The sequence below is a fragment of the Lemur catta genome, chromosome 8 (genome assembly GCF_020740605.2).
Source record: "Lemur catta isolate mLemCat1 chromosome 8, mLemCat1.pri, whole genome shotgun sequence".
Taxonomy (NCBI): domain Eukaryota; kingdom Metazoa; phylum Chordata; class Mammalia; order Primates; family Lemuridae; genus Lemur; species Lemur catta.
The window spans coordinates 54165615-54453972 of record NC_059135.1 but is presented as its reverse complement, the minus strand read 5'-3'; the positions used below and the strand labels follow the sequence as shown (position 1 = coordinate 54453972).

The window sequence follows — 288358 nt, the reverse complement described above, 5'->3', positions numbered from 1 at the left end:
ACATAGCAATTAACCTTTTTTTCCAAGTTTGGGGAAAAGTAGAGGAGAAAATTGTCAAGGGAAGAAGAAAAACATCAGGTACTTCTATAGTTTATAGAATTTAACAGATTAAATACAGAAAGCAAGTTAGTGAATGAATTCCAGCTGTACATTTTCACTGAAGCAGACCACAGGGTGTTGGAGCTTCATCACAGCCATCACAGGAGAGGAAAATTGAAAGTCTTTCTTTGGGAACTTCACAGCATCATTTATTAAATAAGCACTCTGGGAGCTAAAGAATCGTTGAGCTTAACAACAGCAAGACACATTGAGATGAGAGGAATGACAACATGAGTCCTTCCAATAACTGAGCAGTTTGCTCAGTGGAGGGAAGTTAAGTGTTAAAGACAAAATATCAACTATAATAGTATTAATAATAATCAAGATCTATATTTGTGTTTAGGTAGAAACCTACTTTCATGAAGCCCTAAGCATATTAACTCTCTCAACCCCACATTGGTGGGGTATTAGCAAATACTATATTATTATTATTGTTAAACAGATGAAAACCCATAAAGGTACTTATTAGTGTCACATTTATACATGTCCGAGTTTCAATATATGTAGCATAACTTCAGGGGACAATATTTTATTGAATATCGTATATAAGTTATTCCACACCAAAAACACTAGTAGTGACTATTTCTGTGTAACTAATAATATAGGAACAAATAAAATTCATTTTTGAAATATAAGGTTCCATGTCACTTTAATCCTCACAACAATCCAATGAGGTAGGCTAAATCTCATCTGATAACTGAGGAAACTGAGGCACAGGGGATTAAATGGCATGCCCATACTCACCTAGCTAGCTAGAAGCAGAATGAATATCAGCATCTCCTGACATGAAAAACAATTCCATATGATGGGGTTCAGTATGTGCTGCCCCAAAATATGGTACCTTGGCATTTGAGGAAACAGCAGAAGCAGGAAGGTCACTTTCACCTTCTCTCATCCTTCTCCCCTGAAGGAGGTCATAAAACCTAGGAAGGTCACTCTCTGACTTTCTCCTACCCTTCTTCCCTGTAACAGATCATAAGACCCTCATTCAAGAGGTACCCTCCCTATACCTGGAGGGAAAGAACATTCTTACCTTTGAAGATACAGGAACACAGAGAAGAATTTGAACAAACAGGCCTTGCTAAGTTCCCCACAGTTATAGATCACAGGGAGAAATCATACTCCTCTGTCCAATCATACTTCTCCATGACTATTCACCTCTTCACCAAACCTAAGCACAAAAATATACAATTTTCGGCTGGGTGCGGTGGCTCACGCCTGTAATCCTAGCTCTCTGGGAGGCCAAGGAGGGAGGATAGCTTCAGCTCAGGAGTTTGACAACAGCCTGAGCAACAGTGAGACCCTGTCCTACCAAAAAGAAAAAAGAGAGAGAGAAAAAAATACATATACAATTTTCCCTCTTTCTTTGGGTCTTCATTTCTGAAGGCTTCCTTGTCACGTAAAGCATATTAAATTTGTATGCTTTTCTCTTGTTAATCTGTCTTTTGTTCTAAGAGTGTCAGCTGTGAACCTAGCAATGGGTGAGGAAAAAATAAATCTTCTTCTCCCCAACACATGTATTGTTATTCATGGTTAATAAACACAAGTTTCATCTTGGATGACTGAAGTGAATTAGGACCAATAGCAACACATTTTCAGGACTGGCATCATAAGTCATATCTTCTAATGCCCACATTTCTGTACACTGACATCTGCAGAAGTGTTCACACCTGAGGTAACTGTGGTACTGCTCGTGGAAAGTGTGTCCTATTATGGTCACAAAGCAAGGCTGGAGTGTAGCAAGAGTCACAACGACTGAGGAGGTGAGAAGGCTGCCACTACCTATATTTTTCTTTAACTTTTCCCAATAAGATGACAACCAATCTTCTTTCCTTCTTTTTTTTTTTATAAGTTTTATTATTATTTTTGACAACTAATCTTTCAATCCAACTTTGCAGTCACTAATCTTAACAAGCAGTATTGGCTATTTTCCCCATCTTGAACACTCTTCCTCAATGGAGTTAATTCCAGTTCAGCCTTCAGCTCTCCTTTTGAGCACCACTTCTTTAGGGAAGACTTCCCCGGTCCCTGTCTTTTGTAACATGCTCTCCTTTCCTTCAGCACACTTAATTCAGCTAGCAATAATACATTCGCGTTGGTGATTACACAATTATTATCACTCTCCCCAGCTAGAGAGGTTGAAAGTCCCATGAGAGCAGGAATCTGGTCAGTTTCTTCTCATCACTGTATCCCTAGGAACTGGCAGAGTATCTGGCTACATAGCTTATGTAGAAAAGTTTAAATATTTCCCCTGAAGGTTTAATAATTTGAGTCTATAAAACATACCAATAATAGATAAACAGGAAAAAAAGGCATACAAACTTTATTAACATGGATAGGGGCATGAGCATCATACAAAGAAATGACCAGATGCTTGATGCTTTTAAACCATCTTGAGTTTACAGAAATAATAGGAGCTTGGAGCTTGGCAGAACAGGTTAGGGTGGCAAGACAGGTTATGAGAGGGAGAGAAGAGGAAGAAAGGCACCTACCTAGCAATGGTGGTCTTGTTATGCAGGTGGGACCTCAGAGGTATAGCTCTCAGAAAGAATAGATGGTAGCTTGAGCTTGAGTTAATCTTTCTTGGATCTGGACAACAGAGTGTGAGGGCCTAAAGAAAGCCTGTTTGTTTTACCAATGTACCCCTACAAAAGGCAGCTTTTTAGCTATTGGTGTGTTTCCAGCCCTTCTGAATAGCCATATTTAAATATATCAAAGAATTATATTTTGGGGTGAAATGTTTTTAGTTTCAAAGGCACTCAATTACTGTTCGTTTAAATAAATGGATGGATGGGTGGATGGATGGATGGATGAAAAAACAAATGAATCAATGAATCAATGAATGAGACTTAAGCAGCTTTAAGATTAGGGTGTCCAGGTAAAATGCTTGATGAACAGTTAAACTTAAATTTCAGATAAACAACAAATAATTCTTAGTGTAAGTATATCCCATATAATATTTGATATATACTTGTACTAAAAAGTTACTCATTGTTTATTCTGAAATTCATATTTACCTGCATGTCCTATATTTTTATTCTCTAATCTAAATGTTGAAGGTGGAAGGAAACTTGAAAATCATAGTTCAAATTCTTCGTTTTAAAGACAAAAAAAGTGGGACCAAGTGACACGAGTCTCAAGGGAGATTTTTTTCTTAATGGAGACTGGAAATGTAGCCTTAGAGTTTCTAATTGTGTTTCCTTTCTAGCTTGTCTAACTCCTTCAGAGGAAGGCAGTGCCTAGAGACAGGGAGAGGTACGACACTGAGACTCCAGATCCAGCAGTGCCTAAAGCAATTATTGAAATTTTTAGTAATGTGAGTCAATAAATTTCCTGTACGATTTGAGCTGGTCTGCACAGTATTTCTATTCCTTTTAACCTTGGTAGTCTACATTAATATTGTAAGCACTTCCACATTTTCTTATTCAAGTCATTAGACTAATCATCATAGTGCCATTCACATAGCAGAAGCTTAATAAATATTTATCAAATAAATTACAGCCATGGTTTAGGTTATCACACTCATGTTACCATTTAAACATTTTCTTTACCCATAGCGTTAATTTTTTTCTAAAAAGAAAGTCTGAATTTCTTTGCCTGAGTACCCCAAAACCAAATATATTATTAAAAGAAAAGTAAACATGTAAACTAATAAAACCAGAGGTCAAATTATGTATCTGTATTGTGTTTTGAAGACTACCTTTGTTGACCTAAAGGAAAAAACTTAAACAAAATTAATGTAAGCAGAGAGTTTATTTGGGCCAAGTTTGAGGACCGCAACCCAGGAGCATGAATTCAAATTGCCCTGAACATACACTCCAGTTAGCAGCAGTTATAAGTGGGGTTTTAAAGGAAAAAAGAAGAGGCAGTTCCTAAGCTGTTTATCAAGAATTTATATTAAAATAACATAAACTATTGATTGGCTATACATTGTTATTTGTATCACAAATTCTAGGAACATGAAGATAATGGGTAAGGCAGCTAGTCAGGAAATTGCAGTGAAGAAAAGAAAGAACAAAATGCATTTAAACTATTGTCCCCAAGGCATGGGGGCAGAAGGAGGGAGCATGGCTGAAGTCCTATACTCATGTCTCTCTGGGCCCGATAAATTTTACATACCTCACATAGCTCAGATTGCTCTGAGCTATTTTTCTTTTCTCATTTCTACCTTTTGATTGAAATCTTTCTCTTCTGAAAGCATCTATGGTCAATATTTTAGATGTAAGTTTGTCCCACATCACTGGGAAGCCTCATTCCTAGGTAATCTCATCCCATGTTAGAGAGAAAGAGGAGAGGCACTACAGCTTAAGAACATAGGTCTCAAGGTCAGATTGATTGAAGACACAAGGGGACAGAGCTACAGGATCTCAATCAGACCATCTGCTTACAAAGGAGTCACAGCATGTTGGATCATTTCTAAGAATCTAGCTATCATTATTAGTTTTTTGTTGTTGACTGTAGACAGCTAGGAATACAAAGCATAATGAATTTAAGAATCAAAAATATGACATAAGTAAGGACAATTATTAACAAAACCATTTGAAATCCAGATCTGAAAGGTGTTTCTATTCCTGAAGGTAACCAATCAAACAGATCATGTAAAGGGTCTGCTTTTCTAATGTCTTGTAGCCATTTAGCCTTTTGAGTGATCCTTTCTGAGTTTCCACTTCTCCGTGGGTCAGCTTCAGTTGGAGATGTTTGTTGATAAAAGATAAAAGTCAAGGCTACCTTTTTAAACGTGAATCCATGATTCAGTGCCCTTGAGTTTAGCTGCACAGGGATTGGTTAACAATACCTGATGTGGTCCCTTCCAACAGAGTTGGAAGGAACCTTTCATTTGATGCCATTTCCAGTAAACAAAATCTCTGGGTTGTAGGCCATGATATTTGATGTCTTTGTCTCCTGGGAGCTTGCTGTTAAAGGAATCCTTAATTAATTTAGAATTTTTAGTGAGAAGTTTATCAGGCCTTGGCAATAAAGAAGAATATTACCTTTAAGGAGAGCTGGTTTGTAGGCTCCTTCATCCAGGCACATGGGCTTTCCTGCCATTATTTCAAAGGGAGAAAGCTGATGTTTTCCAAATGAGGTAGAACCTAAGTTAAGCAAATGAAAGAGTCTTAGGCCAGGTAAGGTTAAAAATTTCTGGAAGCTTTGCCAACTGATTTTTTATTATCCCATCTGTGTGTTCCACCAGTCCAGAAGACGGAGGGTAGTATGCACAATGGAAATACTGATCCATCCAACCTCAGTCAGCTTTGAACACACAAGATAAACCTTTCTATAAATCTTTGGGACTCAGAAAACAGTACCCCAAAATGAAGGCCTCAGAAGCAAAAGTTCTTCTCTGACCTTCCTTGTCCTCCTGCCTGTCAGTCCCATTATTCTCTAAGACTAGCCACAGAAACTAGAATCCCTTTTCCCCAAGGCAGTTCATAAAAGCCAGAAACCCCTTTCCTGAAAGCTAGCCCTAAAATTTAAAATTATTCTACATAAAAACCAGCCATAAAGAAATTATCTGACCTGCCTAGTTTGACTGGAGGTCATAAGACCCCCATTCCAGAAAGGGCCATACCCCACACCCAGAAGGAAAGAATGCATGCTCAGTGAGGCCAAGAAGAATCTAGACAGACAGGCCTTGCTGGGTTCTGCCACAGTCTGTTAGCACTAGATCATACCATTTTTGTCCCCCATCATATTTCTATATAACTGTCCAATCTAAGCATAAAAATGAATGATTTCCTCTGTATCTTTGAGTTTTCATTCTGAAGGCTCCCATGTATACCTGTCAAAGTAAATTTATAACTTTTCCCTCCTATTAACAAATCTGCCTCATGTCAGTGATTTTTCAGTGAACCTTACGGGGGCAAGATCCTTGCTCCCTGCACATGGGTATTTTGCTGATTAAAAGACATGGCTGTTTTCATTAAACCAACAATATTAAACTAGTCTTATTTACCAAAGATTTACCCAAGTCATGTGAACTAAAAGTCATTTGAGTTAGTTTCTATTTTTCTGATAAAATATTTTTATTTAAGCAATTACTTTTTCCTTAAGCCAATTAATTAGAGCTCTTTCATATATTTTGGTAGTGAAATATCACATACACATAACACACATAAACATAGAGACATCTAGACACACAGACAGAAGCAGATCTTGTAGTTTTTATAAGATTCTTCATTTGCCAGTGAGAAAGAAAAGAAACTTTTTTTTTTAAGACAAGGTCTCACTCTGTCACCCATACTAGAGTGCAGTGGTGTCATCCTAGCTCACTGCAGCCTCCAATTCCAGGGCTCAAGTGATCCTCCTGCCTCAGCCTCCCAAGTAGCTGGGACTATAGGCGCATGCCACCATGCCCAGCTGAAAAGAAACTTTTTATTTGAGGAATGAAAACCCCCTTTATATTATCAGGCCCAGAGAGGCAATAAAATGTGATAGCAGTCAAGTCTCACTCCCCCTTGAGCTAAGTAATCACCTCTTGAAGCTGCTTGCTATGTGGGCTCCAGACTGACTGACACCGAATAGCTATAAATTAACGTAAAAATGCCATATGTTGGACTCCTTAACTCATAACCTATAGTTCAACAATATATAGCCAGTCACTAATCAATGTTACTTCTGTAAACTAATGAGAATTCCTAAAAAAAAAAACAAAAAAAAAACAACTTTTGTAATTGCTCTCTCTCCTAGTTCATTTTTTTCTGTTTAAAAACTGAGCCTCTGCTTTGTTCTCCGGAGCACTTCCCAGTGTTTCCCGGGTTGCAGTCCTCAACTTTGACCCAAATACATTCTCTGTACTAATTTTGCATTAGTTCCCTATTTTAGGTCAACACTAGTTTGCACGCAGTTTCTCTCCTGCACTTAGACTACCAATCTCTTAATTACCTGTTCCATTGCTCTCAGTAACTCTTAGCTAGTCAATTCTAAATTTGCAGTTCCAAAGACAAGACTCTTACATGAAACAAGGTAGAAAATTTCTATCTCAAAGGTACAGAACTTAGATCTGAATATCATTATTGCCTGAGACAAAGAAGGACGCAGGTATAGGCTCAGCTAAGACAAGAGTGCCAGGAAAAGTGTCTTAAAACAAAGACAGGGGTTGTTATGTAAACTTTAAGCCAATGTATTCCCCAGCATAAAAGTTTCTTGTTTAGGTGGAGAGAGGGAGAAGAAAGAGAGACAGAGACCCTTACAAATGGAGATTTCCTTTATAGATGTAAATTCCTTTTACAAAGAGTTTCAAAATAGCCAGCTAAATGTCAGAAAGTTAGTTGTATTTTGGAGACCAATTTAATTTGCTAGGTGGTCTTTTCAATTTAGCTTGTTTCTTAGATTATCTACTTGGGGTAGAGCCCTTTTGTGAATAGGGTAAAGAAAACATTTGCAGTTTTCAGGCCCTACTATTTAAATTTGTGAAAAGCAGGCACGACTGGAAGGCAGAACACCTGGATCTTTCAAAATCAAGGATCCCATCTTTATACTGAATCCCAGATCCCCCAAAAGAGGGGAGAACCATGGGACGGGGCTGTGTAATGTTTCCACAGTGCTTCTCGCTACAAAGACATTCCCCAAGGCTGGTGGGTGACCCAACCCGAGTCAGCCCACTCTTGATTGGCCCATCCCCAAGGGGAGTCTTATCCTTGGTGGCCAGTGTTTGCACAGCCTCCAAGTGTTCAAACCATACATTTCACATCTAAACAAGCAAGTAGCCCCTGCGGTAGTAACCATTCACTGAATCCACTGTCAGCCACTTCTAAAACGGCAGCTTTCGCCAGTGACTTGCCAGCCATCACATGCACACAAAGGTCAAGCTCTTGCCCACAGTACAAAGTAACCCCTCTACCTTCGAGCCCAAAGAGTTCAGGAAACGCAATGCAAACGAGAGCAGAGCTTTATACCTATGTGACTCTTGAGATTCCACGAGGGAGACAGAAGACCCCAAAAGGGTGAGTGTGTGTCGTGCCTTTTTCTGTGTTCCTCAAAAAGTCTTGGGGCCACTAGAAGTCTCCCTTTGATTTCTTCCTTTGGTATCAAAAATGGCAAAAGGAAGAGCTGAAGTGGAAGGAAATGGAAGAGCAAGTCTTAGAGGAGCCAATTCAGGGAGATTTTAACCTTTCTAAAGGGCCAATGAAGTTTTACATTTTTCTCAGCAAAATCACCCTAACAAGAAAAGAAGCAAACAGAGGAACCAAATGTATTTTAAAAGGAATTTCAGTAGACTAAAAAAAATTCTCAGAAACAGGATCCAAAAGAGAAAAAGCAGAAAGACCTTTTAAAAAAAAATTATAACCTAAATATCAGCTTTTAATTAAACTGACTTCTGACCACAGAGCTCTCTTTAACAAAAAATCTTTTGAAATCTCTTATCAGATTTCAACCAGGACAAACAGAAAGTAGGTCTCCCATTCAATTTGTCTGGTTCTAAAATCAGCTTTTTCCAATTGTGCACACAAATGGGTTATTTTAGGCCTTTCAAAGGCCCCCATTTCAGCCACTGCTGCTCATGACCAGCCTGGGTTATGTGGGTCCATTTTCCTAGATATTTATAAGAGGATGTCCCATAAACCCAGCTGGTGTTTCTAAAGGAAGTTGTCCCTTAAAAGGGCACTCAGATTTGGAAGCTTTATTTCCCATAATTTAGGAACTTTTCAAATGTGACCAAGGCCAGAAACGTGTTTTGGGTCAAAGTGTGCTGCTTATGACTGCCACTCCTCAAGGTGTCACCCATGAATTGTGAATTGCTATCTTATGTGTCTCAAGACTGCCTCTAACTGCCAGGTGACAGTAGGGTACTCAAGGCATCAAAATGACCAGTCCCTTATTTATACCTTTCCAGATGAGCAAGAGTCCCTAAAATGCCTTCTGGTGCCGAATGCCCTATGACGCTGCTTCACGTCCAGGACAATAGTCCTGGCACCTCTGAAAAGTCTGTAGTCACTACAGCATGGGGTGGGTCAGAGGGAGCAATCAATCGCCTCTTCTCTTCAAGGTGAGAGAACTCTCCCTGATGTACCTTTTGGTTTGAAACTAACAGCAATTGGTCACAAATGAAAGTACAAGTCCAAATTACAAGCAACAGAAAGCAGTGCAATTTTTTAAGAGCATGCTATGTTATTTTAGGCCAAAAGAAGTGAAACCACCAGCCTATATAGTAACCTGAACCTATTGCTCTGAGGCAGAGGTGGAGACAGTTATCTGTGACCTCTTTACCTGAACCTGTAGTCCAGAGACAGAGACGGAAGTCTTTACTCTTAAAGAAAAGAGAGAGTTTTAAAAACAGCCCAAATAAAATCTAGACCTCAACCAAAGAGAAAAGAGAGGTTCGGATTCAGGAGGACCTACCCTTTTACACCCAGTGAAACCTCTGGAGTCAGAGGAACACGATGAGTTTGTGTTGGTTCCGAGTGCTGAGTCTGAGAGGGAATGCCAGACAGTGGAATCCTGCCACCTAACGCCAGATATGTTGACCTGAAGGAAAAAACTGAGGCAAAATTATTAATAATATAAATACAGAGTTTATTTGGGTCAAGTTTGAGGACTGCGACCCAGGTTGCCCTGAATCTATGCTCGCATCAGCAGCAGTTACAAGTGAGGTTTATTTATTTATTTATTTATTTTTTTGAGACAGAGTCTCACTTTGTTGCCCGGGCTAGAGTGAGTGCCGTGGCGTCAGCCCAGCTCACAGCAACCTCAAACTCTTGGGCTTACGTGATCCTTCTGCCTCAGCCTCCAGGGTACCTGGGACTACAGGCATGCGCCACCATGCCCAGCTAATTTTTTCTATATATATTTTAGTTGGCCAGATAATTTCTTTCTATTTTTAGTAGAGACGGGGTCTCGCTTTTGCTCAGGCTGGTCTCGAACTCCTGACCTCGAGCAATCCACCCGCCTCGGCCTCCCAGAGTGCTAGGATTACAGGCGTGAGCCACCGCGCCCGGCCTACAAGTGAGTTTTTAAAGGAAATAAGAAGAGGCAGTTTCTAAAACGTTTAACAAGAATTTACATTAAAATCACATAAGCTATTGATTGACTATATATTGTTCTTTGTATCACAAATTCCAGGTACGTAAAGATAAATGTGTGAGGCAGCTAGTTAGGAAACTATAGGGAAGAAAAGAACAAAATGCCTTTAAACAGTTGCCCCTAAGCATGGAGGGCAGGAGGGGACTGACTTCCTCAGCTTCCCCAATCTGACATCTGACCAACGGGTACTCCTATCTGGATTCCCAGTGACCATTTCTCCCAAATTAGGAAACTAGCTCCAGTCAGAACCAATAAATACCATTATGACTTGATCTGGTTTGATTGGGTTCCTGTGACTTGTAATCCTAAATTTCTTAACTAATACAGGGACACTCTCACATCTTTCTGAGACAGTGTAAGGACAGGGCTTGGGCCTTACTGCTGACCAAGGGAGGTAACATGGGGCAGCATGAACCAGCCTAACTAACTGCAGAAAAAAATAAAAACAGATGACCTCTGGAATTCAGCCCATACCCATATAAGGAGGGGGCCAACTTGGCTGTCTCTTGAGTAATGTCTTCCGGGACCACTAAAGCAAGATGCTAACACCAGTTGATAAGAAACCTGGGAGCAAGGAAACCAGACCTATCTGGATTGAACCGCCTCAAGCCAGGAAAGACCCCATAGTGACCTTACCTTGATTTTTCCCTCATTATAATCTCATTCCAATACTAAAATCACACCCAGGGGTGGAGATTTAATCATGCTAATCATACAAGCGATGCATGAAAAAGCATAAACGCCAACTGCGCTGCCGCCAACAAAACCCCGCCTGTACATGTGACGACTTCAAATCTGACACCTCCCTCCCTCTATATAACCCTCTACAACTATAAATTTTCCCCACCCCTTTATTCGGAGAGCCAGCCTGTTGCCCCCTTAACCAGCACTTTTTCTCTTTTTGTTCGAACAAAAAGTCCCAGTAAAAGCCTCGCCTGTATAAATCTCTCTGGCCTCGCCTCAATTTCTGCCCACTCCAGGACCGAGAACCCCAAGTCCAGTACGATTTCTTGCTAATCCCCATGGGACAAAATTTCTCTGGACTCCAGGTGTAGTGTTTAATTTTCAATCTCTTCCTCTGTAATGGAGTTTTAATCATCTCTGGGTCATGAAATTCCAGGGAGGGGATTGAAAACAACTGTGTATCTTTTTGGTGGGTTTGGTTTCTAAATAGATAATGGAATTTCAGAGAATGGCCTCATGCTGTGTTTTGGGAGAGACAGAGGATTGGAGAGACAGCACAGGGGGAATCAGAGAGACCTTGAGGCTGCTTCTTTAGTTCAGCATGTCAAAGTCCCTGTTTTGATGTATCATTTTCTGAGTCCCAACAGATGCTTTCATACTAGTAGACTGAGTGGGGAGACTCACCAAGGCCTGTCCAGATTCTTCTTGGTTTCTCTGTGCAGCATTCCTTCCTCCCCGATACAGGGCAGGACCCCTTTTGCAATGAGGATCTTATGATCAGATAAGGTAGGTCAGAGGGTTCCTTGATGGCTAGCTCCTACACAGAAAGGAGGGGGAAGCTTAGAGTAATAGTTCTAGTTTCTGTGACACTTCTTGGGAAAGAGGAATTCTAATTTCCATGACTTGCCTTGGGGGAGAAAGGGAACCAGGAAAATAAGGGCAGGAGAAGGTCAGAGAGACTCCGCTTCTGAGGCCCTTCCAATATCCTTCGGTTCAAAGTACTCAGCATGCCAAAATGTCATACTTTGGGGTATTATTTTCTGAGCCCCAATGCAGTTTTTTATTGGACTACGGCTTTCATTACCTTCTTCCCAGAAACTTTGCCTTAAACTGCTAGAAATCATGCTGGAACTTGGTCAACTCTCTTAGTGCAGGAGGTGGGTGGAATTTCTGTAGTTCTCACAGGTCCTTCCGGAACTCTTGAGGCTGCTCTTTGTCCCCACCCCTTTCCCTGCTCCTCAGATCACAGGTTAAACCTTTCCCTGGACTGTGTGACTCGAGGTCTTACTCATCTATGACCTTGATCTTTGTCCATCCCTATGTCATAGGGTGTGTGACATAGGGAAGGAAATAAAGTCTGAAACCAAGAGCTGGAAGGGTGAATTTTTTTTCTTTTAGGGAAACAATAATGTCTTTCAGAACTCATCACTTAAAAAGTAAAGTCTGAGGTAAATCTTCCTTTTTCCCAAGGTTGATCCTGCTCAAATGACCTGGGACTGAACTCTCTCCTCCAAAATTTGTAGGATGAAGAATCAGGATGGTGTCAATTTTAATGCTGTTACTAACGTTAACTGGCTCTCTCAGCAAGGAGAAAAATGTTATGTTCTTTTAAAAAAAGACATTTTATAAAAACGACTTGTACTCGAATGTTTATAGCAGCACAAGTCACAATCACAAGGATGTGGAAACAACCCAAGTGCCCATCAATACATGAGTGGAGTAATAAAATATGGTATATGTGTACCATGGAGCACTACTCAGCCATTAAAAAAAATGGTGATCTAGTATCTTTTGTGCCAATCTGGATGGAACTGGAAACCATTCTTCTTAGTGAAGTATCACAAGAATGGGAAAAAAAATACCACATGTACTCAATACTAAATTGGAACTAATTGATCAACACTTATGTGCACGTATGGAAGTAAAACTCAGGGGAAATCAAGTAGGTGGGGGGAGGAGGGGATGGGTAAATTCATACCTGACAGGTACAATGCACAGTAACTTGGTGAAGGGCACACTTATAACTTTGACTCACACTGTACAAAAGCAAATTAGGTAACCAAAACATGTGTACCTTCATAAAACTCTGAAACAAAAACAAAACAAAAACAAAAACAAAATACTATGTTTTTGAAATTGCATCTTTTGATACCTACTATCGGTTGCTGTTACTGACTAGGATGACCTATTTGCTGGTTTCCTCAGCTGAGACTACTCTATAAGCTTATGGGGAAAAGAGGGGGAAAAATTAGCAGCAATTAAATTGAGGTGGCCTTGTAAAACAATGAATTAAAAATCCACAGGGAACAGAGGATGTAATAATTTCTCTGCCATGGCAATTTCTCTTTGTTATAAGTGTCCTTATTTTTAACATGAGTTTCCAGGGTGCTAAACCAATTAAATTGAGGCTTAAATACTCTCTCTTAAGACCTATTTTAAAACATAAAGTGAAGCATGACTTGAAATTAACCTTTCTGAGATAAATAGTCCTGACTTTTTTCTGGGGAATGGAAAAGTTAGCTACTGTCAAACAAATGAATTTTCTCACAAAATGTACAATTACAGTTCTTTAAAATCTGAACAGAGACAATTAAGGCAACTTGGTTTCAAAACCATAAAAATTTGAAGTTTAAGGTGGTTTCAGATTGATTTTTAAGGGGAATGTAATATTTTCATCATTTGCCCCTTGGATGTATTTATTTCTCTGGTGTCAAATATTTGTTGATTTACTGTCATTAAATTGAAAATTCAACTAACTACAAGACCCCAGGGGTGACCAATATGGCTGCTTATGGCTCATCAAAGCTTGTCTAACCTCGTATGTACATATTTAAAAATTTGCCCTTGCCTTTACTGTTTAAAAATGCCTTTACTGATTATATGATACTGTGAACGAAAATATATCCTTTGAAAGGCTTAAAGTGACCTTGCAAGGCAGAGACATGAGGGCACCATAACCAACCCCAGCAATCTGAGAGGCATTTTTATAATAACTTTTTTCGGGGGAGGGGGGAGGGTTGGGGAGAAGATGGGCAGAAAGGAGAATGGGTGATTAGGTGGGGCTTTCAATGAATGGCATTGGTAAATTCTGACTTCCAACCTTAACCAGGGCTTGAATTATTAATAGCTTCTTTTTTTGATGCCAGTTTAATGTTGTGTGTGTGTGTGCATTTTTAAAAAATTGCTTTAATAGTAGTTGCCCTCTTAAGTATAGCCACATTTCTTTGGGAAAGAAAAAGAAAAAATTGTGATTATTTATAATACAAAGCAGATAACAGTCACTGTGAATGGTCAGCAACTCAGCATAAATCACAGATTGGAAGTATAGGTCAATTTAGAAAATGTTGATCTGGAACCAAAAGTAAGCATTATTAGACAACGAGGAGGGAACAAGGAGGAATGCAATAAGGAAACCTCCCCTGTCACCCAACATTGCAGTTTTGTGAGGTGTCTGAGTTGGTGCTGGAAAAACTGATAAGGGTGGAAACAAAAAGCAGTGCACTGGCCCAGATGGCCCCTGGCTCTTTATGGTTCTGTTTGTTGGATCGTGTTTGCTGGTAGGGTCTCCTTCGCAGTGTACTCACCTCGATCTTAGATTTCTGTGTTTGAGAGCCTCCAAGATGCCCAGCTACTATGTTTGAATTGTGCCCTCTCTTAGGGTCTGAGTGTGGGTCCCTCATGTTCGCCCCAGCTATTGTGCAGTAAGATCAGACCACACTGCAGCGTGCCACTGTGCCACGGGAAATGAACGTTGGTGCCACGACTGAAAGCCATGTCACCAACCCTTACTTCCTAACTCCAGAGATTATTCATCAACTATTCAAAAGTTGCCCAGGCTTTTGCTAATGGAACAGACATTTTCTGGCTTCAGGATTAGTCAACACAGTGCTTCCCAGAATTCAACATAGGATTTATTCTTGCCAAAATGCATTTAAGCTTTAGATAATTTTAATGGACCTGGTTTTTACAAAGAAAAAAAAAAAGACTTGCTTTAGGCTCTAATTTTTCTTTTACAATAAAAGCTGGACTCATTTTTCTTTTTACATTAATTATTTATCTATATTTCCAGAGCTTATTTTCACCGAGTTTGAGGGCCAGAGTTTCTGGAAAAATTGAGAAAAAGCATTCAAAAGTGGCTTTGTAAAATTTATTCTAAAAAAACTCTTTTAAAAATATTTTCTTTTTTCTTACAGTCTTTAAAATTATGTGTATGAGTAAAGTAACTTTGAAGGGTATGATCCAATGCTAATCAACTGAGTAGGGAAACCCAGCAAGGCCTGTGTGTCTAGATTCTTCTTGGCATCTCTCAGTATATATTTCTTCCTTCACATATGGGACAGGACTCCCTTTGTAATGGGGGGGTCTTATGACCTACAGTCAAACAAGGTAGGTCAGATAATTCTTAGATATCTTATTTTTTGATAATATTTTATGATAAATATTGTTACAATTCCATTTTCTGTTTGTCCCTGGATTCTAGAAATGTGTTGACTTTGAGGATCTGAATTTCTAGTAATTTATCTGTATGTTCTTTCAGATTTTTTTTTTTTTTTTTGAGACAGGGTCTCGCTTTGTTGCCTGGGCTACAGTGAGTGCCATGGCGTCAGTCTAGCTCACAGCAACCTCAAACTCCTGGGCTTAAGCGATCCTACTGCCTCAGCCTCCCGAGTAGCTGGGACTACAGGCATGTGCCACCATGCCCGGCTAATTTTTTCTATATATATATATTTTAGTTGGCCAGATAATTTCTTTCTATTTTTAGTAGAGACAGGGTCTTGCTCTTGCTCAGGCTCAGATTTTATATGTAGATAATCATATTGCTTGAAAACATTGTTTTATTAATATTTCTTTTTCTCCCTTCTTTCTCCTGTTGTACCTCCAGTATTATATTGAGCCAGAGGTAGAACTAATAGTGGGCATTCCTATCTTGTTCATAATTTTAACATTTTACTTTTAATGTTTGCTCTGTGTAATTGGCAGATGCCTTTTATCAGGCTGAAAAGTTCCTATCTGTTCTTGGTTTGCTAAGCATAGTTTCATATCATGAATTCTTCTCGATGTATATCAAACCCTTTTTCTACATTGATCAAAAGAGTCATGTACTTTTTCTCATTGATTTTGTTAATATGGTAATGATAAAAAGATTTTCTGATGTTAAACTAACTCTGCTTTCCTGAAATAAACCTAACCTCGTCGTGGTTTATTATCTTTTTTTATACATTGCTGGATTCAGACTGCCAATATTTTATCTGTGATCTATACATCCATATTTATGAGAAAAGCTGCCCTGTAAATTTTCTTTCTCATACTGCCCTTATTTGCTTTTGGTATCAAGGCTATACTAGCTTCATAAAATGAGTTAAGTAGTGTTCTCTCTCCTTTTATTCTCTAGAAGAGTTTAAGAAGAGAAATTTCTATTCCTTGAACATTTGTCCCCTTTGTCTCTGTGGTTTTCACTAGATTTGCCTCCTCCCATGTCCCCAGTCTTCCTTTCTCACATCTCTTCCTTCTCTCTCTCTCTCTCCCTTCCTGCTGTATTCACTTTCTTTTTCATTTTTTATACCATCAATAAGACCCTTGATTTAAAAGCATCCAAAAAAATTGGGCTGAAGCCCAGGTATCAGAATATTTATTTTAATAAAATGTTTTTAACATTCCCAAATATAACATTTCTTTGCATTTGGTAGAACCAATTAGTACTGCCTAGATATGAAAAAAAAATCTCATAGTTATTTCAAATAATACTGATTGTTCAATGAGAATTTCAATCCTCTGTTCATAACTACCTATTTTAAAATATGCTTGAAACCAATCCATTCACATTCATAACATGGTTATTCTAGACCTTTCTGCCTTGTAACACTCAACAATGAAAGGAAACAATTCAACTGTGTAAAGAATACCTCAAAATTTCATGGGAGCAAGAGCCTTTTCACAAATAAGCTATGATAATTTTCTGAGTTTTTCTATAAACCTTCAGTTCTATGCTTTATGTTTCATAGATATCCTCTCCTTTCCTTTCAAATAGCACAAATGCAATTTTCCTGATGGAGCATTATTTCTGCATAGTAAAGATTACTTTAATTCTCTGTAAGAAAAACCTGGGACTTTTTCCCTTTATTTTAGTAAAACATAAATATTTAAAAAACCATCTATATCAATATGATTTCTTTTCTCCTAGTGACTAAATACCAAATGTTCTTTATGAAATGTAAATCTCTTATTCAAAATATAATTAAATTATAGCATACACAGCTTATAAGCAATTATAGTCACATAATGTGTATAATTTGGATTTTTTACAAAAAAATCTATAAATGCACAGCTACTACATTAGAATCAAGAACTAGTTCTTTTTGGAAATACGTTATATACTATAGGTAAATATCATTTAGGAAGATGTAAAGCAAGTAAGGAGGGTCTTTCTGAAAGAATAGCAATTAAGCCTGCCTCTATGTAATTCTGTAGGGGTCCTGCTGGTTAATAGGTCATTTAACAGGGAGAACAAGACACCAACCGTGGAGTCTGGATTAATCCTATGGCCATGTGCACTGATTACTAAGATTACTAGCGTCCACTTTGTATCACTTCCTGTGAGCAGTCTCCCCTTCATCAAAAAAAAAAAAAAAAACCCTAAACAAACAAACCTGAATTGGAATATTCCAAAAGAAAGATTGCTGAGTTTTCAGAAGCTTAACCAGAAATCTGATTTTTCTCAATCCTAGTGTTCATGGACACTGTGGTGAGTTAGCCAGGTGCATGTTCAGGAAGAAGGACTTTGTACTGGTTTCCTAGGGCTGCTGCAAAAAATTACCACAAACTGTGTGGCTTAAAACAACAGAGGCTTATTTTTCATAGTTCTGAAGGCCAGACAGAAGTCTGAAACCAAGGTATAGGCAAGGCCATGCTCTCTCTAAAGGCTCTAGGAGAGACCCCTTCCCTGTGTCGTCTTCTAGCCTCTGCGGCTCCAGGCATTCCCTGGCTTGTGGCTGCATAACCCCAAGCTCTGCCTCTGTCTTTATGGCCTTCTCCTCTGTGTCTCCATGTTGTCTCCTCTTCTATCTCTTATTGGAACACTTGTCACTGGATTTAGGGGCCACCCAGGTAATCCAGGATGATCTCATCTCAAGATCCTTAACTTATTTATATCTGCAAAGATCCTTTTTTCAAATGAGGCCACAGTCACAGGTTCTGATGGTTAAAACAGGGACATATCTTTTTGGGGGCCACCATTCAACCCCTGCAGACCTATTGCCTGGACTCCTGGGAGGGATGCCAGAAGGTAGCCTCAGCTGTTAGCTTGGGGATTGCCTTGGCTGAAAGAAGCTGTCTTGTCCACGGTCAGGCTTCCTTCTGCAGGCAGCCCTTATCCTACACTGACCCAAAGGGGTATAAAGGCCAGCTTGGAGCAGCACTTCGGGACTACTGCTGCTCCAGAGCTCCCCCTGTGGTTAGAGGAGGCCTCATGCAGACTGCACCAAAGCTCAACTCCTCTGCCTTCTTCATCCTCCTGATCGTTGCCTTCTCGGTTGGCTCCACAGGGAACCCAGCCTGAAACACTTAGGCGAAATGATTCATTCATTCATTCACTCACGCAATTTATTTATTTAATTCAATAAACATTTATTGAGCACCTGCTGTGTGCTAGGTGCTTTCTTTTGTAAGTATGGCACAGTGAACATATTAGAATCTTTCTTTGGTGAATCACAAGCTCCAGTGCCTCAAACTGACCATCCTGAGCCTCATTTGTTAGCTGTAGATCCTAAGGGTTTAGAATAGGAGCTCACAGTTTGTCCTGAAAGTTTTGTTTTGAAAAAAATCCCAATCTGCTGGGGAGGCTAAGCTGAGTGGATCATTTGAACCAAAGAGTTCACAGTTGTAGTTGTCCTGTGGTTGGGCCTGAGAGTAGCCACTGCACTCCAGCCTGGGCAACATAGCAAGACCTTGTCTATAAAAAAAAAAAAATCAGTATGGAGATAAGTAAAGAGGAAATAATGACAGACTCGCAGTGTTAGAAGCATAACAGGATTACAGAAGATTAAATATTGCCAGAACTAAGGCATTATTCGGTGAGCCCAAACTCTTGAACTACAGAAGGCAAAACTGGGAGTTCATCCCGTGGCTGCCTTCATCAGGCAGCGTTTGCAACTTTTATCTGATTGTTATATGTACGGGCTTGGGGTCATCTCTCCATTTAGTCTGTAAACTCTTTTTGGGCAGAATCTGAATCTCACACTTTCCCACCCTGCTCGGTGTATAGAAAAATAAGAGGTAAAGTTTTGAATAAATAATTGATTGATCGAGCTTTCTTTATCCAGCAAAACTGCTTCAATCATGTAAATAGGTAGAGTTTTAATTTTTTATATGCAAAGACCTCCAAAGGAAATCAAATAATGTCTCTCATCACTCAAATCCAAAGCTTGACAACAATCACTGTCAAGGAGTTCCTCCTACAAAAAGGAACCCAGCCTTGCAGAATAGCCCCCAAATGTCATAAATATGCACATAATTTGTACTAGCCCTTTTCTTTGTAAGAAATTCACAGAAAATAATGCAGGTTAGAAATAAAATCAGCACTATTTTTAAATGTAAAGGTTTAAATAGCTGCTTAATTACTTTTATTTCACCTCATTACCAAAAAGATCTGTGGTCATTTATAATAAAACACATATTTCAATATTTTAAAAAATAAGGTTGTTTCTGAAGGGATAGGCCTTGCTTAAAAATAAAATAAAATAAATAAAAAACAAGGTTGTGAGAAAACTAAGGTAGAAAATAAGATAAAGCTCAGGGTAATGTTAATATCCAAAGTTTATACATTGCTAGTGGTAGGCCCAAAATTTGGCTCCAGGGATTCCAATTAATTAATAATAATTGCTTTTATAGACAGCAATAGAGTGGTACAAGTTCCCTAGTCATCAGAATCTACGTCACCCCAGATGATTAATCTAAGCCAATCACAGCGACCCTACCTCTTGTCAATAAATGGTTTAACGACCGGGTGCAGTGGCTCACGCCTATAATCCTAGCACTCTGGGAGGCCAAGGCGGGTGAATCGTTTGAGCTCAGGAGTTGGAGACCAGCCTGAGCAAGAGCGAGACCCTGTCTTTACTAAAAATAGAAAGAGATTATATGGACCACTAAAAATATATATATATATAAAATTAGCTGAGCATAGTGGCGCATGCCTGTAGTCCCAACTACTTGGGAGGCTGAGGCAGGAGGATTGCTTGAGCCTGGGAGTTTGAGGTTGCTGTGAGCTAGGCTGACACCATGGCACTCATTCTAGCCCGGGCAACAGAGTGAGACTCTGTCTCAAAAAAAAAAAAAAAATGGTTTAAGAATTTGTATCTGACTGAATTCTGACAAAGTAGACAAAGGAGAAAGTCTTTGGGGGAGGAGAGGTTTCCAGGAAAGATCTCCTCATTCTTAAATGAGAGACAAGAAGGGTACAATCCCTTTCTTTCTCTGGATGTTGCTGTGTCTGGATACCTGCTTGGAACTGAGGAACTTCCTTGCTATCCGCTTGCTAAGCCAAAACATAGAAGAGGGCAGAGCCAGTAGAATCCCTGCCAGGAGAAGTCAGACCCTGACATAGTACCCTGGAGCCACATTACCCCCGGACCTCTGGTTTTGTGAGTTATGACATTTTCTTTAAGACAATTTGAATTGGGATTTTCTGTTACTTGCCACCAAAAACGTCCTAAATGATATAAAAGCAGCATTTAAGAACAAGGCTTTGAAATAGACTTAGTTCTACCATTTAACTTGTTCTATGTAAACTCTCAAGTGGAAATATTTTTTTTTGAGACAGAGTCTCACTCTGTTGCCTGGGCTAGAGTGCCGTGGCATCAGCCAAGCTCACAGCAACCTCAAACTCTTGGGCTGAAGCAATCCTACTGCCTCAGCCTCCTGAGTAGCTGGGACTATAGGCATGAGCCACCATGCCCGGCTAATTTTTTCTATATATTTTTAGTTGTCTTGTTAATTTCTTTCTATTTTTTAGTAGAGACGGGATCTCACTCTTGCTCAGGCTGGTCTGGAACTCCTGACCTTCAGTGATCCTCCTGCCTTGGCCTCCCAGATGCTAGGATTACAGGTGTGAGCCACCGCGCCTGGCCTAAAATCTTTAAACATCAATATTTTCATCTATAATTTGGGGTAGGTAATGCCTACTATACAGGGTTGGTATAAAAATTTAATTGAGAAAAAATATGTAAAATGTTTAGCCCAGAACCTGAAGCATAGTAAGTGCTTAATAAAGAGAAGATTTTAACACCAAGGGAAAACACAATCAATACACAATTGATTGGCTCTTTGAAATGGCAATGGAACTTTTCCAGGCTGTAATTCAAGCTCTCAACCTGTCTTTGGTGAGGATGGAAGACAACTGACCACTTCTTACTGTGAAATAATCCATTACATGTTGAGAGATCATTATTAAGGGTCTCATTTGTTAATCTCAATTAAATATCTAAAACCAAAACTATGAACTAGTTGACCTTTGTTCAATTAACTTGTGCTCTGACTGAAGGGATACAGTAGTGTGACAAGAGTAGGATTCCAGTGTCACCATCAAGTGTCCAGGCAAACAAGCAATCACCCGAAGGGTCTTCACTGTCTCAGCTCTTCTGGCTTCATGCTCCTTATCTCTGCAGATGTGCTGTGCTTAAGGTCTTGTGGGTACTACTGATGCCAGTAGCCTTAATCACTATCTTTACTCCACCTCATTCCAAAAGGGATCTGAGGTCACTTATAATAAAATATATACTTTAATATATTAAAAAATAAGGATGTGAGGAAACATGTGAGAAAACTGAGGTAGAAAATAAGATAAAGCTCAGAGTATTGTTAATATCCAAAGTTAAGAAAGGTTCCTTCCTCCTTCACTTCTTGCAGAACCAAATTCTTTAGAGCCCATCCCCAGAGAGACTATGGCAATAATGGTTTGTTTCTGTCAACAAATCAATTACAGTTTGTCGCTAGATCGTCTCCAGCCACTCCGATGATCACCAAGCATTAGACCCTGACCATCAGCTAGAAGATCTCAATCTAAGGCTATGTGGTCAAGCTATCAGACCACCCAGCACTGCATCAGCAGCAAGGATGAGAGAGGATGTGAGGGCTGAGGGGGAAATGTATCTGACTGACCTGAACAGGTCTCTCTTGTCTATAGACCTGCTTTTTACCTTTCTCCAGGAAGCAGTATGAAATGTCTAATTTAATTATGTTTTCTGGGGACAAAGATTGTGTCTTCTTCAGGACCACTCATTGCCTGAAAGTGTTGAGAATACAGTAGTCTCCCCTTCTCTGAGGGTTCACTTTCTGAGGATTCAGTGACCTGAAGTCAAATTCAGTCCAAAAATATTAAATGGAAGATTCCAGAAATAAACAATTCATAAGTTTTAAATTGTGCACCATTCTGAATAGCATGATGAAATCTCATGCCATCTCACTCAGGCCTGCCTGGGATGTAAATCATCCCTTTGTCCAGCTGAATATCCAAGCTGTAGCTGCTACTCATCCATTAATCACTTAGTAGCTGTCTCGGTTTTCATCTCACATTATAAGAAGAAGGGTGACTACCACACGATAAGATATATTGAGAGAAAGAGAGAGAGTGAGAGAGAGAGACCATGTTCACATAACTTTTATTACAATATATTGTTATGATTTTTGTAGCTTATTATTAGTTATTGTTGAGGTAGGAAGATTGTTTGAGTCCAGGAATTCGAGATTACAGTGAGCTATGATTGGGCCACTGTACTCCAGCCTAGGTGACAGAGCGAGAACCTGTCTCAAAATAAATAAATAAATAATGCAAATTCTAATAGGCACATTTAAATATCTTTATAAATTATATTTTCTACTTATACAAAATTCTATTGGTCTTTTTAATAATCATAACAAAAATGTCACTTTCTCTGTACTGAGTGAAAGGACAGTCTTGCTAATGCACTAACAAGGAAAATAAATTTCTAATTAGCGGCATTTTTTTAGTGCAGTATGAACTCTGCCCCTAAGGTTAGTAACATGAATCTCTCTCCTACAGAGATGTTTACCTACCAATTAAAAGAAGCTGAGCAAACAAAGGAGCGTGTAAATCCTCATTAACATTTGCCAGAACAGGTCAATTCACATTCCACAGGAGAGGAGTGTCCCAGAGAGGGAATAGAAAGGGTAAACAATCTGATCAACAGTCATTAAAAATTCACTACCTATAGGCAAAAAGGTTGTTTGTTTATTTATTTAATTATTTAATTATTTATTTATTTTGAGACAGAGTCTCGCTTTGTTGCCTGGGCTAGAGTGAGTGCCGTGGCGCCAGCCTAGCTCACAGCAACCTCAAACTCCTGGGCTTAAATGATCCTCCTGCCTCAGCCTCCCGAGTAGCTGGGACTACAGGCATGCGCCACTATGCCCAGCTAATTTTTTCTATATATACATTTTAGTTGGCCAGATAATTTCTTTCTATTTTTAGTAGAGATGGGGTCTCGCTCTTGCTCAGGCTTTTTTCGAACTCCTGAGCTCAAACAATCCACCCGCCTCGGCCTCCCAGAGTGCTAGGATTACAGGTGTGAGCCACCGCGCCCGGCCAAAAAGGTTGTTTTTGAGTTTGTTTAAACAGCCTTGAAGAGTTCCCAGGCAGGACAGCAGAGGTACAACCTTCCCGCCTCCTCAAGGAGAGACGGCACCAGCTGTCTCCCACTATCAATCTATAGCCAAGAAGAAACCAATTCCTGTTATCAACCTGCTACATGAGAGACCGAAAAGACTAACTCAGCAGTTTCTCGGCTGTCTTCTGCTAACTGGGTTACAATCGTGAATTTCCCCCTACCCATCCTTAGCCTGCCCTAATAAAGAGTCAGAGTCGTTTGGCCTCGGGGCCAGCACCTCTCTTTATTTCTGGTGCTGTGCCCTCCTTTTCTTTGGAGAAGAAGTAAAATAAACTTTGTACTGCTTTCTATCTTAAACTTTGAGAAATCTTTCTCACCTGCAGACAGACTTCATACTCTAACACTTAGCAACATGACAGGGTTACATTATGATGGTAATGAACTTACTACTCTGAAATTGTAATAGGTCTTATTTTTACTTGAAATTAAATTCTTCCATTTTACTAGCTGCACACTTTCTTGAATTTCTTCCACACTTGGAATCCCAATAACTGGGTTTGTAGCCCAATCTTGTGGTCTATTAATATAGGTAAATCTCTCAAGTAGTTCTATTCATCTTTTGATTAAATCAATCATATTGCATAGAACAGTAAGCTGCCACTATTTAAATGAATTCATAGTAGACCATGCTAGGCCTTTTTGATTTGCAAATTTACTTGTAAAAGCCGTGTCCATATAGCAGTTAAATGCTCAGTCTTTTGATATTAGCACAGCATGAAAAGCAACAGTTTTTATAGTTTGGTAGCATACATTTACTTTAAAAATTGTGTGTGTGTGTTTGTGTGTGTATGCATTTCCTTCCATGATACGCTTTATTGCTTACAGACATGAAATAAATTATTTAACTACCAGGCCAAATATTTGCCAATGTGTTTGGTTGTTGCTTCTTATCTCTATAAAAGACCTCTAGTTAAATGCTTCCTTTTCCGGTATCTCAGCATTAACAAACAAGAGTACAATTTAGTGCTTCACTTGATGATTGATGATGTTCAAAGGCTCAGAAAATGCTAATGGTTAGGCAAGGGAGAGAGTATTTCAACTTTAAATCTTAGCCTAAGTTCACAGTGTGAACTACTTCATTCACACAAAACTGAGAAAAATGTAGAAAAATATGACCTTTTCAGGGACAGCAGTTGTGACATGTATGAGTTTCCCTAAGTAAATCTAATACAAATATATGAGAGGCATTAAAAGATAATACACTAATTCGATATACTTGGGAAGCATTGTGGACATAAGAATTAGCAAGTCATTTTTATAGGAAAATCTGATATTTAGAAACACAACAAATTGGACAGTGGTATTATGACTTTAATCATCTGAATGAAAAAATTAGCTAATTATCTATAATGACTCACTGCTATACTTTCAACACCTCCGAGGATCAATTTCACCCAAAAGCAAACCAAGCCAGCGCCACATGGTCTGCTCTCAAGCAGTGACCTCTCTGATTCAAATGCAAAATGCTATTGCAGATGAAATTCACTGGGACAAAATGTTCAATAGAAAGATTACATTTCCAGTGGGGCAGAAAGATATTTGCCAGCATCTCATTAAGGCTTCGATACAAAGTCTTGGATTTCAATCAGCATTGAGATAGAATGGCAATAATCCAGTAGCAAGAATGTAACGAGGGCTTTGTTTCCGTAGCATTATGCATTTTCCCCATTTACAATAAAATCTTGAAAAAATTTCCAAGAGAATAGATAGGGAAGGAAATAACCTTGTAGTCATTGTAATGTCAGTTACACAACGCATTCTGTGAAGCCTCTGCGGCCTAATAACTTTGCCTCTCACTCAGGGAGGAGAAGGTGACATCATTTACATTTAGCCCAACACGTGAAAAAGGCTGAAATTCTCTGCACCATAAATGCAGCTTCAATTCTTCCACCTCTGCAGCCCCACCTCCCATCATTAATATAGTCCAGCCATTTTGTAGCCAGCATTTTATCCTCTTTCCCTAGAAGTAATTTACTGCCTTAATGGAAATGTGAGAGATTTGCTGTAACAGATTTTATGAATTTAAGCAAAAGGTCCTGCTGAACATTTCCCTCTAGAGAGAGGTTATTCTTTGGCCAGGAGGCCTTTGTAATAGTTGAGTAATCAAAAAAGATTTGCCTCGGACTTGCTAATTTGCTCAGTCTCTTAAGTAACAAAAGGGTCTAAACTCTGCCTCTCAATTTAAAGTGAGTCTCATAAAAGCTTCCAGTTTAGCAAGAAATCTAAGAATTCACAATCTGAGCCCTTAACCCCATTTCAATTTGTGCAAGTGTAATATCATTAGGGACTGATTTCTACTACCGGGTAGTTGTGGCTTTTCATGGAATTTAGTTCTTTATCTGAAAGGTGACGTGGTAGAGGAACACAAAGAACAGGGTAAACTACTGCAGAAATTAAGTTTGTTTCCCCTGAAGGATCAGAATCTGGGAACACTGCAAATTCATAAGAAAGTCTCTTTCCTATGAAACTTTTGGTTAAATCTGCCAAGTAAGAACTCTGGATTGGATTTTAATTAAGGGGTGGAAAATTCAACTATACTCTTCTTAATTTTCATGGTTGCCTCTGAAAAGGACACAATTAGGCAGAATTGTGTCACTGTACCCACACCTGTGTCCCCAGCATCTAGAACAGTGCCCAGCCTGGGATGCTCAGTGGATATTGGCTGAATGAATGAACTGCAACAGAACAGAGTCATTGTCATTGTCTGGTCATGGAGAGATTTTCATCAGGTTCCATCAGCATCCTGCCATTCTTTAACTGGGTTTTTTGGGCTGGTTGCTCTAGCTCCTCCTGCTTCCAGACACCTCTTCCTGAACCCAACTAATCAAACTGTGCAACCTCATAGGGAAAATGTATAATGAGGATTAGGGCCTCTTAACCCAGAAAATAAGCAGAAGAAAAATAACCTGTGAACCTATAATCTTGCTCAATGACCTTGGCACTTTAAAAGAAGTCTACACAATTGAGAGCCACATTTGTTGGAATTTCTGAAACAGTTCTAAATTTAAGTATTTTGTCTCACTGCTTCTTAAGTCATTGCCTAACCACGTGCTTATCAGAGTTAGACTGGAAGGTAGGGAGAGGGGAAGAATGTTACTGAAAGCTCAGGTGTTTGCCCACCAGGCCACATCAGAAGAATGAGGACAAGTGGTTGAGGAGAAGGAAAGAGAAGCTTATTACTTTGTTGGCAAAGGAGGAAAATGGTCGACTACCATCTCAAAGTCCAAATTCCTGTACGTAAGCAGATATACAGAGCTTTTAAAGGAAGGGCCCTTAGTTCTAGGCTATTGTCATTTAGCTACAGTTAATGATTCTAATCCTCTCATCTCTGCTGAAGACAAAGCCGTGACCTTGGCCCACCTGGGAGCCCCACCCAGACCTCTGCAGGCCAGGAACGAGGCCAGGGAAGGAGCTGACAGTTCAGCTGAGCTATCTCCTGCAGCACAAAGAACAAAAAACATTCACCTGCCCCTCCTGACCATCTGCCCAGGCAGGGATGCAGGTCCCAGTTCCCTAAAAGAGTGGGGGAAGTTTTAAAGAGACAAAAAACATCTTTTGCCATTTTTTGGGGGGGGCATTCCTCCTGTTATAATAAGAAGATAGCAGGAAGGAGGTAAGAGCTTCTACCCAAGCTCAATTTGAACTAAATTATGTCCTCTAGATATGTCATTCTGTTAATTATTAAAAACCCCATCAAGTATCGAAAGTTCCCTACAAATAAGATAAAAAGACGATATCAGGAGGTTCATCATATATACAAAGAAACAATAGCTAAGAAAACACAACACATTTGGGGAACTGGTAATAGTTCAGTTTGATAGAAATATAAGCAAAATTGTTTCTTTTTCAATACTATCTTCATCTCTGTTAATATTCTTCCTGAAACTCCTTGGCACTCCTAGTCCAATTTTTCCTGATCACTTTGTACAGGAACCATCTAAGGATGGTTCTGTCTCATTGCAGATAGTCATGTTTATTAATTAGCTAAATCATACTGAAGGCTTTCAACTTTTAGAACTAAAGAACAACAATAGAAATCACTTTGGAGCTGGCTACCATGGCACGTGCTGATGGTCCCAGCTACTTGGGAGGCTAAGGCGGGAAGATTGCCTGAGCTCAGGAGTTCTAATCCAGCCTGAGCAACATAGTGAGACCATCTCTTAAAAAAAAAATTACTGTGTTACATACAAGTTTCTATAGACTACTACTTGCCAGAGGCAAAAAAATAGAAATAAAAGAAAGAACACTTTTAAGGATTTTGACTTTGTTAATAATTCCTACATTTTTATTTTAAAAATAAATGTGAATACATTTTTGTCTTAAATGTAATTTTTGCCAAAAGAATGAACACACATAGTTTAAACAGTCAAAAAATAATACCAGGGTGCTGTCCTGAAACTTTCTACCAATAGTATCTATACTTTTGGCTGTTTCTTCTAGTACTAATCTCTTCATTTCTAAATAATATTCTTAGGCTATTTCTTGTTTGTTTAATAATTATAGATTTTTTTCTTACTTCCTACTATGGAAGATGAGAAATTTTTTTAATTAAAAAAAATTTTTTTTTTTAGGCCCATCTCACCCCTTTTGGAGCATAAGGGCAGAAGATGAGAATTTGGTTCTTACCCATATACACCCTCCTAAAAACATCTCCTTCCTCTTTTCATTTTCCTATGAAGTTATAATATAATTTTCATTCACCAATATTCAGTGTTTACATTATTATCATTTTGTATTTATTATTACTCACAGCTAAGCTACATAGTATACTATAAATACATTTTCTTTATGGTACAATGTTTTGTTTTCTCTGGCAATAATTTTCTCATATTTTCATTTGCTTAATTTTCTGCGATTCATCACCAGACTTTCTAAGAAAAGGGTAAATATCTTCCCAATATATTCAGACATACCAAGAAATCCAGAGAAAGGAAAGGAAGAGTAGCTCCATTTTAATTATTTTAGCAGCATCCCTGCTTCGTTCTCAGATTCCCATCTGACTTGGCTGTGTCCACACCTGCTACATGCTAAGAGCTCCCTTCTCCCCTTTATTGTCTTCCTATATCCTGTGCCTTCATTCTTGGTTTTCTCTCTTGTTTTTGCATAGAAATGTCATTAAAATTTCTTTTCTTATTTTAATATTATAAACTTGAACAGGCAATGGTTGTATGTTTGGGGTTTTTTTTAGCTATGTATTTTTCTGTCTTGAATTTTAAAACAATTTGCATACTACCTGAAAGTCAAAGGCCACCAGAGCTCTTCGGACTACCCTTGGAGAACTTTTACTCTATTACCTTAAGAATCAATCAAAAACACATAGTTAGACTTATTCTTGTTGCTATTAGAAATGCAGAGAAACATATAAGACAAACAAGGAGTTTACAGCACATAAGATTATTATTATTATCACTGGGTTAATTTCAGCGCTCTGATAATTGAATAGGAAACATGAAATATAAAGAAAGATATTTGCCCCTTCATAAGAGTCTTGCATACTCATCAGGTGTGAATTTAAGTGGAATCTGGGTAGTGATGCTCTATGTTTCAATTGTTTTGCAGAATATTCCATTTAAAATAGGAATCATGGCCTGCATGGTGGCTCACACCTGTAATTCTAGTACTCTGGGAGGCCAAGTTGAGAGGACCGCTTGAGCTCAGGAGTTTGAAACCAGTTTGAGCAAGAGCAAGACCCCATCTCTATTAAAAAAAAAAAAGGAAAAAATTAGCTGGGTGTAGTGGCACACACCTATAGCCACAGCTACTTGGGAAGCTGAGGCAGGAGGATCACTTGATTCCAAGAGTTTTACGTTGCAGTAAGCTATGATGACACCACTGCACTTTAGCCTGGGCAACAGAGTGAGACTTCTGTCTAAAAATATATATACATATATATATGAATCATTTTTTAAAGTATGACATACATAATTGTTTCTTAAGCAGTGGACCTCAAACTTTTGAATTGAAGTCAAATGACTTAAGCACACAGTGATACACAGATACATATACCTGCACTGAACTAGCCAACCTAGTTAAGTGCTAGGGAGAAGTTTGTGTTCTGAGAGAATCTGGCATGATGCACGTTAACCTGGTTGAGCTTTAAGTATGTGAACAAATATGTTTAAATCTCTCTCTCTCTCTCTTTTTTTTTTTTTTTTTTGTGCAGTGGCATATCATAGCTCATTGCAACCTCAAATTCCTGGGCTCAAGCGATCCTCCTGCCTCAGCCTCCTGAATAGCTTGGACTACAGGCGCTCATCATGATGCCTGACTAATTTTTCTATTTTTAGTAGAGATAGGGTCCCACTCTTGCTCAGGCTGGTCTCAAACTCCTGAGTTCAAGCGATCCTCCCACCTTAGTCTCCTAGAGTGTTAGGATTACAGGCCTGAGCCACCGAGCCCAGCCAGCCATAGTCTTTTTAATTATAGTCTTTTTAATGTACAATTTTGCAAATTCAATTAACTTTTACAAAATTTAGCACGTAATACTTCTCTAAGTGGCATGCTATCATGCTATAGATGTTCACTCATAGCATTTTCTCCTCATAATTGGCCACTTCTTTTATCTGAAAACATAGGTTAAAAAATGCCTTTGAAAAGGTATATACTTACTCCCTGTTACAAATCAGATATTATAATCTTGTGTACTATTATATACCAAGGGTTTTCTTGTGGAGAGCTTTATAATTATGATCCAGAAGTGGCTTTAATGACTATGGCTTTCTATTCTATGTCAGGATCTAAGATCATTAAACCTTTTTTTTTTTTTTTTTAAGACAGAGTTTCGCTCTGTTGCCTGGGCTAGAGTGAGTGCCGTGGGGTCAGCCCAGCTCACAGCAACCTCAAACTCCTGGGCTAAAGTGATCCTCCTGCTTCAGCCTCCCGAGTAGCTAGGACTACAGGCATGCACCACCATGCCCGGCTAATTTTTTCTATATATATTTTTAGTTGGCCAGATAATTTCTTTCTATTTTTAGTAGAGATGGGGTTTCGCTCTTGCTCAGGCTGGTCTCGAACTCCTGACCTCAAGAGATCCACCTGCCTCGGCCTCCCAGAGTGCTAGGATTACAGGCGTGAGCCACCGCACCCGGCCCATTAAACCTTTTAATGAATGTATTCCCCACCACTACACCAAGTCCCTTAATGGTGCCTTACTGGCACTCCTTGACTGCAGCATCTCGGTAAGTATTTTTTTCTTTTTTTTGAGACAGAGTCTTGCTCTGTCACCTGGGGTAGAGTGTAGTGGTGTCATCACAGCTCACGGCAACCTCAAACTCCTGGGCTCAAGACATCCTCCTGACTAAGCCTCCCGAATAGCTGGGAGTACAGGCACACGCCATGACTCCCTGCTAATTTTCCTATTTTTAGTAGAGACAAGGTTTTACTCTTGCTCAGGCTGGTCAGCTCATCCCACGTAAGTCATTGGGTCCCTCTTAAAACTAGTTCACTGAGGTAACCTTGACCAAGTTAGATGAAAACGGTATAGTCTAAGATGGTCTCACAATATTGACTAGCCTTGTTTAGCAGGTAGTGGCATCCTCTGATCCTTCTGGAATCTGTAGTTTACAAGATACCACTTTCTCTTGGCTTTTCTTCTACCTACTTTTCTCCATTATCTTTTGTTTTTTAAAGATGAGTTTTTGAAATAATTTTTATTTTGTTTTATTTTTTTAATATTATGGGGGTACAAAGGTTTAGGTTACGTATATTGCCCTTGCCCCCCACCCCTGAATCAGAGCTTCAAGCATGTCTGTCCCCTAGACGGTGTGCATCACACTCATTATGTATGTATACACCCATCCCCTTCCCCCCATATCTGCCCGACACCTGATTAATGTTATTCTTAAATATGTTCTTAGGTGATGATCGGTGAAACCAATTTGATGGTGAGTGGTGCTTATTTTTCCATTCTTGGGATACTTCACTTAGTAGAATGGGTTCCAGCTCTATCCAGGAAAATACGAGAGGTGCTATATCACCACTGTTTCTTATAGCTGAGTAGTACTCCATGATATACATATACCACATTTTATTAATCCACTCATGTATTGATTGGCACTTGGGTTGTTTCCACATCTTTGCAATTGTGAATTGTGCTGCTTCCATTATCTTTTTATAATCATCTTCTTCCACCTGTTCCTTGAATGCTAGTGTTCTCCAGGGTTCTAAAGAGCTGTCTTCTCTTTTTATGAGCATTAAACCCAAAGCTTTGTTATCTATATTCATTTTCAACTATTATCTATCCATATGCATATGGCTCTCAGATCTATATTTCCAGCCCAGCATCTCTCTTGAACTTCAGATCCATATGTATACCTGCCTACAGAATATTCCCATCTTGATCCCACTGATAACTTAAGTCAAATATTTCCCAAACTAAGTCACTATTTTTCCCCTCCTCCTATATTCACTAATAGCATCTAGTGAGCCAAGATATTGCCTTCTATTGGAGAAGCACTTTCTTTTTTCTCATCTCATGTTTCCTGGTGGTGGCGTCTCTTCCAGAGTACTACTCCTGGCCTCTCTCCACCCTCCCTCACTCCTAACTGTAGGAAGAGGAGAGAATTATCTGATTGATGGGTTTGGGAGAAAAAAAAAAACTGGCATATGCAGCTTTCTCCTTTTCTACTTTATTCTTTCCTTTGGCATCTGTGTGCCTAAAGAAAACAAGCACACATGTATTTCTCTCTGTTATGAGTTTTACAAAAGCAGGCCTTCCAAAGAGACTTGGTTGACTTCTCTTTCTCTCTCTCTCCCCCCACCCCCTTCCTCATAGTTCTAAATCTGGGTGGAGAAAAAACAGTGTTATATATCAATATGTACCTCACCAAATACAATGCCTTTAAAGAATTCTAAAGTTCCCCATCTCTCTCACTTCCTTATATCCAATCAGTTCAAAAGGAAGGGCAGCATTGAGCCATTGCTCAGGATGCCTATAAGGGATCCTAACTATTATTAGAATTAATTAGAAATATGGTGTCAATTATAATAACTCAGGTTTTCATTGTAACTTCTTACGTAAGTGGCAAAATGTACATTGGTTTCATTCCTGGAAAACATTGCCTTTGAATAGTAGCAACCAACCAACCAACAACAACAATACACATATACTCCTTGCATGCATTGTTCTAACTTGTTTTGTGACATGTAGCTACCTAGAGATGAACTATTATTTACCTGCAGCCAGTAGGTATAATTAGCTGAAATCTAAACCTTCATGATTCATGTTTGTCTACCAGAAACAAGTGCTTTATTCTATTCTCAGAATTAAAACCCCTTTAACGTATCATCTGGTATCTTCCCTTTGCCTCTCCAGATGCACTTCCACCCCTCTCCACCCTCCTTTCTGCCTTAGGAGGCTGACCGGGGTGGATAGTCTCCTATGCTATCTGGCTTTTGCTTGGATTTGGCCAATAGGGAGGCTAGGAGGAGATCAGAGAGAGAGTGACACCAGTGTACTTATTCCCCTGGTTTCCTCCCTGTGGTCACCTTGAGCCTGGATTCAAAACAGCTCACCCTGTAGGATTTTCTCTGCTCCTGGGTTTCTGTTATTTTCTCTCCCCTCATCATTCAGGCCTCCGGGGTGGTGACAGCTCTGCAGCTATGGGCTCTGAGCTGGTTCCTGCAGAATCACCTGTGCTTCTCTCATACCCCTCCCATATCTAAGAAAATTATAGTCCCTTGGATAAATAAACCCTCCTTGAATTATCCTAATTTGCATGTGTTATCTTTTTTAGCTTACTGACTGTGCTTTAGTCAATGAAAGTAAATTAGTATGTGAATTTCTACATTCAATTGTTTCTATCTTCAAATTGTATTCATAGAAAATCTCTTTGTTTCTAAACCCATTTAATAAATGTTGAACCAAATTATTATACTGTGCAGAACTCTCACATGTCCCATACTCAAAATTAGTCATGGACTCCTACTGCTTCTACCTTATAAATATTCCTCAAATCTATTCCCAACTCTACCATTGTCTTTTTTCATCTCATCATTTCACTCTCAAATTACTAACTGGTCTTCTTACCCCTACTCTAGGTTCCCCATCTTCCATATAACTACCAAAAAAATATTTTTTAAAATATGTAACCACTCTGCTTTAAAATGCATCAGTGGTTCTCTATTAGCATCAAGATAAAATCCAAACTCATTAATATCTGCAATGTGGACTCTGACCCAATTTCTAGCACTTTTGCACGTTATGCCCAATTCTGTTCTTTGCTATGAACCCTTTCTTTTCAATTGTTCGCCTAGCTTCTATGTATCTTATAGGATATAGCCCAAGTCTCATTTGCTTCTGGATATCATTCTTGACTCCTCCACTGTCAGAGAGCTTACCACTCTAAATTTTCATGCCATTTTGTCAAACACCCCAACTAGACTGTAAATTCTGTGTGACATAGCACAGTGCCTGATACTTAATAAAAGCTTAGTCAGTGCTTTTGAATAAACATTGAATGGAAAACTTTATGGAACAAAAACATTTTAAAACATTGGCAGTCCAGGAGGCTAAGACAGGAGGATCCCTTAAACCAGGAGTTTGAGGCTACAGTGAGCTATGGTTTAGCCACTGCCTCTGCACTCCAGCCTGGACTACAGAGCAGACCTTGTCTCTAAGGAAAAAAGAAAAGAGGAGGAGCTCAATGCTAAAAAGGCTGCTGGACAGGCTCAGGACACAGGGTAAGGCTCAGGTAGGCATGGAGGGGACTCCAAGATGTGGACTGTGGACGGGAGTCCTTGGGAGCCAGAAGGCAGCAGCTTTCACTTTAGTTTTTAAATAGCAGAACCTTTTTTTGTCCTTGTTAGAGACAAAGGTCTTGCTATGTTGCCCAAGCTGGTCTTAAACTCCTGGCCTCAAGCAGTCCTCTGGCCTTGGCCTCCCAAAATGCTGGGATTATGGGCACGAGCTAGTGTCCAGCCAAGAATCATTTTTTTTTTCCAAATAAAATTGTCTCTTAAACCCCAATATGTGAAACAGATAAGACCAGAATTTTATCAGACTGGTTTTATTTTATACATTCAGCTTGATAACATTTTACATTTATTTATTATAAAGTTAATCAAAGAGCACACTTTTGATAAACAAGCATTTGCAACTGGGGCTAATGGCTGGTGATTGCAGTTTTGTTTTGTTTTGTTTTTGTAATAAAGCCCTTTTTAAAGCATGAGCAATTGTGATCTTAACAGCAATTTAAATATTGAAAAAAGTTGAATCAGATGTTTATAAACTTTTTAAGTTACTTACATGGAATTCTGGGGTTCTATGGAACACAGTTTGACAAACACTGTTTCAGCATCAAGCTTTTCTTACAAGGCAGGCCTTTCTTAGCTTTAACTCTCCAAAGGCTGCTAAACATGTCACATTCTCTGATGCTACATTCTCTGTGTTTGTTGTAGAGGAGATATCACGCTTTTTGAAAAGGTCTGGATCTCTCTGAGGGGTTTTAATCCCCACTCACTTGATGAAAACTTTCCCTCCAGAACCATCTAATTTACCAACTCCTCCTCTTCTGGCTCCTGCTTTCTCACCACCCAGAGGCACTCACTGTTAACATTTTGATGAATTTCCTTCTATTTTTTTCTCTGTATAATTATTTTTAAGTAATTGAAATCATACTCTATATGCAAGTTTGTATTCTTAATTTTTTGACTGACCGTTATAACAAAGGATTTTCTCACATCCAAACTCTTCAGAAACATAATTTTTAGCAGGAGTAAGTTTCTATCATATCGCCTGTATCATAGTTAACTCCAGTTGTCCTCTACAGTCAGACATCCGGGTTGCTTCTAATGGTTCGCAATGGTTGCTTCTAATGGCTCGCAATGATAAATTATGCCATGATAAATCTTTGTAAATACTCTTTTAAAATTTATTTTCTTAGGACGGACTCTCAGTTGTTGAATGAACTGTTTAGGTAGGTGAACATTTTTAAACCACTGCAAATCATTTTCCCAAAGATTGCCAATAATGTGCATACTTACTAACCAGCATCTGTCTCTCTACCTACTGAAGCCCCAAGTTTTAAATTGTTTCTATCTTGATAGTTACAAAATTATATTCCTTATTTAAATTTGCACATCTATACTACTAAGAGTTGAACATTTTCACATACTTTAGCCATTTGTAGTTACTTATTATAAACTGTCTTTTTCTTTGTCTACTTATTTCCTAGTGTACTAGTATTTTTCTGTGATTTCTATGAGTTTTCTGAATGTCAAAAAATAATTTATAAGTAGTACATTCAATGATTTTAATCCAAATGTTTTGCTGTAGAGCTGCTTGAAAACAACATATTGAGCATCACCCCTAATTTTCCTTGTTTACTTTGTGACAAGGTCAAAAGCAAGATTACAGTCTACAATGTCTGAACTATTAGAAATCTACATCTGTAAGGTCCAAAGTAACAAGTACTACTATAATTACATAGCAATTCAACCAAAATTTAATGACTATTTCTTGTATGCTCACTCTGGGCTAGGTGCCTTTCTCAGGGCTAGAGATACAGTGGTGGCCAAGCAAGATGGGGCCTTTGCCCTCCTGCAATTTATTGTCTTTATTCAGGGACTTTGATAATCTAGCATACACTTGAGAACAGCCAAATATATGGCACAAATTCTGTTCTTTTGAAACTGTGCAATTATTCACAGAAAAACATCTTAAGCAGTATTAAAATGATAAGTGGGCAGTTAGTGACAGACTTATGGATAGTACCCAGTGATAGGTGATATGATGACCTCTCTGGTCCCAAAGTCCTAGAAGCTGACAGCTGGGACCAACTAACTACCACCTGCTCCTGCGTTTGTATACCAGCCTCTGAGGTTAATTTGGCTCCAAGGCCAGGGAAATGTAAGGACCAGAGGATCCACAGCTCTGTGACTCTGCATCGGTAAAGGTGTTTACTGCTGATCCAGTTCTGATCTTTACCTCACTTCTAGCAACTGACTTTTTTTTAAGGCCATGTATAACCAGGTCCCTGCCTGCCATCCCAATTCCAGGTCCCCCATCTCATGTCTCCACCCCTGGCATTCCCTCACTGCTACCTCATTTGCCCCCTAATCTGTTAGTTCTCTGAGCCGAGGGCTCTCTTGGTTGAATCTCAGCACCATCAGTCCCCACTGGCTAGATTCTCACTTCCTGTAGCCCCACTTCTCTCAGGAAGACCATCTGCCCAGATCTGATGCCAGACTCATGCTTGCTACAACCTGCCCACTCAGCACCACAGATGTCTTCCTGTTGCCTCCAGAAACTATTTAGGAGATAGAATCAACAGAGACAGATGTGGGGGATATGAAATCTTGAAATAGGATGATTTTGCAGGATTGTGGCTTGGGTGACTAAAGGAATGAAGATTTTATTTGGTGAGACCAAAATGAGGGAGAAGCAGGCTTGCTGGGAAAGATGACAGTTCAGTTTTGGACATGTTGAATTTGAGGTGTCTGTAGGATCTCCAGAAAACATCCAATGGAGAGTTGGATGCATGGCTTGGGAGCACAGGAGAGAATGTCATAATACATTTGTGTAAATATTTCTGTGTGTGTAACACACACACATATATATTCAGATATACTAACAGACAACATTTTAAAAACTAGAAATCTGCCAGTGATCAAGATATCTATGTTTATGTATAGCTGGAAAGATCACTGAGCAAACCACAGTGCTTTTCTCATTATGCAAATCTGTGCATGTTGTTAATCAACAGTTCTGCATAATTAGAAGCTCATTGCAATGTTAATGTAGAAAGTCTTAACCACCCTGAAATTTGCCTAAAGTCAGTAAGGTCAAATGTTGAATAAATATTTATTCAAAGAGGAATATTACAGGTCAGTGCTTCTAACCTGAAAATTAATCAGTTTGGGTCTGATTTGGGCTTTACATGGGGTTTGTGGTTGTTCAACTATATTTCACCTGCCTATTAGTGGTGTTTTTTTTTATAAACTCATATTTGAAAGACAATATATTGAATACTCAAGAGGAATATAAAAAATACATAGATTTGATTCTACCATGAGAAACTAAGTCAACACAAGAAACTCTGGGGGAGAAAGAGTAGGCTCCTTCCACATTTAGTGGTACATGCTCCCCTAATGGGGCGCCCCTAATTCCCATTGCAGTTAACGTGAGTTGCATGTGTGTGTATCAAGAAAGGCACAGGCTCACTGTCTCTGTCAGGAAATTATTTCTCTTGTGTTGATCTCCTAGCTGTGTTTTCATTCTACCTTTTAAAACCATTACACCCAACAGAGTTTTGAGTGCATTATACGTAACTTTAAGAAGCCATCATTATGTCCTCTCTCTTAACCACATAATAGGGGGTAGAAAAGTGAGAGTACAGTATATACACCACGCTGAGGAGAAGGAACTTGCCTTGAATTTTTGAGCCCCGCAGCCTATTTTCTGTAATGCTCAGTGGCGAATCACTCTTAAGTGCTCCATCATTCACTAGGATATGTGCTTCATGCCAAAGGTTACCAGATTACAAAAGTAGTCTCTGCTCAGAAGGGACTCATAATTCACCATCACCTTATTTTGACACTAAGAGAGAAAATATGTGCATCAAGACAAGTAGAGGAAATAATGAAAAAAAAAACCCTATATTAAGTTAACAATGCAGCAAACACTCCAAAGAGAAAAATACAGACTAGAACAATAATAAGGATAATAGAAAAGTAATGCTGTTAAATTATGAGAGACTTGCTGGTCAGCGCATGAACTCTCCACGGAGTGAGGATAGTTTCTTAAAGAGCCTCCCTTAGACATGAGAGGAAATGGGAAAGTTAAGATAGTTTCCAAAGTTGGAAGAAAATATTTTCTTGTGCCACTGTTTCTAAAAGAGTCAAATACATTTCCTGAAGGTGAAGTGGAAGTATTTAGAAAAAATTAAGAACACAAGTGACACAGAAGGAGCTTTTAACATGCAAAAAGGTGAACAAGCTCAAGGACCCAGAGGCAGGGTGGTAGAAACCTCATGAACGTAGATAACCAAAGTGAGATCTGAGAGGACCTCTGATTAATACGTGGAAAAATAAAATCGGACTTGGTTATATATGGCCTTAAAAAAAAGTCAGTTGCTAGAAGTAAGGTAAAGGTCAGAACTGGACCAGCAATAAACACCTCTACTGGTGCAGAATCACAGAGCTATGTGGGAAAAATAACAGAGATCCCATTCTTAAGAAAAGGTCCTGGGAAATATGTTCTTTGCCAGATAAGAAGGTCACAAGAATGCACATCTTAAATTTTATACATTTCATCTTAGCAAAGTTATAACCAATTAAGCAACATTTACAGAAGACTATTGAAAGTATAATTACTAAACAGCTTCATGCATTGCTATGGGGCTACAACTTTCTTTTGCACAACGATATAATTTCAGTATAAACTTTGCATGAGGGTGCATATCACAAGGTTGTCAACAAATGGTTATAAATGCTGTAGCTAACTACTTGGGAAAGACTGGAGTTCCTTGAATATTGTTTTGAGGTGTTTACATATGCACATTTATTGGTACATAATATTTTACATATTTATGGGGTACATGTGATATTTTGTTGCATGCACAGAAATGTGTAATGATCAACTCAGAGTATTTGGGGTGTCCATCACCTTGAGAATGTATCATTTCTATGTTGGGAACATTTCAAGTTACCTCTTCTAGCTACTTTGCAATATATAATATACTGTTGCCGACTATAGTCATGCTACTCTGCTATCAAACATTAGAATTTATACCTTCTATCTAACTGTAGGTTTGTACCCATTGACCAATCTCTATTCATCCCCCCTCTACCCACACACCCTTCCCAGGCTCTGGTATCTATCATTCTACTCTCTGCCTCCATGAGATCAACCTTTTTAGCTCCTGCATATGAGTGACTATGTGAAATTTATCTTTCTGTGTCTGGCTTATTTCACTTAACTAATGACCTCCAATTTTGTCCATGTTGCTGCAAATGACATGATTTCATTCTTTTTTATGGTGAAATAGTTTTCCATTTGTATATATACCACATTTTCTTTATCCATTCATCCATTGATGGACACTTAGGTTGATTATATACCTTTGCTATTGTGAACAGTGCTATAATAAACATGTGAGTACAGGTATCCCTTTGATATACTGATTTCTTTTCCTTTGGATAAATATTCAGCAGTGGGATTGGTGGATTGTATGGTAGTTCTATTTTTAGGTTTTTTGAGAAATATCCTTGAATATTTTGAGGTGCCTGAATCACTCAGTAACAGAATACATTTTTAACCCTTTCAAATTCCTTTCTTTTCTGATTTGGGTGTGTGCTACCTCTTTTGATGGTTTGCATGTTTGTTTGTTTATATGTCACAGTTTAATAGCTACTTTTTTTCCTTAACTTCTTTATTGAATGTAATATATATACAGTAAAGAGGACCCATCTTAAGGGTAGAGTTCAATGAATTTTTTACAGATATATAAATTTGTGAAACCCCTACCAGATCAAGGTATGGAACATTGCCAGGACCCTAGAAACCTCCCTATATCCCTTTCCAGTCAATATCCCTATACCTCAATCGCTGTTCTTCTAACAAATCATAAGAATTATTTTGCCTGCTTTTGAATTCCATATAAATGAAATCCTTAGGTATGTTAATATATTACCTTTATAAAATTTTCCATACATTGGCATATTGAATTCAAGTATAATTCTAGACATGAATTTGTTCAACAAATGCAATTGTATCTGTCTCTACCCTCTCCTACAACCCATTCTATGAAGTTTTAAAATGCAAATCCCCCCTCTTCAAAAAAAAAAACACTTCAGCACTAATACGTACTATGAGTCCTCACCAGCCCTATAAACTTAGCAAGTAAGAAAGACATAGTGGTTTGAACTAAGTAATATCTGGGGTACTGAACATTTCTTAGCCATTACAATCTATCGATACTGATAATGGATTTTTTTAAAAAGTGTTAAAAATGAAACAAAACAAAAATGTGATTTTTTACAAAAAATTATATATTTACATATTCTGTAAAAAAGTCAAACAGGCTACAGGAACAAGTCCTAGACCCCAAGACATCTAACTCTCTTCTCTAGAGACATTCATTATTACTCACTTCTTGTGTATCCTTGCAAAAACAGTATCCACGTATATGTTTCTTCTTTTTTACACAAAAGGAATCATTCTATTCAAAGTGTTCTATACCTTACTTTTTTTGATTATCAATGTTGGAGGTCATTTGTCATCAGCACATAGAGAACTACCATGCTAATTTTTAATAGCTTCATATTATTGCATTCTATGGCTGTATCTTAGTTAACTTAATCCAATTACAGAATTTAAAAACCAGGAATATATCCCCTGTCTCACCAGTGGTCTAATCACAATGAAATAGAAATTTTAGGACACTAAGAGATAGAGACTAGACAAAGAATTTCACATATTCATTATTCCTGATTAAGTGGATAGACATTCCAAATAGATATATTCCCTACCACTTTTAGCTCCCTGCCTGAAAGCAGAAATCTTTAGTCCCTGGAAACTAGAGCTGGCATAATTCCCTGGGTGAGTAGGGGCAAATAATGGCAGACAGATTGCCCATGGTCTTAGAGAGCACAGACTACATAGAACAACCTAGGCTACTCTTCAAATGAAAGGCTAGGATATTCTGGCAGTTTTAAAAAGCAGTATTTTCAAGACTGAAAAAGACTGTTCCCTCTTAAAATCAGGAACAAGGTAAGCTCTCTTTCCATCTCTATTCAACATAGTACTAGAACTTCTAGGCAAGAAACAGCATCCAACTTGGAAAGAAAGAAGTAAAACTATCTCTATTCACAGGTGACATGATCTTATAATTAGGAAATCCTAAAGAATTCACAAAAAAGCTGTTAGAGTTAATACATGAAATCTAGTAAAGCTGCAGGATACAAGATCAACACACAAAACTTAGTTGCATTTTTATACACTAGCAATGAACAATCCAAAAAGGAAATTAAGAAAAACAATTCCATTTATAACAGCATCAGAAAGAATTAAATACTTAGGTATAATTTTAACCAAGGAGGGCAAGACTTTTACACTGAAAACCAAAAAATATTGCTGAAATTAAAGACCTAAATAAATGGAAAGACATCCCTGCCTTGTCTAGGATTTCATATTAATGCAATCTACTGTGTGTAGTCATTTACGCCTGGCTTCTCTTCACTTAGCACGATCTTGTCAAGATTCATTCTTGCCACTGCACATATGGGTAGCTCATTCTTCTCTGTCGCTTGTAGAGTTCCACTTTATAAATATGTTACAATTTTATCCATTCACTACCTTATGGACATTTGGATTATTTCCAGCATTTTTTGTTTGGTTGTTCTTTTTTTTTTTTTTAACAGTTTCATTCTGCTGTGTTGAGGTCTGGATTTCTTTTCATTTATCCCATTTGCAAACAAATTGGAATTCATGAATCTATGGACTAGTGATTTTCATCAGTTGTGGAAAATTGTCTTTTCATATATTGCCTCTGTTCCATTCTCTCTCCCCTTACCTTCTAGAATTTTATTAGATACTTGTTAGACCTTCTTCTATCCTCCATGTCTCTAAATCTTTCTTACATATCGTGTTTTTGTATCTCTACTCTGCATTCTGGCTAATTTCTTTAGTATAATCTTTCAGTACACAACTTTTCTCTTTCAGACCTGCCCCTAATGTTTCTAGAACCCTAGGTAAGAGTACAATGGAAGGCTACATACCATATAGACATACTTAAAAAGAAATCAAGCTAACAAAGAATTAAATAAAATATTTTGGATTCTCCTGCCTTGACAAAGGCCAGGTTTGAATTTAAAATTTTTGGATACCTAAGCTTTCCCCTATAATGTAGTGGCACAAGAAGAGCTGATTTTTAACTGCCAGCCTCAAGCCCCTCTCCATCTTCAGCTCAGTACCACCCTGCAAGGGTCACTGAGTATACACATTTATGTATAACCAACCTACGAATCCAAGTTCCATCCACAGGTCCCACAAGAGCCAATTCTTGGCCATCCCCGAGGCTGTAGTCTACCCTCAGGATAGACCTAGGGAAGAGGTCTGCATAAGGAATTGGAAGCAGGCTTAGGGCCATTGAGCTGGGAATTTCAGGATCCCTGATGCCAGGAATGTGGTCTAGAAGGAAGGATACTGACTCCATGTGATTAGCCATATCCTTAGCCACGCAGAGTCTTTGTGGCTGGATGAGGGGCAGAGCGGACTCCAAAGTGCAGGGCCGGAGACTGGGCCTCTCTTGCATAGGTCTAAGGACAGTGCTGCTTTCTTTAGCTATGTTCAATTTATCTGTTGAGTTTTTAATTTCAGTTACTCTGTTATTAATTTCTAGAAGTTCTAGTTGGTTCTTTTTCAAATCTGCTGATTCATTCATATTTTAGTTTCTCCTTTTATTTTTTCAACATGTTAATCATATTTATTTTATTTTCTATCTCTGATTATTCTAAAACTTAAGTCTTTGTGGTCTTATTCTGCTATCTGGTTGGTTGATTGGCCTTTGCTTTGGTGCCTTATTTCTTCATGTATTTTATGATTTTTGAGCTCATATTTATCTGTGCAGAATTTTTCAAAGCCTGGAATAAGAATGGGTTCCTCAAAAAATGATATATATTTGCCTCTCCCAGGCACTGGAGGGCATGAAAAGTCTGCAAAAACTTTAAACCAAATTTTTGGTCTCTGATTTTATAAATCATCCAGGTACTAAAATTTCAGGCTGCAGATCCGTGTGAGTGCCTGCTTGTGATTGGAAATTCTCAGGGGAGATCTAGCTCATTCCCATCCCACTCAGTGCCAAGGTTTTTGGGCAATTTTCCAGAAGGTAGGAGATGGTGGTGGATTTTTTACATCAAAGATTTATCAGGAGGTTTCCTTTTAAAATCCAGTTTAGTGTAGGTCTTCGGCTTTGTCTCTTGTGCTCTGACCTTATAAGGCTGTGAAAGTTCACCAGGTTAAGTAGATACCCTCTAGGTTCCCACCTTCCTTTGTCGTAAGTATTCCTCACTTTCTTGCCAACTTATTGAAGCAAGAAGGAAATTGTGTTTTATCAGCATATTTAGTGGTTTTTAGTGGGAAGGTCAGTTGGGGTACCTAGGCTGTTTTATTGCTGTAAAAGTCTTACATAATCATAACATTTCTCGAATCCATCTGCTTTTCTTAATTCCCACTGATAATGCATTACTTCATGCACTTAGAATTGCTGGCTCCATCCAAAAGTCTTCTAACTGCATTCCCTGCTGCCTGGCTGTACCCTGTCTCTTCTCTCCATTTCTCATCCCCCCAAGCCAGCTGTATCAGTAAGTCTCAGCAAGAAACAGAATTCACATCTGGCAGGAGGTTTTGTCATAAAGGGATGAAGCTATTGCTGGAGGTGTGACGTCAAAAGAGGGAAGGAGTGGGGAAGAAATGCCCCAACTTCACTTTCTACCTGCCTTCTGATATCTTTGCTTAGGCCTTTCTAAGGTCAAACCCAACCACAAGGCAGTCCTTAAAGAAGCTGAGTAAAGAACCCCCAGAGGCATAGAGCTTAGCAGAGAAGGGCAGGAAATGAATTTGGGGGACAAAGAGAAAATAATCAGCATGTCAGCCTTTCTCCAGACTATTTTGAAAGGCCAACTATCTAAAATGAAAACCTTATCATATCATCCTCCCACTTAAAATCTGTCAATGGATTCATATCATCTGTAGGACTAAATCTAAACTGGGATGTGGGACTCTGCCCCTGGCTTCACTCCCCAGTTCTTATCTTAGCCTATTGTCATTCTGTAGTAGTTCCAGATTCTCTAGTATCCCATGCTCTCACACCCCTGCACTTTGGCCGTATTCTTTCCTCTTCCCAAGGCATCTTCCTGCATCGTCTTTGCTTGGTTAACTTTTACTCAACCTTTCAGAATCAAAGATTTAGCTCTGGAATCACCTCCTCTTGAAAGTTTCCTGAAAAGTTTTCCCAGGTGTTTCTATCATTTCCTTACTTAATCCCATCATAATACAGATGCTCCTCAATTTATGTCCTGATAAACTCATCAAAACTCAAAAATATCACATGTCAAAAATGAATTTAATACTTTGATAAACCCATCGAAAAGCCTTAAGTCAAACCATTGTAAGTCAGTGAGCATCTGTACTTAGTTGAGTTGAGTGCCCTTTTGCCCTTGAGAGGAAAGATATGCATTTTAGCTCTTATATATAACACCTAGCACCATTTCTGGCAGATGGTAGGCAATCAATAACAATTTTTTCAAATGAATAAATGAAAACTAAATATTAGGAAAACAAATAGCATAGTTATAAAGCCCATTGGAATTTAGGTTATGAGGAAAAGTCTTGGAATTTGAAGGATTATCTTTCTTAAATTCATTTCAGAGATACTTATTTTGTATACTATATTGGCAGAGAAAGATAAGAAAAAGACCAGAAGCCTAAGGACTCAGAATTTGAATCCTAAAGGTTAATCTTAAATTTGGGCAATGTCTAGGATATTAGAAAAGTCAGTTTTCTAGAACATAGGAAAGACAATGTTTTGGTGTTAGCTTTGGTTCTTGCCAAATGATGCTTTAAATTATTTCAATAAACTTTAAAAATGTGTATTAACCCGTACATTTCTGGTAAATTCATATTCCAGTAACTTTTGCTTTCATTGTATATTAAAAATCTAAAACCTGTGGAAACAGTCTTGTTTGGCTTCAGATTCCAATAGCATAAAATGCTTTTTTTTTTTTTTTTTCTTTTTTGACACATTGTCTCACTCCGTTTGCCCCGAATACAGTGCGGTGGCATCAGCCTAGCTCACAGCAACCTCAGACTCCTGGGCTCAAGGGATCCTCCTGCCTCGCCTCCCACAGTGCTAGGATTACAGGCGTGAGCCACCCGGCCGGCCTGTGATGCATTCTTTCCAAAAACTCTTCCAGAGAAAACCAAAATACTACCACAATGCAACAAAATACTAGAGAATTATTTGCTGTGCTGATTACCATATTTTTATTTACATTTTGGCTAAGATGCCACATGAAGCCTCTATAACGCATTTTTTTCTACAATTGATATAAACATATATAACGGATCTTTCCTAAAACGTGTCCTTCACCAAATGTGCGGAGTAATCACATATTCACCACTACAGAATAGCCCTTCTTAAAATTCTGCCAATATTGGGTTAAAGGTCTTACGCTATAACCCATAAAATATTGTTAGCACTGACCAACGGGCAAGAAAAAATTAAAGAGAAGTTTCTCATCGCAATCTTGAAGGAAGGCCTTGAAGTGGGAAATCGAAAGGCCAGGACACACTACATATCCCAGCATGCCGTGCGACCACCAGGGACCACAATTCCCAGAAGGCACTGCTCGCCGCACACAGGTTTCCCTTGTTGCTGGGGCTTGTAGTTCTCATTCGTGTCAGCTGGGAAGGCGAGGTGGGTAATTGCATATCCAGCCCGAGGATATAAGGCGTAGATTCCAGTTTGTGGCAGAGCAGAAAAACTTCAGGCTCCTAGGCTGGCTGTGTTCTTTGTCTTATCTGTTGGCTTCTGCTTTACAGCGGGTAAGTCACGGAGGGGCTCCAATTCCCTTCAGCAGGGCCCCACCCCTTATTTCTGGGAGAGACTCGGTTCTGGTGAGTCATTTGTCCCTTAGCTCTCGCCGTAGCAGCCACCGCCCATACCTCTTTGTGTGCTTCGGGAACCCGCGGAGCTGGTGGTGGCGACAGTTGCCGTTGGGGGCTTAGGCGAGGGACGTTATCGGGAAATTGCAGGCGGGAGAACTTCCCTGTCCCGCCACCTGACAGGTGGGTTGAGTGTTTTTCCCTCGAGGCCCTCCTCCCTGTTGTGTCCCTTGGGACTCGAAGGGCAGCTTGGCAGTTCCTGCTGACAGCGCCGCCCGGCCCGGCTTTGGGGAGGAGAGGCATGGGGACCCAGGTGTGGTGACTCAGGGCGGCCTGGGGAGAGGGCTCCGCTCCCTTCCCTTCTTCACTCTCCAGAGGCGCCTGCGGAGCCCTGAGATTTGTTTGGCGCCCACCGGCCTCTTTCCCCGACGCCCTGGCCTGGACCGCGCCCTCTTGGCGGTGATCTCAGGGGAGAGAGTGATTCCTTTTCGCTTTGCTCCGTTTAAAAATAAAAGTCATCACTTACTTGCTTTGATAGCGTTTCCCCTCGCCTTGTGTGTGTTGGAAAGTCCCCAAACAAGGAGATTGTTGCACAAAACTCTAGAGACTTTCTTGGAGTTTTAAGAAACTGAACATGTCAGTCATAGAGGCTCTGGTCTCTCTGGGGATGAGAGGGTTGGTCAGCTCCAGGTCAGCTGGTCGAACTTTGTTCTTAGGTTTTGACTTAAAATGTAATTACTTTAATATCAGTTATTGTTGGTATCTATTTTACAGTTGACGCTGAACAAAAAATAATGTGTCTAGCTTAGCATACAGTATGGAAGTTCTTTTCAACAGCTATTAGTATGGAGCTATTTAGAGGTGAAGAAAGGGCGGAGTAAGAAACATGTTCTCTTGTTTTCTTTTTTAGTTCAAATGAATTTTGGTAGATGTTGTATATATACATATAAGCATCTGCCACTTCCACTTTTCACTGTTTTTGTATACTTGAAAATTATCAACTAGCATGCCAGTCTTTATGGAGTATTGCAGCTGAAATTTCCTTTATGTATTTATTAGTAGATGGACTTTTCCTCTTGACTAACTTACCTTTATTATGATTTAATCATTGTGCTTTTTAAGAGATACCTTCTAAATACAGTTTTCCAGAGGTTATTCTCCTAGTTTTCTTGATCAAAAGCGTTTAATACTTCAGTTGTACAGAGACATTGAGAAAGATTAATCATTATAATAAATCAATCATACGAAGAAAGTAACAAGTTCCTGGTGCCTACTTTATGCTCAGCTGCTAGGCTTCTTTTTCAATTAAAAAAAAAATCCTAATTCATTACTTCTTCCTAAAACTGAGGATGAAGTAGTGTTTATGTAATTGTTTTTTGAAGCTCTGTAATTCTGTCTACCTTATCCATTATTCATTTAGCCAGTATCAATTTAATGTTAAGGTCACTGTGCTAGATGCTGTGAAGGCAACAAAAATGACAAAAACACAGTCTCTGATTTCAAGTAGATTATAGTCTAATAGGGAATGTTTCAGGTGTGTTCACAAATGTGCTGTAAGTGCTGTAAGAGGTGCAGTTAAAGTGTTATTGTGGAGAAATAAGTCATTTGGTTTGATAGTTAATAATGGCAACTGTTATGTTTTGTTTGCCTTTAATATTACTACTTCCATGGCACTTTTTAGCATTTACAGGAAAAAGAAAAAAGTAGAATTCACAGGAATTTTCTGTTTGACCTCATATTGCTTTTATCAAGTTTCTAAGAATGAATGTAAAACTCTGGTAATAGTTTTGATCCCTGTCATATAGCATAAGAGCTTCTTAATGCCAACCCACATCTTCTGTTTTAAGAGCTAGTTTTGACCTATATCTCCAGTGCCCTAATATATTGTCATGAAAAACATTGATACAGTGTGTTCAATTTGGGCACGTTAACATTAAAGCACTTACTATGTGCTAGTTGTTATGCTTAGCCTTGGATAATATTTATTTCTTATATGCATTTGTTTATAATTTTTTCAACTCAGTAATATATATATGCTTCCATTATTTTAAAAGTAGGGTTTATACGGTCTCTAGATAGCATTGAACTACATGGCCTCATGGAACAGTTCTCTTCTTGAAGCACTAATTCTTTAAAAGTGTTTTGCTTTTACCAATCTAATGATTATTTTAAATGATTTTCTGCTGCTTAAGGTCACAAACATGTCGGACAAAAGTGAATTAAAGGCTGAGTTGGAACGTAAGAAACAGCGATTGGCCCAAATCAGAGAGGAAAAGAAGAGAAAAGAAGAAGAAAGGAAAAAAAAAGAAGTATGTTTGATTTTTTTAAAAAATAAACTTAATGTAAAATAATTGATCTTTATTCCAAGTACTTATACTTTCATAATTTTTCAATAATTTCAAATTTTTAAAAATTTAATTTCAATAATTTCAGGATAGTAAAAATCTAGCAGTTGTGGCCGGGCGCAGTAGCTCATGCCTGTAATCCTAGCACTCTGGGGGGCTGAGGCAGCAGGATTGCTTGAGCTCAGGAATTCGAGACCAGCCTCAGCAAGAGCAAGAGGCCATCTCTACTAAAAACAGAAAAATTAGCCAGGTGTCATGGCACGTGCCTGTTGTCCCAGCTACTCAGGAGGCTGAGGCAAGAGGATCGCTTGAGCTGAGGAGTTTGAGGCTGCAATGAGCTATGATGACACCACTATACTCTACTTGGGGTGACAGAGTGAGACTCTGTCTCAAAAAAAAAAAAAAAAAAAAAAAAATTCTAGCAGTGTGACCACAAATGTAGCACCATAAGTAAATCTTACTTTAAAGAAGCCAGATAACTGAAAATGACAAACCTGGCAAATTAAAATATTGTTTTTTACTGAATAAAAATATTTCATATAGATTGATACATTTCCAAGATTTGATTTATAAAATTCAATTTACATAGTCTTCTAGGAATATATTTATTAAAGTAAGGGGCATCTGTTGTAATAGTTCATTAAGATATGGCATACAAATCGTAATTTAGTTTGGATTTTGAACTTATCTGAATATTTTGCTACTCTAAACTGCTAATAATTTGTCAGAATGGATAGTATAAATGATAAACAGAAGTATATATAATAAATGATTTAACTGATTAGGGGATTTGTTCTTATTTCTTTTATCATGAATTAGTCATTGAAATATTTTTACTGAGTAGTAGGTAGGCCCTCTGTATTCAGACTCTGGGCATCATGTATTTCTTCATATTCAGCAAATGTATGTTGACCCTGAGCTGGAGATATTTTACTTGTTCCCACATTGAAACTCTTTATCCCTATGGAAACTCTTTAGACAGATCAGTATATTTTTATCACTGATATGTTTTAAATAACCAGTGTAAGCTAGTTTGTCCTAAGTGTGTCTTTAGTACCAAGTTTTTCTATGTGATAGCCTAAGTAATAGCCAAGACTGCCAAAAATCTCTAAGATTAAGAAAAATCAATAGTAGAAAAATTGGAGGTACAATTCATGTGCAGCATTGCTATGATGCTGTAAAGGTCTGTAATTGAAGAATTTGCTAGTTTTTTCTGAACCTTTCTGTGATACACTATAATAAGAGGGTTAAAACTTTACATTAGCTATTTGATTAAAAGCTCACTGGTAGAAGCATGATTCAGACTGTCAGAGCCATTCCAAAATAGTATCTATAGCCTTAAATGCTTCAATGTTAAGAGCAAATTTGATTTTTGTTTTCTAAGGATGGCCATAAGTGGCATAAGTGGCCTCTAAGGGATATCTGTTACATGATTGATATTTAATTTAAAGTATATAAAATGTTACAAGAGATAATTCAATGGTATTAAACAGAGAGTCTACCAATATATTGTTTTAAACAGTGACGTATCAGCTTGGTACTATATATCCTGTTTGCTATTTGGATGAAATTTTCTGATGACTTTAAGTCAAAATGGTATCATAGAGAATTATGGCTAAAACACAATTCATTCCAGATAATGTATAAGTAATAGTTGTCTGGTTGACACGGGCATTTGAGGTGTACATTTTTCCCTTGAAAGCCTAAATTTTACTTGAGATGTTTTAGGTGAGAGTATTGAGGTTTATCTAGTTTAACTAGAAGATTTTGGCAATAATAAAAAATAAAAAGCTGGCAAAAATTTTCATAACAAAAATGTCATGTGCTATGGAAAGGTGAGTTTTAATTTTACCAAACCCAACCATATGTTTTTATTATCATAAAAATAAGACCTGTAGTTTAAAAAATAAAAATCTTTATCTAGGTGAAGTTTTGATAAACTCTCTATGTAAAGTTGCATAAGTAAAATAAAGACTTTGTATAAAGAAGTTTGTGGTACTCATACTTTTTTAACAAATCGAATTGTCCATTTACTTAAAATTTGTTGCCTCTTAAATAATTCCCCCTCAGTTTTTTTTTTATAGTGTTGTGATATTTATATTTAAGCTTTTGTGCCATTGGGATGAAGGTTTCCACAATTCCTGACCATGGACAGCAATTTCATATTATAGATAATTTGAAGTTGATTGTACTTTTTGAATTTATCTGTTAGAAAAATTTTTGTGGAAACTCCTTGTTTACGTATAAAAGTGGATCAATTTAGTACATGTCATTTGAACATTATTTACTAAAACTCTGTTGAGAATGATTTTGATTTAATGACTATAAAAAGGAACTTAATCTGTACTCAAAACTAAGTCATGCCCTAAAAGTATACAGTATTAGCACATTATTTAAGATACTTTTTTTTTTTTTGGAAAACAGAAGTGTTTCATATTATATGTAAACTTAAGTTTTTAACTTAAAAATTTTAGACTGATCAGAAGAAGGAAGCTGTGGCTCCTGTGCAAGAAGAGTCAGATCTTGAAAAAAAAAGAAGAGAAGCTGAAGCATTGCTTCAAAGCATGGGGCTTACTCCAGAATCCCCCATTGGTAAGGATAAGAATATATCCATTTATGAGAGAGAGGTGTAGATTCTGTTCAGCTCAGATATAGCTAAGATGAGTGAGTTGACTTAATATATTTTGCATATTTTCCTTATCATGTCTCTTAAAATCATTAATCTTATAATTTGTTTGGAATTGCCTTTTTTCAGATGTGCTAATACATGGTTATTTTATTTGTTCAAAAGAGCTGCAAGATTAATTATATTTATTAACATATACTGAGCTACCAATTGACTTTTCTTATTAAATCAATCATTTATTTCAACAAACATTTGTGGAACAAGTTTTGTGTGCCATACTGTGTTAAGTTCAAAGATTACTATGATTCCTGATCTTAACTCTGTATTCATTTCTGTAAATTAGAGGTATAATAAATCAAAATTATATTATTAGTATTCAAAATATATTAGTATTCAAAGGTACAGGAATGGAAGTAGATGCTTATAGCCTTCTGCTCTCAATGCTAATCAGGAAGATAATTTGGTAGCTTATTTTGACAGTAATTTGGCTTAATCTTGTTTTTCTGGGTTGTTCATTTTAATAGCTATGCTCGACCAAAAAGCTGAAATAAGTAGAGGTACTGAGGACAATCTAGTTATATATCAGAAAGCATTAAATACTTACTTAAAATAGTTATGTGCTGAGTGCTGTTACAAAGTATTTTAGTTTGACATGGCCTTTGTCCTTTAGGGATCTAAAATTTTACGGTTAGTTTGCAGGCTAATTTTATCTCATCTAGGGGACAAATAATGACAGTAGTAATTGCTGTATGCCTGTTGTGAAACTGCAACATAACTGTCCTTAGAGCTGATATTTCTAAAAGGTTTCAAGATGAAAAAGCTGGTTACTCTCATAGTCTGCTTCATTGTTATTTATTTCAGCTCATTTTCCTTTTCTTTATTGGTAGAATTCGAAGACTGAAATACTTTAATTTTTATGTGTTTATTTAATAAGCTTATGTTGTATATTATAATTTTAAGAGCAAATGAATCAAAACACTTTTTTCTTGTTACCTTAGTAACTAAACCAAGTTATTTGTTAGTTGTAGCTTATTATTTGAGTGATCATTTTTTTCTGTGCATTGGCTTTATTTTTTTCCTATAGGATTTTTTTTCTTTCTGTCTTTTTTAGGACTTTGGTTTCACTTGTTCGTATTTCTTAATGTATGGCCCACCTGCATCATTGATTCTTGAAAGACCATTCTTTAGTAGTGTGTGTGTATTCCCCCAATTCCCCATCTCTAATTCCATTCTCCTTCCCACTTGTGTACTAAGTACCCACTCTTGCATTTTTAACATAAACATGTCCTTTCCTGCATGTGTTTTAAGTTTTTCAAGGTTTCATATATCTACGTGTATATACATTTACATAAATGGCATCATGCTATATGTTTTCTGTTCCATGTTGCCATATACAAATCTAGTTATTTCTGACTGTGCATAATATTCTGTCACGTACCATATCTTGTCCATTTCCCCAATGCTATTAGCTTAGATTGTTTTTGTCTCTTTGCTTTGCTATCATAAATAACACTGCAGAGAATATATTCTTTCTCTGTGAGGACCATGGGAAAGTTTCTCTGGGGTTTATGCCCAAGAATACACTTGCTGTGTTATTGTGTATAGAGCTTACTTAAATTTATTAGGTCCTGCATACCACTCTCAAGGATGGCTACAAAAATTTACCTTCCCACTACTAGTGCATGAAAAAGTAACGGCTTTACCATATCCACATCATCACTGGATATTATCCAACTTTCTAATTTTTGCCGATTTGATGGGTATAAAGCGGTATACCAAAATGTTTTAGTAAACATTTATCTGATTACAGGGAGATTGACCATCAGGTAGCTATTAACCATTCAAGTTCTCCCTTCTGTGAATTTCATGTTCATATCCTTTTGCCCATTTACTATTGGGTTTTTTTATCTTCTGATTTGTAGACATTCCTTGTATATTTTATAATTGTAGGTAGGACTTCTGTCTGTTTTAGTCTTTTTAAAAATAGCTTCTGATAGTCTGTTATCTGTTAACTCTGTTTCTAGTATTCTTCACTGAACAGAATCCTTCATTTTGGTCAAATCTACCAATTACAGGTTGAATATCCCTAATCCAAAAATCTGAAATTTAGAGTGATCCAAAATCTTAAACTTTTTGAGTGCCAACATGATACTCAAAGAAAACTCTCATCAATGCATTTCAAATTTCAGATACTCAGATTAGAGATGCTGAGCTGTGAATTATAATGCAAATATTCTAAAATCCGAAAAAATCCAGAACACTTTTCGGTTCCAAGCATTTCAGATAAGGGATGCTCAACCTGTGTAACCTTTTTTTTGTGCTTTTTTGGTCTTCTAAAAAAATCCTTTCCTGTGTTGAGGATGCAAATATATTTTCCTATATTTTTTCCTAATAGCTTTATAGTTTACCCTTCACATTTAGGTATTTGGGTTATATTTTTAAAAATAGTATGAGGTAGGGATCCAACCTAATATTTCTCTGTATAGTTAGCTAATTTGCTCCATCCATTTATTAAATAGTCTATCTTTTCCCCCATTGATATCTGATGCCAACTTTTGTCATACAGTAAGTTCTCACATGTTCGTGGGCATTTCTGGGTTCTCTATTTTCGCTATGGATCTATTCGTCCAATTCTGCACAATTAACCCAGTTTTAATTACTGTGGCTTTGAATTATATCCTAATTCCTCATAAAGAAAGTCACCCCCCAACCTTGGTTCCTCTTTTTTGTAATAGTTCTAGCTTCATAAACATTTTTCTTCCCCTGAAAAAATTAGTTTATTGTTTTCAACCAAAATCTTGCTGTACCATACATTACATTTAGTTATGTGTTTTTAATTTTAAAAAATCTAGAACATCCTCCATACACATTCTATTTTTAGCACCATAATACTTGTTGAAGAGAGTGGGCCAATTGGTCTATAAAATGTCCACCTCCTGGGTTTATCTGATGGTTTTCTCACATTTAGCTTTTGTTTTTCTCTTCTTTATATTTCCTCTAAACTGGAAATTAGATCAAAAAGCTTCATTCATTTCAGGCTGAATGTCTTTGGCAAGGCTATCTCATAGGTGATGCTGTGTCCTTCATACTGCATCACACCAGTAGCACATATATGTGGTTGTTGAGCTATTAGTGATGCTAAGCTTAATTACTGGGTTACACTTGTGATGTCCAGGTCTCTCCATTATAGTTACCCCTTGTGACTAATAAGCAATATCTGAGGGTGATACTTTGATACCATGCTATTCATGTCTTTTTTTTTTTTTTTGGAGACAGTCTCTCTCTGTCGCCCAGGCTAGAGAGCAGTGGTGTCATCATAGCTCACTGCAGCCTCGAACTCCTGGGTTCAAGGGATCCTCCTGCCTCAGCCTCCCAAGTAGCTGGGACTACAGAGGAGCACTACCACGTTCAGACACTTTTTCTATTTTTTGTAGAGGTGGGGTCTTGCTCTTGCTCTTGCTCAGGCTGGTCTTGAACTCCTGAGCTCAAACAATCCACCTGCCTTGGACTTCTAGAGTGCTAGGCTTACAGGTGTGAGCCACCGCACCCACCAACTATTCATTTCTTTATCAACCTTTTACCTAATGATATTAATACTCATGGATGATCCTTATCTAAGTCAGTTATTTAATTAGGAGTTGCAACGTTGTTTTTATAATTCTACCATTCTTTCTATATTTATTGGCTGAAGTTCTTCTATAGAGGGAACTTTCCCTCAATAACTAGAGCTGTTTGGTTACCCTGAATGTTAAAAGAGCAGGAGACGTATTTACGCTTCTTTTGCTTTAATTACTAATAGTCACCTCTAGGGTTGGCAGATGAGTTTTTGCATGTATTTATAAACTAAATTAGCTAATATTTTATTTAGGATTTTTGTATATATTCGTAAGTGAAATTTGCCTATAATTTTTTGTTCTGTTCAAGTTCAGTGGTCATCATGGTTATGGTTTTAAAATGACTTAGGCAGCTTTCCCCTTTGGTATTTTGTAGAACAATTTGCAAAAGATAGGTGTTAACTGTTTCTTTAAAACTTGATAGAATTCAACTGTAAAACTGCCTTGGATTATGACTTTTTTCTACATGGGGTAGAGAGCAAGGTTATTCACAATTTTAAGTTTTTTTAAATGGTTATAGTCTCTTCAAGCTTTCCTCTTATGTCAGGATTTGTTTGTTTTTTCCCAAAACAGCAATAAACATTTATTCTCTCTCATAATCTCTGTCAGTCTGGATTTGGTAGTGGCTTAGCTGAGTGGTTCTGGCTCAGGGTCTCTCATGGGATTGAAGTCAAGATGTCAGTCAAAGCCGTAGTCATCTGAAGTCTTGACTGGGGCTCGAGGACTTGCTTTCAGGGTGGATCATTCACATGGCTGGCAAGTTGGTGCTGCTTGTTAATGGGAGAGCTGAGTTCCTACCTACATGGGTCACTACACAGATCTGCTTAAGTATCCCTGCAGCATGTTACGTGGGTTCTCCCAGAGTGAGTAATCAAGAGAAAAAGAGAGCCAGAAGAAAGCTATCCTTTTTATGACTTACCCTTGGAAGTCACAAAGCATCACTTCCACCACGTTCTGTTCATTGAAACAGAATCAAAGTCCAGCCCACACTCACAAAGAATTTGTGGGCATTCTTTAAAACCACCAAAATATTTGCGACAAACTCATAGGTTTCTTTGTATTTTGAGATGATCATTTGCTTTTCTTCATTTTTTAATTTATTAATATGATTTACACTGATTTTATAATGTAGAGGCATGCTTACATTTTGGAATAAACTCAGCTTGGTTATGAGATCTATTTTTCTTACACGTTGCTGCATTAGTTTAATAATATTTAGGGATTCTTCATCTGTACTCATAAGAGAGGCAGGCCTATAATCTTTCTTCCTTTCATTATATTTTTTCTGGCTTTATTATAATGGTTCGGTTAGCCTGATTAAGTGAGTTTTGTGGTTTTCCACTTTCTTCTGTTCTCTGGAAAGGTTGTACAAAAATTTTGGAATTATTTATTTATTAAACATTTATTAGAACTTTCCCTTAAAATCATTTGGGTTCTTGTATCAGTTTTGGTACTTCATTTCTTGTAGGACTTTATCCATTTCAACTAACTTTTCAACTTTATTGTCATATAGCTATTCATAATTCTTTCATCATTTTTTATTCTCATTATACCTAGAGTTATTTTCTTTTTCCCATTTCATACTTTGCTCACTTACATTTTATCTTTTTTTTTTCTTGCCAGAGGTTTATCTTGTTTTATTGATTTTTTTAAAACAACCAGCTTTTTGGTTTTTTTAGCAAATTTTCATACCAAATTTCTTGTTCCAAGCCATTTTATTTATGTACTAAAGATTCTGACTGATCTCTGTGTATAAAAAATAGACCCTGTTACTACAATCCTGATAGGAGACATAGTCCAAAAATTAAAAATTGATATGGACCACATTTGATTCAGAATTTGGGGATAAGCAGTATTCAAGTTGCATGTTTTCAATTTTGTGCTGAAAGACAAATGGCCCTTAAGTAAAGTTGGTATAATTGGCCCTTTGCATTTTTTCTTGTCTATCTGTATTTCTCTAATCCTTATCATGATAAAATTCACATTTCCTATACCTGATAACAAGTATGTTTTTCAGACATATGAAGAAACTGTAGAATTAGCTACAATTTATAAAAATGTTGAACTCTCTCAGAACATCCCTCGAAAATTTGTGGCTTTGATTTATGGGTAAATCAGTGTTATTTGTAATATTTGGAAACATGGTTTTTGGTACCCCATGTGTGTAGGATTTTAATGTATACAAATGGGAAAGAGGAAGAACTATCCAGGCAGAAGAAAAGTTAGCAAAGACATGAAAGTTAAAAAGGTTAAGATGTACTCAAGAGAAATAGCAAGTGATTTACTTTGGCTGACAAAGTGGAAGGAGAGAGAGTATGGAAATGGAGGCTGAGGCTAGATTGTGAAGGAACTATTGGGAGATCACTTAAAGGTTTTTCACCTAGGAAAAAGTGTTGTGATCAGAGCTCTTCCTGCTAGTCATAAGCTTTTTTCTTTCTCTCTCTCTCTCTTTTTTTTTTTTTTTGGTGAAATTAGGGCTGGAATAGATATTTTGCATGACCATAATCTGATTGTAAATGTGGGATAAATATATAATCTAGATTTAGGTGATTTGGAATATCTCATACATAGGACCATCCTTTGAGCCAGTTAGAACAATTTGACACATTGCTTTCTGAAACTCAAATCTCTAATATTTAGTTTAGTTCTAGTGCTTTAAAAAAAACATTTATCCATTCACTAATTCCAGAAATGTTGTTGAGCACCTTCTGTAAACCAGGCTTAGAAATGGGCTTCTGAACATTACAGAAGCCCTTTTGGAGCTTACATTCTTGCTCTTTTGAAGCTTATGTTCTTGTTGGGGAGATAGATTCTTACGGTTATATGATAGAGTGAGACTGCAAGGGGTAACACTAAACAGAGTGTTCAGGAAGATTTCTTTAAGAAGTGGACTTATAAAGTACGGTCAGAAAGACCAGAAGGAGCCAGCCATACTTAGGTTGAGAGGAGGAGCATTCTAGGTAGAGGGAATAGTGAGCACAACATTCCTGAGTAGTAGACATTGGCTTAGTTAGGCTGGTGTATTTGTACTGTAGTGAGCAGGAGGGAGAAGAGCAGATGTGGGCAGAGGCCAGATTATGTAGGGCCTTGTAGGTGATGGGGAGGGAGTTTTAACAGGAGGGTTTTAAGCAAAGTAGTCTCTTAGAGGGGTCATTAACCAAACTACTATAAAAACCTAAATACTGGCTTGTTTGGTCATTAATAACTAGCCTTCAATTATTATAGCTTATTATAATTATTAAAATTATTATAGCTTCTCTTAGGTAACTCTGATTTTTGAGAGTTGGCTCTGAGAAAAGTTGATTAAGATAAAGATATCTCTTGATAAACTATTTCTAGGCAATAACAAACTAATTTTATCTTGATCTCAGAACTGGAAAGTTATTGTAGCTCAGGTTAATATTATAGTATTAGTACTATATTTTTATATTCGTGTAGCATGTGCATGTTGAGACTTTAAACTTTAGAAGGACACATTCACAGAGATCATTCCCTTATTTTTCTTTATGCCAACTTTTTTTTTTGTCTGTGAGTAGAGATATGAGAAAGAAAAGGAGAATGAAGGAAGAAAGAGACTGCTAAATCTCAAACTATTAGTTTAATGTTATTGCTAAATTAAACTATGGAGAGATAATTTAGTAAGTAGCTACTTTTTAAAGTAAAAATGTCTTTATTTAGTGAATGCAATTAGCTACTTAAAGATTTAAAAGAACATTTTACATGTGATTTAAACTTTGTTGTATATTTGGATTAATTACTAAAGAGAGTGGGGAAAGCATATTTAATCTATAATTTTAAAGATAATTAAAATATTTTTACAGAATTCTGTGGCATAATTTGCAACAAAGGTTTTTTTGGAGGGGTTGGAAATATCTTCCTCTTGATTAAATATCAGTTTTTGTATTATAAACTATTTGACTTGAGAGTTTTTAGCTGTCAGTAATTAACAGTAGAGATTCAATTAGTGAGAATAGAATAGTGTGGGGGAGTAGTAAACAGATATGCTTTGAAAAGGAAGCCAAATGTCATTGCTTTAACTTATTTTAGCTCATGATATTTATTTGAAATTTTAAATAATATAAAGGCATGTCAGATTATGTTTATCAAAGCAGCATGAGCTGATTAACATTGAATTAAGAGTCTTTTCAAATAGGTTAATACTATATTTTGATTTTAGCATTTAAGTTTCCAAGTTAGATCTATAGACATCTTTCCTTTCTTTAAGGTTCTTTTTTCTAAACCGTTTTCCATCCATTATCAGCAGATTAACCATTGTAATGGAACCTATGAAGAGTTAAAGGCTTTATGAATGAAGATCACATTATTGTTAGAAAATTAGGTTAAATGCATTTCATAATCCTTAAAACATATGCCTAAAGTTCCAGTATTAAATCCAGTATTTATTTATAATTTGGCTTGAAGAATACAGGATGCAGATGAGGCCATGGCTGTCAAACATTTTTTGACAGTAACCCACAGTAAAAGATTCATTTTATATCATGACCCAGGATGGATACATTTTTCTTTTCACCATAGAATTTATTCCTTAAGTATTTATTGAATATTTTTGAATTGTAGAAGTATAAAAACACTGCTAGAATACTCAAGGATTCATTAAAAAACATGAAGAACTCCTGACTCAGCCTTCCCAGTAGTTAGGACTATAGGCGTGCACTACTGCATCCAGAACAAGTCTCAATTTTTAAGTCAGGGGTTTCTGTTAACATAGCCTGAAATTTTAATAAGCAACTGTCTGAGATCCATTTTGTCACCCCTCCCTGGAGGAGCTCAGAGACCTAATGGGAGGTTCTCATAGTAAGGGAAGCTCCCATAGTGAATTTAGTAGCCTCTGGTAAAAGTAAAGATATGGCTACTGTTGCCCTCAAATAGGCAGGCCAGCCTGCAGCCGTGGGGTCCAATTTCTTTTATAAATAGGCCACCAGTTGTAACTGTGGCCCCAAAAGCAATGTTAACACCCTCAGAGCTAATCCATATCTCTTATGAGCATATAAAAAGAAGATTCTCTGAGGGTGTGGTAGGCCCATGGCCAGGGCTTGAGTAAAGCCTTTTTTAATGCCTGAGCAGCCTGTTTTTGTTCAGGCTCCCGTATTAGAGGTTCCTTATTGGTGTTTCCTTTTAGGCTTTTATAAAGGGGCTTAGGCCGGGCGCGGTGGCTCACGCCTGTAATCCTAGCACTCTGGGAGGCTGAGGTGGGAGGATTGCTCAAGGTCAGGAGTTCGAGACCAGCCTGAGCAAGAGTGAGACCCTGTCTCTACTAAAAATAGAAAGAAAATTATACAGACAGCTAAAAATATATATAGAAAAATTAGCCAGGCATGGTGGCGCATGCCTGTAGTCCCAGCTACTTGGGAGGCTGAGGCAGGAGGATTGTTTGAGTCCAGGAGTTTGAGGTTGCTGTGAGCTAGGCTGACGCCATGGCACTCTAGCCCAGGCAACACAGTGAGACTCTGTCTCAAAAAAAAAAAAAAAAAAAAAAATATATATATATATATATATATATATATACACACATAAAGGGGCTTAGCCAGAAGCCCATAATTAGGTATACACATTTGGCAGAACCCCATAAGTCTAAGAAAAGAGAGCATAAGGGGCCAAGTGGTAGATTCAGATAGACAAACTATGGCCTGGACACACTCCAGAGACAGCTCTCGTTTTCCCAGGGTAAGAACAAGTGCCAACTAGGTCTCCTTAGATTGAGCCAGTTGGGCTTTGCGACATGACATCCCATACTCCATATCAGCCAGGAATCGCAGGACTCAAATAGCATGTTCCTGTGCCTCCTTTAAGTTGGGGAGCAGATCAGGTCATCAACATATTGAAGCACCACACCCTAGTGGAGTTAGAGGTCATCCACATCTCTCCCCAATGCCTGGCCAAAAAGATGAGGGCTACCCCAGAACCCCTATGGCAACACCATCCAGGTTAATTGGTGGGGTGTGCCACGTAGAGGGATCCATTCAAAAGCAAATTTTGGCAGTCAGGGTGGAGAAAGGTAAGAAAGCATCCATTATTTAGGTCCAGTACACTGTAATGAGTGGTCTCTGGGGTAATATTACCCAGTAATGTATAAAGATTGGGCACACAGGGTGCAAAGGCACCACTGCCTCATTGACTGTCCTTAAGTCTAGCACCAATGAGTAAGTGCTGTCTTTTTTCTGGACAGGTGAAATAGGGGTATTATAAGGAGAGCAAGTCGGAATAAGTAGACCCAAAACTAGGAATTATCTTACAAGGGGCTCAAGACCTGCCAGGGCCTTAGGTCGCAAAGGATACTGTTTAACATGGGAATATCCTAGCTGTGGTTTGAGATGGACCATAATCAGCTGGGCTGTTCTGGCACAGCCTGGAGAACCGAAGTCCCAGACTACTGCAAAGATATCTGCCTCCCAGTCTTGTTGACTTTGGCCTGAGACCTTTGAATCTGTTAAGAGACCTATGAAGCTGAGTTCCTTCTAAGGATAGAAAGAAACCTGCCCTCACTGTTTAGAAAGCAAGTTGCATCCTACAAAGTTGACAGCACAAGTAGAAATTACTAGAAATAAATATTCAATGATCACGTCCTCCCACAAACAAAACAAAGGGGGAGAATAAAGAATTGTTTGGTAGGGATCCCGGAGACTCCAGTGCCCATACAGGAGTGAGTGTTCAGTTTTCTGGAGTAGGTGAGGAGGACAGAATAGGCAGCTCCAGTATGAAGAAAATTTACTGGACTACCTGACACCAGGAGGGTCCCCCTTGGCTCCAGTCCAGTGATAGTTATCTGCCAGGGGGCTGCTGGGAGCAGGCTCCTTCATTGTTGTACCATGATCCAGTCTGGGAACTGACTCCCCTCTGGGATGATCCCATAGGACAGAGTGCAGCCTAGTGACCTGTTTGATGACACTGATGACAAGGGGCCTTGGGTAGCCTATCCTCATTGGGGCAGTTCTTAGCCCAGTGCCCTTCCCATCAGCAGATGCAACACCGAAGGTCCCTTCCTCTAGTGGTGGCTTTGGCCATTGGTCCGAATGCAGGTGCCAATGCTGCCATTAACCGGGCATGCCTAGCTTGCTTCCTCCATTCCTTCTCCCAAGCCTGACTCTTGAGCTCAGAAGTTCTGTTATAGAAAACAGAATTAGCGGCAGCCACCATATTGTCCAGAGAGGTGGCAGGGTTTTCTGAAGTTTTCTCCTAATATCTGGTGCTGCTTGAGTCAAGAACTTATCTTTTAATACCACCTGTCCCTCACAGGACTTAAGATCAGCAGTGGTATACTTCTCTATTGCCTCCTGAAGCCGATCCAGGAAGGCCATAGGGTTTTCCTCAGGCCCCTGGATTATAGCGGAGACCTTGGAATAATTGACCACCTTTTGCATGGTGGCCTTCAGGCCAGCCTGGACATGTACTAAAAAAATGTTCTTTCTCCCACCTCTCTTCTGAGGAACTGTTATTCCACCCTTGGTCAGTCACAGGCACTGCTGTTTCACCCACTGGATATCTAGGATTTGAAAGGTATAATCTGGTGGCAAGCTTTTGTGCCTCCGTTAACACTCCAGATTTCTCAAAATCATTTAAAGTCTGGCTTAGAATAACATGTGCATCTTTCCAAGCCAACTCACAGGCTAAACACAAATGATGGAATGTCTCTACATACTTATTAAGGTGATCAGTGTAGCTCCCCAGATCCTGTTTTATTCGTTTTAACTCTACCAAACTAAAGGGCTTATGGAACAGGGTTGGTCTGGACTCCCCTGCTGCTTCCACCCAGGGTAGGAGCCTGAGCTGCCTTCCCCCTGGTGGAGGTAGAGATGGCACCACCTCCCCCTTTGTAGGGATCCCTTCAGGCCTCCCTGAGTATGGGGGAACCTTGGAACAGGGAACCTGAGGAGGGTCTCTTAACACCATAATCTTACTTAGCTTGAAATACTCCTTGCACCACTGAGGATTTTCCTGTAATAAAAGAAAGTCTGTACATATGGTATTTTGGTCCATTTTCCTTCTCTTTTACAAAAAAGATCTGATTGTAAGATGAGGGGGTGATTTAGAGTCCTGCGTGGCGGTCACTGTTCTCCACTATCCAACTTGTATGTTGGCTAGGCAGTTGTACAGAAGTTTAAACGTTTTTTCTTCAGAGTGTCTAGATCAAACTTGTCCCAGTTTGAAAGAAGATGCCCCAAAAGGGTGTTAGGTGGGATTTTTGATCCCTGTGCACTCATCTAGAAAAGGAGGAAAAACGGGGAGGAGGGGTACAAACGAACGAATGACTTTGCCAGATGGGGTCTGTTGGAGCTGGGTATCCCCAGGTAACAACCCCGGGCCATTTGGCCAAGGAACAAAGAAGGGAAAGGGGAGAGGCTATACCCACCGAGGTCTGTTAAAATTGGGCATCCCCAAATAACGACCCGGGCCTTTCGGCCAAAGTATCATTCTAGACATCTCCTTTCCGATTCGTAGGAAGAGGGCACCCCCTCAAACCTAAAAGACTCTCATTTTTTCCTTTGAGTGCCAGGACAATGAGATCTGTTGGTATAACGACCTGATCCTTTGTAAAAGTACTAGCACTGGCGATTGGGTGGCCAGCCACGATAAGGAAGGGACCTCCTAGACAGACTTATCCAAGTCAGAATGTTTTCATGGAAAAAGATGAGGGGATTTACTTAGAATAATCTGAGTCATGGCACCAAAATGTCAGGGTGGCAGGCTGCTCTTGATTCTTGGTGTGTTCTTGGCTGAAGAATGACCAGACACACCAAACTGTCAGGTCTAGCCTCTTTTTTTTAAATTTTATTTTTTATTCTTATTTCAGCATATTGTGGGGGTACAAAAGTTTAGGTTACGTATATTGCCCTTACCCCTCCAGGTCCAGCCTCTTGGCAGACTGTTATCATGGTTCTTTTGCTCCTTGCTTGGAAAAAGGCCGGTGCAACAGAATGATCACAAGCAGGAAGCATTTTCACACAAGCTTTTTATTATAAAACAAAACAGCCCTGTCTCCATGTGTGGAAAGAGAGAGACTGACTGACTCACTGACTCTCTGGGAATTCTCAAGTTGTTTCCTTTTATTGGCCTAGTCCAGGGAAGGGTGTTCAGGAGGTGTAGGATGTTACCACATGGTTAACAGGTGTTCTCAAGAGTGCATCTGCCTATGCAAGTTCCTTCTCTGAAAGCCCTACCTGGGGAATGGGGAAGGTGAACCACAATGTAAATTTATACTGACATAATAATTAGCCTTAGGTTACTCTAGGTCACTTTCCAAATCCTATTTTGTCTAGGCTGAGGGATTCCCAGATTGGTAAGGCATTCCATCCTTCCCCAGGTGGAGCAGTTGCTTGGGATAGGATTAAGGGTGGGGCGCCACCTACACAGAATGCCTGCCCTTACCTTCTTCCCAGGTGAGGCAATTGCTCGAGGCAGCACCAAATCAGGGCACACTTGTCCCTAGAAGAGCTGGAGATCCTAGCTATCTACCTAATGGACAAAAAGAATAAGGTATGAAAAACAGGTAGTTATTGAAATGTTAATATTCCAGGCTAGGAGCACTTGCTTCCACAAGGGGGCATTACTGTAACATGGACCGTGTTTGAGTAATTGATGAGTTAGAAGAGCCCTTACAACTAACTTTGTGTTATCCCAGAAGTTCACTCCTTCCATTTCCATTGCCTTCTACCAACACTTCTCCCTAACATTCACTTTTCTTGGCTGTCTACTTTTTCTAGGTCCTTCTTCCTCACAAGAGCCCCTTCTTGCCAGAGGCTTTCTTCTACTTGAAAAATAATTGGGCTGTGTGCTATCCTTCGTCCTTGAGATTTCTGTGTGTTTTGAGTGATTGACCCAGACTTAATGCTAATTCTAAATCTAGGTGCATTCCCAGGTTCTTTGTGGCTTAAAAATATTGCAGGCCAGAAGGCAGCAATGTTAATTTTATATCCTTGGAAGGCCAAGGCCTAAGCTGGCAGGAAAGGCCTTCTTGATTGGCTTTTTGTCCTAGAGAATTAAAGTCACAGTCTTTTCAACATTACTTACATAATCAGTGAATGCCATGGTGTAGGGTTTTTTTCCCCCCAATTACTTCATATTTCTTCCTTGGTTCTCAAGGGAATAGATTATCTTTGCTCTAAACATCTAAGAAGCTGAAATTCATGTATGTAAAGGTAATCTGATTCAATCACTGTTCTTACTAAGCAAATCATATCTCAAATACTTGGCAAAAGCTAGTTATTAATGGCTGTTATTTTTCAAAACTGATTAGACTCATGAGCCATCCTTAAAAATGAATTCCAGAAGTGAGTTTTTCCTTAGATTTGAGAACCTATGAGTTTCAGTGTGTTTCTTTTTTTTAACCTCCCTAAATACATGCTTTCATTCGTTCTCAGGGGTTTGTTGAAGTTTGGGAATATGACATTGGCTTATTGCATAATTATAGTATTTTTTGATTTTTCTAGATTAATTGGGTTAAAATGTGGTAGTCACTAAATAATACTACCATTTCCTTTTTAAAAAATTAACATTCCTCCTTTTGTAATGGTAGTAATTTTTTTTCTATGTTTGTCCCTTCTGTGGTGAACATTATTTATTATTGCAAGATGAAATTGTGGGCCACATAATAAATAAGAGTCCTTTTATGAGTGTTTTTCATCAGCTGGCTTAAAACTATTTTTTGACAGAAAGAATATATTATAGTTCTGGGATGGAGATTTTTATCTAATTATAAATTTGAAGTCACTGTGATTTTTTTTTTTTTGCCTCTGGCTAAGAAATTGAGATAATTTGGTAGCATCACCATTTTGATTTATTTTTTGTTTCTGAAACTTATTTCAGAACTGGCTAGGTTAATGTATCTATGTATATATGTATAATTACTATTTAGCCTGTTTCCATAAAGAATTTTGGTTACTGTTTTTAAAAAATGTAGTCTTAACCAAGTAAGATACTGTTGAACTTGTTGAATGGAATCGTCGATCAAGTCACCAGAAAGGGAGAAAAGCGTGTTAAACTGGAAAAGAATTCTATAATTCATCACAAATAATTAGATTGATAGGAATTTTACTATTTTCCTTCAATCTCTAAGATATGTATACTTGGAAAAATTATTTTCCTAAGTATGAAATTAAATATGTAATTTAAAGAATACAAAATTTCTTCTTTGAAAATATTTAATATGAAAACGTTATGGTGCCTCACTATAATAAATATTTATTTTGTGTTTACAGCACAGTAGGCAAGCAACTGTTAGATATTACTCTTTATTCTATATTGGTTGGGACTTAGACTAGGGGAAATCTCACAGTGAGAAATGGACAAAAAGATGAGGAAATGTAACCTAAGAGAAGTCTGGGGACATTAATATTATTCTACTTCAGATAAAAATCATTTTTAGCTACTTTGAATTATACATGTAGCACCTAGCACAGTGCCATCCCATCCACGTGAGAACTATATGAAGCTCTCTGGCTTTATAATTATTTCTGATTGTTTTAATCACAATATTAGAAACATTGATTATGTTTTTATAGTTCTTTGAAGCAAGAATTAGCCATTGTATCTTAGGAAACAAACATTCTAGCTATGAGTTTTTTCTTCCAGTCTTACTGGTTACCAGTAGAATTTGCCATTAAAAAAATAAGGATGATTAGTTTTTTACTTATGTTTAAGATACAGTTCATCATACTATATTTGTACATTTTGTTAGATTACCAAACCTACTGTTTTTAATGCCTTATGTATAAACATTTAAACATAATCTTAAGGATTCAATGAATGTGGCTATTCATTCAAAAACATATTTCTTTAGTTCCTATATAACTAGTTCCTATGTAACTAGGAACTTACCTTCTTTTCAATAGAGTATTAAAAGAAGGGCTTTCAGCTCAACATCAAATATATTAGTCACTTAATATCATACACTGAAAAATTATTTTAAAAAGACACTTGGGATTAGGGACATTAATGGTAAAATTTAACCAGAAGATGGCAGTGATGATCCTCCTATACTTCCCGCAACGGTAGTCAAAAAGTTTTATAAATGTCATAAGCATGAAACGTGCACGTTCAACTGTTGTTATAAAATGTTAAAAGTTGACAGTTTAGGGGAAAGCATTTGTTGTTTATTTTATATACTATGAAAAATGCATATTTTTCTATAAGAAGGGATTAAGAATATTTTGGGTGTCTGTATCTTTGTCTGTACACTTCAGTTTTTTCTGAATACTGGGGTAAGGAAGTTACCATAAGTCTTGCCTGGTTTAATTTGCATGCATCACTTTATGTTATGCATCATGTCTGGAAGGCATGCTATTTTATAGCCTGTTTGCATTTTTCACCCAAATTGTTGGAAACTAATGAACCTTTTAAAGGAGCCATTCCTTAAGCTGCAGTCATTTCTCTAAATTACCCTTTTATTGGTAAGGAGGAAATAAAATCATTCAAACATTAATTTTTGAAAGAAAAAATTAGACAAAATTTAGTATTTTAAAATCTTAGAAAATCAGAGCTTGAATGACTTAATGATGCATATTTCAGTTTTAATTTTGGCAGCAGTTGTAAATAATACTTATAATCTGGTGATCTTAAAAGTGAGAAGTTAGAGGAGAAGGAATGCTCTCCTTTGAAAATTAGTGGCCACATTTGGTGATGGATGAGATGAAGATGCATCTTTCCATAATCTTGCCTTTTTTAAAATATAAAGCTCAAATGCATTTTGCCAGAGAAATTGCATGAACCTTCAGCATGCGTTGTTAACTTTGTCTTTTCCCCTTTTTTTCTATTGTTCATTTTCATTCATATATATTTATTTTTTGGTTTGCCATTTTTTTTCTTTTTTATTACTTCATGTTAAATTATTTTTGAAACGTCATAAGCTGAGCAACCTCTGCGTGTAGTAACAGCGGATACCTGTCTATTTCACTATTTAGTCCCTCCTCCTATGTCTCCGTCCTCCAAATCTGTGAGCACGCCAAGTGAAGCTGGAAGCCAAGACTCTGGAGATGGCGCTGTGGGATCTAGGTATGGCAATTTTCTTTTAATATTTTAATTATAGAATGCATTCAGTGCCCAAATACTGCCAGACCTTTAGAGGGGACTCTACATAGTTGTGTTGAGTTAGTCCTAACATTTTAAACTGTAGATGGCATAGAAATTCTGTTGTAAATTGGGGGAAAAAATTTTTTTACAATATTTAACTGTCATACTTGATTAACTTAGTACTAAATAGTTAACCAGTTCTATTCTAATTATTTTATATTAGAAATAAAGGTGTTAATGCATTTAAATTTTTTTAAGACAGGATCTTGCTCTGTTTCCTGGGCTACAGTGCAGTGGTGTCCATAGCTCATTACATCCTTAAACTCCTGGGCTTAAGCCATCCTCCTGCCTCAGCCTCCCAGCTGGGACTATAGGCATGTACCACCAGCCCAGATAATTTTTCTGTTTTTTTGTCGAGACGAGGTCTTGCTGTGTTGCTCAGGCTGGTCTCCAAGTTCTGGGCTCAAGCCATCCTCCCACCTTACCCTTCCAAAGTGCTAGGATTACAGGCGTGAGCCACTGCACCCAGCCTGCATTTAAATTTTTTATGTTTAAGCAAACTTTATACTGGTTATTGTGTGAATGTTTTGGTAAATAGTGTAAAACCTCTCTACTGTGCTTAATTCCCCATTTAGTGATTGAAAATCTAAACAATTCAGTTAAGCAGCCCAATTCTGTCCTAATAATATTCTATTAAGTCATTAGTTCTGCTAATGAAGATGGAAAATAATAATGTCTAAAATATCAAGGGTAGGAATAACTGCTAAGGAAATGAGAATGTTTACTGCCAAGTTTTCCTGAATTTGCATCTTCCTTATAAAATTGTATTTCATGTTTGTTTTAGGATCCTATATAACTATTGGAACTTGCTTTTCCAAAATTGAGTAAAATTTCACCTTTCTTCCAAAGATCATATTGGGAAAAGTATTATTACTTATTCCTCTTTGTCATATACATACATATACAGACACACACAGTTAATAGCAAGTCTTTATTTAATAGTAGCATGCTTTTTGACTTCTTATGACAGCTGAAATTAGATTAAACATAGCTAGTCAAAATCCACAGCTGATTGAATCCTTATTTGGGACTAGGAGTTAAATGTCCACCCCAGGAAAATCTCTTCACACACTTTTTAATAAGACATAAACTGTTAGAAGTTTTATCTTTTTTGTGCCTGAGTGTCTCTGATTGAAGTTACAAACAAGTAATGAGTATGGAAAAAAGAGGGGGGAGAAAAAAAAAGAAGTAAGGGGGCTGGATGATTCATAAACTCAATACTTTAATCAGTTCTTGAATAATCAGTTTATCATTAACAATTAAAAGGCACATAAAGTTTGCTAGTTTGAATTTGAGATGTGTTTTCCAAAACTGTTCTGTGTATAAAACTAAAATTGCAAATCTGTTTAGATTTGTTAGATCTATCTATCTATCTGTTAGATACTGTCTTTGGAGGTAAATGACATAATTTTTTCATTTAAAGGAAAATCAAAACCTTCTTTTTAGAAATTATGTTATTACCTTATAAAATAGTATGAATTATAGATTAAAGATAGTTTAAATTTATTTTTAGGGCTAAATTTATTTGTTTTGTACTTCATACTTCTATACTTTTATACAAATATGTCAGTATTTCTTTAAATACCTGATATTTAAGAACCTTTAAATAACTGGAATTTTCAAGTGAAGGGTTTTTTTTTTTTTCCTTCTACAGAAAACATTGCCATAGTAAAAACATTTCCCAAGATAAAAAATTACTGTATTTATTAAATTTCCTTATTTGATATTATACATTTTTATGTAGATATTATACAGTGTACATTTTGAACTCTATTACTGATTTTGAATAGGAATAGAAAGATTATTTTAATATAGCATTAGCAAGTTTGCTTTCAGTAGTACCATGTAACATCTACTTGTCTTTTAAAATTAATATGAATTAAGATGTGTCCTCATGAGTTTCATGGACAACCTAGAGATTATTAGAAACCTTTTGGAATATTGTAAATTGGTACAGGGAGTAAATACTGGTAAGAAAAATATTTGTGTATAGAACACATAGTCACCAAATTGTCAGCTTTGTTAAATACTATGGGTTACCACAGAAATTCTTGGCCCTTGCTTTCATGGAACTTACACTCTAGTGATTACATCGTTAATTTAAAAATACTATTCCCTTTCTTGAAAAGCTCTAAGGATCATGTGCTAACTTATGTTTAGTATAAAGTGTAGATTTTTTAAATGATAATTTGTGAACCAAGAAAACAGGTAGTTAATATTTTTAGAAGTGTTTGTTATTAAAGAATGAATACATAGGTAGTTTCTTCTGAGTTTAACAGGAGAGAAAAAAAATCCTCTTTTTGAATGAGGTGGGTAACCTTATATCTTTTTAATCTTAATACATACATTGTCTCCTTTGAAAGCACAGACTCACTTTGAAACGTTAATTTTTAAGAGGGCTCAATATACTCATTATATGTATACACACACAAAAAAATTATGGAAAAATGATGAATTTCACTAAAATATCTCCGGATTTCATAGTGGAAAGATAGTTAATCTTGTTGATGGTGATATTGGTAATGAAATAATGCATTTCTAAATACATTACATTTAAAAATAATGCTCAGGTCTAAGAATGAAAACAGAATGAATTCATATTGAATAAACTTGATGATGATGAAAGAATAAAGACAATGAAAAGAAATATCACAGGAAAATTCATGAAGATGTGTGAGATGTATGCACCTGTACACTCAACTTCATTAGTTAGCCAAGATGGTTTAAGATTAGTACACTCAAGGGGTAGGAAAAGATAGATTTTGATATTGCAAAACATGTTATCTAAACATGTTTGAATCACTCTTTCTAAATGCCAAGAATTTCTGTTGAGATTGGTGGTAATTTACGAATAAATATAAAAGGCTGTGAAAAGTGATATTCCTCTAACTTTGCAGATTAGGAAATTGCATTTCATTAAATTCCTAGTTCACTTTTGTAGTCATTTCTGTTATCTCTAAAATTTAGCTAACAGATATTCAATTGAGTAATCCATACCTCTTGTTCCTTTCTTCCATTTTTAATCAGTTTATTTCTCAAGCTTTTGAATTATATTGGAATTGTACTTCATATGTCTGAAGATACCTTTAATAAGTATAACCATGTATGTTGTACAGTGCATTTTTCAGTACTAGCTATATTTTGAAGTAAAGTCTTACTTGATTTTAGACTAAAGTGACATCCTCAACAAGGAACTTTATGTCATTGATAACAGCTGGAGCTCTTATATAATGTAAAGCCTGTTGACAGAAAATTCCTTGGAGACCATCTCATAGAACCCCTTTTGGTTTAACAAAGCCTAAGTTTGTTGCTTTTCATTGCTTAGTACAAAGCAGATCTTCAATGTGGCTGCTTCCTTAGTTGCATATACACAACCTTGTTTAAATTTCATGATCTTTCTTTATATTAATATTTTTAAAATGAAAGATTTCTCTAGTTTGATTCATGATTATTTTATTGATAAATTATATAATCAGGTAGAGAAATCATTTGTTGTATTAAAATATTTTAGCAACTGAAAGTAGTTGTGCATTGTAACTTATATAAGCAAGAAATATATTTGACAAAAATGGGAGTACTAAATGTATTGTGCTTAACTTTTTTATAGGGACTGTTAGCGTTTTCTTATCTTATATTGCTAACCTACAAGAATGTCAATGTGATAAAGTACTTTTTGTTCCAGTGATGACTAGATTTGGCTTAAGTGGAAAAGATCTGGTGTAAAGTTATTTACCCAGTAGGCAATGCTAAAATATCACTGAATATTTATTTAGGATTGATATTCTCCAAAAGTTAGGTATATCCTTTGAATATAAAATATTTTTCTAGGGAAAAATCTATTTTTTCCTAGAGACAGAAATCTTTAGTTCTTTTCTAAAGCAGATGACATGTAAGCCCAAGGCAGTGCTTAACCCATAAATTACAGAAGGGTCACATTTTGGAAACTTTAGCTATTTTGTATCCCAGTGGGATAGTCTTTGGTTTTCTTACCAAAAGGCTTATGTGTTGACTCATTTCCTTTACCAATATGACAATTTCCTGCACACATTTAATGCTTTGGGCAAGATTAGAATATTTTAACTAAGATGTTTTTACTGATGTTTTTTTAATTAGGAATCTTAAAAGTTTAACTATTTTATAGCCTAGCTTGTTTTCATCCAAAGTATTATTTGGGTTGTTGTCTGCTTTAGTTTTTCTTGTTCATTATTATACAATATTAGTTTCCTATAATCTGAAAATACTGTCTTTTAACTATTCTGGGTTGTATGCTTGCATCTTTAACCATATTATGCTTATTGCATGCACTAGAGCATTGAGTAATACCTGGTGTTTTTTTGTTTCTTTTGGTACTAACCAGAACATGTGGTTTTTTAATTGTGAACAGTACTTTAGCTTTAGCTATTCATAGAATGTATTTGCTTGACTAACTTATGACCTTTTTTGCTAATGCTTCATGGTTGTCCTACAACCATTTAGGACGCTGCATTGGGATACAGATCCATCAGTTCTTCAGCTTCACTCAGATTCCGATTTGGGGTATTGAATAGATTTATTACCTTCCCTCTTTAATAATTAATTTGATTCTTTGTGAAACTTTCCTAATTTCATTTTGCTTAAGTTTCTAATAGTGTAGTATATCTTTAGGACAAGAGTTTTATTTTACTGTGACACCTCATTTATCCTGTATCATTAGTGAAAGTATGTATGTGATTTTCTAGGTACCCTAAGTCCATTTAAGTGTCCAAATTTCTTTTATTTCTATATTTTTTATATAAGTTTTCTAAGATGTATTAAAAACTTCCCAGACTTTTTCTAATATATAGTGTACATCTAATTGAACCTTTTCTGGGTTACTTGATATGAGTATTAATTTATTTTCTGGTATTAAAATTTGCTGATGATTTCTAAGGATTGAGAGGAACAGAGATATTGGTCTCTATGCTATGGCCACAAATTACCATTTATTCATTTATTCATTGACTCAGTTGTTTATTCTAGACTCCAGTGCAAATTATAAATGTTTGCTGTTGCCATTTTGCCTAACTCAGATACCTGTTTGCAGCTTCTAAAACATGTGACCATACCTTTGAGGTTGTGTCTAAAGTAAGAGTAAATAAGCCTTGAATTAGAACATATAAGAAAAATATATGCATTTCTTATACATTAACTGGAAGACCTCTCTATTGGCTCACTGAGGCTTCCCCCTGCCCCCTCTCATTGCTTCTTTATTTTTAGTAAAAGTATTTTTAGTGAAATTGCTTTTGGATAAGTGAGGTATTACATTTCTACCCTCCTCCTCCTCCAAAATCTTGGAATATTTTGTTAATTTGTTTTAATATTGTGGGTTTTTGACTATTATACTCTATATGCATTCAAGCTAGTAACTTGTTCCTAATATTGTTGGCTTGACCATTTTTTTCCAGATGTGTGAGTGATTTACTTTTCATATGATTTGCATCTTAAAAATAAGGATATAGAGTTTTGGCCGGGCGAAGTGGCTCACGCCTGTAATCCTAGCACTCTGGGAGGCCGAGCTGGGAGGATCGCCTGAGTTCAGGAGTTTGAGACCAGCCTGAGCAACAGCGAGACCCCGTCTCTACTAAAAATAGAAAAATTAGCCAGGCGTCGTGGCGAGCGCCTGTAGTCCCAGCTACTTGGGAGGCTGAGGCAAGAGAATAAGAGGATCGCTTGAGCCCAGGAGTTTGGGGTTGCAGTGAGCAACAGTGATGCCACTGCACTCTACCCAAGGCAACAGAGCGAGACTCTGTCTCAAAAAAATAAAAATAGAATATAGAGTTTCTTATTTCAAATTTTATTCTTAGAATACTAGATTACTTCAAATGTACTTTAAAATTTTTAATGGCCCCCATTTGGGACCTTACAAAAAATTAATTTTTAAAATGTACTAATTTTATTACACTTTGTACAGGATTTGGATTTAGTTACTAAACAAAACTGAAAAGAATGTTTATATAAGAAAAAAATTACTACATTACTGGTGACATATATATATTTCAGATACCCTGCTTGATATTCTAGAAGTTGCAGCAGTATCTTTATTGAATATCCTTTTAAGATAGCTTCATAATAGAGAACTGCTTTGGGAGTTTGAAAGCATACTTAATTGGTTTAGAATTTAAACATCTAATATGATGACCTATAAAAGATGCCCCCCAGATAGCCAATAAAATATTTTTCTTTTGGCCCATTTTCTTCAGCTGCAACTCTCTTCTTCCATTTGTCAAAAAAGAATGTATTCTTTCTAACTAAAACAGAAGTGACTTTAGTAGGTTTATGGTATTCAAAAGATCTGTGGCTTTAGTCTAGGTGTAGAATATCTGTGCCTTGGTTTGTCCATATATGAATCAATATTGACCATGCACAAATTATAGATTTAAAAGGTTTAAATATTCCATTTTAAAGTCCAAATTGACAGTGTGATTCTCAATTTCTGCCAGATATAAGAAGTAGGAAAAAGGCTTTCAACAGAATCCTTTCAGTCTTAAAGCTGAAGTTTCCTAATGGTGAAGGGAACTAAACATGGTCTGAGTGAGATCATATACCTGACTCTTAAAGTCCAGAAACATATTCCTGCTAAGAACAGTTCTTATAACCAATCTTATTCAGCAGTCCACTTTGAAATTCCTGTCCTCTTGTTCTATTATTACCCACACATTTGTTCTAAGAAACAAAATTATTAATATTTGCTTTTTAAAATGAAAAGTAAATAACCCTGAATGATTCAGAAATATCTTTTGGCTTTGCTCCCTTCTGATTCTTTTGTTAAAGTCAATTCATTCTTCATCTAAAATTTCTTGAATAAAACAGAAATTTAGATTACAATGCTGAATGCAAATGACTGTTGAACTGTTAATTTTTAAATATAACATTGTTTGATGTAATTTAAATGTATCATTTGTATTCACTTAATTTAGACGAGGACCTATTAAACTTGGAATGGCTAAAATTACACAAGTTGATTTTCCTCCTCGAGAAATCGTCACGTACACAAAGGAAACTCAGACTCCAGTTATGGCTCAACCCAAAGAAGGTGAATATCTTTAATATGATTGTCATTGAACCCTCATGTTCATTAAGTAATTCTTTTTTTTTCCCTTCCTTTTGTTTTTGTTTTATTTCTTTTGGCATATTTTCTTAGGGAAACATTAGAAAACTAATGCTTTATGGTTTCTGTATTTATGTCTTTGTTTTAGAATTTTTAAGCTTTCTTTTAGATGTTAACATTGTAAGCTGTATTTTTGACTTTCAGTTTTGTTGACATAAATTTAAGTCTTTCAGTCTTCATTTTGTCATTGATAAATACTGCTTTTAGAAGCAGAAAAGTTTAAGAATGTTCTTAATTTCTATCATTGAGCACAATTCTTCCCCAAAAGAGTGTAAATGAAGTCATATAAATTATTTTCTGTAGAGATACTGCATTCTGATGTTATTCATACTAATGAACAAATCTAGACCTAATTCTTAAACTTCCTCTTTTATAATGTAGGGAGCTCTACTGTGTTGATTATTTAGTAGCCTTTCATCTGTGTGTAATGCAGGGAAGTATGCACAGACATGTTGAATGTGGAGTCCCTTTGGTTCTAATGATTCAAGCATAAAGTACTGTGGTAGTTCTCGTTTTTCTCAATGAGGCTAATGAATTTATGTCATATATAAAAGAAGTTTACATGAGATCCCTAATACAGGTCCACAATCTCTTATCTGAAACCTTTGGGGCCATGTATGTGTTAGAATTCAGAATTTTTCAGATTTTAGAAAAGTAGTAAAGCATATATTATATGTTAACACTCCAGCAGCATCTTGGGCATTAATATTTTGGCAGCAAAAGATATGAACATATTAAGTGAGATAAACAATAATTCTAAATAACTTTACCTCTGGTCACGTCAGAGTTTACCACCAAATGAGTTATGGATTTTAGTGCTGTTGACGATTTTGGAATTGTGGATAAGGTATTTTGGGCCCATAATAAATTGTCCTTTTGATAGTCCATGCATAAGGAATATACTGGACAGGAAAATTTATTCCTATTCCCTATATAAACTTAATCCAATATTTAAATTTGTTTTTAAAATTTTAGTTAAATTACCTTGTTTCTCCGTTAAGGAGAAACAATAGTAATATTCATTGCAGAAAGCAAAGAAAGTATAGGTAATCAGAAGCGGAGGTGGGGGAAGGAATCCTTGAAATCCTTAGTTATTACCAAAGAAAATATTTAAATTTTCATAATTGTATATACTTGAAAATAAAACTGGGATTATAAATACTTACAACACTTTTTAAAAAATTTATTTATTTATGTCTCTTTATATTGCCCAGGCTGGTCTTGAACTCCTGGGCTCAAGCTATCCTCCTGCCTCAGCCTCCAGAGTAGCTGGGACTATGGTCACACACCACCATGCCTGGCTCACAACCTTCTGACTTAATAGTATATTATTATGGACACTTTTAATAACTCTCCTTTCTCTGCCCTCTGAGAATGGAAATGAAATAAATACATTAAATCTTGTCTTTCACTTGTTCCAAAAAGGAGTTGACATTATCATACATACAATTATGCTTTGAAAATTTTGAGGAAATCAGGGTAACATTTTTATCTATATTTTTTTACTTGCCCTTGTAAATATTTATTTCTATGGATACATTTTTTTTCATTCCTGCTCTTTCATTTATTGGTAAGGTAGCTTTTATAGGTGCAAAATCCTCATCCTAATGGAGTAAAAAGCCACTAATGGTGAACCTATTTGAGACAGAAGCAACTTTAATAAAAAAAAAAGAAAGAAAAAGGAAAGATAAAGTGTTGAACTCAGTATGGAGAATATTAATATCGCAGGATTCTATAATTTCCAGAAAATACTATTTTATTAAGTAGCACATTAATTTGATGAGTATTATATCTTTTTGTAGCTACATTATTAGATATATTAACTCAGAAGGTGAGCAAAATAGTCAAAATGAAGGCACATTGACTCAGTTTAAAAATAGGATTTTTTTCTTCATTTGATAATTTGGAGATTGTATTTTTAATTATACCATCATGCTTATGAAATGTATTTTGGATTGTTTGACAAGTAAAGCATTCTGAAGCTATTTTGAGTAATGTCTGTTATATCTATAATGATATTCATTTAAGTGAAGACTTTCATTTTTTAAAAATAATTTTTTCTAATTACTGTAGTAGTATATCATAGAGAATTTAGAGTACAGAAAGGATATACAGAGGAAATGTCTATTATACCATCGTGCATTATTCATTGTTAATATTTTGTTTCCAGTGAATATATTCAAGTTTTCTATGAATATGTTTTTTCAAAAATTCCATGTGTATGTAGTTGTGCTGCTTAACAACAAGGATATGTTTAGAGAAATGCATTATTACATGATTTCTTTTTTGTGCAAACATCATGGAGTGTGCTTATACAAACCTAGATGATATGCCCTACTACATACCTAGGATATACAGTGTAACCTATTGCTCCTAGACTACAAACCTGTACAGCATGTTACTGTACTGAATACTATAGGTGATTGTACCAATATTTGTGTGTCTTACCTATGTTTAGATAAGTATATCTAAACATAGAAAAGGTACAATAAAAATACAGTGTTATAATCTTATGGAACCACCATTATATATGTAATCCATCATTGACTAAAATGTTGTTATATGGTGCCTGACTATATACATACATGTACACACACGTGCACACACACACAAGGTTTTGTATCCTACTTGAAATTTGCATTTTTGATTGCTCATTTTCAAGATACCTGTAAATTTTAAATTTTGGACATGTCATTTATTGCCTTTGAGCTAATTTGAATGTATAGCTAGCATAACATGACTGGCATTTTTTTTTAAATTACTTTTCTCATTTTACAAGTAATTTAAAAAAATAAAAAGATCATGATTTGTTAGATAAGCTGAAGACCCAAAAGTACAAGATATGAACCGTATTCTTTTCAGTTTGAAATTATTCAGGGCAAGGCTTTTAGCATCCTCATACTTCAGCTTTTTTGCCAAATTTTCCATGAGCATAAGGACTGTTTTCGTTTCTTCTTCTTTGCTGTAATGCCTGCCTTGAACAGTGCCTAACATGTAATAAGTAATAAATATTTGATGAAGGAATTCACTGCTTTAACTTTCTCAGGAAAATAATTTTGCCTGCTTAGGATATTTATTTTATCTGGAGACATGCCTTTTATCTGGAGACAACTACTGGGAAAAAGGTTATTTTTCAGTGTTAATGTTACAATACAATTATTGATAAAATTGGATGGTAAGGTACAGTTACTCTCCGTTCTTGGTTTTAATATGACTATAGCATGTTATAATCATTATTTTCTCTTAGGTCTGTAAAGAAACCATTGTAGATTCTCCTTTATAGCCTTCTTGAATTTTCATGAAGTACTGCATAGACACAAACGTGCTATTATTTTGTGTTCTCTGTATCTGTCTGAATGCTATGAACAAAATTGAATATTATGTTAGCTATTTGTTCATAACAGTTCTCCAAACTTCTTGTTTAAATTGGTGACTGAAAATTACAACAGCAAAAAGTGCCCACCATATACCAGGCACAGTGTGAAGCACTTTACCTCTCTTTAGTCCTCTCACCAAAACCCCGAAAGTTAAGTTTTGGTTTTGTTTACCCATGAAGAAGCTGAAGGTGAAAGAGGTAGTTTATCAAGGGTCACATAGCCAGTAACTGTGATTTTAAACCAGGTCTGACTGATTGTAAGGTGGGCTTTTCTCTCGTGCTGCCACTAAAGCAGTGACACACATGCTTTTGTGGTAGTAACTACAGTAAGTAGTTCAATTTATATTACAGTTCAGTACAGACACAGATGTATAACTGAAACAAAATTTACTCAAACAATATCTTCCCTTACTATATTTCATTTTTTTTAAAGTGTTGATTTGACCATGACACACCAAATTCGTTGGTTTAGACCTACAGTTTGAAAAATACTTCATTAAAGGATAGCATGTTTTGGTTAGCTTATTTATTGGTGTATCTGCATCAGGATAATACCATTTTAGTGATCGTCTCAGGGTATGAATAAGCAGTTTTGATCTTTTATGATGTTGAATAGAAGTTTTATTATCTTAACCGATTGAAAGTGACAAGATGGGTCAACTGAGCCCAGTTTCCAATAGTTTATGTCTACATCAACACTACTGCCTTTTAGCTTTTCCTGTGTAGACTAGACTTAGCTGGTAATTTTGTAAAGGCCCATGTTTAAAATCATTTGCAATCTAGCAAGTTTTCCCTGATTCTGTTAATATAAGTTTATTGAGTATATGTTATATATGAAGGCATTAGATTATCTTCTCTTTGGATTTGTGGTCCTTTTAGTTACAAGTTGAGGTATATAAATGAGGGAGAATGAGAAATGCCTCCTGATACTATGGAGCTATCCTTAGCCTTTGGAACTATTTACAAAAATGAGATAATTTCTTTTCTATATCATTACAATTATTTTTATGTCTGGGGCTCTTATATTAAGTTTGTTTTCCAAATTTTTTATAGTTTTAGATAGAAGGAAAGGGAAGAACCTTGATAGTAAGATTTTATTATGAAACACTTCATGCTTAACTGTTCTTGTGCTTACCCATTATTTTAATCTAGTGGTTCCCAAACTTAGCCTGATCAGTTCCCATTTAAGAGTTATGGAACAAATTTCAAAACTCACCAAGAGAAAAAATTGGCGAAATCACAGTTGGAATATAACAGATAGTAAATTAAACTTGGATAGGCAGTATAATCTGTGCAGAAGTAATGTGAGTTACCAAATTGAAGGTAAAAATTGGTCTTAGAGTTAACTCTTATTTTTCTTTCATATATTTTTAAAATGGCTGAACCTATCCTTTTAAAAAGTAGTTTTTATTCTGCCTTGTTTTTCTTTTTTCCCATTCTAGACCCCTTCTTGCTTTCAAGTTTACTCTCTAACTTGGTAGTACTGTTTCTGAACTGAAGTGCTTTGCTGTCTTAAAGCACCTACTGTGAATGAAATTGACTAGGACCATGTGACCTCAGTCAATTTCCTTCTCTGCAGGTAAAAAGCTTCTCTTGGCAAGAGCCTGGTGCCCACAGATACACTCCTGGAAAAGTTACTTTCTTCCTTTACCTTTAAAAAGTTTTAACTCTTTTGAAAATGGCATTATTTTTTCTTGTCCACCTTTTCAGTATGGATTTTTTTTTTTTTTTTTTTTTTTTTTTGCTGTTTTTAGAGAGAAGTCTCTTTAAAGAAGGAAGAAATCCTAAAGGTTATCTAATCAGCTTGTTTACATCTGAGGAAACTGAGATTCAGGGAAGTTAATTGATAAGTCTAAATCCACAGCATGAGAGGATGGCTGTATCTAGAACCTGGCGTTTGATTTCCAGTGATTTCCAGTGCTATTTTCCTTATTCCATTCTACTTTCTTACCTGTGAGGGAGTTTGTAATTATTTTTGGTATTGGTTTAGTAGCCAGATATTTTTCCTTGATACCTGATTAGCATTTATAATATATAGAAAATTATTATATGTAAATAGCTCTTAATCTTTTTTTTTTTTTTTCTTTTTTTTAAGACTAGGTCTCGCTCTGTCACCCGGGCTAGAGTGCAATGGCATCATCATAGCTCATTGCAACCTCAAGCTCCTGGGCTCAAGCCATCTTCCTGCCTCAGCCTTCTGAATAGCTGGGACTACAAGCACATATCGACACACCCGGCTAATTTTTCAATTTATTTTTTAGAGACGAGGTCTCACTCATGCTCAGGCTGGTCTTGATCTACTGGCTCAAGCAATCCTTTCTCCTCAGCCTCCCAAAGTGCTGGGATTATAGGTGTGAGCTACTGGGCCCAGCCTATCTTTTAATCTTTTGGATGTTAACATTTGGAATCCACACTTCCCTAGTAGACCAAATTTGTAGGCATTCTGGTTAATATTACCTTTATCTAAAATGGATATTTTTTAAATTCTGGAAGAAATAACACATTTAAAAAATTAGTTTTAACACTCAGAGAACCTGTAAGAATATAAATATAAAGAAAATTGAAGCATTTGTTCTTCATCTTAATTAAAAGACTTTAATCAGCATATCTGGAACCCTGGCCTCAGAAAAATGTAATATTTGATGAAATCACAATAACAGTGTCTATGTAAATGATGCTAGTACTGCCAAAATAAAATCTAAATTTTATATAAAAAAGACTATGGTTGGGTGTGGTGGCACACGCCTATAGTCCTAGCTACTAGGGAGGCTGAGGTGGGAGTGTTGCTTGAGCCCAGGAGTTCCAGGCCAGCCTGAGCAACATCGTGAGACCTCATCTTTAAAAAAAAAAAAAAGACTATGTAGAGAGATAACATCTGTGTTAAAAGAAAGTAAACAATATAATTCAACTATTCGTTCTTTTCATTCTTTCTTATTTTTCCCCCAAATTAGCATTATAACCACATTTAAAATGTTTCCTGATTAAAAAGTCAGCTACATATTTTTCCCTTGTTGAAGATCAAATTAACAAAACCCAAGTTTTCTTATTTTAGATATTTTAAAAAAGAAAAGGAATGGATTCCATTGATGCATTCATGAAGCTTTGTCCCAATGAAGATTCTCTTAGATACATATTTGATTTTAAAGAATATGGTATAAGATGAAGTTATGGACAAATAAATTGAAATGGAGTGATTCTAAATGATGCTGATCCAGAAAAGAAAGGGTTATTTTGAAAATATTAAAGAAAAATCATTCTTGTCTAATCTGTATTTTTAAATGAATGATTAAAGCATTTCCCTCTAATATTCTCATAGATGTTTGTGAAGTTATTCATAAGTTGAATTTATGTAAGTCAAATCGTATGTTTATATATAACAAATTTCCTGATTTTCAGAACTCATTGTCAACTTCCTTTGTACTGTGAATAATCAAACTACCTTGTAAGTTAGAAATTCTTCATAGGATATTAAATTATCTTAAAATGTAATGAATTGATGAATAACAAATGTATTTCCCAAACAGCAATGCACTAATGATGGGATTTGTTTTTCACTTCATATTGAGAATCATGAAAAGTGATAGAGTCATAACTAGCAATGTTTGTTTAGTAAGAATTTTCTAAGACCTTGCCTATTACCTTTTAAATGTGTTGTAATAATTTAAAGTATACTTTGTGGCTTATTCTTAGCTTATCTTAAATATATCTTAAATGTACAATGTGTCTTAAGTGTAATGTGACATACAGATAAGAAAACTTGCTCTGAAGACTCCTTCCTTCAGTTTAACAAAAGCCACCCATTTCACAGATGATTTAACTTTGATTAACCTACACCATTGTAACAGATTATTCCAACAACTGGAATTTTATTCTTTGGTGTTATTTCTAGGTGCTGCTTAATTTACAGAATAGTTTTTCTTTCCATCTCACCAAAATACATCACAATTTTGATGTTAACTCAAAGTAAAAATTCAATGGTTCATTAAACCTAGTTTTAGCATTCATTGACAAGAGATTTGTCATTTTAAAAGTAACTGCTACTTTTATCCACTCTTTGCTGCTCAGTTTTATAACCTTAGATTCCCTGTCAGAGAAAGCATGGAGTTAACCACTTAGCATATTGTAATGAATATTCATCAATAAATTGATATGACATGGCAGTCCCATTTTTCAGTCTTCCTCCTCTGTTATAGTCTTTTCCAGTTTTAAATATAGCTTATCATGTAATAGAAACTAGCTTAGAAAATCTTTAGAACCATAATTTTATATTTTTGGCCATGTTAATAGTCCTTTAGTAGCTATTGTATTAGTTTATAAGAGAAGTGTATTTGTTTCAGAGTTACATTTTTTAATCTAATGTTATTGATGTTAGGCATTTTTGCCAAATATTTGAAATATGTAGATAAAAAGATCAGCTTTATAACAAAAATACTACATTTTACAGTTCTTAAGAACAGTATATCATTTGGTTTTATGTTCCTTAAAATTTGTTTAGCTTATTTTTGTGAAGCTTAAGTACCAATTATAGTTTTAAAATTTGTTGTTAATCCATATAGAAAGGGAAGGATGTACATTTGTCCTACAGTAAAATCCTGAGAACATGTATTTAAATAGTTGATACTCATCATTCAACTACAACTAAAATAATTTGTTTGGACAAGTAGGCATAGCAAGTGCTATATAGTAGACAGATATAGATCACTGTCTAACATACTTCATCTACATGTTAAATTTTAAAAGGAAAAGAGTGTCTATAAACAAGATCTTTTCTGTTAAATATGTAGATTATGAGGTCACTTAGCACTAAAGTACTGACCATATGCATTATGACAGAAATTTGACACCTGTCATTGGAAATGGTACTTAGAAGCTGTATAATGCAACAAAGTTAAGGGGGGAGAATAAGATGTGGGTAGGAGGCTGTAATTTATAATTCACAATGCTCAAGTATGACCTGTCCAGAGTGATTTTAGGATTTACATACAGTGAACCCTACTAGTTAACAAAATTGATTAGGATAACTGATAATGTTAGCAGAAAATGAAAAATATATATATTCTCACACTGAATTTTTAATTGAGGTAAATGCCCTGTTATTCTAAATGTCAACTTTTAAGTTAAATGTAATTAAATTATTTTATTATGCTATACCTGCAGGTTACTTTATGGAAGAATTTCATTCTAATGTTGGGCAGTACAGTATAGAATTGCCACCAGTTACACTGTTTTCAGATTAATAATTCATTGTAGATAAGAATTCATCTAAAAAGGAATAGTGTCTTTCTGTTTCTCTGTGTGATTATTTTGCCCAAAAAAGCTTTCATTTTTTTTAAGTAGCACAAAAGCTGTAATTGGCATGCTTTGTAAGGAAGTGTCAATGTGCAAGAGAGTGGCGATCACTAAGAATTCTTTTACGTGTTCTTTCCCCTTTGCACCACCGCCTCCTCAGCAGGGTCACTGAGATCACTAGCTTTTCTTGAAATGGCCATTTTCACTGGCAGGTGCATTATACCCTGTATTTTCAGATTGTTTTTCCATTCTGAATGTTTGGCAGGTTGATTGCTCTGGCTGCATTGACGGAGAAAGGGCTGACAAATGCGGTTGGGCTGGCTGAAAAGACAGTGATTACTGTTTTCCTTTGTGGCTGATTGAGGCCCTTGAAAGGAAAAATTTTAACCTTCACCATTTGGTTCAAAAGTATGAGCATATATTGAAATCATTCGTGCCATTTATCCTAGTTCTGTAAACTTGTCAGAACGTAAAAATCGCTCAATTTCAAGTAATGTAGGATTGGCATACGTCATTATCATTTTGATTAAGTTGGAGGTTGTATCATTGTGTGCATTATACAGTGTCATTTAAAGCTTTCTTTCCACAGGTACAGTTATATTTTTATTGCTTATACTATAGAGTTAGAAAGATTTTCATAGCTCTCTAAACCTAACACTGTGTGTGTGGTTTGGCAGCTGGTGTGGCCTATAAGCTGCATTTTACTTGCAGGGTAAAGGCTTGTCTGTAGGCCTCCTGGAGTGCGGGTAATTGCACAGGCCCGCCATTGGGGAGAGACGCAGGATTGGAAGCAGTCAAGCAGAAGAATGTTATGCCATCCCATTGCCACCTTGTAGCAGAAAGACACAATCCCAGCAGTGCCATCTGTTTGTTGCTATCTAGTCAGCTGGCCTGGCTGCTGGGACCATGACTTGGCAGCTGGTTCCCATCCTTGACCATTCTTTTGTGTACATCGTATGTATGTGTGTTTCAGATAATTTTGAACATGGGTCAGGGAAATGACTATAACTAACAAGTAAAGTCCTCTTATTGAATAGGCTCTCATTACTTGAGATGCGCTGTGCTGCAGAACGCCTGCTGCCATTCTCTTGTAGACAAATAACCCATGTATTTAGGCAATAAAAATACACATTTTCTTCATAAAAATCCATCTTAGTATGTAGCAAAAGAAAAGGTGGGCAGGATTTTATGTTCTATAACATTTGAAAATAAATGATTTTCAGTTAGTTCGTGGTTTGGGGATGTAAGAGATTTAGTAATTTTTTTAAAAGTCTTGTAAACATTGTATCTTATCCCAATATATGTTTTTATTCAAAGTAAGAAAACATTATTTTTAAAGTGCTTATTGCCACACCATATAACAGTACATAATGAGACTTGCATTTCAAATGATGGAATAGAAAATGTGGTCTTATAGCTATTATCTTTAAAATCTGCCTCTCAAATAGCAACCTGAGAGTTAATGTAAGCCATCTTTATGCCATATGAAGACCCATTAGACACTGATGGTTTCAGATCACAAGTAAGCAGCCAGCTCTGTAGGCTATTTTAGACATTTGATTTTCCTCATTCTACAGCATTAATGTGTCAGCATGCTATATAAAACTATGCAGGAGTTGCATGTTGTTCTGTCTGGAATGATAATGCTTGCAAGCTTTTAGAGACTTCCATGAGGATCAGCCTAGTTACTTATATATAATATCTTATTTCAGTTTATGTAGCTACAGAATTTAGCATGGCTTTTGATGAGGTACCACACAGGTATATATAAAAACTAAGAGGTTCCACTTAATTCTGTAAGATTGTGTTGATAAAATTCATATTATTTGTACTTGTTCTGTCTTATCAGTGGTTTACTTTTGCTTTTATCTAGGGAGTTGTGATACCTTCTGAAATACTATTTCAAAAGTTCTAAGTTATTTTCCTAAAAACAATTGTTATCTATTTTTTCAGATGAAGAGGAAGAAGATGATGTAGTAGCTCCTAAACCACCTATTGAACCTGAAGAAGAGAAAACTTTAAAGAAAGATGAGGAAAATGATAGTAAAGGTATCTTAAAGAAATAAACTTTAAAAATTTTTGTTGATTTCTGCTAAGATTTCTCTTATTATTTATGTATTAAAATAGTATAAAATATCCTAAATCAGAGAGGTGAATCTGGTTAAAAAAGAATGACATTCATTGCTCTAAACTGTGGACGTGATTTGGCTGGCATAAATCAAATTTCAAAAAAAATTTGCTTTCCAGCTCCCCCTCATGAGCTGACTGAAGAAGAAAAGCAACAAATCTTGCACTCTGAGGAATTTTTAAGTTTCTTTGACCATTCTACAAGAATTGTAGAGAGAGCTCTTTCTGAGCAGATTAACATCTTCTTTGACTACAGTGGGAGAGATTTGGAAGACAAAGAAGGGTAATGTTTAATTGCTAAGATTTTAACTTCAGCAATGTTAAATTACTTTAAGAGTGATAAAAGTTATAACACCATCTTTTTTTGGGATTTGGTCTTTTTCCATAGAGAGATTCAAGCAGGTGCTAAACTATCATTAAATCGACAATTTTTTGATGAACGTTGGTCAAAGCATCGAGTTGTTAGCTGTTTGGATTGGTCATCTCAGGTAAGATGTAACAAAATTGGTTGCTCTTAACTCATTTTTTAATTATAATTAGCAAGTAGTTTTAATTAGGGGAACTTTGTGTAATTAAATCAATATGTATCATTTTTTTAAAAATGGATGATGGCTGTAATGTTACCAGATTTATTTTATCTTATGTACTTTGGAAGAAAGGATTGGAAACATTGTATTTAAAATTCAGGACTTGATTTATGCCACAGGCCAGTTTTGCTGATTTTAATTGCTCAGCAAATCCTTTGTATAAAATTTAGACACATATTTTAATTAAATGTTTTAATGTTAAAACATTTTAAATAATTAACTGTAGTAACTTAAAATTGTACTAATGTCCCAATGAGCATAACTCCAGAGATATGTTTCTTGATGAAATGTTAGATATTTGTATTTTCAGAATAATCTGATAAAGACCATTGAATAACTAGGAACATAAAATAGTTCCTATTATGCATGGCATTTCTTTTCCACTTGATTGTTCCGAGTAGTATCCAGAGTTACTCGTGGCTTCCTATAACAACAACGAAGATGCTCCTCATGAGCCTGATGGTGTGGCCCTGGTGTGGAATATGAAATACAAAAAAACTACCCCAGAGTATGTGTTTCACTGCCAGGTAAGGTGGTCTTTTAACAGTCTTCCCCAAGTTTAAGAATTCATTGATGAATTTAGACAAGTGCCTTTTTTCTTTTCTTGTCAACATAATGGTTTCATTGGATTGGCATTTATTAAACCACTCCATATTTGCAAACAGATGTTAACAGAAAACTGAAGACTTCTCAGTTCAACATGATCTGCCTTTTGTAGCTTTTCTGACATTTCTTATAATGTTTAATCACACCTAAAGTCCTTTGCAGTTGTGATTTTCTGTTATTGTGATTGATTGTATAAAAGGGATCTTTTATAAAATGTCTTTTCTACAGGGAGTTTCTCAGGAACTTTATTTGCTGAATATACAATCAGATGGTTGGCCCACTGAATTACTTATACATGGCCTGAGGAGTTGGAACTATATGGTTTTAAGTAGAAACATATGGTTAAAGTAGGAAACAGATGCAGATTTTTTTTTTTTTTTTTTTGAGACAGAGTCTCGCTTTGTTGCCCGGGCTAGAGTGAGTGCCGTGGTGTCAGCCTAGCTCACAGCAATGTCAAACTCCTGGGCTTAAACGATCCTACTGCCTTAGCCTCCCGAGTAGCTGGGACTACAGGCATGCGCCACCATGCCTGGCTAATTTTTTTTTTCTATATATATATTTTAGTTGGCCAGATAATTTCTTTCTATTTTTAGTAGAGATGGGGTCTCACTCTTGCTCAGGCTGGTCTCGAACTCCTGAGCTCAAGCAATCCACCCGCCTTGGCCTCCCAGAGTGCTAGGATTATAGGCGTGAGCCACCGCGCCCGGCCCAGATGCAGATTTTTAAAGTGGATTTTAGTAGTTTAGAATTTGCAAGCCTTTTCTGTTTGTATAAGTTAAAATCTTTTAATAACGTCATCATCCTGAATAAACACTTACCTGAGTCAAGACTAGTGTATACTTTGTCAGATTACTGTCAAAGGCTAATGCAGGACTAGTTATCTTTTTAATACTATAATCAAATGAAATAGTTTTTTGCTTTCTTTGATAAACTGCTTAAACATATTTATGTGAACAATCATTACATTTGACTTTTAAGCAAAAAATATTTTAAAGATACAGTTTTATATTTCTGAAACAAAATGAAAACTTTTAATGGACTTAATTATTTGTTTTATAACCTCTGATACCTTGCAATAAAGAAGGAAATGTTTTGGATAATAGATTTTTATAATTTGTCAGGCTTTTTTCATTTGGATCTCAAGTATAAAAATCTTACTTATTTGCAGTCAGCTGTGATGTCTGCTACATTTGCAAAATTTCATCCAAATCTTGTTGTTGGTGGTACATATTCCGGCCAAATTGTGCTTTGGGATAACCGTAGCAATAAAAGAACTCCAGTGCAAAGAACTCCACTGTCAGCTGCTGCACACACAGTAAGTAAATAAGATTATTTCCATTAGACTTTTGTGCTCCTTCACCATTAACTATTTAGTAGTGTCTATCAGAGTAGTCTCAGAATGTGCTTCCTTTGATGAATGAATTTCTCACCATTTAGCAACAAAGAACAAAGGCCCTATTTCTATATTTTTGGAGATCTGTTTTATCAGAAACTTATCTCCCTTCTGAGATTCTTGTTAACAGAATAGCAGCAAACTTCACATTAAAAATAGACTTTTGATATGAAACAGAATACCTGTGATTAAACTAAAAAATTTATTTCATTTTTTGTGAAACAATCTCTGAAAATTTTCTTTAATGTCTCTAGCACCCTGTATACTGTGTAAATGTTGTTGGAACACAAAATGCTCACAATCTGATTAGCATCTCTACTGATGGAAAAATTTGTTCATGGAGTCTGGACATGCTTTCCCATCCACAGGTAGGTTGAACTTGTGAAACTAAAATTTTGAGGCAAATGTTGTTATATTTTAAGTGTGTATATACCCCTGCTTATGTTTTTCATAAACTGTTTTATAATAGTGTTGTCATAGTTTATAAACCTAAACATGTGTTAAATATAGTTTGTTGTGTATATATTTTATTTTCAAACCTGCTTCATTTACTTGAGGTAGGTTTACATAAGTAGTATAATAAAGGAATTGTTTACACACCAATTAAAACTAGAAGTTTTTCTACAAAAATTTAAAATTGAAAATTTACAAAATAATTTTTCCCATGTAGGATAGCATGGAATTGGTTCATAAACAATCAAAGGCAGTGGCTGTGACATCTATGTCCTTCCCTGTTGGAGATGTCAACAACTTTGTTGTTGGGAGTGAAGAAGGTTCTGTGTACACAGCATGCCGCCATGGCAGGTAAACCTAAACTGGGATTTGTAATAATTTAAAATTCACCCTGAATAATCCCACTGAAACAAATTGCCCCTTATATAAGTATAAATCTGTCCTAGAGCCAGCCACTTGTTATTTGTGACAGAATATTTGGGTTCAGGCATGTAAATTAAAACTTAAATACTTAAAAAAAAAAAAATCATTGGATTCATGATGTGTTCTAGATTTTGTGGGTTGTGGTATATTCTGGTTTTGTGTATGTGCATGTACTCAGAGAAGTTAGTGGTAAGGGAAGAACATTCAGCAATTATAAATACAATATGCATGTGCCACATATGACTTTTGAACTTGTAAATAAGATTTTTCAGCTGTTTTCCCATTTTGATTTACTTGAAGCCTGAGCTTTAGTTCAGTCCTCCTGATAATTGTACCATAGTGTCACATATACCTTTTAAATTGACTAATATTTCTCCTGATGTTCAGTCTGTTTTGAAATTATCTACTTGTACCTTATCAATTGCTTCCTTTAAAAAAATTGAGTGTCCAGATTTCATCTCAAAGATAGATCACCTTCACTTCAACACTTTTGATTTAAAAGTAGGCCAGATTGTCTCTTTTACAGGCAGCATCCCTTTGTCTCTATTCCACCACCTCAGATAGGACTTTTGAGTTCCGTTGTAAACAGCATAATGTTTATGGTTCCAAAATGTACTTTTGCTTTAGTGGTGTTATCAAATCTGGGTAGAATAACAAACACTCAACATAAGTTATTCTGATACATTATGAGCACAGAGTTTAGTTTGTCAAAATTAAGTCAAGGTCTGAAATATAAACAATAATAAAATGTGTTTGTAATTGGTCTGTTTATAAGAGATTTCCCTAACATTTTCACTTTTATGAAATAGCAAAGCTGGAATCAGTGAGATGTTTGAGGGACATCAAGGACCAATCACTGGCATCCACTGTCATGCAGCTGTTGGAGCAGTAGACTTCTCACATCTGTTTGTCACTTCATCATTTGACTGGACAGTAAAACTTTGGACAACTAAGGTATCTAAAACATATGTCTACTGTTTGCTCAGATTTCTGACACAAGGTGGTGCTCTAATACTACATAGGAAAAAAAAAAAACCTTTTAAATCACTTAGAATTGTTTACTGATAGATCAAGCCTGCTAAGAAGTTCTACAAAGCATGAGTGAGCTACTAAATGTAGTTTTCATAAAAGTGTGCTAGCAAATATAGTAACCTCCCACATAATCAAAAACTAGTCTTCCCTCCACTTTAGGCTTTTCAAGCACAGAACTGTTTACCTTGATCTGAGTTGGGGAAAAAGTCCCTGAGTATCTTACATAGCACCTCATATAGTTGTTCAGTCCAGCACAAAAGCTTTGCATTTGCTCTTTGGAGAGCTTATAGAGGCCTATTCAGAACTACATTGGCTCACAGTGCTGATGGAAAATGGAGAAAAGACAGACAGAAACTGATTTACAGTAAGTCTTATATAATAAGGCTATATATAATAAACTTTTATCATTAAGAAAAAGCACTGGGTAAAGGCATGGATGCATATATTTTTTGTTACTCTACTATAAGTAATTTAAATTTGTTTTGGTTTAAATGAACTTCAGTTATTTGAAAAACCCATTTATGTGATGAAGTGCTTCTTGATCCTCCAGCAATTCCAGATAAATGTGACATTGTCCTGCCCTGTTACAAGTGTCTAGACAAATTTAAGTAGGGAATATTACCTCATATGATAGACTTTGTAGTTTCATTTGATCCCAATTTATAATTTAAGTGCCTTAACTTTGCTATCTAGTTTTTCTGTAGTATGACATGTGGCTGATAAAACTCAGTGTATCAGGTTCTGTGTAAATTAAGTTAAATTTTAAGCTTTTTTTTTTCTGGTTCCATCCGTCTTATCCTAAATGTTGACTTTTTGAATAATTCTCATGAGACAAAGTTTAGAGACCTTCTGGTTCAATTTCTTTGAGAAAACTGATCTTAACAGATGTTCTATACTATTATAGTGAACTCCTATTTATTTATCAATTGCGGGCCTCAAATCTGGGGTGAACTCACTGTTCACTCATGTTCTTTCTTGGTGCTTCTTTTCTGTCTAATAATGAAGTGGGTTAGAAAACTTTGCATCTGAAAGCTTGCCTTTTAAAATTGAGTGTTTTCAGGTTTGGCATTAGCAGATAGAAAAATAGTACTTAAGTCTAATGAAGGAAACACACAGAAAAGTGCTTAATACCGTGTCCAGATATAATAGGCACTTACCAGTGGTCAGTTCCTCTTTTTCCCCATAATAGGGATCAGATAGCCTGGATGCATTTAATAAATCATCTGTTTCCTTTCTTGGATTGTTACTGAATTTTTGTTCTTTGAATGAAACTTACACAGTGAGAAATGATAGAGGAAGAAGATTCTCATAACCCACAAACCACAAGGCATAATCTAGCTAGTACAGATTGAGCATCCTTAAGCAGAAATTGGAAGGGCTCCAAAATCCAAAACTTTCTGAGCACCACCATAGTGCTCAAAGGAAATTTTCACTGGAAGATGGAATGGTAGGCATCCTATACTGGTTGGGTTTCCTCTTTGTGCTCTGGCCACCAGTGACCCAGAACTGGAATAAGCAAGTGGGAAAATGAATGAATGAACAAGTGAATACAAATTACTGTAAAATAAAAATTTGTAAAGTATACAATCACACAAATGCACAATAACAAATTATTCTGTATGAAAGCGCTCAGTGAGCACACCGTATTTGTTATTTGTTTTGGAACTGCTTGGTGATAAGGGGTGCTCCTTATAATTTTCCCCTTGCAAACATTTATTCCTTGATTTAACCCACCACATCTACAACCGCTGTCACTCACTGGTTCATGAAAAATTAGGTAAATAATTATCTTACTTGTTCTTATTAATGTTTCTTAAATGTATGTACAGTTCATGTTTATTTCATGTTTAGTATTGGGAATGTTTTGGGTCATTATTTAGAAGTTTGGTGATATTTTTGTGATCAGAAATATGCTGTAGGAACTTAACTCTTGTTTTTATCAATTAGCCTATGGCAAAATTGGGTTTGTTATATGTTGTTTCACTTAACATCATAGTTAAGATAGTCTAAGAACCTATCAATGATGTCAAGTGAGGACTTACTATATTCCAAAATTCAAAAAAGTCTAAAATCCGAAATACTTTTCTGGTCGTAAGAATTTCAGACCAACACTTTTGGTCCTAAAACCAAAGCAAGATACAGAATTGGAAAGATGAAGCCAGCTATTTCTCTGTAGATGTCAAACAGCCATATAAGTTATTAGATTTCTGGATGTGTTTTCATCTTAGTAGCTCTATATATAGTCACAGGAGACGCTATGTCTTTACATCTTTGTTATATTGTTGGCCAGCTTCCTTTTTTGGGGATTGAAAAGAATCTTATCTGTTTGTAGACTTTTAAAAAATATCTTAGGGCATCAGTTTGCCAGCTTCCTTTTGGCTTTAAATTTGAGGCTTCTATCCTTATATACATTTAACATCAGGATTTGGAAATGAAGAATTCATCCTGCCTAATCAAGAATAGAACTTTGATAGCAGACTGACTGATACTTGTTTTTGTGGTACTATACAAGTAGTTGATTGGTGATTGATATTTTTGTTTTTGTATTTTACTGTATTTCAACATAGAATTGCCGTCTGAATAAGAATCACAGGTGGAAATATATCTTTTCTTGTTAATTAGGCTAGGCACTGCTTCCTTCCTCCAGCATTATATAGAAGACTCATTTATTCATTCAACTGTGATACATGCCTCTCTCTTACCCACCCAATACCCCTCCAAAGTTAGTAGTCCAGGGATGGGCTAGCATGGAGTGTTTTTATACATGCCCAGGGATCCTCTAAAACTTTATCAGAAGAATACCCTTTATTCTAACTGTTCTGCACACAAATAATTTTACTCTATGAAGGGTAGAGCAGCAGCAATCTGCTGAGTAAATATTTTTATATTTGGCCATACCATGGGTCCCAATGTCATTGCTTCAATTTTGAATTTACATTTCCTGTTAAATATGTTGCTGGTATTTTGCCCTGCTGCAAAATTTGATAGCGCCTCTGTGTTGTAATAATGACTAATAGGCAATGGTAATGAATAATAAATGTAATGAATAATAGGCAATGTTTTAAAATAATCTCTTTTCAAACATTGTTTCAATTTTATTTTACGCTTTTTAAGCCAATATCTTTACATTTATGAATTTAACAGACTTCAAATGTTTTGCTTTTCTACCTATACTTTTTAACTACTTTCTGATTCTGGGAATTGAGTCTCCATAAACTGAAAGAACGAATCATTAGATATTGTACCTTTATGTCCTTTAAGACCTGCTTCTGCCCCAACAGCAAAACAAGACTCCTTCTTTTACTCCCTTTCAATAAGTCCTCCAAAAATCCCTGGAAATCTCAGTTTGGCACTGCCTCAAATTTAAAGTAATCTACTTCACAGCCAGGCATGGTGCTGTAATCCCAGCACTTTGGGAGGCTGAGGTGGGAAGATCGCATGAGTCCAGGAGATGGAGACCAGCCTGGGTAACATAGCAGGACCCTGTCTCTAAAAAAAATTTTAAAAATTAGCCAGGCATGGTGCCATGCACCTTTAATCCCGGCTACTCAGGAGGTTGAGGTGGAAGGATCCTTGAGCCCAGGAGTTCAAGGCTGAGGTGAGCTATGATTGCACCACTGCACTCCAGCCTGGGTGATAGAGCGAGACCCTGTCTCACAAAAAAAAAAAAGTAATCTAGTTCTGTAGCCATCTTCTAATCTTTGCCTCAACAGGAATTTATAATAGTATAATGCAGTTACAGAGTTCTGGCTCATCAAATTGTTTTCATTACTTTATTGAATTCAACTATTTTTAGTACAGGTTGAGAATCCAAAAATCTGAAATCCGAAATGCTCCGAAGTCCAAAACTTGTGCTGACATGACGCTAAAGGAAATGCTCATTGAAGCATTTCAAATTTCTGATTTTCAGATTAGGGATGCTCAACCGTAGGTATAATGCAAATATTCCAAAATCCAAAAAAAATTGAAATCTGAAACACTCTGGTCCAAGCATTTCCAATAAGGGATACTCAACCTATATAGAAGACAAAAAAAAAATAGATTATTTCCCACATATTGGTGAAGTTTAAACAGGTCAAGACACTGCTTCTAATATATTTGGATCTGTTACTATCTCAAGATACCAAACTTAAAATTCACAACAGAAGCACTTCAGCAGGTCTGCAAACTGATAGAATAAATGAGGAAGGAAAGCTTCTTCAGGGTAACCTGAGGATTCTGGAAGAGCTTGATTAGGGGTAGACCTGGTAAGTTAGCTTAATGTGCTACCTCATTTATCCATATTTGTTACAGATTACTCTTAAATTATAAGAATTGTTTATTTGGGGGACAAGATGTTTTAATGCATGTACAGACACCTATCAGAACCATATTTACCATAAAGTGACACAGTGAAGATTGTTAATGTGGTAATTTCTTGGAATAGGTAGTTTTTGGACTTTTCTAGCCCATACACACCTTGAAATTTTTCATAATCTCTGATGTGTCAAAACCCCTCCTTATCTTAACAGCTTACCTATGTAACTCTCAGAGGGTACCAGCATTAAAACAGAATTAGAAGATCCTACTAATGCTTAGAATAACAGCTATGCACAACTATTAGACAAGTTAAAATGAAAAAGTGTTTGAAGTTGGGGTGTTCTTGGGGGAAGGCTGAATGATCGTCCAAACCCAGTCCTACATAGCAGCATTTACCTCAGTAACTTGCTTCTGGCCAGTGTCCGGCCTTTCCTTTGCATATTCAGAAGTTCAACTTTGTCAGTCTACTATAGTTGATTAGACAAGGTACTAACAGGCTCCTAAGACACAATACATTGGAGAATGTCAATTTATTAATTTACAATGAGAAACATAACTGCCAGAAGGTCCAGATACTCATGCTGGCCTGACCAGCTTATTGTTTCTCTGTAGACAATCCACACGGGAAGCCAAATTATAATCAGAAGATTGCTTGGCGAACAAAGAATTAGAACAAAAAACGTTTTATAATTTGAATGTTTAATGGCATCAAGCTAAGAAAGCCTGATTCATTCATCTTCAAATAGAGATAGCCTTGCCATGGGGTAGTAATTCTCAAAATCCATTGGTTGAGACTCCCTCTTTCCTAGACAATGCTTGAGTGGGTACTGTCTTCATTTTTCTTATAAGACTTTGCTTCTTTGTATCTCCATTTTAATAGACACATTCCTTCTCAAAAAGTGTTTTTAGCCAGGTTATATAGGAAGGTATTTCTGACCTTGGGATCCATTTCTTTTTAAAGAGAATCTGTTTCTCTTCTGATCCAAGTTGAGGACATACTTATTTCCCATTTCTCTGGGGAGCCATCTCACCATTATCTTCATGTATTTACTATAGGAACTCTCTTTGTTATTAATCTAGAACTCCCCAGTCACCCCAGCTTTGAAAAATAATCTGTATTACTTTCCTAGGGCTGCCATAACAAATTACCACACTGGCTGACTTAAAACAACAGAAAGTGACCGGGTGCAGTGGCTCAGGCCTATAATCCTAGCAGTTTGGGAAGCTGAGGTGGAAGGATTGCTTGAGGCCAGGAGTTTGAGACCAGCTTGAGCAACATAGGGAGACTCTGTCTCTACAAAAAATAGAAAAATTAGCCAGGCGTAGGGGCACATGCCTGTAGTCCTGCCTAGTCAGGAGGCTAAGACAGGAGGATCACTTAAGCCCAGGAGTTTGAGGTTGCAGTGAGCTATGATGACACCACTGCACTCTAGCCTGGTAAACAGACCAAGACCCTGTCTCAAAACAAAAGAAAACATGAAGACACCCAGAAATTTATTCCTTCACAGTTCTGGAGGCCAGAAGTCAAAAATCAAGATGTTTTCAGGCTGTTTACTTTTGGAGACTCTGAGAGAGAATGTTTCGTGCTTCTTTCTTGGCTTCTGGTGGTTGCTAGCAATCCTTGGTGTTCTTTGCCTTGCAGTTACATCACTCCAATCTTTGTCTCTGTCATCAAATGTCATTCTACCTGTTTGTCTCTGTGTCCAAATTTTTCTCTTTTTTTAAGGACACAAATCATGCTAGATTTAGGGCCCACCCTAATGCAGTATGGCCTCATCTTAACTTGATTACAGCTACTACAAAGACTCTGTTTACTGGTGGACATGAATCTGGGGGACGCTGTTGCCCAGTATGTAACCTTAAAGAGCTTAGAAAAGAATATGACTTGTCTCTTAACTATGCAATGTTTATTCTCACCATTGTACCAGAATGAGCCATTTTTGCTTATTAAAATCCTATCTATCATTCAAAGAAGCCCTTTGTTTTGATTTATTCTTTGGCAAATGTATTTAGCAAATCATTTATGTATAAGAAATTTGGAACTTTAGAGACCTGTAGACTTCTAGTTCAGTGATTCTCAGTCTTGGTTGCACATTAGAATCACCTGGGCAATTTTAAAATTTTCAGTACTCACTTGGCACCCGAGACGAGTTAAGTCAGACTACCTAAGGGGGATACCCAGCTAACAGCATATTTTTAAAAATTCTCTAGGTAATTACAATGTACAGTCAAGGTTCAGAACTACTTACACAAAGGCTTTGTTTTATAAATAAGGAAACAGGGGCTTAAAATGATGAAGTGACTTTTCCAACGCCTTAAAACTAGTACTGGCAAGCCTGAGATAAGAGTGTAGGTCCTGTGTCCTTCTTCAACTCTTCCCTGGTATCTCTCTGCCATTTAGGTAGAAGTGTTCTTCAAAGAAAAAATATTACTTTAAAAAAGTACTTAAATGATCTATTAATATTTGGGATTTTAATTTGCAGTGTCATATACAAAATTAATATATTATGAAACAGTATTGGATATTAAATGTGTGCTTTCATTCTCTTTGAGGAAAAAATATTACTCCTTAGATGACTATTTTTTTACATTAAACTTGAAAAAATTTGTAAGTGATTTATAATCACATTTTTAAAATTTGGGAATGTGTTGCCATTTTGTTTTATCTTTTTGGTTTTTTATTTTATTTTATTTTTTGACACAGGGTCTCACTCTGTCACCCAGGCTAGAGTACAGTGGTGTCATCATAGCTCACTGCAACCTCAAACTCCTAGGTTCAAGCGATCCTCCCACCTCGGCCTCCCAAAGTGCTAGGATTACAGGCATGAGCCAATGCACCTGGCCATGTATTTTTCTTTTTATTGTAATCATTTACCTAGTTATACATCCTGCTTTTGTTTCTGGCCACATATTCCACTGAGTAGATGAAATATTTTAAGCATTTCCTGAGACATTTAGCAGTCTTCTTCTTTTATATTATAATAATTTTTATCTAATTTGCATGTAGCTTTTTCATATTTTATATCTTATAAAAATGGAATTTTGGAGTGTGTACTCATTTGTGTCTGGTTTCATTTGCTAAATGTTATGTATGTGAGATTCATTCATATTGTTGAGTATTATAGATTGTCCATTCTCTCTGCTTTATACTGTTCCATTGTGTAGATATACCATAATTTATCCATTCTACTGCTAATGGTATTTATGTTAATTCCAGTTTGGGGCTATTACAGATAGCACAGCTGTGAGCAGAGTTATAGGTACCTTTTGATGGACATAGGTACTCATTCAGTTGGTATATACTAGAAGTAGAATTATGTCGTCATAGGATATGAATACATTCAGCTTTAGTAGATACTGTCAAGCTGTTTTCCAAAGTGACTTTGCCAGTTTATAACCCACAAATAGCATATGCAAATTCCTGTTGCTCTGCATCTTTGTTAACACTTGGAATTTTCTTTTCTTTTTTTTTTTTTCATTTTAACCATTCCAATGTGTGTTATTGCGTTGCATGGCCATTTAAATTTGTATTATCTTCAGGCTAATGAGGTTATGTACCTTTCTGTGGGTTTACTGGCCATTTTGTGAAGTGCCTGTTAAGTCTTTTTCTTGTGTTTCTGTTGGTAACCCCTTCTTTGGAAGATTATGTAGAGCAGTAAACATTTTATTGAGTCAGCAATATGAACATGACTGTGAACAATTTTTGTTTTAAGTGTTTGATGGGAGACCATCAAATTGCCTGAAAATGGGATGTTCTTTAAGAAGTACACTATCACCTCAGGAGTGAGAGACCTTAGTACAGTGGTTCTTAATCATTGGTGTGCGTCAGAATCACTAGTGGAGCAACACCAGAAATACTGATGAAGTGCATCTGGGCTGGAGCCCTGCATCTGTATTCTTCAGAAGCTCTGCAGATGATCGTAGTGCACATCCTAAGTTAATTAAACCACTACCTCAGAGTGAGACTTCATTGGCATTGTTATCACAGAGAGTGACAGGTAAATAACAATCTTAAAAGAAAAAAACTCTGTTTCTGTGTTTAGCTTGGTTTTAAGTTTTGTTAAAATTTTGTTTTTTTAATTAAAAACAAACATTTTTGGCCATTAAGATTAATGCTGTAGACATTTACCATCATATCTGAAAATTTTAAATTCACAGTTTAAAACTTGTTATTATGGAAAATTCCAAATAAATACAAAAGCAGAGGGGCTAGTATAATGAAGCCATTGTATCCATTACGTAGCTACCACAATTATCAACACATGACCAGTCTTGTCTATTTTCACCCCTGGATTATTTTAAATAAAGCCGAGACACATCATTTTATCTATGAATATTCAGTATGTATCTCTAAAAAGTAAAGTCTCCTTAAAAAAAAATACTACTGTATCATTATTACACCCTCCAAAATGAACAATGATTTCTTAATTTCATCAAATGGCCAATGTGGTTTTTTATTTTGGGGTGGTTTTTTATTTTTATTTATTTATTTTTTTACCATTTTTTATTTGAAGCAGGATCCAAATGAGGTCCATATATTTGTGACTGACATGTCTTTTAAGCTCCTCTCTTAAAATAAGGTTTCCTTCCCTCTTTTTTTCTTGCTTTTTTGTTCTTGAAGAAGAAACCAGGTTGGTTTCTGTAGAGTTAGTCCTACAGAGTTTCTCACGGTCTGGATTTTGCATTTCTATGTATCACTCATATTAATGTATGTAGTTGTAGATTGTTCGTATTTCCATAAAGAGTAGTTTACTCTCATGAATCAGTTGGTTATCTACCAGACCTTGTTGATATCTTTTCAGTCATCTGAAGATCATTCTACAGTAGATTGCTCAGAAGGTGCTCATGGGTATGCTATTCCCATATTCACTAGAGTATATGGTTATGAAGGTTAGTTTGGTTGTATATGAAATCCATGACTTACATTTCCTTTCTTTGCATACCTTAAATAAGTTAGTTACCCTGTTGTCTTCTGACAAAAAGCATTGCTGTCTAAAAGTCTGATGACAATCTGATTTTCTTTTCCTGTGACTTGGTCTTTTTAAAAAACTTGGGTGATCAAAGGATTTTTTTTTCCTTTTCATTAAAGGGTCAGTATTTCTAGATACCCTTTCAGTATGTAGTTCCAAGCTGTATTTTATTTTAGGAGAGTTCTTTTGAATTATTTTTGGTATTTCTTCTCTATTATTACTTTGGTCTGCCTCTTGAGGACCCGCCATTTAGATATATCTTTGCTGATCTTGTCTGTCACTTTTTAAAAATTCACTTTATCTCTTCTTTCTTTTTTTTAAAATAAGCTTTCTTGAGCTCCATATACCATAAAATTTACTCTTTTAATGTGTACAATTCAGTGGTTCTTAGTATATTCATAGAGATATGCTCTATCACCAGTATCTAATTTTAGAACATTTTCAAATTTCAGAAAGAAACCTTGTGTCCATTAGCAATCACTTCTCATTTCACTTTCTACAGTTGCCCTGGAAACCACTAATCAATTTACTTTCTATCTCTATGGATTTGCCTGTTATGGATAGTTAATAGACATTCATGGAATCATTCGACATGTATACTGGTTTCTTTCACTTGGCAAAATGTTTTCAAGTGTCATCCCTTCATATCAATACTTCATGTATCAATATGTCATCCCTTTTATAGCTGAATAATATCCCATTGTATAGATATACCACCTTCTGTTTATTCATTTATCAGTTGATGAACATTTGGGTTGTTTCTACTGTTTAGCTATTATGAATAATGCTGCTATGAACACTCATGTCTTTATTTCTCCTGGGTATTTACCTAGGAATGGAATTGTTGGGTCATATGGTAACTGATTAGCATTTTGAGGAACTGCCAGGGTGTTTTTCAAAGTGGCTGCACCATTTTACATTCCCACCAGTAAGGTATGAGGATACTGATTTCTCATATTCTCACGAACATTCGTTATTTTGTCTCCTTAATGTTAGCCATCCTAGTGATACGAAGTGATATCTCATTGTGATTTTGATTTGCATTCCTCTCATGACTAATGATATTGAGCATCTTTTCTTGTACTTAACTGACTATTGTAAGAGTTCTGGGTACAAGTCACTTATGAGATACATAGTTTGTAAATATTTTCCCCCAGTATAAGTTGTCTTTTCACTTTCTTGATGGTATGGTTTGAAGCATAAAACTGTTTAATTTTAACATAGTCCAGTTTATCTACTTTATCTTTTGTCCTTTGTGCTTTGGCTTCTTATCTAAGAAACTATTTGTCAAGTTCAAGGTCATGAAGACTTACTTTTATGCTTTCTTCTAAGAGTTTTATAGTTTTAGCTTTTCCATTTATATCTATGATACATTTGAGTTAATTTTTGTGTGTGATATGAGGAAGGCAGTGGTGTCCAACTTTATTCTTTTGTATGTGTACATCCAGTTATCCCAGCACCATTTGTTGAAAAGCCTATTCTTTCCCCCATTTAATTGTCTTGACACCACAATAACTTTGCATGGGTTTGACTGAGATTTTTTTGTTTTGCTTATTGTCTACTAATGAAGTGAGTTTTTCTATACTTTTAGAAGGGAGAGAATGGGCAAGGATAGCTTTCCTAGTTTCATAGTTTAGGTTAAAGCTCTCTCTCCTGTGGTTTTTGCAAACTGGAGATACAGATATATCTTATACTTTCTGAGATGTGCCTTTTCTGTTCCTCTCCACCACTTTCCTGTGTCTCTTTCCTATATCTCTTTTATCCTGCATTCCACAACCTGGATTCTCCTCCCAGCAGTTTCTCTCCAGCAAGACTTTGTCTTGGAAAGGAGCTTTGGTTTGTTAGTTTTGAGAGTTTATACGGCCCAAACTGTACCATGAGACCTTAACTTCTGTTGCATCACAGTCTGCTTGCATTTGCAAATGACCCTTGAAGAACACGGGGGTGAGGGGGACCAACCCCTCCATGCATTTCAAAATCTGCATATAAACTTTTGACTCCCCCAAAACGTAACTACTAATAGCCTACTGTTGACCAAAATCCTTACCATTAACATCGTCAATTAACACATATTTTATGGTCTATATATTAATATTATATATTCTATTCTTACAATAAAGTAAGCTAGAGAAAAAATGTTAAGAAAAATCAAAGAAGAGAAATATATTTACTGTTCATTAAATGGAAGTGGATCATCATAAAGGTCTTCATCTTTGTTGTCGACAACAAAGATGAAGGAAGAAAAGAAAGAGAAGGAGTTGGTCTTGCTGTCTCAGGGGTGGCAGAGGCAGAAGAAAATATGTGTAAGTGGACCCACACAGTTCAAACTTGTGTTGTCCAAGGGCAACTGTATTTATAAATGGGATTGTGCTAAACTCCCTCCTGGTTTCTGCTGTTGTTCTTAGACTGGTCCACCATACTGTCCAGTGAGCATCTGCTATTGACTGTGAGGTTTTCTGTTCTCCAGCTGTCAGAAACTCTTGTGCCTTCTTTCCACTTCAGGGAGATTTAGAGGAGATTAAAAAAATACAATACCACTGCTGTCATCTTCCCAGAATCTTCTCATTGACAAATGTTTTTGAAGCATGTCCTATTCCTTTTTTTAAAACAGGATGGCATCTACAAGTTAAAAAGAAAATGCAACCCAATAGTTGATTCTTAGTATATAACGCCAGGTAATTCTGTAGTGAAACAAATTGTAGGAACTTTTTCTAGGCTGAGTTAAATATCATAAAATGTTATGCCTGTTGAATGTGTGTCATTTTTTTCAGTGATAAGTAGTTTAATGATTTGTGTGTATGTCATATTTTGACTGTGCTAAGAATCAACTTTTCCCTTTCAGAATAACAAGCCTTTGTATTCATTTGAAGATAATTCAGACTATGTTTATGATGTTATGTGGTCACCCACCCACCCAGCCCTATTTGCCTGTGTGGATGGCATGGGGAGACTGGATTTGTGGAATCTCAATAATGACACAGAGGTGAGCAAGAAAATAACAAAAATTGCACTGAAAAATAGAAAATTGGATATTTATTGAATAATTTGTGAAATTCTTTGTATCCCAAAGAATGTAAAAGGGCTCTGTGATTGTAGCTTCATCACAAAGAAACCAAATAAGCTTTGTACCCTAAATAATAAACAGCATGCTGTGCAGAACTGAAGGGAGAAATAATGTTGCCAAGAGCACTGGGGCATTTCCTTTTATTTCTGAATAACTCTGTCATGTCTCTAATGTCCTGCCAAAGTCTCATTCATAAGGCAACTGGGATATTTTTCATTCATAGGCTGGAAAGCAGATAGTTTTAGACTGTTGAAATATGTTAACCTTAATTCTGAATTCCTAAATTATCTCTTAGCCTTGATAGGATTGTATATCATCCGTAAATATTAGTTTTAGCCTGACTTGAGTGGAGGAAAAATATATTTTGATGACTTTTTCCACGAAGGATTGAAAACAGTGTTACTGTCACCATAAAATGAATATAGAGAACATGAAATTTCCTAATTGCTATCCTAAAATCACTTATTAGCAATTAAATTTAACTGCAGCTATCATTTATTTTTAGTCATATGTATTTTTACCAGCTTAGAGAAGCTTAAAATATTCTTAGAATCTATATTGCTGTTGGTAGTAGAAGTAATGTTAGCAGAGTCTATCAGTAACAGTTGTTGACAAAAAAGTCACTCCATGCCTTCTCCTAAAGTTTCTGCTTTCCAAACTAAGAAAATAAAATTGGTACCATTTTATTTTGTTTGGATTTTGATCTTAGAGATTTGTGGTTACAATTAAATGTGGATCTTTCCTGTAATTAAAGAATATATTGAAATATAATTTTTCCTTTGTAATGATTTTGGCAATCTAGGGGGTTAAATTAATCATTTGGGGATGACTGATGTCAATTAGAAGGATTTTTTTTGTCAGATTTCAAAAAATTTTTTAAATTTTATTGTGCTTTTAGGCTGAATCAAACACTGAATATTTGCTCTATGTATAGCAAATAAATCTTTTTCCTCAGCATAGAAGAGGCACAATCAGATTCCAGGGGGCTGTTGTGATTATGTTGGTACCCTCATCTTGCCTCCCTCCAGCCAGTTCATGGGAACAGGGTTTGGAAAGACTCATCCTGCACCTTTAGTATGAACTGTTCCTAGGAACTGTGAATCAAATATAGGTTTCAGCTGACAGAGATGCAAGCTACAAAATTGATTCCTGTCCTCTAAAACTGAACCATAATCTGTTTATAAGAGTTTTTGAAATGTTTTCTTTTTAAATGCGTTTTGGCCATATGTTTTCAAACAGCTTGACTTCTTAAAGAGGTTTAAACAACAATAAAGATTCCTTTATTAAAGAGAAGATCTTTCAAAATGAAGTGGCTAGTCTTGTGAAAATTTCTTACATAAGGACTTATTTTCCCAAACTATTTTCAAGGATTGGCTATAATGTCATTCATAATATATCACTGAAAAGGAAGAAAGTTGGGAAAATTCTTTATCTGTTTTCATCTTTGCTTTTAAAAATGTAGCCAGATTGGATGAAGAATTACTGTTTTACATGTTTATAGAAATCTTGATGAAACTTTTAACACTGCACTATATTTTAAATGACTTTAGGTACCAACTGCCAGCATTTCTGTGGAGGGTAATCCTGCTCTTAATCGTGTAAGATGGACCCATTCTGGAAGAGAGATTGCCGTGGGTGATTCTGAAGGACAGATTGTTATATACGATGTGGGAGAGGTATGGGACTCGCTGCCTATAATTTTGACGCATCTATTTAGTGGCATTGTAGTGAAGGTATCTTTGTGGCTAAACCTAGTCTTTGAGGTTCATGAATTGTACAAACCATATGATTGTAAAGGTAAAACTTATTTCTAGCACTCTTGAAATTAATTTTCCTTCTAAACTAGATGTTATGTGTCCCCATGCAACATATTTTGAGGGTAATACAGTACGTTGGAAGTACCTTGTTTCTTGAAGCAAGCATTGCTGGAAATTAGAAATTCTTCAGAGAGAAGAAGTTCAGAGTTATAGGTGGACTTCGGGGTTTTACTGAAGTGATATTGAAATAAGATTTTATTTTCCTGTATCTATCACTATGTCAGGGCCATGTGGTAGAAATCAAAAGTAATATGTCTGAGAGTTTTCTGATAACAGTGTGAAACATGTACCTTGAATCTTGAGCCTTGATGCTGAGCCGTTATAATTGAATCCAGTAGGTTGAGCTGCAGCTCTGTCATCTTTGGTGCTCTGATTGGCTGCACACAATGCCCAGTATGGATGTCCTCCTTTTTAGCCCTGACTAGCACCGTAGTCACTTTTTCTTTTGCTGTGCCTCTTGATTGCCCATTCTCTGTGGATACTCCACACCCTCTAGCAATGGGATCTGGTGGAAAGTAGATTGAATCATTTAGAACAGCCAATTGGACCATCTTCACAGGTGGAAATGTTCTGTATCTACACTATAGTAACCATGAGCCACATATGCCTATAGAATACTTAAAATTTAAAATTCAGTTCTTCAGTTGTACTAGCCACATTTTATTTAATTTTAATTAATTTAAATGTAAATAGTCACATGTGGCCAGTATCTACCCTATTGGATAGTGTAGATTTAGAACCAGGCACATACCTTTGCCACACTGAGTGGTTTCTGCCCTAACATGACAGTGTCAGACTCCTATATTATAATGGCAGTTATCAAAAATATTTATTATTGGACTGCCTCTGTTAGGCAGAAGCATTACAAGCCTCTTTTCCCCTTTTGCTATTGGTACAACACTAAAGTACGAAATAGTAGCTTAGCTTCTGATGAAAGAATTGTGGTATCAAGAAAGGTTATTTTATGCTCCAAACAAAAATAAATACTTGTAAGAAACCAGCACTTATGAACTATGCTTCCAGAATTATTTCATACTAGGAATGGTGAAGAATAAAGTAAAAATTTTTTAAGGAATTTCTCCCCACCAGCAAAACCCATGAGATGGTGCACAGGAGTTATATTTACAAAGCATCATTGTTATTCTCTCTTGCACTGATGGTGATAATGGCAAAGTCATTTCTGAGATTGTCACAACATACTTCACAAACATCGTCTTTTGTTTTGAAATGTGGTAAATTATTGTTATAGTCCCTGTAATTATGGGAAGGCCATTCAGGTCAATTATTGCTTTTTAATGGAAAAATTATTTGAAAACAAACTGAATAATAGAGGGTAAGATGATCTTTTATTTCAGTGTACATAAAACACTGTCTTTCTTTTAACAGCAGATTGCTGTTCCCCGCAATGATGAATGGGCACGGTTTGGCCGAACACTCGCAGAAATTAATGCAAACCGAGCTGATGCAGAAGAGGAAGCAGCTACCCGAATACCTGCTTAGTTCCTGAAAAGGGGAGTGTAGCCTTAGTGGAATTGGGGAGGCTCTTAAGTAGATCCTAAGACTATTTGCATGTTTCTGTCTAAATGATAATTAAAAGGAAATTTCGTGGATTAACTGTGGATTTAATGCTGCAAGGAAATCTTACAATGTCCCTTTTTATATAACATGCATCTTGTTTTGGATTTGTGTCATTTTTAATATAGCTGATTGACTTTACAGAATGCAGCTTTTTTGGAATTCTAATACACAGGTGTATATTTGGTATTAGTTATTCTTTTGAAATCTTTTCAGCTTATAACACTATATACAGTTATTTCTAAAGCACAGATTAAATAAGTTCTGCATATTTTTAAATAATCACAATTCCCTGTTATATTGGTACTGTACTCACTAACAATAATATGTAGCAACATTGTTTATTTTCAGCCATAGCATGCATATACCTATCCAAGTTCCATTCTAACATCTTTTGTCTTCTTTATAATCATGTGGTAGTTATCTATAAATAAAAAACAAATTTATGCATTAACTTTTCAAATTTTCATTTTTACTCCTTGCAGTTTGAATTTTTCTATCTAAGGCTTCTTCCCCCCATATCTTAAGCTCCTGTTGTGAGCAGCCACCTCAAATCCTGTAAAGCTTTGTGCTTTACACATACCATACAGGGTATACCATAGATCTCTCAATGCACTCTGATGTTTAGATAATCTGTCAGTGAAAAAAAATTTCCCCTAGGTTAACTTTTGCTTTACTACCTTATTTTCTTTCCATCTAAGAAATATTTACTTTAAAGAATAAATAGAAAGCTGCCTATTATTTTCACTGATTGAGATTACTACGTATGTGAGCTCTCTAGAATAAAACCTCCTTTATTTCATGGTTGGAGTAGCCATGAGGGAAAAGTGCTCAAATGAACCCATATTTTGGCATTGAATCAACTCCACATCTTGAGATCTATTACCACAGCCTTGTCTACAAATCTGAAAGGTAGGTGACAGATATCTAAGAATTAGTATTGAAATAAACCTGTCTCAGGAATAGAAGAAAGGACTATGATCAGCTTGTACTTTTATCCACTTTATATTGTTCATTTCCTTGATCCTGACCCTTTGTCGTTCTAAAGTTTAACTGTCTTTTATTCAAAGGAATGTGAACTAGGAAGGAAGATTAGAAATCAGAATTTGAAAATTTTTGTTTTAATAATTGTAACAGATTTTTTGGGAGAAGAATTTCCAAATAATAGCAAAACTTCTTACTATGAGTATTATATAGTATAAGGAATAATTGATCAGGAACAATTAGACCTAAACTCTAGCTATAACTCTCGCATTTATGAGAAGTATGATTTTAGGCAAGTCTGTGCCTCATTCTTTTATCTAGGAATTAAGTTTGGATAAAATGATTTCTGAATTTCCTTCCAGTTCTAAACTTTTTAATTATAATTATATCAGGCAATTCTCTACTTCTGTATATTCAGTTTTCAATTGCCCATTATATACCAAAGATAACATCTCAAGTTATCTCCTGGTAGCAATGTCTGTGAGTCAGAACTTCAGTTTTAGTAGAGTCACACTGTCTTTGTAGGGGAAAATTCATGTACTCACTACTCATGTAGTTACTGTAGTTTTGCCCTCACTTTGTAAAAATGACTGAGAAAAAGGGAAGACATAAATGTTAAAACATAATAGTGACTAAGGTTGGAAATCAAGATGTGGAAACCGAATCTGTGTTCCTCAGACTCAAGTGTTTGTGTTCAATTGTGAAAGGGAAGAAGAAAATTGGTAAGTACTTACAAATTATTTATCACCAAAAAAAGTTTTGCTTTTTGGGAATAATTTCTCCTATCCCCTAGAAATATGATGTGGACCTTTGCCCATTCATCTTTGGTCTGCATTTTTAGGAATACATGAATTTATTTAAGGAATTACCTTTAGACTATGTAATAGCAAAAGAGAAAAATACTGAGACTGTCTATCTTCTGACAAGATAAAGTTGACCAGAAGTGTATCATAGCTCTACACTTTCAGAAATGAAAGGCTTACAATTTGAAAAATACCCAGTTACAGAAATTGTACCATATTTGTTATCAGTTATACTTTTTTTTTCTGAGTAGGAAAACAAACTATAGCTTTCTGGCTAATTTTTAATTTTTTTGTTGTTTAGTATTTTCTTTTTGAATTGAAGATTATTTATTACCTTTGTGTTGAGGGAAGAATACTCAGTTTTTCAGACAGTAATTGACTTGTAATCTCTAAAATATTTTTTTGCTATTATGTAAACTAAATATTCACTGGTAGAGACTTTCTTCCTGCTTATAGGTCTAGTTCCCTACAAAGTTTAGAAAATCCCTATATAAATGTTGCAATAATGCTGAGATACTGCATCTTGAAGGAATGGATGACTTAAAATTTAGGGAGAGGAACCAAAGGAAAGTATTTTAGAGGTGATTGATACTAGTCTTTCAGTGTTGTAAGAATGTTGATTTATTCTAGTCTGTACTAATATGGATAGACTGTAATCACCATCACTTGAACCATATGGTAAGGAAGGACTTGACTTGAATAAATGAATGAAAATCTGTTGTCAAGCATATATTATCTTTTCTTTCTATTGGGAAGTGTATTTTTTTTTTTTTTTTAGGTCAGAAGGTCACTTGTTTTATTTCTAAAGCTCTGCCGTAAATTTCTAGTGGGTGTCAGTGATCACCTGCCGCACTCACTGGGCAGTGCATTTTTAAATGTCTTTTCCACAACCCCAGTATTTCAACATTTGACATGTAATAATTTTCTAAATGAAAAAGTTGTATAATTAGGTATATGTTAAAGATAATAGAGCTCTAGCTGCTTGTTGGCATCCAAGGTAGTGGTATCATACCTGAATCTTGGGCATAAGTCTAGGTTAACAAGCCAATGGCTTTGCTTCTTTTGGTGACTTGGTGATGGGGTTCCCATTGAGTTTTTTGTTTGTTTTAATCCAAGCTACACAGCAGCAAGAAGAGTTCTTGCTTTCCTGCTATGATCTTACTGATTGCTTAGGCAACTAGGAACGTGGCAGGTTTGAGGAAAATACTCTCAACTACTAGGACTTTATTTTTCACTCATTAAAAATTATTAATGCTGGGAAATTATTTACTTAGAGATCTGGCTTACAGATTTGGGGGCTTCTAGTGCTACCAAAAAATTAGAAAGTTGCCTGAAAGGTAATATTAAAAGAACATCCACATTCAATATTTCTTTGAGGATTACAATTAGATTTTAAAAATGTAACACAGTACAAGCAAATTATTAGCACTTTGGGGCAGTAAAGCTGAAGAAAATGGTTAAAAGAATATTCCTAATTGTAATCCTATATGAAATAGATTTTAAAAATGTAACACAGTACAAGCAAATTATTAGCACTTTGGGGCAGTAAAGCTGAAGAAAATGGTTAAAAGAATATTCCTAATTGTAATCCTATATGAAATAGATTTTAAAAATGTAACACAGTACAAGCAAATTATTAGCACTTTGGGGCAGTAAAGCTGAAGAAAATGGTTAAAAGAATATTCCTATTTCATATAGGAAGGGTACTATGGAGGCCATTTTAGAAAAACATCCTACAGTCCTAACCAGAATGCCAACTGCAAGACTTTGAATAGTCATCACATTGTAATGCTTTTTACAACAGGTCAATGTCCTCAGACCTTTTGTTGGATTTTAGGTGTTTAGATTCTTTTTCTGCCTTCCATGTTCACGATCCCCAAACTTCTAAAAGTTCGAATGGATGTCAGGTATTTAAGTTTTCAGTATATACCATCTAACCACTTCTAGCTTCAACATAGCCAATCAGCAATCTTTTACAAACTTTTATAAAATTATGGTATTTTGTGTTGTTAGTTTCATAGCAGGAATCTCAGTTCTGGCTTCTTAATATTCCATTACCAGTTTCCAGTCAGAGGATGGAACAGCTTGCGCTCAGGTAAGCTTTCTGAAAGGTCTATTTCACTTTGTGAGGTCACTTATTCAGGTCTCTGGTAACGTATTATCCTGCCTCTCTTATAATGTACTTGATTTGGTCAGAAAGCTGTGGGGTGGTGATTGTATGGGGTGTAGAACACACCTGCGTTGTGCTGAACATGCAGAGACCTGACACTGTGACTCTGGAAATCAGGTATACCACCGATAAGACTTTGATAGCAAGTAATTTTATCTTTTGTGAATTTTTGTACTAGTTTTTTTTTTTTTTTTACAACAACTTTTTTTTTCTGAAAAAAGTAATGGAAATGCTTTGGAACAAAATTTCTCTCATATACCAAGCCACTTTTAAGTATAAGAAAGAACACGGGGCACAAAAGACCCAAGTTCTATTCCTGATTTCCTCTATTACCAGTGATGTAACTAGACAAGGATCAGTATTGTCATTTGTTAAATGAGGAAAATATTTGCTTTCTGTGACAATTACATGAGAGAATATGTAAAGACCTTTTTAAGTTATATTACAAAGTACTATGAAAATAAGGGATGTTATTTCTTTTTTATTTTATGAACACAAGAATGGAGAAAGACAATCTGTGTACCCTTCTGTGCGATGTAACAAGAACTCATCTTCTAAAGACTATGTGGCTTGCTGTTCAAGAAATTATTACATTTTAATTCAAGAAATCACATCACAATTTCAACCCTCAGAATCCTCAGACATTCAGGAGTAGCAATGAAGTGAGGGAAAAATACTAATTGCTCTTAATCAGTGATACTTTCCCTAGGAATGTTTCATCTTATTACAGTCTATGGTAAAGTTACAAATTGTGCTAAGTAGAAAAAAATGACCCACTCTGAATTTCCAGCCTATACACAGCTGATGCCCTTCTACTAGTTCAATACAAATAAAATTGGTTATCACTGAATACTATTTCATGACCTCTAAGAATATTCACTGCTAGAAATTGGTTTTTAGTATTGAGTCATCACAAAATTTTGCATGTAGGAAGCAGAGAAAGGAGCTGATATTTCAATAAAACCTTGTAAATATTACTTTCTGTGAAAGGCTAGTGGTGCAACACATTTTGTAATTGTATAGGATCATCCCAAGAGCCACTTCAACACTAGTTCTTTTAAAGAAAATTAACTGCCTACAAAAGAGTTTTTGTTTGGTTTAAGTGGCATTAATGAGATTGGGTCAAGATGGTAGACAGAAGCATCTACTATCCCTCTCAACCCTAAATTCCATAAAGTGCTAAAGCAGAAGAAAAACAAGAAAATCTTGCTATAGCACTGAAAAACGAGAAGATTAGTAATGGAATAGAAATGTGGAAGAATGCCAGATGGATAGAAAACAGATAGGATCAGAGCTATAGGCAAATAAAACAAGGAAATGACAACTCAAAGAGGCAGAAACTACCACAAAGGGATGAATGGGTTGGAACCTGGAATCAACAGATGGTGCCCGGGGATTCTGGACAGGGTGATTCATTAGAGAGCTGATTCAGAATAGCTAAGCAAGTTCCTCAAACACGGGCCAAGTGGTAGGCAAAAGGAGTGTCTCTACCAGCCTATAGCATAACTGGGTGAAGCCACTGTACCTGGAGAAGCTGGGCAATGCCCCCACGTATTTTCTGGCCTTCAAGAGAAGAGGAGCCTATACAGTAGTGCCCCATTTACCCACAGTTCGACTTTCTGCAGTTTTAGTTACCGGCGTTTGGTGCTGTCCAAAAATATTAAATAGAAAGTTTCAGAAATCAACAATTCCTAAGTTTTAAGTTACATGCCATTATGAACAGTGTGGTGGAATCTTGCACTGTTCTGCTTTGTCCCACTCAGGATGTGAACCGTCCCTTTGTCCAGCATATCGTGCTGTCTATACTGCCCACCCATTTAGTCACCCAGTAGCCATCTAGGTTACAACTGTTATGGTATCACAGCGCTTGTGGTTAAATGACCCTTATTTAACTTAATGACCCAAAGCACAAGAGTTGTGATGCCGGCAATTCAGATGTGCCCAAGGAAAGTTATAAAATTCTTCCTTTAAATGAAAAGGTAAAAATCCTTGACCTTATAAGGAAAGAAAAAAAAAATCATATGCTGAGGTTGCTAAGATCAACAGTAAGAACCAATCTTCCATCTGTGAAATTGTGAAGAAGGAAAAGGAAATTCATGCTAGTTTTGCTGTTATACTTCAAACTGGAAAAGTTAAAGCCAGGGTGTGTGGTAAGTGCTTAGTTAAGCTAGAAAAGGCATTAAATTTGTGGGTGAAAGACATGAACAGAAACATGTTCCAACTGACAGCAATTGGTTTCAGTACTGTCTGCGGTTTCATGCGTCCAGTGGGGGTTTTGAATGTATCTCCCACAAATAAGGGAGGGGCTACCGTACCTAGAACCAGAATATCATCATATCCACAACTGGCAGCACAGCCCACTTGCTCCCATCAGAGGCTCTGATAAACAGAAACAGCATCCATAGAAAGAGGCTCTCAAATACAAAAAATAAGCAACTAAGCATAACAAAAATGTGAAGGAAGCCAATAATATGAAAGCCCTGAACAACAAACTTTAAAAAATACATATCCCCAGAAAGAACAGATGGGAAAAGACATCAAATAAGCGTATTTAATATCTCAAAAGCATAGAAGAGGGTATCATAGCCATAAAATATGAACAGGTTATTATAAAAGAGAACCAATCTAATCTTAGATATTAAGATCATGATAATTTTTTTAAAGAAAAGCTAAATAATGGATACAGCTGGAGAGCAAAGCTGTCAACACAGTAATCACAAGATGAGTCTCCCATTATTCAGCCGAGAAGTATAGATGGAGAAAGTATCAAGGAAAGCTAAAAGATAGATATTGGAATTTCTGGACCTATCATCTCTCTAACTAAACAGGAGATAAAAGAGGGGCCATAAGGAGAAAAATTCAGAGTAAAATAGGTTTCTTTGATCTGAAAAGACACAAGTCTTAGGATTAAAAGGATTCATCCCTTTTAAATATGAATCATTGACCAAAGATGTCAGAATATCCCAACAGGAGTGAATGTGGGTATACTTTTTACCATAGTGCACTAAAATGTACATTTAAAAATGCAAGACTTGCTTTAAAGAAAAATTTAAAATACTCTTCTAAGTAACTCAGGGTAAAAAGGAAATAAAAAATAATTTAGTGATTAATACAGAATTAGGGCTCCCTGGAGAATTGTCTAAAAATGTCTGGTCTTGGCAAGAAATGAAAACAAGAGATTGTAGCATCTTGTCATACCAGAAAGCTAGGAAGCAATCAAAGATTCCTGAGGTAATATCAACAGGACTCAGAAGTTAACTTGAAGAGGCTCCCACTGGTTAAAAATAGTATTTTGAAAACTGATAAAGGGAAAGAATCAAGCATTTATCATATTTTTCACCTTTGGGTAACTAAATAATTGGTAAGTTTCTGTTTATAAAAGTATCCCAGCTAATAAGAAGAAATAATAGAATACTATCATTTTGTAACAACTGATGAAATAATGGTTGAAGGCAATAGTTATCAAGGACTGCTAATATTACAAAAAGACACATTATTATGTATATTCTTTTGGATGTACACATACCATACCCACAAAGTATTCTTGCCAAAAATATTGATCTTGAATGCTGTTGAGCCTCTAGAACATAGCTACCAATTTACACAAAATTCAGGGAAGTAGAAGAACAAGCTAAACATTACCACGAGGATGCAATTGTCAAAATCCAGAATGTAGGAAACTCTAGAGGACAAACAAGCTAGTGTCTTAAAGTGCAAGTGAAAAAAAAAAGAGAGAGGAAGAGAGGAAAACCAAATATTAAAAAAGATTTAAGAGAGATATCAACCATGTTCCATGTATGGTCCTTATTTGGATCCTGATTTGAACAGTGTGTGAGAGAGATGTGTGTGTGAGAGAGAGAGAAACAATTGGGGATAGAGTGTTGTGGTTATGTATTTTTTCAAAAGTCCTTAACATTTACAACTACATACAGAAATATTTCTGGAGGATACTATGTCTGGGATTTGTTTCAGAATAATCCAGTAACAGTGGAAGAGAAGTGGGTGAAGTATAAATTGAAACAGGACTGAGCTGATAATCGTCGAAGCTGGAAGATAGATAAATGGGAACATATTATACTATTCTGTTTACTTTGCATATTTTTGAATTTTTCCAAAAGGTAAAAACAAAAACAAAACCATATAGTATATACCTTTGTTAATAAATTTGAAAACTTTGACATGATAGTAAAAAAATTAAGGAAAATATAAATTAGTAAAATTGATCTAAGAAGTAAAAAACTTAAGTCTACCAGTAATCAAAGAAGAAATGGAAAAGGTAACCAAAGCTTATTCCCTAGGAAGACATAAGTTTTAAAGGCACAATTTATAGTAACAGCTATTCCAGGAATTAGAAAAATATGGGAAATGTAGTGAACACCAAACAAGACATTGACAGTATAAAAGAATAAGCCAATCTCAGTTATGAACAAAAAATGTGAAAACTGAATATAACACTATTTAAAAGGATTAAGGCATCACAGCCTAGCAGGTTTCATCCTAGGAATTTTAAAATGCTATAGTATTAGAAAATTTGTTAATATTAATCATATTAAAAATTAAAGAGAAAAATCTTAGTAAAGCTAAAGTATTTGATAAATTTAATACCTATTCCTGATTTTAAAAGAAGAAAACAACAGTATAAATTAAGAATAGTAGAAAACTCTCTTATGTTAATGCAGGGTATCTATCATAAATCCATAGCTAGCATCACACTTAAAGGTAAGATGTTAGAATCATTCTCACTAAAGCTCTATAGAGAAAGGCAAGGGTGCTTGCTATCAAGCTCCTCCTAGTCAACAATCTACTGGAGGTCTAAGCCTCTGCGTCAAGATAAGGAAATAAAATATAAAAATTGAAAAGAAGACACAAAACTACCTTTGTAGATATAATTGTTAACTAAGAAAGACCAAGACAATCAACTGAAAAATTATTATAAGAGTTCATTAAAATGGCTGAGTATAAGATCAACATACCAAAATTGTCTATTACATTAATTAGTTAGAAAATGTAATAGGCAATAATTCTGTTTACAATAGGAATGAAAATATTTAAACTTAAAACAAACAAAAAAAAACAATAAAAGGAATGTGTAAAACCTACTCAATACTTAAGAGTATACAGTTTTGCTGAAGGACATTAAAAAGACCTGAAAAATGGACAGACCTGGGATGGAAAGATTCCATATTATAAAATGTCAGTATACTTCCTAAAACTAATCTGTAAATTCAATAAATTTCCAGTACAAATTCCAACAGAATGTTCATTGTAAAACTCATGGAAGAGAAATGACAGAAAGAAAAATAACCAAGATAATTTTTAAAGTGAGGAACACTGAAAGGGGGGACTTGCTCTGCCAAATGCTATTTCATATTACAGTTGCCCCTCCTTCCTTTTTGCATGTTCCACATCCATGGATTCAATCAACCAAATCAAAAACACTGGGGGTGGGGGGACAATAAAAACAATACAACAATAAAAATAGTACAAATAAAAAACCAATACAGTACAACTATTTACATAGCATTTCCATTGTATTAGGTATTATAAATAATCTAGAGATGATTTAAAGTACATGGGAGGATGTGTATAGGTCATATGGAAATACTATACCATTTTTATATAAGGGATTTGAGCATCCTTGGATTTTGGGATCTGCAGGGGGTCTTGGAAATTGGGAGTAGATATACTAATTTCAGACAGAATACGTTAGAGCGAAGAAAGTTATCAGAAAGCATTAAAGAAGAGCATTACATAATGATAATTCCTGGGGTCAGTATGCCAGAAAGACAGAACAATTCTTAGTGTGTATGCTCCTAACAACATAGCATCAAAATACATGAGGCAAAAACTGATAGACCTGCAAGGAGAAATAGATAACTCCACTATTATGGTTGGAGGCTTCAACATCCCTCTATGAGAAATGGACAGATCCCGCAGGCAGAGAATAAGAACGTAGTTGAACTCAACACCACCATCAATCAACTGGACATGATGGATATCTATTAACATTTCATCAAACGACAACAGAATACTCATTCTTCTGAGGCTCACATGGAATATTCACAACGATGGACCACATTCTGGTCCCTAAAACACACTTTAACAAATTTAAAAGAATAGCCAGGCATGGTGGTGCACACTTGTAAACCCAGCTACTTGGGAGGCTAAGGAGGGAGGACTGCTTGAGGCCAGGAGTTCAAGACTATCCTGGACAACATAGTAAGACCTCCATCTCAAAAAAAAAAAAACCTACAATGCCTGCTCTTTGGCCAAATGGAATTAAACTAGAAATCAATAATGGATAGCTAGAAACCTCAAAATACTTAGAGAATAAACAACACACTTCTAAATAACACATGGGTCAAAGAAGAAATCTCAAGAGATATTTTAAACTAGGCCAGGCACAATAGCTCATGCCTGCAATCCCAGCACTTTGGGAGGCTGAAGAGGGAGGATCACTTGAAGCCAGGAGTTTGAAACCAGCCTTGGCAACATAGATTCTGTCTCTAAAACAATGTGTTTTTTTTTTTTTTTGAGACAGAGTCTTGCTCTGTTGCCCGTGCTAGAGTGCTATAGCATCAGCCTAGCTCACAGCAACCTCAAGCTCCTGGGCTCAAGCAATCCTTCTGCCTCAGCCTCCCGAGTAGCTGGGACTACAGGCATGCGCCACCATGCCTGGCTAATTTTTTTTAAATATATATGTTTAGTTGTCCATATAATTTCTTTTTTTTTTTTTTTGAGACAGAGTCTTACTTTGTTGCCCAGGCTAGAGTGAGTGCCGTGGCGTCAGCCTAGCTCACAGCAACCTCAAACTCCTGGGCTTAAGCGATCCTACTGCCTCAGCCTCCCGAGTAGCTGGGACTACAGGCATGTGCCACCATGCCCGGCTAATTTTTTTTTCTATATATATTTTTAGTTGTCCAGATAATTTTTATTTCTATTTTTAGTAGAGACAAGGTCTCGCTCAAGCTGGTCTCGAACTCTTGACCTTGGGCGATCCACCCGCCTCGGCCTCCCAGAGGGCTAGGATTACAGGCGTGAGCCACCACGCCCGGCCTAATTTCTTAATATTTTTAGTAGAGATGGGGTCTCACTCTTGCTCAGGCTGGTCTCGAACTCCTGAGCTCAAGCGATCCTCCCGCCTCGGCCTCCCAGAGTGCTAGGATTACAGGCGTGAGCCACCACGCCCAGCCTCTAAAATAATTTTTTAAAAAATTAGCTGAGCATGTGGCATGTACCTGTAGTCCCAGCTATTCAGGAGGCTGAGGCAGAAGGATCACTTGAGCCCAGGAGTTTGAAGCTGCAGTGAGCTATGGACCTGCACACCAGCCTGGTTACAGAGTGAGACCCTGACTCTTAAAAAATAAATAAATATTTTGAACTAAACAAAAATGAAAATACAATTCATCAGAGTTTGTGGGATGCAGCAAAAGAAGTGCTTACAGGGAAATTTATTACATTGAACACATGTATTAGAAAAGAAGAAAAATCTAAAATCAGTAATCTAAGTTTCTACCTTATAAATAAAGTAAATCCAAAGTAAGCAGAAGACAAATAATAAAAGAGCAGGTATTAATGAAAGTGAAAATGGGAAATCAATAGAGAAAACCAATAAAACCAAAAGCTAGTTCTTTGAAAAGATCAATAAAATTGATAAACCTCTAGCCAGGCTAAGAAAAAAATAGACAAAACACAACTTACTAATATCACAAATGAAAAAGGGCCATCACAACAGATTCCATGGACATTAAAATAATAAAGAAATATTATTAACAAATCTATGCCCACAAAATGTAAAACACAAAACTATAAAACTAGAAGATAACAGGAGAAAATCTTTGATAAGGAGATAACCTGGAGTATGGTGATAAATTTTTAGATACAATACCAAAGGTATAATATGATCTATGCAAGAAAGAATTGATATGGCAGATTTCACTAAAATTAAAAACTTTTTGCCTCTATGAAAGACAATGTCAAGAGAATGAGATGATAAGCCACAGACTGGGAGAAAATATTTGCAAAAGACACATCTGATAAAGGACTATTATCCAAAATATACAAGGAAATTTTAAAACTCATCAATAAGAAAACAGACAACCCAGTTTAAAAATGGGCAAAAGATCTAAACAGACACTTCACCAAAGAAGATATACAGGTGGTGAGTAAGCATATGAAAAGATATCCAACATTATATGTCATTAGGGAATGGTAAATTAAAACGAGGATGAGGTAACACTACACACAACAGAATGGCCAAAATCCAAAACACTGACAACACCAAATACTGACAAGGATATGGAGCAACAGAAACTCTTAATTCATTGCTGGTGGGAATATAAAATGGTACAGCCACTTTGCAAGACAGTTTGGCAGTTTCTTACAAAACTAAACATACTCTTACCATATGATCCAGTAATCACACCCCTTGGAATTTACCCAAATGAGCTGAAAACATGTCCAACAAAAATCTGCACGTAGATGTTTATAACAGCTTTATTCGTAATTATCAAAACTTGGAAGTAACCAAGATATCCTGCAGTAGGTGAGTGTGTATAAGTAAACTGTAGTACATCCAGACATTGGAATATTGTTCAGCACTAAAAAGAAATGAGCTATCAAACCATAAAAAGACATAGAAGAAACTTAAATGGATAGTACTAAGTGAAAGAAGCCAATCTGAAAAGGCTACATACTGTACAGTTCAAACTATATGACATTCTCAAAAGGGCAAAACTATCAGGAGGGTAAAAACATTAATAGTTGTCAGGAGTTGGGGGGAGAGAGTGATGAACAGGCAGAGCACAGAGCATTTTTAGGGCAGTGAAAGTATTCTTTACAATGGTAGATATGTGTCATTATACCTTTGTCAAAATCTATAGAACGTACACCACCAAACGTGAACCTTAATGTAAACTATGGACTTTGGGTGATAATGTGTCGATGTAGGATCAACAAATATTCAAATATACCACTGTGGTGTGGGATGTTGATAGGGGAAAGGGTGTGCATGTGTGGGGACAGTGAAGAGTGGTATATGGGAACTCGGTACTTGCTGCTCAGTTGTGCTGTGAACCTAAAACTGCTTTTAAAAAAAGTATTATTTTTAAAAAAATCCTTCTACTTTTCATCCTGTGTTCAATCAAAAAAAAAATTATAAAGTTAAATGTGAGACCAGCCTGGCAACATAGCATGACCGTATCTCAAAATGAAATAAAATAAAGTGAAATAAAATAACCTAACATAAAATAAAATAAATGCCAGGTATGTGCCTGTAGTCCCAGCTACTAGGGAGGCTGAGGCAGGAAGATTGCTTGAGCCCGGTATTCAAGGTTTCATTGAGCTATGATCATGCCACTGCACTTCAGCCTGGGTGACAGAAAGAGACCTTGTCTCTAAAACAGTAAAATAAAAAGTTAAATGCACAGAAAAGGATTGGGAGAAACATTGCAAAGAGTTAATATCCAGATCACACAAAGAAAAAACATAAATACCCTAATTAAAATTAAAAATGAGCAATTGAAAAGCACACAAATAAGGACCCTCATTCCTAGGAATATGGCAAGGTAGGTTATTTGTATCAGTTCTGAAAACTAAAAATGCTGGATTTTTAAAAAATTTCAAAACACTGAAAATCTGAGAATACAGGAAACAATTATAAATCAAAAAAAAAATTATAAATCAACAAACTAAGGAAAAGCCAAAACCCAGAGAAATAAACTGAGCACTTAGGCAGCGTTTCCATTGACAGCTAATATCAAGTTTTAACATATACTAAGATCCTGGTATTATCAGGCACAGGGTACCTGAATTCAACTTCAATTTTAGAAAGTATACATATTTTATAGATTCACTAAAACAATAAGAAACAAAGTGTATAAACTCCAAACTAAAACTATGGAACAAGAATAGAAAAATAAGAATACTTGATCCAAAACAACCAAGAAAAGAGTAAAACTAAATATAAAAGAGATGAGACGAAGAAATCACAGTGAAATGTTAAATAAAAATGTTTATCAATAATTACATTAAATGAACTACAAATGCTTCAGCTGAAAGACTGATGTCAGACCACAAATTTTTAAAAATTCAAATATATGCTGCTTACAAGAGACCTCTAAAACTAGAGAAAATGTGAAAATAAAAGGATAGGGAAATTTTTCCTTTGAAATACTAACAAATTTGGTATAGTTATATTAATATCAAAAGGACTAGTTTTCAGACAGAAAGCATTAGTAGAGGTAAAAAAGGAGATTTTATGATGACAAAGAATTCAAATCATCAAGAAGCTCTAATAATTTTAAGTTTTGGGGCACCTAATGATATAACCTTAAAGTAACTAAACATTGACAGAACTATTAGGAGAAACAGAAAATACAAAATTATAATATGCTATTTTAACATGCTTCTTTTCCTAATTGACAGAACAAGCAAACAAAAACTCAGTAGGATATAGAGGTTTTAAATAAATTACTGTACTTGACTAAATATGCATGTGTGAAAGTGAGCATACACATACACACACAGTAAACCTATCAACAGCAGAATCATATTTTCATAAGCACTCATGGAATATTTATTTTAAATGACCATCTATATGGAGCCAAGAGCAACTCTCAACACATTTTTACAGGCTGTAATCATAGATAGTCTGTTCTTTGACCACAATGCAATTATGCTAGAAATCAATAACAAAATGGATAAATTTCTCAAATTTGGAAATTAAGAAATATTCTTCTAGATAACCCATGAATCCAAAAAGAAATTACAATCAGCTATGAGTTCCTTCTTGATATATAGCATTTCTAGCACATGGTGATTAGAAAAGAGTTCTTAGAAGAAATCATAAGGAAAATTTCCAGCTTGCTTTTTTTTTAAAAACCTAGGTAAATATTCATCTCAAGAAGTTAGAAAAAGAATGGTAAAATAAACCCGAGCAAATGAAGAACACAGATAAGAACAGAAATTATTGAAATAGAAATACAAAAATATCAACAAGGCCAAAAATCCATTCTCCGTAAAAACTAAATGTTGACCAATCTCTGCAAACAATACAGAAAGAAGATATATCAGAAATGAAAACCGTGGAATATAAAATGCCATAGACATTTAAAAATGATAAAATTTAAATACACTTTAAAATTTAGATAAAATGAACAAATTCCTAGAAAATTAAAATTTCTGATCCAAAAAGGAAATTTTAAAACCCTAAAAATCCAAAGAAGTGAAAGAAAAAATGAAGAAACGTGAATAAAGCCTTAGACACCTATAGAGCACCATCAAACATACCAATGTATACATAATTGGAGTTCCAGAAATGGAAAGAAAGCAAAAATGGGGGGCCGGGAGGGGTGGGGTGGAGATTCATACTTAGGCACATCATATTTAAAAACAGAAAATTTTGAAAGCAGCAAGAGAAACATGACTTACCATATATATAAGGGATATGATCAACAGCTGATTGCTCATCAGAAACAATGGATGCCATAAGGTAGGAGGATAACATATTCAAAGTGCTGAAAGAAAAAAACTGTCATCCAAGAATTCTATAGCCAGCAAAATTATTATTTAAAAATGAAGGTAAAATAATGACATTTCTTAAACAAATAATGACTGATAGTATTTGTTGCTAGCCAAACTGCCTTGCAGGAATTACTAAAGGAAGTCCTCTACTATTTGAAAATAACAGTAGATGGTATCTTAGACCATTTTATGCTGCTTTAACAAAATACTGCAGACTGAGTAACTTACAATGAGCAGAAATTTATTTGGCTCACTGTTCTGGAGGCTGGGAAGTCTAAGGGCATGGAGCTGGCATCTGGTGAATGCCTTTATGTTGCATCAGTCCATGGCAGAAGGTGGAAGGGCAAGAGAGAGAGCAAGAGAGCAAGAGGGGTCTAAACTCACTTTTATAACAAATCTACTCTCACAATAACTAACCCAATCCCACAATAACATTAATGTAGCCATCAGTGCAGAGCCCTCATGACCTAATCACCTCTTAAAAGTCCCATCTGTTTGCACCGTTGCATTAGGGATTCAGTTTCCAACACATGAACTTTGGGAGACACATTCAAACCATAGTATTCAGCCCTTGCCCCCCAAACTTACATCCTCACATACAAAATACATTCATTCCATCCCAATAATTCCCAAAGTCAGCTCATTCTAGCATCAACTCAAAATCCAAAATCCAGAGTCTCATCTAAATAAGACATGGGTGAGACTAAAGGCACAATTCATCCTGAGGCAAATTGCCCTCCAGTTGTGAGCCTGTGAAATTCAACAAGTTATCTACTTACAAAATACAAATGTGAGACAGGGTAGGATAGACATTTTTATTCCAAAAGTGAGAAACGGAAAAGAAGGGATAACTTATCCCAAGTAAGCTTAAAACCCAACAGGTAAAGCTGGAAAATAATCTCTTTGACTTCATTTTCTACATCCTGTGCACACTGGGATGGAGATTGGGCCCCCAAGTCCTCAGGCAGCCCATCCCTATGACTTTGCTGGGCTTGATCCACCCAGCAGCTCTCATGGGTTGGAATCTTGCACCTGCAGCTTTCCCAGGCTGGAGTTGCACACTGGCGACACTACAGTTCTGTAGTCTCTGAGATGGCCTTGCTCCCATGCCATTGCCCTAGAGGGGACTCTCTGTGGCAGCTTTGACACCACATTTTTGCTCAGCATTGTCCTAGTGGGAGTTCTCTGTGGTGACTCTGACCCTGTAACAAGTCTCCCCAGGCTCCCAGGCTGTCCACAATATCCTTTGAAATCTAGGTGGAGGCAATCATGGTACTACATAGCTGATACAGAGTGAGCACCATGTGGACACTGCCACAGTTTATGGCTTGTCTCCTCTGGAACTGTGGCAAAAACCACACCTGGACCCACTTGAGCCATAGCTGGGGTGGCTGAGGAGCACTGCACCAGGATGTAGGAAGCAGAGTCCAAAGGCAGCGCTGGGCAGCAAATGCTGAGGTCCCATAGGAACCTTTCTGGAAACGTTATCCTCAAGGTCCTAGAGCTTGCCTCAAATTTCTCTCAAATGCTGTTAAGGTCATTCTCCCATTGTCTTACTGAATAGAATCTGTCTTCCTTCTACCCATATTACTTCTTTAGCAAAATATCACTTGGCCATACCCTTAGTATTCTCTCCTGAATATGTTTTTTTTTTATTCTTTAAATGTCTAGGCTGTGAGTTTTCCCAATCTTTCTATTCTGCTTTCCTTTTAATTATAAATTCCATCTTTAAATCATTCTCTTCTCTCATTTTACTGCAAGTGGCCCAAGGAAGCCATGCAGCACCTTCAATGCTTTGCTGTTTAGATATTTTTTCTGCCAGACATCCCAGTTCATTGCTCTTAAGTTCTGTCTTCCACAAAGTCCTAGGAAATGGACGCAATTCTGCCAAGTTCTTTGCAACTTTCTAACAAGGATGGGCTTTATTCCTGTTTCCAATGTCTTGTTCCTCATTTCAACTTGAAACCTCATCAGAATGGCCTTTACTGTCCATATTTCTACCAACTTTTTGATCATAACCACTTAATCCCTTAAGAAAATTGAAGATCTCCCTACAGTTCTTGTCTTCTTCTAAGCCCTCACCAGAATTGCCCTTAATTCATGGCAACCTAGGCTTTTTCTAGCCTGCTCCTCCAAATTTCTCCAGCCTCTACCCATTAGCCAGTTGCAAAGCTGCTTCCACATTTTTAGATATTTGTTATAGCAACAGCCCCACTTCTCAGTACCAATTTTATGTCTTAGTCTGTTTTATGCTGCTATAACAGAATAACACAGATCAGGTAATTTATAATGAACAGAGATTTCTTTGGCTTACAGTTCTGGAGGCTGCAAAGTCCAAGAGCATAGTGCTGGCATCTGGCAAGGGCCTTCATGCTGCATAATTCCATGGCGGAAGATGGAAGGGCAAGATAGGGTGAGAGTGAGAGAGCAGAAGGGGGGCCAAGCTTGTTTTTTTTTTGATAGGTTTCTTTTTTCGAGACAGGGTCTTGCCCTGTTGCCTTGGCTAGAGTGCAGTGATGTCATCATAGTTCACTGCAACCTCAAACTCCTGGGCTCAAGCAATCCTGCTTCAGTCTCCCAAGTAGCTGGAACTACAGATGTACATCACCATGCCTGGCTAATTTTTTTTATTTTTTGTATAGATGGGGTCTCGCTATTTTGCTCAGGCTGCTCTCAAACTCCTGTCTTCAAGTGATCCTCCCACCTCAGCCTCCCAAATTGCAGAGATTACAGGCACAAGCCACCATGCCTGGACTGAACTCACTTTTATCACAAGCCCATTCTTGGCAATAACTAACCTATTCCCACAATAGCTACATTAATCCATCCATGAAAGCAGAGGCCTCATGACCTAATTAACTCTTAAAGGTCCCATATCTCAACACTGTTGCATTGGGGGTTGAGTTTCCAACACACAAACTTTTGGAGACACATTCAAACCATAGCAGATGGGCTCAAGGAAGAAATAAAGAGCACCCATGAAGGTAATTACATAGGTAAATATAAAAGACTAAATACATGTTTTCTTTTAAAATACAACTGCAAGGAACATTTATAAAACTGTACTATGGAGTTATATAAAAATGTAACATACATGACTACAATAGCTATATTAGAGCAAAGTTTTTATATTTTACTGGAACTTACTGGAATATATTTTACTGGAATTAGTATTGATCAGAGGTCGATTGTGATAAATTAAGATATATATTTTAACCCCTGGGGAAACCACTAAGAAAATAATTCTAATAGTTTTAACAAAGGACTTAAAATGGTATACTACAAAATATATATTTTTACACCAAAGAAGGAAGAAAGGAACAATAAAAAAGAAGAGACATAGAAAACAAAACCCAACTACCAAAGCTAGTGAGTTCAGCAAGGTTGCAAGACATAAGATCAATATATTATACAAAAATCAATTGTATATCTGTACACTAACACTGAACAATGTGAAAATGAAGAAAACAATTCCATTCATAAAAACATCATAAAATATTTAGGAATAAATATAACAAAGAAGTATCAGACCTATACACTGAAAAAATCATGGCTGAAATTTTAAAAGATCTAAATAAGTAGAGAGGTTCCAAGTTCATGGATTACAATACTCAAGATTGTCAAGACAGCAATTCTTCCCAAATTGATCTATAGATTCAACAAAATCCCTGTCAAAACACCAGTTTGCTTTTTGGAAGAAATTCACAAGCTAATCCTAAAATTTAGATGGAAGGGCAAAAGAGTCAACATAACAAAAGCAATTTTAAAAAAGAAGAAAGTTTAAAAATTTACACTTCCCTATTTCAAAACTTAATATGAAGCTACAGTAATCAAAAGAGTGTGGTACTGGCCTAAGTATAGTTATATAGATGAATGAAATAGAAAATGAGTGTCTAGAAATAAACCCTTACATGTATAGCCTATTCATTTTTTATAAAAGCACCAAGGGAAAAGTGTAGTCTTTTCAAGAATGGTGCTGATACAATTGGATATCCACATGCAAAAGATTAATTTAGACCCATACTTCATACCATACACAAAAATTAACTAAAAATGGACAAAAGATCTAAATATAAGAGCTAAAATATAAACATTTTCAAAGACAGAAAATTTTCATGATATTAGTTTAAGCAAAGAGTTTTTCAATGACACCAAAAGCCTGATCCATAAAAGAAAAAAATTGATAAATTAGACTTAATAAAAATTTAAAACTTTTGTGCTTCAAAAGACACCATTAAGAAAACAGACGTGGAGAAAATATTTGCAAATTTGACACAGGACTCATATCCAGAATGTATAACAAACTCTAACAACTCAATATTAAAAAGACAAACCTCAATTTAAAAATAAAAGATTTGAAGAAACACAGATGTCTGTAAACCCATGAAAACATGAACATCATTAGTTATTAGGGAAATGCAAATTAAAACCATAATGTGGTATCATTTCACACCCACTAAATAGCTATAAAAAAAGATAGACAATAAAGTGTTGGTAAGAATGTGGAGAAACTGTAACACTCATCTATTACTGATGGGAATATGAAACGACAAATTTTACATTTTGGAGAGTGACGGAAATGTAATAAAATTGGATTGTGTTGATGGTTACATAACTGAAAAGAATACCTCAGTAAAGCCAGGTACAGTGGCTCACACCTGTAATCACAAAGCTTTGGGAGGCCAAGGCACGGGGATTCCTTGAGGTCAGGAGTTTGAGACCAGCCTGGGCAACACAGCGAGACCTCTGTCTCAACAACAACAAAAACCAAACAAACCAGGAGTGGTGATGCATGCCTATAATCCTAGCTACTCAGGAGGCTGAGGCAGGAGGATCACTTGAGCCCAGCAGTTTGAAGTTACAGTGAGCTACAATCAGGCTACTGTATTCCAGCCTGGGCAACAGAGTGAGACCCTATCTCTTTAAAAAAAAAAAAAAAAGAAAGAAAAGAATACCTAAGTAAAGCTGTTAAAAAGAAAACTTTACTGTTAGACGAACTTCCAGTTTATAATACTGGAACAAGTTAGACAATACCAGGAGGAAACAATCAGATAAACAATGTGAGGCATGCTATAAGACAAGTGGATCAAAATGTTATGAAAAACTAACAAAAATGAGAATGAAATATTCAACCACCAAGCATAATGCATCAATTTTGATTAGATCTTGGATCAGAAAGACATTTTTGGAGTAGTCAGGGAAGTTTGAATTTAGACAGAATATCAGATAATATTATGCTGCTATTAATGATTTTTTACTTGTGATAATGGTATTGTTCAGTTGGCAAATGTCCTCATTCTTCAGAGATGTATACTGAAATAGTTAGGCATTAAGTACCATGGTGTCTGCAACTTATTCTCAAATGCTTAAGCAAAAAAAATGTACTTATATAAATAAAGATAAAACAAATATGGAAAAATGTAAATAACTGAATCTAGGTGAAGGGTATTGAAAGAATGCATTTTACCTCTTCAAACTTTTCTGTAGGTTTGAAATTTTTGAAAATAAAAGGGAGGGGGCAATTTGATCATATTCCTACATGCCAGAAATGACATTATAAAAAAGATATAATTTATAATAGCATCCAAATATACGATATACCTAAGAATATATGTAACAAAAGATGTACAAGACCTCTTTGGTGATTATAAAAGTTTATGGACATTAAAGACTTAAATAGATATATATCATGTTCATGGATTGAAAGTCCTGCTATAATGATACAAATTCTCGGCCGGGCGCGGTGGCTCACGCCTGTAATCCTAGCTCTGGGAGGCCGAGGCGGGTGGATTGCTCAAGGTCAGGAGTTCGAGACCAGCCTGAGCAAGAGTGAGACCCCGTCTCTACTAAAGATAGAAAGAAATTATCTGGCCAACTAAAAATATATATACAAAAAATTAGCCGGGCATGGTGGCTCATGCCTGTAGTCCCAGCTACTCGGGAGGCTGAGGCAGGAGGATCGCTTAAGCCCAGGGGTCTGAGGTTGCTGTAAGCCAGGCTGATGCCACGGCACTCACTCTAGCCCGGGCAACAGAGCGGGACTCTGTCTCCAAAAAAAAAAAAAGATACAAATTCTCCCAAAGTGGCTTATAGATTCATTGCAACTCCAATCAAAATTTCATTGTGTTTGGTTTATTTGGTTATTTGGGGGGGGTGGAACATAAGCTGTTTCTAAAATGTATATAGAAGAGCAAAGAATCAAGAAGAGTCACAAGCTCTTGATGAACATCAGAGTGAAAAGACTTGCTATACGTACATCAAAACTTTTTTTAAAAGAGTAACAAAGAGAGTCATATTGGCACAAGACCAACATAAAAAATAAAGAGCCTAGAAAAGATCTTTGCATATCTTGACAGTTAATATACAACAGAGAAAGCACTTCAGAACAACAGGGAAAGGAAGGGCTTTTCAACCAACAGTGCTGGTACAAAAGACTAGCCATGAAGAAGCAAAGGAGTTACCTCATACTGCATGGTGAAGACAGTTCCAAGTGCGATGCAACCTCAGTGTGACAGGCAAAACTACAGAGTATGTAACAAGAAAATATTAACTATATTTTTAACCTAGAGAGAATAACTTTTTCAAAAAACAATGCAGAACGAGCTAACTATAAGGGAAAACTATTGATATATTTGAAGATATTAAAATTAAAATGTTAATAGATCAAAACCATTGTGAAAAGACAAGCCATAAGGTGGGAAAAGATGTTGCAACACAACTCATAAGGAGCAGTATCCAGAATATATTAAAAAACCTCAACAAATTAATGAGAAAAATGGGCAAAAGACTTTCACACATACTTCATTCACCAAAGATGAAGTCCCAGTGGCCAACAAACATATGAAAGGTGTTGAGCCTCATTTGATACAAGGAAAATGCTAATTAAAACCACAATGTGATACCATTATATATCTACCAGATTTTTTTTTTAAAGTCCATATAACCTGGGAGAAAAATATAAGTCAGCTTAAGAATCTTTGGAAAACAGTATGGCATGATCTCCAGATACATATTCAAAATATCCACAGCAGCACTGTTTGTAATATCCCTGAAGTGGAAAAAACCCATATGTCCACCAAGAGTAAAATGAAAAGTAAATGATAATACATTCATACAATGGAATAAACTATGCTACATACAATGATATGATGAACCTCATAAACATAATATTCAGCAAAAGAAACAAGTCTCAAAAGTATATAATTTGATTCATATAAATTCCAAAACCAGACACTGAATATAGTTTTAGGGATGAATACATGGGAGGTAAAACTACAAAGAAAAGCAAAGAAACAAAGAGTAGGGATGGTGTTGAAGTGGTGAGAGGGGGTTGTGATGCAGAGGAACATATGAGGAACTTTTGAGGAGTTGGAAATGTTCTATTTCTTGACCTGGTGGTCATATGGTGTTCACATTAAGATTATTTAAAATATATATGTATATATGTATGTATGTATGTGGGTGTCTGTGCACACATGCATATGTACATGTTTCATGTACTTTCTGTATATTCCACAATAAGAAAATATACAAATGGCCGGGCATGGTGGCTTGTGCCTATAGTCCCAGATCCTTGGGAGGCTGAGGCAGGAGGATCATTTGAGGACAGGAGTTTGAGACCAGCCTAGGCAACATAGCAAGACTCCATCTCTAAATAAATTATTTTTAAATTAGCTGGGTGTGGTGGCACATGCCTGTAGTCTCAGCTAATGGGGAAGCTGAGGCAGGAGGATCACTTGAGCCCAGAAGTTTGAGGATACAGTGAGTTATGATCGTGCCATGCCACTGCACTCCAGCCTGGCAAAGAGAGATCCTGTCTCTAAAAAACAAAATAAAATGAAATAAGATGAAGTGAAAAACAGAAAATATACATGTGACCAGTAAATAGGAAAACATTCAACCCCACTAGTAATTTGAAAAATAAAGTTAAAACAACAGTGATCGCCTATCATGACTTGCCTAAAATGTAAAAGACTGATAATACACATTTTTGCTGAGGTTGCAAAAAAATAGGCATTCTTATATGCTGTCATCAGGAAAGTAATAAAGCCTTTTTTGAAGAATAATGTAGCAATATGTACAAAAATGTAAAACATATGGTATAAATTTTCAATTTCAGTTCTAAATATCTATCCTAATAAAATATTAGCACATGCACTCAAGGTATACATATAGAGACATTTACCATTCACTACAACATTGTTTGCGATAGTGAAAAAATGAATAAGGAGATATTTATGAAAAGTATCATAACCCATACAATGAAATACTATGAAGCTATTAAAAATAAATATAAACCAACATGGAAAGATCTCAAAGATATATTAAGTGAACAAAAGCAAGTCAAAGAATAACACATATATCACATGAACCTGTTTTTAAAATATAAATATGAACATATACAGACGTATGAAAAACAAACTGCAAACTCATACTCTAACCTGTTAGCTGTGATCACCTCTGGGCCAGGAAGTGGTGGGGGAGGAGGGTAAAGAGGACACTTTCCCCTCGTACTCTAGATACATATACATTATATGTATCTTTTATAATCATATTATCTGTGGACTACTTGTACATTTTTAACAAGTGGTAATAGCAAAACAACTGTATTGTTATTTATTCAATTCTAATGAGACCAATCTAATACATTTGGCAATGACTTGCTTTCATAGCTAATTCTTTTGTTCCTGCAGGGCCTTGAGAGAGCCTATAGATGTGGTTACAGGGCTGTCAGCCATCAATTGATGAGCACTGTGTAGGAGACTAAGTGACTTGGTCCATCTCCAGGCTCTCCCCTTGAAAATATTTGCATACATTCTCATATCCCAGCTCATTGGCAATAGCAAAAGTGTCTTCTCAGAGCACTTTGCTAAAGTAAATAAATTCTGATGCCACACATCAAATCACTTCCATAGCAAAGTGTAGATGTGGCTGTCAAGATGCATGTTTAGATCCAAATTAGTAATCACACTCTTGGTGAGTGACTTTTGGAATAAACAGTTTGCATTTGGATTCCTAAGTAAGAACCTAGACCCCACTAAATCACCATATAGAGCTTTCCTTTTCTTTCTTTTTTCCTCCCCTCACTCTACCCTAGCCTTTTCCAAACCAAATTGTCTATTTCCTATAAAGGTGGGAGAGAGGGCAGACCTGATCATGAGTTATTCAGAATCAGTAGTGAATCAGAACAAAAAACACTACCAATATATTTATGAAGAAAAATCCAACTACATACATACATTTTGGTGTGCATTTTATTTTTGATTGGAATCATATCCACATGAAGGAAAATTGCCAAAGTATCCTTTACTCTTTCGGAAAACTCGGCCTTTGCCTTGCTATATTCAAAGAAAAGCAAAACTAAGCCAGTAATGCCGGAGACATCCCTGTTTCCATATGCACACTGACAGGAGAGAGCTGTCTAGGAAATGCTTTTTGATTGATGAACAGAGGAGGATCTACACACATGGTAAATACAAATGGAAACACATCAGCACACGCAAGTCATCATCCTGGTCCTCTGGCATCCACTGGCATGCATCTTTCCAAAGTATCACTTATTGAATGGTGTCAGCACTATGTCTCATTATGCCTTTTATCAGCAAATACCTTTTTATTCCAGAATGGAAAACAAACTAGGAATTAAATACATCTAATATTGATGCTTTATTTCCATAAGTCACCAATAAGAGAATGAATTTAATTTTAATACATTTATTCTCATGTGACTCTTAATAAAACACTTTCAAAACATTCTGTACATTTCAAGCCACTCAGAACCGCATTACGTTTCTGTAAATGTGATTGGTTGGGATGAGGTGCCAAGATGTCTCTGTACAAAGATGTACAATATGTACAGTCACTGTAAGTGCAAGCTGTGCAAAGCAGAGTCTAGAACACTAATTCATGCCAAGGCTTAGAAAAACATTTCAACACGTAAGACTAAAGCTTGAAACTGCGTTGTGGTTTTTTCCCCTGGGCAAATGATTACTTTATAAACAAATATATGTATATGTCATATAGAAAGAATAGTTTGACTCCTCCGCTCAGTCAGCACCATGCAGCTGACTGGATTCGTTACAGGGCTGCTCTCCTAGGCCTCTCTCTTCAGGGCACCATGTTGCCACACTCAACAATCATCTCATCACTGCGCCGCTGCTGCTGCTGCTGCTGCCTTTGGCTGAACCACAGCAACACTAGGAGATTTAAATTTGGGGAGATAAAGGCCGAACTTATTTTCAATGCCAGCAAAAGTGGCTGTGGCAAGTCTGTATCCACCGATGTGATCAGGATTGGCAGGAGGAAGGTCTGCAATGCGGGACTTAGGTGTTGGTTCTGAGCCAGAGGGTTTGCTGTTGATGGGAAAAAGCCAATGGTTAGTGTGCTCAAGACTGACAAGGGTAGTTCACAACTGAGTAGTTTCAGTCTGACACCTGTGCCATAGAGAAGACCATCTGTCTCAACCATTCCATGTCATCTACGCTGCACTGGTCAGGATTTATAGCTTTGTAAGCAATACGTCCACATATTTAATTTAGAAAAGGAATGACCTTAATTTCAATGCTTATAGACATATACAAACAGATCCATAGAAAAAAGGTCATCAAACATTAAGACTCTGGGAAGTAGAATTATGGATTTTTTTTTCTTTTATACTTTTCTATTTTCTAAATTTTCTGTACTAAGCATATATGAACATAATAAAAAATATACATTTTTCTTTCATTTTGACATAGTTTTAAAAGTTAACTTTTTAAATAGACTCATAAAAGTTATCACTAAAATTATTTAAAGAGAAATAAATAGATTCAGTTTTTACTTTTACGGAATGTAAAAGCATAGAAAAGCCTGAACCTTAACATTTCCACAACGGAACAGTAAGCCTGCTGCTCTTCTCGCTTGCTTCGTATAGTCCCTCCACTTCCTGGTTCAACACCTAATTCCCTATCTGGCCTGGAGCAGGAGAGGGCTTTTCAGGTTTATGAGGTGAAGACTCAGAAATAGTACTTGGTCTTCTGCTGAAAAGTTGATATTTGCTTGCTTTGGGTACAACTTTCCACCCAGCGAATTCAACAAGTAATTCCTCTCCTCCCTGGCACGTGCTTCAAGAGATGAGCTCCACCAAGCCCAATTTCTGGCCTACACCCACCAGTGATTATGGCCATGGATATAATCTCTCTTTCAACCTAAGGTTTTTTCCAATACATTAGGTCTAAGAACATCATAACCATCTAGTAATAAATTGTGGTGAGTAATGAAATATCAGAGGTGCCAAAGGACTTGGGCCTGTGAAGTGTTACTAGTACACGTTTACAATACTTCTGGTGAAAAGGCTATATAATAAAATTCACACAATAATAACCTAACTCCATGAAGCTTGGTATTTGCTTACATGAAAAAAGACAATCACACAGCATTTTACTGCCTCCATAAACTTCCCCCAAATAGCTGCTTAATGTTGTGTGTGATGTCACTCTGTCAAGGTCTTGCTCCCTGAACACTGAAGCTTCTTAAGGCCACTGTTTTAAATGTATCGGTCTCAAAGGATTCTCTCTTGTCAGTTTTCTATGAGTTTTAAAAATACCTTTGTAGACAGAACAAACATTCGTTTTGGTTTTAGTGATTTCTTTGTAAAATAGTTGAGCAGTTCCACTTACAGGCCTCCAAAGTCAATGTAAAACCACCGCTGGAGAAGCTCATAGGTGACCAAGGTAACACCAAACTGGGGAGAGGACCGAAATACTCGAGCTGAAAAAGAGAGGCAGGGGTTGGGGAGAAAAACCAGGATGACTGTGGTAAAGACAATCATTGTGTGACAGGGAGCAGCACAGGAAGGCCAGCCAGCCATTCTGCACGGCCCAGCCCCTCCCTACCTGCTGTCCCTTTCCAAAATGCTGAGGGCCCTTCTTCCCGGAGTATCTTCCTGAAACAGTCGATGACACCACTGTATGTCGTCTGGCCGGCGCGGGCGGCCACCTGCAGTCTTGTCTTGATGACATCAGCAGGGGTCACCAGAGACGCGGCAGGCACACCTTTCAGGAGAAAGCCATACTGAATTCATCCAAAGGACCTTACGAAAGACAGAAATACTGCTAATGTCTAACAGCAACCTGCAACCTGAGCCACCTGCAGGCAACTCCGAACTCCTTAGATAGAGATCCGGGCACTCGTGGGAACAGGGCTCTAGAAGCCTGCTTCAGTGTGATCAGGGCAAAATTACTTTCTCTTTCTGAATTAAAAAAAAAAAACAAACAAACCAAAAAACCTCTATATCTCATGATCTCAAATAACCATGAGAGGAAAAAAAATGCATTAATATTCAATGGGACACTCCCCAAGTGTTCCCTTTCAGTTTCAATTATTTTGCCTCCTTTTTTATCTTAAATGAGTATTTTTATTTATAATAAATAATAGAATAATGTCAATTTAATGGTTGCTAAATGTATCTGACACCAAACTACTGTTTTTTTGGCTGATTCTTGTCAACCATACAGTGCAAGGTGAATATCAATACTTGTAACCACTCACCTGTTGGAGGGGCTAACGTGAGAGTTGACTGTGTCTCCTTTTCAGACATTGTTACGTGACAGAAGTCACTATAATGGGAGTGAGAGGAGGCCAGGCAACCAGTTAAGGGACAACAGGGGGGCTGATCACTAGCAGGCAGCCTCCTCCAGCCCGAGCCTGAGCTCCTGGGGTCACGCTAAGATTGATCAGCCCCAGGACAGAAGGTGGATTTCACAACCACACCTTTTTCTCATGAAATGAAACAGGGAACAAAGGAGCAATACAACATCCCCAGGGGGAAGAAATTCAATTTGGCCTGAATATCACTGTGCCATCACTAGGTAGATGGAGCTGGCGGCCTCGTGGGGAGCTCTGTTAGAGAGCGATGCAAATACCTCCCTTGGCACAGCCACGCGCCCTATTCAGATGGAACTAGGTAAATTGCCTGCCTTTGGAGGCAGAATTCTGAATGTTCTCAGTGCCTGCCAGCAAAGCTTTACTGGTAAAAATTAGAAAAATTCATCTCATTCTGAACACTGCCATCAAATGTCTGTGGGGAAGAAGTTGGTGCTGACAGTTGCGTGGAAATGTTTACTCGGTTCCATCAACCACTGGCAAAACGCCTGTCCACGATTAGACTGTTCTCTGGCTGGTTTCTGCTGCTGATTGAAAAGCACAGGGAAAAGCCTGGAGGGAAATACTGGCCCCCACTTAAAAGTGGGAGACTAGTAAGTACCAGAAAGGGGCTGATATGAACACTCGGTACCACAACTGAACAGGAAACTCTACTGGCTTTTAAACATGCAACTGACTGAAATGACAAGTGCTACAAGACAAGGGATTTGCTGGATCCCAAATGAGGGCTCTAAGCTCCCTGGGGGAGTTTCTTAATCATCATAAGTCATCCTCTGTCATCACAGGCAAGAACACCAACATGGACCATCCCAACACTCTAGAGCAGAGAGCTCCTGCCACACGCCAAGCACAGCACACGTCGGGAAGTGCCCGGGCGTCCTACTGTTCAGCCAGGGCCACGAGAGAATGAACCCAGTGAGCAAGGGCCAAACAGTCAACGTGAGCCCCGCTGGTCAGAGCCACACTGAGCTCTGTGACGGCTCATTACTTGTTGTACAGAGAGCAAACGTGCGTCCTTTCCTTCCTCTGTCACCTCTGAGTGTTGGTGCAGCCAAGGACACCGTTTTCCCCTTCTAGTCTAAGTCAGCTCCTTCATAACTCAAGAGTAAGCCTACACCTTGAGATGAGAAGGAAGCATCTTACGCCTTGCTGCATTTGTTAGGGTACTCTTTCATATGGAATCTCTTCCGTGATTAATTTGGCATCTTAGACAAGATGAAGGTTTTCATCCATTCCACTGACATTTATTGAGCTCCCATTATTACTGTTGGTCATGTGGGCCAGCAGGAATGAACAGAATGAAACTCCTGCCCTAAAGAAGCTCTCAGCCTAGTACCGAGGGGAAAACTTATGCAAACAACCATTAATAGAAGACAAAGTGCTAACGGTCAGAAAAGAGATGAAGATAGAGCTCAGGCTGGTTTGCTGAGGGGTACTGATTACTGATTACTTTGATTTAACGAGGGCGATGGGAGAGCTTCATGCAGAAAGCTCAATTTTGAGCCACATCATATACACTCCAATATACAGAGATAGAAAGTAAGGGCACGCTAGACCTGTGCATCAGCATGAGATACCACAAGGCAACTGATTTAATGAAAAACTTTTCCACCTTAATGCTTAGCTTGGCTGCACTCAAGGTTTCAGGGGCACAGGAGACTAAGAAACACATTAATGATGAAAGCCCAATTTAGATGGGCAGATCTAATTTGGCTCTGAGTTGCTAAGCTGCATTAAGCTGTTTATCCACATTATGCAAATGTAATTAACTCTCATCAGAATCATAGCATGTCCCACAAAGGAGAAAAAGCGATCATACTTAAACTAAGTCAGATACAAACAATAACCCTTTCAGAAAGAAAGGGGGAAAGTGCATAGAGACTCTGTACTCCTTAAAGACAACGGGAGGATTCTTCTAGTTAACAAAAAAAAATTGTAGTTACCTGCCATGGCTCCAGCTGCAAGAAGATTTAAACCTCCCACGTGTCCATTTTCATCCGCCAGAAGTAGTTTGCAATGAGCATAAACAGGAAAATAGATTGCAGAGAAGGGAATGTCTCGGAGGAAACACGCTTTGGCACCCTGTCACACAGTGGAGAAATAGTGCAAAACAGTGTGTGAATGCCCGAATGGGATCCAGGGGGCTGTCGATAACAAGCCTGGGGTGTCTCTCAAACAACACTGAACTGATGTGGAAGGAAAATGGGGGACAAGAGAGGCCTGTGGTACGTCTCAAAGCTTGTGAAAGCAAGTAACTGAGTCACCACAATATCCTCACAACTAAGAACTTCTGGCATTTCTAGCATACATTCAGATTTTTCTAAATTAATTAATTTATCTTTTATTGTGGTAAGAACACGTAACATGAAATCTACCCTCTTAACAGAATGTTTAGTATGCAGTACAATATTAACTATAAGCACAATGACAACTTATTAATGTTGGGTAACTTTGATACTCATTGAACTCAGTTCAATTTTTTAAGGTTAATAAAACTTCAATTCTGTTTGGCTTTGGTGGGGGTGGGGAGAGGGTGGAGGGAGTTAGACTTGGATCCCAAGATTAATAGCTTGAGTCCGAAAGAACCGCCCCACCCCGACCACCTTGCCAGGTGAGAGGCAACACGCAATCGTGAGGAAGGTGACTGTTCCAGAGAAGAGGAAAAAGAAAAAAAGAAACCACAACTCTTCTCTTCCCATTCCCCATATTCTAAATAGAAGATTGGGGGAATCCACACAAAATTTTTTTAGCTTTTAGTAGTGGGCGGTTTCCATGGGGGTAGAGAACCACCCAGAGACAGCCCAGGGCTCCACCTAGTGAGGCAAACACTCCACCTTGGCACTTGTTTCCCTAATGGCTCTGTTTTTAAAAGACAAGCTCAAACATTTTCCTTAAAAAAAATCTGGCCGGGCGTGGTGGCTCACGCCTGTAATCCTAGCACTCTGGGAGGCCGAGGCAGGTGGATCGCTCAAGGTCAGGAGTTCGAGACCAGCCTGAGCAAGAGTGAGACCCCGTCTCTACTAAAAAAATAGAGAGAAATTATCTGGCCAACTAAAATATATATAGCAAAAATTAGCTGGGCATGGTGGCACATGCCTGTAGTCCCAGCTACTCGGGAGGCTGAGGCAGTAGGATCGCTGAAGCCCAGGAGTTTGAGGTTGCTGTGAGCTAGGCTGACGCCACGGCACTCACTCTAGCCCGGGCAACAAAGCGAGATTCTGTCTCAAAAAAAAAAAAAAAAAAAAAAAAATCTAAGGACTCTCTAAAGGGTAATACAGAGAAAACCAATATTAATAAATTCGGCTCTCAAAGGGAATTCCAAAAAGGATGGAAATTGGGGATTGGAGGGGGAGCAAAAGTGTGTACAAAACTCTCGAGATGAGCATAATTGTTTGTTGGTCTCCAGAAAGCCCTGTCGCTGTGTGATTCCAATATATAGAATTTCTAATTTCTAATTTGCAGTTATAGAAGCAAATTTACACATTTCTGCAGTGATGGATCTATAAATGAATCAGATGTTGTGGAAACACAGTTGCCTATAGTGGCTACATTTATGTATTCTCCCTTATACCAGGCAAAGGAATGGAAAGAAATACTCTTCCTTGTTTAAGAAAAATAATAGCTTCTGCTCCATTACATCTGATCTGTAATGATGGGAGTAGGCACACCTGCAGGGAAGGAATCTGTTGACTGGCATTTTGCCCAAGTACAGTACACTCTGTTGTTGTTATTGTTTTTTAATGGAATTCATTATTGACAAATCTTACCACCTAACTTCTTAAAGACCTGAATCTTACCAAACTCTACTACTGTTTTATTATGGTCAGATTATTAAGACAAAGAGAAGCTCCTACAGGGAAGATAACAATAGTGGTAACTCAGACTCAAAATAAACAAGACTTTTTTGAAGTCCTAAACCAGCCCAAAGAGAACACCAAAGAAACTTTCCCCAAACCCCTTATCAAACAAAAGGCTGTGAGCCTGGAGCCAGCAGGTCTGCGCTGTCAGTGCCGGCCTCCCTCATGGGACTTCAGAACAAAACAGGAGAGCATGCGTGGAGCCCACTCCCTCTAACAGAAGAATCCTGATTTTTTTCTTTTCCTTTGATTTTCTACTCCACAGACTACCCTGCTGGACAAGATTGCTTTTCAGTTTGGTGGGGAGAAGTCTGGTTTCTGCATTCTTTCACATTTACATTGAGTACATTACAACCTCTCTCCTGAGATAACCAGCAGGACTCCACTCACCTTATACAGACCAAAAATTCCCAAGTCCCGGAGCACATTTAGGGCGCTGACTCTGGGTCCCGTGGTGATCTCCCCAGCTACCTGCAGACGGATCTTCACTATCTCCAGCGGGTTCGTAAAGATGACCTGAGAGCCTCCGGCCTGCAGGAGAGGGAGCAGGGACAGTGGCACATTTCCACATCAGAGCTGGACTGGCAGTGCCCACAAGGCAAATCCAGAAAAGCCTCCACATTTCACCACCTTTCCACCTCCCTCGTCTTCATCAGGGAATGAGAGTCTGACACTTTGGCTAAAGCTGGAGAGGTTCACAAGGATGGTCCCCAACTCTGTCTTGGGTCAGTCTACCTCTGGGTTTGCTTCTATTTGAAATACCGAGATTGTTTCTCACACCAGTCTTTCTGGGCTCGCCTCAGCCATCTTCAAAAGAGCAAAAGTAATAAACCCATTTGGAAAACAGAAGTGAAGCTAGATGTGGCAGTGGGTGCTCCCACCACCAGGGAAAGGGAGGGTAGAAGACTAGGATTTTTAACAAGCCGGGGCTAAAGTTCAGATCTGCAATCGTTTCTTTCCTTTTCTCTGCAAGCATCCTCTTTCGCATAGCCACTGGCTTCTGCTTCCTTGGCTTGTAGAGCAATTAATACAACTTTGGCCCCACAGAGGTGTCTTAAATCAGGGCGGGGAAAGTCTCCTTTGGTTCAAATTCTAAAACGTATTATCCTGAGCAAAACTCTTGAGACAGGTACACAGCTACACCCACACAAAAGGAAAGCATTTGGAAAGATAAATTGCAGTATCATTTCAAGACAAAACCAGAAAAACTCTTCAAGGTAGAGCCAGGAAATGGAACATCTAGTTCCCAAGAGTACAACACCCTCAGATCAAAGCCGCATTCCACACTCTGATGGTGAGTGACAGAGGTCTGAATTTGGATAATGAGAGTGTATTTGCATCTGAAATCTGTTAACTAGTTGAGGAAAAAAAGAATGTTCTAACAAAACTACCAACTCTTTTTTTGGTTTCTGTAAGACAGGAAAAAAATGTATGTACGTGACCAGAGATATATAGACATAAATAAATTAATATATTCTCCTTCATGAAGTAAAAAATCCCATTTACACACCTTCATCTTAAACTGTAGCTGTTTACATTATATAATCACAACCAAGGTCATATAATATTCATAATCATATTCTAATCATCATACTCATTTTCTATAATCACAACTTAACTGCAATGCACATCCACGTGAAATATGAAACGTGTGCCTCACTGGGGCACTGTAATTCTACAGGTATAAACGACTACAAACACCCAGAAAACTCACCTGCAGCCTTCAATGGCACTTCAAGGCTCTACCTTCACCCACATTCCTGCTCATTCATCTAAAACCCACAGCCCTCTCAGACCCCCTCCTAAGGGGCAGCAATGTGGCTCAGCCCATTTGCCTAATAGTCCTGGGGCTATAAACCCCCAACTATTCCTATCCCAGTCCTGACCCCTTACGCCCTTCCCCATGCACAAGTGTCCACACAGACACTAGATTCCTTACCTCTCCCTGGCAGTTTATTGCTCTAGATTCCCCAGGGCCCTAATCCCTTTTTTGTCCTTTGAGCAGGGAGGTACAGCAATTTGCTGTGTCTGTATCTCTCTCTCTCTCTCTCAGTTTCCTGTAACTCCCCAACTTGACACAATTCAGACCACTGGCACATGGGTCCCCCAATGAGGTACTGACCCAATTTTACATGGTGATTCGCCTGCATTTCTCTCTCTTTTAATCTGTTGCACTGCAGGCAGAAGAAAGCATTTTAATGTTCCAATCAAAGCAAACAATACTTTCAAAAGGATTGCTGGGTAAAAAATTATGCTAAAATGATAATCCAAGTAATTGCTCCTGTAGCTGGTATTAAGGACCAAACCAATTGAAAAAGTTTACTACTACTCTGAAATCTCTTGTTTAAATACTGATTGCAAAGATTATCTTTGGGAAAATGTGCTTTATGTTCTAAACTAAAGCAGTTTAAAGAAAAAAAGAATAGAACCACATATTTTGATTATAATCCCCCAAATTTGCCACCACCAGACAGTGTCAGCCCTTGGGTGCCAAGTGTTAAATGTGGACATTATGTTTAAATAAATACAAAGTTCTTTCATGTTTGTAATCATTAATAAATTACAACACCTGCAGGGCAGAAGTACTCTACTCCATATCCTCCCACCCCACAGTTCCCTCCTCCCTTCCCTTCTCTCATAGACCCTTTTGAAAATAATTGCCAGTTTACTGAGATTTATACTCCTTTAACAATGCTTCAAATTTCTGAGTGTACAAGTAACAGGCTTTCTACTAAAACTCTACTAAAATGGTGCGATCAAGAGAAGGAAACAACTACATTTTAAAATACATACACATTAATTGTATGCTTTAAAGATTAGTTACCTGGAACACATACTAAATCCCAACAATACATAGGACATAACCACAAAACTCAATTTATGTGCACTTATAAACAGATACAATCTGGCAAGTGAGCATGCAAACAATGAAACAATGACACTATAGCAAGGCACACATCTATGAGTTGTTTCATGCCTATGCACTGTATTTGAAGGCGGAACGCTCCTAGGAACATCATTTGTATACAGTTTAAAAATTAATATACAAGCCAGGGGCAATGGCACGTGCTTGTGGCCCCAGCTACTTGGGAGACTGAGGTGGGAGGATCACTTGAGCCCAGGAGTTCAAGGTCAGCTTGGCAACCATGACAAATAACATAAACAGAACATAAAATATTAGGTACACATTTGATCACAAATATGTCAAAATTTATCTAAGTTTATTGAAATCAAAGTAGCTTAAAGACTAAAACATTGATTGCCTCTTGGAAAGAGAAACTGAGTAGCTGGGAGAAAGAATATTCATAGCATACCCGGTTGTTTAAGCCCTGAAACATATGAATATATTAACTATTCAACAACAACAACAACAACAACAACACAAGAAACAGAACTGGTCTTAGAAACAATGTCTTTATAGACTAGGTCTTCTCTCACACCTTCTCCCCATGTTAAATTTGGTAATTTACCAAGAATATTTTTTAAACTAGTTGGCATTAGTTATCTGTGAATCCAAAACTTTTAAAAAGCTTATTTACCTATGTATATATGAACATCAAAAAAACCTAAACAAATACAGCTAGTGGTCTGAAATAATAGACATGAAGATATATAAAATTTATATTTAAGTTTAAATATAAATTGTATATATGTATAAATATATATATATATTTTTTTGAGATACAGTCTCGCTCTGCCACCCCGGGTAGAGAGCAATGGCATCATCATAGCTCACAGCAACCTCAAACTCCTGGGCTCAAGCGATCCTCCTGCCTCAGCCTCCGAGTAGCTGGGACTACAGGCACACACTACCTCACCCGGCTAATTTTTCTATTTTTAGTAGAGATGGGGTCTCACTCTTGCTCAGGCTGGTCTCCAACTCCTGAGCTCAAGTGATCCTTCTGCCTCAGCCTCCCAGAGTGCTAGGATTATAGGCATGAGCCACCGTGCCTGGCTTATAAATATATATTTTAAACAAGTTGGCATTAGTTATCTGTGAATCCAAAACTTTTTAAAAAGCTTATTTACATAGATAGATAGATAGATAGATAAGATATAGGTAGACATAGCTTACCTATAGGTAGATAAGCTTTATATACATATATATGAACATCAAAGTTAACCAAATATAGCTAGTGATCTGAAATAAGATACCAAGATAAGTAGCATTTTAAATTAAACCACAATGATACACAGCTACGTAGATTTAAATAGACACTGCTTAATTTGACATCTTACTGCTTCTGGTACTAAGGCTGATATTAGAAAACATACCATTCTATACCAAACCTTTGGTGACTTTTTTCATTCACCAAATCACCCAAATTAGCTTCTAACCCTCTAATTTCTAAATTGCCCTCATCAAATTTGTTACTTTTTTTTTTTTAAAGAAACACAAGGTCTAATATTAAAACAGCCTTAAATGCTTTTATTTTTCAATATTAAGTTGTCATTTCTTTGTTCTAGAACTGAATTTAAAACATATATAAAAGCAACAAATCTCATTTTGAATGAGGGTTACTCATATAGAACAGAAATGGAAAGACTGTAAAAACTTCCATTTAATCTTATATCACATAAATTTTTTATGAGAAAATAAACCAACTAAAGCTGACAAGCAAGAGAAAAGGATACAGTATTGAGATGTCACCACGCCTTTGCTGTGCCTGAGGCTGAGAGGCTATGTAAAGGATTAGGACTGTTCAACCTTCTGCCCTCACAATCCTACCCCTGGGGCAGGGTCCACAAAGAGGTTGGGGTCTGGGCCCTGCTTGTGCCAAGTACCTTGTTTATTTATTTCTTTCATCTGTTGTCTCCTATAGTTTGAAACAATTTCCCTCCAGCCACAAAGTGACCAATCTAAGCAATTTATTATAAAGTTTTCCCTTACAGAGACCTATAAAAATCTAACTTCAAGTTGTTTAAGGTCACACCAGCTCCCTGAGCAGATGTACAAATTATGTGCATTTAAAACAACCAAACCAAAAAAAGTCACAGAAATAGTTATCACTAGGACTGACTCAAGAGGAACAGACAATGACTCTGTCTTATATACACACTATCAGCCATTCCTAGATACTTTTGTAAAGCAATGGAAAATGCTAGGGTTCTTTCTAAAATAGTCTAGGATAGTGATAGTTTAAAAGGAATATATTTCAAAATGCTCAGTGCTGAGTGACCATGTATGTCAGGATGTTATAACATAAAACTATACATATTCCTAAGTAGGGTAAGGGAAGTGAATGTTGATGTCTCCCCAAAATTCATATGTTGGACCCGAATATCCAACATGGTAGTATTAAGAGGCGAGGCCTTTTGGAAAGTGATTAAGTCATGAGGATTCTGCCCTCATGAATGGGACCCGTGCCCATATAAAAGAAGTTGAAAGGAGCTGTCTTGTCCCTTCCACCATGTGAGGACATAGCAACAAGGTGCCATCTTGGAAGCAGAGAACAAGCCCTCAGCAGACACTGAAAGTGTTGCCACCTTGATCTTAGACTTCCCAGCCTCCAGAACTGTGAGCAATGAATTTCTGTTGTTCATAGATCACCAGTCTAAGGTATTCTGTTTTAGCAGCCAGAACAGACTAAGACAGGAAGAGTCAAAAATCCCCGATAGGCTGCTTTTGACATAAATGTATTTAATATAAGCATTTTTAACTTGTGTGCATATGCATGTAGGTTCACATATGTAAGTATACAGTTGGGACTACACTGATTCCTGGGAATGGAAGGTGGAGGAGCTGTTTCTAAACAACTCTTTAGATATGTATAAAAACTTAGATTGTTGAGGAAGACACAGATAGACTTCTTCAGCATGGGGAGCTCACTAGCTACAGATCTTGGCCCCCAGCATTAGTAAAAGCTCCATCTAACAAGGAGGCTTTCTGCTGCACCCATATGAAGGAAGGACACACACATGCATAAGCTGAAGGGAAGAAGCAGGGGAGAGTGGAAAGATCCCGTGTTTGGAAGGCTGTTTACCTAGATTGTCATAAACTTTGCACTGATCATAACCATTCCATTCCTCGGTGTCCCACTACGGAAACAGGGATCCCAACAACTGCCCTATCTGCCTTACAGAGCTCTTGTGCACTAACTAATGAGAGAGCACTGCAGATTGAAAGCAAGACAAAGGTAAGGAAGGTGTTCTCCAGAAAGTATGTTCATACAGGGTTGCAGAAACTCACTTGCAACACGAGGGGATTATATTAGCCCTTTGCTGAGCAATAAACAACACATTTTGAGCTTTAAGGACTTCAGTTAACTCAGAAGTAAACACTCTCTATAAGAGGTAATGTGGTTGGCCAGGTAAGTAGTAAACTGACCTCTGAATAGAGTTTAACAATAAAAAAAACAGGTACTTACCAGAGAGACCTTTAGAAAGTACATATAGGTCAGTCCATTTATATTTTTTAACTTTCTGCTTTGTTAATTTGGAAAGACATTTAAATTTATTCCCACTTAAGTTTCGGGATGTGTCCAAGAAACTACATCATTGGCTTTTCTTTAAAAAACCACCACAAATACCATTAAGAAAATTAATAAACATCTTGCTAGACTTGGAAAATTAAAAAAAAGTTAAACAAGTCACAGACTGGGAAAAAAACATTCATAATACATATATCTGACAAAGGACTATTTCTACGATGTACAAAGAACTCCTACAAATCAATAATAAAAAATATAAATAACCTAATAAAAACTAGGCAGAAGACTTGAATACATACTTTACCAAAAAAAAAAATCTATCTATATATACCCACGCGCACACACACACACATACACAAATAGCCAATAAACACATGAAAAGATACTCTACATCTTTAGGTATCAGGGAAATGCAAATTAAAACCACAATAAGATATCATTTCACACTAACTAGAAGGGCTAATATCAAAAAGATTAAGAATATCAAGCAATAGCTCGGATGTGGAACAAAAGGAATCCTTGCTGATGAGACTACAGAATGGTCCACCTGCACCGGAGAAATAATTGGCAGTTTCTTTTAAATTGAACACACATCTATCCTGCTCTACTCTTATTCACCCAGGAAAAATGAAAACATATGGTGACAAAAAGATTTGTACAAGAATGTTTACAGCAACCTTAGTTATAATAGCCCAAAACTGCAGGCAACCTAAATGTCCACCAACAGCAGAATGGACAAATTGTGGTAGATTCATACAATGGAATTATACTTAGCAAAATTAAAAAACAAAACAAACAAAAACCTGATACCCACATTACAAAGATGACTTTCTGAAAACATTGTTAAGCAAAAGCAGCAGCCATGAAAGCATGCGTTTTGTACATTCCATTTACATGAAATCTAAGAACAAACAAAACTTGTGACAGATATCAGAACTGTGGCTGCCTGGGGGAAGGGAGGTGGCAGTGACTGGAAAGAGGCATGAATGAATCTTCTGGGGTGAAATGTTCTTTATGTTATCTTGAGCAAGACTCTGTCTCAAAAAAAAAAAAGATAGTAACAAGTGGTGGCAAAAAAATATGGGGAAATCAGAACCTTCATACACTGCTAGTAGGAATGGAAAATGATCCAGCCACTTTGAAAAACAGTCTGGCAGTTCCTGAAAATGAATATTAGAATTGCCATGTGGCCAACTAATTCCACTGGTATGTATTTACCCAAGAGAAACAAAAACATATGTCTACATAAAACCTTATACACCAATGTTAATAGCAGCATTATTCATAATAGCCAAAAGGTAGAAACAACCCAAATGTTCATCAACTAATGAATGAACAAAATATGGCATACTCATATATTCAGCAATAAAAAGCAATGAAGTATGAATACATGCTACAACATGGATGAATCTTGAAAACATGCTAAGTGAAAGATGTCAGGCACAAAAGGCCACGTACTATGTAATTCTATTTATATAAAATATTCAGAATTGGTAAATCTGTAGAAACAGACAGTATACTAGTGATTGCCTAGGCCTGGGGGGTGGGGTATGAAGACCGAGGGGTGATGGCTGAAGAGTACTTGTTTATGGTGATGAAATGTTCTAAAATTGATTGTGGTGACAGTTGCACAATTCTGTGAATATACTAAAAACCACTGAATTGTACACATTAAATGGGGGAATTGTATGGTATGTGAAGCATATCTCAATAAAGCTATTATGCTTAAAATTTGCCTGAAACATAGCAGGTATTCAATGAACAAATAAATGAAAACATACATCAAATGTGAAAGATATGGATTTGGAGATAGAAGTGGTTTGAATCTCAACCTTGCCATTTATTAAGTGCTGACTGAGGTTTCAGTTTCTTCAACTCTAGCTGGGAATAACAATGAGATAAGCCCTTTAAAACATTCAGCCCAGTGAAAAAAAAAAAAATTACCTACTGCTCATCAGCAATCTAGCAGATTAGAGCTACATTAAAACAAAAATCAGTGTCAATGATAGTATTAATAGTAATATTTTAGTTAAGATGGGTGGTAGATGTGTGGATACTCGTTTTATTATTACTCTATATAGTATGTATTTTTTACATGTAGCAAATATTACATACCTTTAAAAACAAATCATAAAACAAAACAAACAACAAAAGAAGTCTGATACCCGAGGACCAGAGATTTTTACTTCTTGGTCACTTCATGATCTAGGCAACACACACCATTTTGCCTGAAGGACAATATAGTCATTTCCATGGCCGTAGAATTTTCCTCTTATCTAGGGAACTCAATGCCAAGGTCTTAGCTAATCCTTCTGCTGGGAAAAAGTCTACAATTCAGTTTGAGCCATGTCTTCCTAATTAACCTGCATTAGGTGCATCTTTAAAGTTGGGTAATTCTCACTGGTAATTCCCACTGGTGGCACTGATAGCACTCAGCTAAACACCGCCAGGGACACTGTACATTGTACCAACCACCCAGAATGGTGAGGACTCTCAGGACCTGGCTCATGGGCAGCCACTCCTCACAGTGTTTATCTGGTGACTGTTTGCCTGGTAGCATTTAGGAGAGAGAGTATCCTATAACTCACAGTGCCTGACATTCAATAGAGATGTCTCCTTTTTTTTTTAAGACTTTATTCCTGTTGAAATTTACAGACTTTTAGAAGTAGAGGATTGTGCTTTAACAATCACTTACACTGTAGTTCGATTGAATTTATCAGTAGAAACTCAATAATTACACATTTTCTTTCTTCCTTGAACAAAGAGGTTTAGAGGGAAAGGAGAAGCAGAAAATGTTTGAGGTGAAGAACTGCAGACAACCTGATCATGCTGCCTAGAGTCCAACCTGACTATATTTTATGCTGTCAATTTCCAGCTAGACAATCCATCAAAGCTTCCAGAAATGAGTCATGATTAAGGAACAGATTTAGAGTGTCAGCACAACCCTCAAGGCACCTCAGACTTCAATAGAAATTCCCGAAGTTCAAACCTATAAACAGGGTTTTTACCTAGGAAGAACAAAGGAACCAAATATCTTATTATGGTTTAACCAATTAGGTCACATGCCAGACATGGGAACAGGTCAGTTTCATGGCCAAAAACCTGAACATCGCAAATGGAAACAAATAATTAGCTCTGTGGAACAGAAAAAGCATGACTTGGAAGATTTCTGGCAAATATATGCATGAGTTAAGAAGCTTCTAAACCAAATGGAAACTTAAAACCACCCAGAAAAAGAGTATTTACAATTTGCAAAAGTTCTTTCACTAAAGGAGAAACAATTACAGCATGTAACAAGAAGAAACACTACATTTTTGATGATCTACCTAAGCAAATGTTTTATTCTATGTTTGTTGCTTGTCCGTCATTAAAAAATAAATTAAGCCAATGTGGTTTCCTTCCTGAGAATGCGCTGGGGCATGCGTGCAGACACAGGTGCAAACACGTGTGTGCACACACACCCACACACCAATCCACCGCTTCCATGATACTTCAGTTGCAGAAAGGTGAGGACTCAGGTATGTGCCACACTGACAAATCTCATAAAGGAGAACCCGGAGCTGGCTCTGACCCCCGGGGGCATCTTCTCTGTATTTAAAGCTGCAAAGGTCATCGACCTCATCACCTCCAGTTCCATGGGCAACTGAGGAGGTTTTAGCACGACTGTCAGCCAATTCAACTGGAAGCTATTAATGTTTTCAGGAACAAAATGGACTGAACATGTCTTAAACCATGTGTTATCAAATATGAAACAAATACCACAAATAAAATTAGCAGACCCGCAAAACTTAGATTTGAGAATTGATCTAAATCCAATGTCATGCTTACACTTTAAAGACAGAAACCTTTCTGTTCTCTCAAAGTAAATATAATCTGAATCTCTGGGTGAAGAATTTTTGTCGATAGCTGCTTATAGTTACAGTTGTTTGCCATACCCTCCGGCCCCTAAAGAAGGAAAATTATAATTATACCACAATGGCTAACTCAGTCCTACAGCTAAAATATAAGGGCCCAATTAATCACCCATCTCACACTTAAAGTTCCACTTAATATACATGTATGGCAACTCTACCCACTACTATATTTTCTGTACTCTATTTCTTAAAAGGAATAGGAATTAGGACTTTTAGAAGTCTAGAAGGTAATGCTTTAGGAGGTTCTGAGGGAGAGCACTGGTTAAAATATTACCTCTTTTCTGTACTCAAACCCAGTTAGATTATAAAACAAAATTAAAAATTCATTCCATGGCTGGGCACAGTGGCTCACACCTGTAATCTCAGCACTCTGGGAGGCTGAGGCAGGAGGATTGCTTGAGGCCAGCAGTTTGAGACCAGCCTCAGCAAGACCCCACCTCTACAAAAAATAGTAAAATTAGGTGGGCATGGTGGCACAAGCCTGTAGTCCCAGCTACTCAGGGGGCTGAGGCAGGAGGATCACTTGAGCCCAGGAGTTTGAGGCTGCAGTGAGCTACGATGATACCACTGCACTCTAGCTGGGGCAACAGAGCAAGACCCTGTCTCAAAAAAAAATAAATAAATAAAAAATTCATTCCATAAATGTTTGCTGGAAAAAACACACTTAGTGTCCCTTGAGTTCAAGGGACTGTCACTCAGATATCATATCTAATGTGCAAAAAGGAATGTATTTGTCACAAGAAATGCCCAGGATTAATACTTACACAACCTCCAGCAAGGATTTCTGCTGGAAGTGGAATGGAGCCATCTTTTCTGATAAATTTGTCCCGAACAAAATCATTAACCTAATTGGAAAGACAATATCAGTTAACCAAAATTCCCAACCATTCCCTCTACTGGCACATTGTTGCTTTTCTAAGTCAGCAAAATATTTATCTCATGATAAAATAAAAAATTATCAAGTATTTACATGTAAATTTAAAGTTTTACAAATGCTTTGACAGTATGCCAGTCTCAGCAGCATCCATTTTAGTTTTTGGCTTAACAGTAATCCAAACAAATGACAAATTCAGTGAGAAAGAAACTTACAGTCAGTTTAATGGCCTTTTCTGGAGCAACCCCTATAAGTTGTGGTATCAGACCTAAGAAAAGGGACAGAATCATTAGCAATATGGATGTACCAGGTATGAATACACAAGCCCAATAAGGAAGTGTTTTCTTCATATTAATTACTCATCAAACATTTTAGAGTTTTCATTAAAATGGGAAAAAATAGATTATCCTAAAAACTCTGTATATGTATCTAGTTATTTACAAGTCAAGTATAATGTCATGTCTTCTTGAGGCTATAAAATCTTTTTCTTAAGCATGCTTCCTTTAAAGCCTAGTTATCCAACCCCTCCCGAAAGGAACATAAGGAAGGAATGGAGCCTATGGGTCTTCTTCTACTCTGGGAACTCTGCCAATAACAATGTCACCAATCACCCTCCCTTGTTAAAACCGACAATACATAAACAGACACAGACACTTTAGAGAAGCTAATGCTGTACACCTGGGAAAGCTCTGAAGAGAGTGCTGTTAAGCATACCCAGATCTTGCCACAAACTACGCTACCTACATAATAGTATACAGTGGCTTGGTTATTATAGAATACCAACTCCCATAATTTTCTCTTCAGAGCAACCCAGCATTCAGTATTCATTTACTTAAAGCAAAACTGCAAAGAAAAAATGCAGTTTTAAGCATCATTTAATGAGTATCTTCTATAAGCAAAAACGTATGACTGCTGTATTCTTATTTACTAATATATGTCAAGCTTAAGACATTTTTAAAAAATCCCCTCAAAACAAAGGAAATCATAACCCTTAACAGTTAAATTTCCCAGGCTGGCTTTGAACTGGAAAGAAATAATATATAAACAATTCAACATCTGTAGATATTCATAGGGCTCAGCTTTCTAAAGCACACGGCTTATCCAAATTGTTAGCATACTTTTTTTTTGCAAACATTTTTTAAAGATGCTAACAATAAACATTTTATATCCTTTAAACCATCCAGCCAAGGGGGAGTTAGATATGTGTTTGCCCACTTGCTCACTGCTGATCTTAAGCCTACTTTAAGGATACTGCTGAGTGATTTTCCACGAATTGAGAGCTAGCAAGTAATCACACATACAGGCTACTGTCAGTCAAACTGAATTATCAATGACAAACACAAATCCACACACACCTTGCACGGGAAGCAGACTGATGTAAAAGAATAAATCAGCAGATGGCAGTCTTAACTTTCTAACCTTCCTGATTATCAGGCCCTGTTACTTTTAATCTAACTTCCATACAACCATGTCAGCATGTGTATTTGTTTTACAACTTGCCTCAATAAGGCTCATGGAATTTTAATAAAGTACTGATTTGTGTCATTTTATCATTGTTGCATGCAAAGAAATTTAGCTAATCTGTCAACAATTCTGTCAATCATCTGACAGAATAATGGACCAGTTCTAAGCAATATATGACAATCTCGATAATCACAGTGCTCACATACAGGACTCCTACAGTCTTCTCCCTAATACAAAAGTCTCTGATTTAAAGAACTGATTTTATCAGCTCACATCCTGGATAAAGCCAACAATCCCCTCCCCCACTTGCTATAGTACATCCATTTAATTAACATGACCTCTTTCTAAAATGAAATCTTCTGTAAGCATTTATCCACTGAGAAGGCTAAACTCTGCACTATATATATTAATATCTAGGTTCCTTCTAATAGAGGACATTTTGTTTGCAATTGAAAAGTATACTGAAGAGGAGAAAGGACATTATTCAACAAAGAAAGGTTGGAGATGTCAAAGAAAAAAACAACCTTAGTGCCACTGAACTCTGATTCCCCATTAAATAAAATCTAGATATGCAAGGCTTAATCAGTTTAAAACAATCATTCACATGGGAAGATTCTGGACAATGCACACCTCTTCCCATGGAGCACACACAGTACAGCTGGAATTTAGAGAGGCTAGAGTTCTGCATATTTGAGCAAAATTAATTACATTCATTTTCAGGAGGAGGGTATTTGAGTTTAGTTTGATTTCAGAATGACTGTCTTCTCTTATTCTATATATATTACTAAAAACAAACATCCTCATGACCCTCTCCTGCAAATATACGTGTATCAGAGTTACATTTTTCACTGGAATATCTGCACATAATGCTAACCAGAGGTGTTTTTTCTCTTGTCCATGAGCATAAAGCTTTGTTCAGGCCCAGTCTTTTTTTTCCTAGGAAGAGGTTCTAAGCCAAACAGTTCAACAGAGCTCAGAATGAGCGAGGGATTAATGAGCCTGTGTGTGCAAACAAACAAGTACAGTAAATTACATAAATGCCCTGGACTTGAGCATGGAGAGAGTATTTTTCAAAGAATTCCAAGTGGCGCCCAAAGGGATTAAAAAATTAATCTCCCTCCCAAAGGAAACCCTAAATTCTAATGTGAAAACATGCACATGAAAGTCATTCTCTCTCCAAAGAGAACAAGTTCCTACAAAGCTGATGGGGGGGGAGGGTATAATCTGTGTGGGGCTGCTGCCTCTGATGCTGACAGCACCATGCTCAGTCTAGAGTTGGTGGTAACATTCCCTGCGAAAGAAAATCTCTCTGCTTTGACTGTATGCCTCTGAGCTAAGGGGAGGAAAGGAGAAAGAATTAGACTTGGAATCAAAGGGTTTTCTTTTAATGTTTTTTTTAAACTTCAGATGACTCACTAGAAAAGACTTATAAATCATCTCCTAGGAAGAGACAAAAACTTTTGCTATTTCTTTCAGTTGAAACAAGTGTATAGAGGGGTAAACTCACCTTCGAGTGGTAGCCTGGCTTCTATTTCACAGAGAAGAGGTGTATTTCTCCTCTCTAAATTCTTTGAGAAAAAGCATCTCTCTATTTCTTAGCTACTGTCCTTGTATTCCACCTGCAGACATTTGCTTTAGTTTGTAAGAGTATGGTGATCCTAGTCCCATATTGGGACAAACACAGGATTTGAATTCCAAGAAATAAAATAGCAGGAAGAAGAAAGGAAGACCTTGTTTGCAGACTAACATTGCTAGAATGTGAGATGGGAAATGAGCAAAGAGAAAATGAAAAGAGAGAAACAGCCCTAGTCTGGCTGGGCAGGCTACATATTGGTTTCCATAATGAGTGAGTTAAAATCTGTGGCTGGTGAGATAAAATCATTAACTTCAGCAGCTGTGATTTGCTTACTCACCCCGGTAGAGTCCAAAGAAGCCCTCATAACGCAAGACTTTCTTAAAACAGTCAAAGCTGTTTTTATACATCAGCTCCCCCACGACAGAGCCACTGCCACGCTGGTTTTGCATTCGGGTCTTCACCAGATCTATAGGATACACTGCAGTGGCTCCCACAGCTACAAACAGAACAATTTTTAGGCTTAAAGAAGAACAGAATTAAATGGAGAGTTCATAAGGACGACAAATCTTGTCTCAAAGGATGAGAAAATAGACCACAATGTCTATTGTCACAAAAGAGACCTTATGTTATTATTTTTCCTTTTCTCATACACAGCCGAGGGATGGCAGGCTAGCGACCACTGGGATCCATAAATACAGCGGCTTCGGAGAACAACTGTTGAGAATGCTCTTTGATACCTCAGGTGTATAAATTAGAAAGGGGATTATCAAGTCATCCCCAATATTAGATAATCAACACTTGATTTTCTATAACAACGTTAAACTATTATATACAAAATTTCTTTATATTTTCCATTAAGTGCCTAAATATTATATTATGCCAGTTACTTCTTAAAATGACTGTATCTGTACACTAGGTGGCTATAATTTTAAAAGTCAGTTTACTAAAGCATTTTGATAAGTTAATCTTATTTACAACCATAATATCAGAAATAAATTTCAACATGATCCTATCCCTACATGTAGAATTTGGTTTAAAAGATAAATAAGGCCATGCTTCAGAATTTGTCAGGGACTGAAAAATTTATCACATAAACTAGGGTAGTGCATTTTTTGACTGTTGAAAACCAAAACATGCTGTGCAACTTCTAAAACTGAGACTGAAAAGAAAAAATAATAGTCTCTTCAGCTCAGGCTTGTTGTGAAAAATCATAAGCATTTTAATCACACCTGCTGCGTTCTTCTCCACAAAGCAACTTCGGATTCAACACATTTTCTATGTAGAGCATTTAAGCAAAAACAGTCTCTCAAATTTCAGCTGGGAAAAGGCAGGGAAGGGGAGGTTCATTTTAGCAAATAAACTTCAAATCTAGATATTCTTAAACCAATGAAAGGGAGAAAGGAAAAAATACAAGCAGAAAAGCAAAAGTGAATCACTTTGAGAGGCCGTTTTATTTCATGAGGTTCCGGGATTTGTATCCCAAATCTCAGTTTCCTTCCTTGCCCATCCCCGACCCCATCAACACAGTCCTATTCTCCGTTTTTCACCCTGGCCTTAACTGGTATATTGAAGGTGAGAGCAGCACCATACCCCAGACGTTCACATCATTACAGAGCTTTTGTCCTGAAGACAGACTGGAGCCAGAGGGGCCACCGCCATGCTACGACAAGTCCTCTGATCACAGGTAAAAATAAAGAACACTTCAGAAAGCCCCGCAGTCATGACCCACGGGAACAATGAACTGCACCTCTGCTGATCTGTCCCAGTCTAGTGAGATAATATTACATTAACACAAGCCTGAAGCAGCACACAGACATGTCACTCACCTCCAGCAATTGAGCCCAGAGTGAATCTATACGCAGACTCGGCAATCTGGAGCCAGATAGGCCTGCCGAACCCATGAGAGTGCTGCAGGGAAGTAGAAAACACACACAAAAATTTTGGAGAAGCACACAGCAAATCAAAAAGCTACAATTTGGCTATTTTAAAATAAGGGAAAATAAAATATAAAAGTGATAATGAGGTAACATCTTTTCTGAAAAAAGAAAATAGGATATTTATGTAGCTAAAAAATGGAAACAATACATTTTTGAAAAAGATACCTCTAGCATCAGCTTTTGAAAACTATATTCAGCCAAATACACAGTAGCTTTTTTCCTGTATTTTTTGCAAGCCCATTAATGCCTCATTTATCTGCTACTACTGGGGAATACACTACTAGTCTACAGAAGTGAATCTTCAAGGTAAACAAACATTTCAGGTCCAAAACTTCCCCCTGCTTCTTTAACTTAAAATTTAAAAATCTTTCTAAAATGTATAAAAATTACCTTGATTCCCAAATCAGAGAATATTGAATATAATTACTATCTCTAATGACTACTGTCCTACCCATACTCATAGTTCTAACACACAATCTATGATAATTATAAAATTAAACAAAGGGAAAAATCCTATCAGAATGTTATTTTATAGGTATCCCATGGCATAAAGAAAGGACCTGAAATAATTTGTCCATATTAGTGCCAGTATTGTTCTTTAATATTTTCATTATGAAAATATCTTGTATACTATATAAATAGTCTGAAATAAAGGAATAATAAATTTACTGTATCATAAAGAAAAGTTGAAAACTATTAGCTTGAAACAAGCTTTTTAAAAAAGCATAATAAAAAGTTCAGATACTCCCCATTATATTAATTATACATAAATCTAATAGACATTATAAAATTCGATAAACATTTTAAACATATACAAAAATATAAATTATAAAAGAATGAGATAAAATATTTTAAAATAATTTTGTACTTCACTTATTAATGCAAAAATCTTTTTGATAGTACTTTAAAGTATTAAATGGTCATCCCTTGGTATCCACAGTGGATTGGTTCCAGACCCATGGATACCGCAATCGGTGGATGCTCAAGTCCCTGATATACAATGGCATAGTATTTGCACATAACCTACACACATCCATATGTCCTCCCGTATACTTTAAATCATCTCTAGATTACTTATAATACCTAATACCATGTAAATGATACATAAATAGTTGTTATGCTGTATTTTAAAAAATTTATATTATTTATTGTTATATTCTTATTTTTTATTGATTTTTCCCCCCAGGGATTTTTGACCCACAGTTGGTTGAATCTGTGGATGCAGAACCCATGGATGTGGAGGGCCGACTATAATGACTGAATATGCTTCAGCTAGTTTTTTTAGTTTTTTTTTTTTTTTTAGTTTTTGAGACAGGATCTCATTCTGTCACCTAAGCTGGAATGCAGTGGCCCAATCATGGCTCACTGCAGCCTCAAACTCGCGGGCTCAAGAGATCCTCCTATCTCAGTCTCCCAAGTAGCTGGGACAACAGGTACACAAGGTACACACCTCTTGCTAATTTTTTAAAATTTTTTGCAGAGATGGGGTTTCGTATGTTCCCAGGCTGGCCTTGAACTCCTGGCCTCAAGCAATCCTCCTGCCTCAGCCTCCCAAAAGTGCTGGGGATTACAAGCCTGAGCCACCCACTCGGCTTGTTTTTTAAATATTGATTGAACACTTAGTTATAGAGTGAGGCTAAGCAGTTAATTCTGATACTTGGTTTCAAAGACAACAGTTGAAAATCTAAACACAATCTCTTCCTTCCAGGCAACCATAATGTTTAACCTCATATACTCTGAAGAAATTCAAGTGATAGCATTGCTATGGATTGAATGTTTGTGATCCCCAAAATTCATGTGTTGAAACCTAATGCTCAAAGTGATGGTATTTAGGGAGGTACCTTCGGGACGTAATTAAGTCATGAAAGTGGATCCCTTGTGATAAGATTAGTGCCTTTATAAGAAAAGATACGAGAGAGGGTTTCTCTCTCTCTCTCTTATTTTTATTTATATATATATTTTTTTATAAATGTATAAAATGAGAATATAATGAGAATATTGCTGCCTACAAACCAGGAAAAGGGCCCTCACCAGGAAATGAATCAGCCAGTACCTTGATCTTGGACTTCCTAGCCTCCAAACTATGAGACATAAATGTCTGTTGTCTAAACTACCCAGTCTATGATAATTTGTTACAGCAGCCCAAACAGACTAAGACAGGCATTTTGGCTTAAATTTTAAAATCTCTGAAAATCAATAGAGCTGTTATGGTCCTATTAAACACATAGCATATATTTTTAACTTTTTAAAAAATGCATATAAAACTTTTCCAAAATTGGAGGTTCTTTTTTTTTTAATTTTTTTTTTTTTTTTTTTTTTTAGAGATGGGGTCTTGCTTTGTCACCTAGGCTGGAATGCAGTGGCATGACCACAGCTCACTGTAGCCTCAAACTCCTTGGGCTCAAGCAATCCTCCTGCCTCAGTCTCCTGAGTAGCTGGGATTACAGGCATGTGCCACCAGGTCCGGCTAATTTTTTTATTTTTTGTAGAGACTGGGTCTTGCTATGTTACCCAGGCTGGTCTCAAAGACCTGGGCTCAAGTGATCCTCTTGCCTTGGCCTCCCAAAGTGCTAGGATTACTGGCATGAGACACCATGCCTGGCCCCAAATTGGAGTTTCTCAATCACAAGAATAAATAAAAATAAATCTCATTCTCATAGATCATGAATTATTTTCAATCATGCAAATAAATGAAAAAGAATATGTTTCAAAAGAATATGTTGAGCACTATGGGAGACCAAGGCGGGAGGATTGCTCAACGTCAGGAGTTCAAGACCAGCCTGAGCCAGAATGAGACCCCATCTCTGCAAAAAACAGAAAAATTAGCTGAGCGTGGATGGTACATGCTTGTAGTCCCAGCTATTCAGCAGACAGGAGGCAGGAGGATTGCTTGAGTCTAGGAGATGGGGGTTGCAGTGAGCTATATGATGACACCACTGCACTCCAGCCTGGGCAAGAGAGCAAGCCCCTGAAGAAAGAAGGGAAGGGAAGGGAAAGGAAAAGGGAAAGGGAAAGGGAAAGGGAAGGAAAGGAAGGGAAGAAAGAAAGGGAAAAAGAAAGAGTTGAATTAAGACTCAGAATAAAAAGGCTATGATCCCAAATAAGCATCAAGTAACCACTAATTCCCTTAGTCATGTAAAGGTTTCTCCTGTGTTCAACCACATATATTTTTCTTTATACTCTCTTTCTTTAAAAAATGTTTATAAGCTCCACAAATCCTATGAAAACTGAAGGATTATACAGTGCTTTAATTTTTAGCTAAAAACATCTCTAGCTATAAATACTTAAATGCCTTTCCACAGAAATGTCACCTCCACCCTTATTAAATAGCATTTAAAAGAAAACGTACAATATATGGTTATCAAGACTGAGTTATCACTATAACTTATGGTTTACTTGTATTCAAGTATGTAAATTAATGTAATTAATGCTCTGGATTTCATTTCATGAATATTCATAAATGGAATGTTACCATAGCTCTCATCCCTATTAATGACTGTGTACTGAATTTTTAGTATTTAGGCTGAAGGAAAATACTCAGCACTAAGAAGGTCGCCTACCGTGAGCAAATGGGCCAAAGGAAAAGGCGTTCTTTCCCTTACAGTTATGATTATGATTATAAAGTTTGATATTTAACAAGGTTAATTAAGTGGTTTTCAAAACAAGAGTTGAGAAATTTTAAATGATTTTTATTTAACCTGCTCTCTAAGCATATGTGTATGATAGGAAATAAGTTGAGACCTCATTGAAAGAATAAAAGTTCTTTTCCTTTTGTTGTTAAATGTACCTCATCCTATAAATTTTAATTTTTTTCAGTCGAACTTTGGGCAGTACCTCATTCTATAAATGAGAAATAAATAGGGCAAGATCAGGTTGGTAAGTCAAGGAAACCACCCAAACCAAGCCGCTTCATGTAGCATGCCAGCCCAATAGAGAGAACTGCCTCTTCCGAATGACACCCTATTAACAGGTAGAAAAAAAGGATACAATAGCTGAAATCTTTTATATTGAGCATCAGAGGGGAGAAGAAAGGCTAGATTCTACGTCAACTATAATGTGTGATTGGAACGGCAAACTAAATCTAGGGAAAACAAAACAAAATTCTTCTGTCTGCAAATCCCCTCGATGACTTTAATAGTCCTGGATTTGAATTCAATATTTTTGGCCTTACAAAGTAAGATTAAATCCAAAGCAATGACAGCATAGGAGAAGGGGGTAAAGAAAAAAAAATTAATATATGTATATATTTCTCCCCTAAATGCTAAACAATACATACTTTTCTCTCAGTAAGAAGGGAGTTAAATTGTGTTAAAGACTAATAAGTCTTTAAATCTAATAATTTAAATCAGGTCAATGACTAATAAATAGCGTATAAACCTCATTTCCTTCTTTCTGAGAAGAGACTTCCATTTATGGTAAAACTATCACAGGTGACAGAGGTAAAAAGTTCCAAAAAAGGAATTCATAACTGGGCTGCAATGCTTTACTCTGTGTACTCAGGAATCCAAAGTGCAAAGAAGGTCCATAGAATGCAAAGTACACAGAAGAGATAAACTCCCATATCTAATGGGCTATACATGAAATAGAGAGAAAAATCATTCTAATGTTCTGACAGAAAACAAGCCAGCTTACATTCCTAAACTTCATGGAGTGGCCTGTAGCTTTAATACAATTTCCTATAGAAACAAAACTCTTTTTAAAAAAGTACATAAAAGCCCAAGCAGGTCCATCATAGATCATTTATCCCATACAGTTGGAAAACTATAATAATTATGTAACATAGAGTAAAGAAAACTAGAAAGTTTGTTCACCCATTTTCACATAGGGCCAAAATTAGTATTAACCTGGTTTTAACCTCCAAACCGTTACCCGCTCCCAAAACATATACATCCTCTTCTCTCTACAACCCATGCCCCTTTATTTATCTCACTTTCCTCAAACCAAAATTTCTGTTTTTCTTACTGCAGGTCACCTCTATACCAGAACATATTTATCCATTCTACTGTTGAGTATTTAAATTGTTTAAAAGATTTTGCTATTTGCAAATAATCCTGCCATCAACATTTTTATACATACATATGTATTATAACACACATATGTACTCATTCTTGGTGGGGATTACACACAGGAGAGGAATTGACAAGTCATGGGTATATGTCTCTTCAACTGTGGTTGGTACTGACAATCGTTTCCAAAGTTGTGATGCCAGCAGTTTTTGACGGTTTCCATTCCTCTACCTCCTAAACAATACTTGCCATTGTCAGTGTACAATTTTGACCAATCTGGATTGTATAAAAAAGCACCTCATTGTAGTTTTAACATGTGTTTTCTCTGCATATTAATGATATTAGACTTTTCTTTCTCTCTCTTTTCTTTCTTTTTTTTTTTCATTCCCTTACCATTTGGATATCCTCTTTTGTGAGGTTTCTGTTCTGATCTTTTGCCAATTTTTCAATTGCATCATCTGTCTTTTGCTTACAAATCTGTAGAAGTTCATTATATACTCTGTATACAAATCTTCTGTTACTTAACTTTATTGCAAATATCTTTCCCTACTATATAGCTTGTTCTTTCATCCTCTTGTTGGGTATTATTTTAATGAACAAAAGTCTTTCAATTTAATGAAGTTCAACTTACTAATATTTTTCTTTATGATGGATGTTTTGTATTCTGTTTACAATTTTTTTTTTTTTTTTGAGACAGGGTTTCATTCTGGTTCCCTGGCTAGAGTTCAGTGGCATCATGATAGCTCACTGCAACCTCAAACTCCTAGGCTCAGTGATCCTCCTGCCTCAGCCTCCTGAGTAGCTGGGACTACAGGCACATGCCACCATGCCTAGCTAATTTTTAAATTTCTTTTGTAGAGACAGAGTCTTGCTATTGCCCAGGCTGGTCTTGAACTTCTGCCTCAAGTGATCTTCCTGCCTCAGCCTCCCAAAGTGCTAGGATTACAGGCGTGAGCACCTGGCCTGTTTACACAATCTTTGCTTATCTCTAGATCATGAATAGAATCTCTTAGCTATCTTCTGTATTCTTTCACATTTAGAAAATTCCAACTGGAATAGATTTTTGTGTATGGTAGGGAATATTCTCTAGTTGAATATTCATCATTAATTAAAATTTTTTTAATTTATTTTTTAATTTCAGAATATTAAAGGGGTACAAACACTTTGGTTACATAAATTGCCTTTGCACTGCCCAAGTCAGAGCTGCAAGTGTGCCCATCTGCCAAACAGTGTGCACTGCACCCATTAGGTGTAATTTACCCATCCCCTGCCCCCAACTTGCCCAACTTTCAATGGATGTTACTTCCATGTGTGCACATAAGTGTTGATTAATTAGCACCACTTTAGTGGTGGGCACATGTGGTACTTGTTTTTCTATTCTTGTGATACTTCACTTAGAAGAATGGGCTCCAGCTCCATACAGGATAATACAATAGGTAGTTCATCATTGTTTTTATGGCTGAGTAGTACTCCATGGTATACACATACCACATTTTATTAATCCACTCATGTATTGATGGGCACTTGGGTTGTTTTCCACATCTTTGCAATTGTGAATTGTGCTGCTATAAACATTTGAGTGCAGAAGTCTTTACTATAAAATGTCTTTTTTTTCCTTTAGGTAAATATCCAGTAGTGGGATTCCTGGATCAAATGGTAGTTCTACTTTTAGTTCTTTGAGGTATCTCCATATTACTTTCCATAGAAGTTGTACTAATTTGCAGTTCCATCAACAGTGTGTAGTATTCCTATCTCTCTGCATCTGCACCAACATGTAGAAGACTGAAACAGGATCCGCACCTCTCACAAAAATCAGTTCACGATGGTAACAGATTTAAACCTAAGACATGAAATCATAAGAATTCTAGAAGAAAATGTTGGAAAAACTATTTATAGACATTGGCCTAGGCAAAGAATTTATGAAGTAGACCCCAAAAGCAATCACAGCAACGACAAAAATAAATAAATGGGACCTGATCAAATTAAAAAGCTTCTGCACAGCCAAGGAAACTATCATTAGAGCAAACAGACAACCTACAGAATGGGAGAAAATATTTGCATGCTACACAACCAATAAAGGGCTGATAACTGGAATCTATAATCTAGAAAAATCTATAAGAAAAAATCAAACAACCCATTAAAAGTGGGCAAAGGATATGAACAGAAACTTTTCAAAAGAAGACAGACTGAGGGCGAACAAACGTGAAAAGTTGTTCAACATCTGTAATCATCAGGGAAATGCAAATCAAACCACAATGAGATATCACTTAACTCCAGTGAGACTGGCTTTTATCAAAAAGTCCCATCATTAATTAAATTTTTTAAAAAATATAACTGGTAGAATTTCAGCCAGCATAAAAAATTTAAAAAAGAAAACATTTTAGGTAATAAAGAAGAAAATACAAAACCATAATTCCTCCTCACTTTCCATCCTCTTCTACCTAATGGAAATAGACGAGGGTAGATAAGGAATTGTATTACACATATATTTGAGCTCATCTTATAGTTTGCTCATATAGGTTTCTCATAGTCAATAATAGTCACAACTACAACAATAATAGCAGTTAACATTTATTGCATGCTTTGTAGGTACCAGGCCTAATGTAAGTGCATTATCTCATATAATTCTCATAATAATCCAATCAGATAGATATTACTATCCTTATTTAATAGATGGGGAAACAGAATGGAAGGTTATTACAGAATCAGTGCCCAAGCTCTTAACCACTGCCTCCCTCATAACTTCTTTCTATTTCTGAACTCACAGATTCTTTACCATGAACAAGTGTTTTCATAACAACTTTTATAGGTTGAAATGACAACAAAACATATGTCCTTCTTCCTAAGTATCAAGTAGATTCCTATAAGGGAACATTCTATATTCTAAATGTAAATAATTATGTATTCTTAGTTTAGCAACAGAGGAAAAATTACAACAGAATCAAATCTTCTGGAAGTAACATGAGAATAGCTATGGTTAGCATTACTGTAATTCTGTGAGTTAAAGAATTTTAAAACCTCAGTCACTAGAATTGTAGTCTAGATGGCTGCCTTAGAATGCCTCATGAATCTGAAATATGTTAACTGAAGAATGGTTTTTCAAGACTGAAAATTGAAGAAAGTTTATTCTATTATTTTGGTTGCTGTAAGAACTTAAGCATATTTTCATATTATCCTACTTGAGTTCTAGCCTGTCTTCCTTACAAAATTTTAAATGCCACAAAGGAAGATGAGTTTAGAATTTTAAAAATAAGATTCATTGATTCACACCATTTTACAGAATGCAGAAGCTTGAAGTATTCTCAGAAATACTTGAGGGTACTCACTTTACTAAAGGGAAAACTGAGACCCAGAGAAACTTGTATCAGATCCCAATGATAGTAAAGGTCAGACTTTGTTTTCTGTAAAGGTCAAATTTCACGATGGATATTAATGGACATTAATTTGACTACATCTGAAATAATCTTCATAAATATGTTCCTGTAAAAATCTAAAAATTATTTGTGACTTCTGTTGAGTTTTATTTTCTCAGGTTTTGTTCTTATAATAATTTATAGGAAAAAATACATTTAAAATCTTAATATTTATTTCTCTATATCTAACCTTCAGTAGTAATACTACCTAATCTATCTGTATGTGAGCGGAAAAATTTTAAAGACAGGCTCTGAGGTTGTTCCTCTGGGGAATACCCAAGACCTCTACCCATGCTCTAGAGATTCCAGATCCTTGTGCCATCCCACCAGTTGGGGAAAAGGCAGAGAAAGCGCCCCTCCACCACTCTGGATATGAATCAGAGACCTGGGAGAAGAAAGTGGTGGTTTGTACACTGCCCATTTCCTAAGTATGTGACAAGACCCTCCAGGTCATCTATGCCAGCGTAAAAGCATCAGAGCTGCCAATGAAGACAGGCAAATCATCTCAAATCCATCTTTAAAAGAATTCACACTGGTAGGAGAATTACATAACCTTCCTAAGGATGAAGAAATATGAGAGATGTAGACTTAGGGTGCCAACGATTGCAAAACAAGTTTCAGATATAGCCTCTAGGAAAATTGCTAGGGGCAAGAGAGGTGGGTGAATAGAATAGTAAGCAGCAGAAAAGCAGAGAAAGTAGGAAATGAGTTGACTTTTAAATTCAATTTACATTGTTTTTAATAAGCTAAATGAAATATTTCCCAATTATAAATATTCAGGACACCTTCAGGGAGAGCTATATCAATAGATATATACAACACTGCAAAATATCTCCTTTTGAAATGAAATTTTTCAAAGTTCAAGAGCAAATTTTCACAAATGTATACTACAAAATATAAAATTAAATTCAGTAAGAGCTCTTTAAATATTTCAATGTATCAAGTTTTTTAATAATTTTATAAAATTTTTAAAAAATCACTTAATTTGAATAAATCCATCCATTTTTAAAGGACCTGAGAGCTAATAATGGAAATAAACTTTGATGGCAGCAAATAAGGGGGTTTTTTTTGGTACAGAAGAATTTGCATTGCAATGAATTATAGATACATTTTAACATGTAGGAAGCTTTCTTGTACACAGAGCAAATAAAGTATTAACATAAAATGTATTTATAGATACAAAAGCTCTCCTTTTCATTTTCAATTTACTTCAACTTGACTACAAAAAGTTCTTGTTCATTATATAAAATAGAACTGGAAATTCTAGTTAGTTTCAGAGGCAGAATCATCCTTCCATGGAGCTCAAGTGTAAGAAAGATTTCCCACCAAATCTTCTCAAAGGGAACGGCACCTACATGGCTTGACTTTTCGCTACCACATGTGGTGAAGGTGAACAGTAGCAGCAAGCCCACCCCGGCTACCCACCAGTGTGGCAGCAATGAAGAAAAGTAGGTGTGGGCTCTTTCTGTCGCAGGCCCATTTAACTTTCTCCATCTCTCTGTATCCTGTCTTCTTTCCTCTCTCCCCACACACCTTCCCCATGTCTCCTAGATGTTTTAATTTTACTTAACATTTAAAGAAACCAAAACTAATATTTTATCAAAAACATGTTAATAGTCAAGGTTTTCTTTCTGGTTCACTAATTACATACCTTTCCTTTTTCTTGTTATAATCTATAAAGCACAATCCCAGTGAATGATTTATTATATTTGAGGAATGTTTTGTATTTTAAAAACCCTATAAATATCAGTTTAATGATACAAAGTGAACTTAACACTAATTTTTAAATGTGACTAGGCCAACGAAAAGAATGCTAATTCTAACAGAAAGTCAAGTTCATGTATGTTTGAACTTTTATTTTCCTTATCTTAATAAGTTAAAAGAACAAAACACAAACATAAATCTAGTTATCCCATAAATATTCTGTAAGAGTGGGGATAACAGTAGTCCTATAAAGGTAATCTTTGAACTAAGGAAAGTCTTTCTTTGGAAAGTAATTTTTCATTTTCATAGCATTCAGAAGTTTTAGGCTTCTATTTAGGCTACTATTTTAGCATTTTTGAAGGTGATTATATTTATGAAACTACTCCTACCTGTCTCTGAAGTTCTGCCAGGTTGTAAGGTAAGGCCCCCTCAGCCAATGGGGCTATTCTCTCAATATCTGCCAAAGTCAAACGCCTTCAGGAAATACACAGGAAAGAAAGAATTGTTAGACACCAACAAACTCCTCACATCAAGATCATCTTTTCTCAAAAAAAAACAACGACAAAAAACAAAACAAAAAAAACCCACTATGGTTTAAAATTATCATTTCCCTATTCACACAAACCATTTTAGTGAGAAAAAAACATCTTTAGAGCCTGTTGTGATCAACAAAAAGCAAAAGACTCTAGAAAAATAATGTGTTTATGCCTTAAAAGGGGCTTTAAGAAAACAGAGAAATAATGTACTAAGATTTATTAAGACTCCAGTAATAGATAATAAAAGTGAAGAAATAATTCTCTCCAGAAGCAATGATATACATTGACTGTTCATATAAGCTAATATGTACGAACCCTAATCATATCTATTTAGTGCATAGGTGCAGAGTATTCTGGGAAGGATAGAGACAAAACTGATAAATACTGGCTGCCTTCAAGGAAAGGCATGTGGGTAGGAGGGAGACTTTCTAACAGTATACTCTTTCAAACACCTTGAGTTTTGAACCACGTTAATGCACTACTGTTTCCAAAAATTTTCTTTAAATTCCATGAACCAGCTAGAAGGTCATTTTAGATCCAGTTGTGAGAAGTACTTTTTGAAAGTATTTATTATCATGAAGCAAGCTCAAAACTTTCGTCTAAGAATGTGAATTACAGATGAATGAGACATGGACTGGTATTTCATGTCAGTCACCAAAGTCTGGCTGATATATTTAGTATCACCTCCAGTCTAACAATTCATCATGTAGCGTGAAGACGATAAACCACCTAATTCTTGGTTCTAGGGCTAAGGCCCATTTTTCAGATATTGCCATACTTAAAGAACTACTAGAGGTAACTAAAAAAAAAATCTGATCTCTTAATAGGCCATAAGTTCCCTTTCTCACAGGTCCTGCTGTGTGCCCACAGATAAGGGTTTTTCTTTCGCATTTGCATAAGACCAAAAATTACTTTCCATGTGCTTCTGTCTTTCAAATTTATAAAACAGAGGCATAAAACACCTGAGCTTGTCTACAATGGTAACTATGATGATAATATCACATGCATATCTGAAGAAAATGATACTCTCCAACATGCAATGGTATACACTCTTTAGTGAAATGAAAATTTACAACAAATCAAAAAGATTATGCTATTACCCCATGTACTTTAGTCTATTTTATAAAGTTATAAATTTAGGCAAATTTCTATAAATCTCTTGAAACTTATAATACCTCCAGAAAGCCCAGATTAAATCTCCTCTCTTTCTCACTTCCCTCCCCTACGCTCTCTTTTCTTCCTTCACCCATTTCCCTCTCTCATGCCCCTCAACTGCTTACTCCCTTCTCTTACCTCCCCTCCCCTCCTCCCCATCTTCCCCTCTTTCCTTACCCTCCTCTCTTTTCTTCCCCACCCTTGTTCTCTCTCCCTTTCCCTCCCTTCATACCGCCCTCCACCGTCGGTCTGTCTTCCTCTTTCTCCTCCTCTGTTTCTCCTATCTGTTGCTCTTTCTTGGAATTTATATATTGAATAAACTATTGTTAAAATGAACTAAAAGCACACCACTGTTTCACATTTTAAAAGAACTACCCTATAACAAATATCATGAAGAAGTATTGGAATACTTACCCTGACGCATTATATAAGTCTGAAAGCTGGTACAGGATATCAATTTCTAGTGGAGTGACTTGTCCATAGCGTATGGCACTCTGGGCAAATTCCTCTGGAAGGGAAAGATAAAATGTTAAAATCTTGAAAGATTTTTAATACACAACAAACTTCTACCTTAACCAACTATAGCATAATCTGAAAGCTACGGGCGTTTTAGTATTATTTTAAAAATCTAAAACAAAATTTAAGTCAACTATATAAGAATATACATTTCTGAAAAGCTAGTAAAAGACAGAATGTTACGATAGAGAAACAGCAACAACAGATAAATTACTTCAAAGACAAAATAATCTCTTCAGAATCTTCTCTCTCTCTCTCTCTCTCTCTCTCTCTCTCTCATCTTGTTTATTCACTTTGGTCTCCAGAGTTACAATACAAAAGAACTGGCTATTCTCCAGTCACTCAAAAATCCCACTACCATTTACCAAAAGGAGTAGGCTTGCCCACCTTTCTGTGGCAACTCCTTCCTAGTACAAACAAGCTGCTGCCACAGTGCCACTGACCTGTTTGACAGATTGGGCCAAGGCTCTTTTCAAAACTGTCAAAGCCACTTTTCCATTCCTGACCTCAGCATCCCATTAAATCCACCTGGATTTTTGGAGCCCAAATGAAACAAATATACACTTGGTAATATACTTTCTAGATCTGGCTTTAGAGTGGTAAACTTAGATTAACCTCATGCCTAGATAAAGAAAGTGAAAATGCTGAGATTCTAATCAATATGTATTTTTTAAATCTTACCCTTTGTGACTTCAACATCTTTCCTTGTGCCAGCTAGAGTGCTATATATCTTACGAACAAGCTCCATGTTATTCAGTAAGGAGTTAAATGCATTGAAGTAGGAGAAGCTAACCTGGTGTGAGATACTTCCTCCAGCTGCCTAGGAAATGACAACACAAAAAGTTTAAAAAAACAAACAAAACCAAAAAACACATTTACGGACACCGTACTTTTCTCAAAGAGGATCCAAGGGAGTCTTCATTATTAAAATGATTAACAACCAGTCCATAAATACAAGGGAAGTATCATACTGAAACACTCAGTGCATTTCATGCCCTCAGGGAAGTCTATGCAATTTAGGTTTTAAGGAAGAAAGCAACATCTGGAAGTTGGACTTCATGGTTCATCTACCTATAGGGTCAGAAACAACAAATACAATTATCACAGATCAAAAACAATAGCTATTTAAACAGGATCTTCAAGACCCTCAACTATGGAACTCCTGCTAGTCCTGGATAAACAAAACATCAACGTACAATATATGGAGCATTTTTTTAAACTTGGTTTTCTTTTTTCTCCGTACACACATTCACAAAAACCAAGTGGTAAGTTTTAATTTTAAGACTACTTCATTATATCAATTTTTCCTAACCGTTTTTTTTTAAAGGCCACTGTTATAATTAAGACACTTAACAGTCTATGCTGCACTCTGAATTTGTATCATGAAAGATACAACTACCAAAAACTCCAAAAAAATGCACAGAAAATCTGGAGAGGATCTATTCACTACAAAGTTAAGTCTTCAGTGGAATAGTGCCAAAGAGGCTCTCGTGCCCAAGATAGGAGGCAACGTGGCCTTCACTCCCTCTGCAGGGTGAGGAGATAATCTCTCCCTCTGCCCACCACTTGGACATAAACTCAAAAAAGAATATTTTTTCGTAGCTTGCAAATTCTAATTTTCAAGCCAGAAGTCAGAGGAACATAGTTGATTGAATGCATTCTCTGTTAAAAACTCAAAGAAATACTTATGGAAACACTAATGCGACCACCTTAATCATAAAGGTCTTTTACAAACAGTATAGGTAATGCTGGGCAAATGTATTCATCCTTACCACCCCTCACACACATGCCTTAACCCAAATATAGATTATATTTATATTAGCCTGAATTTGGATACCAGTGACCCAAAAGCTAGACTCAAATTATTCAATATATTCCTCTGAGGATTGGAACTGGCCTTTGGTAAATTGAGGCTACAATAGCTCTATCTAACCCAATTGGAAAAGATTAAATGGGTACGAAGTAAGCCCATCCCTCTAGGATTTTCTTTCCTTCTTCCCTCCCTCTCTCCCTTTCTTTCTTTCCTTCCTTCTTTCATTTTTTGGTTGGGATGTGAGGTGAGGGTAGGGGCGTGCGGGGTGGTGTCAGGAAGGTGAAATGTGTAGGAGAAAGTGACATGCTCCATGTTCAAATTCACTGAAGAAAAAGAACAGAAGTTGATCTTTCTACCCCAGTCCAAATCAGGGATAATGATCCTCAGCTGAAACAACAAAAGTACTCACTGGCTTCCCTCCATTCAAAACAAGCAGTAATCAAAAACTTATACATAAGTACAAAGCATGAACAAGAAAACGGGTAAGTGAGGAAAGTTTCACCACTCTATGTGAGGAAGTGGATGACATGAGTTTGCTATTGGTCCAGATGATTACTTTATAGAGATTAGCAATCTGACAGAACAAAAAACTGTGTCTGGTGCATACAGACTGAATGCACAGGTGAAGGGGCAGAGAGAGGAGTGAGCCACAGAGGCTGATGGCCACATATTTCCTCCGTACCTTCTGCCATGGGCATGGTTATTAAAACAGTGCAGAAGCCAGTGACGATCCCTCCAGCAGACAGCACCCTGAAGGCAACAAAGGAAGGAGCCATCCTTATAGCAAGACCTTGGGAGCCTGGTGGGGTGGAAGGAGGCCAAGATGAAGGCAGTAGTGTCTGGGAGAGGTACTGCCCACTGGAAAAAGTAACTGCTCACCCTTGTCTACAAACTCTCTGGTTTCCCTTGAACTGGACTCTGTAAATGGAAATAAACAGTTTGGAAATACATGAGAGCAAGATGATGGCTCTGAGTAAAGCTATGATCTGGGGAAAGACCACTCACCCTCACTTCTACCTCCCTTACATACACACACACACACACACACACACACACACACACACACACACAAACACACACACATACACACACACATTTACCTTCTATCAACCAAGTGTGAAGTTTGAATAGCAGAGTCATATGAGTCCCTGCAGGTAATACAGGACCCAATGGTTCAAAATGTTTGAGGAAACAGGAGATTAAAAGTACTTGCTTTTTACTTACTGAAACTAAGTTCTCCTCCACAAAAGGAGTCAGCATGTGAGACCGAATGGTGACCATGATGTCACTGAAATCCAGACCAGAAATCATACCACTTTTGCTTTTGTCTTTCAGTGCAAAGGCTTGTCTTGCATGTTCCAGTTGCAGCTCCTGGAGGGAAAAATTAGAATTAGGCCACTACATTGGTTAAACACATCCAAGTATATGTTTTGGAAAGGAAGGAAGGACAGACATCCTTCCCCCACATGTACTTCTTGCAGAAATGAACAATGTACAACTCTGAATTTACAACAAAGCTTTAATTTCTTTTAAGCAGCACATGTTTTCTTGAAAATGTACTACATGTTACTTCTCTGGAAAAAATACAATGAATCGGAGCATAGCAACAAAGAGAAGAAAAAAGAATCTTCAGATTTTACTCAAAAGTTTTCATCACTGTAATCAAATAGAATATGATGTTTTAGGTATTTTATTTCAGCCTTAAAATATACAGTAATTTATTCTCTCCTGCTTAAGGCTTTCTTGTCATCACAGAGTACTTCTTGCATTAAGAGTTTAGATTCATATTCAGTTTTTCAATTTTAAATGTTACAAAGTCAGTCTTTCTCTGTCTCTGTCTCTCTCTATATATATATATGTAAATGAATTATAAATCATTTTTCCAAACAGTTTTTAAAAAAACTCAGTGAGAAACTCTCCCAACTGGTAAATGCAATACTTAGTAATTCTAAAATGAAAGTTATAGATAACAAACTGTGTAAGCAGTCTTCAGCTATCAATTCTTTCTGGCTCTGGGCACAGTTACTCATAAATTGTAAAACTGTCCAGAATATCACTGAACTTTTGAACTATTAGGCAGCCAAACTTCATAATAAGTGATATCAATAAAAATAACAAAATGTGCCAGTAATCCCCTGGGTACTATACAAAAGTCAAAACCTGAGCATTTCTGCCTCGGGAACTCATGACACAATCCCAAATAAGTCTGTTTGTACAACATAATAATGGGATTACTGGATGCCTCTTTCACACTCTCATTTCTGAAACCAAGAGTCTTATCCAAGTATATACATATTATTCAAAGATAAAATTAAATATTATAATTTTCATTGTCATTTATTTATAAAAGCTTACAAATCAATGTTGCTTTACCTTTTTCTAACATTTAAAATAGTTTTTGGTAGAAGTCTCATGATCTTTATATAATGATATTAGCCTATGGGCTTGTGATAGCTCAATGGTAATTCAAAAACATTAAAATTACCCTAGTAGGTATTCATTTTATAATAATCAATTGAGCTATACATTTGTTTTATGTGGTTTCTGTATTTGTATGATATTTAACAGTAAAACTAATGTTAACAATTTCTTAGGACGTTGATGGACTAGAGGCCAGTATATGAAACTTCCTAAACTTTTCAACAGTGAGCAAATATCCATACAAAACAGTATATTTAGATTTGGTTTAAAAAAACAATATAGAGAAATAAACTCAACTGGTAAATACGTAAGACAGAAAAAGAGTACAAAATAAACAACCAACATGATTTGACAAAGTTTTCTCTTCCATTCCTCCTCATCTACTTTAGTCATTCCCCCTAACTCACTCCATCTTCCCAGCATCTCAACTCCAACCACTTTACCCTTCAAATGAAGCAGGAAGTTTTGTTTCATCAGATTGATTGAAAGTGGTCCCCACTGCAAGGATTTTCCCAAGCAGCATCAGAAGCAGACACAGATCCACTTCTTGATTTGTATACTTTTTTCCTTCCTCACTCCTCCTTTGTTTCTCCTCCTTTATGTCTTTGCTATGCCTTTGTCTTCCCTATGAATATGTCTTAATCTCCCAGAAATAACTGTACCATGGGTACAATTTAGCCTTATTAATGACACTCAGTACTAAAGAAAATGTGGACCTTTACCTTAAAGATGAAGCAGAATGCTCATTGAAAGAGCAATGTTAGAAGAATAGATTTTCTGTTTTCTATAAGGTCAACAGTTAAAGAACTTTCATTTATCTTTTAAAGATACATATTTGAAGTATCACAGATGAAATTATAGAGTGTGTGGGATTGGCTTCCAAATGATCCTGTAGGAGGCAGAGTAGGATAAAACAAGATTGGCCAACAGTTGATCATTGCTGAAGATGGTTGATGGGTATACAGGGTTCATTACACTATTCTCTCTACTTTTAAATATATTTGAAGTCTTCTAAAATAAAAAGTTTTAAAAAATTAAAATTAAAGACTTCAAAATGAGAAGTTAAACAAAGAAAAAAGAAGTTCCATATATACAGCTCTCAGTTACATAGTATAACTAAAATACCAGGGTACAATAGATACTATAAAATATCTTCAGTAAATGCAAGGGAAACAATGAAACAAAATCATCTTTGGAAGAATCTTAAAAAAACAGTAGTTGGGAGGACATTTCCTTTTTAAAAAAATCAGCTCTCAAATGTACAATATTTTTAACTTTTCAAGTCTGAGTATTTTACAAGATGAGTTAGACTGGCACTAACAATGAAAGTGTTAGAACATGGACTGAGTTCTAAAAATACCCACACTTAAAGGGCATAGTTTTCAAATCTGTGATTACCCTAATAAAGAGAAACAATAGTGTGGGGCTTATAAAAGGTAAAATAAGTTTTGCTTCTGAGTGGGTGGGTAGATAGGGGAATTAAAGAAAAAATAAAGAAGAGAAGTTATGCTAAAAGTGAAGATCTTCTGCACTTGAAAATGCATTTCATCTAAGAGGTAAAAATAGCAGAGCTTCAGAAACAGTGTCTTTGGATAAGCCTGAACTTGTACATTTAAGTGCACTGTCTTCCAAAACACTATTCTCCACTAAAAGCACAATAAAGGAAAAAAAAAACATAACAAAACAGAAACCCAAGGACAAAGAAAACAAAAAGAGAAGATAGCAACTACATTTTTAAGACCAGAAAGCAGAAGAGCAATTGACAACTGACTTTAATGGACTTAAGAAAACTAGAAGTGGGAAAAGCCAAAAAGCAATCTGACATATATAACAGAACCCCCAAAAGACTCAGGAATTGGCTGCACTGGTACCTCTGGAAGTGACAGTGTAGGTGGGGCTAAAAATAGGGGGCTTAGATGGAAGTCTGTTTAAGAAGCAGTTAATTACCTGCCTTACTCCAAATAGCCAGGCCTCTGCCCTTTCCCAACCTTGGCAGAAGACCAGAAGTTTACTGTCTGGAGAGTTTAGCCGAGGATCTCTGGACTCGCGGAGACCATGCCCAGTTGAGGGGGAGAATACTACATTGAAAAAAGGTAACAAACTACATCATCATACTGAATGTTGAGACCTCCAACCCTCTTCTTTTACAGCAACTAGAATGTCAAAAGCCAGATCTAATATTCCAGATGGGAGACCAGATGATTCTTCTTTGATCCCTCCAAACTGAAAGAAAAGACTGGAAGGTCCTAAATCAGTCCAGCCAGAAAACTTTACAGTAAGGTCCAGAGTTAATAAGTCCTACCATGAACCCAAAGCTCCCAATAAGCTCTAATCTTATAGATGAACAGAGGACTATCAGACATATGAGAGAAGCTACTAATATGAAAAAGTGAGACCCAAACAAAGAGGAAAAAAGAAAGGAAACGAAACTTGGAAGAAACACTTTGCAGGCACAAGGAAACTAAAAAAAAAACAAAAAACAAAAAAAACTGTCTTTACTATCTTTGGAGAAGTGAAAGAAAATAGTACATCCATGAAACAAAAACAACATGCTATTTTTTAAAAAAGGAACATTCAGAGAACCAAAAAAAGCTCCTGAAAATTAGAAATCCAACAGAAATAAAAATTGTAACAGAAGGTTCAGAAGGAAAATAGGAAAGAAAACTAAAAGATCATAAATTTAATAGTTGTAGGAAGGAATAAAATAAAATAAGAAAACTATTAAGAAAATTTTCAAGAACTGAAGGACATAGGTTTTCAGATTAGAAAAGCCCACTGAATGAAAAGCCCAGCACAATCAATAAAAATAAACTCACACCAAGGAATATTGTGAAATTTCATAAGCACCTAACAAAAAAATATTAAAACCTTTGCGGGGGAGTAAGTTTCAAAACCAAATCAAGAATTAAAATAGCACTGGAATTCACAGTGGCAACACTGGAAACTAGAAAACAAAAGAGAAATACTGTGAAAATTATGAGAATAAATTCCTACTAGAATGAATACTGAGCCACCAGTTATGGAGCAAGAGGTTTTCAGATATGAGAAGTCTGAAAAAAAAAATTGTTTTACTTCCCTCAGGAAGTCCCTGCAGGACGTATTCTACCAAAAAGAAGAAGTAAACCACGCTAAAAGGAAGAGGTAAAACCCAGCAAACGGGAAATTTAACACAACAGAAAGGCAAATGGATTCTCTGGGATAAAGGTGAAGGAAGATCACAGAATGATGGCTCTGCAGCAAGTTTACAAAGTCCACCTTCTAAGACAGCAGAGTGGTGCAGCAGAACCATGCTGGGCCCACAAAGTCCACCTTCTGACCCTGAAGCAGGTCAGAAAGCACCAAGAAAATGGTACAGCTGGTGTGGAAAACAGTCTGCTTGTTCCTCAAAATGTTAAACAGACTTACCTACCATATGACCCAGCAATTCCACTCCTAGCTATACCCGAAAAGAACAGAAAACAGGTATTCAAACAAATATTTGTATACAAATGTTTACAGCAACACCATTCACAATAGTCATAAGGTGGGTACAAACCAAATGTCCATCAACTGATGAACGGATAGACAAAATATGGTTTATTCACACAATGGAGTATTATTCAACCATAGAAAGGAATGAAGCACTGACACACGCTACAATATGGATAATCCTTGAAAACATTATGTGAAAAAGCCAGACACAAAAGTTCGTATTGTATGATTCCATTTGTATGAAATTCCAGAACAGGTAAATCCATAGAAATATTATAGGAAGCAGATTGGTAGTTGCTAGAAGCTTGGGGGCAGGGAGCAGAAATGGGGAGTAACTGCTCAATGGGTTTTCTTTTGGGATGATAAAAATGTCTGGGAACTAGATAGAGGTGGTGGTCACAACACACTGTGAATGTACTCAAAGCCACTAAATTGTACATTACTAAATATCTAATTTTATGTCATGTAAATTTTACCTCAATTTTTTTTAAAAAAAGCAAGCTCCTGCAGAGCTCCAAGAAGATGAAATTCATATAATATCTAATGTGTTTTGAACATATTAAAAAGATATTTAATAACTGGGCCAAAGTTTGAGGATGAATTAGCATTAACACAAAGAAAACTAAATTCCTGAAAACTAGAAACTCTAAGAAAAAGCAATATCATTTTAGCCATGAAGAGTATTTACAAAATTACAGTAATTCATAGGATTATTGATCTAAGCAGAATCATGACATAATAATACAGGGGGTAGAGGGGACAGAAAATGTCCAAGTGTGTGGCAGGGAAGGAGAGGTGAAAGAGCTAGCTCCTAGTCTTAGAGTTCAATCAAAACTACCTAAAAGTGAACAATTAAAATGTAGAAGTGCCAAGAAGGTTACTATTTAAATAAATGGAATGAAACATTGGAAGAAACAGCTATAAGAGTTTTTAAAAGTTGCTTCTGGTGAGTGGGAAATGGAAATTTGGGGTGAAATGCCATAGGGGACTACTATTTTTGCAATAAACTTAATAAAAACAAAAGGGAAGGAGGCAGAGGAAGAATAATGTATATTTATACCAGTTATGAAAACTGAGCTCACCTGGAGAAACTGCGTGAATTCTGTGTAGTTAAGATGCTTCTTCCGGTTATGCCCAAAATGCAGTCGGATAAATTCACAGTCCCAGTTAAAAGGGATATGATGATGAATGATAGTCTGTCCAAAAATTTCTTTGACATTTTCTTAAAAGGGAAAACAAAAATAAATCAATTATATCTGGAATAAGTAGTTTATTCCACTGCAATGTTCCTACAGAAAAAAAATTAAGAGAAATTTAAAAAGTCAACATCATCTGCTTCTATTAAGATTAACTGCAAATTTTTTTGTGCCCAGAAACCCATGCACAGGAACACAATTGATACAAAATATAATTTTACACTTAAGATTGTGTACCATTACATATAAGGCCATGAGATTCTTAATTTCTCTTGATTTAATTTTAATTATAAAGTGATTTATATCTTGCACTATAAATGGCTGCTACTTTACATTCCAGTATAAAATCAATAGTGTTTTCCCAGTTCCTCAAGGAGTCGAATTAAGCCCTTTATCAGAAGCATGAATACCTAAATTACAGTATAATGCAATATTTGTCATACTAAGTATGGTTTGATTGAGGCTTGATTATTACATTCACACTAGCCTGAATATGTCTATTGAAGATAGATATAAGAAATACTACCAAAAGCATATCATTAGCTCAGCAGCAAGCACCTTATTAAAAGCTTCTGATATTGTCAAAAATATGGTCTTGACACAAAGCTTCAAAATCCCCATAAAATCCATGACTATTAGTCTGAAGTATTAAGATGTTTTAAGATAAGTGAAATCAGTGATTCACTTTAAAATAAAGAACTAAACACGGTACACTAATTTTTAGATAGAAACCAGTCACACTGTGTAATATACAACCAAAACCCTCTGGCAGCTTGTCTTCATGCACTAACAATGTCATTCACTTTCTTACACAGTTCTAAACTTAACTATAAAAGTCAATTCACAAATGACTGGTACTTTAACAAGCATAGACTGGATAGACTAATTTAGAAGCTCATGCCAAGAAAAAAAAAAATGAACAAAGTTAAGAAAGCAGGAAGCCTATTTTATTGATGTCTTGAGAACAAAATTATTTTCAGATTTAAGCCAATTTTATTAGTGAAAGGTTTTACCATCAATAGCTATCAATTATACTAGAGAATTAGTAAATACAAGTTTAATGTTTTATATTCTTCGCCAACTATGCTATTTTCTCTAATTTTTGCAAATTCTTTGAATAAGATACGATCTCATATTTTACATGGTTTAATGGATTCCCTTTAGTTTTATATACGTAACCTTTTTCTTACTGAAAGCAATACTACTGGGGTGGGAAATGTAAGTCCTTAACTGGAAATCCTACTAGTCTAGACTCCATGTAACAGCTCTGAATAGATTACAGCAATCAGCAAAGTTCGAAGAAGGCATTGGATGTCACTGGGGAGATGGGATTCTCATTCTTTATTTCAAATGGAATGCAGGATTCATTTCTTAAGTAGTGACAGTATTTCAGAGTTTTCAAATCATGTCAAGTATTTTCACCTTACATAAATACAAATTAAATATATGGGTTTTTGTTTCTAAAAGCAAAGAATTAACTCAATAGTAATTCATGGAATCCGGGTTTCTAACCAACACAAAAGATTATCCTTAAATCTAAATGAAACTTCAAGGTGTAAAATATTGTAAGATAATTGAAATAATAAAGGTTGCAGAAAATATTTAGGGCTAAAAATATTATAGCCAATCAGCAAAGATGTTTTAGGATCCTTCTAATTTAATTAATTAGCTGCTTCTATTCCCAAATTAAAAAATTAAATTTTTTTAAGGTCTAACAAAAAAAAGTATTCAGATAAAAAATTTAAAAATTAATGGAAAACAGAATAGGATAACTTAGATTACTATTAATATATTAAGTAATATTAATTATTAAAAGGAGTAAGTTATTTCATAGTAACTTTTATTTTATTTACTATTTTTTTTTTTTTTTTTTTGAGACAGAGTCTCGCTCTGTCACCCCAGGTAGAGTGCAGAGGCATCATCATGGCTCACTGTAACCTCAAACTCTTGGGCTCAAGCAATCCTCCTTCCTCAGCCTCCCAAATAGCTGGGACTACAGGTGCGGTGTGTTCCACGACACCTGGCTAATTTTTCTATTAAATATTTTTGGTAGAGACAGGGTCTTGCTGTTGCTCAGGCTGTTCTTGAACTCCAGAGCTCAAGCAATCCTCCTGTTTCGGTCTCTCAGAGTGCTAGGATTACAGGCATGAGCCACTGCGCACAGCCGGTGATCTTTATTTTAACGGTCACAACTCCCAAAACTCAATTATTTGATAAGAAATATATATTGCTAATTTTTATATAATGGAATAAAATTGAATCCCTTTCATATGATCAGAAAATATTACAATCTCAAGTGTGAAACTATTTCAAATAAAGTCAAAGGTTCAAAGGCTTTCAAACTAAAGAAAAATTAATCTGTAAAAAACTTTTCCTACTATGACAAAAAGGACACTTGTAAACTAAATTTACAATGTATAATTTACATTTGGAAAGATATATCTATAATAAAAACTTTACCTAGAAATTCTATTTTATAAACTTCTAAGCAATCTCTAAATAAGATCTTAGAATGTCTTTGAAACAAAATGATATCTTAAATTACTCATAGTAATCTTCCCAAATATGGAAATACTATTTTCTATGAGTATTTGTTTGTTTGGACATTTCCCACTTTCCTAAAGTGGTCACGTGACAACTTTGCATATGGTTTTATGATGATCATTATATGCTGTGGATAATTAAGTATCCCCCTGAAACTTTTAATTATTTTGGCCACGTCACAGGCTATTATAATTATTATACTAGGACTAATAAAATTTCAAACCTACTTTGGCACCTCTTGAGATGCATTCTACTCCTCTTTTATCATTTCCACTACCGATCTCCTGAGGCTTATTCAGGAATGTTACGGAAATAATTAGCAGAACTATTGAAATCCAATTCATAATCACCACTTTACTTTTACCAGGATGTGCTTACAAAAAAATATTTTAAAAGTCCAGAACTAGAGAGTTTATCCTTGTATGAGGCACAAACAGCTGATGTTCTTATCTCACTCAGTTTTATCAGGTCCTACATGATATGCAAAAGAACAGCAATAGTCTCAGATATACCCAATATATCTAAATGAAACTGCATAGCATGTGCTCCCACCCCCAGAGAGAATCCCATCTTTCCAGTGGCAAACAAGGATCTCTAGCTCTAAATAGCACTCCTTAAGAGTGTTATTTAAGTGGCCACGGTTTGGCCTGGAAGAAAGGGATATGACAGTCACATCTTATTGGCAGCAAGATCATGATCTAGTGTTTTGTACTAGGTTGGTATTGCTAAGAGAAACAGGAATCCATTTGTTTTCTGGCATATAGAAAACAACAGACCACTTTTTCACTTCCTGCAGAGCATGGGCTTATGAAAGGGATGGTGTATAATTCCACTGAAAAGGGAATTGGGGCCAGATACAAAAGTAGCCTGTCATTATATTCTCTTTGCTCAAAGGAGAGGAGCACAATGATTTGTCAGGAGGCCAGGTAATGGTGACAACTTTGATTAAGTAAAAATGTGCACAGACATATAACATTAGTCAGTTAAGCTGTATCAGTCACTTATGATGACTGGACTAGATGAAATACACATTGAAGCATATATATTATGTAAATATGTCGTAACAGAGGTTTTAATTTCCCCAGCAGCCCACACTGTGTCTCCCCATCTCATCCACCCTCTTCCCTCCCCTGGTTCTTATGGGAGCTTCCTACTGATCTTGTTCACCTTTCTGCAGTACAAAATTACCTCTGACCGGGGCTGGCACTCTTCTCCAAGACTGCCACCATGCCTGTTCCATGAATGAGCCTGGAAGGAGCTGCTGTACCAACGGTGTGGCCAGAGAACTCCTCCTGTAGGTATACAAGCCATCAGCCCTGTGACACAGCCCACCTACCATCAGCCCAACGACATCCTTGTTCCAAGGATTCCAGCCCAGCAGGAGCCACTACTTCCAACTTACAGGCTTGAGACCACACATTCTTATTGTCAGGAGGAAAAAATTCCTCAATAGCTGAGTTTCACCTGCACAGTTCTTAAAGTAAAGTCAGAAAGGCTTTTAGGGCTCCCACCATGAACAGTGAGTATCCTTGTATATAACTGAACAAAAACAATGGTGAGACTTATAGAAGAGAAAAGTTTTTCAGTGAAGGAAAAATTGGGGGAAAGAGAAGGAACAACTAGGAAGCCAAAAAAGAAAACAAAGGAAAACAAACAACAACAACAACAAAAAGACCAACAACAGGAACTTGTAGAGGAAGTCCCAACCAACATCGCATGTAGACTCAGTCTTGCTTCTACTCCCAGGTGGGTCATTAGTTTCCTGGGTGACCTCCTCTTGTTTCTCTGGGGAAATTATTTCTGTTAGCCCTTTACCTACCTCCAGAAGGGACTACCATACAATCAGTCAACAGAGTAGTCCTGCTGCCAAATACATGTAAAGGGTCCATTTCTCAGGAAAGATGAGTTCACATTTAGAGAGCACCTGCATTAATCGAAGCTAGATGCTTCCACAGTCTGTCATCAAATGGCATAAAAACGAATAACACCATGTCCTTTTTTTTTAACCTCAAACTCTTCAGCTACTCTAATAGCCCTGAGTATTAAAACACAAAACAAAACAAAAAATCTTCTCTGCTATGTCTAAAAGCTATACAAAGAAAAATATCTCAAAAATTCTTCCTGATTTAATTTGGACTCTTGGGTGAAGCGCTACTTCTTACCAAATTAAACTTAGTATTTATTACTGCTAGAATTTCATATTATTCCATGTCTATGGCTTTGTTTCCAAAGAGAAAAGGTACAACATTTTTCATATCTACACTTCCATCTCCTGACCATTTAAATAACAGCAGTGGTTATGCTTAAATCATCCCAATCATTCTTCTCTTTGGGGAAAAAGAGTCTATTTCCGAGGCACAAATGGAACGTATTTTTTTTTGCTGCACATATTGATGGTCAAACATAGTACAAAATCAAAAGGAATCCCTGCTTTTTGAGGGTTCCACAGTCAAGGGGTGGGGATGTGCCCTTGGAAAAGTTCACTTTGAAGAGAACCCATTGCTAGGAAAACACTTGGGCACACAATGTTGATGAGTTTTTAATAGAGAACTCAGAACATGTAACATGTTTCATACTTATTTATTAGTTAATAGATAAAAATTTATTGTTTTGTTGGTTTTTTAAAGAATGCTTACATCTTGGGACAAATGCATGGCAGCCACTGACAACACAATGTAGTATAACTGCTTATCTAGGCTACCTCAACCTAATTCTATCAAGCAGGATGTACAGTACACTAGTGGGTAACAGCGAGACCAAGGCAAATTTACACTGTATCTAGCACACACCAGTCATGCAATGACCTCTACCAAGGCTCATGCTACCTGGCAGTAACAGATATACAAGCCATTAAGTAATTATCCACAGCATGCGTTAGAAGTTTTATTAAAGAAACAAAAAGGAAACAATTAACTAATGGTTTTATTCACTCTTTTAAAAACTCCAGAACTCTTTCTTGAGCTTTCACATTCTGAAATGGATTACCAAGGCCTTAATCCAAGTCCTTTCTCCCAGTGGAGGCATCTCTAACAACAAAAAAAACCTTGTCCAGCACTCAAGTAAATGTTGTTCACTATTGCTATTTATATAAATACGTGCAAAGATGTACATATTTTAAGTATATAATTTGTATAAAAATTATACAAAATGTGTGTATAAAAAGCATATCTATAAAAACAAAAGCATAGATGAGAACAATATATACAAGTACACAGATAACATTATCATCATAGTCCACGAGAGATACTGATGGCATGATAGTATTTCACCATTCCATTGCACCTTGCATCCAATATTGTCTACCAACTTTCTCTCCTCATGTGCACAAGAGAAAATTATAATTTAAATAGCTCCAACTAGAAAACAGAAGGCCATTTGGTGAAAAGGATTTAACTCTAGTTAGAACAGATCTAAAATTTCCTTTTACCTAACCATGTGTTTATAAATATATAAGCACAATTCATTTTATTGAGTACAAACATAAAAAACTGACCTTCATCACAGATCCAAAATCCTATAAAAATAAACTCCAAGTTAATTATTTCCTTATGCAGAACTTCTGTAGTCTTAAATACAGCCTGAAATAAGTAGGCCTTAGAAATTTTGTTAAATGGCATTTGCTATAAGTAATAGTTTTAAATACTTTTCCTCTTTTCTGAAAAATATAAAATTAAACTTTCCTTTATTATGTTCCTTTCAGTCTAGTTACAAAAAGTTGTCTAAAATAGTATCCTCAAAGCTAGGGAAACAAGGCAGGAAGGGGAAATGGTCAAGGTCCTTGGGAAGCAGGTGAACACCATCAAGAGGAAAATCAGAATTAGTTTACTAAACATAAACTAATTTCTACAAATAAGCATCTTTAAAGACTAATACATGGTTATAAATAAAAATCCTAGTTTATACACTTGTGAGACATCAATAATGTGTTAGATTATGTGTCTACCATAAATCAAGAGAGCCATCCAGCTGGCCAGGAACCCCAGGAACAGAGTGCCGAAAGGGGTACAGCTGCTTCTTATTCCATAAGAATCTTCCTGTCTCTAGATTACGGAGCAGAAGAATGAAAGCAATATTCTGGAGGGTTCATATGTTCTTCAGTTTATACCAAATGCTATGAAAACTAAAATGATTTGTTTTGTTTTTAATCCTAATTATATTTCTTAACATCCTAACCCATAAATCATAGTCTGAAAGAAAACCAAAAGATCTATGAAATGCTAACGTTGAGATCTAATAACTATAAGCTTTCATTTACAGGAAATAAGGTATATATAACCCACTAAGCTACTTCCTACACTCATTTTAATCTACTAATCAACAATGGCATGCATCTTTAGTCTGCTGGATGAAGTGACTTGAGTGACATTTTTAAAAATAGAAGTTGGGAAAGCCAATTAAATGGAGGAGATACAAAGAATCATCATAGAAGGACAAAATACCAGAATTTGGCTTTGAGGTCTAAATCTCAATGCACACATAATATAAGCACAGGTCACTATCACTAACTCAGACATTTGTATCAAATTATTTCCCGAGAATTTCTGCAATGCATTTGTGAGACATGAGAGCATGTGTGATACCTACTGAAAATAGAAAATGTATCATATTAGTAGGACATGGTTAACGCTGAATGATGAGATTGACAGAGGTTTTGTGCTTTAAACTAGAGAATGTAGGTGTTTCTGAGGGAAATCACTCTTCAGGAGGCAAAATGGCTAAAGCTTGCTCCAAAGCACTGAGAGTGCCAAGATATATGCAGAAATTCAAAGAGCTCTGCATAGTATTTATGTAGGAAAGTCTTCTCATACAGAAGATAACTGAGTCAGTGGGGAGAAGGAAGGAAACAATCAATGCCAAATTAAAAAATGTGCCCACCAAGGTTACAGCCAAGGCATCACTGGTTGTTCTGATTTACTTGTTCCTTCTCACTAGTCTTCCCCATTACAGTGATATTTCTTCCTTCCTCAACTAAAGGACATCTGTTTCACAGTGAATAAATATTTAGCACTGTGGCTCAGGGAAAGCCTGATTTTCAAGGGTTTCCCTACAAATATTTGTGCCAATTCACACCATAAAAGGGGCTCAAGTTCAGTTTTACAAGATGAAAAAGTTCTGGAGATCTGTGTCACAGCATTGTGAATATACCTAACACTACTGAACTGTACACTTAACAATGGTTAAGATGGTAAATTTTATGTTACATGTTTTTTACCACAATAAAAAAATTTCAAATATTCAAAAGAGGTACAGGGCCTCAAGGTCCTTGAAAAAACTACATTGTTTTTATTGAAAATACTGTTGCAGGAAAATTAGCCAATACTTTTACTAAACATAATTTCTACAAATAAGCATATTTAAAAATTAATACATGGTTACAAATAAAAATCCTAGTTTATACACTTGTGAGACATCAATAATGTGTTAGATTATGCGTCTACCAGAGGATTTAAATCAATTTCTACAAACAACTCAGATGGCAACTGTAATATTCTAGCCTTGTTTCCTAAAACCAAAAATCTAAAATGGGGGTTCGGAAAATACTAATCTTGCCTTAATTTCCTCCTTCAATCCCATTCTTGGTATTAAAACGACATTGTAGCAATTTTCCAAAGATGCTACAGAGAAGCTCTAAACTCCCTGTCCAAAAATCTCTTAAAGAATGAGATTAGCCAAATGCAGTGGCACATTCCTGTAGTCCCAGCTACTTGGGAGGCTGAGGCAAGAGGATGGCTTAAGCCCAGGAGTTGGAGACCAGCCTGGGCAACATAGTGAGACCTCATTTTAAAAAAAAAAAAGAGAGAGAATGAGAAGACCATTTCATATTGTTCTTGATCTATTTAATAAAGAATTTTGCCCAGCCTAGCCCAGAACAAGAAAATTTTATACCACCTGTTTTAGGAATGTGAAAGTGTCAATGACACAATGAGCTGAAGCAATAGCATTCCTAGATTCCCTCATCTATGGCAATAGGCTAATGCTTTGAAGAAAATAAAACCACTTATATCTGTGTAGATCTTCTTAGGAAACTAATACTTCACTGATTGATTAGGCCCTAAATAAGCAGCATTCTATATTCAATTACTAGATTTAGCAGTTAAACACTGACTTTACTTATCACTTATAATCTTCTTTTTCCCTTACCAAATGTCACCTCTCCATTTCCACTCTTGTCAAACAATTGGAAAGCCACTATGAACATGGAATCTGGAGCACATAAAACAGATTCAAATGCCAAAAACTCTTGATAGGAGATCAACCTGGAAGAAAATGCAAAATGTTATTGGCTGGTAAGGAAGGAAAAGCATCAGGCATTTAATCTGCCTTTACTGTATGAACTATAGCTCAGGGCAACCTGAGAAGGAAGGAAGGAAGGAAGGAAGAGAAGGAGGGAGGGAGGAAAAAGGATGCATTAGAATATTACCCTTTTGTAAGCCTCTACTCTAACAAATTAGTGAACCTGGGCAATAATCAATAGCCTCTATCATCACAAAAACAGAAGCAGACCAAAACTAATTAAACCTGAATCTGATCAAGTCTCTACACCAGACCTTCTCAATCTCAGCGCTGTTGACATTTAAGTTGGGTAATTCTTTGTTGTGGGGGTCTCTGTGCATTGAAGCATGTTTAGCAGCATCCCTGGACTCTACTCACTAGATGTCAATAGCATATCCCAGTTGTGACGACCAAAACTGTCTCCAGACATGCCAAATGTCCCCTGGAAAGCAAAACTGTCCCTGTTGAAAACCACTGATCTACATCTAATCACCAATTTACAGCAAATACAAGGGACAAAAGGAACATGTTCACCACCGCCACCACAGAAATGTGGACTGTAGGAAACTACAAGATAAACATTCTGTAGTTGCAATAAATATAATAATTTTTAAAGAAGAGGAACCTTGATTTCAAAAGACCTAAAAGATATAACAATTAATTTCAATGTACAGCCTTATTTGGATTCCAATTTAAACAAAGTAAAAGACAATTTTCTAATTTATAAGACAATCAGGGAAATGGAAATGTTGGTATATAACACAAATACTTGATGATATTAATAAATCAGTGTTAATGTTTTTAAGAGAGTTTTTTTTTTTGGTTTGGTTTTTCTAAGAGTTCTTATCTTTTAGAGATACATACTGAGATATTTACAGATGAAATGTCATCTGGAATTTGCTTCAAAATAATCCAGAGGATAAGAGGAATGGATGGAGATATAAACAAAACAAATTCAATAACTATTTTGGTAATTATTGAAAGTGGGTGATGAGTATATTGTATTTACTACATTATTCTCTGTGTTATATATATTTAAAAAATCAATAATAAAAAATTTTAAAGGAAAATTCAAAACAAAAAGGAGTGGAGCCAGGCACGATGGTTCACACCTGTAAACTCAGCTACTCAGGAGGCTGAGACAAGAGGATCAACTGAGCGCAGGAGTTTGAGGCTGTAGTGGGCCATGACTGCCCCGTGAATAGTCACTGCACTCCAGCCTGAGCAACACAGTGAGACCCTGTCTCAAAAAAAAAAATAAAAAATAAAAAAAAAGGTGGGAGAACTCACATTACTGGGATTCTAGAACTTAATGAGTCCTATCATACTCAAGGTTGTAAAATTAACTAGTGGCCAAAAGTACACAGATATTGACTAAAATGACCTTATGGAGCCAGCATATGATAGTTTAGATCTACCATAGCACACTTGCTACAAACATTCCATACCATCTTGCTGCTATTGATAAGGGACTAGTGTCCAAATAACGGCATTATAAAAATCTGTTTTATATGCACACAGATCTGCATACTGATCAGTCTGTTTTTTCTTCCTCAAACTGAAATTGCATGAAAGATATCCTAAAGAAAATCCCTGCATTGGCTTGGTGTGGTGGCTGCTTACACCTGTAATCCCAGCACTTTGGGAGGCCAAGGTAGGAGGATCACTTGAGCCCAGAAGTCTGAGAGCAGCCTGGATAACACAGCGAGACCAGGTCTGCACAAAAAATTTAAAAATTAGCCAGGTGTGGTGGCGAGCACCTGTAGTCCTAGCTACTTATGGGGCTGGGGCAGGAGGATTGCTTGAGCCAAGGAGCTTGAGACCAGCCTGGGCAATGTAGAGAAACTCTGTCTCCAAAAAAAAAAAAAAAAGAAGAAGAAGAAGAAGATCCTCGTGTCAATCAACACATTTGACATATATAGAGTAATGAACATTGAACAATTAAGGAAAGATTAGTTTCTTAGAAAAACACCACATTGAAGATGAAAGAAATCCAAGAAAAACAGCCAATTTTGAAACTAGTATATTTACAGGTAATAAATATATTAAAACTCATAATCTCCCAATATGTGCTCTAACGTAGCCACACCCATTCTCAATCGCTACAACTGGCAACAGCCTCCTAACCTGTCCTGAATCCTTCTAGCCCTCCTCCAACTCATTCTTCAAACTGTTGCTGGAGGGATCTTTTTATATGCAAATGTGATCATGTTACTTTTCCACTTAAAAACCCTTAACTATTCAGTGGTCATCCAAGGTGGAGTGACCAGATGTCCTACTTAATTATTAGTAGTACTCCCTTTGACTCTCAAGTGGCCTGGTTTGGACGACACATTTACAATCATCCTATCTAAAGGAATAGATTTAATCCTTCAGGTGATCTGACTGCTGCTTACCTCCCTCTTGTTCTCTGCACTTCAGCCCACTCATTCAGCTCCTAGAACAATCCATGTTCCTTCCACTCGGGGCCATAACTCAGCAATTCGTTCTCCTTGGAATGACCCTACCTCCTCCAAGCTTTTGCCCATTTAATTGGCACCCAATCCTTACATAGCTCAGCTCAAATATCATTTCCTCAAGGGAATCATCCCAGAGCCTCCAGGAGACTCCATGTCCCCCATCACATATGCTTATTTATAGCAGCACATTGTACTTTTTCAGTGCCCTTTGTACAACTATTATCAAAATAATTATGCAATTCATTGTTTAAAATCTAATTCCCAAGAATTCCCTATCCCAAAGAAGATAGGCTTGTCACAGAGCACTGACTTGATTCACAGTAACAATTCATAAATATTCTTGAACAAAGTCAATTTAGAATATATGACTTTGTAGAGAGACATATTTCCTGATACATTATTAGGAAAATGGCTTTACATTTTACATTTCATTTCATGTCTCTACTCACCTAAAACATATTTTACATTCAAATTTGCATTTTCTATTACTTAAAACATTTGGAAAGATATTTAAATTATAAAAGTTACATATATCCAAAGCAATGATGCATACTATGCCTTTGCCCTTTACTGAGGAACAAGCTTCAAGGCACTGAAGACTATGTGCATGCTAAAGAATCCTTGATGAAATTGAGTACCCAGTGAATCCTAGGAGGAATGATCCAGTAATCAAAACTGTTTATCAGGCCATGTTCATAATATGTCTTATGCATTGGTGTATTACTAAAAAATACATGGTAAAACTAGAAAGTATAATTATCATTACATAAATTTTGGAGAAGTAAAAACAAATGAAATTACAACATCAGGTAACATTCTAACCATCCACACACTCCTCAAAAACAATGAGTAGTACATTGTTTTAAGCTCTGAATGAAACTAAGGATCAATGGTATGGTGTCATTTGGAAGTATGAGAATATGTAACACATAAACAGTAGCAATATAGGGCAGGAGTAAGAAAAGTACTTCACTTTCTACATATTTCTGAAATGCGGGAAATTTTTATAACAAATTACCAGCATTATTTCCTCTGGTTATATAAGAGAAATTTTAAAAATACAAATAAAAAATAGCTAGGTTGATTATGGGTTTAAAAAAACCCCTAACATCTTGTTTTTTCCAAAACAATCTCAGGAATTAGACATCTGAAATACAACTAACCCGAAATACTGAATAGGTAGCTTTAAAGCATTTTATGCTCAGTAGTAAAACTTTTTATGAGAAGAGATCAAAGGCTTTTTCCTTAACTAGAAAGGTCATAAACTCTCAGCTGGCAGACTGATTTTGGCCCACAGACGTGTTTTCTTTGGCATGCAAAATATTATTTTTTTAGTTTCATTAGTTGGCAACATTAGAAAATCCTAAGATTTCATATAAATACCCAGTTTTCTTCTGGTTTCTTTTGACAAATTGCAAACTCAGGCAACACTAGGTTTCTGGTCCCAAGTCGCACCAAACCCCTGGAGCCAAGCAGAAGCTGCCCCCTTCAGAAAGGGAAACAACCAGGGCTCATCAGTTATGTACACAGCACTCTGTACCTCTGGATTTGAGACGCTTGTTGCATAGGAACAAAGTAGCTCTTTGTTCAACATATAAAGTCTATGGAATTTACTAAATATCTACATTTTGCCTGTCAGCATACTCAAAAAGGCAAATCATACATTCATGCAACTTTACAGCCAGAAGGACCCTTAGAAGGTCCAAAGAAGTCAAGGGATCTGCTCAAACACAGTCAGCAAATCAGTAACCCCCTCAAATTTAAAGTTATATTGAAAACTAGAAAGGGCATCTAGTATCTATAGTTAAGTAGACCCTTATGACACGGTATTGGGCGAATACTCAGAGTTACCTTTGTTATATGGGTGATTTAGTTAAAGAAATAAAGGTCAATTAAGAAAACACACAAAAGCATCAGCAACCTAAAAATAAGACAACTGAGCATATTATTCAGCCTTAAAAAGGAATGAAATTCTGACACATGCTACAACAAGAGATGTGCCTTGAAAACATTATGCTAAGTGAAATAAGCCAGATGCAAAAGGACAAATATTGTATGATTCCACTTATATGAGGTACCTAAAATAGTAGAGATAAAGGTAGAGCAGTGATTATCACGGGCTGGTTATGGAGAGTCAATGAATAATGGGTACGGTGCTTCAGGATGGGATGATGAAAAAGTCCTGGAGATGGATACGTGAGGGTTGCACAACAATGTGACTGTACTCAAGAACTAGACACTTAAAAATGGTTAAAATGGTAAATTTTATGTAATGTATGTTTTAACACAACAAAAAAAGTCACCTGAGGTTATCCAGGTGTGTGCATTTGTCAAAGTTCAGCAAATGTACCTTTAAGATTTATGATTTTGACTATGTACAAATTTTATATCTAAAGGACAAGACTCAAAACAAATACTGAATTCTAGTTACTAACGTGCATGCTGAAATATTTAAGAAGAGTATCAATGTCTGAATTTACTTTGAAATGTATTAAAAATTAAGGTGGATTCATGGAAGGATAGAAGGATGGATAGATAAGCGAAAAAGCAAGTATAGTTAGGTGTTAACAGCAGAATTTATGAGGTAGATATATGAATATTCACTGTAAAATTCTTTCAACTTTCCTGAATGTTTGAAATTTTTCATAATAAAATGTTGGGGCGGGGGGATAAGGAAAAAATAGACCACCTGACAATCTCTCTGATACTCTCATCTATTTTAAGCCCATGGGCATTATATACCACATTATAATGTAACAATATTTTTCAGAAAGCAAGAAATAGTCTGCTTATCTAACATAAAGCAAATATGTTCCAGAATACTTTTTAAAGGTTTTTTTTCCTTTATCCTGCCATAGATCCCTCTGTTTCTAGAAGGACCCAATCAAGACTGTTAGCAGAGGCTCTGTGCAGTGGCTCACACCTATAATCCTAGCACTCTGGGAGGCCGAGGCAAGGTGGGAGGATTGCTTGAGCTCAGGAGTTCAAGACCAGCCTGAGCAAGAGTGAAACCCCATCTCTACTAAAAAAAGAAAGATTATCTGGGTGTCATGGCACACACCTGTAGTCCCAGCTACTCGGGAGGCTGAGGCAAGAGGATCCATTGAGCCCAGGACTTTGAGATTGCAGTGAGCTATGACGACACCCTGCACTCTACCCAGGGCAACAGAGAAGAGACTACTTCAAAAAAAAAAAAAAAAAAAAAAGATTTTAGCAGAACTGCAAACCACAAGCTACTAAATACTGTGCGAAGAAACCACACATTAGCTCACACCTCAATAAATTGTTTGTTTTCTTTTAAAATGAGAATGAGGGGGCACTGTCACTTTTTAGCAGATATTACCCTGCTCTTTGTCTTTTTATAAAGAACAGGTATTCATTTTATAACTTTGAAATAAAATATTTTATGAATTTGGTGTGTTTTAAAAATTTTTATATGAGATCCCTTTTCAATTTACTAAATAGGACCTAATAAAATGCCAAAATATTGTTAATTTTGTAATTTTTTAAAAAATTTTTATGGAGATAGGGCCTCACTCTGTTGCCCAAGATAGAGCACAGTGGCATCATCATAGCTCACTGCAACCTCGAGCTCCTGCAAGTCTCCTGCCCCACCCTCCCGAGTAGCTGGGACTATAGGCGGGCACCACCGCAACCGGCTAATATTTCTATTTTTTTGTAGAGACAGGGTCTCACTCTTGCTCAGGCTGGTCCTGAACTCCTGCCCTCAAGCAACCTCCTGCCTTGGTCTCCCAAAGTTAGGATTACAGGCATGAGCTACCACGCCCAACAATTTTGCAATTTTTAAAACAACCAAGATTTCTGCCTAAAAGTTTCCTCTATATGTATGTGAACATAAAGGACAACACTTGTGAAAAACATAAAAGAGAGGAAAACTAGTTTTCCACGTTATAGGAGAATAGAACCTCCAGATGAAATTCTGACTAAGGGCTAAAAATAGACACTACAGTTCTAGAAGTTACAGTTTCGAACAAGCAATTGTCTAAACATTTTAGATCAGATCACACAATAATGGTCTCTGAGAGTCAGCATTTAATGCATAAAATCATTTTGCTTTTCATTATACAACCAGAACTTCAAAGTTTATGCCAAGATCTCACAAATAATACTCGGCTAATGGCTTTTACTTTTAGACAACCCATCATGCTATTTATACATACAACACTGCTTTCACATGGCTCTCCACAGCAAGCGCCTGTATCAAAACATTCCTGCTTATTTTACCAACTACTGGGGGAAAGGAGATGGGGAAGAAGAGAGGGGGACAGTTTACACGCTAGAAAACATGGGAGGAGGGGGTCAGAGCACACAGAGCATGGGATCGACCACTCCTAAATCAGCTTTTCTCATACACTTAACCAAATCACTTCCACTTGTCTATACAAGTTCTGTTTGTGCACACTTGGTCTCGAGTGATTATAAGCAATATTAAATGTTGCCATTTCAAGTTACATACCTATAGGACTCATCACCAAAAAACTACAATAGAACCAAGTAACACATTTCGGGACTAGAAAAAATTATTATACCAATTGAATTACTCTAATATTTCATCACTGCCCTGGGTAAACAGATGGAAAACAGAAAGAGGGAGAAATTAACTTTTTAAAAAGATGACTACAAGAAGAAAAACGGACTAAAAATGAAAAGAACTACTTTTGTATTGTTGGGCATGTCGAACAACCTCTCTGCGTTCATTTTCCTGAACTGTTAAATGAGGATGGTTTGACTTCTTGGCATAAATCAAACATTACTAAAGCTTTTGATTCTATTGAATATAAAAGAAGCTTTGACAATGATACTTGCCCTTCTTAAAGTCACAGACCTTTTTGAAAACCTGGTCCATTCTTTTTGCACTATATTTCAGGAAGTTCAGGAACCTCTGAATACCATTCATGAAGAGGAGGCTAAGAATCCCTGTGTTTCTAGAAAATTCCACCTTTCTCTGCTTTTAGAAATAATTTCTATTTTATATACTCATTTATAATTTTTATTACATAACTCTGTAATTCATATTTCTTACCTAATCCCAATCTGACTCATCCCAAAGAGGGGGACAAAAAAAAGGAAGCTTAAGAAGTTTTTAAAATTTGAAATAGAACAGATTTGTCTTTTTAAAAGTGAAACAGGGCCAGGCACAGTGACTCACGCCTGTAATCCTAGCACTTTTGGAGGACGACTCAGGAGGATTCCTTGAGGCCAGGAGTTTGAGACCAGCCTGAGCAAGAGCAAGACCCGGTCTCTACAAAAAATAGAAAAATTAGCCAGGCATGGTGGTACACACCTGTTGTGCCAGCTACTTGGGAGGCTGAGGAAGAAGGATTGCTTGAGCTCAGGAGCTTGAGGTTGCTGTGAGCTATGATGATGCCACTGCACTTACCCTAGCCAGGGCAACAGAGCCAGACCCTGTCTCAAAAAGAAAAAAAAAAAAAGTAAAATGGGTTTTTAAAAAAATAAACATACGCCGATCGCAGTGGCTCACGCCTGTAATCCTAGCACTCTGGGAGGCCGAGGCGGGAGGATCGTTTAACCTCAGGAGTTCGAGACCAGCCTGAGCAAGAGCAAGACCCTGTCTCTACTAAAAATAGAAAGAAATTATATGGACAGCTAAAAATATATATAGAAAAATTAGCCAGGCATAGTGGCGCCTGCCTGTAGTCCCAGCTACTTGGGAGGCAAAGGCAGGAGAATTGCCTGAGCCCAGGAGTTTGAGGTTGCTGTGAGCTAGGCTGACGCCACAACACTCTAGCCCAGGCAACAGAGTGACACTCTGTCTCAAAAAAAGAAAAAAAAAAGTTTTTGAAATTTGATTTCACTTGATTGTTGAAATCAAATCAAGAGTTTTTGAAATTTGATTTCACTTGATTTTTGCAACAGTTGCCAGAGTAGACTAGATCAATAATGGGTTTTGGCAATACGGGGTCTGGCTCTTGCTCAGGCTGGTCTCGAACTCCTGAGCTCAAACGATCCGCCCGCCTCGGCCTCCCAGAGTGCTAGGATTACAGGCGTGAGCCACTGCACCCAGCCCAAAAACTCTTGATTTCACTTGACTACATGAAAATGTTCTACTTTACCAATGCATCTCAGCCTAGGAGAACCACATGAAGCTTAAAAGAAGGCACACTACTGAGATGCACTAAGGCAGATGATCAAGAAAGGAAACATTAAAGAAGATATGGATATAAAAAAGAGAAGAAAATATGAATATTCTGAAAACAAGTGTCAGACCAAATTAATAATCATAAATATTCTGATAACTTCTAAAAGAGCTAAACATATATGCTACATTTAATAAGGGATGGGGAACCTGCAGCCTTTTGATTTCAAGATTCTTCTTTTTTAAGCACCAAAGGAGGCAAGAAAAGCTTCATCTTTCTCTGCTGCACCCCTTTTAATAGAAGGACTTGTTCTGCAAAATTTGGATTCAGTCAAAAGGCCGCACTTACGGACCTAGATGGCAACTTTTTGAGTTAATGCTGTGGAGTGGTCCACAGTGACTTATCAGATGATTTGACATTTTTAGAGAGTAGACACAAAATATATGTAAGGTCCGTGATACTTGTCATTTATAAATGATATAAAATCTTTCCAAGATATAAAATACTCATTCAACAAACATTTGTGTGTTGAACACACAGTAAATCACACAACACAGTTCCACTATTGTTTTGTGGAACAATAAAAATGAATACAGTATTAATCTTGGACTCAAAGAACTTAGATACCAATATCTTCCTATTTTAACTATTACAACAGCCACTTAACTGGATTTCACTGCATGCAAGTCTTATCCCACTCCAACCTACTATTTTTATAAAATCTGATATTTGTGATCATGGAAATTATTTTTAAAGTGTCCTTACTGCCTAGTTTTTAAAAGTGTTTCACACAAGTACCTCTACAGGTAGGAGAAAGAAGCTGGGCCATTGAAGGCCTGGGGATATAGTTGAAACTGACATAACAAGCCAATTTTCCTTATCTAATTCATGCAAATATTACATTTGCTCTATAAAACAGCCCTATATAAATTTTAATAAAAATAACAGTGGCTTTTTCCCCCAAGTTGAGTAAACTAACACACTAGTAAGATGCACTTTGTTATTTCTGTGACTTCACACACCCATATACTAGCAGGATAAAAATAACTCCAAGAGGCCGGGCGCAGTGGCTCACGCCTATCTGTAATCCTAGCACTCTGGGAGGCCGAGGCCGGTGGATTGCTCGAGGTCAGGAGTTCGAGACCAGCCTGAGCAAGAGCAAGATCCCGTCTCTACTAAAAATAGAAAGAAATTATCTGGCCAACTAAAAAAAATACATATATAGAAAAAATTAGCTGGGCATGGGGGCACATGCCTGTAGTCCCAGCTACTGGGGAGGCTGAGGCAGAAGGATTGCTTGAACCCAGGAGTCTGAGGTTGCTGTGAGCTAGGCTGAAGCCATAGCACTCACTCTAGCCCGGGCAACAGAGTGAGACTCTGTCTCAAAAAAATAAATAAATAAAATAACTCCAAGAATGAGAGTCATGAGCCTACAGCCATCCCAGCTACTTCTCCCATGGCAACAAAGCAATGCCACAGCCACACCAAAGTACTGGCAACCCCCCCCCCCCCGAAATCCACTCCCCTAAACACACACATACATGTATGCCCCTTGATATTTCATGCCACTCCTGTTCCCTTTTCTGGAATTCTACTCCCTACTTATCTAACAAGCTCCTGTTCATCTAGTCAGATTTCACAAGCATCACATCATCCACGATGCTGTCCTGACCACCCACAACAGAGTTAACCATGCTTTCATAAGTGCCCTCTGTACCTCTCTTACGTCTATTGTACAGCCTTATCCCAGAAGTATTATTATTTTTTCTTTTTTTAATCATCTTCTTTCCCACTAGGCTATGGGCTTCTTCTTAAGGCCAGAAGTCTCATTTATGTTTGTATATATAAGGCTCAACAGTACCTGACGAATGGTGGTTGTTCAATTAATGTTTACCAAATAAATATGTAGACAGATAAATGAATAAATACCACTCCCCAAGAGCTTCTCTAAGTTATTGTTCATCACAGCACTTACAGCCTCCTAACAAGTTATAATTTACTTTCTTATCTTTGTGCAATTCACTGATGTAATTCCAGCACCAAGAACACTGCCTAAAACATAGCAGGTGCTCCATATCTATTAAATGAATGAATGAAAGAAAGACACTTAGCTATCTGGAACCCATTCTGCTCAAATTAGTCAATATAAAATACGGCTTTCCTCGTGTAATTTTTTGTTCCAAACAGAAAGAAAAATGCAGGGTCCTTGAAAATGGCAGTAAATAACACAATTTTTGTAAACTTAAAAAAAAGATATGGTTTAATTATAAACTATTATATATCAATTAAAAAAAAAGAACACCGATCACCAGTTAGTGAGGTTTAAGAGTTATGATGGCTCATATCTTGACCTATAAAGTAGAATCCTTCCCTGGAAAATTACTATTCTTACTTTTTCAAAATGCAGCTTTCTTTTATTTTACAGAAAAAAAAAACCCCAAACCAATTTGAATACATTTTTCATGATGATTTCTGCATCCCAAAATATGTAATAAGATACTAATAAGTAAATTTATGGAGTTTTTTTATTTTTAATAAGATATTCTAGAACATCAGCATAAAGATCCTTACCCATCCTTGGTTTGATCAGCTACTCCTGCCAAGAGCTGCACAATCATTGGATTGCTATTTGGATCATTATATAATCCAAGATAGCGTTGAACAAAGTCCTCCGGGGTCATGTAATGTTCTCCATCGACCTCAGTACTGGCATACTGAAAAAAAAATAAATAATGCATACTGAAAAATTATTCATTATAATTTTGTAATCAACAAATGTTTTATAAAAAGGTAAGTTAAAGGCTAGTATTAAAATAAGAATAATAAATGCAGGCCGGGCGTGGTGGCTCACGCCTGTAATCCTAGCACTCTGGGAGGCCGAGGCGGGTGGGTTGCTTGAGCTTAGGAGTTCGAGACCAGCCTGAGCAAGAGCGAGACCCCGTCTCTACTAAAAATAGAAAGAAATTATCTGGCCAACTAAAATACATATATAGAAAAAATTAGCCGGGCATGGTGGCGCATGCCTGTAGTCCCAGCTACTCGGGAGGCTGAGGCAGTAGGATCGTTTAAGCCCAGGAGTGTGAGGTTGCTGTGAGCTAGGCTGACGCCATGGCACTCACTCTAGCCCGGGCAACAAAGTGAGACTCTGTCTCAAAAAAAAAAAAAAAAGAATAATAAATGCAGAACTTTTCTCCTGATAGTGAAAAATCAAATACTTTGAGCCTAATTTAAGAACACTATAAAGTTCTGATACAAACTACATGTATGAACCTTGAAAACATTATGCTAAGTGAAAAAAGTCACATACAAAAGGCCATATATTATGTGATCCCATTTACACGAAACGTTCACAATAGACACCATAGGATCAGAAAGTAGAATGGTGGTTGCCAGGAGCTGGGAAGAGGAGAAAATGGAAGTTAACTGCTTATTGGGCATGGGGTTTCTCTTTAGGGACAAGGTAAATGTTCTGGAATTAGATAGTGGTAATGGCCATACAACATTGTAAATATTAATATGCTAAAAAAAAATCACTGAATTGCTTACTTTAAAATGGTTAAAATGGTGAATTTTATGTTATGTGACTTTTATCTCAATTTAAAAAATATATATAGATAGATATAAATAAATATAGGTAAGATCAAATATATGAGAAAGACTCAGAAAAGTGAAAGGACTGCCAGGACCTGCAAGTAAGAAAATAGCCTCTGCAGACTCCCAGAGGCTTCCTGTCCACAAGAGCAGGGGAGAAGGAAGGACATAACTTGCCAAACCTTAAAAGTAAAATGAATGAGAAAGGCATAACAAACAAGACCTTCCATCATAGGTATCCATTCCAAGTTCCAGTAGCTGGAAAAAAGAAATTATCTTTTATGTCAATAATTTTTTAAATAAAATAATAAATACCTGCCTCAAAGAAACACCTCATTATTTCAAGGGTTTTATGTACTATGGCATTACCAAACATGAACCACCAAAGCCCTCCTCTTTGAGTCGTAGCAGATCAATTTAGTTACTTCAACCAACAAAGCAATAAGATCAGGAAATTTCCCAGAACTGAAGGATACAAGGGCTCGCTAAATGCTAAGCAAAAAATTATAACAAACAAAAATCCACACTAGGACCTATCTCATCATCACACAATTGCAGAACATCAGAATAAAGAGAAAATCCTAAAAGTTGTCAAGAGAGAAAAATCAGTTCACATATAAAGAATCATGAATCAAGGGCATTGTGCTCCCCAGTAGCAAAATTGGAAGCTTGCAAATGATGGAGTAAGGCCTTGAAAATTCTGAAAGAAATTTCCAACCTGGAATTCCAAACTGAGCCAAACTATCAATCAAATATAAGGTTAAAAGTACTTTGAGTACTTTTGTTTTTTCTGCTTTCATGTACCCTTTCTCACAAAGCTATAGAAGACATTTTTTTTAAAAAGAGGGAATGAACCAAATAAAAGGAAGATATGGGATCCAGAGCACAGGCAATTCAACCCAGGAAGCGATCAAGGGAAGTCTCGGAACAACTGCTGTTGGCCTCTAGAATACCTGGTCCTGACTGGGGAGACAGAAGGCTCAAGGAAGCAAAGCCACTGGAGAAACTGGAATGTCAGGTTATCCAAGGTATTTGACTGATGTGGAAAATATCATTGGGAGGAGTTTAGGTCTTTGCTCAAATGTCACCTTCTCAGTGAGGCCCACCCTTACTGCCCTATTTAGCATTACAGCTCCTGCCTGTATCTATATTCCCAATCCCCCTGATGCTGCTCTGCTTCCTCCCCTACCCCAGCACCTCTCACCTTCTAACATACTTTATATTTTACCTATTTACTATGTTTGTTGTCTATCTCCCAACTAGAATGTGTCACAAGGGAAAGAATCTTTGTCTAGTTTGTTTAGTGATGCATCCTGGGCATCAAGAAAAATTCCTGGCACATAGTAGACAGTAAATATTTGTTAAATTAATGAATTGGTAATAGGTACACAAATAACTAGGCAAATGAAAAGTCTGGTAATTTTTAACTCTATGAAAAAGTATTTTTGTTGTACAAAAATAGAAAATAGCCTAATGCATGACTTGGCTCAAAATAAATAATATTTATAGTGATAATAATATGGATACCAAATATTAATTTAATAAAAATTACAAATAAACTGAGAAGAATGGAGGGAGAAGACTGGGGGACAAAATAGCATAAGGAAGCTAAGTCCTCAATTATTGTAACAGGAAGTCAAAAACGTCTAGAAATAGCAGAATAGAAATGTTGAGGGAAATATCAAAATAAATGGCTAAAAGGGTGACAAGTTGTTTCTTCTGGGAAGCAAGATGGGAGAAGGATCAGGGCAAAGGATTGTTGATTTGCTCTTTGGTTAGGTACTGCAAATGTCTGCATTTGTGAATCTGACTAAATCAAGCCACCTCTTTTTTCAATAAGAGAATTAAATCAGAAATGTTTCCTTTGTCTTATTCTGAAAAACACCACAGAGACTACCACCTCAAGTAGTTTATCAGCCTGCAAAAGAAATAGCCCAAGGTGGACATGTTTTTTTTTACTAGTCTGTGTTACCAAAAGCACTCAAGCACCAAACATCACCCCAAAATAAAGTCATGTTCTCTCTACATGATCATAACAGCCATTCCTGAAGGGGTCCTGGGTTTAAATCTTGGCTCTACCACTAACTCGCTGTGAGTCCTTAGGCAAGTCCATTCTCCTCCCACACCTCTAGGTGTTTCACATATCTATAAAACAAAGACAAAATAGTCTTTGAGGTTCCAAACGGTAGGTGTAGAAACATAGGATGAAGAAAAAGCAAACTGTAAGACAGCCATACTAATAGTAAGTGGATTCTACCAATTCCTGTCAATTGCTGCTTCTCTCGCTTATTCTTTAATGTATGACATAATTAGGAATGTGCTACCAAGATCACAAAACCATCATGTTAAGGACAGGCAGGAGTGCAAAAAGGCACAATGTTAGATGAATCCTGGAACAGGTAAGAAGGATCAACACAAGAAAGTCTAAAAATAGAATTTAAGGAGACTGACAGGTCCACCACTAACTGGAATATGAGTGCTGACTAACAGAATGAGCAATGTACTATGGGAAGCAAAAAGGAGTCATTCATTCTAAGGACTGGTGGGATGGGGCTGGGGAGAGGGGGAAGAAAGTAATATTTGGAATGGGCCTTGATTAAATCCAATTTCAACTGCAAGTGGAGAGAAAGGATACTTCAAGCTGAAAAAAAGAAAAAAAAAACCACAAAAACCAAAAACCCAATGTGAACAAACATAAAAATAATAAAAACACTTTTTTTCTTTTTTGGGGTAGGGATTACTTGGAGAAAGATATGTAGTAGAAGGTGAAGCTGAAAAGGCAGGTTGAGACCAGATGGTGGAAGACTTTAAATACTAAACTGAATAGTCTGAACTTCATTCTGCAAGCCATGGGACACCACTAAAAATTTTAGGGGAGGGAAAAGACATACTCTGACCTATGCTATCCTCAGTGGCAATGTGAAAGATGGGTGGAGAAGAGAGGAACTGAGGGGGACAGTGAGACCAAGTAGTGGCCATGGCAAAGATACAGGTGAAAGAGGCTGAGGCCTGAACCAAGGTATTGGAAGTGAAAAAGAAAAAACAATGGGTACTTTTACCCATTGCTAATGGCTTTTTATTCTATTATTTTAATAGTATTGCACTCATACTATTCAAAATTCAGAAAGTACAAAGGATGACACTGAAAAGTCTTCCTCCCACCTCTGTCCCCAGTCACTCAATTCCCCATCCCAGAGGCAATCAGTCTCTTAAATATCCTTTTAGAGATGTTTTATCATAAACAAGTAAATTATATTCATACACTAATACATATACAGCCAAATATGTGTATTATATATATGTAATTCTTATCCATTTCTTTTTTTAAAACTTTTTTCTTTATATTTTTAGTTGTCCATATAATTTCTTTTTTTTTTTTTTTGAGACAGAGTCTCACTTTATTGCCTGGGCTATAGTGAGTGCCGTGGCGTCAGCCTAGCTCACAGCAACCTCACACTCCTGGGCTTAAGCGATCCTACTGCCTCAGCCTCCCGAGTAGCTGGGATTACAGGCATGCGCCACCATGCCTGGCTAATTTTTTTTTATGTATATATATTTTTAGTTGGCCAGATAATTTCTTTCTATTTTTAGTAGAGATGGGGTCTCGCTCTTGCTCAGGCTGGTCTCGAACTCCTGAGCTCAAACGATTCGCCCGCCTCGGCCTCCCAGAGTGCTAGGATTACAGGCGTGAGCCACTGCACCCGGCCTGTCCATATAATTTCTTTCTATTTTTAGTAGAGACAGGGTCTCACACTTGCTCAGGCTGGTCTTGAACTCCTGAGCTCAAACGATCCACCCGCCTCAGCCTCCCAGAGTGCTAGGATTACACGCATGAGCCACCGTGCTCGGCCTTTCATTTCTTTTTTACACAAATGAAAGCATACCATTTATACTGCTGTGTACATCTTGCTTTTTTCAAATTTAGTCCTTTTGAAAAGCAATTTAGCAATATATAGATACATATACACAAGTATACATATACATCATCTATAAAGAACCAGGCTGGGCGTGGTGGCTCACACCTGTAATCCTAGCACTCTGGGAGGCCGAGGCAGGAGGATCGCTTGAGACCAGCCTGAACAAGAGAGAGACCCTGTCTCTACAAAACATAGAAAAATTAGCTGGGCATGGTGGCACGCCCCTGTATGTCTCAGCTACTTGGGAGGGTGAGGCAGGAGGATCACTTAAGCCCAGGAATTCCAGGTTGCAGTGAGTGATGATGACACCACTGCACTCTACCCTGGGCAACAGAGACCCTGTCTCAAAAACAAAAACAAACACCCATAAAAGTGCTCACATCCTTTAACAAGGAATCCTGGGCCTGACTCCTATGAAAAATTAAAAAGAAGGAAAAACTAAGCACAAAATATGAATATATTAGAGATGAGGTTATGGTAATTTTTGTTCACTCTCTTCACAATTGTTTATATTGCTTTCTTTCTTTAATTAGTAAATGACAAAAGAGGGGGGAGAACATGAAAACATTTCAGAGTCAGTACTAACAAAATTTGGCAACTAACTGTCCATTCCTTTTTGCCACAGAGATGTCTATTCTCTAAAACCTGAATTTGATCTCCAGGACTACTACCACTAAATAGAACACACACACACACACACACACACACACACAATCAAAGTATACTGCATGTATGGAATCACCAAGATTTCACAATGTTCTTGACTTTACAACTATCAGGAAATAGAGCAGCTTTAGCACAAACCACCAAGGACACAGCAGCCAATAAGTAAAACAAATAAATGCTTTACTTGACATGTACTGAAACAGGCTTTGCCAGTATCTGGAGTTATAAATGATGCCAGAGAACCACTTACCCTGAGGTATTTTGCCAGTGTTTTCCTCAGCTCTCCTAGTCTATTTTAACTTGATTTTAACTGAAAGATAGATTGTTTAGCTCAGAGGAAAAAAAACTAAGTCTTCTCAGCCACATGGAGTCAGTACTCGACTTCTACAGGAGACAGTTAACTAATTAATTCATTAAATTAGAGACAATTACTTGGCAATTTCAATAAGCCTGTTGCCTGAACAAACAGAACCAAAAAGGGAATTTAGAACTGACACCAGAATCTACCCACAGCCAGTCAAAATACTAAAATACTTTAGGCATTATGCTAATAGAGAAAAGCTACTACCTCAAAAATTAGTAGTATATTTAAACTAAAATACTTTTAAAATAAAAATGACCCACTTACTTTAAACAACTTAATTACTTTTAATGCTTCTTTTAATTGACTGAGCAATAATGTTTTAAACAGATTTTTTTTTAAGTAAATATGGTCTAGGGTAACACATAAGGCTAGAAATAAGAACACGTTCAGTGTTTAGTGACCTTATTGAGGCCTCCTCTTTCTGCTAATGAAAATGACTTGAGTATTTACACTAAAAATGATAAAAAGCAGTTTAAAACAAAGTGTTCAGTCTCCCAGACTAACACTTATGCTAAAGATTTAATATATCAAGTAATTTGGTAGTTTAATAATATCATTTCCATTTTGTTCTTATCTTTTCAAATGGTGAATTAAAATGACTTTAAATGAAATTAACCAAATATTATCTTCATACTACAACTAACTTTAGAGTTAATCATTTGCCATTTTAAAGATGTCTCTTAAGCAGTTGTAAATCCCTCCTGGGCAAAAAGTCAAGGACACATGAAAGACATTGAGACGAAGTAGCTGAGAGTATCTGAACAAAAATAGGTGGTCTACTTTCTTGATTAAACTTTTTCTAAACCTAATTCAAGTATCTGAAATGTGAAAGTACACATAGCTTTGACATTTGCAGAAACATTTAAATTTACATTGAGTATAGTTCAGATGTGCTTGAAAGAGCTTTGGCATTCTGAAGCTTGAGAAATAAAATAAATCTTATGAGAGATTCGGATCCTCATACATTTATTGTCTATAAAAGGTGGAAGTGTTTCATATACAGATATATGACATAATTGCACTGAACTAGCTTTAGCTCCAAATAAGATTATGCCATTTAGAAATATTTTGCTTACCAAGCCAACAGATTAACAAATCAAGGCCTCAACTGACAGAAATAAATTGGATAGTAGTAACTCCAGTGCAATTTACCAAACTTAACCTTAAGTGACTTTTAGAATGTGTGCAATCTACATTACTATATTAACTATATTAACTACATACTTCAAAGAGCTCTCACACAACCCTAAATTTCCACTAAGAATAAAACAGATTAACTTAAAATTCAATGACTTGAATGAGTAAAGAAAGCAAATAGTCTAAATCTACAGTCCCCAACTGTGGAAAAATTGTCTTCCATGAAATTTAGGAACCAGGGGGCTGTATAGCAGCAGGTGAGCAGTAGGCAAGCAAGTGAAGCTTCATCTGTATTTACAGCCACTCCCCATTGCTCGCATCACCGCCTAAGCTCCCTGTCTCCTCTCTCCCCCATCCCACTCTACTTTGTGGAAAAATTGTCTTGCATGAAACCGGTCCCTGGTGCCAAAAAGGTTGGGGACCACTGGTCTAAATGACACAAATTACTTGTTTAAATGGTTTAAGTTCGTAAACAGATGCTTTATATTCTAAAGATATTCATAAACATGTTCACAAAAATGCATAAACAGATGCCTTATATTCTAAAAGATATTCCAGAGACTATAAAGGAAAATTCTGTTGTGACTAGAAAATGGGTTACTTTTCTGGGAGGGCCAGGGTGGGAGAGACAGGGTCTCCCTCTGTCACTGGGCGAGAGTGCAATGGCATCATCACAGCTCACTGCAACCTCAAACTCCTGGGCTCAAGAGATCCTCCTGTCTCAGCCTCCTGAGTAGCTGGGACTACAGGCCTGCAACACCATGCTCAGCTAATTTTTCTATTTTTTGAGATGGGGTCTCGCTCTTGCTCAGGCTGGTCTCAAGCAATCCTCCCACCTTGGCCTCAGAAGTGCTAGGATTACAGGCATGAGCCACTGTGCCCAGCCTGAAAATTGGTTACTTTTTAAAAATTATGCAATGTGTCAAGATCAAGGATTTTTTTTTTCAAGTATGTACACCAAAACTAAGGCAATATATCTAGAAACACTACTTTTTAAGCCAAAATCTGCTGAGATCAAATCTTTCAGGTTATTCTGCATTCATTTTAAAACTGTGCTGGGCACTAGGCCTCGTACTAGGGATGCAGAGATCAGTAAGACACAGTTCCTGCCGTCAAGTAGCTCAGAAAACTTGGGTTCTAAACCTGAGCCATTGGCCGGGTGCGGTGGCTCACGCCTGTAATCCTAGCACTCTGGGAGGCCGAGGCAGGTGGATCACTCGAGGTCAGGAGTTTGAGACCAACCTGAGCAAGAGTGAGACCCCCGTCTCTACTAAAAATAGAAAGAAATTATCTGGCCAACTAAAACACATATAGAAAAAATTGGCCGGGCATGGTGGCGCATGCCTGTAGTCCCAGCTACTCGGGAGGCTGAGGCAGTAGGATCGCTTAAGCCCAGGAGTTTGAGGTTGCTGTGAGCTGGGCTGACGCCACGGCACTCACTCTAGCCTGGGCAACAAAGTGAGACTCTGTTTCAAAAAAAAAAAAAAAAACCTGAGCCATTAACTCATTGAAAATTTTTGGGCAAAACATGCAGCTTTTCTGATCCTCTTCTCTAACAAGGGGTTACAGAAAAACAGTTGTCCTGTTGTGAGGCAAAAATGTGCTCCTGAACACCAAAGTACTTAGAAGTTATAAAACATATGCATATTGAAATGGTTATTGTAAAATGCTTAGAAACAGAAAAGCACAGGATTCCAGTTTCCCTCCTTGCTTGTTGAATTTTTCTGCTTTTGCCCAAGCATGAAGGACTTATTGTTCTAACTCTCTATCTCTCTGCAAACTAAGGTTTCCTTGGGGTTAGCTTCTAGGATTGCTGGGCTTACCACGGGATCAGTCCTGACTGGTCTAGGCAGTTTCATCTCTGCTTATCAAATATGTGGCTGTAATATGAGTCAAAACAAACTGTTCCTCCATGACTGTGTTCCAACTGAGATGAACTGACATTTTCAGATCTTAACATCCTTTCAATTTCAGTAACTCAAATGACAATGTCACAAAGTTCAGCAACTATAGGAATCGCATAGAGCATTTCCCATATAGAAAAATGAATTATGTGAACAATGGAAGAGGCTGATATGTACCAAGTCAAGAGCTCAGCATATGAAGTTAATCCCCTTGCTGTCCTTCACTGGTACTTCTAACGGAAGCCAAATTTAGTCAGGAATGCATGCCCTTTCACTAACTACACAAGCGCTCTGCATAGGGAGCAGAACACAGCAGTCTGACATACAAACCCTGTTACAACAGTTCAATGTATAATTCACGTTATTTTAGTATGTTGCCTCGATTAGAATGAGAGTATTCTATCATGAATAATGCTTTAATGAGAAAAAAATGTTAAATATACATGACCACATTGACTTTTTAATTTTAATGACTTTGTTAAATCATATTAATTTTTTAAAACAGGGATTTTAATTGGTAATGTAAAATTTTTCTGATATGACTAAAACCAACTATATATGCATCAGGGAAAAGCAGTTTTATACAACCAATTTTAATTAGTACTTTCAGTTTCATATTTTGCATATACTAGAAACAAAACCTCTTATTGATTTTGCTAAGAAAATTCTTCAGAACCCTGCCTTTCTAATTCAGATTTCTTCCATGAAATGCTGTATGCTTATTTTTCTTTTTGCTTTCATGTATTTTTACTGTCTATTACAGCAAGTCCTACTGTCAGCTATTGAACAGTGCAATTTCTAACAGAGCAAGGAGGTACAAGAGCCTTATTAATCACTGAAATCAACTGAAGCCACCATAGTAAACCAGGTCTACCAAAACAATTTTCCCCTCAAAATGGCTAAAAGCCTTGGAAATAAAATAATGAACCTGGAGAATCCAATAAATGGAACTATAATGCTTCCCAGGGCAGATTAAGTTGAATTAATTTGCATTGTTCTTTAAATAAATACTTCAATCTCTTAGTCTAAGTAACCATGGGAACATATAAGGAGCATATATGTGTACAAGCCTGGGCAAATCATGTCTTTCTGACAATCAAGGTGCAACTCCTACAGGGATAGGACACTTTAATGTTGATAAGCCTTGATTAAATACCAAGATTTTTGCCATAGAGAAATAAGGATTTTTATCCTGGTAGCAAAAAGTATTAAAAGTTCTATGAGACAGAACCAAATCAACCAAATTCAATGTGTGAACCTGGCTTGGATCCTGTTTTTAATAAAGCTACTTTAAAAATTATGAAACAATCAGGGAAATTTGAACACTGAACAGAAATTGATGATATTAAGGAGGTTTTTTTTAGGTGTGATAATGGTACTATGGTTTGGTTGGTTTCAGAGTCCTTATCTTGTACAGATATATACTGAGCCATTTATAGATGCAGCCATATGCTGTCTGGGAAGTGCTTCAAAATAAGCCAGTGCGACTGTGATATAGATGAAGGAAGATTAGCCATGATACCTGGTGAAGCTGAGTGACAGGTATATGGTGATTCATTATACTTTCTCTAAATTTGTATATGTTTGAAACATTCCATAATAAAATGCTTTTCAAAAGGCTACAGAAAAATAATGAAATGATTCTTTATATACTAACATACTTATATCTCCAAATAATATTAAGTAAAAAAGGGAAGTTGCATCATATGAAGCAAGGCTCTTCCATTCACTGCATAACCTTGAGCAAGTTACTTAATCTTTCTGCGGCTCAGTTCCCTCATCTGTAAAATGGGAACCTACCTAATAGAGTTGTCCTGAGGATTAAATATGATGATTTATATAAAACACTTAAAAGTGTCTAATATATTTAAAAGTGTCTAATATATAACAGTGACTCAGTAAGCATTAGTTATTACCTATGCTTTTAAACCACAAAACCCTGTATTTTCTAAGTAAATGCATGGGAAATGATCAGAAAGTAACAAAACCAAGAACAGTGGTTACCTCTTAGGTGTCAGAGAAATATTGGGATTTGTGGGAGAGTTCAGAAAGGACTTCAAAGCCTTCAGCCTTATACAACAATGTTGTAATTTTTTTTAAATGCATTCATGTATGAATGTGTAACTTAAGTGGCTGTAGGCTATGTGTCCTTTAAGATCAGGGATGCCTTATTTATCCTCATACCCCCAGCACCTACCACAGTGTCTGGCTCTTAGTAGGAAATCAATAGCAATCTGTGTTGAACAGAAGTGCTCAAAATAATGAGCCATGGTATGGGAGGGGCAAGGAGTGGACAGGAAAGAAGTTGGGAAGAGGAAGACCACCACGGGAAAAAAAATAAAACCGGACAGAAGACTAGTGGTATCTGAAGGAAGAATAAGGTGAGGCAACATTTCTTCTTCAAAGTCTTAATTTTGGTTATTTATTGTCATTTCACTAAAGATATTTTTGCAGACAGTAAAAGAGCAGTGCTAGACAAAGAATCTATCAAATACAGCAGTGTTGACTTGGAGACACAGAATCTCTTGCCATTTGTCTCCCATCTCCAGGCTCCCAGGTTTTCCAATCCCTTATATGATGTACATATATGTTTCTTATTTTTAATCTGCCCAGCTTTCCTTCCCCCTTCTTTTGGTCACTGCATGCTAATTTTCCTTTACAATATGCCCCTTCCCCACCCCCAATTTACACAGGTTATTCAAGTGGGGCTGACTCAACTCAGTTCCAGAGGTGAGCATTTGAACCAGATCAGGCCAATGAAAGAACTGCATTCCTTTGGTACAGGTGTGGGGTTTTTTTTGGGGGGAGAGGGGTTCAATAATTCCTAGACCTAACCTAGAAAGTGGGAAAAGGGGATCTTTTTCTGCTGAAAGCGTTCAACTGGTAGGATTTTAATCTGGGGCTACTTCACATGGCAGAGAATGTCTGAGAATGAAGCCAGCACAAAGGAAACCAAGAGATAAGAAGTTCCTGATCCCTGATGATATTAGTTAAGTTCTTGATCCAGTCACTGCTCAAGACAGTACATTCTCGACCCAAGTAAGTTTAACTGAATTTCTGTCACTTAAGACTGAACTAGTCTTAACTAACACATCTTCAAAATGGGTTTCTTCCAGGTCTAGATGCCCAATGCTGGCCAAAGCAATGATTTCAGGGGAAGATGCTTTCAGAAATTTCCACAGTGCTGAGAGCCAGACAGAATAGGGAGGTAGTAGTTTAAAAAAAGAAGAAAAGTTACACAGACACACAAAAATACATTATATGTCTATCTTTCAGGTCTGTGTCTTGGTATTTTAGAGCCTATAGTTGGACTATTATCCCTTTTCTGGTTAAGATTGAGCAACTGAAGGTTCAAAAGGAAATTCTGCAAATATCTTACCTGGTCTGTCAGGTATCCCAGCCTTAGAATATGGCTATACCTCATCTCAGAGCCTTACAAACTTGAGAGATATTACTTCTTCTGTTGATATTTTTAAACATGGGGATTTGTGAAGATCTTCAGCTGTATGTCTCAAGAATGTGAGTAATTAACTGATTACATTTACAAAATCACAAACACATGTTCACATTTTAGTCACTTTATTAGGTCCAGCATAGTTATCTGGGGAAGACAGAGGGCTCAGGTCCTATGGGGGTGGGGGGAGTCCTCATCTCAACTTAGAAGAGAAGGACGGGAACAAGGAACTAAGCTTTATTTGGTTCTCTGTGCATCAGGCCTAGTTTACATGTTACTTCATTTAATCTTTGTAAGGTCCCTATGTGCTAGGTGTAGTTATCTCTTCTTAGATGAGAAAACAGGCTTCAAAAGTAATGTGAACACCTGAGGTCAAAAGGTGTCAAATGAGGATTCAAACCCAGGCTACACTACGATGGCCACACAGGCTCCAGCTACACTCTGCTGCCTCCTGGATGAAAAGGAGTTTCATCCAGCTCAAGATGTTCTAAGAACCCTACAGACAGGAGGAAATTAAACTGAAAGCATCACAGTCTACTAAAAGCAGTCATCCATGAGTAAGGATAGAAATGTAAAAGGAACAGTTTACGCATCAATATGATCCATTTAAGCTATAAATTCAACCATTCCACTTCCAAGGTGAAAGACAGATCTTCAATGGTTTTCACACTGCAGTCAGAAAAAACTCCATACTCTCCTCCAAGGCCCTGCTTGCTGTGGGTCCTACCGCTCATCTCTTACTGGCTACCCATTCCTACACTTACCAATGCTCCAGGCACACTGGCCTCCTTTCTGCTTGTTGTTTTGACATCTAAGCCTTTGTATAATACACGTGAGCCCTCAGTTTGGGATCCTCTCCACCACCTCACTCTTACCTTCTAGTTCTCAACTCTTAGTATCACCTCCTTGGGGCCCTTCACTGACCATTATCTTGAAAAATCTTAAAAAAAAAAAAAATGATGGCCCTTTTCATCATTCTGTTTATTTCCTCATTGAAACAGTCATAATCTGTAGTAATATTTTTTAATTTGGGGGCTTTTTTATTGTCTGCCTCATCCCTAAAAGGTAAGGTCCTACCTTCACTGAACTCTTTTGTCCCTACCCTCACTGAATCCCTCTGTGTTACCTCTATAATGGTAGAACCCAGTACAGTGCTTAGCCTGGCACACAGTAGGCAACTAAAAATGTACTCATTGGTAGAAGAACATAATATGGCATTTAGTAACACTAATTTTCTTATTTTTTCAATTCTTTGTCAATCTTTCTGAGTGATTCAAGGATGAAGTCTCACTATGGTGCTAGTCTGCCCTTAATGCTAACACTTTTTTTAAAAATGAAAACTCTGTATAGTTTATGGTAAATACTTTCTAAACTAAAAATAAAGGTTATCATTTTCAATTCCCACATTCTGAAGAACTGGTGAAAACCTTTAATCAGCATAGCTAATAAAACTATAGATGCTCTTCTGTGTGTCCTATATTGGGTTTATTCAACCCAGTTTATACTGGGGAGTCCTCTTTTAGCTTCAGGTTCTGAATTGCTATGTTCTTAGTTTTTAAATTACTCACTTGCTCTAAGCTCAATACATACACTTTGAGACTTTATTTTTATTTTCCTCTTTATTCTTCTCCCAACCAAGTTAACCTAGTATCTATCCTTTCATACTTTCTCAATGCTCGTTAAATCACAAACATATATATGTATAAGCACACATACAACATATATGAAGTGACTTTGTTTTACAAACCAGAAATCATACACTTTACATCCTTTTCTTAATCCCTCTAAAATCCCTCTAAATCAGCTGATATAGGCCTAACTCATTCTTTTTAGTATTTGCATAATTTTTCATGGTATAGTTATTCTGTAATTTTTCTACCCTTCCCCTTTGATAGCATTTTTTTTTGAGGAAAAAATGACTGCTGCAATTAACAGCCTTGTACATATAAATATTCTTATGAGTATTTTTATTTCCTGGGATAAATATCCTAAAAGCAGGATTGTTTGTTCAAATGGCATTTTCTTTTGACTTTAAAGCATTACCAAATTGCTTTCCAAAGAGTCTTTGTTTCCACAGATACAGTATCACAGCACTCTTTTTCTCCACATTTGGCCTCAGTAGATGTTATCACCCTTTCATACTTGATAATCTTATTGTAACTCTATTGTTATGATACACATCCCGTACTTTTAAAAGCACAGCCCTAATGTGTACTCCAACAAAGGGTCTCCTGCTAAAAGCCCTGCTTCATTCCCTTCTCAGCCCAGCCTACTGCCAAAAATAAGTAAATAACTACATACTATGCGAACAAATGTTTATTGAATAAAAGGACATTCCTTTCATTTAAAAATTTATTATCAAAAAGTCCCTAAGGAAAAATTACTCTTTGTTTTACATTAGCAGCATCTTCTTCTACTTATTCTCTAATGTAAAATGAACAAGACAGAAAAAAATGCATTTTCATAATTTTGTATGGGATATGATCTTCATTATTACATGGGTGATAATGAAAAAAGAACAAGATCAAAATAATATTTGAGATCTACTTTTCAGTAAATTTTGGGTCGGGCATATATAGTTGTACAGTCTCAACATATGTTCCTTTTATCATAAAATATATCAGCAAATGAACGGAAAGCCTATCAACTAAAAAAAATTTTAAAGAGATATTAAAAAATCGTTCACTTAAAAGTTTTTGATAAATCTACTTTGCCACCAAGCAGAGACAAGACTAACTTTTCATTTTGAAATTTGTCAGACTTACAACAAATAGCCTATGACATTCCTGTTGTCCCCACCTCACCTCCCTCCTTCATTGCTTCTATTGTCTCCTTTTGCTACTGTATAGTTCTGATGCAGCTAAATTGGGTCAATGATAGTGTGTGGGTGAGAGAGGTTAAAAGAAGAAAGGAATAAATCAAGAAAAGACAGTTGTAAGGGTAGCAACAGTAAAATCTTAGCTTGACAACTGGTTGTAAAATTATAGCACAGTCTAACACATAAAAATTCATTTGTTGTGATACAATTTTGGGGGTAGGGGATGGGACAAAGCAAAATCTTAGTAAATATAGTTATTTTTTTTAACAAATGAAAAAAAACATAGCTCATTCTCAATTTGAGAAACAATGAAGAGCAGAGAAAAAAATGAACCAATTTCCCCGTACTCAAAATAATAATGCTTTACTCTTACAAAGTCCTTCTCATGAACTCTCACATGAATTCTCAAATAACTGCACTAAACATAGATATACCTGTACTTTCAAATAGGAATGTTTTGTTGTTTTACAAAACAAATGACATTTAAGCCATATTGACTATTTGTGAATTTAAACAGCTAATGTCACAGATCTATATTTTACAAAGAAGAGCTTTTGACTGTATTCCAAAATTTAAATCTTCTCTCTGTAGTCTTTAAATAGCTCAAATGATCCTAAATTCAAATGACCCCAAAATCCTCCCCAAACCAAATCACACAAGTAACAGAATAATCTATATAACTTTTGACTATACCTTTTTTGTGAAACTTCTAATTTAAATTCCCATTCTCTCTTATTTGCCTCTTCCTTCCCACTTCAGTTGTGGATATGACTTATTAAGCAATCCCTTATCTTCTGTTTTCATTTATATTTAATCCCCTTAACCAAAAGCTTCATCTCCCACCTATATGAATTTATATCTATCCAAACCTGACTTTAACTTAATGGAATACATTTGTTTAGCAACCAAACTACCTCCCTCCCCCCACAAATTCCCAAAATAGATGCCTTATCAATTAACATCTACCCTAAAAATGCCAGGTTCACTTGTTAATCTACTTCCATATTTAATACCAAATTCAACAGATTATTCCCTTATAAAGTCCCTGATATTGTCCTTTCTTTCCGTTTTCCCAGCCATCAGCCACTCCAGGTCATGATCTCCCGCAAGTCCTATTTTAGTAGCCTCTTAGCTGATCACCTAACCTACTTCCGATCTCTTCATACTTTATCCCACATATACAAAGAGCTACCAAAATTCACCACTTCAATTTGCCCACTCAAAAACCCACAGTGGCTCCCTACTGTTTCAAATCCAAACTCCTTAGCCAACTGTTCTAGACAGTTACAGTATAAAGGCACTTTTTATTTCAACATCTAAGTAACCAGATTTTTTTTTCTTTAACAAAAGGCAGCTGCCATTAGCCACAGACATACCTCTGTCTTTCAAAAATCACTCTGTTTTGAGATCCTACAAGCAGGACAGTGTAAGGGTTAAGATTATGGGTTCTGGAGTTTAATGTGAATCCAGTCTCTACCACTTTTGAACTAAGTGACATTAACCAAATCATTCGACCTCACCTATATAACAGGGATACCAGACCTATCTCATAAGGTTATGAAAATTAGTATAATATCCATAAAGCACTAGGCCAATGTCCAGCACACTCTAAATGATCAATGCATTTTAGCCATTATCATTATTACATGGCCACTATGATCTAGGAAGCCAAACTGATTGCTCTACCACAGACTATGCATTTGCTGTCACTATTTTTGACTTCCTCAATCACAGATTATTAGAGATGGAATGGGCCTCAGGGTGGAGCTAGTCCAATCACATGCCCATCATCATTCAAGTCTTGGCTCAATTCTCCATTTGGATTATTCAACTTGGTGTCTACTGCTGAACTAAATACAAGTGCAAGGCACACTGCAAACAGTCCTTAGTAAATATATGTTGGGTATATACGTTAAATGCTAAAGAAATGCATAGTTAGCATTTTTTCTATTATATCTAAAATATCAGTAAACCATATGCATCTCTAATAAAACTGTTTCTAAACAGTACACTATAGCTGTAAGTAACTATAGTTTGAAGTATTCAAGCCAGGAATAAAGATCTAATATGTTACTTGGTAACTGTGCCCAAATTAATCCAACCAGCTAGTGGCTTTATGTCATTCTGAAGGTAAGTATTTATGTTTTATTTCCTTCTTATCTATCAATAACACCTGGGTCAATGCTTTATACTCAGTGCTAAACAAGCAGTTATGGATTCCAAAAATTTTCAGTATAAAAATAAAATAATGACATCATCAAAATAATGTATAAAAAGATAATGATAATATGCAAAACATTAAATGAAAAGCTAAGATTTACAAGTTGTCAAAGAGCTAGGCACAGTCCTCACCTCTTTCCTTGTACCTCCACCCCCACCACGCCACCCTCACCATCCCAAAACACCAAAAAACAAATCCATATAGAATCACAGGGTTCTTTTCCCATGGAATTTTTAAAACTGGAAAGACCTCAATTCCCATTCCCTTATGTCCCATTGAGTCCCACATGAGAAGATGAAACCCAGGAAGGATAGACAATTAGCCTAATGGTACAATAGCCAAATAGATGCAGGGCTTGGAATTGAACCCAGGGCTCCTGATACCTAGGCCAGTGCTCTTTTCACTGCAGCATTTGAACTGATTTCTTCCAAGCCTACTTAGTCCAGAAAATTAAATTAACTGTATCACATGAACTTCTCACAAAACAATCGAGTATAATCATATGGTGTGATTAATATTGACATATTTCTGGCTATTCTCAAGAATGCTTGTGAGGAATAAAGGTTCAAAGCCATAAACTATAGCATTTCTGTTACAATTGTTCTGTTCTGGAAAAGAGTCTTCCTTCATCAGATTTTATAAAATTTAAGATTCCTATTTTCACAAACTACATATATCTATGAAGCCTCCTCTCCAACAATAGCTTAAGCAAACCACATGTCTCAGATAAAAATGTCATCTATTCCAGGCTCATCAGCATATGCTAGAACCTGTTCCTAATATAGAATCATAGACTTTTGGAATTGGAAGGAACTTTGGAGATCACCTCTCATTTTACAGAGGAAAATGATACTCAGCAGGGACCTGCCCAAGGTCAAAGTGTGTTCTTAAGAACCTAGGTCCAGAAAGAAAGTTCTCAAAAGATTTCAGAGAAAAACACAATATTTAGTGAAACACCTTAGCTTGTCTCCCTTTACATCTACTTCTTAAGTATAACTTCCTGCATAGGGAACTTTTGAAATTTAAGAAAAGAAAGCAAAACAAAAAACTAAGCCAACCTTTTTTTTTCCCATGTCATGACAGTCAAGTCACTGATTCTAAAAGCTTAGGAGAAGTTAAGGTGAATCATTGCAAGAATCTTAGAGGGTAACATTTTGTAACAAAACCCCCAAAGGCCTACGGATACAATTTAAATAAGCAGAGGGGAAGAAGATACACACAGATTAAGAATAGCTGTAATATTCTTATGTCTGTAACAAATTACATGAAGGATTGCTCATAAGTAGGAAAACTTTAAAAACATGCAACTTTCAAGGAAGAATTTGGGCCACCACCCTTATCAGTTATCCAAGAACACCAATATATTTTGAAATTTTATCTTCATCTCAGTGCTTAAAGCTAGAAATTCTTTTTAGTCTTCTTTTATACATCTTAAGTTACATAATGAAAAAACAGCAATTTGAGGAAAACCTTTTACCAATCCTTAATAAAAAGAAAACCTTTAACCAAACCTTAATAAAGGAATTATAAGTTACATTGTCCAGTCATGTTTGTAAGAATGCACGAAAATAGAACATTCCTCAAAGTTAAGGCCTGAAAAGGATGAAAGACTCATTCATACTTTTTTGTTTTTTCCAATAAAAAGCACACTACATAAGCCAATTTACCTGTAGAAATATGTTTCTTAACTCCTGAGGATCACCTCGCTTGGTTGTCTGCACCTGTTAAAAAAAAAAAAAGCCAAGTTAATGCTTCACTAGAGACCACACAATCTCTTTAGAGTAACACTAACAATCAATGCTCTTATCTTTTATAAGGGCATTTAGTTAAAAACAAACAAAAAGCCCTAATTGCTGATAACAACTGTCAAATTGGAGATCTGTGACTAGAGGGTGGAAAAACAGGTGTGAATAGCCCAAACTATGGTAAATCTACCGAACAGTGCTTCTTCTGGAATGGAAACAGGTGAGAAGGACCAATCTTCTACTTTACTCCACACCTACTAGCAACATAGTAGCAACCACCCACCTTCAAATGAAGAGGCCAGCAAGAGTGGAGCAACAGGAAAGTTAAAATACCCAGATTAATCACTTGGCCTAGCAGTCTTTCTTCCCGATGGAAAGCAATTCTAAGCATGTAATTATCTCCGCATCCCTCTCCCTATCCAACCTAAAATATGAGAGCTGCCACAAATGCAAATACTTTCGACATCCTGCAACCTGCAACGCAAATGCCAACCATTGCCCCCAGCCCTATTGAGGCCCCAAATTACTCAATACTCACCCCCTCCCCCACCGCGATTCACTGATGCCCTAGGTACCCCCGGCTTTACTTGCCACTTCCTCCCACACCCTTTCCGATGCCTTCCAACTCCGAACTCACAATTCCATGCACCTAAGGCGGGACACTACTCCTCCTTCTCCCAGCAGTGGTCCTCACAAGCCCCTCCAACTCATAATCCCTCCTCCCTCCCCTCCCCCAGCCAGGCATCCTCTTCCTCCGGTCCTAGCCCCACACAGCTCTCCCACCCGCTAGCTGGAGCCCCAGGACGCGCCAGCTAAGAACTAGGCAAAGAAGAAAATGGGAAGAGGTAGAGGGGCTGCAGGCAGGGCCCTCAGAATGTCTCTTATGCAATAAAAGCAGCAGCAGAGAGTTGGAGTCACCTTGACCGCCATGCTGTGCTCGGAAGCCGGGGACGAGCGAGTGAGCGAGCAGGGCCGAGCTGTCAGGGCGCGCGCGCGCCGCCTCCCCGGCCGCGCCCGCCCTCCCGCTCGCCGGCGCCGCGCGCGTCCCTATGCAAATGAACTCGGGGCGTGCCGCGCGCGGAGCCGGCCCCGCGCCCCGGCCAGCAAGGGAGCCGGCCCCGGGCCCGCAGGCCGCGCCTCCCACGGGGGAGACTGCAGTGCGAGCCGCGGGATTCCGGCGCGCCGCGTGGTTGCCACAGCTGAGTCGCCGCCAGAAAAGCCCCAGGTTTCCTAAGGCCTCTTAGTGGGTGTGGCTTTGGGTACGGACCAGCCAAAGCCGTTTTCCCTGAGGCTTAAAGGAACACTTGGGGCCTATATTGAGCAAAATTTCGAAGAATCAAAGAGCAAGTCCCATTAATAACAGCAATGAATTCATGACAACTAATGGCAAGTACTGACAAAAAAAGACTGGGAACCGCTCAGACTGGGAGCCACTGGGGAAAACCAACGGAAACATAACTTGAGAAATATTCCCCTAAATTGGCACGGGACGAATACACTTAAAAAATTTTGCTTTGTGTACTATTATAAAGGTTTATTAGTAGACCCATTCCATTTTCCTAATCACCCAAGTCCTTTGTGCAATAAGGTAGGGTACGAATACATACGGAAAACCTTCCATTTGTCCTCGATAGGGCTGGCAGTGAATCCTAGCCCTTCCCCTTACACGAACAGAAAGTAATTCTCCATTCGATTTCTGGCCCTACCTAAAAAGTCGTATAGCTCTACCTTGAACCAAAAGTATGTCTCTAACACTGAGTCCTGCCATTATGACTGTATTAGACCGCATATTAATTCACTCGGGCATTTATTGGGCATCCGTTATATGCCACAGTCCTACTTGTAAAGAATGCAAAGACAAATAACGTGTATTCCCTACCCTCTAGATGATTACAGATGGCCAATGTTTCCTACAACCCCAACCACACTTTTACTTTTTTCTTTTTAAACTAAGCATGCTCCTTATAAGAAAAAAAAGTCCAACAACTCCAAGATTTATCTTAATCTCACTTAGCTCTCTAATCCCTCTCCACCTTCTTTTACATTTCCAATGTTGAATCTCACATGAGGCTTCCCATTTCGCCAGCCAGTCTCACTAAACATATTTGTGTTAAGTATCCAAGTTAATAGAAATGAGGAAAGAGGAGTGGCAACTGGAAATTGTGGTTAAAGAAGCGCTACATTATTAGTACTCCCAAGATGAGTTTTTCTGCTACAGTTGCTTTAACTGTCCACCACTATTATACCTCTTTCTTCAGTCTGTTCTCTTTCTTCAGTCTATTCAAGGTGTTCTAAACAATGTACTATTTTGTCTAGCACTTTATGTCCCTGATACTCTGTTATTTCTTATAGTGTGAAGTTTCCCTAAGTGGGAATCCCGACATGTTTATTTTATGTTACTTTACAAGGGAAGGATCTCTATTTAGTAGCCCCAAGTCCCTCAGTTTGAATAAAAGTACTTAAGGGAAAGGAAGACATTTATTTAAAATGAAGAGAGTATTTCCTATAGAAACACATTGTTGTTGACTAAATCCCTATTGTTGGAGTGAAAACTTAGGGTTGAACTGGCTACTCCTAAGGAGGAAGACAACATTACATTTAAACAGAGCCTATCAAAATAATTTGTAGGTATAGGTGCCAGGCCACAATGGAAATTTTCTTTTCTTTTTTTTTTTTTTTTTCAGTTTCCAAGTCATTTTATTCAGAATTTTGTGTTTGTTTCCTGAATCAATAAATACTATACAAAACAATGTAAAAATGGCTACTATTTTCTCTCCCCTGCTCCCCCCACCTGGGGACAATCCCCTGCACCTCACTTGGGGGTTTCAGGGGTTTTGCCTCCAGATTTGTTCCAGCAAATGAGGTTGAGTGACATATATAGCCCCTTGAGTAATTTTCAAAGGAATTTGGCTGGGGCGGGAAGAGCCTCTGGGATCTGGAGGTTGACTAGGTTAGGGAAACGGATTAGTGTTTTTTGGGAGCAGAGACGGCGCCTGGGGCAAGAGCCTACCCCAAAGAAAAGGGTGTCTAAAATGTTCATGGTTCCTTCTTTTGCCTCAAAAAGTGACATTTATTCAAAGAAAAAAAAATGACAAGATGTCCATCCCTTGGCTCCCTTCCCTCCCCGCTCCTGCTGCTCCTCAGCCCCCCAAGATTGAACCCTGGCTGGGGCTAGGTAGCAGGACAGCCCCTCTCAGATGAGGTCAGCAACATTGAGGGGCATCTCCTCAATGGAGGTGTTGTAGAAGGTCTCGATGTCTCGAAGAGTCCTCTTGTCTTCTTCTGTCACCATGTTAATAGCCACACCCTTACGGCCAAATCGTCCACCATGACCAATTCTGTGAATGTAGTTTTCCCTGTTGGTAGGAAGGTCATAGTTGATGACTAAAGAAACCTGCTGCACATCAATGCCTCTGGCCAGCAGGTCAGTGGTAATCAATACTCGGCTAGAGCCAGAACGGAACTCCCTCATGATCACATCTCGTTCTTTTTGGTCCATATCTCCATGCATGGCAGAAACAGTGAAATCTCGGGCATGCATCTTCTCAGTGAGCCAATCGACCTTCCTTCGGGTGTTGATGAAGATGACTGCCTGGGTGATGGTCAGGGTTTCATACAAGTCACACAGCGTGTCCAGCTTCCACTCCTCTCGTTCCACATTGATGTAGAATTGTCGGATACCCTCCAGGGTTAACTCTTCCTTTTTGACAAGAATCCGGATGGGGTCCCTCATGAACTTCTTGGTCACCTTGGAAATTTTCTTGATTAAAAAATAGCTCTGAGGCCGGGTGTGGTGGCTCTCGCCTATAATCCTAGCACTCTGGGAGGCCGAGGCGGGTGGATCGCTTGAGCTCAGGAGTTCAAGACCAGCCTGAGCAAGAGTGAAACCCCGTCTCTACTAAAAATAGAAAGAAATTATATGGACAACTGAAAATATATATAGAAAAAATTAGCTGGGCATGGTGGCGCATGCCTGTAGTCCCAGCTACTTGGGAGGCTAAGGCAGTAGGATCGCTTAAGCCCAGGAGTTTGAGGTTGCTGTGAGCTAGGCTGACATCATGGCACTCTAGCCCAGGCAACAGAGTAAGACTCTGTCTCAAAAAAAAAAAAAAAAAGCTCTGAACAAGTTCAAGGGTTTCACTGGGCCAATCTAGTTGCAATGGAGATGATGAGATAATTTTAAATTAAATAAGGTTGCCATATGAAGAAGATAGAAGAGCTCAGTTACTCTACATATATGTCAATTTTGCTAGATTTTTCATCTATACAAACATAATAATCAGTAATAAAATGTTGTATTGTAATACAGGCCCTAAGGTAAATGCCCTAATGTGTTAAAAATATGTACACTAGGGCTGAGCATGGTGGTTTGCGCCTATAATCCCATCTCCTCGGGAGCCTGACATGAGAGGATGCCATGAGGCCAGGAGTTTGAAACCAGCCTGGATAATATACCGAGATTCTGTTTCTACAAAAAATAAAAAAAATAACCAATGTGGTGGTGGACACCTGCAGTCCTAGCTACTTGGGAGGATGAGGCAGGAGGATTGCTTCATTTGAGCCCAGGGGTTAGAGGCTGCAGTGAGCTATGATTGCACCACTGCACTCCAGCCTGGGTGACAGAGTGAGACCCTGTCTCTTTAAAAAAAAAAGTATGTACTGTAGAACATGCACTAAGTATACCAAAGAATACAAAAGCATGTATGCTAGAGTTCCTGCCATGAAAAACTTTGCAATCTATCATTCTGTTGTAATAATTGGCTAATAGTTTAATAGTATTAGCAGAAATTTTAGCACATTAAAACTTATTTTTGCCTTAACTGTAGATAATCAGGGTTGATGGAAAACTTAGCTAATGAAATATCAAAAGAAAACCTTTCAAATAAGACTCAATATATTTGGAAAAAGGTGGTGAAAACAATTCAAAACTTTCCACATTTTTATTACACATCAATATAGTAATTTAAAACTCTTTTTTTAAGTCATGAATGATATTTGTAAAGAAAAATTTTAAGTTTTAAACTGTGGAACAACTTTAAGTTGAAAACTTGATAATTAAGACAGCCTAGAAAGAATGACATTTCAGAAAGCAAAGTTGGAAGTGAAAGGCTATAAGACTAGTTACAATTGTATTGTATTTTCATTGTTGACCCTAAAAAACAGATGTCATTAATAAATAGACACTTTTTAGAGTTAGTTTCATAAAAGATTCAGTATGTGGCTTGAGTGAGCTGGAATTTAAATCTGCTGTGAAGTTGTTGCCCGTTAAAGTAATATATTACCCCCAGATGCAAAACCAAAATGTTAGCTTGCTAAATAAACACACAGGAACAATCTCTAATTCTTAGGCAACTTGCATTAAAATAATTTGAAACCACCCTGATACTTTGTGGATGAAAGTTAGAATTAACCTAATGCTTAGTGCCCTAATAAGCTAAAATCTAATTATTTAAATGGGGCATTTCCCAATGATCCTATTCTGCCATAATCTGTGATCATTTTTCCATTTTAATAGTATACCATTTCTGTGTATCTTCTAGCCTCCTCTTATTATTTTACTGACATAAATACATTTTTGTTCCTGCTTCCAAATCCCACACAGGTACTATGAATGTCATCTTGCAAGAAGTAAATTGAGGTGGGGTCCAACCAGTTCGTACAGTATTAGAATATCACTAACTAAATCAGGGGTAGAGCTCTTCCTAGGTTAAAGGTATATATACCATCACTGTGATGAGGAATAAGCTGAATTTATTTTATATCCCCCATCAAGTAGAAGCTTGCTTAAAATAATTGAAATTAATAGCATGATCTCACCTTAACACACACACACACACATACACACACACACAGACAGGCTATTTGAACATCTGGATTTTTTAAGTGTATATTGGTTTTGGCCTATTCCTAGAATCATAAAATGGTTCTTTATATTTTACTGAAACATTGTAAAACATAAATTTTATAAGTTGCACTTTTAACTCCTTCCTTGCTGAAGGTCTATATGGAGAAGTGGCAGGGGTGGGATGGGGAGAAATATGAAGTGAAAGGTGTTCAACTTTGAGCAAATTAAATTCTACTTGGTAGGCTGACTTGGAAAGCAATAAATCAGAAAGTATTATTTCAACCCAAGCCACTTATAGTTAGACACTAGATAAATGACACACTTTAGGGCTTTTCTATACCACATAAGTATTATATGCCCCATATGAACATTTACTCATATTGAAATAAATTCTCATTTTGGTGGAGAAGAAAGAGAGGGGTATCAAAAATTAGATGAAATAGTTGTACTCCTGCAATTATGTCTTTTCCTAAACTGTCTTCCTCACAGTCGGACTCTAAGTCCTGTAAATTATGCAATGGAGATGATGGTAATCTTATTTTTGGATAACAGCCTTCTTTAATCCCTTGGGGAAGCAGTAACAGCCAGTTTTCTTTTCAATGGGTCTTGAAAGAATTCATGGAATGGGCTGCCCTACACATACAGCTGTGAGTGCCCTGTCTCTAAACTAATCATGTACAAGCTGGTATTTAGTAGGAAACCATATGATCAGATGGAGGCTTGAACTAGATGAACTTTAATTCTTCTCTTCAAACACTTTAATTTCATGATTCGGAATGAGCCAAATTTTAGTTAATAAACATTTATTGAGTGCCTCGTGTTTGTACAAAACTCACTGTTGTAGTTACAGGAAATACAAGAGAAATAAATAGCAGGATTCCCAAAGTATGGAGTACTGTGGCAACTACTACTATTAATTTTTAATGAAGAAAGTGAAAAGAATGATGCTAAAACCTTTTGTCATAGGCCAAAGGCCAAAGCAGTTTTAGGTAATGATGGGGTAAAGTCCCTTTAGTTTGGCTGGGCTTTGTGGCTCACACCTGTAATCCTAGTTTGACTGGGCTTTGTGGCTCACACCTGTAATCCTAGCATGCTGGGAGGCCGAGATGGGAGGATTGCTTGAGTTTAGGAGTTCAAGACCAGCCTGAGCAAGAGTGAGACCCCCCCACCCCCCCGCCGTCTCTACAGAAAAAAAATATATAAAAATTAGCCAGGCATGGTGGCGTGTTTCTGTAGTCCTACCTACTGGGGAGGCTGAGGCAAGAGGATTGTTTGGGCACAGTGAGCTATGATGATGCCACTGCACTCTACTCAGGGCAACAGAGTAAGATTCTGTCTCAAAAAACAAACAAACAAAAAAACCTCTTGGTTTGCCACATATTCTCATTCCAATCAACAATATATAACTGGGAGAACAAACATCCTGCCACCCATCCCTCAGCCACCCATCCCTAGGCTACCCCTGGGGATTTATTTGGATGGTTTTTGTTTCCCTTCCACTTAGAGGTCAGTGGGGAAGAATGCTTTGGACCTGATCCAAAGTAAAGAAGAAAGTGTCATTTTAAAAATTATATGGGAGAAAAGCAAAGGTCCCAGAATAACCAAAGCAAATTTGAAAAGGAACAAAGTTGGAGGACTTAGACTACCTGACTTCAAGATTTACTATAAAACTAAAGAAATCAATACAGTGTATTACTGGCTGGCACAAGAATTGATAAATAGATCAGTGGAACAGAATAGAGAGCTCAGAAATAGATCCAAAATTATAAAGTTATTTGATTTCTAACAAGGTGCCAAATCAATTCAATGAGGGCAAAGAGTCTTTTTACCAAATGATGTTAGAATAAGTAGATATCAGTGTGGAGAAACAAATGAACCTCTACCCCTACTTTATACCCTACACTAAAATTAATTTGAGGTGAATCATAGACCTAAATACAAAAGCTGAAATTATAAGGCTACCCTCAGCTTTATAAACAAAGCTTTTAGTAGAAAATATAAAAGAACATCTTTGTGGCTGTCCATGCTGGTGTGTGCCTGTATTCCCAACTAGGATGAGGTGGGAGGATCACTTGAGGCCAGGAGTTTGAGGCTGTAGTACTGCTATGATTGCACCTATGAATAGCCACTGCACTCCAGCCTGGGCAACATAGTGAGACCCTGTCTCTAAAAAAAAATTTTTTTTTAATAATATCTTTGTGATTTGGAGGTAGGTAAATGTTTCTTAGGACATAAAAGGCTATGAAAATAAATTAAGAAACTGATAAATTAGGTTTTAAAAATTTATGTTCATCTAAAGATGGCATTAAGAAATGAATAGGCAAGCCATGGGAGAAAATGTTAGCAAAAAGTATACATGACAAAGGACTAAGCTATACGTGGTGGCTCATGCCTATAATCCCAGCTACCTGGTAGGCTGAGGTGGGAGGATCACTTGAAGTCAGGAGTTCAAGACCAGCCTGGGCAACAATGCAAGACCCCATCTCTTTAAAAAAAAAATGAAAAAAATTAGCCATGCATGGTGGTGCACGTCTGCAATTCCAGCTACTCAGGAAGCTGAGGCAGGAAGATTGCTTGAGCCCAGAAGTTCAAGGATGCAGTGAGCTATGTCTACACTGCTTCTCATTCGTTTAATGAGAAGAGGAAGGAAGCTAAGAATGTGGAAGAAACTTGACCAAAAAGAATTAAAGGTCTCTGTCAAAGTTGTACTCTGTATATTCCATTCTCAGTTGCCCTGATAATAGGATACCACCTTAAGATAATGACAATATGATAAGGAAAACGGCATGAAAATGAAATAAATAGAAATTAAGAGTTGGGGCACAAAAGGTCTATTAAATTCCCCATGGCATAAGGTCATTGTGCTGCAAAAGATGCCACAAAGGATAAGAATACAACACATATATAAAAAGAATTAACTATATACTGAATTTTTGAGGAAGTTGCTGGGTAATACTGAGTCTAGTCAAACCACTGTGGGCAACAGGAGTAACGTATCTACAGTCTTGCCTGTGTTATGCCTCACTATCACTGCTAGAAAAGAAGCCCCAGAAACAGTCATTATTTGCTCACTCTCCTGTTACTCTGCTTTTCTATCACCTTAGGTGGATGAACTTGCCTGGATAGTTTGGGATGAGGATGGGGAATAGAATAGGGAGTCAGCAGTTATAATTCCTCTAATTATCCCCAACCCTTCAATAAAACATTATCTGTGAACAAATTTTGTGTTGATGGCATGGAAGAAAATTAGGTCATAGTAATGGGAAGTATAACCTTCCTCAGTGAAGTGCCAACCCCTTCACTGAGATCCATGTGATGGTAGCAGCAACATCATTTCATCCAAGACAGTAGGCTCAGAGTTTTACACAGGGAATAGCAGCTAAGTGTGACCCAAAATGTAACTGAGTGGTAATGAGGGGCATGGATTACAGAGAAGCTACTGCTCAGTAGATGAAACAAATCCTTCTTTTCTTAAGCATATTAGAGAACCTTGCAGGGAAAAAGGGGCATTTATTCTACCATATAGAATTCTGCATGGCTATGGGGCTGGGCACAGTGGCTCATGCCTGTAATCCTACACTTTGGAAGGCTGAGGCGGGAGGATCACTTGAGGCCAGGAGTTTGAAATCAGCCTGGGCAATAGTGAGACCCCCCATCTCTACATAAAAATAAAAAAAAATTAGCCAGGTGCAGTGGCATGCACCTGTGGTACCAGCTACTTAGGAGGCTGAGGCAAGAAGATCACTTGAATCCAGGAGTTGGAGGTTGCAGTGAGCTATGATGATGCCACTACACTATAGCCTGGGTGACAGAGCAAGACCCTCCCTCAAAAAAAGAAAAAAAAAAGATTTCTATATGGCTATGAATTCTAACCCATCTCTGAGACACACTATGTGCCTTCCTATTATTGATATCTGTAAGCAGGAAATATGAAGGGAACATCATCTAAAACCATTAAGTAACAATGCATATACTGCGATGCTTAATTGTGTGGTGAATTTATGCAGTAGAGGCTTAAACAAAGAAAAAAATCAATTCAAGGTGGGTGGTACACAGAAGTTTTCATGGAAACAGTAATTCAGTACTTCTTGAATTGGACATTTCTCTGTGCTCCTTCCAGAGTATATCTTATTATTGTTTTCTTCCTCCTTCATCCACACACCCCCCCCCCCCCCCCCGCCTCAGTCCTGATGCTTATCTCAATGCCTGACATTAGCTGTGCAGGTATTAATTAAACGTTCACTGATCATTCCTAGCTGGTTACTCTACCATTAGCCATTAGACCCCTTGTATTTCTTAACTGAAGGCCATCACCATTGTTTTTGTTGCTCAAGTCAGAAAACTGGGGATCAGACTCTTCCTTCCCCAAATAGCCATCCTGTGTTTTCCATTCCCTCAGTGCTTTCTAAATCTCTTCCCTTGGTTCTAATGGCCTTCATATGGCTCCTAATTGCTTTCCCAGCCTCCAGTTCTCTACTTTCTGCTCCTGTCACTACTCTCAAATCCATTCTCCACAGTGCTATCAGGTGTTTGATCTAAAACAGAAACTGAATTTCATCACTTCCCCATCCTTTGCTGGCTTTCTACCGACTTCTATATAAAATTCAAACTCCTCTGTATGGTGAAAGGTGGGAGCTTCCTGATTTGGCCCTTTCCTCTTACTTATATCTTAGTACCCCTATACTTACTCCTTCAGTCATGAGGATTTTGAGATTTTGTGCTATTTCCTTTGCTAGGAATATCTTACTCCACATCTACTCCAATGGCCTATCCTTTGAGATACAGCTTAAGAATCTACTCCTCCATAAAACAATCCCTACCCCACCACCATTCCCACATCTATGGTAGACCCACTCTGAGTAGTCATTATACCCTCTGTATAGTATTTATCACACTGTGTTGCAATTACCTCTTTGCTTATTATCTTTTCTACTGGTAGCTTTCAAACTTTATTAACTCAGACCTATATAGTAAAAAACACATTCTTTTTCACAACCCCAGTCGACACCAAAATAAAAATTTCACAGAGCAATATTAAACATTACTACATGCAACACACTATGGTATTTATTATTCTGTACTATCCTATTTTTTTTTCTAATTTTGGTTTCAACATGTTAAATTGATACTGTGATCCTTTAGTGGGTCTTGACCTATAGTTTAAAAATACTACAATAGACTGTAAACTCACATAGACTCTAGAGCATGGTAGATGCTCAATATAAGAATTAAAGAAAAAGATACAACAAAAATTTCTGGATCCCTAGCAACTAGCACAGGGCCAGGCATATAGCAATGGTCAATAAAAATGTTTGATAAAAGAATAAATACACACTTCTGGGACAGACCATCTTCATTAATCATCCCCACCCCCCCCACACATCACTTTTCTTTTTAAGAACAAAGATTTCTAAAAAAAAAAAAAATATATATATATATATATAATTGGAGAAGGGACTGTAAAAATTGTTGCGTTTGAAGAGCATGGTGAGATAGAGAGGCATGATTCTGAAGGACAGCTGTTAGGGCATCCAAAAACAGCCTGACGTGGGAAAGTCACCAAGGCCCAGGACCTGGTTATCAGTTCTATAGGTCAGAAATCATCCTGTAAACGGCTCAAAGATCACTTAAACTAACCAAATTCACAAGATACTGGTGAATAACCAATATTAGCTAATATTTACTGAGTACTACTATGTATCAGACATGTCCCAAGCACTTTCTAAGACTCTATCCTCAAACAAATTTGAAGTAGAGTTATTTCATGTTATTATCTCCATTTCAAAGATAAGGAAACTGAAACTAGAAGATTAAGCAGCTTGCCCAAGGTTATAAAAGTAGTAAATGGTAATAAAGAAGTTATGAAAAGATTATAATAAAAATGTTGTGAAACATTTTTGTGGAGAGGTAGAATGAGTAGAAAATAGACCATGTTCCATTCCCCATTTTAGGTCCCTATGGCTACCAGACTGGCCAGCAATGGGGGAAGTTTTAAAACTCCAAAATTTTAAAATCTCCCAGAAAATAGAGCAATACACCAAGAAAGGGAGGAAAAAGATTTTAATATAAATAACTAACCTGGGCGCCCAATAATTGACTTCTAGGAATTCCAGAGAAAATAGAGATTTAAAATGATAGAAAAGAAATTATAAAAGAAATAACAGAATTTTTCATACCTAAAAGTTGAGTTTTCAGTTTCAAAATGCCCTCTGTGTATCCAGAACAATGAATAAAAAAAGGTTTCCTACCAAAGTACATTTTGAAACACCAGAACATTGGAGATAAAAAGAGGATCTGTTGTAGTCAGAATGCACAGATACATGAACCAAGAGGAGGAGGTAAAAGTGGTCTCTTTCACTGTCTCACTAAATAATCCACTGAAGACATTTTTGCCTCCCTTCCCCACAACCTTGGGCTCATGATTTTTTTTGTGTGTGTGTGCTGGGCTAGAGTGCCGTGGCATCAGCCCAACTCACAGCAACCTCAAACTCCTGGGCTCAAGTGATTCTTCTGCCTCAGCCTCCTGAGTAGCTGGGACTACTGGCATGTACCACCATGCCTGGCTAATTTTTTCTATTTTTAGTAGAGACAGGGTCTCAAACTGCTGACCTCAAGTGATCCTCGGCCTCCCAGAGTGCTAGGATTACAGGCATGACCCACACCCCACTCGGACTGGGCTCATGGATTTTGAGGCCCTGGTGTCCAAGGGAGAAATGCTTCCACCAAGAAAGAGCATCATGGTTCAGATGAATTGGAAACTGAAACTGCCCCCTGGCCATTTTTGGCTCCTCCAGCTGCAAAATTAAAGGCAAAAAGGGGTCACTATCTATAGCCATTTGGTGATTAATCCAGATCATCAAGGGAAAACTGGGTTGCTACCATCCAATAAGGCAAGGATGTCTGAATCCCAACTGAGGCAACTAAATAGAGACGGCCAACCTGACAAAGATAAGTCCACAGTGGACTCAGATCATTTGGGAATTAAGGTGTGGGGCACTGCACTAGATAATTAGACCTAGTCAAGATGCTTACAGGGATGAGGGGATGTAGAATGAGACGTGGAAAAAGAAAGTTATGATTGTCAACTTAGGCCTCGTGGCCACCCACAGAAGTAGGGTTCAATAGCAGCTACGTTTATATTATTCTCCATCCCCACTCCATCCCCACTTCATACGAAGAGCATTGGTATTGGCTAACATTTTAAATTTCATCATCCTGTGATGATATGATAGTGGATAGGACTATGTGTGGCCCTTGGGTCTGTGACATTGATTGCCATATAAGGGATGATACATGAATTTCTTACAGGTCAGGTGACACCAGGAAGATACTGGGGCTTGAAATGCCTTTGCAGTGTTCCACCCAAAAGAGAGGCCTACTGACTAAGGAAACCACAGCAACAAGGAACAGGAGTTTCCTTGTAAGGGAACTGGTACAGTGCAGAGGACCTTTAGGTTCACTGAAATAATTAAGAATGTGTGCTATGTGAGAGGCAGAAAGAACATCGACGGCCAGTGTCAGCTGGAGAAGCAGAGATGACCAAAACAGAGTATTAAGCAGCAAGATTCATTTCTTCTCTATTCCTCCTTCTAGCCCCCAATACCGGAGGAGTAGCCTTAAAAAGGAAAGAGGAAAAAATATACTAGAACCAGACATTCCACTATCACCACCAAACCCAATCTTAACGGGCTTGGAGAGGGAGGATGAGTAAAAAATTGACCATGCTCCATTCCCCATTTCAGGTCCTTATGGCTATAAGTCTGGCCAGCAATGGGGGAAGTTTTAAAACTCCAAAGTTTTAAACTCCCTGGCTAGGGAGTTTGAAGTCTAACCTGGCTAGATTTTAAATAACTTTAAAGACCAAAAAACTACGGAATCTGCCTGGGGAAAAGGATAGATTCTACACAGGAAACAGTGACTAGAGATAAATAAAGCACAAGTTCAGATTCTTTAGTAACCTGGTTATATGAAAGTAATAGTAGTACATAGTTTATTATACAATGTCAAGTGAATGAATCAGAACTTGGAATTGTATGTATGTGGCAAGTGCAATTGTATGAGTAATCTGAATATGTTAAACAAAGCCTGGAGCAGATAATTGAATTTTCTCTAAATCACAATTTTGCATAGCATCAGCAATGATCATATATCCAATCAAACTTACTATTATACTTCTTTTTGCTATTTATTTGTTTAAGATGTAAATAAATTTATTTATCATTATTGCTATTTACAAACCCATGTTGGATGATGGATACTTGGCTATCCTCTTTGGACCTATAAATTGTAGAGGGTTTTTACAGGGAGGGAGATTGTTGTTTTTCAAAGATTAATACCATAGTCTTTCAAAGAAGCAGATAAATAGAGTGTGATCCCTCAGTTCCTCCCTTTTCCATTAAAAATTGAGTATTATGCTTGACTTTCCCCATTATCTGCAATCATTCCAGTTTGCAGGGAGTCCATACATATAATTGTTAATATCACAGATATTTCAGAGAACACGTCTTTGAGCCTTCCAGTGAAGATTCCTTTGGCCCACCTGATGTGAAATCATCTACTCTAATTTAGTCTATCTCTAACTCCAATTTCTATAGTATCTTTGGTAATATTTGTATGAGGACTCCAATTTATGATGTCTTCCTCCTACACTAGAGTATTTTAGAACACTAGGGCTGGGTGACAATCTCCTGGAACTATTTGTGGTATACTGATCTCTAGGAATGCCCTAACTCCTTCTTAACCCAAGACTGGCACAAGATAAAAAAAGGCAAAAGTTTATGGTTATCATTTTTAAAAAATCTTAACACTATATGACCCCATTGGAAAATATATATGAACTAGACAGCATAAAAATAGTGAGGTTCATCAAATAATGACCCTTTCAAATCATAGCTATTTTTCTTATCTGTCACATGATTTAAATAAGCATCTGTTTACCTTGAATAAATGAATATGGTGTTATAATACACTAAACATAAAACAAAATGATTTTCATTTGTGGTTAGACAAAGGCTCATACACAATTAAATCTTATAGTAGTAAATAAAATTGTCATTTGGTATTTAAACATATAATCTATTTCATTTAATAAAAAGCAAAGCAAAACCTAAGAAAATTAAATCATACTGATAATATTTCAGCAAATTGGACATTTGTCATCTCCCTGCTGTGGTTCTGTATTTTACTCAAAAGAACAATGTGAACTTTGAAATATGAGAATAAAGAACTTAAAAGTCTACTTGCAAAGGAAAAAATAGCAAAAATCTTTACCAAATGAAAGAAACATACAATTTAGCTCAGCAGGACTTCCACATATCCAAGGACAATGTAGATGTGCAGCCACAATTTTATGAAAAAGAAAATTTCTTCCTGGTCTTTCTTAGGATTCTCTCTTAACAAAGCTTACATAAAACAAAATATAATAATTAATTGTTAATATTTTAAAAGGTTTTAGGAACCTTTTGAGATTATTATTACTTTTTTAAAATAGAAGTTTTCATTTCTCCAAGTATTAATTCTTTTTTTTTTTTTTTGGAGATTTCTTTTTTTTTAGAGATAGGATCTCTTTCTGCCACCTAGGCTGGAGTGCAGTAGCACAGTTACAGCTCACTGCAACCTCGAACTCCTGGGCTCAAGCAATCCTCTTGCCTCAGCCTCCCAAGTAGCTAGGACTACAGGTGTGCCACCAAGTCCAGCTATTAATATTTTAAAAAATTTGTTTTGTAGAGACAAGGTCTCACTATGTTGCCCAGGCTGGTCTTGAACTCCTGACCTCAAGTGATCCTCCTGCTTTGGCTTCCCAAAGTGCTGGGATTACAGATGTGAGCCACCATGCCAGGCCCAAGTATTAATTCTTAAATAAGAATAAGAATATTACATGTTTTTAAATTCATATTTTTTAGATAAGATTCAATAAATGAGAATATAACCTAGTATCTCAGTAAATAGTTAATTCCATTTATATAAGGACTGTCCTTAAGGGTCAGGAAGGAAGGAAAGGGGATGAAGAAACCTAAGGGAGTGGGCCTAAGAAGAAAGGATATGGGCAAGCTTGAATTTTTTTTTTTTTTTTTTATTTGAGACACAGTGTCACTCTGCTGCTGGGGCTAGAGCGCCATGGCGTCAGCCTAGCTCACAGCAACCTCAAGTTCCCCGACTCAAGCAATCCTTCTGCCTCAGCCTCCTGAGTAGCTGGGACTATAGGCATGTGCCACCACGCCCGGCTAATTTTTTCTATATATTTTTAGTTGTCCAGATAATTTCTTTCTATTTTTTTGTTTTGTTAGTAGAGACGGGGTCTTGCTCTTGCTCAGGCTGGTCTCAAACTCCTGAGCTCAAACGATCCGCCCCCCTCAGCCTCCCAGAGTGCTAGGATTACAGGCGTAAGCCACGGCGCCCGGCCTAAACTTGAATATTAATGTATTCAATACAACAGTTAATCTGAATAAAAATCCTTAGTAAATGTTAGTTCAAAGAATTTGTTCTAACTTCAAGTGAGAACTCAGGGATGAAGATAACATAGTTCCAGCCTTGGAGGAGTTATCAATAAGGGGTAAATAAGCTTTAGAGAAGGGCCAGGCATGGTGGCTCATGCTTGTAATCCTAGCACTCTGGGAGGCTGAGGCAGGAAGATCCCTTGAGGTCAGGAGTTTGAGACTAGCCTGAGCAAGAGCGAGATCCTGTCTCTACTAAAAATAGAAAAACTAGCAGGGCATGGTGGCACATGCCTGTAGTCCCAGCTACTTGGGAGGCTGGGGCAGGAGGATCGCCTGAGCCCAGGAGTTTCAGGTTGCTGTGCATTAGGCTGGTGCCAAGGCACTTGCAAGACTCTTTCCCCCCGCTCCCTGTGGCCCCCCCCCCCAAAAAAAGGAGAGTACAGAAGGTGATGATTCATAATTATCCCCAGGAAGACAGATCAGAAAGTGAGGCAATCATTCTTTGATAGGCCTACTTTGATGAGTGCACACAGCAGGCCTTGATACAGCAGGCTTCAATGAAGCCAACTGGAGAGGAATGAGAGAAGAATACAAAAGCTGCACTTGGGGTGAAATGTGGGGCTATTGCAGGGAACAGTAAAGGCCTATTCTTGTTAGTTGCGGGAAACCCAGGGAGAAGAGGAGGAATGATGTTATATACATTGTAGCAATTACCCATACCTCTCTCCTCAACTCCATAAATGTATTCCAATAGGACTCTGGATTTGGGGAAATGGTAGCTTACATTTAGTATCTGAATGTTTGGGTGCTTAATTGATTGAAGGGTAAAGAAGGAGGTAGAAAGAAGGAGGGTAAGCTCCTGATGGGGACTAGCTAGACTTTCTCAGCTTCGTAAAAAAGCTAGAATGTAATCTGAGTTAAAATTGTCTGGGGAAACCCAGGGCTACTGATGATCAGGACTTACGTACAAGAATACTCCTGTGTCCCAGAAAATCTTACCTTTAGAGATATTGTACCAGGGATACAATTTACTCTAGCAAAAGACAATCTCCTAGAAATTGTGTTGCTTACCCACTCTCAGCCAAAGCTATTCTCTGGTGACATCAGAGAACAATTTAATAAGAGGGAAAGGCCTGGTTACGCATATGTTGGTAGTAATGGGTTAAACATGGATGAGGTGCTTTTTAGTCCCTTTGATTTTAATCACATGCTCAAGGATGTTTTAAAGCAAGGCAACTTAGCAGTTTCCAATCCCAAGAACCATGAAGTACTTGAACAAAAGCGAAGGCTTAATTATTTGGAGGGGAAATTGCATTCTTGGTGATGCTGCTCAGTCATTTAACAAACATTTAATAGGTATCAATCATCAGACACAGTGACTTTCTCTGCAAAGTATTTCATGAAGGAAATTATCCCTTTCTACAGCAATAAAAGTGATAAAAAAGTAGAAAAACATAGAACCAATCTGAGAGACTTGGGCCATAATACTACCTCTATCAGTTATTTGCTGAGTTACCTCAAGCAAGAGTGTAGAATTAAGTCAGGGACCTTCAGGGGTGCATAGGTGATTTGCTGGGGCATAAAGTATTAAAATTGAGTATTCACAATTTTTTATTGTGTAAAAAACATTAAAAAGTTAACAATCATGATATTTAATATATGAATTAGCAGTAGTAAAAAATGTATTTATGAGGAGAGATGACCAAAAGTTTTTATGCATACATATGCCATGTAAAAGTATATGACAATGACTGGATTACCTGATTTTTAAAATCACTTTGCTCTAAAATTCCTGATTCTGTATTATTCAATATACCTTATAAAATTTAATTTTATAAAGATATAAAAAAGCAAACCTTTTATTCTTTAGATACATCCTAACCCTACCGACTCACCCTTATGCCTAATGAAGCAGGTTCTCTTTGTATTATATGGTGCCAGTTGGCATGACCCTCTATGGTCCCCAATCCCCAGACCTTGGCCCAGTACCAGTCCTTGGCCTATTAGGAAAGGGGCCGAGAATCACTGCCTGAGCTCTGCACCACCTTCCCCAGACCCTTGGTCTGTGGAAAAATTGTCTTCCATGAAACCAGCCCCTGGTGCCAAAAAGGTTGGGGACTGAAAGAAACTGGCAAAGAGATTTTCCGAAAGTCCTGTGTTGATGAGATTAACGACATTAAAATCTAGATCCCTTAGCAAAATTTTCAGAAAGAATCCCTTTAATTTTCATTAATTTGCACAGTGACTCGTTGGTTTAGCTTGTTGACAACTTTATATATTCCCTCAAAATTCTGATTTGTAAAAAGAATTAGAGAAAATACTACTATAAAACTAAATTTTATTTTATGATTCTTTTAAGGTTTATGAAGTAAACACTAAACAGCATTGTATAGCTGGTATGAAGCTTGTTGTTTTGTGTGTCCATATTATGGGAAGTTAAAAGTCTTGCTGTACGTAGTGATATAGGCAAACAGATTACAAAGCAGTTGACTGAAAACCAATCCATTCAAATGACAGATTTTATAACAATGTGAATATTCTTAACACTACTAAACTGTACACCTAAAAATTGTTAAGATAGTCAATTTTATGGTTTTTTAGCCATAATTTTAAAAAAGATATACTGACTGAAACAATACATCAGTTTAAAATGAATATTTCTAGTCATAATTGTCACTTTTTAGCCTTATTTCATTAATATTTGATTTTTTTTTTTTTTTTTTTAGAGGATGGGTCTCTCTGTTGCCCAGGCTGGTCTCAAACCACTGGGCTCAAAGCAATCCTCCTATTGAGCTTCCTGAAGAGCTAGCGCAGGCATGTGCCCACCACATCCAACTAACTTTGATAAAGTTTCTTCACCTTCCCCTCACCCTGAGCTCCTCTACATTAAGAAACAAAACAAAAGCAAAAAAATTTAAAACAGAAAAGTAATGGTCATTTTTTTGTTGGCTAAAACTGAAAAAAGAATATTTGAAATAGAATTTTAATCACAGAATGTGTAATATCACAGTTATCATTACATTGTTTACCCTAAGTAGACAAATACAGAATTAATGCCATTCTAATAGATTATAGTTTCCAAAACTAAGGCATACATCACTGGATGGTCATTTTGTAAAAAGGTATTAACAGTTACAGTGCTCTTCCCTTATTTTGGCCAATCTTTGCTTGCAAATAATGACAAAATGCAAAACTGGAAACGTTAATTTTCAACTAATTGTTCCTACTGTCAATTAAACAGCTTCCCTTTGATTCTGTGTACCATAATTTATACACTGTGGAAAAGAAGCTAAGAAGTTAGCAACCATGTGTAAAAACTTCCAAAAAGATGGGTGTTTCTAATTATGAAAAAAAACAGTACATCATTAAAAGAAGCACACAGTATTTTTAAAAAACTTCATTAATTCCCCTTTCCAAAAGGCAACTACAGTTAAACTTGTTAGGTATGCATTCAGATGTTCTCCATGTTTATACCAAAATATATTTTATATAAATGAAATAATATTACATTCTTGTGCAACTTATCTTTTAACCAATTATATAGGAGACATTTTTCTAAATCAGAACATAGTTACTCACCGCTTTTGATGAATGTTTAGGCTATTTCCAGCTTACCAGTAAAAATAATACTGCATTGAACATCTTTGTTTATATATCTTTGCATTCTTGTGCAAATAGTTTTGTAGTACAGAATATGCAAGTTGAAAATTTTGTTACATTTGTAAAAATTTTTTAAAATTGCTAAATTGCTTCTCAAAAAGTACTAGTTTATACACCTATGGGTAGAGTATTAAAGAATAGAATGTCCAAACTGTTGGTAATTTGTGTGTCTTTAGGTTATTCTTGTTACAGTATTTTTCAATATGAGCAAGTATATTTTTCTTTTCTTCCTTTTTGTATCCCATTTGGAAGTCATCGAGCTGGATAGGGGTTTCTGGATAATTGTTCTGGGAACTGAAACTCATAACCCTACCCTCATTAGCACTATGAGCTAAACAAATGAGTTAACTAACTGTTGTTAGTTATTTGTCTGTGGAGAGGTATATATTTTGAAATAAAGACTTATTAAGTACCTGCATTTTTCTTTTAGATCTTAGATTTCCTACATCTATTTTCTGATGATCATATTTTTTAAACCACATAAAACAACATCTCCTCTGGAGGTTTCAAGATAGGAAGGTAAGATTTACTAGTCCATGTGCATTTGAGCCTATACCAACATGTGATAGCTAGCTCATGTCTAGTAGTATAATATGGCTTTTTCTCTGGAGAAAATGCTGTTTCCAGACCTCCTATACTAGAATAAATGTTATCATAGTACTACTACCTTATACTTACATAGAATTTTAGAGTTTACAAAGTTCTTTCATAAATATTATTCTATTTGATTTTTACAACAATATAGTGTGGCGACTGGGAAGGTATTATTATGCCCACTTCATAGATGAAAAAAGATTGAAATGCCATGAAGTAGTAGAACTGAGACTAGTAGGGTATTAAACTTTCCATAAGACTATGCTGCCTCTTTCATATGTATCAGGACAGCATATTTCTTTTGTAGAAATTTTATTCCATGGTTGTAACAGTTTACCTTTAGAACAAGGTAAAATATAAATTAAAACAGGAAAAAATCCCTACAAAAAAAAGGGAATGCTTTTTTTTTTTTTTGGTAATTTTACTATTACCTTTCTGAAAGAAGTCATTGTCACTTTTTTATCTTTTAGGTAAACTGTACCTAAACATGTCTTCTGTGACATTTAAAAAAATGTGTGTGAACAGTTCTAAGATAAGGACAATTTAAAACTGTCCTCATTTCTGCAAGCAGATCACATTAAATGCTAGCCACACAATATATCAATAAGTTTCATAACATTTCTTCCCTGCAACTAACCATAACATAATGTCATAGGACTAATCATCTGTTTCAGATTTGCTAAAGACATAAATTCCTCCTGATTTCTTATAAGGATAATAATAACTGGTCAGCTAGTGACGGATCTATAGGTAAGGTGATTTTGAAAAGAAATGATGAATCTTGCCATTTTGAAAAAAAGATTGTCTTCCTTTTTTGATCCATAATATCATCAGTAGCATTGATCTCAGTTTTCTGTCTTAACATTATGACTGTAATTTCTTGTGTATCATTTGGTTTAAAGAAAAAGAATCTGGACATTCTCAGTAGCTTTTCTGATCTTTATTTTCAGGAAGGCTATCTCTATATAAACCTCTAACAAATAAATACTGGACTGAGTATCTGGTGAACTGGGCTCTGCATAAGCTGTATACTAAGAGGGTGAACTTGGGCAATTTATATTTTCTGGGCTTTGGTTTCCTCATCTCTAAAATGAGAGAGCATGTTAGTCCTAGACTTCATCCCAAATGTCCATTTTAGCTTTAGCATGCATCATTGTAAAACCTACGAACAAATACTTGTTGAGATAAGCTGATTCTAGTGTATAGACAACATTGTGGGAATATTTATAGATACTTAAATAGTGGTTTATCCTCTGGGAGAAACAGTTTCAACAGTTACTAAATACTAACAAGGCCTATGACCAAAATCAGGTAGAATCCTGTGATGTAATTCAAGCCACTGGGACTTGAGACATGCACGACTAAATCAAGCCACCTGAGGTATTATTAGGTCACGATTTTGGTGCACTAAATAGTTGCCTAGTAAGCTTAAGAGTGAAAGCAGAGTACCTAAATATCACATTATATACTGCTAAAAACATGAGAAAGGAAAAACAATGTTAAAATTCACGGCAAAAGTAGAAACAAATAAGGAAAATAAGTGAAAATTTCTCTCGCAACTGAAACTCAACCCTTACATACCTAGGTAAAGCTAGGACTCTGGTTTGGATCATTGTCCAGGCCAAGGGGAAAGTTTCCAACCAGTCTCCAAAACCTTTCGGGCAGCGAGGGTATGGAAAACAGCACTAAGGTGTTTGTAGCACTCAAAACAACCCCCACAGAAGCTCTGCTCCGGCCATCGAGAACGTCAAAACACAGGGTCCCATTTACGGCCTCCTACACTTCAGGCCCGCGAAGTGGCTGACGGCCCTGGCGGTGGCTAGGCAACGGTCCGCGCGTTCTTCGCGGCTTTAGCCCCGCCCCTCGGGGCCCTTCCGCCGCCGCGCGCCTCGACACTCCTCCCTTCATTGGCTAGCGTCTCGCTGGGGGTGGGCGGGGGAAAAATGTGTCAGACAGTGCAGTCACTTCCGGCCCGGGAGCGCGCGGGTTGATTCGTCCTTCCTCAGCCGCGGGTGCTCGCAGCTCGGAAATGGCGGGTAAGTTCCCGGGAAAAGTTTAGCAAGGGGAGGAGGCGGTCAGATCTGGGAAAGAACGCCGAGACTGTGGTGACAGTGCCCGCCTGGAACTTTCAGGCTTTAGCTTGGGTTCTAGAAGGCCTGCTTTGGACGGGAACTGCGGAACTCTCAGCCCAGCTGCCTGTCGGCCGCAGTCCGCGCCCCCGCCCCCAACTGCTCGGGGTTCTGTGCCTTCTCCGAGCAAATCGGCCCCAGCGGAGGGCCGAAGAGGCCGGGGGAAAGCGTCACGATTGGTCTTGTAAAGTGCCACATGCGTTGGGGCCTGTTTCTCTACCCGTTCCTTTTGCCCACTGCTGCTTCAGCTCTATGTCTGGTCCTGTTCCCGCCAGCTGATTTTAATGCTCAGATCCTCCTCCTCTTCCAGGTTTCCGTCCCCCTTCCACTACAGTAAACTTCTGAGCTGGAGCATTGCTGCTTTGCCCTGCTCTAGGGCTCCGAGTTGGATCTTGACCGAACTTCATAATTGTCTCCTTAATCTCACACACTTTAGCATTCCTAGGATCGTATTTAGATGTCCTTTGAGAAAGACGTTGTTCCTGCACTCCTCCTTCATCTAAACTTCTCTTTTGAAGTAGCACTACTATAATACAATTCTCTTGTGTCCATTATACTCTGCTCTCTCCTTATTGAGTCCCTGCAATTTACATTTAATAACTTATAATTGCTATTACTTTGTATGTGTATTAAGGCTCTTGTGGTGTAAGTATATTCTTTTTAACCATTACACATCTTTTGAAGTGATGGAGTGTTTCTATTTTATCATCTTTTCACAGGGCCTTCGTAGTGCACTCATTATACGTTAAACATTCAATTTTTATGGATATGTTGCATAGACAAGCTCTTGCTAGAGTTCTGCAGATGTTTAAGGAAGGGCTGTTCTACCAGATAGAGAATATAGGATCTTGGAGTACACTGCTGCCACAAAAGAGGAGGAACATATGTACTGTATAGTGTGTACATATCTAAGAATTACATCTAAATGCAAATCTCAGCTCCAGCACTTAGTAATTGGGTGCCCTTCACCTAAACCTCTTTCTAAGCCCGAGTTTTTGACTATGAAATGGGGTCGATAGAGTACCTACTTATAAAATTGTGGGAAATATCCTAATATATGATTTAACATGTTAAATTTTGTTGCTTAGGTTATACATAAATTCCTCAAAGTGGGTTCCCTAATCTCAATTTTATAGATTAGGGTCAAAGAGGTAAAATAATCTGCTCTAGTCCACAGAGCTAGTATGTAATGGTGAATTTGAATCCAGGAATTATGACTTCAAGCTATTAATCTACACTACTTCAAGTCTTTATCATTTTCTGTGTATGTGTGTTTTAACCACTTTTTGAAGTTTATAGCATTGTCGTTGTACTCCTTTCCTTTCTATTCATGACTTTTTTTGCCCTGAATTTTTACTAATTTTTTTTTTTTTTTTAAACAGAGTTTCTCTCTGTCATCCTAGCTAGAGTACAGTGGCATCATCATAGTTCACTGCAACCTCAAACTCCTGGGCTCAAGTGATCCTTCTTCCTCAGCCTCCTGAGTAGCTGGGACTACAGGCTCTTGCCTCCATACCTCACTAATTTTTCTATTTTTTGTAGAGATGGGGTCTCACTCTTGCTCAGCCTGGTCTAGAACTCCTGACCTCAAGCAATCCTCCTGCCTCAGCCTTCCAAAGTGCTAGGATTACAGGCATGAACCACTGTGCCTGGCCGAATTTTATGTTCATTTTGTCAGGAGATTTATTGTTATCTTTTCCTGAAAGTTTTCTTGATAATGATTTCTCACAGTGTTAAATATTTGTCATATATATTGTTGGGCAGCCACTTTGTAGTAAAACCATTTGGTCATTCCAGTAGCCTACAATTTACGACTTTACGCACACATGGTAAAAAAAATTTTGTTTAATACAGTGGAAAGATTTTTTTTCTTCCTACCCCTGTCCCCATTCCTCCTTTCTTACCCTAGGGGTAACCATGTTTACCAGATATTTGTGTATTCTTCTTGAAGTAATCCATGCAATATCAGTTTTTTATCTGAAGCACTCTGGGTAGAATTTTTCCAGTATTAAAAATTAAATGCTATCATAATTATCAAAGGACATTCTCACTTTGCTTTTCATATCTGATAATGAAACAGTGGCATTCTTTGGCATTATATTTCTTTTTAGAAAGACTACTTGAGTATAAATCCTAGAAAGTAATCAGTATCAGTATTAAATGTTCAGAAATGTCAGTAATCTGTCATGTTCATTTTCAGGCTTATTTATGTAAAGCATGCCTAGTTCATAAGCCTCTGTCTCAAAAGTGATTTCTTTTTCTCTTTTGTAATGAGGCATTCATATTCAGTACATTTATGTAGGAGGATGTGGAGAATGACCTGTATATTTATAAACTACTAGCATGTTTTAAATTTTATCTTTATCCCACTTCTGATAGCCCTATTTGAGGCCCGGCACAGTTGTTCACGCCTGTAATCCTAGCACTCTGGGAGGCTGAGGCAGGAGGATCACTTGAGCTCAGGAATTCGAGACCAGCCTGAGCAAGAGTGAGACGCTGTCTCTACCAAAAATAGAAAAAAATAGCCAATTGTGGTGGCAGGCACCTGTAGCCCAGCTACTTGGGAGGCTGAGGCAGGAGGATCACTTGAGCCCAGGAGTTTGAGGTTGCTATGAGGTAGGCACACCATGGCACTCTAGCCTGGGCAGCAGAGTGAGTCTCTGTCTCCAAAAAAAAAAAACAAAAACAAAAAAACCCTATTTGTAGCTCTCACTATTTAAATCACTTATAACTAAACCTTTTAAAAACCTTTTTTCTTAGGATTTGGTGCTATGGAAAAATTTTTGGTAGAATATAAGAGTGCAGTGGAGAAGAAACTGGCAGAATACAAATGTAACACCAATACAGCAATTGAACTAAAATTAGGTATGTATGTCATTTCTAAGTGATATTATGAATGTACTATGTGTGTGTATATAATCTTCCTTTTTAAATTTGAAGTTGAGTTTTAGGTAAGAACAGTTGTTTATGTAAATGTATAGTTAAAATTCTGCATTTGTTGAACACATTCACATTTTATTCAGTCTTGATTTATGTCATTGAGTGAGTGGCAGAGTTTGATCCCTAGTTGGTCGAATCTGTGGATGTGGAACCTGCATATATGGGGAAGGGTGATCATATTTCATTTTCTTGCCTTATTGCACTGGCTAGGACCTCTATTATAATGTGAAATGGAAATGGTAGAGTAGATATTCTTGCCTTATTCCCAGTTTAAGTAGGAAAATGTTGAGCTTTTCATTATGAAGTATGATGTTAGCTGCAGGTTTTTCACATGTGCCCTTTATTGGGTTGAGGAAGTTTCCTTCTATCCCTAGTTTGGTAAGAGTTTTTGTCATGAATAAGTATTGCTTTCTGACTAATGTTTTTTCTTTATCTATTGAGATCATATGATTTTTCTCCTTTAATTCTGGTAATGCAGTAAATAACATTGGTGGGTTTTTAAGTATTAAATTAGTGGTGCATGCCAGTGTATTATCCTTTTCCTGCCTTGCTGGATTTTGCTTCGTAATATTATAAGAATCTTTGTTCATGAGAGGTGGTAGTTTCTTTTCTTAAAACATTTTACTAGTCTTATAAGTTAGGTACTGTTTCTTCTTTATTTTTTGGAAGAGTTTATATAAGATACAGAATTTGCTGGTGAAGCTTTATATGCCTTGAGTTTCCTTTGTTGGAAGGTTTTTAACGACAAATCTAATGAATAGATTTAATACTGTTCTGACTTTCTGTTTTTTCTCATCAATTTTGGTTGTTTTTGTTTTTTAAGGAATTTCTCTGTTTTATTTAACTTTCTTGGCAGAAAGTTGTTCATAATCCTTTCTTACCATTTTAATGACTATAGAATCTATTTTCCCCTCTTGAGGATATCGATCATTTGCAATATTGGTAATTTGTGTTTTTCTTGTTTTTTCTTGATAAGTTTGCCAAAAAGTTTATCAGTCTTTTTGATCTTTTCAGTAATTGCTTTTCTCTATTTCTGTTTCTTGCTCTCAATCTTTATAAATTCCTTTTTTCTTCTTTTGGTTAATTTGCTCTTTTTAAAAATCTCCCTTCTTATGGCTGGGCGTGGTGGTTCACACCTGTAAGCCTTGCACTCTGGGAGGCCAAGGTGGGAGGATCACTTGAGCTCAGGAGTTTGAGACCAGCCTGAGCAAGAGTGAGACCCTGTCTCTACTAAAAAAAATAGAAAGAAATTAGCTGGACAACTAAAAAATATATATATAAAAAATTAGCTGGGCATGGTGGTGCATGCCTGTAGTCCCAGCTACTCGGGAGGCTGAGGCAGTAGGATTGCTTGAGCCCAGGAGTTTGAGGTTGCTGTGAGCTAGGCTGACACCATGGCACTGTAGCCCGGGCAACAGAATGACACTCTGTCTCAAAAAAAAAAAAAATAAATAAATAAATAAAATCTCCCTTCTTAAAGTAGACATCTATATAATTGATTTAAACTTTCCTTTTCTAATTCTAGCATTGTTATAAATTTATCTCTGTAAATACTGATTTAGTTGCATCCCACCAGTTTTGTCGTGTTCTTATAATTGCTAAATTTAAAGTATTTTAACATTTCCCTTGTGATTTTTTTTTTTTCTTTCACCCATGGGTTATGTAAAAAACGTATTGCTTAATTTCCAAATATTTGGGGTTTTTCTAGCTGTCTTATTGTTACTGATTTCTAATTTAATTCCATCGAGGTCAGACAACATATTCTAATTATTTTAATCCTTTAAAATTTATTGAGACTTATTTTATAGCCAAGCATATATGGTCTGTTTTGGTCAGTGTCTTAGGTGCATTGAAAAATAATTTATATTATGCAGTTTTATAAGTGTTCTAAAATGTCAATTGGCTTAATAGTATTGTTCAAGTCTTCTATATTTTTACTGATTTTGTATCTACTTATTTTATCAATTAGAACTATTGAGAGAGGACTGTTGAAATCTCCAACTGTTAATTGTGGATTTGTCTGTATGTCTTCAGTTGACAATTTTTGCTTGATGTATTTACACCTCCAATACTAGATGCATACAGATTTAGTCTATATGTCTTTTTGATGAATTGACCTTACTTATTATAAAATATTCCTTCTTTATCTCCGGTAATAAAGATATCTTTTTATCTCTGTCCCCTCTTTAATCTTCATCTTACCTCATATTGAATGCTACTTTGCCAGATATTAATGTAATAACGAGAAATGTTTAGACATGGGAGAAATTAACAGCATATTTATATCCTGTCATCTAGGTGGGTGGGAGGAGTAAGTGGACTTGAGAACTTTGTTATGATTGTCAGATAGCACTAGGAGCCCACTTCAAGTTAATACTCATGAATATAAAATGAGGTCAGCCACATCTAGATGGAAGGGTACAGCAAAGAGTGGGCATATAGTCAGATTTAACTGGAGTTGGGGTTTTACTAGGTTGCCATGACAAAGATTAGGGCAAAAGCATTGAGGATGTTTACGAGGGAGTGATAATATTCATGGGTCATGGAATTCTACACTGCAAAGAGAGGAAAGTGAGGATATGAAGTAGAGGAGGGACAGTGAAATTGTGTTTGAATCAATTCATTGTGAGTCTTGAGGGGGGTTGAAGAATTGTTAGAATTGCGGTATCAGAGGGAAGGAAGTAGGAAGATAAGAGGTGATGGTAAGATTATATGGTGTTTGGAACAGAGATTAAGGGGATGTAATTGTCAATGATGATAAATAAGGGCTGGGGCGTGTCGTGGGAATAAGTGGCTAAAGAACAGTAAAGACAAGATTCTTAGAGGAGGAATCAAAGTATTGAGAGGCTGGGTGGAAAGATTACTTTCCATTAATTTTGAAGTCATCAAGATTTAAGTCAGATGTAATGTTTGAAAGTATGGCAGGAGCTAAATTCTTCAAAGAATGAGGGAGAGATTCAGAACATGAGTTCAAAGCTGTTTGTTCTTCACATGTGGAGAAAGAGACATTATTCTCAAACAAGCAATGAGGAGCAAGGAGGATATACATTGTTCTGGCAGTACGAAGGGATGAAAGAGAAAGCAACCACTACCTGAGAGGGCTGTAAAGAGAAGTAGTGTCTGCGGAGGAGAACCATGTGTGTCTGTGAACTGTTTGAGCAAGAAGATACAGGAAGAGGTTGAGGATATGGAGAATTTTGGTAATGATTGATCTGTAAGTTTTACAGTGGTCACAGGAGTTGGGAACAGTGGGATTAGATCAGTAGTTCTACATTACTGTATGAGGATGAGAATCCTCATATGGTAATTTAGGAATTTGAGGTTTACAGAAATAAAGAATATTATGGTATTTTTATTTTTATTTTATTTTATTTTTTAGGCAGAGTCTTTTTCTGTTGCCCAGGGTACAGTGCTGTGGTGTCAGCCTAGCTCACAGCAACCTCAAACTCCTGGGCTCAAGTGATCCTCCTGCCTCAGCCTCCCAAGTAGCTGGGACTACAGGCATGTACCACTATGCCCAGCTAATTTTTCCTATTTTTAGTAGAGACAGGGTCTTACTCTTGCTCAGGCTGGTCTCAAACTCCTGACCTCAAGTGATCCTCCCACCTCAGGCTCCCAGAGTGCTAGGATTACAGTCATGAGCCACCATGCCCAGCATTAATTATAGTTTCTTCATGGAATATAATTAAACATATGTTTCAATTTAGCATGGTCAGGAAAAGATGTATTGGCCAAAACACTACAATTTCAGTTATGGCTATGACCCATTTATATCTGCATTATGAGCACCTGTTAACAGGTCATGCATATTTTAAATGCTGTATTTATTAAACTTTAAAAACTGATTAAATTTGGTGATTTCTTGATTTTTGCTTTTGGGTAATAAGACTTGTAGATTATATCTTCCTTCATGCATCTTGTCTCTCCAAAAACTACTGAAGTGATTCTGAGAACTAGGAAGTAAAGGAATTATAGATAGAGTAGAAAAAAACAGGACATATATTCAAAAGGAAGTTTCATTGCAGGCCCTATGTTCTATGTAGCAATAAGGTGCCATTTAGTATTGTAGGCCCTGAGCTTATGTTTTTCTACAAAAATGCAAGGGACATAGGTTTTCCAGGAAAGAAAATTTTTAGTGCTTATTTTAAATTCAGTTTTTTATGTTGTATGTTTTTCTGACTATTGGAGTAATACCTTATTTTGTAGGAAATTTGGAAAGTACAAAAGAGTATATGAAATAAAAATCATAATTCATCACTCAAAATAACTTCTGTGTTACAATTTGGGAATAATTCCTTCTAGTATTATTTATTATGTATTCATTTATGTTATTTCTCTTTTATAAAATTGAAGTTGCACTGTCATGTTCCATCCACTTAACTATACATCGTGAATACTTTCCTACGTCTGTCATCATGCACATGTGGCCTCAAGGCCGTAGGTTCCCTGCCCCTTTGCTTACTTGCTTTATTGCCATAACTGCATTCTAAAGACTTGAAAATATTTAATGTTTCAAATATCCAGGAGAGAGTTCACATTTTGATCATGTTGTCATGTACATGTATATTTGTCAGATTGATCCAGCCTTAAACCCACTACTTACCAACTTTTAGTTCCTATTTCCTGTGGACCAAATTCCATGGGAAAATATTAAAACCACACTGTTTTGGATGACAGGCATTGGAAGAAGGCCAATCTGAATTATAGAGATAATTATCATAACTAGGCTTATGACACTTTTCTTGTTCATTACTTATCTTTTTCTCTGTCCATGTCTCTTTACCCATCACTGCCAAAGTGCTATATAACATTGCTGGGCACAGCGGCTCACAAATTTAATTCTAGCACTCTGGGAGGCCAAGGAGGAGCACTTGAGGTCAGGAGTTCAAGACCAGCCTGAGCAAGAGTGAGACCCTGTCTCTGCCAAAAATAGAAAAAATTAGCCAGGTGTGGTGGCATATGCCTGTAGTCCCAGCTACTTGGGAGGCTGAGGTAGGAGGATCACTTGAGCCCAGGAGTTTGAGATTGCAGTGAACTATGATGACGCCACTGCTCTCTACCCAGGGTGACAGAGCTATCTCAAAAAAAATAAAAAAAGGTGCCATATATTACGTATATACATACATACATATTATATTAGAAGCAGTAGTTTGAAATTAATTTTTCAGAATTTCTGGAGATTTTTAAACATTTCAAACATTAGAGATGGAATAGTTGGGAATTTTTAGGGTAGTGAGTCTACATATATTGCACTATTTCATTTTTTTAACTATGAAATATTACAGACAGACAAAAAATATAGAGCAGACTAATGAATATCTGTGATCCCACCATCATTCTGCTTTTTCAAATCTTAGCATTTGGCTATATTTGCCCAGGCATTCTTTTTTTTCTTTAAATTTTTATTATGAAAATTTTCAAACACATGGAAAAATCAAGAAAACAGAACAATACTCATCTATATATTCAACACTTAGATTCAAGAGTTAACATTTTGCCTTATTTGCTTTAGTGTGTATGTATTTTTGCTGAATTATTTGAAAGGACATATCTAAACATCATGGCACTTCTCTTGTTGCACATTGCCTAATATGTAAACATTCATATATATATATATATATATATAACCATAATGCTATTACACCTAAGAAAATTAATGGTAGATTTTCAATATCATGTAATTTTCTGGTTTCCCTGGTTGCTCTCAAAACTCTTGAATAGCTTTAAAAAATTTAAATCAGGATTCAATCAAGGATCATGCACTGCATTTGGTTGTAATTTTTCTTTAATCTCTTTTAATCCAGAACAGTTCCCCACATGCAACTTTTCCCCCATACTATTGGTTTATTTGGAAGAGTAAAGTCATTGCACAGAATTATTAGACAAATTTATATTCTGCATTTGTCTATTTCCTTTTTTTGGTGTTATTTAATTTGTTCTTCTATTCTCTGTATTTCCTATAAGTTAGAAGGTAAAAAGCTTGATTAGATTTAGGATAAATGTTTTTTAGTGAGAAAGCTTCATAGGTGATGCTATATACTTCATATTGCATTGAATCAGGAGGCCCGTAATGTTGGTCTGTCCCACAGTGAGTGATGCTAAGTTAGATCACTTGCAAATGTAGTGACTACCAGATCTCTACAGTGAAAAGATACCATTCCTTAGGTAGTACTTTGGCACCCAGTGAATGACTTGTTCCATAAGGACAGTGTTAGAAAATTTTCATCTACAAGTCATCTTTTCATTTTTCAGTTGCTTAAGGATTTTTTGATAAATAAAGGTTTTCTTCATAAGATAAATTGTATCAGGAAAATGTCCAACATATCAGTATTCACAACAAATACAAATAAAAATAAAAATAACAAAAAGATACCCATTTCTATCTTAGATTGGTAGAAATTTAAGTTGAGGGTACAGAGTATCCTCAAGGATGTAGGAAACAAAGGAGTCTACATAGCTGCTGATGGATATATAAGGTATTAAAATATTTTTAGAGGGCACTTCAGCAGTATTTATAAAAATATTTCAATACTCTTACCTTATTTTTCCATTGCCAGGAATTTTCGCCATGTATATACTTATAAAAGGTACAACAAGATGTCTATACGGATGTTACTGCAGTGTTTTTTTGTTTGTTTGTTTTTTTGAGACAGAGTCTCGCTCTGTTTCCTGGGCTGGAGTGCAGTGGTGTCATCATACCTCACTGCAACCTAAAACTGGGCTCAAGTTATCCTCCTCCCTCAGCCTCTCCAGTAGCTGGGACTACTGGTGCATGCTACCATGCCCAGCTAATTTAAAAATTTTTTTTGTAGTGATGGGGTCTTGCTATTGCCCAGGCTAGTCTTGATATCCTGGCCTCAAGTGATCCTCCCACCTCAGCCTTCCAAAGTGCTAGGATTGCAGGTGTGAGCCACTGTGCCTGACCGTTGTAGTGTTATTTTTAATAGCAAAAAAAAACAAAAAAACAAACTACTGAGAACAACATAAATGTCACCTAGCAGTCAGAAAGAATGATGTGATGATATGGGCTTTGTGAAACTCAGGTTATTTTTGTTCTTAGAGTGTTTCCTATGGCATTCTGTTTTCTTTTCTTAGATGCTGTAGTTTTTCCTTTCTCAAAGTGTCTTATTTTTCCGTTTATTCTTTGCACTGTATATAAACATACAGAAAAATAAAAACTAAATCAGGTGCCTCTGTTATGCCTAGTCTTCTAAATCTTAGAATAAGTAAGATTTTGATGCTGAAGCACTGAGGAATATTCTGATTTTCATTGTTCACTTGTCTCATGAGAATCCAGTATAAATCTTGTAATAGAGAAATGGCATTTTAAGTAAGAAAAATGTTGGTTGTATCCTAGTTATAGTGAAACTCTTGAAATGGAAATACCAGTCACCTTTAATATCTCTATTTTTTTATTCCTTTAAACAGTTCGTTTTCCTGAAGATCTTGAGAATGACATTAGAACTTTCTTTCCTGAATATACCCATCAACTCTTTGGGGATGAGTAAGTATAAGTAACTTAGTAAAATAAAGTGTTTGCGAAATTAATGTGGCCCTTTTTTTAGATCTAGAATCAGATTTTCTTTTCTTTTCTGTTATTTTTTATGTAGTTTATCTTACAATATATATTAGAATGGTATTTTTGACACTGTGCTGTCCATGCATTATTTCCTTTAATTCTTACAACAGTATTAGTAATGATAATATTATTTGCTATTTTGTACAGTGGTGGAATTGGGTAATTGCCTAAGGACATATGAATGGCTGGAATTCAGATTCAGGGAATCTGACTCCAGAGCCTGTACTTATAACTACTACTTTTTTCTTCCTACCACTTTGCTGTAGTACTTTTAGTGTAGCATATACTCCCATAAAGCTAGAAAGCTCAAGTTGTTATTCTATGATTAAATAGTTAAGAGAAATTTATTTTTAGAAGCAACTTTAAAGATAGATTCAGCACAATTGTTTAATTTCCTATACCGTCACTACATTATTAGTCAATTATCATTTTCTTTTTTTTTAAACTTTTGATTTTGAAAAATATTTCAAATTTTCAGAAAGTTGCAAGAATAGTACAGTGAACTGTCTATTGTTTACCTGGATTCACCACTTAACATTAAGCCACATTTGCTTTAATCATTCTCTCTTCTTATAAAGATGTATTAGTAATTTGTTGTTGAACCGTTTGAGAGTAGGCTGTAGATTTATCTTGATTCCTTACCCTAAATTCTTCAGTATTTATCTTCTAAAAACAAAGGCAATAACCGTGGTAGAATTATCAAAACTCAGGAAGTTTAACATTGAGACAGTATTATTTTTCAATATATAGTCCATGTTTCAGATTTTGCCAATTGATTCCCAATAATTCTTTTATAGCAATTTTTCCCCATCCTGGATCCAATCCAGAATCATATTGCATGTAGCTGTCATATCTTTTCATTCTCTTTTAATATAAAACAGCTCTTCAGCCTTTCTTTGTTTTTCATGACAGACATATTTTGTAGAGTATAGGCTAGTTTTATAGAACCCTCAGTTTGGATTAGAGTTTGATTAGTTTCTTCATGATTAAATTCAGATAATGCATATATTTGCAGTGCCACTATAGTAGTGGTATTGTGTCCTGATCAGTGTATCACATCAAGAAGTCCATGATGCCAATTTGTCCCATTGTTGGTTAAGCTCACTTAAGTCACTTTGTTTAGAGGAGTCTGCCAGGTTTCTCCACTATAAAGTTAACATTTTTCCCTTTGTAAATCTATGGGAGATACTCTGAGACCGAAAATATCCTATTTTCCATCAAACTTTTACCCTTTAGCATTCATTAATGATTCTTGCCTGAATCAGTATTTTACTATGATGATTGCAAAGTGGTGATTTTGTAACTCTATCATACTCTCTACATTTATTAGTTAGCATTGTACTATAAGAAGAGGTTATCTTCTTCCCCTTATTTATTTCTTTGTTTATATCAGAATAGACTCAGGGATCCTATTTTTAATTCAGTGGGTCATAAACTTACTGCTACTAATTTTGATGCTCAAATTATCTCAGATTTGGCAAGTGGTTACCCTTTCAAACACTTTTAAGTCTTTGATATATCCTCATCATTTGAGAGATTCTTTACTTTCTGGTACAATAAGATAGTCTAGATTCATCTTATACTTTGCCTACTAGTTCTGTAGTAAACCAGCCTCCCAGGAACTCTGGTTTGTTGTAGTAGGAAGGGATATTTAGATACTGGACATGTAAAATATTTCCCTTCATGGCTTTCCCCCCCTCCAATGCATTGTTTTAACATCATTGATGTATTTATTTCATGTGTTTTTAAATTGAAAAATTTCTCTTCATGGAACAAATTTCCTGAGAATTTCTCATTATTAATGTATTAGGTTAAGCATTTTATATGCTTTTAAATATTAATAATTATGTTTTATTATATAGAGATACATGCAAAAATTTTAGCCTTCCATATTTTCAACAAGTTTTATTTTATCATTAAAAATAAGAATATTTTCTTTGTTTCTTTTTTCTTTTTTTTTTTTTTTGAGACAGAGTCTTGCTCTGTTGCCCAGGCTAGAGTGCTATGGCATCCATCATAGCTCACTGCAACCTCAAACTCCTGGCAGGCAGTCCTCCCATCTCGGCCTCCCAAAGTGCTAGGGTTACAGGTGTGAACCACCATGCCTGGCCCGAGAATGTTTCTCTTTGGATTTCTATCTTTAAGGGGAGATTTATTTTATTCTCCACTTTTTACTACTTTTAAAAATCTCTTTCTGTGGCAATATCTCAGTGCAGCAGTCCGCCTTTTGGCACCAAGGACTGGTTTCATGGAAGACAATTTTTCCACGGACTGCGGGTGGAAGGGATGGTTTCAGAATGACTCAAGCAAATTATATTTATTGTGCACTTTATTTCTATCATTACACTGTAATATTAATATATAATGATACAACTCACCATAATGCAGAGTCAGTGGGAGCCCTGAGCTTGTTTCCCTGCAACTAGATGGGTCCATCTGGGGGTGATGAGAGACAGTGGCACCAAGGTGTGTTGCTTATGTCCAGTCTACTCCGTAATCTTGTTTTGGTCACTGCCGAACACCCTGCTTCACAAAGACAGGATGGAAATAGAAGCAGGCTTTTTGGTGTTTTCGTAGCTATCTCAAGATATTCTGCCTTGACTTTAATCCAGAACAGATGGAGATTTGAAGTTGTCTCAAACATACTTTTTTAAGGTCACTGTCATTTGTGATCTCAAGCTGTTGATCCTCTTCTAGCACAAAGTCGATTCACCTGGCTTATTCACAAATGGGTCGCAGATCCATTCCTTCCCAGTTTGGGGGTCTTTCGTGGTTGGGAAGTAATGCTCAAACTCTTTTGAAAGCTGAGATAGGTGATCACACACCAGCTTAGAGAAAGAAGGCCCTGGCTCAGTTTCTTTCAAAATCTCTGCTAGTGTTTGAAACATGTCAGAAATCCCAATGTTTACTCATCGCCCCCATAATTCCAGTTTGGCTTTGAATGCAGGCACTTTATCTGCCAACTTGAACACAGTTGTCATTCTCCCCTGGAGTGACAGCTTGAGTTCGTTGAGCAGGTTGAATATGTCACACAAGTAAGCAAATTTTGTGACCCATTCTGTGTCACTGAAATGTGCTGCCAGTAGTGTTGTTTTTCTAAAAGAAGTCTCTAGAGTGGCTCTCAAAACTCACAAACTCTGGCCAGTGATCTACCTTTAGAAAGCCATCTCACTTCTATGTATAAGAGAAGACATGTGTGCTCTGTGTCCATTTCTTCACAGAGCTGCGTGAACAGACGTGAGTTAAGGGCATGTACTTTAATGTTGTTAATTTTAATCACACCCTGCAAAACGTTCTTAAGTTCAGGTGACATTTTTTTGCTAACCAGCATTTCTCTGTGGATAACACAGTGTGTAGACTCACATTCAGAAATGACCTCCTTCACCATAAAGCCATCCAGTCATAGCAGCCGCTCTGTCCATGCATATACTGACACAAAATGACCAATTCAATTTTCCTGATATATAATCACTTGAAGACTTGAATAGTTCTGCAGCTGTGGTGTTGGTTCGCAACAAAAGTGCACATACCATATCCTCATGCACATCCTCCTGAAAAATACATCATACGAAAAACAAGCATCGTTGCCTTTTTGTCAACATTAGTAGTCTTGTCAACCTGGATTGCATACCATGGTGATTCATTAATCCTCTCTGACAATTGTGCCTCAGTATACTCTGCTATTTCATCAGTTCATCTAGTTTCGGTGCTAGCCAAAAGAGGAACACGTGCCAGCTTTTGAACTGCAGTCTCTTCTAAAAGTTCACGGCAAGTGTCCTTAGCAGCAGGCAGGATCAACTCTTTACCAATAGTAAAGGGCTTCTTAGCTTTAGTAATGCAGTTAGCCACTAAGAATGATGCTCTCATTGCAGACACATTTGATGAATTGGTGGCCTACAATAATTGCTTTTGTTCTCATGTTCACATTTTTTTCTTTTGAAAAACTCCAAAGGCTTGTCTTTTAATACAGGATGCTTGGTTGCCATGTGACGAAGCAGTTTTGAAGGTTTCATGGCTTCATTGGATAGATGGTCGCCACATATTTTACAAAGTGGGTTTGGAGAATGTGAATCACCTGTTGCAATGAACCTGTAATTTTTTTTTTTTTTTTTTTTGAGACAGAGTCTCGCTCTGTTGCCTGGGCTAGAGTGCTGTGGTGTCAGCCTAGCTCACAGCAACCTCAAACACCCGGGCTCAAGCAATCCTCCTGCCTCAGCCTCCCGAGTAGCTAGGACTACAAGCATGTGCCACCATGCCCAGCTAATTTTTTCTCTATATATTTTTAGTTGTCCAGATAATTTCTTTCTATTTTTTGTAGAGATGGGGTCTTGCTCTTGCTCAGGCTGGTCTCAAACTCCTGACCTTGAGCGATCCTCCCGCCTCGGCCTCCCAGAGTGCTAGGATTACAGGCGTGAGCCACCGCGCCTGGCCATGAAGCTGTAATTTAAGTAGAACTCTTGGTATTTTCTTTTAAATGTAGCTTTCATTTTGTTGGCAGTCTTAGAGTCCTTCTGCTATCTCATCATTGGGTCTTTCCCTGTTTTCAAAGAAGCTCTCCAGAGACGTTTGTTTTTTTCACTCATTTTTGCTACGGTTGGCATGTGGGCTTACCAAAACTGTGACTGAGACAAGTGGGCAGTGCGGGAAAGAGATATGGACAGAAGCGATAAATAAAATAATGGGTGGGCTATGTGAGGTCTAAAATAAGTGTCAGATTCTGTCTTAAAGCCTGCCACCAGATGCAGCTTAATTGTCACTTGCCACTCACTGATAGCTTTTTAGTATGAGCCTGCAAGTAATTGATTTATTATGCAGCTTAATTGTCACTTGCCACTCACTGATAGCTTTTTAGTATGAGCCTGCAAGTAATTGATTTATTATGGTCTCTGTGCAGTCAAACTTCTCTGCTAATGATAATCTGTATTTGCAGCCACTCCCTGGTGCTAGCATCACCTTCACAGCTCCATCTCAGATCATCAGGCATTAGATTCTCATAAGGAGCACGCAACCTAGATCCCTCATACACACGGTGTACACAGTAGGGTTTGTGCTGCTATGAGAATCTACTGCCACCTCTGATCTGACAGGAGGCGGAGCTCAGGCAGTGATGTGAGTGATGGGGAGCAGCTGTAAATCCAGATGAAGCTTCGCCTGCTTGCCTGCCGCTCACCTCCTACTGTGCGGCCTAGTTCCTAACAGGCCACGGACTGGTACTGGCCCGCAGCCCGGGGATTAGGGACCATACAGTCTTAGTGGATAAGATCTAATTTTACAAATACTGCTTCTTAATGGCATTTTGCACATTTACCTGTCTGTTTTGCATGATATCATTGAAAGTGGTGTGCTTATATACCACTCTTCTGAGGTAGGCAGATGACATGACAGTAACATATTTGTGATATCCCTCTATCTTGTGACCCAAGTATGATATTAGTCTTCATCCTAGTATCATTGCCACTCCTGTCTTCTTCACATAACTTTCAGAGTCCCTGGAATGGACAGTGCTCACATTTTATTTTGATAGCATAGATAAAAATCTGGAAATGACACTGCTTTTTTTTTTTTTTTTGAGACAGTCTCACTTTGTTGCCTGGGCTAGAGTGAGTGCCGTGGCGTCAGCCTAGCTCACAGCAACCTCAAACTCCTGGGCTTAAGTGATCTTACTGCCTCAGCCTCCCAAGTAGCTGGGACTACAGGCATGCGCCACCATGCCCGGCTACTTTTTTCTATATATATTTTTAGTTGTCCAGATAATTTCTTTCTATTTTTAGTAGAGACGGGGTCTCGCTCAGGCTGGTCTCAAACTCCTCACCTCGAGCGATCCACCCGCCTCGGCCTCCCAGAGGGCTAGGATTACAGGCGTGAGCCACCACGCCCGGCCGACACTGCTTCTTTCAAGCACTCTTCTTTCAGAATTCACTTTTATTTTCTTTTTTGAAACAGGGTCTCGCTGTGTTGCCCAGGCTAGTGTGCAGTTGCATCATCATAGTTCACTGCAACCTCAGGCTCCTAGGCTCAAGCCATCATCCTGCTTTAGCCTTCTGAGTAGCTGGGACTATAGGTGTGCACCACCACACCTGACTAATTTTTTATTTTTTTTATAGAAATGGGGTGTTGCTCTTGCTCGAGTTTGTCTTGCATTCCTGGCTTCAAGCAATCCTCCCACCTGGGCCTCCCAGAGTGCTAGGATTACAGGTGTGAGCCACCAAGCCTGGCCCAGAACTCACTTTAAAAAAAAAAAAACCACCTTTATTGATATATAGTCACATATCATATATTTCATTTATTTGCAGTGTGCAGTTCAGTGGTTTTTGGTATATTCACAGTTGTGTAACCATCATCACAATCAATTTTAGAACATTTTCATTACTCACATCAGAAACCCCATAATCTGTTAGCAGTCACATCCCTTTGCCTCCACTCCCTACCCTCCTGTCCTAGGTGGTTACTAATCTTTCTATAGATTTACTTATTCTGGATATTTTAGAATTTGCTTTTAGAAAACTCTTTTTAAGCTGGAAAAAGGGATAGCAAAGCATAGATGTGATAGCAGGGAGCAGGGTTGGAAAAATTAGCAGCAGCTCCAGATCTGCCCTCTGAGTTCATAGAGGGGTTTAAGTATAATTAAATAGGTGCTATCACTGCTTTCAGCGGCTCTGGAAGTTGATGGTAGAACCAAGTGGTAAGTTGGAAGGGCTGGTCCAAGGCTAGGTCTTAGCTGCTTACCTAGCCAGGTCCTAGTTTAACACTACTCGTCTTTCTGAAATGCTAGTAATAGTAGCAACAGCAAAAATGGCAGTAATAGTAATGTCTAACATTTACTGAGTACTTACACGATGTGCCCATCAGTGTTGTAAGTGGTTTACACGTTCTAACTTACTCATTTAACCCAAACAACATTGCTGAGTTAGGTACTGTTACTCTATTTTATAGATGAAAACTGAGGCATAGTTTCATCCCAAATATTTAATATTTTTTCTTTTTTTAGAACGTAAATATTTTAAATAAGTCTTGAAACTACTCGTGAAATTAAACTTGTTTATTATATGTAGCATTAATACTTTTTCATGACAGCAAAAATTCATTTTGATTATTGCTGTTTTTTTCCATTTCAGTGAAACTGCTTTTGGTTACAAGGGTCTGAAGATCCTGTTGTACTACATTGCTGGCAGCCTGTCAACAATGTTTCGTGTTGAATATGCATCTAAAGTTGACGAGAACTTTGACTGTGTGGAGGTAAGAACAGAAATACATTTATTTTTAACTCTCTTTTCCAATTGAGTTTAAAACAGGTTTTAAAATTTAAAATTCTCTCCTCCAGATAGGGAGGAGAGAATCTGTTATATGGTAGTTTTGAAATCACATATTCTGTGTTTAGTTATGTAGCCATTTGCCTCCCTGTCATTCAGTTAACCCTGTGATTATGATCCTTAGCCTGGTCTGTTTCCTGGGTGGGCTTTCTCCATAAAAACCTTCGCTTTTATGATCAGAGTTTCATTTATTTATTCTTTTCTTTTACCAACTTTTGTTTTTTATTATGGACATAGAAATTACTTCTTTTTCTAAAAGTCAAATAGAAGTCAAAGAAGATGAAGGGAAATATCTCAATTTTCTACTTTTACTTCATATAGAATGTCTATTTAAATTTTTCTTGCTGCATTTATAATCCCACAAATTTTGCTAATTTATTCCTTTATATGTAGCACCTTGAATATGTGTGGGTGAGGGATATTGATTTCAGACTTTACCTCCAGACTGTGAGAGAATAAATAGCTGTTGTTTTAAGCCACCAAGTTTGTGGTAATTTGTTACAGCAGCTACAGGAAACTAATACATATTTTTGTACCAGGAGGTGGGGTGCTACATAACAAAGAGCTAAAAATGTAGAAATAGCTTTGGAAATGGGTGGAGACTGGAAGAATTTTGAGGTGCATGATAGAAAAAGTATAAATTACCTTGAATAGACTATTGGTAGAAATGTGGATATTAAAGGCACTGCTGGTTAGGGCTCAGAAGAAAGGAGCATGAGAGAGAAAGCCTGTATCATCTTATAGAATACATATATTAATATTAATATCATAAACATAGTTTTGGTAAAAATATGAACATTAAACATACCTGAGAAGGAGATGAGGAACATGTGTTTGGAAACTGGGAGAAAGGAGATCCTTGTTACATAGTGACAGAAAGCCTAGCTGAATTGTGTCCTGCAATTATGTGGAAAGTAGAACTTGCAAGCAATGAACTTGGATATTTAGCTGAGCAGATTTTTAGGCTAAGTATTGAAGGTGTGGCCTGGTTTCTGGCTTCTTCGGGTTGATGGCCGGACACGCCAAGCAGCTGAGCCACGGAGGCAAAGAAACCGGTTTCTGACTTCTTATAGTAAAATGTGAGAGGAAAGAGATAAATTTAGGGAAGACTGTTAAACAAAAAGGATACAGGACTTGTTGATTTGGGAAATTCTCAGCCTGTCCAGATTGCAGAAGACACTAAAATTAGGAGATTCACTGTTAGGAAAGTGTGCTCTGGAGAGAAAGCCTAGGGTGTGGAAAGATACCCTTCTGCTAGTGCTAATGATTTAGGCATGTGACTCAGATCTCCTCAATCATTAGCAAAAAGTCAGGACTAGAGATCCGGGGAAAATCTGTGGAGGACCCTCGTATCTCATGGTGTGAACCCTCATGACATATACAGGTGACCCACAAGGGTTTTGAGAATCAAAACTTCAAAATGCAACTTGAACTGACAAGACAAAATGAAGGAAGGTTGATGAACTCCCAGAATTCCACAGGCAGGAAACAGGCTAATAAAACTGCTCAGCTGCAAACATGTGCTTCCCTTCAGGAAAAAGGAAGAATGACTGTAAGGGCAAAGCTTTAGGCCCAGAGGGTGGAGCTGCAGGCCACAGTTATTTCCACGCCTGATGAACTTTGCCATGCTGGATTTTGAAATTGCTTGGTACCAGTGACTCCTTTCTTCCTTCCATTTTCTCCCTTTTGGAATGGGAAAATCTCTGTTGTCCTATGCCTGTCCCACCATTGTATTTTGGAAGTGATAACATGTTTTCTAATTTCACAGGTTCACAGATGGATAGGAATTTTGTCCTAGGATGTATCATACCCACAGTCTCACCTATATCTGATTTAGAAAATTTAGATGATGAGATTTGTGAACTTTGAGCTGGTGATATTTAAATAAGATTTTCAATTTGAGTTGATTCTGTAATGGTTGAGACTTTTGGGGATGTTGGGATGAAATGAATGTATTTTACACGTGGGTTGGACATGAACCTTTGAGGGCCTTAAGAAAATTATATATTTTAGATGTGTTCTGTTTCTGGACATTCTTTATTTAAAAGCATTAAAACTTCATCAAGAATTACTTTACAGAGTTAGGCCAGGTGTGGTGGCTAACGCCTGTAATCAAAGCACTCTGGGAGGTGGGAGGCTGAGGTGGGCGGATCATTTGAGCTCAGGAGTTCGAGACCAGCCTGAGCAAGAGTGAGACCCCGTCTCTACTAAAAAAATGGCAAGAAATTAGCTGGACAACTAAAAAATATACATATAAAAAATTAGCTGGGCATGGTGGCACATGCCTGTAGTCCAGCTACCCGGGAGGCTGAGGCAGTAGGATTGCTTGAGCCCACTGTAGCTTGGGCAACAGAGTGAGACTCCATCTCAAAAATTAAAAAAAAAAAAAAGGATTACTTTACAGAATTGATTTTTTTTTAAGATCCCATTTTGTCACCAAATCCTATTTATAAAATTGAAAATTACATTCTTATAGTAAAATCTCTTGTCCTTTGCACTTACAAATCCAGCAAGTTTTAGTAAATTATATGTCATATTGTTGATAATACTGTGGTACACATGAGTAGTCAGAAAATTAAAATAGAGAAAATGATTCTATATATTACTAGATCCTGGATGTCATAACTTCCTTTTGTAGAAGTAGTAGTTCCTAAAGCATTAAGAATGAAACCAACTTTTTTAAGGCTTTAAACTGACTTTGACTTCTGACTTTACATTTTTTGCCAACCCTGTACCCCACCTTTATATGGCCAAAATCTGTTGAACTGACTTATTTGGCCCCTTTTATTCTTTTTTTGGTTTTGTTTTATTGTAAAGGTCTTGCCCAAAGTCACAGTAGTAAATAATCAAGATTGTATTAGGAGATGATTACTTAGTGGTATTAGTGTAATATATAGTAATATCCTGATTACAAGCTGTTAGGACTGTTCATGAGCTGTTCTGAATGGGTCCAGGTGCTTGTGTTTATTACTTTTTATTTCTGTTTTTTACAGTGTGTTTTATTCCCCCTCTCTGATGTTTTATGCTATGAGCACCCAATTTACTGCTCTTATTGTGAGGGGCTTCCCTTTAGCAAACAATCCCCTTATGGATAAAAATACCATATTGGTAAGCTTAATGGAATTATGTATGATACAAATTGTGTATAGCATGAAAGAGATCAGAAATAGTCTCTTATATTTATTACTCAACTTTAGCGTTGGAAATATTTTGAGTACTACCTGGGGTTTTTTACTTGTTTTTTTCTCCCACTTCCCAGCCATGTGTGAATTGACTGAGCTTGTCAGATAAATAATATGTAACTGCCTTTAATATTTGTTTTATTTAATGTAGTTTGTGTCCCTTGGAAATTTTTGAAATTTTGTAGATACAAAAGTGATTCTGAGTAATACTGTAGTGGTGATTTGATATTTGAAAAGATAATCTTAGATAAATTAGTGTTTAACACAGATTTATTAAACTGGAGTTTTTTCCATAACCAAATATTTCTTATTAGATTGTTAAATTCTCTAGACCCAAGCCCAGCTAGATGTTATTAAAAATGCAGGTGATGTTTTTCCTCATGTTGTGCAAAATTTACTGTTTGAGGGTTTTTTGTTGTTGTTGTTTTTTAAGTTGCAGCTGATAACACTGAATTGATTTCTTCCAAAGGAACTATTGACTTAGTTATTGGTAAATCTTTCAAATATTATGTGCAGTGAAAATAGCTGTGTATTTGCAGTGACATCTAATTGTTCTTTTCTTAAAAATCAAGTTTTTCCATTTAGAAGTACTGTGTTAGGAGTAAGGAATCAATCTTTTGTAATGTCTTTTTGTAGGGTTACTTATTTGCTTTGTGGTCAAAGATCATTTATATTAAGTGTTCAAGCAAAGACTTTTTTCCCCCTTATAAAAAAAGACTGGATAGTGGATGTGGGGGGTAATGGGCTTGCCTCTTTTCAGTTTGTAGTGAGTGTTCATTTCATAGTGCCTTTCTGTGTTCCTCATGCCAGGGATACAATGGCAGACAAAGCAAAGTCACTGCTCTCATGGAGCTTATATTCTAGCCAACAGGAGTAGTCAGTAAACAAATAGTAAATAAACAAGTTAAATTCAGATAGTGTTATGAAGAAACATTTTGCTGGTTTCTAAATAATAAAGGAGGCCAGACATGTTATAATCTGAGGGAAAAGCTTACCAAGCAAAAGGACCAGCAAATACAAAGGCTCTGAAAGGATAAGACTGCTGGCATTTTTGTAGTACAGAAGGAATACTGTGGTTAAATCGTTGTGGTGATGGAGAGAGAACGGTAGGAAATGGTTGAAGGGGGTGGCACAGCTAGATCATGTAGTATCTTCTATGCTACAAAAGGTATTTGCAAGAGACAAGAGTAGTTGACCACCTTTGGAGGTTGTAAGTATGTGGTGGTCATACGATGTGATTATATTTTTAAAAGATGATTCTGGCTGCTATGCAGAGAACACACTGTAGGGGGCAAGAGTGAAAGAAGGGAGACCAGAACATTGCAGTGTTAGAGGCAACACTGGGTTTAGTTGTCAAATTGAGGATATATTTTGGTGGTAGAGCCAGTAAAGTTTGCTGTTGAATTAAATGTGATAGATGAGGGAGAGGAACAAAGAGAACTCCATTGCCTAAGCAATAGTGGTACTATTAATGATACAGGGAAGATTGGATAAGAAGTAGGTTTAAGTGGAAAATAAAAAAATTTATTTTGGATGTGTTAGGTTTGAGATTATTATATATTTGAGTTTTTGTAGATCTTACTACATAGCATACTAGTGACCATAGGTTGTCATGGTCCATCCATACAAATGTGCTTAGAAGTTAATTTCTTATTATTAATCGAAATTTGCCATTACATTAATCTTTCATCATCCATTCTTTTTCTTTTCCAACCTGAATTCTCCAGTTGCACCTGAAGTTTTTTAGTCACAATTAAGATGCCTGTTAAAATCTCTCTGCTAGCCGTCATCCTTAAAGGCAACATAATTCTGAATTTTACAGTACAATAAACTTGATTATTCAGACACTGATGATTTGTTCATCTTAGGGTTGTCCTTGACTTTTGCTTTTATTAATAACTCCTGCCCTCTCTTGGGATAATATTACTGCTGTTTAGTGAAGGGATTTGTAACTAAGATTGTTCAATCTTGCTTATTGCTAACATTTCTGGGAAAGGTTTGGTAAAGAAAGTTGAAATACATGGATAAGGTTTGTTTTATCTGTGAATTTCATTGATTTTATCCTTGTCTCCCACTAATATGGATTGAATTTGAGAGCAGATTTAAAATTTTTTTGAAGTCTTTATAGGAAAATCCTACATATTTGGAAAAATTAAATCTTGAGGAAATGAAAAAATGAACACGTTTTGCTACTTGAACAAAACAAGATTGTCAATATATAATTTTAAAGCTTTTTATGGTATTTCATGAAAAAGTATTACCCATCAAGACCACTGTCACAATTATCATAAAAAGTATAGTGAAATATTTCTAGTCCACCAAAGATTATTTTTTCACTAGTGACCTTTGTTTTTACATTAGTGAAAAAGTTCACACTTTTAATTTCTTTTGCTTGTTTTTATAGGATATTTTAGGTATTCTTAGAACTATAGTTAATGTTGTCTATGTGCCACTTTAGCCAAGTAAAGAATAGCATGTACCACTTACTTAACATGCCTTTAATTGCAACCTCAAAAATAACTCACTGTAGACAAATTTAGACAGATGGTGCTGCTTAAGATGCTAGAGCGGTTACTGGGCTTTCAAGTCTGTATAAATACAAATACAAGTGTAAATATTTATATTATAATAGATTACTATTTATTCTCAGGCGCATTGCTTTATGCAGTGATAAGAAAAAGCAAACCTTGTTCCATAGGATCATCATGTGTAATAAAGTATAGAATATTGGAACTTGAAATGACCATAGTTGAGAGAGTATACAATCTACCAACATTTCATCGTGACCCACCTGCCATAAGACTTAACTAGAATAGTTCCTTTTACACTTTCTTTTTTTTTTAAAAAAAGAAATTGCCAAATGTTAGAAAAACATATGTAAGGGATGTCTTTGTTAATTAAGTATATCAGGTTGTATTCTGGATTCTTGGTCTGTTCAGCTTAATTTCTTATCTTTTCTATAGCTATATTTATATATAATTTTAATTGATGTTTAGAATAATGTTCTTAACAGTAGGGAATTTTTCAGTGATTTTAGAAATAGAATCTAAACTTTTAGCTATAAACATTGGAACTAAAAGGTTTCGTGTATTTTAAACTCTGTATTCAATTAGAAATGATTAGAGTTTTTGTCTTATAATGATTTTATTTGACCAGCAATCCAATATGAAAAATGAATATTTTAAATTTACTGAACAAAAGTATATATTTTAGAAAAGAGTACAGATCTCTAAGATACGGTGTTTATAGGATTTTTTTCCTTAAAGCAGATTCCAATTAATAGAGAAATGCAAGCATTTTCTTTTTAGTAAAGCAGAGTTCTGAATTCTGAGTTTGAGTAGTTATTTGGTTTTTAGTTATGTGTTTTATGTAAATATATCAGATACACATATATATAAATATTTACAAATATATTATATATGTATATAAATTCCTTGCTGTTATTTTAAACTTAGCCTTTTCCCCTTTGACAGTTTTTAAAATGTGTAAACTTGCCTAAAGCAAAATATTTTATTTGAAAATATTTATTATAATAAATAGGTATCTTTTGAAGGCTGAAAGTTAAACATTAACTCTTTCAAATTTGTTGAGCTCAAACCTTTGGGTTGCTCTGCTTTCCACCAGAACTGCCACTTGAAACTTACAATTTCTTAGAAATCTTTGAAGTAAATTTAATGCAAGATATGTATAGTGATTTGATCATGCTTTGTAATGCCTTGTTGAGAAGATAGGAAATCAGGAAAGTTTTTAAAAGTTAAAATTATATATGCTGTGAATGTTTTGAAGTGATCTTTTTAAACTTGTAGATTATAAGTCTCTTTATTTAATAAAGTAGTTTTTCCTGACTTTTAAAATCTGAACTAAACGTATACTACCTTTACACATCACTACTTTGGATTTTAATTGCTACACAACAGACCCATTGCAACAATCCCTCATTATAACAATTTCCTCATGTAGTTACTGAAATTGTACTGATTCTATAAAATATACTTAAGATGGCTTCTTCACATTAGATAGCAGTTTCAAGGAAAAATGTTTATCAAATAGTACTTTAAAAATAAGCAAAAATAGGTCTAACAAATGCAGTTTGTTTGATCTCAAGGGTGAATGAGTTGCAAGGACTGATGTACATATTAGAAATAAACTGTTGGACAAATGCTGAAGAGCTATATTTTAAATAATAGCTCTTTTTAAAATAGCTGTAAACAAATTATATTTAAATGTTGGTGGTTCCAGAGCATTGAAAATAAAACTTGTTTGTGATAAACTCCATCCTTGGTTCTCTATCCTAAAATGTAACTGAATGATAATAAAGTGCTATTCATCTGCAGGTGCATTGCTTCTACTTAGTTAAAAGATGGTTGAAAGGACAGGAATTAGTAGCATGTTGTATTAGCCTTTTGTAGTGTATTTTGTCCTAAGCATCTTAATTTCCCTGTTTTGAATGCTAAGTAGCAAGGGTCTTGGTTTAGAACTAATACCCATCATGCATGTAAACGGTATGAAAGAGCTGCTTAGTAAGTTAACACAAAGTGTTCTTGTGTCAGTCCTTGTGGAAATAGATACAATACAAACATTACAGCTGAACTCACGGCAAACTCCATTAAGTAAAAACCTGGCCTCATTGTTCACGAAAAAGTTTGAATAGAATGCAAGCTCATTTTGTTGAATGTAATGTCAGGCTTTTAGGGACTGTATTGAGGGATAAGGTTTTGTTAAGTTGAGACCAATTCATTAAGTTTTATTGCCTGGTGAGAAGCAGTAATACTTTATTGTAAGACTTCATCAAATATTCATGGTTAAAGAGAAGTAGTAAATGTATTCAATCAAGTGGTCTTTTGGGGTTTTGAAAAGGATTATGAAGTCTGCTCAGCTGATAGTTTTAACATTCATCGAAGTTGTTTAACAAGGGTAATTTTAATCTCTGAGTTTAATTTTGTTGTCCAGGCTTGTCTCTTTTTTACTATCACAAATCCAGGTCTGTAAAAATTGTGTCACAATATAAGGATGAGTGGATAATATATCCATTCATATAATTTATGTATTTCCTAAGTGAGTATATTTTTAAATTATCATCTTAGTTTTGAATTTGGTATATGAGGGAGTTATAACCTGTCTACTTGTTTATTGTAAGATTGCTATTCATTTGGTCAGACTCCAGCCTCACCTCAGCTCACCTGGTGATCTTTTCCGTGTCTTGGATAATATGATCTCTTTGACATATATATTAATAATAAGCAGCCTTTTGTTTTGGCCAGTTCAGATTGTCATGAAGAGATATAGTCAGCATTTTCTACATGATGTTAGAAATTTCAAAGCATTGCCCTAATTCTTACACTTGATATCAGGCTACTTGCCTCCTCTTATTTATTTTTATGTTATGCATATCTCAATTTTGTGTGACACTAGTTTGTGCACATGAAACTCATCTTTTCCAGTTCACTGTGTGTTTACTTCTTTAGTTTAATTTTGAACTGAAGTTTTGATATTTTTGTTGGTTTTGTCCATTTCCAAGAAATGGAGCATATTCAACTAATAGTCAAATTTGTTATTAATTTTTATGTCCTTATTTTTCATTCCTTAGGCAGATGATGTTGAAGGCAAAATTAGACAAATCATTCCACCTGGATTTTGCACAAATACGAATGATTTTCTTTCTTTGCTGGAAAAGGAAGTTGATTTCAAGCCATTTGGAACCTTACTTCATACATACTCAGTTCTCAGTCCAACAGGAGGAGAAAACTTTACCTTTCAGATATATAAGGTAAAAATAAATCTAAAATATTTCTTGAGTAAAGTTACTCTATTTGCCTGAAACCTGTATGCAATTTTGTTGTTATTTTCAGTGATTCATTCTAACTTCAGAAAAGAAGTTTTTATCAGCATTAAAGACAAAGATCTATTTTATATGTGTGTGTCTGTGTATACATCTTAATCTGAGACTTTTAAACATTTTCCCACAGGATAGTTTTGTGTTCTGCAGACTTTCACTTACCTCTGTGATGAGTTTCACCTGACTTTTCCTGGCTTTTTCCCTAGGCCGACATGACATGTAGAGGCTTTCGAGAATATCATGAAAGGCTTCAGACCTTTTTGATGTGGTTTATTGAAACTGCTAGCTTTATTGACGTGGATGATGAAAGATGGCACTACTTTCTAGTGTAAGTACAGTTCTAAAGCAACAGTAGACCTTATTACCTCCACAAAGCCAGCATTTTAATTGTGGCAGCCCAATTATTGGGACAGTATAATGATATTTTTCCCAGGAAAGAAAAACTATTGTTTATGAGGCTTGAGTTTTCCTTCATTATGCTTTGGGAGACCTTGAGAATAGAGCTGAATTAAATGCTGTTGTCCGTTAGGGCCCTGAATGTAGGCTTAAACAGTAAAATGAGCTTTGCCTGTGTTTTCTTTTACTTGCCACCTATTCATCTTTATAATAGGCAAGTGCACTGAAGTGATGTAAAGAGGTCTGATTTATCCAAGTTGCTGCACACCAATTAAGTGAATTGTACATTCAGAACATAGCAGGTGTACCCATTGGGCCCTCACAGAGTAGCTTGCTGACACTGAAAATTCAGTCAGAGAATGGAAAAGAAAATGGACACTGCATGGGAGCGCGACTGTAATTGACCTGCTTGGCTTTCTGTTTTATCTGCAGATTTGAGAAGTATAATAAGGATGGAGCTACGCTCTTTGCGACCGTAGGCTACATGACAGTCTATAATTACTATGTGTACCCAGACAAAACCCGGCCACGTGTAAGGTAATTGGCAGCATAACACGTGCCTTGTCTTTTATTTCAGAAGAAGGAACTGCTGAAGTTTCCAATACTTGTTATAATAGTGTTGATTTGTTTAAAAAAAATCACCATTATTCCTTGGCTATGTACTGATTTATTTCATTGTTCCCTTTGAAACAGTGTGGTAGTTTAACCAATTTTGAGTATCTCAATAATTTTTGGATTTTTTGAAGGTTGGTTGGAAAAAAAAAAAACACATAAATTTTTAAAATGTTTAGAATACTATAGCAATTTGCAATTTTTACACTGGCCATGTTGTGATATTTTAATTTTAAAATAATTTCTTTACTGTAGTCAGATGCTGATATTGACTCCATTTCAAGGTCAAGGCCATGGTGCTCAACTTCTTGAAACAGTTCATAGATACTACATCTCATCTCCTTCAGTTCTTGATATTACAGGTATATAAAATTTGATTTGTTATTGAAAGAGCCTTTCTAAAAATATCTTTACTGATTGATTTTGTTTTTGTCAGAAATAACTATTCTATTTTAAACAGCAGCATTCTCCTGGGGTCTTTCTGAAACTGTCTAAAGATGGCTTAGGCTACATTTTAGATCATAAGCATTTGTGGGGATTGGATTACATGTGTAATTGTGAAGTGCTTAATGGAACAAATTGAAAATAATGAGCTGAATATATATGGGGAAATTTTTGTCAGGCATCAATATGTTGCAAGTGTGTTCTAACTTATTTGTTCAGTTTATCTGGCAAACACTTGTATTATTTAGAGGCTGCACATGCTTTAATTTTCATGTAGGGGCAGAATGTTCTAAACCTTACTGAGAAAAAAAGTCAAGGTAAAGTTCTTGAATGGAATGCACGTTTCCTAAAGTATGTGTTTTGTATTTCTAAAATGCATGCCCTCACAACAGTAGTAGATAAAGTGAAATGTAGGCCTATTTGTTTTGGAAATGTCTTTCAGTATGGATTAGCCATAGAAGTAGTATTATGAATAGAATGCTTGGGAGAAGGGAAGAGAGTCAACTCTACTCTGTAAAAGGAGGAGGCATCATTAGATGGAGTTTGTGATGTTAACATGGGAACTACCAAAGAACAAAGTGGCCCAAGGAACATTTATGTTGTTACTTTTTTTCCCTGGGAGTAACTTTCAAATTTGTTGCTCATAAATTTGCTGATTAAACTGAAAGTTACCCTTTTTGTCCATGAAAAATATTTTACCAGATATGCACTTCCAAATTAGGATTAAAATTTATTAATTCTAGAGTTTGAATACATCCTTGTTTTTAAAACTGTAATATTTAACATGTACTAAAATGTTAACTTGTTAAAAAATGCTATTTGGGAATTTTATGTTGTCAATTTGTTTAAAGACACCAAGAAGACAATACTGGATGTGATACTAGCAAGTATATAAATAGGCTAGTAGGCAGATTATCAGTTTTTTCCTTTCTCATATAGCATAGTGGTCCAAGGTAAATAAAATTAAAAGTTGCTACAGAGGAATAAATTGATTGTATAGATTAATAAACTGGAGGGAAAGCATATTGTTTTTAAAAGGTAGTTCCACATATATAGAATTGAATTATCTTTTCATCTGATTTTCCTGCTACTGTTAAATGGGTTGGAAACTTGGGAGATAACGAAGTAATTATAATACTAAACTTAGTTTATATGAAAAGTTATAAATTGTTTAAGTGATACCTTCAGTAGCTTAGTGACTTGTAAAACTATAGAAACATAATACAAACTATATTACTTCTTTTAGCTGAGCTGAACATTGTTTAGCTTCTATTTACTTACAGAGCTTGGACTTGGTGCTACATGAAGGGACATTTTTGGTGATTTTAATCTGGAGTTCACATAAGTAGTCTTTGTCTACTCTAGTGGGTAATGTGCCAGCAGGGGTTGTTTCTCTGAAGCCTCTTAACCACTTTCTTCTGTCTACTCCAACCAATAAAGTCCTTAATACTTAGCACCAATTAGCAGATAAAGAATTTTATTTCTTAAATCTCAGTGAAGAGTCATCAATCATAATGGTAGCCTTTATTCATTTCTGTTATTCATTAGAAACTGAAGTCTCTAAAGAGAAAAGGCTAAACATGCTAAAGGACTTCTGAATTTGACAACTAGGTAGTGGCCTTTATTTTAAGCATTAACATTTCTCAGCATTATAAAATACTAAAAATGGCTTATCAGCTGTTCTCATTAAGATATTTCTCCTAGATTTCCATATCCAGTCCTTAAAAAACAAAAAACTTACAGAATTTTCTATTTTTAGTCATTTTATTTGCCTGTTTTTCCATTATTTTGTATATTTTTAAACTTTGTGGATCTTTTAGTTCTAGATCTCCCTTTTCAATCCAGGATATTCTTTTTTTTTTTTTTTTTTTTTTTGAGACAAGGTCCCGCTCTGTCACCCAGGCTGGAGTGCAGTGGCATGATCATATCTCACTGCAGCCTTGAACTCCCAGGGTCAGGCGATCCTCCTGTCACAGCCTCCTGAGTAGCTGGGACTACAGGTGTGTGGCACCATGCTCGGCTAATTTTTAATTAAATTATTTTTAGTATTATTATTATTTGAGACAGAGTCTCACTCTGTCGCTCGAGCTAGAGTCCCAAGGTGTCAGCCTACCTCACAGCAACCTCAAACTCCTGTGCTAAAGAGATCCTCCCATGTTAGCCCCCCAGAGTGCTAGGATTACAGGCATGAGCTACCATGTCTGTCCTATTTTTTAATTTTTTTATAGAGAGGGATATTGCTATGTTGCCCAGGCTGGTCTTGAACTCCTAATCCAGGATTTTCTTTATATTGAGATGGCCTTTTGCTTGCTCGATATATAGCCAGATATAGTAATAATTGAAACTTACTATCTATGGCCTGGGTCATATCTTACTTCCAATGGATAGGTGTTTGTGGTGTAATTGTTACCTATTTTTTTTTTTTTTTTTTTTTAGTGCTCAATTTTAAGGAAAATACTAGCAGACAATTTCTTATTATGTACCATCTTCCTTTTCAGGATGTCAGTCTCTTAAGATTTGAATGGATCTCAGTTGTATAACTTTTTCTAAACCAGTTTAGAAAGAGGTGGATGTGGAAAAACTGACATTAGATAAGCTTGTGCTTTATCTATTAGTACTTTAAAAAATGTTTTTTAAAAGATGTTTGCTTAAGAGTTTGTCACTTAGTAGAATTTTAAATTAAAACAATTTTATTGAGGAATAATTTTTATACCATAAAATTCAGCCACTTTAAGCATACAGTTCAGTGATTTCTATTGAATCTGCAATCATTTCCACAGTCCTATTTTAGAAACATTTCCATCACTGTAAAAAGATCCCTTACGTCCATTCGTAGTCAGCCACCATCCCCACACCCTGTCTCCATTGAGGTCTTTGATCCATTTTGAGTTAGTTGTATATGGTGTGAGGTATCGAAATTCATCTTTTTACATGTGGATATCGAATTGTTCCAGCGCCATTTGTTGAAAAGAATATCTTTTCCCATTGAATTCCCTTGGTCCTGTGTTGAAAATCAGTTGACCATAAATATGAAGGTTTATTTCTGGACTCTCTAATGATCTATATGTCTGTCCTTATGCCCGTACCACACTGGTCTTAATTAGATTGCTGTAGCTTTATATTGGGTTTTGTTGTGTTTTTTTTTAATGATAATGTCAGGTTTAATCTGCCAAGTATACAAGTTTAATTCATGGAACATGTTTTGTCTGGGTGCTGCACAGTAAACAGAGGTTTCTTGAAATGATAGAATGGGTAGGGTTAAAAATGGGCACTGGCCTGCCCAGCAGGGTGGGAATGAGACAGAGAAAGGTAGAGATGGGAGGCCTCAGTCAGAGAGGATTGGCTGGGGATGGGCCATGACCCTCAGGGACACAGGGTACAGGCTCCCAGAGGACAGTCCCTTTCTCAGTGAGCACCCAAGCAACACAGACTCACTTGGATGTCACACACTCATCAGTGGCTGATCCTGGCACAACCACTCCTAATGTATAGTCTGTGACAAATGGAAGCTCACTCTTCTGACCTCACCTTCTAGGCACCCCACACATAAGAGTTCTATAATCTAAAAACAGTAAAAAATCAATCAATCAATCAATCAAATCGTTACGTATGAAATGCTGTCTGCATTTTTCTGTCTCAAAGATAGCAGCTTCCTTCCTCCACTCCAGTCTTTCCCCTTTCCCCTCAAACAATTTCTGTGCTAAAATGAAGAGGAGGCCCCAGGCTGTAGGCTCTCCTAGCTGTGAAGGGTTGCTGCAATGGTGTGATGACACAGGATGGGCAACACATGGCAGAGGTCTTGGCAGCATGGCCCAGTTCTTCAGTATCTCCTCTATAGGCCATACTTAAAATTCAGGGAGAGTGACTGCATTTGATTTCCTGACAAAGGTAAATTATCTGTTGTTTTCCTCTCTTCTTTCTTCCTCCTGGCCTCCTGCTGTTTTCAGATAATCACCTGCTCTGCCTTCCTAGCTAAATGCAACTTAGTATTATATTCTGTTGCTTTCTCTTCTCAGTGTCATCTTGTTCTCTTCTTGCCAGTGCCTTTGGCCTGTCCAGATCCAGTTGTATGACCTTTCTGGTGGTCTGTGCCATCCATTTGGGATAATTGATGTCGAGGAGCACCTCCACACCTTTGGGCTTTTGCTGGTAGTCATCTTTATTCTCACTGGTGTCTCATGCTAGAGATTTCTGCTTTAGGGGGGTCACCTGCAGCCCCATCTGGACTCTCTTCTTGCTCCCCTTCTTCCTTGGCTTTCTGCTTTTTAACTTGGAGCTGTGCATTAATCTCCTTGGGGCACATGTACTGCCTTGCCCAGTCTTTGTGGCTTCCCTTTCTCCTTTCTTTAGGCACAGAGGTTCTAGCAGAGGCAATGCCTCGACTTTTATATTGAGTTTTGAAATTGGAAGTGAAAGTCCTCAAACTTTGTTCTTTTTCGAAATTATTTTGGTTATATTAATACCAGATCCCTTGTATTCCCATAAAACATTTAGGATCAGCCCACCAATTTCTGCAAAAAAAAAAAATAATAATAATAAGGCCTTTGAGTTTTGATAGGGATTGCATTGAATCTGTAATCAATTTGAAGAGATTTGCCATCTTAGCAATTTTGAGTCCCCGTTAACATGAGATGTCTCCATTTATTTCGATCTTTTTAAACTATTCTCAGCAATATTGTTGTTTTCAATGTATAAGTCTCGCAGTATATTTTGGTGTTTAGAATGGGATTATTTTCTTAATTTCATTTTGGATTGTTGATTGTTTTAGTATATGGAAATACAATTGGTTTTTATATATTGATCTTTTATCCTGTATTCTTGCTGAACTTGTTCATTAGTAGTAGTTTTTTGGTTAAGATTTTCTAAGTGCAGGATCACGTCTGCAAAAAAGACATTTCTACTTCTTCCTTTGCAATTGGATGCATTTTATTCCTTCCCTGATTGCATAGCTGAGAACCTCCAATATAATGCTGACTAGAAATAGTGAGAGCAGATGTGTCTGTGCCTTGCTCCCATAGAGGGAAAGCATTTAGTCTTTAATCATTATGGATAATGTTAGCTATATGTTTTTGTAGGTGCTCATTATCAAACTGAGAAAGTTCCTTTCTGTTTCTAGATTGCTGAGAGTTTTTATCATGAATAGGTGTTGGATTTTGTCAAATGCTTTTTTTCTGCATCTATTGAGATGATCATGTAGTTTTTCTCAGTTATTTTGTTAATATAATGTGTTACATTAATTGATTTTTTAGATGTTGAACCAACTTTGTATTTCTGATTTCAATCTTATTTGGTCCTGGTATATAATTCATTTTATATATTGCTAGGTTTGGTTTGCTAATATTTTATTGTGGCATTTGCATCTACATTCATGAGTGATATTGATTTGTAGTTTTTGTCTTAGTTCCTTAGTATCAGGATAATTCTGGCCTCATAGAATGAGTTGGGAAGTATTTCTTCCTCTATTTTCTGGAATAGTTTGTGAAGGATTGTCATTATTTCTTTAAATGTTTCATAGAATTTACCAGTAAAGCCATCTGGTCATGGACTTCTCTTTGTGGGAAGATTTTTAGTTTATAATTCAATGTCTTATTATGGGTCAGTTCCCATATTCTGTTACTTCCTGAGTCATTTTGGTCATTTCTATCTTTTTAGAATCTGTCCGTTTAATTTGTTGGCATAAAGTCCCTTGTAATTCTTCTAATTTCTGTAAAGTTGGTAGTGATGTCCTTTCTTTCATGCCTGATTTTGGTAATTTTTATCTGCTCTTTTTTTTTCATAGTCACTCTAGTTAAAGGTGTGTCAATTCATAGATCATTTCAAAAAACCAACTTTGCGTTTATATGAACTTTTTTATTATTTTTATTTTCTATTTCATTGATTTCCACTCTAACTTTTATTATATTTGTGCTTCTTATTGCTTTGGGTTTAATTTGCTCTTCCTTTTCTGGTAAAGATTGGTCTTTCTTCTTTTCTAATATAGAATATATACATATAATATACATTTATGTATAAGTACTGCTTTAGCTGTATCACATAAATTTTTATAAATTGTGCTTTCATTTTCATGTAGTTCAAAATATTTCCTAATTTCCCTGTGATTTCTTTTTTAACTCCAATATTAGTGGATTCCCAAATTTTCTTCTGTCATTGATTTCTAACTTAATTCCATTGTTATTACAGAATATATTTTGTATGATTTCAGTCCGTTTTTATTTATTGAGTTTTGTTATTGCTAGGCTTGGGAATAGGCAAGTTTTTTCTTTAATGGGCTAGACAGTAAATATTTTATGCTTTGCAAGCCTCATACAGTCTCTGTTGCACATTATTAGTGTGTATTTTTAGAAACCATTCTTAGTTTACATCCCCTACAAAAATAGGCCACGGGCAAGATTGGTCCATGAGGCCATAGTTTGTTGATCCCTTGCCTAACATGCGGTCTAATCCTCGAGAAATGTTTCATGTGTACTTGCAAAGAATGCATAATGTGCTGCTATTGGTTTGAATGTTCTATAAGTATCAGGTCAGGTTGGTTGATGGTGCCATTCAGGTCGTCTATATCTTTGCAGATTTTCTTTCTAATTGTTCTACCCATTATTGAGAGTGTAGTTTTGAAATTTTAGACTTAGTTTTTCATTCATGTATTTTGGGGCTTTGTTGTTAGTTGTGTATCTCATTGTAATATCTTCCTGATAAATTAACTTTTTTGTCATTATTAAATGTGCCTTTTTTTCTCTTATATTTTTGTCTTAAACTCTATTTTGTTTGATATTAATATAGCCACTCCAGACTTCAAATTGTTTGCATGGTATATCTTTTTCTATGCTTAGACTTTCATCTTATCTGTTATTGAATCTAAAAAGTTTCTCCTTCCCAGCACTTTGGTACGCTGAGGCAGGAGGATTGCTTGATCCCAGGAGTTCAAAGCTGCAGTCAGCTGTGATCACATCACTGCACTTCTAACCTGGGTGACAGAGTGAGACTCTGTCTCTAAAAAATAAAAATAAATAATAAAAATTTTCTCTTGTGGACAACATATAGTTGGATATTTTAAAATCTTTTCTGACAATCTTTGCCTTTTGATTGGAATGTTTAATATTATACATTTGCATTTAATATAATTATTGCTATGCTTGGAATTATGCCTGCCATTTTGCTGTTTGTTTTCTATATGTTGCATTTCTTTTGTTTTGTTTCACCTTTGTTGCCTTCTTTTGTGTTAAATAATATTTTCTAGTGAACTATTTTAATTCCTTTGTTGGTTTTTTTTTTTTTTAGAGTTATTTTCTTAGTAGTTGCTCTGGGGATTACGATATGGATCTTATAACAGGCTACTTCAAATTAATACTGAATTCCACTAAAATAAAGAAATTGCTTCAGGCCGGGCACAGTGGCTCACGCCTGTAATCCTAGCACTCTGGGAGGCCGAGGCGGGAGGATTGCTCAAGGTCAGGAGTTCGAGATCAGCCTGAGCAAGAGCGAGACCCCATCTCTACTGAAAAATAGAAAGAAATTAGCTGGACAACTAAAAATATATAGAAAAAATTAGCCGGGCATGGTGGCGCATGCCTGTAGTTCCAGCAACTCGAGAGGCTGAGGCAGGATTGCTTAAGCCCAGGAGTTTGAGGTTGCTGTGAGGAAGGCTGATGCCATGGCACTCTAGCCAGGGCAAAAGACCGAGACTCTGTCTCCAAAAAAAAAAAAGAAATCACTTCAATATAGTTATTCTCTTTCCCTTCCTTTTTGCTATTATTGTTATACATATTATATCTTTATATATTATTATAAGCCAAACATTGGTTTTATAATTATTATTTTATGTAATTGTCTTTTAAATCAGTTAAGAGAAGAAAAGAAAAAAATATTAACTTTTATGTATAGCTTTATAATTATCAGTGTTACTTCATGTGGATTTGATACCATGTTCTTTTAGCCTAAAGAACTTTAGTATTTCTTATAAGGAAGATGTGCTAGCAACAAATTTCTTCAGTCTTTGCTTTTCTGGAAATGTCTTGATTTTGCCTTTATTTTGAAGGATAGTTTTGCTGGCTGTAGAATTCTTGGTTGATAGGGTTTTTTCCTGTTAGTACTTTGACCATGTCATTCCACTGACTTCTGAACCCCTTAATTTCTGATGAATCGTTTTTCTCTTGCTGCTTTAAAGATTTTTATGTTTGTCTCTGGCTTTTGATGGTTTGATTATGATGTGTTTGAGTGTGGATCTCTTTGTGTTTTTTTTTTTTAATTGAAATTTGAGCTTCCTAGATGTATAGATTAGTATTTTTCATCAAATTTGGGAAGTTTTCCATTATTTCTTCAAATATATCTCCTTCCTCTAGTCTCTCTTTCTGGGTTATGTTATACTTATGTTGATATACTTAAACAGTTTTAATTTAGAGTAGTGGTAGAGTCCAGTTTATATTTTATAAAAGGGGAGTAAAGGTAAGGAGAACAAGTAAAGAAGTTATTAAAGTAGTTGAAAAAATACTGGTGGTGGAAGCAGTTAGAAGGAATCAAAATGTCCTTCAGGTTTGTGGGTGGCTTGTATAGCTGGATAGTGTGGCTAAATTAAAATGGGAAAGACTGAAGAATGAGATATGGTTGACAGATTATATTATAATCTTACATTTACTTGATGATTTTCTGCATTGGTCTGTATTTCAGTTATTTTGTTTCACTGTGATTTCATCATTCTTAACAGACTGTAATTTCATCCTAAACTGATGCAGTGATGGATTTCAGTTCTTACCACTTTAAAGCCATAGTCAAATAACACTTAATAACTACATGCATATGATGTTAATAATTAAGTGCTACATAGAAGCATAAAGAAGGTATTCAGTATATAAGGGTGAATGAATGAATATGTGTCTTGGAATCATAAGACATTACCCCTATCTCAGACTTCTTTTTAAAAAAACGGCTTTATTAATATATAATGAACATTCCATACAATTCATTCATAAATAGACAATAAATATGTTAGCCACAGATTTTAAAATGATAATTATAGTGCAGCCACCACTATAATCTAATTTTGGAATAGTCTTTCCCCTCAAAAAGAAATATCCATTAGCAGCCCTTTCTTTCCCCTCTCTTCTACCCGCCCCCCCCCCACAACTTCCATCCCTAGGCAACTACCAATCTACTTTCTATTTCTATAGATTTGCCTATTCTGGCCATTATAATCATATAGTATATGACTGGTTTCTTTCACTTAGCATAATGTTTCCAAGGTACATCTTTGTTGCATGTATTAATACTTTATTTCTGTTTGTTACCAAATAATATTCCATGGTATGGATATATCACATTTTATTCATTCATTGATGAACATTTGGATTGTTTCCACTTTTTGGCTCTCATGAATGAATACTACTACTGTGAACATTCATGTACAAGTTTTTATGTGGATCTATGTTTTTGTATCTCTTGGGTATGTATACCTAAAAGTGGAATTGTGGGAAATCTGGTTACTATGTTTAACCTGACCAGACTTATTTTCCAAAATGGCTGCACCATTTCATATTTCCACCAACAATGTATCAGGATTTCAGTTTTCTACATCCTTATCAAAAGTTGTTATTGTGTTTTTAATTCTAGCCATCCTACTAGATGTGAAATGGTATCTCATTACGGTTTTGATTTGCATTTCCCTGTGGCTAATGATATACATCTTTTCCATGTGCTTATTGTCCATTTATATATCTTTTTAAGAAATGTATATTTAGATCCTTTGCCTATTTTTTTAGTTGTGTTGTCTTTTTCTTAGCAAATTATAAAAGTCTTTTTATAGTCTAGATAGAAGTCCCTTATGAAATATTTGATTTGGAAATATTTTCTCCCATTCTGGGTGTTGTCTTTTCATTTTCTTAATACCATCATTTGAAACACAAAAGTTTTAAATTTTGATAAAGCCGAGTTTATGTATTTTTTATTTTGTTGCTTATGCTTTGGTTTTATTGTCTAAGAAATTGCCTAAGAAATTGTCATAAAGGTTTATTCCTAAGTTTTCTTCTAAGGGTTTCATAGTTTTAGCTCTTAACATTTAGGTCTGTGATTCATTTTTGTTAATTTTTATGACTGGTCTGAAGAAAGGGGGGTCCAATTTTATTCTTTTATTTGTGGAGATCCAATTGTACAAGTACTATTTGTTAAAAAGACTATTCTTTCCCCTGTTGAATTATCTTGGCACCCTTCTCAAAAATTAATTGACCATAAATATATGGGTTTATTTCTGGACTCCCAATTCAATTCCATTGATGTATATGTCTGTCCTTATGGTATTGCCACACTGTCATGATTAGTGTAATTTTGAATTAAGATTTGAAATCAGGAAGTATAAGTCCTCCAATATTCTTTTTTCAAGATTATTTTGTCTCTTCTAGGTACTTTGCATTTCCATATGAATTTTAGGATAAGCTTCCCAATTTCTGCAACAAAAGCCAACTCGGATTGTAATAGGGATTACACTGAATCACTTTGGGGAGTATAGTTGGCCTTTCATATCCATGGGTTCCATATCCACGGATACAACCAACCACAGACTGAACATATTTTTTTAAAAAAATGGATGGTTGCATCTGTACTGAACTTGTGTAGACTTTTTTTCTTGTCATTATTCCCAAACAATACAGTATAACAACTATTGACATAGCATTTACATTATATTAGGTTATGAGTAATCTAGAGATGATATAAAGTATAGGGGAGGATATGTGTAGGTTTTATGTAAGTACTACATCATTTTATATGAGAGACTTGAGCATCCGTGGATTTTGGTATTCTCGGGGTTCTGGAACCAATCCCCCACAGATATTGAGGGACAACTGTATTGATATCCTAACAATATTAAGTCTTACAATCTGTGAACAGCTCAGACTTTTAACATTTATTTCAACCTCTTTACTGATCACAAAACAGGGATGCAGAGAAGTGAGGTGACTTGTCCAAAGTCCTATATCTATGAATGACAAACTGGAACACAAACTCAGGTTCTCTGTGCAGTATGCTTTCTACCCATTATGTTCCAATGTTTTCCTACTTAGTCTAATGTAGATAACACAGACAGACATCTGTGATATTAAAGAGCAGTGGAGAAATTATCAAAATCATGTTCTCATTTTATTCTCTAAATCCAAAATGTTTGCTTTTGTAAAGGGAAGAATTTTTTTTAATTGGGTAACACAAAGACAGCAGTCTATACAGGTTATTGGATTCAATTAAGGGAGTTAAAATTGAGCTTTGGAATCCTTAGTTATAAAAAAAGCATGCATTTGGAATTGCTCATCCAAACTTGAAGCTCATATATACAGCTTCTTTAATTGGAATTAAAACTTAGATACATGTGGACCAGTCAAAAAGTTTAAATTTGAAATGGGTAGCTCTCATTTCACAAATAATATAAATGTCTTTGCAAAAGGATTGCACCTATAATTTTATTTGGCAAAGATAATAGTTCTTTTGTTTGATTTATAAGGAATAATCCTTTCACATTTGTATAGGTAATTTTTTTTTTTTTTAAGAATATATGCCAGCCAGGTGCAGTGGTTCACACCTATAATTCCAGCACTGTGGGAGGATCACTTGAGCCAGGAGTTCGAGACCAGCCTGGGCAAAATATCAAGATCCCATCTCTACAAAAAATACAAAGATTAGACACAAGAACTACTTGAGCCCAGGAGTTTGAGGTTACAGTGAGATATGATTGTTCCTGGGCAACAAGTTGAGACCCTGTCTCTTAAAAAAAGAATATTTGCCTTCCTAGCCTCATGTATATATACATATATATAGAGAGAGAGATTGCAAATGATAAAAAAATTATGTTGGGTAAGGGAAATGTTATTCTGCTTTATTTCTTTAGCGGAAGATCCATCCAAAAGCTATGTGAAATTAAGAGACTTTGTGCTTGTGAAGCTTTGTCAAGATTTGCCTTGTTTTTCCCGGGAAAAGTTAATGCAAGGATTCAGTGAAGATATGGCAATAGAGGCACAACAGAAGTTCAAAATAAATAAGGTATTTGTATTCTGCAGGAAAAAAAACATTTAAAATTTTAAAGTTTTTTTAAAGTATATAGCTTAACTAGAACAGTGTAAGGACATTAAGAATACTTGTGTGGTAAGTAGCAGTGATAAAGAGTAAAGGCTAGGCTGGGCGCGGTGGCTCACGCCTGTGATCCTGGCACTCTGGGAGGCCGAGGCGGGTGGATCGCTCGAGGTCAGGAGTTCGAGACCAGCCTGAGCAAGAGTGAGACCCCGTCTCTACTAAAAAATAGAAACAAATTATCTGGCTAACTGAAAATACGTGTAGAAAAAATTGGCCGGGCATGGTGGCGCATGCCTGTAGTCCCAGCTACTTGGGAGGCTGAGGCAGTAGGATCGCTTAGGCCCAGGAGTTTGAGGTTGCTGTGAGCTAGGCTGACGCCATGGCACTCACTCTAGCCTGGGCAACAGAGCGAGACTCTGTCTCAAAATAAATAAATAAAAGAGTAAAGGCTCTAGGCCGGGCGCGGTGGCTCACGCCTGTAATCCTAGCACTCTGGGAGGCCGAGGCGGGTGGATCGCTCGAGGTCAGGAGTTCAAGACCAGCCTGAGCAAGAGTGAGACCCCGTCTCTACCAAAAATAGAAAGAAATGATTTGGACAGCTAAAAATCTATATAGAAAAAATTAGCTGGGCATGGTGGCGCATGCCTGTAGTCCCAGCTACTCGGGAGGCTGAGGCAGTAGGATCGTTTAAGCCCAGGAGTTTGAGGTTGCTGTGAGCTAGGCTGATGCCACGGCACTCACTCTAGCCCGGGTGACAAAGCAAGACTCTGTCTCAAAAAAAAAAAAAAAAAAAGAGTAAAGGCTCTGGTCGGTCACAGTGGCTCATACCTGTAATCCCAACACTTTGGGAGGCTGAGGCGGCAGGATTGAGACCAGGAGTCCAAGACCAGCCTGGGAAATAAAGCAAGACCCCCATCTCTACAAAAAAATTTTTAAAAATTAGCCAGGTGTGGTGGTGCACACCTGTATCCTAGCTACTAGGGAGGCTGAGGCAGGAGGATTGCTTGAGCCCAAGAGTCTGAGGTTGCAATGAGCTATAGTTGTACCACTGCATTCTAGCCTGAGCGACAAAGCAAGACCCTATCTCTTTAAAAAAAAAAAAAAAAAAATGAGTACAGACTCAGAAGCCAGATTGCTTGGGTCCAAATCTAGCTCTACCACTTACTCTATGACTTAGGGCAATTTAGTTTACCTCCTTATGCTTTGATTTCCTCATAAATAAAATGGGAAGATAACAGATGTTCACTTAATAGTGCAACAAGCAGAGCAAAGATGGATAGTAGGATCTTATTTTTGCTTTTTTAAAAAATGTTTAAACCGTAACATTATATCCCTGGAAACCGTTATATCCCTGGAAACAAGTGTTCATGGGAAGAGGGGTTGAAGTAAAACACATCTTTCATTTTATATACTTCTATATATTTGTTTAAATTCTAAAGTGGTAAATATCTTAAGATAGGTACATGAAAAATAATATGGGAGTTCACAGAAGGGAGTTTATTATTACATTGATGTAAGCAAGGGAATCAGTGGTTATTTCACAGAAAGCATGGCATTTGATTTAAACCTTGAAGAATGAACAGGATTTGGATTAGGATGAGAGGTATTTCAATAATAAGGACTAGTGTTTGATACTAATGAGTAACCCTTCCTTGGCCTCTAAAGCACTACACTTCCTGGCTTTCTGCCTACCACTGTGATTATCTTTCTTGGGATACTTTCACTGGCTTCTCCTCTTCTAAATGTTCCTTAAATGTAACTCTCCCCCAAAGTACTCTATTCAACCCTTATTTCTTGTCATTCTACTTGTTCTTCCTAGGAGATTTTATCTAAATCTCCAATCCAGATTTTCCCTCTGAGCTATATAACCAAAAGGTTTCAGTCACCTTCAGTAAACAACTCGGTTTGAACACAAACTTTCCATCTTTCTGCGTTAAAGCACTTCAATGGTTTCTTAGCCTTAAGATGAAAAATATATTTTAGAAGTAATTTATATCTCTAGACTGTATTAAACCTATATTAATCAATTTATTTAATAGCTCAACTGTTAAAAGAAAGAATATGAACATATTACTTTTTAAAATCATGCTTTTTAAAAAAGGAATTCAAACTCCCTAACAGGAGGTCATAATGAGCCCATCATGGCTGGGTACAGTGGCTCACGCCTGTAATCCTAGGATTTTGAGAGGCTGAGTTGGGAGGATTGCTTGAGGCCAGGAGTTCAAGACCAGCCTGAGCAATCCATCTCTACAAAAATTAGCCAGGTGTGGTGGTGTACACCTGTAGTCCCAACTACTCAGGAGGCTGAGGTAGGAGGATCGCTTGAGCCTGGAAGTTGGAGGTTTCATTGAGCTCTGATGACACCTCTGCACTCTAGCCTGGGCAACAGAGACCCTGTCTCAATTTAAAAAAAAAAAAAAAGTCCATCATAATCTGGATCCTGTCTACCTTGCTAGCTTCAGCTTCCTGCATGCTCTAGCTTTTCTGATCCTCCTGCCATTTTCCAACTATTTCTTCCTCTTTCTTCACCTCTTTCTTCCTTTCGTCACCTCTTTCTTCCTTCTATACCCTTTACATATACTATTCCCTTTACCTGGAATACTCCCTTCTCCTATTTGCCTAGCAAGATAGTACTCATTTTTTCAGGCTCAACTCATGTGTCCCTTCCAAGAAGTTCAAATATCATATTCCTAACTTACCCATACCCTCCCTGCCCAAATAAACATGTAAGTCAAACAACATAAACAGAAAAACTGTCGTACAGCTTCAGTAACATCAAAACTTTCTGATTCTCTGGATATCTCTTTGACCATTTTTCTGTCTTCTGTCTGCCCTTTAAATGTCACTGTACTCCAGGGTTCTGACCTCCCCTATTATCACTGTGTATGCTTTCTCTGGGTGATCTTAACGAACCTTATAGTTTTAACTCTTACCTATATACTGATATTGCTTACATTCTCACCCTTAGACTAGAATTTTTTTCAGAGTTGTACGTTCTGCTCCATCCTAAATCTCCTGTAGGCCGTGAAAACTCACTGTCATTTCACATCCTCCTCCCAATTGTTCCTCCTCTGTATTTCTAGAATTGCCCCTTTGTATTCTTACTTGCCCCTTTGTATTCTTACTTTTGTTGTCCCAGTTCATGCCCTTATCGTTTTTTTTTTTACCTGATTTAATAGCTTAGTTTCTTGAACTCCCTTCCTCAAGCAATCTTCCTGCCCTGGTCTCCCAAAGTGCTGGGATTACAGGCATGAGTCACCATGCCCAGCCATAATAACTTCGGTTTTTTGTTTATTTGTTTGTTTGTTTGTTTTAGACAGGGTCTTGCTTTGTTGCTTGGGCATGAGGGCAGTGGTGTGATCATAGCTCACTGCAACCTCAAACTCCTTGGCTCAAGTGATCCTCCTGCCTCAACCTCCTGAGCAGCTGCGACTACAGGCATGCACTACAATGCCCGGCTAAGTTTTTCTAATTTTTGTGGGGACGGGGTCTTGCTATGTTGCTCAGGCTGGTCTTGAACTCCTGACTGCAAGTGATCCTCCTGCCTCGGCCTCCCAAAATGCTAGGATTACAGTTGTGAGCCACCATGCCCAGCCCATAGCTTAGTTTCTTAATGGTCTCTCTGCCCTTCTTTTTGCTACCATATCTATGTAGCTGAAAGAGTGATTTACATAAAACTCAAATTTATGCACGTCACTTACTCTTCCATTTAAAATCTGTTAACCTACTAGGTTAAAGTCTAGTTCTTTAACCCAATATTATGAGGCTCCACCCTCATTTTCCCCTACTTCTTGCTTATTTTGTGCTTCAGCAATGTCGAGCTGCTGTGTTCGTGTCCGTATGTTCACACAGGCACACGCACACATACACAGAGTGCCCTCCCCTCTTTCTAGAATGGCACATTCTTTTCTCTAAGATTTAGCTTAGGTTTCCCCTAGGAATCCTCTTCTAACATTCCCAGGCCATGCTACCATAATACCCTGTGCATATTTCTGTCATTAAATTAATCATACCTCAATCATTTGTGTTAACCCACTGGACTGCTTGAGGGCAGAGACTATCTTTTATTGCTTTTCTTCTGGAATCTATCACAATTCTTTGCCCGTGGCAGATATTAAACATATCCTATGTTCTTTTGGGAAAATGTCACTATTTTTAAATTTCAAAATGTTCACATTTTTCTTTTGTTTTCTTATTAGCAACATGCTAGACGGGTTTATGAAATTCTTCGACTACTGGTAACTGACATGAGTGATGCTGAACAATACAGAAGCTATAGACTGGATATTAAAAGAAGACTAATTAGCCCATATAAGGTAGGACTTTCAAGAATCTCAAACATTATATTCTTGTCACTGTTTTAAACAGAAGAAAAGCTAGCAAATGCCAGTATATAGGAGAGTTCAAATCATTTTGCTAAATTAACTTTTACAAAAGTGAAAATATTCTTCCAGTTATATATGAAAATCCTTACTCATAATTTTCCAACATAAGCTATAATTGTTTTTCATTCATTTAAAAACTACTCCCAAAGATAGTCTACCATGGTTAGTTTTTTCTTTCATCTTTTAAAAATCTGAATGTCGAGGCCCTAACAAGTAATCTTGTTTTCCCCAATTTTCTTGTCTTCCCATTTGTCATATATATCCTATTTGCTTTGCTCTCTTCCTAAAAATAACCTTGGTTTCCTTTATAACCTCTGTACTTTACCATAGCTGAAATTGCAACTTAGTATTGTTTATTTCTTTTATGTTTTTTTAACATTCTTTCTTCTTGGCCTTGTTTTCCAGTTTTTTCATCTTCCATATTTTCCTCCTTATAATACAAAAATTTCCCCTCCTAGACCTGGTTTGGCCTTATCATTTGGCCATTGGTAGGGTGGATATTGTTCATGTCAACTTGTATGAATGGAATTTTTTTTTCTTTTTCTTTTTTTAGAATGTGGAAATTCCAGATTTGAACAATGGCAATTTGCTGTGTACTTACAGCTTGGCAGCAGTTGGGGAGACTATTTATTAATTTATTCAACAAATAATTATTGAGCACCTGACATGCAGTTGCTATATTTTACACAATACCTGTAGGTTCATATAGAAAACTAGCTGGGAATGACCAAGTCAAATCCGGCTTAAAATTTGAGAAAGTAAATAGCTAATGAATAACTAATATATCAAGTACACGTAGTTCTGGTTTTCCTACACAAATTTGGAGAAAATTTGTTTTATTTGCCATTGATTCTGCTTTATAGAGCCAATTTTTTTTTTTTTTTTTGAGATGAGTCTCACTCTGTTGCCCTGCCTGGAGTGCAGTGGGTGCAGTCAACAGCTCATGGCAACCTCAAACTCTTGGGCTCAGTGATCCTCCTGTCTTGGCCTCCAGAGTAGCTGGGACTACACTTGGTTAATTTTTATTTATTTATTTATTAGAGATGGGATCTTGGTGTGTTGCCCAGGCTGGTCTTGAACTCCTGGCCTCAAGCAACCCTCCCACCTTGGCCTCTCAAAGTGCTAGGATTACAGGCATGAGCCAATCTTTTGAATGTCAGTGGTTTATTGGATCATACTACTTGCTGAATTCCAACTCTTCCTTTATAGCATCTTGTTACTTTGCAGTGCAACTGTTTGCCAATTTGTCATTGTAATTCCGTTCAAATATATCACATTCTGAATATAAAAATAATTACTTGCCTTTGAATCATTTAATCTTGAATTTATATATAGATGTATAGTTCTTCATGGTGTCATTTCATTAAGCAGTTTAATGGATTTTCTACTTAATAGACTACTATCTGCATATAACAAGTTGTAATAAATTATAATGGTCTCAAACATTATCCAAAGTAGCATTTTAGGCCAGGCATGGTGGCTCACGCCTGTAATTCTAGCACTCTGGGAGGCCGAGGCAGGTGGATGGCTCGAGGTCAGGAGTTTGAGACCAGCCTGAGCAAGAGCGAGACCCCGTCTCTACTAAAAATAGAAAGAAATTATCTGGACAACTAAAATATATATAGAAAAAATTAGCTGGGCATGGTGGCGCATGCCTGTAGTCCCAGCTACTCGGGACGCTGAGGCAGTAGGATCGCTTAAGCCCAGGAGTTTGAGGTTGCTGTGAGCTAGGCTGACGCCACGGCACTCACTCTAGCCCGGGTGACAAAGCAAGACTCTGTCTCAAAAAACAAAAACAAAGTAGCATTTTATTTTTTGATGTTATCAGTTCAGAAAATAGGTAGAAATGGTACTTTCCAAAGGTTTTGATCTTTAAGTAGTACTTGTTAGCTAGAAAATGTCTTTTTTTATTTTTTATTTCAGCATATTATGGGGGTACAAAAGTTTAGGTTATGGATATTGCCCTTGCCCCCCTCCCCCCCAATCAGAGCTTCAAGCATGTAGAAAATGTCTTTATGATGAAATTTGGGCAGAGAGAACAGTATGACTAGATGACAACGTTTAAGAGTATTAAAACTGTTTTATATTAACTCCCCTCACTTGTCCAGCCAGTTGACCTGTCTAAAAAACGGACAAAAACTGGTTATTAAACTCTTAAGGTTCTTAACAGCCAAAATGGTATCATCATCCTTGCAGTAGAGATTAATTCTGACATACATCTAAAAAAAAAATCAATAATGAAGAAATTGAAGGTGGTAAAAAGGGAAGAGATAAATTGGGGAAGTAAGCTCTCCTAGAGAGAGATTTAAAAGCAGCATAATAATTTAAAACAGTATGTTACTGGCACATGATTCATTCTGTAGGTTATGTGGAACAGAATTGATAGTCTGGAAATATTTAAGAATTTAATATGATGGGTTTATTAATGTATAAGAATTTAATGATTGGCGGCATCTTCAGGCAACGGGGATAGATTATTTAATAAATGTTATAACTGGTTGGCAATTTAGAAAAATATCTTGTATTCCTATCACACACTATAATAATTTCCTAATTTCCCTTTAGTTCCTGAACTATTTCCTTAAGTTAGATGCCCTTATATGGGGCAGTCATGTTTCTTGGCAGAAAAAAATAACTTTTACAGCATATGGGCTTGAAGAATAAGGAATATATACTGCCCTTTCAGGCCTTAGGAGCAATAAATTTGAATCAATTGTCTAGCACTGAGGTCCCCAATCCACGGCCTGTTAGGAACCCGGTGGCACATCACTACCTGGGCTCTGCCCCTCTCACGTCCTCCCCACCCAGTTCCCCACCTTGTGCTTGGAAAAATTATCTTCCACAAAACTTAGGAACCTGGCTTCACAGCAGGAGGTGAGCAGCAAGTGAACAAAGCTTCATCCGTATTTACAGCTGCTCCCTACTGCACTAGCATCACCTTCCCCTACCCCACCCTAGCCTCTGTCTGTGGAAATATCATCTGTGAAACCAGTCCCTGGTACCAAAAGGTTGGGGATCGCTGGAATATTCGTTAACATCATTTGAGAGCTTGTTAGAAATGCAGAATCTTAAGCCCCACCCCAGACTTATTGCATCAGAATCTGAATTTTAGCAAGTTCTTCAGCTGACCTCTATGTGCATTCACATTTGAAAAGCACTGCTTTAGAGGGGCTGCTGACATTAATGCAGTTTTATTTTTTTCTTTTCGATATAGTAGTAGCAACTTCATTTACATAGATCCAATAATTTAGATCCAGGCTCAACCTAATTTTTTTTTGTAGTGCCAGATTATTTCAATATGGGTTTATCTCCAGTACTTTATTGTACCTTGTTTTAGAAATGTTCACACGATTATAAATTTAGCTTAATTTTGATTTTTTTAAAGTCGTAATCATGACACATTTGCCTGGTATTCCAAAATTATTAGGGTTCCTTTTAAAGGACATTTATTAGTTTTTAGGACCAGTTTAAGGTATTATTTTTAGGTTTTTTTTTTTTAATTGTCTCTTCAAAGGCAGTTTGACACAGGGACTAAGAATACGGACTCCCAATTGTTTGACTATTGGCTTTTCAGCTCACTAGCTCTATCAGCTTGGACAAGTTATTTATCTTCCTTGTGTCTTTTTTCCCCTCCATCTAATACCTATTTCATAGAGTTGCTAGAATTAAAAGTTAACATATGTGATTTCTGACCTCTATATTATCAAGTCTTTATTACATTTTCTAATAAAAGAGAGAGCTGTTAAGATAATCTAGAATAGTCTGTCCAAAACATTTGAGTTTCATATATCACAATGTTGCCACCCAACCAGGAATCTTGGAGTTACTCTTCATTCTTCCTTCCCCACTCAATACCTTCTCCCCTAAATCTGTCTTATCTGCTTCATATCTGCTTCTCTTGACTTGATCTAGGCTTTCGTCAGCTCCAGCTTGAACCACTGTAGTAGCTGCCAACTCAGTCCTCCTCAGTTCCGTCCTGACACTGACACAGTGTCCTGCATACCAGCTCCTTGTTGCAAACTCCTCAGCCTAGTGGTGTTGTCCTCAGTAAAATGGGGGAGGGTTTAGTAAGATAATGTATGTCTGGAACTTCATAGAGACTCAAATGCTAGTTAATATTTTTTTAAGTATGACAGTTTTTCATTTATCTTTCTGAAACTTTTCCAACAGTTTATGTTAAAATTAATATGTTGTCCATAAATATATCACTGGGTAAGGGAACCTAGAAATGAACATAGTGCCAGGAAAATGACAGCCTGAAATGAAAAATTAATGTAATTAATTAATGATTGAATAGTGAAATGAAGAGTAATAGCCCATATTCTCAGTTGTCTTTCTTCAGTTAATGTCTTTTATTTATTAAAGAATGGTTTAAGTGTCTACACTGACCAGAGTTCTTTAATAAGCTTTGGAGGAGGCTGCTAGTCGCATACGTCATTTGACACAAATGCCAGTATTCTTGTTAACTCCTTTTAGAGGGTTTGCATTTCATGATTAACATTATGTTTAAGCTTCCTTTTTTTTTTTTTTTTTTGAGACAGAGTCTCACTCTCTTCCCCAGGCTAGAGTGAGTGCCATGGCGTCAGCCTAGCTCACAACAACCTCAAACTCCTGGGCTCGAGCAATCCTACTGCCTCAGCCTCCCGAGTAGCTGGGACTACAGGCATGCACCACCATGCCTGGCTAATTTTTTTTTTTCTATATATATTTTAGTTGGCCATTTAATTTCTTTCAATTTTTTAGTAGAGATGGGGTCTCACTCTTGCTCAGGCTGGTCTCAAACTCCTGAGCTCAGAAGATCCACCCGCCTCGGCCTCCCAGAGTGCTAGGATTACAGGCGTGAGCCACCGCGCCCGGCCTTGTTTAAGCTTCCTTAAGAAGAAAACTGAATGGGACAAATTTGGGCATATTCTTACTATTATTTTAACATTAAAGACTTAAAATTGTAAAAATATAAAGAAATATCTGCTCTCTTATCTAACAAATAATTGTTTGTTGCTTAGAAAAAGCAGAGAGATCTTGCTAAGATGAGAAAATGTCTCAGACCAGAAGAACTGACAAACCAGATGAACCAAATAGAAATAAGCATGCAACATGAGCAGCTGGAAGAAAGCTTTCAGGAACTAGTGGAAGATTACCGACGTGTTATTGAACGACTTGCTCAGGAGTAAAAATTATACTACTCTGTACAGAAAGCTTGCACTTTCTGTACAATGTGTTATGAAAAATCTGATGAAGACTTTAATTTTAAAATCTTGTAACATTTTACTTACTTTAAAAGTTATCTATCTTATCTTTAGTTGAATATTTTCTTTTGGAGAGATTGTATATTTTAAAATACTGCTTAGAGTCTATGAGCATATATTGCATTAAAGAAAAGATACAGCTTCTGAAATACCACTGCAATTGCTTCCCTTCTTAAAAAGTATAATAAATGCTTAGTTGTGATATGTTAACGTGTGATGATATGATTCTTAAATACATATTATGATAAACTTTTTCTGTCTTATTAAAAACCTTAGATTTTACACTTTTATTATCATTCCTCCCACACTTTGCTTCTAAGATTTTATATCTAACATCTTTAAAACACATTTCTTTAAGGTCATCCTAGTAATCTTGTTTTTTCTATATGACTTTTTGAAATAGTAAATGTTCCTAGTATGGTTTTGTTTTGTTTTAAATAAACTCTTAACTGTTGCGGGCAGGCAGGTGGGAGAGAGAAGGGCAACTAGATACAGCCTAAAACCTAAATGTTTGGCATCAAATATCACTTGAAGATAATTTAGAAGTTAGCATAAACATTTTATAATAATGTAAGATAATAAGATAGAAATCAGTGTATAAAAATCCTATTTGCATACCATTATTGAAATATATCTAGCGTAAAATGAGATACATATCTATTGTAGTTTGTTTATAAGGTTACCAAGGTGTTGAAATACAACAAGAAAAAGCCCAAAATAATGATAAATTGCTTAATATAGCTTTATTTTTAATGAAATAGAATATATTATAATTAAATAAGCTGCTTGATAGAGAATCATTAAAAGAAAAAACTTAAAATGTTTATAATGTGTGCTAGTAAGCCATGTATTATATAACATCAAAAACAAGATGTAAGTTGAACTTTTAAAAATCTAATTTGTTTAATGCTTAGGGCAAAAATCCCAACTTGGACAAGAACTATCTTGTCCTAGGATGGACTTCCCATCCGTAAAACCTGTCAAATGTAGGAGAAGCAAAGTAACTGGTAGCCTCTGGACACAAAATAGCTATGGCCTGCAGCTTACCAATGGCACTAAACTGTCCCTTCAAATGAGGGAGCTATAAAAGTTTCAAACCATCTCATCTCAGAAGCCTGTATATAGATAAACCTTGTTGATTTCTGAGAAATTATATATATGTACATAATTTGCTACAGATAAAATGAACTAGTTCAGCTGAAATCCTTTATGA

At 36.7% G+C, this 288358-nt stretch overlaps 4 protein-coding genes across 8 annotated transcripts; 2 read left to right on the top strand and 2 right to left on the bottom strand.

The window, feature by feature from the left end:
* Positions 1-45811: 45811 nt before the first annotated feature.
* DYNC1I2 (dynein cytoplasmic 1 intermediate chain 2) lies at positions 45812-106345 on the top strand. 4 transcript variants are annotated; one of them, XM_045559433.1, is made up of 17 exons: positions 45836-46026; positions 48279-48395; positions 50906-51023; positions 67586-67676; positions 72231-72290; positions 74690-74805; positions 85499-85594; positions 85793-85955; positions 86061-86160; positions 86661-86786; positions 88034-88180; positions 88513-88626; positions 88929-89062; positions 89944-90088; positions 102278-102418; positions 104050-104175; positions 105703-106345. In XM_045559433.1, exons 2-17 carry the CDS (start codon positions 48288-48290, stop codon positions 105814-105816), a joined length of 1899 nt encoding a protein of 632 aa, XP_045415389.1. In that variant the 5' UTR covers positions 45836-46026; positions 48279-48287; the 3' UTR covers positions 105817-106345. The 4 variants fall into 4 exon arrangements, with proteins under 4 accessions (XP_045415391.1, XP_045415389.1, XP_045415390.1 ...); XM_045559432.1 differs by lacking the exon at positions 45836-46026 and adding an exon at positions 46106-46269; XM_045559435.1 differs by lacking the exon at positions 72231-72290 and having other exon boundaries at positions 45812-46026.
* A 24262-nt stretch (positions 106346-130607) lies between these two features.
* On the bottom strand, positions 130608-236808 carry SLC25A12 (solute carrier family 25 member 12). 2 transcript variants are annotated; one of them, XM_045559544.1, is made up of 18 exons: positions 236626-236808; positions 214432-214485; positions 195264-195406; positions 183983-184098; positions 175184-175323; positions 169434-169580; positions 167078-167216; positions 166295-166388; positions 164579-164663; positions 153956-154037; positions 152467-152625; positions 149305-149357; positions 148980-149060; positions 138261-138401; positions 135957-136095; positions 133245-133403; positions 133029-133119; positions 130608-131723 (listed from the first exon to the last, which is right to left on the bottom strand). In XM_045559544.1, the coding sequence occupies exons 3-18, from the start codon at positions 195371-195373 to the stop codon at positions 131516-131518; spliced, it is 1944 nt and encodes a 647-aa protein (XP_045415500.1). In that variant the 5' UTR covers positions 195374-195406; positions 214432-214485; positions 236626-236808; the 3' UTR covers positions 130608-131515. The 2 variants fall into 2 exon arrangements, with proteins under 2 accessions (XP_045415500.1, XP_045415499.1); XM_045559543.1 differs by lacking the exon at positions 236626-236808 and adding an exon at positions 215428-215522.
* LOC123643794 (eukaryotic initiation factor 4A-I-like) lies at positions 217556-218257 on the bottom strand. The gene has a single exon (XM_045559545.1). The coding sequence runs from the start codon at positions 218240-218242 to the stop codon at positions 217703-217705; it is 540 nt and encodes a 179-aa protein (XP_045415501.1). The 5' UTR covers positions 218243-218257; the 3' UTR covers positions 217556-217702.
* A 205-nt stretch (positions 236809-237013) lies between the features above and the next one.
* HAT1 (histone acetyltransferase 1) lies at positions 237014-287349 on the top strand. The gene is made up of 11 exons (XM_045559542.1): positions 237014-237080; positions 239934-240038; positions 247542-247617; positions 254808-254928; positions 263772-263951; positions 264227-264348; positions 264849-264953; positions 265284-265390; positions 277333-277484; positions 281714-281830; positions 286903-287349. Exons 1-11 carry the CDS (start codon positions 237074-237076, stop codon positions 287068-287070), a joined length of 1260 nt encoding a protein of 419 aa, XP_045415498.1. The 5' UTR covers positions 237014-237073; the 3' UTR covers positions 287071-287349.
* Positions 287350-288358: the final 1009 nt, after the last annotated feature.

Coding starts and splice junctions, on each gene's coding strand:
- DYNC1I2 (XM_045559433.1), top strand. CDS start 48,288: ATGTCGGACAAAAGTGAATTAAAGGCTGAGTTGGAACGTAAGAAACAG. Junction 86,787..88,033: donor AGTATGTGTTTCACTGCCAG/GTAAGGTGGTCT, acceptor ACTTATTTGCAG/TCAGCTGTGATGTCTGCTAC. Junction 102,419..104,049: donor ATCTCAATAATGACACAGAG/GTGAGCAAGAAA, acceptor AAATGACTTTAG/GTACCAACTGCCAGCATTTC.
- SLC25A12 (XM_045559543.1), bottom strand. Junction 184,099..195,263: donor GCTGATCAAACCAAGGATGG/GTAAGGATCTTT, acceptor ATTTTCTTCCAG/GTTGATCTCCTATCAAGAGT. Junction 138,402..148,979: donor AAATCCTTGCTGGAGGTTGT/GTAAGTATTAAT, acceptor CCTCTCCTGCAG/GCCGGAGGCTCTCAGGTCAT.
- LOC123643794 (XM_045559545.1), bottom strand. CDS start 218,242: ATGAGGGACCCCATCCGGATTCTTGTCAAAAAGGAAGAGTTAACCCTG.
- HAT1 (XM_045559542.1), top strand. Junction 254,929..263,771: donor AGAACTTTGACTGTGTGGAG/GTAAGAACAGAA, acceptor TTCATTCCTTAG/GCAGATGATGTTGAAGGCAA. Junction 265,391..277,332: donor TTCAGTTCTTGATATTACAG/GTATATAAAATT, acceptor TTATTTCTTTAG/CGGAAGATCCATCCAAAAGC.